This window comes from Sturnira hondurensis, unplaced genomic scaffold (genome assembly GCF_014824575.4).
Source record: "Sturnira hondurensis isolate 20B ecotype Veracruz unplaced genomic scaffold, ASM1482457v3 Scaffold0008640, whole genome shotgun sequence".
Classification (NCBI taxonomy): domain Eukaryota; kingdom Metazoa; phylum Chordata; class Mammalia; order Chiroptera; family Phyllostomidae; genus Sturnira; species Sturnira hondurensis.
This window is the reverse complement of record NW_028081271.1, coordinates 9,236,394-9,524,751: the sequence shown is the minus strand read 5'-3', so window position 1 is coordinate 9,524,751 and position 288,358 is coordinate 9,236,394. Positions and strand designations below refer to the sequence as shown.

Here is a 288,358-nt window from a genome sequence, read left to right as displayed (position 1 = left end):
TATATAAATGTACCAAACGTTAAAAACAGATATCCAGGCCACTGTAGACGCACAAATGAATACTTTCTAGTTTGGGGCCAATTACAAACATTTCTCTATACGCCTTTTGGTGTGCATAAAGCAGTAATTTTTTATGCGTATTTTGCCTAGGAGTGAAATTGATGGGTCATAGGGTATGCTTACGTTCAAGTCCTGCAGGTACGTTTTTAGAAAGATCATTTGTTTTGTTACTCTAGTGCCATTCTTGCATGATCGATGATTATTTTATTACTCTGAGGCTATTCTCCAGCAGAAACCAGCTTTGAGTGAGCACAGATGCTTGAATCACTATCGGCGTGAAAACAAGGCTACGACAATTGAGAAACAGCTCACTTATTTTCAGACAGCAAGATTTGCTAGTAGCAAGTCTGAGTTGCTATTCCTTGTTTCCCAAATAGGATAAGAAGTTCTTGCCACTAAATGGAGGGTGAAGACACCCATAAGAACTAAACAGTGAGACACAGTCAGTAAAGGCCCTGGAAATTACATAAAATCAGAAATTATTTAAGTCAAACTGGGTAGTTGTCATTGCCACACAGATTGTTACTGGTCTTGAAGTCAGATAGATAAATGTGCACAACTGGCAACTTGCTTGTTGTTACCAGGGAGATATGTAAGAACAAAAAGGGAGCTATCAAGGTCAAGTCACTGCCTTTTGGCCATGGATCATGCTGGAATTTCTCAGAGGACCAGGAGAACCTGGTGGAAGCTTATTGCTTTAAGGTTCTAAGTCCAGCAGGATCATGCTGAATTATAATATGTGTAAGGTTGGTTTCAAATAGCAAAACCACAAAATTTGTTCCTGACTCAACCCTTCTCCATGACCGCACTCTGTAATCTTTCTTGCCAAGGCCTTGCTTTCTCCTCTGGCCTTCCATCCGCACTACTTCCACTTCCAGATGTGCTGCTGGGTTTACTGTCTCCTGTAGTGTCTGCTGAGCTACTTTATATTTGTCGTCTCCTGATTGGCCATTTCTATCTTGCCCCCCCCCCACATACACAATAATAATAAATTCCCTTCTTCATTTAATAGGCTCTACTATGTGCTAGGAATTGAGCTAAACACTAAATAGCTCTGACTCCTTGGAGCTTAGACACAGCCTAGTTCGACTGAGAGAGAAGGGCAGGGTGCAGACCACTGTCAATCCGTCTTTGGGAGTGAGAGGCAGTCAAAACAGAAAACAGACCCTCAGTGCCTTGAGTAACCTGGTTTCCACAGCCCTGGATTCTGGGTATTGAGTTCCAGACTCCTAGTGTCTAGTACTCTAAAGAGAAATCAAGAAAAGGCCATGACCGCAAAGAACACACCTTCCCCATCACTTTCTCCTTTGATTTTGTGAATTGTCCCCCAAGGCTGCCAGCACGGAAAATGAGGACAGTATTTATGACAACATTCCCAAGAAAGAAGGGGCTTGCTGCAGCCTTGCTCCCTTGCTAGTAGCCTCCCTGTCAGAACTAAGTGGACCAGGGGGTAGGGTCCTCATGTGTGCTGATGTCAGGTGTCAGATATAAACGCTTATCTTTCAGCCTGTCAAGATTTTGCTGCTCAGAGAGTAACACAAGGCAAGCAGCATGTTTTAACAGACATTTTTGTTTGTTTGTTTGAAACAACCCATTTGTGCCTAGGTATGGCACGTATCCCACTTACATTTCCCATTTCCAAAAATGCAGAAGTCACTCATGTATTTGCAACTTAAGGAGGAAAGGTTAAAAAATTAGGTCACAGGATGAAATGTCAATTGGAAAGAATAAAGCAGTTACAGGTCCTGAGAAGGGAAATGACATGTGAAAGATGCTATGAAGTATCTATACATGGTTTATTGATAGGCTTGGAGTATTTTAGCTCATGAGGACAAGGGATTCAGAAGGTGATCACCTACCCAATTTCATTACTTTATAGGAAATTATAGCCTCCAAAACATTGTAAGTTTCTACAGTCAAGATGTAGCAAAACAAGAGTCCATATTTTTTCATCTAGTTTATTGCTCTGTCCACTGATAGGTGTGCTTTCCTGAAAAACCCTCTTTGGCATATTTCTTGCTGTTGTAAACGTTTCAAAATGTTTCAGAGCTGTTCGTTTTACTGAGACCATAGTGAACATCAGTGAATTTTTTTTGGAAGACGTGGACTCTCACTGTGTAGTAAGGACACTTGGGAGATATTATTAATGCCCAGTAGAACTAACATAAAAGATGAAGGAAATTAGGCTAAATTCTATATTGGTCTGACAATATTAGCTGTAATTTCAGAAGTTTCCAAATTCCTTCCATGTTTCCTTATGATTTTTCCCCCTGAGAAGGCAACTCAGAAAAATATACAGGTAATAAAGAAATCCGGTTATTTTTACATAGTTATAATTACAGAGCATCAAAGGTAAAAAGAAAACAATAGCTATACTCCAGGAAATTTGATTTTTAGAGGAAAGGTACTGTGGAAAGTTATAGTTGGAATACCTTTCACCCATGGAACTTTCTGAGTACTCAACAAACTTACTCCAGGTCTCTCACAGCAGAATGTGGGTATCTAGCCAGAAAAGTGAGTTTCAGTAGCTGTATTAATTTCAGTAAAACTAGAAATCATATACATATGAAGTCATCTTAGATGGAAAAATTCCGTCATTTTCCTTGTAATAGGATATTATTGTATTACATCCCAAATTCTCTTTAAAGCTACTCAGCTTTTAATATGTAACCAATTAAAATTCATTAGTCCAAGACTTCTACCACAGGTCATGTTGGAAATTTATGAGAAAACTCTGGAAATTGTGCTCAAAGTAAGCAATGCCAGAACTGTGTTATATATGGAGAGCCTAAATGCTTTGAATACTGAAACTTCCCAGAATTCCATGAAGGCAGAAATTAAAGGAATCTCGGTGATACAGCAAGGAGCCACCACTGGGTTTTCCTTACAGCAGAAAACCAACAGGCTGAAAGTGAAAGAAATAGAAATGGCTTCCTAAAACAGATGCATTTTGTTCATATCTTATAGAGGTTCTTCTGTGCATTACTTTTAGTCTCCTCAAGAAAGAAAACTCCCATGAACCTTTATTAAAACAAGTGTGTAAGGCGTGTCTCATAGATTCCTATAGGCAAGTGGTGAGGAACGGGAAGAGCAGGGTCTGGCTTAGAAAACCTCATTTCGTTTGCTTCTGCAAAACCCTGGTCTTCACACTAATTGCCAGATCCCACTGACCTCATCCCCTGGGGACTACAGCTCCGTTGAGACTCCTGGGTTTACTGTCTGCACCCCTAAACCCAGAATATTTTAGAGGCTCCAGGTACCACTCCGCAAAGCTGGCGTTAACTGTTACCGAAACTGGGGCAGGGGCAGAAAACAGTACCAATGTTACATGTACACTTTCTCCTAAAAGTGACACCAACCGTGTAACAAGCAACTACTGTAGTAACAACAGTAAAGATGACACAATACACATTGATTCATTTTACACTGAAACCAACAGCAGTTTCCCTGAACAATTAAGGGTAACTTTCAAGACCGTTCTGATTGCTTGAATGCAGGGATCTCAAGTATGGTTTTCTGTGTGTTTTTGCTTAAATTTTAACGGTAACTAAAAACAGCATTAGCTTTCTTCCATCAAAAGTCCAGACGTTTTCATCCTATAGTCAAAACACCCCTCGACTTAACTTGCCATTTTTATAACTTAAGCCAGCTTGTAATACCTCATTTTTGTTGTACTCTTCAAGATACAATTGCAGATTATTCGCGACCCTGTGTCACATCAGAAAGACCGTTAGGGGACCTTTCTCAGCGGGGCCCCAGGCGCGGCGGCGGCGAAACGCTCCGTTGGCAGAGCGGCGCCCCGATGACACCCCCGCAAACGGGGTCCGGTCTGCGCCCCGCGGACCCGGCCCAGCCTGCGGCGCCAGCGCTCGCTGTCAGGTGCCGCCACGGGCAGGCGCAGTTACTCCTGCGCGCGGGGCTGGCGGGGGTGCGGGACGACGTAGCAGCCGCCTTCTCCTCCAGGCTCTCGGTGGCTGAAGACCCGGCCTCCCGCGCTGACAGCGTCCCTCGGGGGATCCCGGGCCAAGCGCCCGCGAGGGTCGCCCCGGCGACCGGCGCGAGCCCGACGCGCCGACTTCTCGCGAGGTTTCCCCACCCCCTCGCCCGCCCCCCCGGGCTCGGGGCAGGCTGCGCCCGCTATGGCTGCGCTCAGGAGGCTCTTCTGGCCGCCGCCTCGGCTCCCGCCTACTGCCTCCCCGCACCACCCGCTCCCCGGGCTGTGGGGGCGCCCCGTGGGTGCAGCCGCGGGCCCTCCAGGCCGGCCCTTCTCCTGCCGCGAGGAGGAGGAGGCGGCGGCTGGGGCGGCGCGGAGGCGGCGGCGCTGGGGGGAGCTGAGCATCGCCGCGGCCGCCGGCGGGGGTCTGGTCGGCCTCGTGTGCTACCAGCTGTACGGGGACCCCAGGCCGGACTCCACGCGGGCGCCGACCCCCGGACGCCCCTCCGAGAGTGCGGACGCGGAGCTGGAGGACGCGCCCCGCGGACGGGGGCTGCTTCCCATCCCGGTCGCCGCTGCCAAGGAGACGGTAGGTGCGCGTCTCCACGCCGCCCCGACCCGCCAGTGACGTCCGAGGGTCGGGCCGCCAGGTGTCGGCGCCACCTGAGTGCGGGGCGGGGCGGGGCGACAGTAGTGCGCGGTGCTACTGGGTCTGTGAGCCCCCGTGACGTCGGAGGCTGTCACTGTGAGAGCCCTGCGGCTGCGGGCAGGGACCTCGGGAGACCGAGACCAGGCGACCCCGGCTGTGTGTGCGTGTGTTCACCCAGATGCTGGGAAGACAGACGATGCTGTCCTGCTGTGTGAGAGCCTTAAAGGTCGCTGCCGCTACCACCTATCAACGGACAGCCCAGACCAGGACAGAACAAAACAAAAACCCAAGGGAGAAGTCAAGGGCATGACAGGCAGAAAGTGGAGGGTTGCATTGGTTGCAGGAAGGCTCTCCCGAGCCGAGGGGGGCGTGAGCAGATGATCCGGAGGTGGTGTCAGGACCCAAAAGATGTCAATGTAGGGAAGTGTATTAGTCATAACTGTGTGGCCTCTGTAGTATTATAGGTCAGAAAGAACAAAGATAATAGGTTGGAAAAGAAAAGAAAAACATACTGTTCAAAAAGATTATATCCCACCCACCCCCCAAAAGTAGAACCTCTTAAATAAGGGTCAAGTGAGAAGATGGATAGGGAAGGAAACAAAGGAAGCTGAACGAGGCTGACTGCTGCAGAGGAAGTGCAAATGGAAATGTGCAGGTATCGCTGTGTGTACTTCACGGTAAACAGGAATCTAACAAAGGCAAGAGTGAGTCCAGGGGCACGATGTTTTTGTTACTGCAGTATATTTAATAGTCCCGTAAATGACCAGGAAAATCGCCTAGGGATATTTTCCTTGCAACACTAGAAGAATGTGAAAGGCTCAGAGGACAATAGACCCAACTAGTCTATTTTTAGCTTTAATGAAATTAATGTATGCTTTATTCTTTGCCCAGATGGACAGTGGTGATCTGATGCTGTCGGTGCCTCATTTCTTTGGGTGGAGGTTGTTGGTGCATTTAGGTCAGGGAATCTACTTTGTGGCCCTTCCAGAAGCAAATTACATTAAGTACTTTTCTACAATGAATACTTAAAGTCCTAGCAAATGCCTTCAACCTTCGGGCCTCCAGCCCTCACACATGTACATACATACATTAAACTTGTGGCCTGATTGACCCAGATTGGAACTTTTAACCAACCACAGTTGATTTGGGAACAGAATTGGAACATAGGAAACAACAGAACGATAGTGTTTTATTTTCTTCTTTTTTTTAAAGTTATTTTACTTTCAAAGTTGAGAGACAGTCTCATGCAGTTTTTAAAAGACACATTCAGAATGCCAGGACTCTGGCTCCACCACTCACCGATTGTATCCACACTTAACCTCTCAGTGCCCGTTTCCTCACCTGTAAAAGGAGATTGATAGTGTCGTCATTGTAGAGTTAGGAGAATTAAATGAGGTAATACGTTTTTTAAAAGAATGGTACCCTGACATGTAATGAGCACTCAATCAATTTGTTTTACTTTGCTTCATTCATTTATGTACTTATGGATCTATTTACTTACATTATTATTGCTTATTTATGGAAATACCTGTACCTAGTTTTAGAAGTCAACTAATATTAAAAGTCCTGTGTCTTACCCTTCCCAAGTCTCCAGTTACACGTTGTGATCATTATTTTTTTGTATTTGAACTTTTTCTACCTCTGAAAACTTCTCTTTATAATCTTCTCTTTAAGAGATAATCTAAAAGAGATAATCTCAAAAAAGATCATCTTCTCTTTATCCCTGCTGTTTGAAAACTTCACAGTGACGAGCATTGGTGTGGGCCTTTTTTCGTTTATTGTGCTAGGCACTTGAAGGCATTTTCTGTATGGAGATTCATGCCCGGAATTTCTGTACTCTTTTCTTATATTATTTCTTTGACAATTTTCTTTTCTCCATTTTCTCTGTTTTCTTTTTCTGAAACCTCTTTTAGTCTGGGTACATCTTCTGACAGATCCTAACCTAATTCTAATCTTTCTTATATCCCAACTACTTAATCTTTTTCTTGCTTTGTTTTTATGGGAGATATTTTTATCTTTAGAGATGACTTTCTCTTCTAACTTTTCTATGGAATGTTTTATCTCAGTTATCCAAATTTTTTAAATCCGAAGAACTCTTCTGTGTTCTCTGCTGTCCAGTGTTACAACATCCTATTTGTTTTATGACCACTACATTTCTCTTTTTACTATAAGGATATGAATTATAGTTTTGCTTTTAAATTGCCTTATGCTCCGTGCATTGTGTTGTTTCTTCCAAAACGGCCTTGAATGTTTTTTATGTTTGATTTTCTATGCTTTTATTTTCATTTTGGAGTCCCCCCCCCCCCCAACATATCTCTATTTGAGACCACTCCGAAGCTCCTGGTGCAGAAGCGTGGCTTGTGTGTGATCTGGGCTTTTCCTGAGAGTAGCATCCAAATTTCAACATTTTATAAATCTTTTTCTTTGTTGTCATTGAGCTTCTCCCAAGAAGGAGAGGTGGGAGGCACAGCCATCTGTACGGAGGCACGTGTGCACGTGTGTGAGAACCCGTGTTGGGGGAGTATCCAGTGACGTATTGTACTTACATATTGTTTTCCGATCCTCTGTTTTCAGCCCCACCACTCTCTCTGCCAGCACCGCTCCTTGTGTTGTGCAGGCCTCCTCCTCTCTGAGGTCTGTCGCCCAAATTAGCTCACCTCCATGTGGTATCCTTCACAGTGCCCAGGTTGTGCCTCTGCTCCCTGGGTCGATCACCACCCCTCCATCTATCTCTTCAGGTTTATGAGAAGTTGATGAATGCTCTTGAGTGTTTTGGTCTCCTCTCCTTTTCTCCTTCTTAGTTCTTGTGTGTTTATACATTTTTAAAGATAATCCATTGTGATTTTCATGTGGTTTTGGGAGGAAGAGGTTGAGAGAAACTCACAAGGTCAATCTGTCATTTTTCAGAAATATTTTAAACCTGTGTTGCCACTTCATTTATTAGGCTTATTTGATTTTCCTGAAGTGGTAGAAATGATTTCTTTTGATGTTTAAAACTGTAACTAAGAACCCTTGATTTATTAAAGCCTCTTTTAAGTGAGCGGCATATCACACTGAATGTGGCCTAGCATGTAAACTCACCTGTGTGCCTTATGAGACTAAGGTAACCGACCACAGTGTGCAGTGCTACCGACCTACAGACGTGCCGGTCTGTTACTGTGGCCGGGAAGATCTCTGTTGCCAAGACGTTGCCTGTGGTCTTCCAGAGGCCTTCCCGACTCTGTCGTGTACTTCCAGATGAGGGCTTTGTGCAGCTATTTGGTGACTGTCTGTCTTCTCTGCTTGTCTCAGCCCTTTAGGGAGAGGTGTTGTGTTGGTTTTGACCACCTACTTGTGCATCATCTCATCATTGCCTGGTCTGGGACTTAGCCTTGATAAATATTGTCAGATCAGTGAGCTTATACCAACTATTTGTGTGGGACGTGCACATTGAAAAGGCACAGCAGCATTCTGTGAAAACTAATAGTTTAATGTTTTGTTCAGCTAACGTAGTTATTTATAGCATTAGAGTTGGGAAAACTTCAGTGAAGGTCAAAATTCCAGGCTTTGGGAAACCAAATCACGTGACACTGTGTTTATTTTAATTGTGCTAGTTTGGCTTCCCAATTTTTTTTGTAAACATGGCTTTGAATGTTATTAATATTATAAAGAAATGGTGAAAAGATTCTATTTAGAACTTTACAGTTTTAGTGTTAAAGTATTATTTTTATTCGTGGAAAAAATTTTTGTTCTGTAACTGCCTTTTTGTTTCAGGTCTATTATTAATCTACTAGATTGCTTAACACACTTTAATCTACTTTTTTACTTACTTAGACCACGTGATATATTTCATGATTTGTTTATCTAAAGAAATTTTTAGCAACTTTTTAGAAAAAGATATAGCATTTTTAAAAGATTTTATTTATTTATCTTTAGAGGGGAAGGGAAGGAGAGAGGGAAGAGAAATATCAATGTATGGTTGCCTCTCGTGCGTCCCCTGCTGGGAACTGGCCTGCAACCCAGGCATGTGCCCTGACTGGGAATCGAACCAGGACCCTTTGGTTCGCAGGCCCGCGCTCGATCCACTGAGCTATGCCAGCCAGGGCAGTTTTTAGCAACTTTAGTTTTACTCTCAAGTGGAAAACAATATTATTTGTATTTCTTTTGCATATTTCTGTAATACTTGCTAATAATCATGCATTTTTAAGCTTCTTTCATTATATATTTTCCAGCCTCTTTTTTAAGGTAGCACATTTTGGGACATGAGGTTATGCTTATTCTTTGCAGAATATTGAAGAATGTGCCAGATGTGTAAATGTAGAAAAGTCCTAGTTTGTATAGAGTGAGGGAAGTGACACAGACGTGAGACACGGGCTAACCCTGTGGAGGGTGACACTGCTGTGCAGGAAGCTAAACCAGGTGACCCTTTGGTTTTCAGAATCTCTCTCTGACGAGAAACCCACCAGATTCCACGTGCGTCCCAACTAGGGGCCTGACCGAGTCATAGATCCACGTATAACAACATGAGGGTAGAGTTTTTCTAAGTAAACCACAGAATGAAATCTGGGTGGATTTGGAAATAATATTCCTTCTTTGGTTGTACAAAACCAGGAATTCTAGAAATGCATGCATTTCTGGGTTGTGATGAAAGCTAGCTATAGCATTTTGTGGGTGTCTTTTTACTCAGGTTCACAGAAGGAATCTGGAAATAAAGCTGTTATGACCTTGAACTTAAATTTTAAAAAGTTCTCATCTGTAATTCTCTTCCAGGACTTAGAATTGGTCAAATAATGCATAGTAATCAGTTTGAATGAAGGTATATAACAGCTTCCCCCCTCCTCAGTCTATGTAATTTCCACATTAAAAAAAAAGTAAAAATACTGAATTGTATTTTGAATTGGAATTGAGGTAATAGTTTTGGGGTTTAATGTAACTTGCTAATTGATTGTCATGTTCTCACATACAATTTTGGGCTGCACTGTTTATGAGTACTAATGTAGTGGCACTGTTACTGAGGGGATGTATCATTTATCTTTTGTGATTTTTGAAAATGAATGATTGCTTTTTGTAAAAGCAATCTTGCTTTTACAAAATGATCTCATCCAGGCTTCACAAGGGAAGTGGCAGCGTAGCAGTGAGAAGTTGCCGATGGGAAAGAGATTTGGGAGGTAGGACGAATTGGATTGCTGTTGCTTAGATTTCAGGGAGAGGGAGATGGAAGAGTCTAGAATGACATTCAGATTTGCACCTTGGGCTGCCAGGTGGATCAAGCAGCAGTGCACCGAGACTGGGTCCTCAGAGAATAAAGCTGGAAGTAGTGGGCGTGGATGGTGATTTTTCAGCTTGCACAGTGGATCAAGGTGCTTTTGGACAGCTGAAGTGAATTCCAGGTGGATACGTAGGTCAGAAGCTCAGAAGAGAGATCTGTACTGTAGGTATAGACTTGGGAAAACATCAAGTGTTAAAAGTCATAGAATGGATGCCATTGTTCAGAATGTGTAAAACGACAAGAGAAAGGCACCTAAGGAGAGAGCCCTGGCCAGCATCGGTGATTTGAAAGACTGGCAGAGGAATGGACCTCTATACAAAGCCAAGAAGGTAAAAGAAAGAAAGGCTCGAGAAAGCCTGGAGAGCCATGGAAGCCAACAAGAGTTGGTACATCAAATATGAAGCAGTCAGTTACAGTGACGGCTGCCAGAGGAGGGGCACTGAGATAAGAAATACAAAGTGTCGAGTGTAGCAATAAGGAGGCCATGGTGATCTTGGTGAGATCTTGGAAGTGATGACCAAATAGTGGGATAAGGTGAGAGTAAAGGAAAGAGAAAATGAGGCAGACAAGATGAGGTGACAACCTTTCATGAATTTGGCCATGAAGGGAAGGAGAGAGGGCTGTAGCTTAAGGGACATAGAACTGATTCCTTCCTTCCTTCCTTCCTTCCAGATGAAAGACCCTCACATATGTTTAAGTGCTAAAAGAGTGAAGAGGAACACTAAACCCAAAGGAAAGAGGAATATTTACTTGTCCAGGACCCAGGTGGAATTAGATGATGAAAGTGGAAGCACAGGGAAGAGGTTAATTTTAGACAATGGGAGCAATGCCATTTTCAGCCTAATAGAAGGAAGGATGGGAGGAAGCAGACAGTGTACATTCTTACAGGCAAACAGTTGAAGGAGTCCTTGCCTGATGGCTTTTATTTTCTCTGTGAACTAGAGAGAAGATAATAGAAATTTGTGGAGATTTAGGGGAAAGTGGAGGATTGAAATAGCTATTAAAAATGTTAAAAACCATGAAATCTTTTAATTCGCTTCTGTTTGGTATTTTCAAGATTGAATATGAGTTTTTAAATGATAAAGTGAATTTTTAGCTTACTCATAAAATGTAACTTGTCAATATTTTTACATGGTCACAACTTTTGCTCTTCAAATTCTTGTTTATATTATACCTCTTTTTGAGATGTGTCAACCTCGGTAATATGATCCAATTAGTACTTTTTTTACCCATGACGTAGTATTTAACTTAAACAAGAAGTACACCAGACTTATACTACAGATTTTATTCTTTTGTTAAAACTTGATAGGCAAGTTTAAACTGGAGAATGTTACTTCTCACTGATCTTCTGTAACTGTTGTGCCTAACACCGAGAATTTGAGTAATTTTATTTTGTGTTGTGTAAACATTTTTGTGTTGGAGAAAAATGTTTTTAAAAACATCAGACAAGTTCTATTTATGGCATTATTTATCCACCATGTGAGACAGTGTGTAGTTGTTTGTGTACTACACAGAATTTTCTAAATATGTTACTTTTTCACCTTCCACTTTCTGTAACCCTTACTCCTTTATTTTCTCATGTGTTGATAGATTGTATAAGCTAAGTAAAATATAGAACTTTAGAACTATCATTTATTTGATTAGTATCATGAATGTTTGCTCATTAAAGAATTTTTTTTCCAAATTGTGAAAGTAGAATACTTTCTCTTTGTTTCTCCATTCACTAAATTGCCTTTTAACCATTTTGATAATCAACTCTACCCTCAGAATTTAGATATAGGAAGTGTATGCAAAATAATTTCATATAATTCTATTTTTTTCTGCTTTCTGATAAGGATGATATTTATCCAATTGATACTGTAAATATTTGACTAGGTAAAATATTTGGATTATCTCTTTCTCTGGAAGGAATATAATGTATTGTCCAAACTTCTTGTAACAATTCAAAGTGAGTATTTTCTAATAGGCTTCACATCATATCAGAAAGGCTCTCATAGATTACGTCCAGTTTAAGCTAGCTCCAGCCTGGTACTTCCATTCAAATAGGATCACTTAAACTTCTTACAACCACTTTAAAGTTATTCTTACTAATCTAGAGATGGAATATGATTTATAGTTCTCTTAACCGTACAAGCACATTTATGCATTGTCCCAGGAGATTAAGCAAAGGTTTGAGATACCACTACCATCAAGATCACGATGGGATCTTGAGGACAGCAGGAGGCAGCTTTTTAATGGAGGGTTCGTGGTGAATGGAGATCAGTGCGATTCAGACTTTCACCCTTCAGTCTTGGTTCTCACATGGCTTTCTCTACACTGTTTCCTGTCCAAGTAGGTGGGTCACAGCAGGATTTTAGGTCCTCTGTGACCGTGAACGCAGTCTCAGTACCCACTCGGTCCAGCACTGTGCAGATGTGCTAACACGTGTGCCTGTCACCCTGGTGAGTCCCTGGTCATTGTAAAACTCAGGGAGGAGTTTTGATTCAGGTCTTCTATAACACAGACTTAAAGTGAAGACACCCTATTTAGGGAGTAAGGTTAAAGTCTCTACTTCATACCTAGATCAGTATTCTAAGTATTATCAGTAAAAGTACAAATAATGGGGGCTATTATGAACTCTTTATCCAGAAATATTACACATATATATCACTAAGTAATTAAAATCTAGAATTTATCCTGAATTATTATAGTAGTTATTTTTTAATTTTTATGAAAAGGAGCAGGCCAACTTCTTAAAGTACTGACCTTTGCTGGCAAATTATAGGAGAATAGCACTTCGTGTCTTTGGTCTTCTGCTTGTACCGCGTACCCAGCAGAGTTTGGAACATGGCTAAAGCCATGAATTGGGTTGAACGTTGCTCTTCCATGGAATAATGAAAATTAGAAGGATATGGAGAAGTGAACCGGTGAAGAATTCTCTGAACATCAGATGTGTAAGAGCAGAAGTTACTCAGGTGGTAGGGGTGTATGGCTTGATCACAGGCTGGTAAAGAAGTTCTTCAGGGGTTTTTCGGTGGTGTGTTTTATTCAGGATGTGTTCTCTTCGAATCTACAGAGGAAGTGGCATTCCTGAATGTACTCTGTGATACACGTATCTGGACTTACGCTTTATTCATTGTGGGAGAGCAGAGTGGCTCCCTGGGGAGTTCACTTCCTTTTGGAAAAACGAGATGCTGGGGCGCAGAGGACGAGAGCTGCCTAACCTGGAATGGTTGGTGAAGACGCTGTGGTCTACCTGCCAACTCTGCACAGCACTGCATCCCAGTCCAAAACAGCTTTGGTCTTCACGTAAACACATGCTTGGGAGGTTGTGTGTCTTCCTCCCTTCCCTTTCCATCAAGTCCTCCCTCTACAGGGATTTCCTTGCCCACATCTGCTTACCACGGCCTCCACTACAGCTTTATGCTCAGGGATTAATGTGCTAATGGAAATAACGTAGTGAAATAGTGAAACGGTGCAATGAAGAGAAATTGGTTCAGGGTCAGGAGAAATGAGTCAAAATAATGACTTTGCCTTCTTATCTGTGCCCTGTGTAGCTGAGTCAGCACCTTTTAATTGGCCTTCCAGGAAGTCTAAAATTTAAAAAAAAAAACACTTTAATTTACATTTCACTGGCCAAAACTTAGTTGGTCCACTGTAACTGCAACAAACCTTCAGAAATGTAACCTTTATTCCTTGTGCTATTGTGCCTAGCTGAAAATCAGGTTTCTCTTTCTAAGAAATAACTAGGTAACAGGTAATAGGTTATCAGTTTTTGTTAGGTTTACAGTGTATTGTGTTGGGAAAATGGCGTTTAAATAAAATGAAAATGCTTATAAATAAGTTACGGAGTGCCCACTTAATAAAACATGTGCTTTGAGTTCTGGTTTTAGCAATAGGGCATACTATATAGTCTGTAATAAAATATTTTAAACATCCTCTTACTCTACTGTATAGTAAATATTTTTTTATTTATAGTATTTTTTTCCATTATCATTTATTCTCCTTATACCTCCCAACCCCTGCAATCACCACACTACTGTCCAAAACTTATAGTAAATTAAGGAAAATTGTCAAAGGCAAAATAAAGAGGAAACTAATGATACAACAGTGTGAGCTGTAGCTTACTTGGGGGAGTGAAGGGTCATTACTCGTGGAATTTGAGGACTTGGATTTTAATGTCTATGTGGGGCCTGGAGACAAGACCTTGGGAAGTTGGAATTTGTACTCTACCTTCTGGGGGTTTTTTTGGTTTTTTTCAAAGACTTTATTTATTTATCTTTAGAGGGGAAAGGAAAGAGAGAAGGCCAGAAATATCAATGTACGGTTGCCTCTCATGAGTCCCCTGCTGGGAACTGGCCTGCAACCCAGGCATCTGCCCTGACTGGGAATTGAACCACGATTGTGTGGTTCGCATGCCCGCGCTCAATCCACTGAGCTACACCAGCCAGGGCAGGACTCTACTTTCTTAGAGCCAGAGCCCACATCAAAAGAATGGGCTAGAAAGAAAGCATCCACCCATTAGAAGTTGACAAGGAAATCCAAAGATATCTGACTGGGCTCTAAGGAGAAAGAAAGGACTCTCCTGAAAGTGTAAGCGTGGCCCCACACTGCCTCACATGGATTCAGAGTTAGAACTTGTGTAACCAAAGCAGAGAAAAAGCTGGTATTGCCGGCAAAATGGAATGCAAGGTTTCTTTAGGAAGAAGGGCCCTGAACACTGGCCATAAGTAAATTCTGCAGATAAGATCTATAAGAGGATATGTTAATAATCCAAAGTATAAAATATAAACTTCTATGAAAAAGAGTTAGTAAACTGATTAAATTCCTAGCCATTTAATAGGATAATTTGGTTGCATCTACAAATTAAAAACATTTCATACATAAAAAAAAACATTTCATACATAATGAAAAAGAATAGGTAGGCCCTGGCTGGTGTAGCTCAGTGGATTGAGCGCGGGCCTGCGAACCACGATCCCAGTTCGATTCCCAGTCCGGGCACATGCCTGGGTTGCAGGCCAGTTCCCAGCAGGGGACTAACGAGAGGCAACCATACATTGATATTTCTCTCCTTCCCTCCCCCTCTAAAAATAAATAAATAAAATATTTTAAAAAAGAATAGGTAGACTATAAAAAATTAAAGAGAACTTACAGAAATAGAAAATATGCTAATTGGAGGTTAGAAAGATTAGGCAGGCTATGAGATGTAACTGAAGAGGCAATTAGTAATCTGGAAGATACTTTTGAGGAAACGACAGAGAATGTAACATAATAAATGGCAGGTGTTAAGGAGAGTTTGTGAGACAGAGAGGTGTAAAATTCATGGAAAATAGACTGAGAGGGTGTAAAATTCATCCATCAGGGGTTCCAGATTAGGAGAATAGAGAGAATGAGAGAGGCAGTATACTACGCAGTAATGGCTGAACAGTTGTCAGAGAGGAACAAAGACATTAGGCCTCAGATTTGGGAAATATAAACAGTTCTGAGCAGGATAAATAAAAATAAATCTATATTTAATCATATTATTGTGAAACTGTCAAATTAAAAACAGGGCAGATTCCCTTAAAGGGATATAGCTGTTGGCCTGATTGAAGACTAACCTGTGGTAATGGATAGAAGGCAGAAGATAATAGACTGTATCTTCAAAATGCTGAGAGAAAATTGCTACCAAAACAGATTTCTATACCTAGGTAAATTATAATTTAGGAATAAGAACAAAATAAATTTACTGTCATAAGTCAGAGAGTTTACCAGTGTTAGATCATTAAAAGGACTGTCAAAGAGTAAAGTATGAAGAGTATCAGGGAGAAATGAACATAAACAGAAGGGTGAGATTCAAGAAGCAGTGGCGAATGAAGAAATTGGTAAAAATGGACTAGTTTTTAAACAGTGACTATATAGTACGACAATACTATTGTTTTGAAAGGAGTATTGTTTTAAAACAATACTATTGTTTTAAAACATGGTGGTTCTCAAGTGCTGAGCAGCGGTGAAGTGCGAGACAGTAGGGCCTTGCTAGAGTTCAAATGCTATGAGGGAAACAAATATATGCCTGCTTCAAAACATAACAACCCAAGTGTATCAGAGTTTTAAATGTGATAAGTGAAACTTTAAGATATTTAGAGGAATATATATATGAAAATAAAATTTTGAACCTAAAAGGGGAATTTTCAAAACAAGACAAAAACACAGTCTACAATGGTAAACCCTGCTACATTTCACTTTATTACAATAAAAATATCTAATAAACACAAAGAAATCTGGGAATGGAAGCAGATACTTATACATTACAGCACTTGTAAGGAATAAGTATCTAGAATATATCACGATGATCTACAAATCAATAAGAAAAAAGACAATATAATAGAAAAATGGACAAAGGGTCTAAGCAGGCAATTCAAAAGAAATGTATTGAAAAGACCAATGAATAGACCAATAAAGAAATATATTGAAAAGACCAATAAAAAGATGCTCAACCCTACTAATTATAGGGAAATACTATTGTAACCACAGTAAAGCACCATTTCTTACTAATTGGTTTGGTAAATTTATAAATATTGATGATAATATGGGCAATGATGTGGAATAACAAAAATTCTTCTATTCTTGGGGTAGGAGTACAAATCTTTAGAAGATGGATTGACATTAAGTGTTAAGTTGAAGGTTCCTGTGCCTCATCACTCTGAAATTCTATCTGGGTGTCTGCCCTTGAGAAACTGAACCATGTGCCCGTTTAACAGTCCTGCATGTCCCTGGTACCTCGATTTCTCATCCCACTGAGGCTATTCCAGCATGCTGTGTTCCCTGTGCCTGTGGCGTTCCTCACCTTGCCCTGTCTCGAGTAAATGACCTCCGTTGTGAATTTGATAGTAAATTTATAATATGTACAAGCGAGAGTAGATCGTCAAAGAAGTAGATTCAAATCGGAGAAAAGGTTCAAGGACTGGCCACAGGACGCTGTGCAGATGAGAAGAATCAGCAGTAGCACTGAAAAGAAACTGCCAGAGGAGCAGGATGGAAACCAGGAAAGTGTGGCCTTGGAAACCAAGAAAAATGATTTCAAGGAGAAGAGAGATATCACCAGTGTCAGATGCTGTGAGATGAAAACTGAGAATTAACCTTTGGATTTAGCAACGAGGAGGTCTGGGCGACCTTGACGAGCAGCTTTAGTGGAGTGGTAGAGGAGAGAACCTGCTGAAGTAGAGGAAATCAGAGACAGGAAACGTAGGCAGCTCTCTCCAGTTGCCTTGTAAAGAGCAGGAGAGAAATGGCGTGAACACCCCTATCATGTAACTACTGTTACAATACAGCGGACACTTTAAAATCATAAATGATCAGTTACTCTTTTTTTTATTTTACTACTTTTTTTTTCTATTTGATCTCAACCAGGAAAATACGGTTGGCTGAACTTCAGCCACGTGTATTTCCACAGAGAAACATTTACTAAGCATCAGGACATTTCACCTACAATACTTAGGGATTTTCCCACACTGGGAATTTGATGTTTAACCTTTCGGCCACCCAACAAGCAAAGAAACTGTTGCTCCTTTTATCTTCATAGAAGCTTTTAAATAAGCCTGAAGCCATTTGACAAAGCCAAGTAAAATGCTTCCATGAACATCTTGTTGGCTAGAGTAAAAAATAGATGTGAATAAAATCTCACATGAGCATCTCTCTCATAAGATTTTTGCCCACAAAATATAAAATAAAAATCCTTTTTAGTGTTTTATAAAATGTTGATACAGTTGCCAATATCGGGGTGCAAAATTCTAAACTTCCTGCGTGTAATCAAGTAAAATTTCATTTTTTATTTTTAAAAATTTAGTATTGACTCAATTTAATATAAAACAAATGTTTTTAAAAATAAGCTAGCAAGGATGAGTAATTGAAATAATTTTGGTTAATACAAATGGTGTTTATTTTTCCTCCTTCCATTTTTCATGTTCATGTCTCTGCTTGGCTGCTAAGAGGTAATACATTATACAGTATTTAGGTAATTGATATAATTGTTTCAAGTTACCTCTTTAGGGCATTATCAGCTTGTAGGAATCAGTTTCTCTAATTGTCATGTCGGGAATCCTTTATCTGGCATTTAATCTTGCCTCCCTGGGAAAATCAGACTTTACCACAGAGTAAATTTTCAAATTGCTGATCTGAGGTAAGGTGACACTGTCCCTTGGCAGTGAACCTCTGCTTTCTGTTATTCTTAGGAAGGATAATGATTTACTCTTGCCTGACAGCCCTAGTTTCACTACCTTAAGAAGTGACAACTACATACTAGAGAGAGAGCTCTTGAGTTTGGAAACTCCAGAGAATGTGATTGCATTGAGACATAGCTTTACTTCTTTTGGAAAGATGAGATAATTTTTTAAAATCTAACTTTTGTCATTTCTACCACTTCTTAAGCCACTGACGTAGCGCGATTTAGAGAATCCACAACATACCTGAAATGGATCCTTACCTACCGTATTTTTTGGACTGAAAGATGCACCTAGGTTTTAGAGGAGGAAAATAGGAAACAAATTTTGAAGCAAAAAATGTAAAATATTTAATAACAAATAACATAATATTTCACCAATGTAAATGTAAACAGAACTCAACAGTTGCATTAAAAACCATTATTCCTCCCAAATTTCGAGTAGAAAGGTGCATCTTATAGTCTGAAAAAAATATAGTATTTTTAAGACTAAATGTGTGTGTTACTTTACAGCTGCATTTAAAATTTTTATTTCCATGAAATTCTCCATTTTTATAAGTAGGGAGACTGACATTAAAGAAATTATAATGTAGCACACAATTTTTTAGTAAAACAGAAAAGGCACAGCTTCCTGGAGCTAGAAAGAAGACCCTCGAAACATTTGTTTAGCAAGCTTGAAAAGAATGTTAAGTTATTCCCATAAAATAATTTCCTAGAAGGAGTAAACTGAAAAGGCAAATTTAAATACTTTTGTACCTCTAGACTTCTGAGATTTCATTTTCCTACTGTGTGACCTTGCACTTCCAGTGAATATGATTTATGTGCCAGCTCTTAGACCCATGCTTGGGTATTTTTCAATAGCAGTTTTGCAAGATATTTTTGATATGAAAAATTGTATTTTCTCCATGAAATTTGCCACATCTGAAAATATTGCAGTAATACCTTACCTTAAGCTTAGGATATCTGTATTTTCCTATCCTGTGAAACACCATAAAAATGTTAACATATCTAGTTAGAATATGCCCACATGAAACCAAGAAATCATCATTAAATTTAATAAGTAATATTTGTCAAAAATCACACCATCTATAGTTTCATTATTTTGAAGTTTGCTTTGGTGGTGCTTTATTGATGGTGCTTTATTTTCAGGGTGAATTTTACTATATTAATGAAAGAAAGGAACTTGTTAGAATTTCAAACTTAAGTTTATGCCCTGGCTGGTGTGGATCAGTGGATTGAGTGCCGGCCTGCGAACCAAGGGGTCACCGGTTTGACTCCCAGTCAGGGCGCATGCCTGTGTTGTGGGCCAGGTCCCCAGTGGGGAATGTGCAAGAGGCAACCACACATCGATGTTTCCCTCTCTTTCTCCCTACCTTCCCCTCTGTCTAAAAATAAATAAATAAATACTCTTAAAAAAACCCCTTAAGTTGCCCTGACTTGGTGTAGCTCAGTGGATTGAGCACCGGCCTGCGAACCAGAGGATCACGGTTCAATTCCCAGTCAGGGCACATGCCTGGGGTTGCAGGCCGGTTCCCTGCAGGCCAACTCCCAGCAGGGGACGCTACATTGATGTTTCTCTCCCTCTCTCCTTCCCCTCGAAAGATTAAATAAATAAAATCTTTTAAAAAAATGTAAAAAAAAAACCCCTTAAGTCTATATATATATGGATTTTGGATTAATTTTATAGATTATTTATTACATAAATTTTAGAGTTTTTAGTTATTTGGAAATTTTAAGTATAGTAATCTGTCACCAAATTTAATTTAGGAATAACTCAGTTTTAGATCATAGATCAGAAATTTAAAGGTCATCATTTGACCTATTGATAGTTCAGTTCTGTTTACGTAAATTCAGCTACTGGCACCTGTCAGGCGGTGATGACTCTGACCTCCCGTAGACACTGTGGGCCGGTCTGTGAGGCAGCGCGCAGGCTGCCCACACTCGGCGTCTCTCAGCGTCGGGGTGGGGGACCAGACCCAGTGTTTCTTCATCTGCCTGCAGTGTTTTGTAAAAAAGCTGGCGGTACAGAAACATCTTGACAAACTCGGAACAACAAAGCTGGGAAAGTGCAACTGCAGATATTAAATTTCAAGTGAATAGGGGCTGTGTTTACGCCTTTGGAAGGAAATACAATATGCAGAGGATAAAATGTGTGGAAGTGTCAGTCTAAGTGAATCACAGTAGTTTAGTATTTCCTAAAAAATTAATGAAGGTGATTTAGAAGTCTTATTTCCCAAGAGGCTACTGATGTGGTTTGTTTTGGAAGTGTATCTCCCCAAGTTTTTGCTTAATATACCATGTAAAAGTGTAATGTTTTTCTCCCTAGTCCTTTATATTCCATCAGTCCTTGATGTTGTTATCAAAAGTTGGTGTGACGTCAGCTGCCGGCTGTTGACCATAGTCTCTTTTCTTCCCCCATAATAGTTGGGGCCATGGATGCCCTGCTCTTTGTTTTCCGTTATCCCTTGCACTTAAAGTTGGCCATGTGACGAATTTCTTTTCAGTTGAATGGAAGAAGTGATTTGTAGCACTTCTAGGCCGGCCTGTGAAAGCTTCTCACCTGAGCTTCCTCCGAGCTCCCCCCACGCCCACTCCTACCCGGTGATAGTCCTCGTCACCCTGTGTCTCAGAGTGACTGTGGGAAACAAAGCTCCCTGATCCGAGACCCAGCAGGTCCTCTCTGGACCTTCATGAGAGAAAAGCTTGTTGTTTGAGCCATTATTGCATTTGAGGAGTCTGCCCTATCTAACACGGTAGGTAGAGGAAGGGTTAGTTGGCGAGGGCCTTGAGTATTGAGAAGGGAAACAACTGTTTTTTAAATTTTTGTATTAAAAGTTTTAAATATTTTACTCAGAAGTTTTTATTCAATATTGTCAGCATACAGTATTATGTTTCAGCTGTACAACCTAGTGACTCGACATCATTCTAGACAGCACCTCACAGTAGGACAACCACGCCAAGTCCAGTAACCGTCTGTCACCGTGCAAAGTCATCCCAGTGTTACTGACTGTGACCCCTTCACCTCCAGTGCTCTGGGATGTGCCCGCACTGGGCGTTCGTGTTTAACCTTTCGACCACCCAGCAAGCAAAGAAAATGTTACTCCTTTTATCTTCATAGAAGCTTTTCAGTAAGTCTGAAGCCCTTTGAGAAAGTGAAGTATAATATGTCCATGAACATCTTTTTTGGCTAGAGTGATAATAGCTATGAAAAGAGACTCATGCATCTCATAAGATTTTTTCCCCACAAAAATAAAATAAAAATTCTTTTTAACATTTTATAAAATGTTGGTTCCATTGCCAATACCGTCTCCTTAGCCACCTCTCCTTTGACAGCCGTCAGTTGGTGCTCTATTTCTGTGAGTTTGTGTTTGTCTGTTTGTCCATTTGTTTTTGAGATTATACATATAAGTGTAATTATGTGGTATTTGTCCTTCTCGGACTTATTTCACTTCGCATAATACCCTCTAGGTTGATCCATATTGTCACAAATGGCAGAATTTCATTATTTTTATTGTTGAATAATATTCTACTACATATGTATATATATACATGCATAAATATGTATATATGTATTTATATACATCACATCTTCTTTATCCATTCATCTAATGATGGAGGAAAACGGTGGTTTTTAAAAATCTTTTAAAATATTGTATTTATTTAATTTTAGAGAGAGGGGAAAGGAGGGAGAAAGAGAGGGGGAGAAGCATCAATGTGTGGTTGTCTGTCATGTGCTCCCTACTGGGGACCTGGACCACAATCGGGCATGTACCGTGACTGGGAATTGAACCAGCAACCCTTTGGTTTACAGGCTGACACTCAATCCACTGAGCCACACCAGCCAGGGCTCTAATGAGGATGAATTAACTTTGTCAGCAGGACTGATCTCCTGTATTTTCCTTTTATGAGAGTTCAGCTGACCACCCACCTGTAGGTTCAACCTCACTGTAAACACTAAGACAAACAAAATATATGGAGCCTCATATTAATGGGCAACTGGCCACTTTCGACATTGTTATGTAACTGATCCTATGATTTAGCCCCGGTCTATGGATTCCTATCTTATATCCAGTGATTTTGTGCTGTATCCAATAGACTACATTTCTTCTCCCTGGACTCGGATTCCTCTTGAACCGGCCTACGCATCTCTTCTTTGGATAATGGGTTTCAGCCAGGTTGCCTGCTTCTTGAAGCTCTGTGTGTCGCCTGTATCCCTAGCTGAGATCCACAGTCCGAATCTCGTACTTGGTTCAGGTAGTGCCAAAGAAATAGATGCTGCATCTCCTATACCTTTCTGTTCTGGTCCTCGTGCTCTCCACTGCCGTCCCTCCTACAGCCTTCCATGTAGCCAAAAGGGTAATCTGCCAAATTTGGGACCCCTTCAGATCATATTTGTGTTTGTCTTTTCCTCCAACAGTAACCTTCTTCTACGTGGCGACTCCCAGTCTTCATTCAGATTTGGAAAGCTGTATTCTACTCTTTCTGGCTTTCCCTAATTCGTATGCTTATAAAATTCTCACCAGTTTGCTGTGCACTTGTTTTTGTTATTCTGGTAGTCAAAGGTTGGAAGAATTTGTGAATTTCATTAATGTTTTTGAAAAGATATTACAGAAGCAAAACTTATTCTTTATTGTGGAAAACCATTGGTAAGGTGTAACTGGCAGAAGCCAACTGAAATAATATGTAGCTAGTAACACTGTAGTTACTTAAAATTTGAAGTATATAGAATTCTTTTTAAAATCTAAATAGGACAAAGGGAAAAACCAAAATCCAGTTTGTATATGTTGCAGTCACTTGGAAGGAGCGCCCGGGAGTTAGGGCCAGATTTCAAGACTTCAGCCACAGTTACTTTTGCCCACGTTCCTGCTTCAGGAGAGAGTCCTTTCACTGGAGTTTTTACTCTATTAGCATAATAAACAGACAAACCGCAATAAAATCTGTAAGCTTTTTTACAACAGCTTACCGAAAACAATTGCCGACATTCATTTTGAAGATATGTCTAAACAACTTTAAAAGAGATACATGTAAGTTATGTGGCCTCTTTCTCACTAACGCTGTAGATTCTTCTGATTCTGTCTAAATCCCAACTCGGACTTAGAAGCCTCTCCTCTGCCCTGAACCGCCACCTGATCCAGACTCAGTGTCTCTTTGGCTCTTTGTTACTCAGTTGCCAGTTTTTTTCAGCCATAAACATTCATTTATCCATGCAGTAAACATTTACTAAGCCTCTTAGATATGCCAGGCACTTTTAATCACTGGTTAAATTCTTAGAAAGTAAAAAATATTGCCCCCGTCCAGAAATTCATGTTTAATTGGCAGGACAGATATGTAAACAGGTAAAAATACAACCCAGTTCGGAAATGAGGGAAAGGAGAGCCAGTGATGTAATAGGGATGTGGAAATATGCAGGAAATAACCAGGATTTATCTAAAGTACCGTGTTAGCTTTCAGGGAAGGGGTGTTGTAAAAGTCTAAGATACATTGTTACGAGAGATTAATTAGGATTGATTTGGAGCAGTGTTTTACTCAGTCAGGAGTGCATGGCCTCGAAGTTTCCTGGCAGGTAGGCTTCCCGAGAGTCTGAGTGGGAGAATCCCATAGCTCATTTAATGCAGAGCAAAGATGCATCTCCTTGGCAAATAGCTGCAAAGGTACCAGGGCTCACCTCTAGAAAGCTGGAAAGCTAATCAGAAAACTGAAGTTGATCTGAAATATTGTTGGAGCTGACCATAGCTCAGACACCATTATGTTTCCCAGAGCTCAACCAGGCACAGGGTGGAATTAAACTCATTCTTGTTTCTATCAACAGGTTAGGACCAGACTTTGGTTAGGATTAGCCTAGTTGGTTTCATGAAGCTCTAGCAGAAGACAGCCATTGGACATGTTGATAACTAGCAGATCTCTGTAGCAGAGAGTCTAGAAAGAAGCATCAAGGGGACCTCATAAATAGCACCTAACACCTGGAGTGGGTAGGTAAGCATGCACTGTAGTTTTAGGGGAAAGGCCTCAGGCACGGGCCAGCAGATGGGGACCCAGATCCTGAAACAGAAATGACGGATGGGTTCTGACGATAGGAACGAAATCCCTATTTCAGTTCCTGGTCCCAGAACAGGACAGACACCACTACCCAAATCTTCGGCCTCAAAGTCCTTGGTTACCTCCAGTTTGGGATAGATTTGTCTAGAGATGCATGTAAAGCAAATACCTCTACTGGTACTTATGTAGCTTCAACCACAGATGCTTCTAGGAAGTAGAAGTCAAGGACACTATTTCAGAATCAGAATTCTCACAATAAAGACTCTGGTTCTTATGAAAACCAGGGAAAACATGAATTCAAGGAACAGATGATATTGTATTGACCCCCTAAGAATTTTTAATGAGAGCAAATTTTTAACACTGATATTTTTTATGGTTTCTTTTTTGTATTTTATTTAACCTTTATTGTATTTTTTCAATTTAGGATAAGGACCCTTTAGTCCTCTTATCCCCCCTTTCCCCAGCAGCCACCACCCTGTTGTCCACATCCATGAGTCCTTTTTCCTTTTCGCTCAATCCCTCCACTCCCTACCCCGCCACAAGCTGTCACCCTGTTCGCCATCTATGCGTCTGTCCCCATTAGTTCAGCTTGTTCATTAGATTCCATATATGAGTGAAATCATATGGTCTTTGTCTTTCTCTGAAGCTATTCTCCCTGGTTTGATGTGCTCTTCATTGCTTAACAAAAAAATTGTTTGTCTTCCTTCATTTAAGAGCTTCCTCAGTGGGTCTGCTGATAATAAGAAAAACAAAACAAAAAAGACGAGGCACAAGTACATGCAGAGAAAGGGTTTCACCTAATATTAGGCCATTTGAAGGAGGCATTTCCAGAAAAGACGGAGCTTGGACAAACTGTTGCGTTTGCTGTGTTTGCAGCAGCTAAGCAGGCTTCCGCTCCCTCTGTGCTCGCCTCCTTGCCACTTCCTAGAGAGGCTGTTCTCTTTGCAGCCATTCTAAGCTAGAGCGTTTTCTTGCTAGTATTTCTTAAACATTTAAAGGCTGTCACTTCCTTAAATTTCCCCGCAAAAGTGTTTTTTAATTTGGCTGACAACCTACATAAATTAGACTTCTTCTTAGTGAACATGACCTCTACAACTTCTGTCTGTCTCTTCCCTGTGATTCACAAATGATCCAGTTGCACTTTATAGCTTTTGGAAGGCTTATTTTTTAAGTACACAATACTGGATTGATAATAATAACTTTCATTTTAGCAATTACATGCATATAATTCAGAGTTGGGTTGTTTTTTTGGCTTTCAGGTTAACTTTCCAATTCACTTTAAATACATTATACTTAGTGTTGAGTTTTTACTTTACTATATTGGCAACTTGTGATGCCAAAAGTATCATTTACTGAGGCAGTATATATTATTTTTAAACTTTTTTCTTTATTATATTTTTCCCATCACCATTAATCCCCCTATACCCTCTTCCACCTGCACCCCCGCCGCCCCCCGACCCCCGCAGTCACCACACCCTTGTTGTCTACGGCCATGAGTTCCTTCTCCTCGTTACTCGATCCCTCCGCCCTCCCAAACCACCTCTGGAGCTGTCACTTGCTTGTTCAGATTATTCATTAGATTCCACATGAGCGAAACCCTGTGGTATTTCTTTCTCTGAGACAGTATAACAGTATATATTATTGAAAGATGTTTAGGTTAGTTTTAGGTTTTAGAAATTAAAAGATTTAGTGGATTTAGATAAACAAAAAAGGTATTGACGTAGATCAGCCAGTGAATATAGGAACACTTAACCTTCTCCTTGTAATGTGAAGATTGTACCCAGAGATGCACGCTGGTGTCCTCTAGGGAAGTGGCTGTGCCTGTCTGTATTTGGTGAAGCGTCACAACAGTAATGGGATACAAGGTCATTGTCTTGTGGAGGTAAGCAAGACTATCAAGAGGATTAGTAAACTGGTTTGAATACCGTTTTCCACATTTACTTGCTGATTGTTGTTTCTGAATGTTCATACCATTGATGTGAAAACTTCAGAAGGTTTAGATTTTTCAAACTTTGAAAAATTCAAAAGCAAAGTTGAATCTTTTAAAGGTCTGAGTTTCTTCTGACACTTGGTAGTCTACTGACCTGGGACTGCCCCTTTCCTCAGAGATTCCTGTAATTCAGGTCAGAATCTGCAGCTAAATGAACTTCGTGGAGAGTTGCTCCGTGTCAGCTGTGAAGTTTAATGTGGTTAGACCTGTTCCACAGTAAAATAAATAAATAAAGTTCTTTATCTGTGCTTATACGTCAGTAGTTAAGAAAATTGTCTGTTTGTAAACTATAGAGAAAGAACCAGGTGGATTTTGGAAAGGCTTGCAAGTAGTCAGGAATGATTAAGCCAAGATTGCTTATTCATATTTTTCCCCTAACACAGTTTTTGATAAAGTAATCTTCCAATCTACTAGTTAGTTTATAATTGATTCATTTGTATATAGTAAGCATACATTAGTTCATTAGTTGAAGTTCATCTTGGAAACTAAAAATAGCTCAAAGATAATGTACACAATAGAAGTTTGTCTACTGTTTTGAGCTTTTGGGGGGATTTTGTTTTGCTTCTGTTTGCCCAGCATATTTTAATTGTTTGGGGACTTTATGTTTCTATTCTAGTAAAAAGGCAAAGAAACAAATGAACCAAAAGATCTCTAAGGGCAGTTCTAACTATAAACTCATTTATTTTCAGTGAGCAAAGTAGACTAGGTAAACACCCATTCTTGCTTGAAGGTAGAAGATGATTATCAAAGCCAATGGCAAACACTACATTTAATGGAAACTCATTAGAAGCATTCTCTTCAAAACATGGAACAAGAAGGCTTAATATTACTGATGCTATTCAACATCATTTTTAGAGACATAGCCCTTTAGTAATTAAGGCAATGAAAATGAGAAACAAATATTAAAAAGGATAAGCCATACATCTATCACTATTTTGAAAGAACTTACGATTCTCCACTTAGAAAATCTAAGAAAAAAGTTATTAAAATTAATGAAGGAATTTAGTAAGATTACTTGAATACAAAACAAATATATTGGGTTGGCCAAAAAGTCTGTGTGATTTTTTTCCATAAAATAAAAGACTTTTTTCATTTTTACCAATAACTTTATTGATTTAGATATTTTCAGTATACTGCCTGTCATGTGGTATAACATTGATTGTTTTTAATTAATGTCTCAGTTTGATCGTTATCAACTTCAACTGGTCCACCTGACCGTGGAGCATCATCCAGTGAGAAATCTCCAGCATGAAACTTTGCAAACCACTTTCGACACATTTGATCAGTCACAACACCTTCTCTGCACACTGCACAAATCTTTTTTTGCATTTCAGTTGTGTTTTTAACTGTCTTGAAATAATGCAGCATAATATACTGAAAATGTTAGGTATTTTCTCCCATCTTCAATATTAAAATGTCTACACAAAAATTCAGCAGTTTTGGTAAGTTTTTAAAAAATATATGTGCTGATATGATAGCTGTCTCAATACAATCTAACAAAACTGTTTCAAATGAAGTTAAAGACAACTAAGCACTACTAGAGCCATCATACAGGAAAACCCAAACAAACCTTTTGGCCAACACAGTACTAAAATCAATAGCTTTCTCATTCCTATAAAATAACCAGTTGAAATCTAATAGGAGTGAAGTGGTCCATTCCCAAGTCACTATTACACAGAAACTATACCATATATGAGTGAATCTACCAAAAATAGTTAAAATGTAGGTGAAGAACACTGGCAAACTTTACTGAGTGACTGAGATCAGGAAATTTAACCTGAGAGAAAAAAAAACCCAACAACCCTGAATTATATCCATGTAATTGCTAAAATGAAAGTTATTATTATCAATCCAGTATCGTGTCCTTAAAAAATAGACAGTCAGATTTCCAGTTGGGAAAAATCAAGTGTCCCTAAATTATTCCCAAACTCAATGTCAGCCCAAACAAACTATCAGAAAGATTTTTCAAATTTAACACATTGATTTTAAAGTGTACTTTGAAGAGGAAATTACATATCCATCATCATGAATAATTTAAAAAGATGGTCAATAAGATGGGGTTTTGTTTTACGAAAGTCAAAGCTGTGACCAAAAGCTTGGTAATCAAACACTGTGACATCTTAGTAGGAAGAGACAGATAGTTCAGTGAAGGGCATAGGGAATGTGCTAACCTGCACAAGTACTGATTTCCTGTGATGCTCCTTAGCCTGTCCCGTTCTCCAACCAGATAAGTCAGATTCTCCTGCTAGGTCTAGATCTGTGCGAGGATCAGCCCAGTTTAAGGGACTCACGGGAAAACTGGCTTTCACTTTCCGCCAGTCCTTGGCTCAGGCCCGCAGTGCCCGTGTGTGTCATTGCATCATGGGGCCCGTCACACGGAAGGGAGCCAGGGCAGTGGAGGAAGTAGCAGGATGCCCTGCGAAGCACCCAGGCTCGGGGTATCCCTCTTGTTTGTAAGTCATATTTTTCCCTTTTAGGATATGTAAATATTTTTTAATCTGTGAAACAGATCATTTCCAAATTCTTCCCCAGACCTTCTTTTTAAGGTGGCGCTATGTTGATTTGTGGGCTTCACCAAATAATGCTATTATCAAAAATGATGGTAATTTCTGCTGAGTAATAGCGGACAGAATTCATGCAGTAGAATATTAATGCAAACCTTTGTTTAATTCTCCTTGGTACATTGCTTCTGATACCCATGCTCGAGTAGTTAAAGAATACAAAATTATTCTATATTCTTCCTGTCTTTCTTTCTCTCAGTATAGGCTGAATTAGAGGCAAAAATTATAGTTAGGTCATTACTGTAAAATTTTAGGGGAGACGGGGGTATTTGAAAAAAATGTAGTGGCAGTGGGTGGATTTGAGAAATTTAAGTGAAACCAACAGGATTTGCTAATTGATCGTTAGTGAAAGTGAAGGAGAGTGAGGAGTTGTTAGCATCGGCTCTAGAAGGGGCATCAGACTGCAGGGGTTTGTAGGTTCAGCGTGCTGGAGCAAACGGTGGCCGTGCTTAAGGAAGGAAGGAGAGTTTGGTGAGAAAACACAGGCACCTCGTGGTTAGTAATGGCAGTGCCAGGAGGTAGAAGTCACAGGTCAAGTCCACGTTAGTTCATAACATAAGACGTTATAGGCAAAAATTGTATTTCAGGCTCTGGCTGGTGTAGCTCAGTGGATTGAGCGCGGGCCTATGAACCTGGCAATCCCGGTTCGATTCCCAGTCAGGGCACATGCCTGGGTTGCTGGCCAGTTCCCAGCAGGGGATGCATGAGAGGCAACCATACACTGATATTTCTCTCCCTCTCTCCTTCCCAGCAGGAGATGCATGAGAGGCAGCTATACACTGATATTTCTCTCCCTCTCTCCTTCCCTTCCCCTCTAAAGATAAGTAAATAAAGTCTTAAAAATTTTTTTTTAAATTGTGGTTCAGGATAAAAAAATTTGTGGTTCAGGGTGTTAGACTAAGGCATGGCTTCAGATTGTGGTGCAAAAACAGCTTTGCAGTGAGTGGTCCTCCAGGAAATTCACTGGGGAAGAGTTAACTGGGGTCACCTAGGCCTGAGGAAGTGGCCTAGCAAGAGGAAAGCAGGAAAGTGATTTGTGATCACAGACGAGATTGAGTTCCCTGCTCTGGGAGGAAGAAGAAACCCCTGGGACATAGTGTCGAAGGAACTGAAGACGGTAGGCCGATCCCTGAGGAGTGTTTTATTGCCCATTCTTGACATTGATGTTCATTGTCTGACTTTGCATCCACAGCAGAGCAAAACAATTTCATAATGCCGTGGGTTACCTGGGTGCTGTTATGGACGCACTGCCGAGCTGCTTGTCTCTGACCTGGTTGCTTTCTCTCTCTAAAGCACTGTTTCCTTTGTGTCATCCTTACACTGAAGAATCTCCCTAAAGCCATTTGTTTTCTGTCAGATTAAATTCCTCTATCAAATTTCTGCTTTACTCTGTCATTTAGAAATTGTTGTCAATGACCCACTCCTTTCTATGAATGCAAATCCTGCATTCCAGGAAGATCATTACCATCTTTCAGATGTGCTGTGTAAATCTAGAATGTTCATATATCTTCCTGGGATTAAAATTTGTGTTTTCTTCTTCCTGAATATGTTCAAGGCTGGACATTATAACATTGTTTTATAAAAGTAAATAGCATGTATCACCTAAATATTCAACCATTTGGATTTATTATGTTATGCTGTAAGCATTTACCATGAAGTCGTATACAATTATTAAAAATGCTCCACTAAACTGTTTAGTGACTTGGAAAATGGCCTTGATATATTATTAAGTAAAAAGGACCAGAACACCGAACAGTAATAGTATAACCCAATTTTTTTACAAAAAAAAAACCTACAAAAATTATACCTATAATTTTCTAAAGTTGTCTTCTAAATTATATACAATAATTATGTGTTACTTTTATGATCAGGAACATAATCCTTTTGTTAAAAATAAATTTGTTATTGTTAGTTTAGAGAGAAAATAAATAACAGTGAAAAATTATTTATCTACAGAGAAAGTTCTTCTAATTAAGGAAAACAAAGAGACTTCCTTCCCCTCATACACGTACTCCTTCTGATTCTGTTCCTCTTGACCCTAGGTAAAATTCAGAATGACTATTGGTAGTAAGTGTAACACAGTGGGTTAGAGTTAGCAACTTTAGGTCTAATCTAAGCACCTCCACTGAATGGTTTCCTTAGTGGTAGCCTCATACCAGTGGTATCAGGGTTTCACTTTTTAAGGAAAATTAATCAGCTGCAATGAATAGCCTTCTAATGAAATAAGCCTCTACAGAGAGTGCATAGTAGGCATTCAGCCTGTGTCAGTGTTCCCCCTGGAGCAGCGATTTTCAGCTAGCGTGCCGCCGAATATTTAGAACACGCAACACCTGACTGTTCAGTCAGGGCACTGACCCCTTTTCTCTTAGATTGTCAAATTAAAGAAATGACAACAGGCCCTGGCTAATGTAGCTCAGTGGATTGAGTGCGAGCCTGTGAACCAAAGGATCGAGGTTCGATTCCCAGTTAGAGCACATGCCTGGGTTGCAGGCCAGTTCCCGGCAGGGGACACACGAGAGGCAAACACACATTGATGTTTCTCTCCCTCTCTCCTTCCCTTCCTCTCTAAAGATAAATAAATAATAATAAAAGAATCTTTTAAAAAATGACAACAGCCAACACAATAGCTTCTGGTGATAATGCATCAAAATTTTACCTATTTATTTGGTCAGATTGGCAAAAAAAAGTTTTTTGGTGTGATGCAGAATTTAGGTAATTTGTTTACATGTGCCATGAGATGAAAAAGGGTGAAAATCACTCCCCTAGAGAAACTGCTAGCTCAGAAACTTAATGTTTTCTCAGACTGAAACTGAAGAAATAAATCACAAAGTCCTTCAAAGGACTTTGAAGGAATAAAGAAATAAATCACTTCTTCAAAGTCCCAGCTTAAAAACTTCAGGCCCTTAACAGTATTCATTGTGGGATCTTTGGAATATTAATTCATTGTATTCGGGTGGATAATTTATTTAAAATGTACTAAGTTCTTTAGAAGACAGTATTTTCAAATTTTCACTTACTCTGTTAATTCACTTTTAACGCAATTGAAAACATTTATATTCCAAAAGGAGGTGTTATTTCATGTAGTTCAAATTGGTTTGCCCTCTTAACTTCAGGTCGCCGCTGGCCGAACAGACGCTGAAGACCTCGACCTTGACCTCTACGCCACGTCCCGGGAGAGGCGGTTTCGTCTGTTTGCCTCTGTGGAGTGCGAGGGGCAGCTCTTCATGACCCCATATGACTTCATTTTGGCTGTTACAACAGATGAGCCCAAATGTAAATGTGTTTTTTAAATTATCTTAATAATTTTATGGGATTTTTTCTTATCTCTAGTGTACAGCAGTATGTTTTTCAGAAGAACTAACCAAATAATGTGGTATTTTGAAAGACATTATGCTATAAAATTTTACCAGACTAATAGTTTATAATACAAATAAATGTTAATTGAGATCCCTTCTAGAACTAAAATAAGTAATTGATTACTCTCATATAGCTTCAAATATTATTTTAATTTTAGTTTTAAAAGATGTATTATTTTAAAAAATTAGACATACATAAAAATATTAAAAGTAAAATAAACATTAACGTATAGCTTTAAGAAATAAAATTTATCCAATAGAATTGAAGTCCTTCTTCATCCAAGTTATATTTATATATGCAGTAACTTCACATTAAATAAGTTTAGAAAATCAGAAAATCCTTTGAAGAGCAATCATAATGGCTCTCTAGTCTTTGTGAGAAAAAGCTAATAATATTGAACATGGTCACATATCCGGCAGAATGAATATGCCTTTTGTGAATAATTTACCCTGGAGATCTCATAAACCCTACAGAACTCGAGAGTGTGTCTAACTTCCTCTTTTGAGAAGTAGCTTCTGAACATTGCACAAGAGCGTGTGCACGTACTTGGGTGCCATTTCTTTTTCTCCTCTTCTTACTGCTATCATTCCAAAGCAGCAGAATCATAAATACTCACATTGTTCTGCTCATTAGGGAAAGGAAGATGTCTTTAAATGTAAATGTATACATTATCATAATGAAGGTTAAATGCTGAACTCTACTTTGTAGACATAGGATTTTAACCACTTGATTATACGTTTCTATAAATAACCTTGGGTAAAGAAAGGACGCTGTTGCTCCATAAAAAAGAAGTCTATCTGCCTAGAAATCAGTTTGCTAAATACTAGAACATACTCCCTTTTGATCTGAAAATGACTCATTGTTTAAAAAAAGAGAATGTAGCAAAGAAAATGCCTATCTCATAATCTTGAATTTGACAGGTTGTTTACATTAATTATGGTTAATTTTACAGAAATAACCACATCGCCATGTAGGAATATTTCTGGTTGTCATTACTGTAATGTAGCAAAAGTACTTAATATTGACCAGTTTCTAATTCAGCTGTAGGAGAGGACTTAATCCTATATAAACCTGGAGGTGATTCTTGGGCAGTCGTTAGATATTCAGTGTTCAGACCTGAGCAGAGGAAATAGCCCTGTGACTCACATTTAGTCCAATATTGTGAGATTTATAGCTTTTGAGGTCTTCAGGATGTGAAGAGGAATCAGAAACAGAAAGCGATCCCTGGCATCTCACTCAACTGTGACATCGTTAGGGGAGAAGAATGGAAATGGGATGAGATGCTGTAGCTCACGCTATCTGCTCTCTGCTTCGCCTCTCTTCCCTTTGTCCCCGTCTTTCCCATTTACCCTGGAGGGACCTGACTTTTGAATTATCATCAGAGATACTAATACAGTAGAAATCATGGTAACACCTTAAAATTATAATATATGTTAATATTTTATATTCTAGCATGAATATTGAATAAACATTATTATTTGTGTTTTTAAGACCATAGATGTTTGACATGAAGTGAGTTCACTTACTCTGTAAATCCAGAAATCCTCAAAGTAAGATAATGATTACGGAAAAATATGTTTTCTATTCAGTTTATTTTCTATGAATGGTTTATAGTATGTGAAATAAATATATACCATAAAAAAATATTTTAGATCCAAATCTTGAGGTTAAAGAAACTTTGCCTTTTAGATATGAAAGCTTGGTGTTATAAGTTACAGATTTTGATAGTCATCTAATTCTTACATGTTTGTTTATTATAGTTGTTAAAACGTGGAAGTCATTTTCCAAACAGGTGAGTTAAAGCTCTTGGTGTGCATATTTTCTCTCTCTGCATGCACACACACACACACACACACACACACACACGTATACTGTGGTATCTATTTTTTTCTGGAAATTAAATCACATCCAAGAGCGATTTGAAGGTGTGGATCAGTGGTAACTCTCATGTGTGGATGTAAATTGGTGTACCCACTTGGGAAAGCAGGTTGGCGGTGTCTACTAAAATTAACGATCCACATGTCCAATACCCATCAGTTACACTCCTGGGTTTAAGTTTTACAACAGTGGATGCATCTATTCCTAGTAAAGTAAGCTTGAATATGCCCTATTATCCAGAAACTCCATACCAGTGCATATAAGCAAAGGAGCTTTCACATATGCAGGGCAGGTTTGTAGGAATGTCCATAGGTTGTTCATGGTGGCCAAAGAGACTCTGATACAATAGCAATAGTAGAACTGACAAATGAGTTTTGACATAGTTTTTCCGACTGGCTTATTTCACTTAGCTTTAATATCCTCAGGGTGCATTCATGTGGGTACAAGTGGCAGCATTTCATCTTTCCTAAGGGCACAGAGTCTTCCATGGTGTGTCTGTGCCACATCTTTATCCAGCCCTCTACTGGAGGACACCTGAGTTGTTTCCGCGTCTTAGCCGCTGTGTATCGCGCTGCACTGAACATGGGGGTGCATGTATCTATGTGAGTAGATGTTTTTAATTTTTTTAGGTAGATACTCAGAAGAGGAGTTGCTGGGTCATGTGATAACTCTATTCTTAAATTTTGAGAAGTATCCATACTATTTTCCACGGTGGCCACACCAGTTTACATTCCCACCAGCAACAAAGGAGGGTTTCTTTATCTCCACATCCTCTCCAACACTTTTTATTACTTATTTTGTTTATAATAGCCATTCCAACAGTTGTGATATAGTATCTCATTGTTGTTTTGATTAGCATTTCCCTAGTAGTTAGTGAGAGTGAGATCTTTTCATTTATCTCTTTAACATTTGTACGTCTTCTTCAGAGAGGTGTCTGTTCAGGTCCTCTGTCCATTTTTAATTGGAATGTTTGTTTGGTGTTAGTATGTGAGTTTTTTATATATCTTGGATGTTAACCTTTTGTCTGAACTGTCATTTGCAAATGTTATCTCCCATTAAGTTGGTCACCTCTTTGTTTTCTTGGTGGTTTCCTTTGCAGTGAAGATGCTTTTTCAGTTTGATATAGTCCCATTCATTTATTTTTGTCTTTACTTCCCTTGCCTTTGAGGTCAAATTTATAAAATCTTTTCTAAGTCTGATATCTGTAAGTTTAGACTCTATGTTTTCTTCTATGTAATGTATTGTTTCAGGTCTTATATTGAGGTCTTTGATGCATTTTGAGTTAATATTTGCATATGGGGGTAAATAGTAGTCTAGTTCCATTCTTCTCAAGTGGCTTTCCAATTTTCACATCACCAGTTATTGAAGAGGTTAGCTTTTCTCCATTGTATATTTTTTACTCCTTTCTTGAAAATTATTTTCACATACATGTGGGTTTATTTCTGTACTCTCAATTCTGCTCCATTGGTCTGTGTATCTGTTTTACCCCCCATTTTTTTTTCTGCCGATACCATACTGTTTTGATTACCATCACTTTGTGGTATAACTTGAAGTGAGGGAGTGTGATACCTACAGCTTCACCCCTCACCTCCCCTCCCTGTTCAGGATTGCTTTGGCTACTCAGGGTCTTTTGTAATTCCATACAAATCTGATAATTTTCTTCTATTTTTTAATGTCATTGGGATTTTGATGGGGATTGCATTAAATCTGTATATCTCTTTGGGTAATAGGGACATTTTAACTAGATTAAGTCTTCCAGTGCATGAACATGGACTATCTTTCCATTTCATTGTATTTTTTAAATCTTTTTTAATAATACCTTGTAGTTTTCAGCATTTAGATCTTCCATGTCCTTTGTTAAATTTATTCCTAGGTGTTTGATTCTTTTTGTTGCAATTGTAAAAGGAATTTTAAAAAATTTCTTCTGAAATGTCATTGCTAATATATAGGAACATGGTGGATTTTTGTACATTCAACGTAATACTAGAAGTCCTAGCCAGGGCAGTCAGGCAAGAGAAAGAAAATGAGGGCATTCAAATTGGGAATGAAGAAATAAAAATGTCACTTTTTGCAGATGACATGAGCTTTATGTAGAAAACCCTAAACACTCCGCCAAAGTAATTAAGAACAGTAAATAAATACAGTAAAGTTGCAGGATTTAATTATATTTTTTAAAAGATGTAAGTAAACAGAGAAATAATTCATTTGGGAGAATAAGGACCCTAGATTTTCAAAACAATTCTGAAAAGGACAAGAAGAAAAAGGTAAGAAGAGAACATTTGTTCCTGTATCATGTTAAGATTAATAATAAAGGTATAATAATTAAAGTAGTATTGTTATTATTGCAATACCTGTAATTGGATCAACATACTAGACTGTAGCATCCAGAAACAGATGTAGGCGTGCATGGGAAGAGCTATAAGTCATTGGAGAAATGACTGACCCGTAGGTATTGAAACAATAGTCTTTCTTACATTTGGGCAAATAAAATTAGGTCTCAAACTGACCACCATATGAAAAGCAGACTTCAGATGGATCCAGTTCTTATTTATTTTTTTTTAAATATTTTATTTATCTTTCGAGGGGGAGGGAAGGAGAGAGGGAGAGAAACATCAATGTATGGTTGCCTTTTGTGCATCCCCTGCTGGGAGTTGGCCTGCAGGGAACTGGCCTGCAACCCAGGAATGTGCCCTGACTGGGAATCGAACCGAGATCGTCTGGTTCGCAGGCCCGCGCTCAATCCACTGAGCTACACCAGCCAGGGCCAGTTCTTATTTTTGAGAAGCAAAAATTCTGACATATTATAAGCAAAATAAGAAGTCTGGGAAGTTTTTATTAGACAAAGACACCTAAAAAAAACTCAAAGGAAATTATTGCTAAATTTTACAAAGTTGAATATCAAAAACTTTGGCATTCTAAAAGATAGTGTCAGCAATGTTGAAAGATGTATGACAAATGAGAGAATATGCTTGCCACATTTTAACAGTAAATCTAAAGTGTCTTGTAAGTCATATAGAACTACTCTAAGTCCATATAGAAAAGAAAGTCATCCCAATAAGAAAAAAGTGGACAAACATGGTTAGAATGGCTGGTGTGTGTATATAAGCTCCTTATCACTAGTAATCAGGGATATGCAAATTAAACCAGATATGATGCTATTTCACAGCCATCAGATTTTCAACTTTCAGAAATCTAACAATACCAATACTTAGTATGGACAAGAAGAGGAAAAACCAGGTTAGATTATAAATTGGTATATTCACCTTTGAGAGAAATTTGACTATCTAGTAAAGCTGAAAATGCATATTAAACATTCCACTTCTAGGTGTGTGTTTAGTGAGTTTGGTGTTGCTCAAACAGTAGATATGCCAGCTTCTCATTGTTATTGATACCTGAATTTTCGCCTCTCTGCCATGCTGCCTATTACCTGGTGGCATCTGTTACCTGTAGTGCCGGGATAACACAATGAAGGAAATGAAAGCCAGGAGTCACAGATGGGCTTCGGGATGTCCATAAATACCCTAAAAATACCTCTTCTGCCCCTTGGCATCCAGGGCTTCCTTATTTGCATACCAGCTCCACTCTGTAAAGAAAGAGGTGCCTTATGAATGCCATAGCACATTTTTAGGTACAACCACCTCAGGAAGGGTTTGTTCAGAATGCTTCTACATGTCGATGTACATAAAAGTCACCTGGATATCTTGTTAAAAACACAGACTCTGATTTAGTCGGTGTGGGATGGGAACTGAGATTCTGCATTTCTAATAACTCCCAGGTAGCAACGCTTAGGCTACTGGGTAACCAGACTTTGAGTGGCAAGAATCGAATCTGGAGATAGAAATAGTTTCTAGTGTTTCTTTTTCAGTGTGCTACTTGGCAGACTAATTTTTTCTCAATAGATACAAATCATTTTATTTCTTTTTTTAATGATTTATTTATTTTTAGAGAGAGGGGAAGGGAAGAAAAAAGACGAGGAAAGAAACATCAGTGTGTGGTTGTCTCTTGCACACCCCCTACTGGGGATCTGGCCCACAACCCAGGCGTGTGACCTAATTGGGAATCAAACCAGTGAGTGACCCTTTGGTTCAAAGGCTGGCACCCAGTCCACTGAGCCACACCAGACAGGGCTTAATTTTTAAATTTCAAATTATTTCAAGTTATCTCACCAAATTCTTTAATAATTTTTCTTCACATTTAACCAAATTATAATTTTCACTTAGTTATTTTCAACACAGTATGTACAATAATTCAAAATTGTTTTAGTATCTAAAGAATAATTCAGATGTTTAAATTTTTCCAAAACAGTTTCCCTCTACCACCAGCTGTGATAGTTTGATTAAAAGCAAAACCCAATTAATTAATAATTGAAGTCTGTGTCCTCTAATGAATATTTAAGTTAAAATTGGAAAAGAGAATTGAAAATGTCCACAATAACTCAATGTCTGTGTCCTCCCACTTCATGTAATGTCATAATTCTTTGAGCCACTATTAAAATGGTCTTTATTCCTTCCCAATACAATCCTCTGTCCATTTATTTATCCCACCACGAAGCCCTGTAAATCCGAAAGGGCAACGGAGAGCAGACAGTGTGTGAAGCCAGGAGTCTTTTCCGACGTTCATAAGGGAGCCTGCTTTTTCCAGTGGCTCTCACGAAACTGTCTTCTAACTGGCTCCACAACTTAAACTCACCGTTTTATCTTCATTTGGTTATCACATGTGTGTTACGCTAATGATTAAATTTATCTGAGTTTTTTGGTAGCTCTAATTGGGCTACCAAATGTAGTGTCTTTATCATTTATTTTATGTTTGGACTATGGGCAAATACTGGGTTTTGTGGGTGGAAAATAGGGTAAATACAGCCATGTCTCAGTCTTCTAAGTGAATTTTTTTGTCTAGGAATTCAAATATTTTTAATCTGTTTTATCATTAATTTACCTATAATCAGCATTATGTCATCTTATGTCATAGGAATTAAATCAGATGCTCTCAGAAACGCCACCCATTTGGAAAGGATCATCAAAGCTATTTCGAAATCTTAAAGAAAGAGGTAAGTTAACTTTATTAACTTCAGTACTTAAGCATTTTAATATCGATATAATATTACTTATACTATTTATATATACAGATTTTCTTCATATTTAAAATAGTTTTACAACTATGTGTGTATATCTGTGCATAGAGAAAAAGCTAAGGAGAAGAACACAAAAATATTAACAATGGTTGTTTCTACATAGTAGGATTAAGGGTGTTTTTTATTTTACTTTTTATATATGTTATTTACATCTTCCAAAATTTTTACAACAAAATGAACTTTTATAGGTGAAAAACATTTTTAGCCATATTGAGAAGTATAGGCTATATTTACCTAAAGAACATATCTTTTAAAATACTAATCTCTAAATCTATTTTACTTTCAGGAATTATAGGTTTTCTTAAATTTAATCACTATGAAAACCTTACTGGATCTGTTGTTGGTCACCCAATTTGAACATGTTTCTTTTAAATACAGCTCCTACTGCAAAATTCACTTGTTTCAATTTACTCTATTCTCCATATCTGTGTGTCCAACTTAACTCACTGATTCATACATACAGTCAAACTATGTAGCTTTTATTGCAGTTTTCTTTTACAGTGTACTTTTTGTACAAATTTATAGCAAAAAGTAATAAAATATTTAGGATTAATTTAATCTTAAAAAAGGAATGTTTGAGATATACTTTTTATATTTTCAAGTATAAGAATATATGAAATTAAAATATTAAAGAAATTATATAAAGCTACCCTTTTCTTTTTCATCAGTTTTAACCAGTAGTAACTGGATAATGTTTTATTCTCACATGAAGACAAATGGTTTAGAGGAGTATTTATGGTCTGTATATTTTGTGAAAGTAGAATTGAAAATGGCTTCCACCTGGTTCTCATGGAATCTGAGAGGAGAGAGCACCTTATCCTTTACTTCAAGCTTTTCATAACTTAGGGTTTTAAAATCTGCACAATTGGTGCCAAGGATCTTTAAAGGTCTTAGAAATTTTTCCTGGAAGGTGTCTGAAAGATTGCCGTTGAGATCTGAGGGTGGGTGGTAGCGTCAGGGCGTGTGTCCCACTGAGCCAGTTTGGACAGGAGTTCGATGGAGCTGGGGCAACAGAGCCCGTTTCCAGATCCCATTTCCTACCCCTCCTGCATTTATGTTTGCTTTCTTTTTTTGTTTTGTTTGTTTTGGGTTTTTTGAGGGATCCCTATGAAATCCAGGTATTGTATCTTTACGTACATTTACAGTCCCAGAATCTTTCTCCCATAACATGCATGGCAGTCAACCAGAACTGTGTCCCTAGGTCACAGTGTTCTAGTACAGACAAAAGAGGGGAATGCTGTCAGGGCCTCCTGGTGCATCCCCTTCATGACTTCTGACAAACTGCCTGACAGTGACTCCTCTCCTCTTTGTTCTGTGACACAGAGGGCAGCCTCGAAGAACACCAGGTGGAGGGAGGTTTACCGTGCACAGTATAGCTATGTGAGGGTTCTTTGTACTGTACCTTTTACCAAGCATCAGGACTGATATCTGGATAAGTGTTATTGGCTTATTCCCAATTTTAATTTTCTCAGGATCCACTTGGAAAGTCAATTAGCACATTAATTCTAGTTCTGGGTATTATAGTCCAAAAAGAAGAATGTGAGTAACAGAATTCGTAATTTTATTTACTCCAAATCAACTCCTTTTAAAGTTTGTGATTCTGGCATTACACAGAACTCAAGCTGGAGAGAGAGAGAGAGCAAGAGAGAGAGAGAGTGTGTGTGTGTGTGTGTAGAGTACAAACCATTTGATGAAAATAAAAACTTCTTAGATTATACTTAATAGAAGCATTAATTTTATCGATGATATCTTGAGAGCAGAAAAAGGATAACTACAGAGTTTGTTTTTTTAATGCAGTGCAGAAATCAAAATTCTGAAGAATTTCTAAATATTTAATTCAACTGTTACTAAGAATTAAGTACTTTGCAGTTTTAATCATTCCCAACCTTTTTATGTTATGTTTGATTCATACACTGAAAACTAGCAACAAGTTTAAAAGCTACAGCTATTAATAAACATTATAATTTTTATTTTTATTGCCAATACTACATATATCCAAAAGCATTAGTGATAATTTTATATGGGTTTCTACAGAGACATGTGAAACAATGAAAGTAAAATTAATTTTGTTGCTTTTTTGCTGTGATTTTATAATGTTTGGTCTCATTTAAAATAATATCATCATCTTCTTTAAAACCATAAGTTCTTTATTAATATTATTCATTGCTATTATAAGAATATTATACCTTGATAAATATGAAGAAAAAGTATGTTTTATATAGCATAACTGGTACCATTTTTCTTCTAGGTGTGATTTCTTACACAGAATATCTTTTTCTTTTGTGTATTTTAACAAGTAAGTGTACTCACTAAATATATTTCTGAATGTAATTTTTTAATCAGAATTTTAGAAAACCTCTTAAATTCTCTATTGAAAATCACTTTAGGTCTGTCCATACTGTTTTGCAAAACTTATGTCTAAATGACCACAGAAAATGCTAAGTATGGCATATCAAGTCAAAATCATCAATATTATTATGGCTTATAGTATAGTAATAAAATGCTCATAAATTATAAATTTCATATAGATCAATCCCTGTGGTTTCATCTACATGAGAGCCTAAAGGTTGGGACATGCAATGATTTATAAATTTCTTGCTGCCTTCACTCAAATCACAGTTTCTGCAAAGCTAGTGTGAAAGAATGAATCTTTTAACTAGTAAGTTTGTCGGAATACCCATCGTACATCCTCATACAGCTCCATTTTTCTCTTCCTCTTATATGCAGCAGTTCTTATGAAATATGTGAAGGGTTTACTAGGGTTTTCAGTTCAATTGCATTGCGTCTAATGGTGGAGTAGCTACACTCCGGCCGCCTGACCTCTGCACCCCTTATCCCCACCTCAGGAACGTGCACTTCCTGCTCCCTCTGGCATCAGTGCTTGTCTTCGGACCCTCGTGCTAGTAAACGTCACTCCGGTTTCCTTCCAAATGGGAAGACGTAGGGAATCCCTCCTTGACCATCCTTTCTAAAATAGCTCCCTCTCTCATCTCCTCCTTTGTATCCCTTCACAGTGTTTTATTTTCTTCATAGTACTTAAACTATTTGAAAGTATTTATCTGTTGGTTTGCATGTTCTTGCCTGTCTTGCCACATTTGAATGCAGGGTCCTCAGTGGTAAAAGTTTATCTTTTTTGTCCATTTCTGTATCAAGAACAGTGTTTGACACATTAGCCTCTCAAAACATAGCTGGTGAATGAATGAAGAATGACATGAATGGAAGAATATCAGTAGTGGAATTCCCCATTGTGGGGATTTGTGGAGATAGATGTATGGAAACCAGAACTGTGACAATTTGAGTCCTTTCAATGATGAATGATGCTACCAGGAAAATTAGAGGGGATACCGGAGTATCTCAGAGATGTGTTAAAAACTTACTTTTTTTAGCTACGATAACTTTGGATGCAAAATTCAAAGATATAAGTACCTGAACCAGTAGGTGATAGTGAGTCTGAAACAGAACTGGTTAAGAAAGTCGTGGGGTGGGGTGGGGTGTTGTGTGAGGGTGTAGGAAAGAACACACGGGGTGGTCTTTGCCTCCTCTGGAAAGGTGAGGGTATGGGGACACTGTAACTCTGCTTTCAGAGTTCAAGGCCTCTCTTTGAAACGTCTAAGAGTTTGAATCTTTAAATTACGGATGTCATTTAGAGTAAAACCAAAAAAATGTGAAAAGAGGGCCGGCAGGAAGTAGCTTAGATAATTTATGTCACTTGTCTATAGTTTTCTCCCCTTAACTTTTTATTATTTTAACTTTATTTTTCCTTCTGAACAATGTTTGTAAGGGCTTATTATCTACATATATTTTCATGAACTTTTTAAAGTTTAAAACTTAGTTGTCAGAGGTGGTGTAACTTTTTCTTTCTTTGTCAAATGAATAATAATGAAAGTAAGTTTAGATTCCTACCATACATGCAAGAAATGGACTTGCATAAAAGACGGGCTTCTGTTTCCTTTATTTGCAGAGACAGCTATGACCAGTTAAGAAAGTGGGTCTGCTCGCTTCCCTTTTGCTGGGTTCAGGGTTTCACAACAGGCAGGGGCACGTGTACATGCAAGAGATCCCTTTTTAGACTTTTGCCAGTCATCCCAAAAGAGGTCAAACGTGTTGAGAAAGGCGTGGACACTGAGCTCACCCTCTAACGATATGCTCAAGTTTTCTGGTGTCCAAGGTTTCTTTATTATGCTTTAGAAGTAAAAAGGGAAAAAAGACTGAACCTCATTGTAGGGTTTGTAAAATTAAAGCAGTTCATACTGAACGAGAGTCTGTCCTTTTCAGAAAAGTAATTGTTCCTTGTATTTGGGGGGAAATTAGGAATTAATTATTTAGGTCTCTTATTTTATATTTTAATTTTTGAAAACTCTAAAAGTATAAACCCAAATATGTAATTTCTTGTGCTTGGTATTTTGATAGGTCATTTCCATTATAATTTTTCCCAGAATTTGGACTAGTGCCTTCTGCCATATTTGTTTTTGGAAGGAAGGTGGTCATATTTTACCATGTAAAGTATCGCATAGAGTTTTTAAAGTATATTATCAATTCTGCTACTAAATATGCTAATATATAAAACACAGATGTGCATGCTTATGTACAGCTTTTATTACATTTAATAGTAACATGTTGCTTTCAATTTGTTGGTTAAGGAAGATATCTTTGTACCAAATATAATATACTATAGGTAACTGTTTACATATGGACTTTGCACGTTAAAACCATTTCCTGTTTCACACACACGTTTCTGGTTTCCCTGGCAGAGCCGCAGGCGGGTTTTAGAATAGCTTTCAACATGTTTGATGCTGATGGGAATGAGATGGTGGATAAGAAGGAGTTCTTGGTGGTATGTATGTTACGTGCTGAGTGTCGTCAATAATTCACGGTTGCTTCTATTTTTATGTTTTTGCATTATTTTAAATCGTGTTGTAGAATAAAGTAAAAATGTTATGCTTTCACCTTAATTTAATAAAGAAGTGTATGCTCATGTACTTGGAATACTTTTTGCACTGTAAAAATGTAAATGACTTTCAGTGTATAAAGATGTTTATAGTTGATTACACATTTTCTGGAAGTTTGAAATGTGTCCAGGATTTTCCGCTGAGTGGCTGACAAGGGCCCTGAGGTGTTACACGTGCCCAGTCTGCACTCTGTCCCCACCCTGCCAGCCACCCAGTCACAGCTGTGTGGCAGGAATGCCTCTACCTTCCCCCTCGGGGGTTTGTGATTGTTGTTCTTCCTGATCACTTTTACCCGTGTCTGCCTGCACTCCAGTCTCGTCCCCATTTTCCTGTTCTCTTCCCCTGGTTTGACCGAAGGCCCGTCTAAAGCAGGAGGGGTAGCATTGCATGTGGGTGTTTGTCATTTGGTCTCGCTCACTTGACTGGGCCAGCCTTGGTGCTGGTCTGGTGACCTGGCTGGTCCTACCACCCCCACCCTGCCTTCCAGAATTTTTCGTTTCTTTTTACCCACATATTTCTGCACCTCCTTCTGTGGCAAAATGTCCATCCCATTTTTTTCTCGAGCAGGTGGGCTCAAACCCAGAGACCCTGGGTCCTGCTCCAGTGTTCTGTGTACCCCAGTAGGCTTCGCCTCTTTGTGTGTGCCGTAAGCTCCGTGTCTTTGTGTATTAGAGATAACATATTGCTGTAATTTTATACATTTTACGTAACCATGGGTTGCTAATGCCAAAGGATGTATTCTCTTTGTCTCTGGGAAAAAATTGGCATTAGAAAATATATATATAGTACTTTTAATATTATATGTAGATGAAGCTAGTTATTTCCTTCGTTTTAAGACTGCACCTAGTTGGTATAAGGTGGTGGGTAGGTACCCTGAAACTCTTGCTTGGTACTTGATTCTCGAGTGGCTTCCTTTTTAGCTTCAAGAGATATTCAGGAAAAAAAATGAAAAAAGAGAAGCTAAAGGAGATGAAGAAAAGCATGCAATGCTGGTAAGAATAATTTATAGATTTTGGTGAATTTTCCAGATAAGAATCACTCATGTTGAGAACAATTAAGTGTATAAGTTTAGAGCTGTCCCTTTCTTGAAAACTTTTTAAAGCTCTTATATAGAAAAATTGCTTCAGTATTGATATGCATCAATATCAATATTTATGTAAAATATTGATATTAAATATCTGTACCCATAATTACATTCATGAAATCATTTTATTCATATTCTTGTTATCTGTGAGATTTGAAGGGTGTATCATATTATAGATTAATATAGATCATTATGCGTATAAAATTTTAAAGGTGAATTGCAAAGATTTCATTACATACATGAGTGAATTTAGTGGTGCTATAACAATATGAATGTTGAAGCAAAAACAAGGAAATAATTTTTTGGCATTCTTAGAAGTATGTATTATAGATTCTTCTTCTGGGATGTGTTTTTTCATCTTACTCTGAAGGTGGAATTAAGCAGCATTTCATTCCATTTTCCTACCAGTTTTCTTTTGCTTGCCCCAGGTATTTCAACCTGAAACATCCCAGGTTCACGTAATAAAAAATAACAGTCTGAGCCCTTCCTATCAGATTCTGTACTAGATGCTTTGCGTGCATTTTCTCATTTAATCTGCCCTGCAGTTCTTCTATTATCTGTAATTACAGATGGGGAAGCCAGTAGTTGGAAAGGTTAAATATCTTGTCCAAAATTGCACAGTTATTAAGTGACAAAGCCAAGATTTGCGCCCACAGCTAGGTAGCCCCAAATCTACACTCTTACTCACTGTGGCATATTTCTTCATCTAGGACTTAAATAGCAGAAACACAGTGAAGTTTGTTGGCGTGTAAATGATCATTGTTTCATTTGCAAATCAGTGATTTGTATTGGTCTACCAGGAATTCAAATAATTAACTTCAGAGAGTTACAGCATTTTTTTTCTCACTGTTATAAGCATATATATTAGGTTTTTTTAGAACATGGGTTATCTGTAGAAGATGGGTGCCGTATTCAACCCCAACAGACGTATAAAGTGTATATTCATATTTATATTAATACAAGCAGATTATTGGCGTTATACAAGGCATATTATTTCATGTAACACTGACTATGATATATCGGCGTTTGTGGAACTACCCCCAATATACTGATTGACAAAGCTTATGAAGGCACTCGGGAAAAATCAAAGAGCTGCTTATCATGTCAGCCGAGTACTAAAGGGGCATTGAGAGTTCTCTGATTCAGGTTTTATCATAAGTTTTATTTCCTGTAGATAATATAATATATTCAACAAATAAACAATTATTTTAATTTTGATAGGTTAACAGCTATAATTGACTGGGTAGACAAGTTTTTAATAAAATATCATTTAGGAGGTTGAATTATATTAATTAATCTTGATATACCTTAGTGATAAACTAGATTGTATTTTAGTGAATAGAAATTTAACTTTTATTTATTTGTTTATTTATACTACTTCCAGAAAGAATTTATGGATCTTTCAGTAAAAGTACAATAAATACTGCGAACCAGACGATCGCGGTTCGATTCCCAGTCAGGGCACATGCCTGGGTTGCAAGCCGGTTCCTTGCAGGCTAACTACCAGCAGGGGACGCACAAAAGGCAACCATACATTGATGTTTCTCTCCCTCTCTCCTTCCCCTCTAAAGATAAATAAATAAATAAAATCTTTAAAAAAAAAGGTACAATAAATACTATTCTAATCATTAATATTTACTAAAATACCTAAGTCAAGTAACAAAGGGAGAGAGGAAAGGGAAAAATAATAGCAGACAACCCACGTTGGGAAAACCTATAGAAGCAGCACAGAACTTGGCTCTGAACCTCACTGTAGCCCAAGTAAAGTAAATTTAATTATAATTAAATATGAATCATCTATAATAGTGACATAAGAAAACCTTATTAACTTTGGATTATTTAGGGAAAGACTGCCTCAATTGTGAAATCTAAATTATGTAAGCATACCTCAAAGTCTAGTATTTTATATGCCCATTGGTCAGTGAAGCTTTCCCTAGCAGATATATAGGGAAGAATACTTGTTTTAAAGAATAAATAAAAAAAACTAAGAAGTAATACATAACTTGTTTCTGTGTGAAAGAATGCTTACTAAAATCAATGGTCTCCACAGGGACCTCCCACAGATTTATCTGACATAGTTTCATTAGTGCTCCTGAAATTTCATTTACTGAGTTTTACTGTCAGACTACTTCTTAAAACAGTCTTAGCACTCTAGGACAACAGAGCTCTCTACACATATGTGTTACTATGTGTAATGATGAAGATAATTAGTGGTAACTTACTGTTAATAGTCACCGCGTTTTAAATAATGCAAATGTGAACTGATGAGATTTTTGAGTTTCACAGCCATTAAAATATATGGTGAAAATACATGGATTATGTGAGGGAGACGGTGCACAAGCTCAGGACCCAGATTTTCAGGGCTTGAATATTAGCGCTACCCTTCTTTACCTGGGTGACCTTGAAAAGGGTCCTTGACGTCTCTGGGCCTCAGTTTCTTACTTTTGTGAAGCGGAGGATGGGAGTAATGATCACGTGTGATTGCTGTGCTGAAATATGTAGCCACTGAACAGTGTGTGCAATACAGTAAACACTCAAAGAGGAATTAGTAGAACCACGTAGCTACTTGAACGGAATATTTATTTACATACCCAAATCAAAATGAAATCAGAACTAAATTTTAAAATATTTACATGCCAGACAAAACTCACTCTGCCTCTGTGCTACAGCCATTATAATGTCACTTTTGCTCAGTCCTCATGTTTCCCCCAGGTAAGTACCATGCCTGCTGGACAGAGGACAAAACAGTCGGAGAGAAATTCGCTAACTTGTGTAAGGACGGGCACTGACAAGAGCAGAGCAGGATTCCACTGCAGGCCTCTCCCCCCATTCATTCCCACTGCCGCGCGTGCTGCCCGTCTGGCTTCCCCATCCCACGGAGAACTGCTGAGGCGTGTCTGAGTGAAATCACATACCCTGAAGGAACGCGCTTTACTCAGAGCAGTAGGTCTGTCGTAAAGTTACGATGAAAACAGTTGAAACGAGTACAGATTCACTTGATGTTTAATTAATGAGATTTGAAAAACTTAGCTACCCGTCTTTAACATTCACCTCACTGGTATGTGTGCTCTATATATAGACTGTAGCATAATGATTTGCCCTTCCTAATTGGTATTTTTGTCGTCTTTTTCTTTTTTTCTTTGCCTATACTTGGGTTCATTCTGAAATGTGACACTTCATTTGGCCCTTTGTGCTCTGTGTCAGCGTCTTCAACTGTATGGATACCATTCACCTACTAATAGTGTATGTACAATACTTTCAATGTTCTTTATGTGAATAGCCCTCCCCTGTTATACTTGATCATGTAATTTTGTTATATAAAGCTGTACCTGCTACTGAAAATGTTTAGGAACTTCTGGAATGTATTAGGATACAACCGAGCCAGAATTTTTTATTTCCTTCCTAGATTTATGAGAAGACTAAAATTTACAGAGTAATTATGCATCTTTAACTTTAAATTAAAGTAAAGCTGAGTGAGCAGTGACCAAAACCTCTGGCAGGACCATTGAAGTTTTGTCATTTTCACCGGTATTTGAAGAGTTAATACACAGTATGGAGCCGATCTGCGGCCCGTGTGCCTGCCGAACACAGGTGTTTTAAGAGCCAGGTCTGCACATCTGACAGACATTCCCTTCTCAATTCTAGTATAGAGGTGTGGTAATGGATAGCCTTTCTTAGTTTTCAGTACTTCTTCCCAATTTTTGTCTAAAACCTTTGATGCCTGCCTACTGCCTATGGTTTATATACAAGTCTGGTACAAGGTGATATTTGATAGCTTAATATAGCGTGTTATTTCTCAAAGGGGATTATGATATTCAGACTCTTCTTTCCCTGACAAAGTTGGGAGTTTGGTAAATGATCTTTCAGATGTACTCTTCTTATGCTAAGCTTTCTTCTTTCCTTTCTTACTCAGAAAGTTGAGCTTGTTGGGGAGCCCAGATACTAAACAAGAGTAGGCTGGGCCCCTTTTGAGTGTAAACACGCACAATTCATTTAATTTTCCCAAGGTAGGAAGGATCCCTCAAATGATACAAATTCCGCCTGAGAGAAGTCCTTGAATTCGAGTGACTGACTCAGTATTATCCTGCTAAAAGTGTTGGTTAGTGTGCAGCTCGCTAAGTAGCTGTGCTGCCTCAGGCATTGAGTAATCGAAAGTCCAAGCTATGTTCTCGATGCACGTGTACTGGAGGCTGACTCAGCGTGGAATAAAACTGCGGTATCTTGCCAAAGTCACAGGGAATGGACCTGGAATGAGCTGGAGAATCAGCCAAGTCCATGGGACCCACACGATGGACTAGTTATTTGCTCCCTATGGGATAACTTAAAATATTTTTCTACAAAATTTACTACTCTTTGTCATTAAATATGGTTTACCATTTTCTTGAAATTTTAAAAAGTTTCCTTTGAATCATTAAAAAATTTTGTAAGAATATGAAAGAAAAATCTTACAGATTATAACGCTATCTGCCTTGTGAGTGCTAATAAACATTAATACTTACAACTTCATTATTTTTCTAATCAAATATGTCATTGCATGAGCCATTTTCCAGCAATTTGTGGCAATTTGTAGTTTTCCTTTAAACTTATAAATAATTTTCATAAAATGTAGGAAAATAAGAAAAATTTATTTAAATTTAGAAAAAATTCAGATAGCCTAAAAATTTATGTGAAATCTCATTGGTGTGTGTGTTGCACAAGTATATTAGTATAATGTAACAAATTAACTGGTCATTATCTACTAGTTTACAGAGCTCTAGATCACCTGGAGGGTAAAGTATTTAATGTGAGCACAGTCATGGAGCTGAATGTAACCTAAGACTCCACTTTCATGAAGAAACCCCTCCGTAAAGGCAGAGGCCCTCCTGACTTTTACTGCAGAGACAGAGTCCATGTCCTCTGTGGCGGCCTGTTCTGAAACACAGTCACTGCTGCGCTAGAATCTGCTTGTGTTCAGTCAGATTATTGCTTTTGCTATATTTCTTGCTTCAATATTCGTGAAATCATTACCTTACAACCTTTTCTGTTCCAAACAACCCTGATTATTTTCATATTTCTCATATAGCCAGCCAGATGTTGATTGTCTTATCACTATATTGAAAAGAAATATGAAGAAATTAAAAGAATAAATAATGCAGAAGTATATTTGAGTTTGGCATGCCTTATGTAACTTTTAAAATACTTAAAGATTATCTGAATTACACTATTTCCAGTGTGGTCAGAAAATGTACTAATTTTTATATAATTTTTTGACATGTATTGAGACTTCTTTTAGGGACTAAAGGAATGTCGATATTTATAAATGATCTGTGTTTGAAAAACTGTGTATTTTCTAAGTTGGGGTACAGGGTTATATTTTTAAGATTCTATCTTAAAACACACACATACATATATTAGATCAAACATGTTAATTATATGTTTCAAGTCCCTATCATTACTAATGTTTTTGTCTGTTTGATTTGATCTGGCATTAGTGTGTTAAATTATACATTACAATGATAGATTTGTCAATTTCTACTTATAATTCTGTCACTTTTTATTTTACATATTTTAGAATGTTGTTATTGCCTACTGAAGAATATAAATTACTTGTATCTCTTTAGTGAATTGAATCTTGTATTATATACTATCCCTCGATATCTAGAAGTGTTTTTACACTGTTCAAGGATAAAATGGACCACCTTAGTAGCTTCTGAGGCTGACACATTTCTCTCACCACAATTACCGTAGCAAACCTGGTTTCCCTCTCTTCTGCAATGTCATGCAGAGTTAGTGATCAAATTTGCGTGAAATGTTTTTATTTTAAAGTCTGTTTTGTTGTTAGAATAAACTTACTACCTTTATTTGTATTTTTCTACAAATCAAGTGTTTTATTTTCCATTACCATTTATCTCCCTTATGAACCCCACCCCCTACCTTTATTTTTATTAATGTTTTGTGCTTTTTTACTCTCTACTTTTTCCTCTGGTGATGATGGAGCTTTTTCTGATTTTTAAAATATATTTTAGTTCATAAATTTACTGCAAATAAAATATAAATAAAACAACTAATAATGAGAGTCTAGCCACCATATAGATCAAAAAGAAGCATTGCCATTCCCCAGAAAGCCCCTCCTCACGTCTCCCCAACCATAATCCCCTCCTCTTCTCCCAAAGATAACTACGGTCGTAACTTCTGCGTAAATCACTTCTTTGCTTTGCAGTTTTACCACCTACTTATGCACCGTGAATAATATGTTTTACCCATTTTGAAACTCTTATAATGGGGTCATATCATATGAGTTTCTCCATATCCTGTTTCTTTGACTCAGTATCGTGATTGTCAAGTTCATTCTCTTTGTTGTATCTGATCCTAGTTCATAAACTTTTGCTGCTGTATGCACCAGTTCTCAAACATTTCGTTTTCAGAGCCCTTTTACATTGTTGAAAATTATCGAGGACCCATAGGAACTTCTGTTTATGTTGGTTATATCTGTCTATATTTATTATATTAGAAGTTGAAACTGAGAACTTTAGAAATATTTATTAATCCACTTTGAAATTAAAAACACACATGTTAACAAATGTTTTATGGAAAATAACTCCAAAAATGTCGTCAGGACAGTGGTATATTACATTCTTTGCAAATCCCTGTAATGTACTGGCTTCGTAGAAGGCAGCTGGTTTCTCATAGATGCTTCTGCATTCAGTGTGTTGCTGTGTGTTATTTTGGCAACACATACCATCAGTGGTTTGTCTTGGAGCGGCAGGCTCACTCGGTTCACTTTAAAAAAAAATGTCCGCCAGACACCAATGTCTGAACAACCATAGTTTGTCTATGAGTTTTTCTTTCAAGTAAAAATAGTTGTTCATGAAAGAAGTGACTACTTCTCTTTTCAGCACAAACCATCACACAAATGTTTTTTCTGAAGACAACCGCTCTACTTCAGTAGGCGGGGGAAGTACATCCCATTTTATCACACTGAACATTGAAAAGATGTGTGCTCAAAGGTCAGTTTAACAAAATCATAAGTTTACTCTTCAGCAAGTACCTCATAAGTGAAACTTTTTTCAATGTGAGTAGGGAACTGAAGAGTGTGGTGGCTGTGGTCTTTGGTGCCCCTGTTGTCCACATACGAAGGCCTCAGAAGTTTCACCCACGGCTGCTTTTGCAGCGTCATTGCAGCCGTCAGCACGGTACCCAGGGCCAAGTGCTGTCTGTAGGATGCTTTGCAGGAGGAACCTGTTTGATGTCTCGTCCAGCGTTTTCAGTTACTCTCAGCGAGAAGATTGGTGCTATCACCAGCCTGTCATTTATAGAAGCCTGGCACATCCTTTCCAACCTCTCTCTTTCCTTATATTTTTCAACTTCTCTCTTTCTTTATGTTTCTTCTCTGTGACTACGATTAAGGTTTTGTTTGCCTTTATTAAAAGTATATTTTGTGTATTTTATTGGTTCCTTTTATCTGTGTTTTAACTGGAAAATTCAGTTAATTTATGTTACTGTGATTACTAATTTACTTGGATTTATGTTAGGCATTCTAAATAGTTTTATTCTTCCTTCCCTTCTTATTTTTCTCTGTATTCATTTAGAAAATATTCTATTCTATTTCCTCTATGTTCTTGAAACTTTAATAAGTGTACTTAAAATAATACAGTCTTAGATTAGGCCATATCTTTACTCTCTTCCTTAAAAATAGATTCTTAAAGTGCTACAGTTCCCCTCCTGGCACGGGTACTCGTCATTGCACAGTGTTTGCCTTTGTCTTTTTTTTAATACCACAAATTAGACTTATTAAATGTATACCATCAGTATTTGTTTAGAATTACATATTTACCATTTCTTACTCATTAATTCTCTCTTTAATCTCACCCATTCTTATATCCTCAACGAGGGTCTTTTGGTAAATTATTAAAAATGCTCTTACTGGAAATAGCTTTACTTTGCCCTTACTTTCCACAAGTTTTATTAAAATATAATTGACATGTAACATTGTATTAGTTTAAGGCAAAATATATAATTTGATACATGTATATATAGCAATAAATTTATTTAATATCCATCACCTCACATAGTTACAAATGTTTTTTCTTGTGGTAAGAACTTTTAAGGTCTCTTTTAGCAAATTCCAGTATGCACTACTGTATTGTTAACTGTTGTCACCATACTGTACATTATGTCATTTATCTTATACCTGGGAGTCTCCGCTTATCACCCACCTTCACCCACTCACCCATCCCTACCCTGACACCTGCCTCTGGCAACCACTAATCTGTTCTGTTTCTGTGACGTCACTGTCTTCTTTTCAACTTGTTTTTTAATTGAGGTATGATTGACATATAACATTATATTAGTTTCAGGTATACAACATAAGGATTCAATATGTGTATGTATGCCCTTATTTTGAAAGGCAATTTCACTAGTTATATTATTGCAGGTTGACACTTATTCTCAGCAGATTGTATCATTTCCAGCTTCTGGCTTTTGTTGAAATTGAAGTCAGCTCTGAGTCTAATTAGTCTTCTTTTGTAGATGACCTATTTTCTGAGTACTTTTGAGATTTTGTTTGCCATTGGTAGTCTACAATTTTACTATAGTGTATCTCTGTTTGCTCTTATCTATCATGAAATTTATTGTGCTTTTCAAATATAATTGCTCTATTTATTAATTCTTGAATATTTAGAGATATTTATTCAAATATCTCTGAATATTTTCTCTTCCTATCTATTATTACTTTCTGAAGCTTTCACACATATGCTCTCTTCTGTGTCTCTAAACCTGAATTTAATAATTTGCTGTATTTTATCTTTTCATGTTGCATTTGGTATATTTATTCATATTATCTTCCAGTTTACTAATTCTCTCTCCAGCTATATATGATAAGATATTAAATTTGAGTGGTTCCAATTTTCATTTCTAGATGTTATATTTTGTTTTTCTACTCAGCCTAATACTTTTTTGGTAGTCTGGTTTTCCTGAAAAATTCTTTCAAGAACAGCTTCATTTTTGTAAATTTGATAAGTTTATTTTGTATTCCATATCTAATCATTTGAATATCTGAAGTCTGCAGGTCTAGTTCTATTGCTTGTTTCTTCTAGTTCTCATTTATGGTAGCTTATATTCTTTTACATTAAGTAATTTTGTATTGTGAGCATGTATTTGTTGGAGTGCCTCTGTATGGATTCTTTAAGGACTCAGTTAAGGGTGTGTTTTCCCTGTGAAGATTTTCTATGTGTGGATACATGTGTGTGTTTCTGTTTCTGTTACATACTGGAGGGAACTGCAGTCCCATCGAGTTTAAATTACAATTCTCAGATTGTACTTATTTCAGTCCACAGTTGTCATAGTGGCACAGATGACAGAGTTTTATGTTTTTCTCTGTGCATTTTTAAATATCAGTACTGTCTGATTCTACGTGCTGCTATTTTGGTTGTTGTTTGTTTTCATAGTTGTCCAATCTCTGAATATAACCATTCTCAGACCCTAACTGTATATGAGATCTGGACAGGATATAGTCCCATCTCTAAATCAGTCTTCTTTTTTTCTAGCTTTTTTCTTTCCTTTCATCTTCATTTTCTCCCTTCTTTTGTTTCCTTCCTTTTTTCATTCCTCTTTTCCTCTGTTTTAATCCATTCAGGATTGCTAACCAGCTACCGTAAACTGGGCGGCTTATAAAGAACAAACATTTCTCACAGCTTTGGAAGCTGGGAACGAAAAGATCATGCAGCCAGCAGATTCAGTGTGGCAGCTGGAGGGCCTCCTTCCTGGTTCATAGACAGCACCTTGGTGTGTCTTCAGATGGGTGAAAAGGGGCAGAAGAGCCTCTTGGGCCTCTTTTATAAAAGCTAATCCCATTCATGAAGGCTCCGCCCTCATGACATGATCACCTCCCCAAGGCCCCATCTTCTCCTAATACTATAACCTTTCAGGTTAGGGTTTCAACATATAAATTTTTCAGACCATAGCTGGCCCTTCCCTCCCTGTCTTTCTCCCTCCCCTCCCTCCCTTCCTTCTTTCCTTCCCTGCTTCCCTCCTTCTCTCCTTCTCCCCTTCCTTCCCTCCTTCCTTTCTTCCATCATAAACGCCTTGCATAGGACCATACTTTGACTCAGTCAAAAGTCATTAGAATTCTTCACCCAAACTGCAAAGTTTAAGGAAGTTCTACTAACAACAAGGTCTAAACTTAGCCTAAAAATTTATCAGAGTTACAGAATACAGTACATTTGGGACAGCCTTTTGCTTCTACTATTCATTTTAAAGTTGTTCTGTACTATCTACTTCTTTTTCCTCTTTGAATGAAGGTCTGCACCTACCTTACATTTTGGTAGGGAGGCCTAAAGCTCATAGAGTCATCAAAGACACGAAGAAGACTGAAGGAAGTCCTTGCCCATTGTTCTAGATATCATGACACTCCCTAGCGGTCACATTACTCAATCATATTCAGACACGTTCCCCTGTCAGTCTTTCCTTCGCCTGCATGTACATGTTCTGATTTTGTATTTGCTTTGCATTTCTTGCTATTAAAATTGATCCTGATTATTATGGCTACCTTAAGTTTATTTTAAATATCCTATTATATTTGTCTGGCATTAAAAATTTCTACTAGTTTTTTTGCCCTGGCTGGTGTGGCTCAGTGGATTGAATGCTGGCCTGTGAAGCAAGGGGTCACTGGTTCGATTCCCAGTGAGGACACATGCATGGGTTGCAGGCCAGGTCCCCAGTAGGGAATGTGCAAGAGGCAACCACTCATTGATGTTTCTCTTCCTCTCTTTCTCCTTCCCTTCACCTCTAAAAAATCGAATAAGTAAAATCTTTAAAAAAAAATTCCACTAGTTTTGCATGTTCTGAAATTTTACTCTTAATTATATTATCAAAATCATTTATTAAATAATTAAATACTGGCTTTTGAACAGACACACGTAATAGGAATCTGTGTGCCAGAAAGTCACTGATGTATTAGCTATATTTTCTTGTTAATTGTAAATCACGTATTTACTTAAGGCATGACAGTGGTTGCTGTGAGAATACTGTCCCTTCTGTGAGAAAGGATATGATTTAAAAGACTCTTTAAGATAATTGTAGCAACTCAGTTATATATTCTAGTGTAATTTAATCTTTGGAGCTAAATAAAAAGTGAGAAAGCTTTCTATAAGAGAGGGCTATTAAGATGTTATGCTCTAAATAACTTGTTTTATTTTAAAAAGTTACATATTATCCTAATAGATAAATAGAAAAAGAAGAAAATAAATATATATATATATATATATTTTAAATCACCCTTTTAAAAAAGATTTTATCTATTTATTTTTAGAGAGAAGGGAAGGGAAGGAGAAAGAGAAGGAGAGAAACGTCAATGTGTGGTTGCCTCTCACGTGCCCCCCACTGGGGACCTGGCCTGCAACCCAGGCATGTGCTCTGACTGGGAATCGAACTGGTGACCCTTTGGTTGCCATCCCGTGCTTAATCCACTGAGTTACACCAGCCAGGGCTAAAAAAATATTCTAATGCCACCATTCAGAGGTAATCAGTATGTAGAAGTATGTTTACCTCTTTTCTATCCGCAGAAAATAATTTTAGAGAGAATCATGGCACTAAGGTTTATAAAACTAACTTTATCCCTTAATAAGTTTTAAGTATATTTTCTGACGTCATCAGTGTTTGTGTGTGTGCTCATGCATGTGCATGCATGTGCACAGGTGTATGTGATGGGCGGGGACAAGTGTTTGGAAATAGGGAAGAGGCATGCTTCACAGAGCACATCATTCCTGTCACCCCCCTAACAGTAGTATAGTAAGCCTTAGTTTCTAGTTTGACAGGTTTAATAATCCCTTTGTTTAGTGTGTACTAACATTCTGATACAATTTAAAATTTTATCCGTGTTCAAAATATTTAGATAATATTTGCAGAGTATTTAATCTAGCTACCATTTATTGAGGTTTCACCAAACCTATATAAGAGAAAATAAACTATGTTCTATATTCAGCTTATTTTACTTATTTAGCTTATAACTGTTAGTTTAAGCTTATTTAGTTACAAAAGGGGGTAATGTGCAGATTTGCTGCCATATTGTTACATTTACACTTATAGTAATAAATATGTCCGTGTTATGTGGTTCCTGTTAAATAATACTATTTTAACATATTTAAAGATATTAAAATATGGGCAATAGGCAGTGCTTTTTAGTTAGCAATGCACTAAAACTTAGATTGTTGAAATAATTCTCAGATGCATTATCATTTTTAGTGCATGGGACTTTTAATAATTAGCACCCAACAATTGAAGTTCTTTCAGAATCAGCTACACACTCCTAAGTATATCATGCAGCACTTTCTTCCCACAATACGCAGAAGAACCTGCGAAATCTTCCTGGTAAATCCTTACAGAAACTTGCATTTATTTTTTTGAGGCTCTATAAACTCGCAAGTTTAAGTTACCAAGTTTAGAGTCTGTAAACTCTTGAGCATGTAGTTCTGCATTTTCAGGTGAAGATGAGACCACACTTCCTAACCCTGATACCACTTTCTTTGGACTAGTCAGTGCTGAGGGAGAAGCTGTGTTCGAACCTTGTAAGAAGATTAGAAAGGCCCTTATCTATTCACAGAAGACACACCTGTCAAATCCCTGAGTAGCTTTGAGTAGTTTGACTGGAATTGGATTATTTTGTTTGACGTATTTTGGATCAATTTAAATTTTGTTTCTCTGAAGTGTGGATGTGGTCCTTTTGGTCCTTTGGTGCACTAACACAGTGCATGCTCGCCAGCAAGAATTCAGTGTTAACTGAATCATGAATTTCATTGGTTGCTACAAAATTCCCCAGATATTCTGCAAATGAATTTACTTCACATAAGGAGCAAATAAAGTTTTTATTTCACCCCATCTTAGAGGTTACGCATGTTTCAGTAGAAGGGCATGGGGGAGGGGTGAAGAATATGATTCTTTCTGACAAAGCCACTAGGTACTTAGAAATACTGGTTATATGCTATTACACCTTTGAAAATACCCTGGGTTTACCAGCCGTGCCATATGATACTGTTGTGTACAACGGAAAACAAAGAAGGTAAGCTAATGTGTTTTCTTTTCAAGGTTGGCTAGAAGAGATTCAAAGTGTATAAATTATCATTCTTTGTGACTATTCCTTAGATTTCAGTTGTGCTTCTTAAAACTTCTACAGGTACTTAAAACAGATGCTGAGGAACTCGTGCCCAGAAGCTACTGGGACACACTGAGACGGAACACGAGCCAAGCACTCTTTCCAGACCTCACAGAGGTATAACCGGGTCGCTGTACTGTTCGTGGTTTGGTTAGTCTTGTCCGCACTTCATTTTAGAGTCGTAGTGATAGAGCCAAAATTGTGTTTTAGGATTCTCCTTTTCTCCAGCAAAGCAAGAGTATTTATCTATAAATAGTGTATTTGAATATAACAGCTGTGCCAGTAGAGACTGCAAGATTGCCTACAATGGTCTACGTTAAATCAACTTGCTGTAGAAAACATGACTCTCCAAGTTAATTTAAAAAGAAGTTATTTTTTACTTAAGGATCACTTTTAGAAAATTTGAAAATACTATTTTATAGTTTCACAGGTTATTCTAACCTTTAACTTGCACTGTTATGTGAAATGCTGAAACTTTTAACTTCATAAAAGGTAGCTAATGCTTTAGAGTTAGGGTAGACTTAAACAATTAATTTCCCTAACATTAACAGAGTGACTTATGAAGGGTAGGGCATGAAGCAGGTGTGGTAGGGACTGTCAGTCCACGAAGGGAAGAATGTTTCACCTTGACGTGGTTTAGGGTTGCCAATGCGTGGAGAATAAAAAGCAGACTGCCCATTATTCATGCTGTTTGGAGCTCTGTGGAGACACACCCCTTAGTGCTGCACGGAGACAGTTCCCACCACCCACCTTGATTACGTTCCCAGTAGGGCCCCGTCATTGTACAGGACAGGCCGTCTTGTAGCTTAAACACTAATGTGTGTTTTCTGTCAACAGTTTTTAAGAACTGTTTTAGAGATGGCTATCAGTCTTCCACAAAGAACTTTTCTGTTAATAGTAAAAGATATATGCAAGGTCTGTCCAGTAGGTAACCAGCCATGCAGTTTGAAAAATACAGACGTTTATTGAAAATACAAGGTACAAGAAACATTATACGTAGGACAATGACACCTCAGTCCCCTTCAAAGTAGGCACCTTGGGACCTCACACAGTTCTCCAAGTCACCATCAGCTGCCTGTCATATTTCCCTGAATCTAATCAACAGTCTGACATCTCTTCCCTTTCAAAGGGGATTTTATTTGGGCCGTTTTTTTGTCTCTGTGCACCTGCTACATAGTGAGAGGCAGAGCCTTAGGTGTTCACCAGGGTGGGGTAACCCAGGTCACTGCATTGTGACACTGTACATGGGGGAAGGGTCCCAGAGGGGACAATGGTGCTTGCTCTGCTCTCGGCCAGATCAAAGCTCCAGAAAAAATACAACTAAGCGACAAAGAGAGAGCTAGCCTATCAGATACCCAGTTCAAAACACTGGTAATCAGGATGCTCACAGAATTGGTTGGATTTGGTTGCAAATTAGATGAAAAAATGAAGACTATGCTAAGTGAAATAAAGGATAATGCACAGGAAACCAATAGTGATGGAAAGGAAACTGGGACTCAAATAAACGGGTAGACCAGAAGGAAGAAAGAAACATTCAACCAGAAAAGAATGAAGAAACAAGAATTCAAAAAATGAGGAGAGGCTTAGGAACCTCCAGGACATTTTTTTTTAAGATTTTATTTATTTATTTATCTTTGGAGGGGAAGGAGAGAGGGAGAGAAACATCAATGTATGGTTGCCTTTCGTGCGTCCCCTGCTGGGAGTTGGCCTGCAGGGAATCGGCCTGCAACCCAGGCATGTGCCCTGACTGGGAATCGAACCGCGATCCTCTGGCTCACAGGCCCGCGCTCAATCCACTGAGCTACACCAGCCAGGGCTCCTCCAGGACATTTTTAAAGATTCCAACACCCAGATTATAATGGTACCAGAAGGAAAAGAGGAAGAGCAAGAAGTTGAAAAATTATTTGAACAAATAATAAAGGAGAACTTTCCCAATCTGGCAAAGGAAATAGACTTCCAGGAAGTCCACAAAGCTCAGAGAGTCCCAAAGAATTTGGACCTAAGAAGGAACACACCAAGACATGTCATAATTATATTACCCAAGATTAAAAATAAGGAGAGCATCTTAGAAGCAGCAAGAGAAAAGGAGATAATCACCTACAAAGGATTTCCCATTAGACTGTCAGCTGATTTCTCAAAAGAGACCTTACAGGCAAGAAGGGGCTGGAAAGAAGTATTCTAAGTCATGAAAGGCAAGGACCTACATCTAAGATTACTCTATCCAGCAAAGCTTTCATTTAGAATGGAGAGGCAGATAAAGTGCTTCCCAGATAAGGCTGAATTAGAGGAGTTCATCATCACCAAGCCCTTATTTCATGAAATGTTAAAGGGACTTATTAATCTAAGAAAAAGAAGATAAAAAATGTGAACAGCAAAATGACAGCACACTCATAGATATTAACAACCACACCTAAAACAAAACCAAAAGCAAACTAAGCAAACAACTAGAACAGGACCAGAACCACAGAAATGGAGATCACATGGAGAGTTAATGGCAGGGGGAGAGGGGGAAAAAGTACAGAGAATAAGTAGCATAGATGGTAGGTAGAAAATAGACAGCGGGAGGGAGGGTAAGAATAGTATAGGAAATGTAGAAGCCAAAGAACTTACATGTTTGACCTATGGACATAAAATAAAGGTTGCGGGGGGCGGGATGTGGGTTGGAGGGGGTGTGCAGGGGAATAAAGGGGGGAAAATGGAACAACTATAATAGCAAAATCAATTATACACACACACACACACACACACACACACACACACACACATATGTATTTAAGTGATTTTATTTTGGGAAAAGCCAGAAGTTGCAGGGTGCCAAATCTGGGCTCTAAGGGAGCTGAGTCACCGGAGTGATTTGATGTTTTACCAAAAAACCCTGCACAAGACAATGTTGATGCATGAGCAGGCACATTGTCATGATGAAGCTGTCAATCACCAGTTGCCCATAGCTGTGGCCTTCTGGACCATCCCAGTAGTTTCTGCAGAGGAATTCTCAAGCTTAACACAAAATTTCGGACAGGTTTGTTGCTCTCTTCATTCAGTCATTTTTTTAAAGATTTATTTATTTGTCTTTAGAAGGGAAGGGAAGGAGAGAGGGAGAGAAATATCAATGTATGGTTGCCTCTCGTGAGTCCCCTGCGGGGAACTGGCCTGCAACCCAGGCACATGCGCTGACTGGGAATCGAACCATAATCCTTTGGTTCACAGGCCCACGTTCAATCCACTGAGCTACACCAGCCAGGGCTCATTCAGTCATTTTTAATGTGACGGCCACACAGTACACATGCTCGCTCAATGGCATCTGCTGCCTCCACTGACTAGTACAGTGAAGTCATCATTGTTCACATGTGCACATTCCAGCCCACTCTCCTTGGCTGCCAGGCAATATTGATGTCCCACAAACCACCCTTGTTATATTAACAATGGCTGGACTTTTTCTGGACAGACCTTGTGTTGTTACTAGCTTTTTCTTGATAGAGTTGTCCTCCCATTTCATTTTTAAAGTTTGATGTTTAGCCCTGGCTGGTGTGGCTCCGTGGATTGAGCACCAGCCTACAAACCAAAGGGTCACCAGTTTGATTCCCAGTCAGGACACATGCCTGGGTTGCAGGCCAGGTCTTGAGTTGGGAGTGCATGAGAGACAACCACACATTGATGTTTCTCTCCCTCTCTTTCTTCTTCCCTTACCCTGTCTAAAGATAGATAGACTAATAAATAAATAAAGAGACAAATAAATAAAATCTTTTAAAAAATGTTTTTAAAAAAATACTGTTTAAAAAAATAAAATTTGACATTTAAAAGTTACACCTAAAAGTATCTAGAGAAGCAAACTAGATCTGGTGTAATATCTGCTATTTATATATACAGTGTTAATTGATACCTCTAGGGCAAACACAGAAATGTTTCTTTTTTGTCAATTGTGCTCAATTAAAGAAATCCCCAAATAAAGCAGTTTTCCCTATCTCTAATCTGCCTTTGATATATCTATATGATATAATGAGCAATTGCTTTTTTAAGATTACCTTTTAAATTTGAACTATTTTTAGGCATGAAATGGTGATAGGTGTTTCAGGTACAGATATTTTAGAAGTCCTTAATTCTGTAATCATTTATGCAGGCACATATTGGAAATGGTTGATTCTGGAACCATTTGTGCAGGCACAAAGTAAAGGCACTACTATGCGCCTTTACTTCTCAGTGCCTAAAAGTGAGAGTAGCTCATGATACCAGCCCAGGAGTCCCTGCGTGCCACCGTGGCCTGGCTTCTGGTTATGTGATGTCACCGGTGTCTCCGCATACTAGAGTGTCCACCCTCGACCTCCAGCCCATCTTTAATCTCATTTAACTCTGCTGGAAACTCCCGAAATTAGACACAATCTGTTAATGAGATGTTGAGTCTAATTTAAATCCTGGGAGGTTTAATATCAGAAGACCAGTCAGCTCTTATGTATACCTAGAGATCATAAATGATTAGAAGATACTTGGAAGGTGTTCAGCACTCTGTCAGTGCCCGCTGGAGCTCAATTTTTTGGCTTCCCACGGCTAATTCTGTGCATTTCTTCCCAACTCACCGTTTGTGAGATCCCACTGGTCCCTGGAGAGTGTCCATGATAGGGCTATTAATACCATAGAAATTGGCAAACACTACAAATCAGCCATGTTTTCCAGGAAAGCTGGTTTACCGGCACACTATTGGCTATGGTCAATCCACACTATAATCATAAGTTGCTAAATTAATTAATGAATTGAATTGCTTCAAACATCATGAAAGTAAATCTGATGGGGAAGAGAAAGTAGAAAAGGAAACAAAACTTTTATTGTATTCCAAAGAAAATAATTACTTGGGAATTATCTTTGTTTCCAATCCTCCTCCCATGAGAGAGGGCAATTGAGAATTAACTATAGTTAGGTTACAACTTATTCTAACTCATTATAGATTATGACTAATGCCAGTGTAACATTGAATTGTTTCAGTATTTCAGGATTCAAATTGGTTCAGAAAGAAAGCTTAGAAATCTATTTGTATTTTGTTGTTACTTATATATTTAAAAATGTAAATATTGAGATAAGCATATTGTAGGTAAATTTGAGATTAGCCTCTCATATTCTTTTTCCAGAGCTTTTTCTCACAATAGATGTTTTTCAATTACAGTAAAACCATACTGTAATGCAAATTTGAATATGTCACAGCCAACATCAATTTCTAACCAAAATAATATAAATTTATGGTATGATATAAGCCTTTCTCAAATAGAGGGGGGCTGTTGAATCCAGTCTCAGCACTAGAATTATAAAAACTTTTGAGTTTTATAGGTAAACTAAAAATTTTTTGTTTGCTTTAAACTTTACTTGTCCTTAATAAATTTCGTGAAATCATTCAGAACCTGTGCCAAGAAATCAAGAGTTTGACCATTTCTTACGCCCTTGAATAGAGCGGGATAAGGTTGTCACATTGGGATAAATAAAAAGGTGTTGGAAGACTATCCTTAAAACCCTTCAATAGACTGACATTATTTTTACTTCATGTATATTTACGAATTGATTGAATTTTCTGATGAAATCCACAGTATATTCCAATGAAAACAGATAATGGCCTTTCATGTAAATGACCCACAGGTTCTTTTGTGGCAGTTTCTTGCTTTGTTATGAAAACACCTGAATTCATTTTATTTTAACAATGAGCACAAGAATCAAAGGGATAAAGTCTATTTTTGTCTCAAGCCTCCTGTGATGTAAGTTATATAACCCGGTTAGGGCGCCGGGGCTCTGGTGTGGTTTTCATGACTCCCAGCAGCCCTCTGTTTCACTGAGGGGAGGGGAGCACGCTGTCACCAACTCCATTTTCTCATTTTTTCCCTCTAATGTCAAACTTTTACTTATGCCTCTGTGGGTCTGGATTATCTGGATAAGTGCAACCCAAGTCTAATAAGATTTTGATGATGAAAGACTGTAAGCGAAGATCTGCTCTGCCCAGTGGGCCTGAGAAAAACTGGCTGAATGAGGTCATTATTTAAACCTGTGTAAAACAAAGCCAGCTTATTTCAGTGTATTATGTCTTGAGGTAAAGCACATCACTAGAGAAGGCATTCATAGTTTTGTTATCTGAGTTTACTAGGTTTTGGTATTCCTGTAAACTCTCATTTTAAGGCTTTTTTCCCTCCAGTACTACATAACATACATGTGTGGTTTTAATAACAAAAACTTACAAGTGTACCATGTAAAAATCTTTTCTTATTTTCTGGCAGTAAGCGTCAACGTTATTATCTTTTCTGGCCCTTTTTTAATTTCTTGAAATACACTGATTTGGCCAGAATGGTACCAGCTCCCATTTATTGGACGTGCACAACGTGCCAGTGTCCGTGCTAAATGTGTCACCGAGTGCTCGCAGCTGCCCTTTGGGGCAGCAGGTACCGTTGGTCTTCCTGAGGACGCTCACATCCTCAGGGACGTTCACTCCCCCAAGGTCACTTAACTACCAATGGAAAGCCAAATTCTGACCCTTGGGCTTATCCTATGTGTTCGCCACACTACTACTTGTTTGTGAAATAAGCAACTTTTTCTAAAACACCATCCCTTCTCTTATGTCTTCTGTCCTTGCCCCACATTCTCCTCTAGCTTCTAGGTAGATACCCTACTTATGGAAGCAGGGTATCCACCCTGATTGGCTAGAGCCTTCTTCTGATTGGCTAGAGCCTTCACTCTTGTGCTCCGTTTAGACATGCCTTCTCAAATATGCCCTTCCCCTCGTTGTTTAAACTATTCCATGGATAATGAACTGATTAGACTTGATTGTATACAATTACAAGATTGTCTATAATTAACATAGGATCCCCCCACCAAGGACTTAATTTTTTTTCAAAGCATCTTATGACTGCCAGTAAGAACATTTTTCTATTTCTTTTACACTCATATTCTCATTTTATTATTAAATTCTTCCTATAGATAGGGTTATTCCCATTTTACAGATAAAATAGCTAAAGGTCAAAAAGTCATTAAACCCAAGTCTTCCGATTTTATAGTCTGCTGTCTCCAGTACACCAGTTGGCCTCCTCACCCTAAAGCTACTGATGAAGGTAGGAGTGCCTTTGGGGCACCGCTCAAAACTACCCTAGTGCACTGTCATATACAGAGCCCTGGAAAGCCCTCGATACCACTAATGAACCTCAACATCCCTGGTAAGCTTGTTCAGTATATTTAAAACATAGTGTGTGACACCTGATTTCCTGGCTCTGTTATTTCCTGCCTAGCAGTCAGATCTTCAGAGAAGTTGGTTGTATTATAGGGAACTTCTTGGTTATTGCAACTTCTGAGAATGCTTAGGACTTGATAACAAACTAAACTAAGAAATAGTAGAGATCTTCTAAATCTTAACCAATTATAAAGAGGTTATATACGGGAGATTATTTTAAAAACTTAAACTAAATTATTTAAATATAAATAGACTAGATGATTATTAAGAATTTCAAAAATGTTAGATAATTTAAAGCAGATGATGTCCTCTATGTTGGCATTTTTTAAGAGATGTGAGTAATCAATGTAGTAGAGAGATCGCTTTAGAAAAAGTGTCATAGATTTAAAGAGGGAATGTGGGAGGGGAAAAGATCACCATATTAGTTAAAATAATATTTGGTTTAGTGAGAAATGAAATAAAGATCTCATAAATGTTATGAGAGGTAAAATAGCTATCTTCATGGAAGATTGGGAAGAGGGCTATGAGGAATCAAAAGATACCATCTGATTTCACTCATGCGGAATCTAATGAACAAACTGAATGCACAAGCAAAATAGAGGCCAGCTCATAGATAGAGAGCAGGATGACAGCTAAGGTGGGGGCGGGGCGGTTAGAGGGCGGAGGGACTGAGCGAAAAGGAAGAAGGACTCGTGGACACGGACAGCAGCGTGGGGATTGCAGTGCAGGGAGCGAGACATAAGGGTACTTAAGTGGTAATGGAAAAAATACAATACAAAATTTTTATAATGTAAAAGAAAGATAGCAAAATTTAGAGTGTGGGAGAGGAGAAAACAACTGATCCTTTGTAGAGAAGTATATGCTTTCTCTTTCTTGTGTTTTCTTATGGAGTACTTATTGTCAGAATTCTGGCCAAGAAGTAATACATTTCATATATGTCCCTTTTAATAGAGAAAGTGATAGTTATTATTTGACCTCTTAATTTTCTTGTATTTCTAGGATAATATATGAGGGGTATAATTATGTGAAATTTATCACTTTTTACCTGAGTTTTTAAGATGGATATGAGTTGATGGCCAAACGAAGAAGGAAGGGAAGAAAAAGAAGGAATGGAAAAGACAGAGAGGGAGGGTGGTAGGAAGGGAAAAGAAAGGAAAAGCCTATAAAGCTACATAAAATGAATGAATGAAGATTTCCCATAAGTCATTGAACTTTATAAGGACTCTAATTAGCCTATTTTAAGAAGATACTTGTTGGAACTTAGTTTATCAAGTTGAGTGGGGAAGGAAAAACCCTCTGGAATTTTTCAAAAAATAATGTAAGACTTTTTAAAAAAACAACTATAGATAATGTAAATTCCAAAGTAATACTACTGTAGTTTCTCTTTCAAAATGTAAGTACCATAAATGTGGAATACAATAAAAACATCACGTTCAGGGAAGTGATTTTGTAGAACTTGAGACCGTTCCTTTGTCAGTCCCGTATGTTCAGTAAATCTGAAGAATTCACTTCTTTGGAACATCTTTAAAAAAGTATTTTCACGTTGAATAAGAAAATCTATACTACAAACTGCTTAAGTAAAAATAAAATAGATGATTACTAAAGGAGTTCAACTATTTTACATAATTTAACATATAGATACCCTATATGCATCATTTGAGGTAGAAAATGTCCTAAAATATACAATCATATTTTAAAAAATTTCAAGGATAAAGATAGATTTTATTCATAAATCTAATTTCAAACTTCATTTTAACTGTAATGGCATTAATATAATATAGCCTTATGCCTTTTATTCTAATATTAGTAAATGTGTATTTTAGATACTTAATTACATGTTGATAAAATTCTCTGGGGGTATCAGGTATTCCTGTCCTGTTTGCTTACTGCAGCTAACCTTTAAATTGTAATTTTTTTAAAGCGTGCTGATGACATTACGAGTTTAGTGACAGATACTACGCTTCTTGTACACTTTTTTGGAAAAAAAGGAAGAGCCGAGCTGAACTTTGAAGATTTTTATAGGTGAGCTTAATTTTTGTTTTTGTGTTGAAGAAAACGTTAACACGCTTAAGTCAGAAGGGTCTTTAGAATCATCTAGTGACCCCTCCTTGCTGTTTCCATCCACCTTAACGAGCGTCCACTTCTGGCAGTACCTGTAGGCCAGTGGTTTCCTTGCTAAGTCTCGTAGGAAGTCGCTGACCAGTAAAGGTCTGGACGTCCGGATTGCTGTGTCCTGTGGGAGCAGAGTCCCTGCAGCAGGCACTGGACGCTACACACCGACTGCTGTGAGTGTCCTCACGGCCCCGCAGGGCGCACGGTGGCCCTTCGACAGGTGCAGAAGCCGGAGCCCAGAAAGGCTGAGCACCGCCCATTTTCTTCTCTTCGCTTCTGTTACTCATTCTTTATGTGTTTCTGTCATAGGTTCATGGACAACCTTCAGACAGAAGTTCTAGAAATAGAATTCCTTTCCTACTCTAACGGGATGAACACTATCAGTGAAGAAGATTTTGCTCATATTCTTTTACGATACACAAATGTGGAAAATACGTCAGTATTTTTGGAAAATGTGCGCTACAGTATACCTGAAGAAAAGGTATCTAATCCCCCACATTTATTTTGTTACATGTGTCATTATTTTGTTATTATTTAGGTTTATAAAGTATATTGTCCTTTGTCCTTTTGCTCATCTGTGGATTAATAGATACTTTGGATGTATTTCATTTTTTCCTATGTATTCTAAGCATTCTGGCTGAATTTTAAAAATTTATTAATTTAAATTCTGGGTAGGTATTCATACCTTCCTCGGGTATACTAAAAGCCATTAAGGTTAATTGTTCTATTCAGATTATGAATATCATTTTTCAAGAGAATTCTGCTGAGCTACATGCTTCAACTGCTACGTACACATCAGCTCATACAAAGCAGGTTATGTTGACATCGCTTCAGTCACACTTTGTTCACTTCCATGATATTCTCAGCAAAGGGTCATTTGTAGATGGCGTTGACGAGTGAGTGATCCTATCAGCAGCAGAAGTGAGGTCTTTCAAAGAGTTTGGGTGGCGCGAGTGGTTAAGAACCTGGAGCAACTGATTGTCTGTCTGTCTGGTGGCAAGTGTTTCGTCGGCAGTTCTGAGCAGTCGTGCGTTATTGAGTGCTCTCTGAATGCGTCGTTGCAACCAGATAGGACTGGTATCTCAGGTGCCCTCCAAGCCTGGGGTGTTTGGGATACACCGCCTTCTGTTTGTGTTTGTACAGGATCAAGTTCATCTGTCCAAGCAAAACTTGCAAATAGCTTGGCTTTGTTTAAAATGGATGCACGGTGACAGCATGAACAATTCTTCCTGTCCCCTGAGGAATGAGACAAAAGGACTAGCCGCATTTAGCCATTAATTTTACTTCATCTCGTGATCAGGAGTCTTTTATCTGTATTACATGTTGGGCTGAATTTTTCTGATTCATAAACACTTCCCTAATAAAGTATTGGAAATTGAACTATGTCAAACTATTAGGGTATTTTTAGGGCCTTAAAGAATCTGCCTTTTTTATTCTTTCATCTTATGGAAACACAGAACTCTGTAACTCAGAAAGTTTAATTTCAGGGTGAAAAGTGCATGAGATCTCTTTGTATTGTTTCTGGAACTATTTTTCATATTTAAAATTGTTTCAAAATAAGACTTTTAGGTCAAATTCAGCTTTAAAATTTTTTTTATTATTGTTCAGTTACAGTTGTCCCCATTTCCCCCCATCCCTCTCCCCTGCCCCCCACCCCCCTCCTCCCACATTCAGTCCTCTCCCTCCTCCTGGTCTCTGTCCGTGGGTCCTTCATACGTGTTCCTGACAGCCCTTCCCCTTCTTTGCCCCATTAGCCCCCTCCCCCCTCCCCTCTGGTCACTGCTAGTTTGTTCTTTATTTCCATGTCTTTAGTTCTCTTTTGCTCATTTGTGTGTTTTGTTCATTAGGTTCCACTTTAGGTGAGATCATACGGTGTTTGTCTTTCACTGACTGGCGTATTTCACTCAGCATAATGCTCTCCAGAGTTCCTTCTTATTTGGAATTTGGTACATACAGAATTCTTGATTGACAGGTTTTTTTCTTTCAGCAACTGAAGTATCCTACTCACTCTGGCCTCCATGGTTTCTGATGGGAAATTAGCTGTTAGTCTTACTGGAGATCCTGTTTATCTTTGGCTCTGGCTTTGACAGTTGGAGTGCAATGTGTCATCGTGTGGGTCTTCTTCATTTCTTGTACCTGGTGTTTGTTGAGCTTCTTGGATGTGTAAAATCACATATTTTATCAAATTTGTGAGGTTTCCAACCACTAGTTGTCTAGCTTTCCTTTCTGCCCCTTTCTCTCTTTGCCTCTGGGAGTCCGATGGTGCAGATACAGTTTAGTGCACTCGACGGCATCCCCAGGGCCCTTGGGGTCTGTTCGCCTTTCTTCATGCCTTGTCTTCTCCTCAGGCTGAGAAATTTCAGTGTTCCTAGTTTAAGTTCAGTGTTTCTTTCTTCTGCTGGCTCAGATCTGCTTGTGAATCTCCCTAGCCAGTTTTTCATTTCAGTTATTGTACTTTTCTTTCAGCTCCAGAATTTGTTTTGGTTTCTTGTTTTACAATTTCTGTTTCTTTATTTCATTCATACATAGTTTTCCTGATTTCCTCTAGTTCCTTGTCCATGATTTCCTTTAGCTCTTTTGAGGATATTTAAAGCAGTGTATTTGAAGTTTTTGTTTTTTAGTCCAGTCTGGGCTTGCTTCCTCAGAGTTGATTTCCATTGATTTGTTTTTCCTTGTGATTTTTTCAGGTTCTTTGTATCTATTGTAATTTTTGCTAAAAACTAAACATTTTGAATATTATGATGTAGTGACCCTGGCAATCAGATTCTCCCCTGCAGTTGCTCATGGGTATTCTCTGTCATGTGCAGTCACCAGAGAGAGGTTCTGTTCTGTTATCTTAGTGCTCACCCAGAGAACTGACAGAGATTTCCTTAAATGCCCAGAAGCAAAAAGAAAAAATATAGTACTCTCCCTGAAAGTATTGACATTTTTGTTTACACTTTGCTTAAAAGTGTTCACCCTCCTGGTGTTCACTTTTACCGGCATTGACATGACACCCTGACGCAGACACTTGTGCTGGCAGCTGGTCCCAGCGTGAACTGACTCAGAGCCAGAGCGGTGGCCAGGCTCCCAGCAACAGGTCTTCCCCATCGGCACAAACCCCTCCTGGGCCCGCCTTCCTCTGACTTCCTGTCTGGAAAACATGACGAGTGGAGCTGGGTCAGAAAGCAGAATTCAGGTTTGGAATAGCCAACCCTGAACGTAAAGAAGGAGAAAGAAAAAAATGAGAAAAGACACTGAGGATTTTCCTTGCAGGCAGAGGGATTGTAATTGAAGTGGAAATAATGTATACCAAGATTTGTTCTTATTATTTTGATAAGGAATTGATAGTAAATACTATTTTGACAAAAATCACTTCATCAGTAGTTGACTTACATGAAAGTAGAGTCCCGGTGCCCCTCCATCCAGATCAGAAATTGGTGAGCCTAAGTACGCCCTTGGCCCTCTGCTCTTTTTGGTCTGCTTTTCCTTTCCGTTGCTAATTTTACTGGGAATGCGTTACTTAAATGCAGCTCGTCGTGGCCACGTTTGTGTTATCTGAGGTGCATGGTGTTACTTTAAATAAGTTTCCTGTGTAAGCCCAGTAATAGTCATGGCAGTGATGGCCATTCATCTGAACGGCATCCCAGAGCCCTTTCTCCGACTCCGCACAGGCCCTGGGGCCGGCCTCCCAGAGCCACGGCTGAGTGACAGCTGAATGGCCGCCATGCCCGCTACCATCCAGCTGTCACCCCGGTGGGGACAACGTGCACTGCTGTTGGCTGGTTTTGATTTTGCTTTGTAGTTGTAAAGACATTGGTGACCACAATATAATGCTGAATTATACTTAAGGAGTACATGTGCAGGGGACATTATTTTCGGTGTGTTTTTAACTCTTCTTTTTCTTTGTCATCATATTTTCTTGGAGGGTTTAAACAATTCAGGCCTGAAATACAAAGTTTTCAAAACTGAAGATTTTGTATCTAATTTTATTGTAGCAATTTTTTGGAACTCCCTGCTGATATGACAGTATTTTTAAATATTTTCAGCTAGTCTTGCCAACAATAGCATCACTGCACAATAGGAAAAAATCTGAGTGGATTTTACATCCCAGTGGAGAAAGGTTCAGAGTGCGCCCTAGAAATGGTTACTTGCAAGATATATATTGCACATGCTTAATCTGTTTATTTTAGTAAGTGTAGATAACTTATTTTAATAAATTTGGTGATACTAAAATGTATTTACTTATATTCTCACAATATAGGGCATCACATTTGATGAATTCAGGTCGTTTTTCCAGTTTTTGAACAACCTAGAAGATTTTGCAATAGCCTTGAATATGTATAACTTTGCAAGTCGTTCTATAGGGCAAGGTAAGTAACAATCTTTCAAAAATTAAAAGCAAAAGCTAATCCTACATTGTTCTAAGGACTTTGACAGCAATTAATTAGATATATCAACTTGTCTGAAAGTTTGCTGTGTGCTTCTCTGGGAAATCTGTTTTCCCTAAGCAGAGTTTAGGGAAATGTGCCAAATTTTTATATTAACAGTACAATGTACAGATGACGTACTACAGAATTGTACACCTGAAACCTATATAATTTTATTAACCAATGTCACCCCAATAAATTCAATAAATAAAATATAAAAATAAAATTTATTATCATCCTTCATTTCACGTTATGGGGAAAGTTAAAGATGTTTGTAAAAGTTCAGAGAGAGCAAACCTCATGGCCACTTAGTAGCATTGGAGGGTGTGTGTCTATTTACAGAAGAGCCAGCTGGTCCTGCCTCGGGCATCACTGTGGGATGATACGGACATAACCCGTAGTCCCTAGCTCGGAAACCTGAATTTTGGCAACAAAATTCAGTCCCCTCTTAGCTATGGACTTACATTAGCTGCATTTTAAGAGCTATATATAAAATTGAATGTTAATTTTGCTTAATTTGCAAAGACATACAGCTGTCATAGAACTCAATGCTAACCTCAGGACCAGCCCTCTCCTTTCCTGTAGGTAGACCAAGAAGTCAAGTCCTTCTAGGGTTCCCTGCCCCCCCTTCCTCCCTCAGGGCTGTGTCCTTTGTAGATACTCATGCCACACGAGGACTTCCTGCTCGTGTCTGTAAGGTCATTTGACCTGTGCCTGCCATCATCCCATAAATGCCATTTCCCAAATGTAATCTATGGGGACAGTCTTGTCACTTTATTGCCAAGTTCTAGGGAGGAGCCCAACTGCAGCCCCTAAATCCTAATGTTAATTATCTCTCTTCCGAAAGCACAGAGAGTGAATCTCTCCTATGGCTTCATTCATGTATTCATTGAGGAGAGAGACCTGAAAATTTGTCATACTTTACCCTTTGCCTAGTCTAGATTGTCAAATGGGGCATCTTCTCAACTCAACCCATTTTACTGTTTTAAAACCCAAACCTGTGGGAACCCTGCCTCCCCAGACCAGCGTTCACTACCATGGTAAACCTACTGATCAACCACAAAAGGAGAAAGAAGTCTGCTTCCTGGGTCAGAGTGGGCAGTTGTTCTTTCACTCTCTGCAAGCGGGGAGTGGGAAGATCAGTTGTGTCCTCTTGAAGGTGCAAGGAATATCTCTCTCTTCCTTTCCTGGTGTCACTACTCCCACATTAATTCAGATTCCTGCCGATACCCACCTGCCTCTCCAGTGTTTCCTAGGCAACTCACAGAGTGATCTTTCTGAAGCACAGATTAACCTTTCTGTGGCATGGCTGCTGCGGAAAACTCTTCAGCTGCCCAGCTGCCTGCCAAAGGATCTGCGGATTCCTCACTGCAGGTTCCCCTGTACAGTGGGTCCCCTGTACAGAGCGGCTCCGGCGACTCCGTGTCCAGGCCGCGCTTCGTTTTCTGAGTGTGCCGCATCTGCCTGCTGCTCCCTCCATGCCTTTGCTCGCGTCGTCTCGTCTGTCATTTCTCTCGTCCACAAGCTGAAGTCTTCTATCCTTCAGGGCTCAGCTCAGACACAAAGTTGCAGCCTTTCCTTATCACCACTGTCCTCTCTCCTTCCCCTACTCCATACCACAGACAGGGATGCTGACCCATTTCCAATCCTCACAGCACTTTGTGGGGTCCTGCGTAATGGTTCTTTGGGCAAGTGTCTCATCTCCCATCAGAACTGTAACTTTCTGGAGAACTTACTCATCTTAATAACCTCTAAAGTATCTGTTTAGTGAGTATAGGAGGTGCTCACTAAACATTCGTTGAATATGATTGCATTGTTAAACCAAGATATACTTACTCTTAGCCCTTTAAATTAAAACTGCAAATTATTTTTGTTCCCTAAAAGATGACATAATTAATGAAAAGGCATGCTACCTAAGTCATGACCATATTTATTTAAAAACTTCTTTTATAACCTTCCTAGTAATGAATGCGTATTATAAAAGTCATGCGAATGATTCACTCCTTTTCTGTAACACCTTATCCAGATGAATTCAAGCGTGCCGTCTACGTAGCTACTGGCCTCAAACTTTCACCGCATTTAGTGAACACCGTCTTCAAGATTTTCGACGTTGACAAAGATGATCAATTAAGTTATAAAGAATTCATTGGGATTATGAAAGACAGACTCCATCGAGGATTCCGGGTAAACCTAGAAATGTCAAGCCAATTGATACTGTTTTTTTAAACTGAAGGGAAAAAACCCATCTAAGTTTCAGAAACAATTTATATAAATTTTTAAGGATATAAACATGAAATGTTACATTTGGAAAGAAAAATGTAAGGCTCTATCTACTTTCAAAAATAAGTTGAAGTGATAAAATGTAATGCTTTTTTAAAAACATAAAATCAGTGTGAATTTTAGTAGCATTTTCATATTCAAGTAGTTTAGTATCTTCATCCTAATTTGTGGAGGGAAGTATTGCCAACTACTTTTGATTAATTCATTCTGAACACTAGCTTTGAAACTTGTTGGTGTACAAAGAAATATCACTGTTTCTCATTTTATATGATATTGGTTCCACTAGGCAACTTGAGGTGCTTAAAGTCACGGCATACCCAGCACTTTTGTTTGTTTGTTTGTTGAACCATTCCTTCTGTTAATAGCTTACAGTGTAAAGTAATTGTGAAGAATTCAATAATTTTTCTCAGAAATATGTTTTAAAGAATGAAATGTGGTGTGAGTCAATAAATGTTGGCATATCTAACTACCATATTTGTGGATGGTGTCACAAATGGAAAAAGAAAAAAATTCTATTAACAGCTAGAATGTGCAGTCCTCCCTCTTTAGTAAGAATACCCCTAAGCATTATACATTTAAAAAGAGGAAAAGTTATATATATAAAAAGTCAGTATTCATCTTAGACAGTGTTTTTAAAGATCTTTAATGATTTTTAAAAATCCAAGCAGTTTTGGTAAAGATATTGTGTACTTAACTGCCCCCTAGTGGTTCATTGGTAGCATTTGTGACTATAGTTCAAATACCTGAAAGGGTGTGTATTGAAAACCATCTATTCTTCCTCAAACATTTTAGAGTAGCAAGATCAAATTAAGATATAAACTATGCTGTAGACCTCTGACACTGTATTTCTAGCTCAGGTGTTGTGTGTTTTTTCTTTATTTAGTGCATACCTGTAGCCCCATAAATTTGATTTACATTTGCATTTTTAATCCTGTCTTCCACAGGGTTATAAAACGGTTCAGAAATATCCCACTTTCAAATCCTGTCTGAAGAAGGAACTTCATAGCAGATAAGTATGTTAGCTTCTCTATCTAAAACTGTTTAGTAACGGTAATGAAAGGGTCATAACCTATTTTTCTGCTATGATATTTAGGAAATAGCTGAGAGAAATACAATGTATATTTAATTTTTAGGTCATTAACTTAATTTACTTTTTAAATGATTTCATTTTAGACCAGTAATTCAGTTCAAGAATTAGTCATTATAACAAAGCACTATTTTGTCACTATTAAGTTGTGATCTAAAAATCAACTGGGTAAAATACTCATCCAACTGGAATTCTCTTGAAATGTCTTGATTGAAAATTATTCTGTTTAACCTTCAGCTTTGTATCCAGGTAGATACAAAATAATAACTCCAGACTGGGCTTTCGTAATCTCAGATCAGTAACATCTAAGGAATATTTATTGTATTTTTTTAGGATTATGATTCCAAACACCTGCTAAAGTAATGGCACCTGATGTTTCCAGTGTTATTTTATGTGTGTGACACTGTACAGGGTGTTCTTTTCCATGCAGAATCCCATTTCACCCTCACAGATGTCCCACTTAACAGCCCAGAAAAGAGAGTCCTAAAGAGTCATTTGCCCAACACGCTCTAGTCAGTCACAAGCTTGGGTTTGAGCATCATTCTGTCTGATGGCAAAGCCATGTTACCTATTATTTTTGAAACTACCGCTGTAGAACACCATCAGTGAGGAAGGAACAGGAGACCTGTTCAATTTGTACCAACCCAAAGAAATGTCTCAGACTCGATGCTGGTCTCCAAAATGAAGGTTTTGTTTCTCCTTTTCTCTGCCAAAAGTCAACTGTACCTGTAAAATTTTGGTCAGTTGTGGGTTCCAATTAAGTCTCTATTTGAAGGTTTCATTCATTCATACATGTTTGCAAATGTATATTTCTTGCTGTTTTTCTCAAGCTTGAAATATTTATATTTGTATATAGCAGTATTGCCAAAGAGACTCCCAAGGATATCAATGCATAATATTCTTTAAAAAAGTTTCATCAAATAAGTTACAGAAATATGATAAACATAGTTAAAGAGGTTCCTTCCCCTTTACAACTTTCAGGATCTTATTATGCCACCATGCATTTGTCTCTTTAAAACGGAAGTATTCCGTATTTTGCAAAATAGTTTTGAGACCTAATGTTTTGTCTCGGGAGATGCTGAACTAAGAAATGTTGAGAGGCAAGTGGGCATATGTGTTTACCTAAGGCGGTAACTATTCTGATTGAGCAAACAAAAGGTCTCCCTGATCTCTGTTTTAAAGAACTTGATATGCTCTGTGAGAAATTTACATATAAAAAAAATCAGGACCTTGCCATTTATGTGTTCATATCAGCACTGTTGCTGACGAACTTGTCCTGCTCCAACGCCGACACTTTTGATTCTCTGCAGTAGCACAAGGAACCATGGATCAAAACAAAGACACTGAAATAGAGAACAGGCTGACAGTGACCAGAGGGGAGAGGGGAGGGAATTTCAGGGGAAATAGGGGAGGGATTTAGAGGAACATATATGAAGGATACATGGACAACAACTGAGAAGGGTGGAAATGGGAAGGAGAGGGGAGCACGGGGGGTGGGATGGGATGGGAGTAATAGACAGAAAACTGTACTTGAAAAATAATTAAATAAAACAAATTTGGAAAAAAATTTAAAAAAATTAAAAAAAAAACAAAATGACTACGTGTATCGTAGACCTTTATAAGACTCACAGTTAGACAAGTTACTAACCAAAGCACCGAACTTTTAAATTAAAGGAAATATTTTATGATTAAATCTTTTGATCCTTATATTTTCTGTTGGGTATTTTCATCATGTACCTTACTGTTTCATATTATTATCAGAATAATATTTGATTAATGCCATCACCTGAATTTCATTCTAAATAAACATTGCTTTTATATGTATATTTTTAAATTAGGTATCTGTGAAGCAAAGTTTAAAGGATTATCTACATGACAAATGCAAGAAGGAAAAATTTCAGAGAACAAAAGCAGGTCTGAGGTCAGAACTTGCAAAAATGAAGGAAAAGGTGAAATGCTAATTACAATCTTTTCTTGAACTGAATTCTTGGACATAAGACAGATAAAATGCATCTTCTCACCAACTACAAAGGTTATGTTTGATCAGGTTAAGCTTTTGCCTTGATTTACTGAACTCTGCACTTTTTCATTCCTTTTAGAAGTATATAGATACTTCAATGACTATATAAGAATGTATTTTAAATATTTAAAAATGTATTAGAAATTTGTCTAATTCCAAAATAATGTGTGACTCCTGGAATCTAGATCACTTAAAAATGAACAGTGACATATTTTCTTTGGTTTTAGACTGTGAACTTATTTTAAGAAAATGAAGGGCCTTAGAATTGTTGATAAATCCCTGTTATTTATTTTTAGTTATATTGAAAGTGTTTTGAAAAACTAATAGAAATTGAAATACTATATAATATTATGGTTTACATTGTACTTTTAACTTTTAAAAGTACTTAATATACATCATTTGAATCATATAAAGTTTTTTAAAAGTTTTTATTTATAAAGTCAACAGAATGTCTGGTATTCTTTTATGTATACACTAAACAAATGTAAGTGTAGTTTTTTGGTTTGTTTTTTTCCCCCCAAAAAGTCACGCAGTGATGGTGGCACTGCGGTCGTTGTGTCAGGAGCCACTGGTGCTGTCACTGTGTACCATGGTGCCGCTCCTGACGGCAGGTGGCGCGTATTAGTCACACTAGTGGGAACAGCATCTCACAGCTCTGCAGCTCACCGCACAGTTAGCAATGTCTGTCCATCAGGCTGAGCACTATAAGAGACTGATAGGAAGTGGTTTAAGGACTTATGTAAATACTAGGTGGAAATTAACATTTTGTTTCTTGCAAAAGGACCACCTGCAAAAGTGATGCCAAATAGTAATAATGAATAATATAATATAATTCATTACTGGAAAGTAATAAAAGAGAAAATAAAAGGTTTCTATTAAAAAATAAGAAAGACTTTTCACTTGGAGGAAAATTTGATAGTACTTAATGGAAATTTGTTCAATTAAAAAGTTTCATTTATAAAAGGATACTGTACAAAAGTAGAATAATGAATTTAAATTAATATATTAATGTATTATATGTAGAAGATTCATTTATCTTCTTTTCCAAGATGTATTTAATGTAAATTGCATACACTCCAACTATTACCTTGCTTTTGCTTATGAAAATAAGAAATACTAACTTTGTTTTTGTAAGTTATTAAATGTGAAATCGGTAGCTGTGCATCAGCCTATTTATAAAAGTAATGTTGTTTCCAAGAAAAATGTTATTAACATTTACTATGTGTTTGACTTTTTACATTCTTTATCTGATATTATTTATTATATTGGTATTGAAATATGATTCATAAATTTGAGGATTCTGTATAGTATAATAATTTCAACTGCTTTCAAGGTTGATTCAATTGATTGATATGAAAATGCCTGTCCATTCATTTAACATACCTAGGTCTATTTACCTTACCTGAACATCCTCAACATTATCTGCTGTCTAAAATAACTAAAAAAGTGAAATTTACTTTCATCTTTGGTTGTAAATTATCTTGCATACATAGAAAAGTTGTCATTTAGAATAGTCCTATAAATTTAACTTCAAAAACTAAGTTAGCTCATTAAAATTACTTATAATTCTGCTATTCTCTCAAGAAATACTGTGTATGCGATCCTTATTTTTTATTACATATCAGAGTGAATATGAATTCATCTCTTTATAAGACTACAGCATAATATTAAAATAGGAATAAATGAAATATTCTAGTCAATTGAAATGGAAAAGAATAGTAAATTACAGTGATTCTGTACATATTATCACTCATGAATTTTTCCCTTTAATTAAAATGAGAGATTAGAAAGAACTCATTGTATTGTCGTTTATGTCAACTGAAAACATTTTAAATCCTTTGAAATAGTAATGTACTAAATACACGTATGCTATTATTTGCAGTATTTCCTTCTACAAACTGTTCTTTGGACAGATGAAACTATACATAAAATTTTAGTATCATACTCTTTACACAGAGCCCACGTGATGAGAGGTCTGTGGTACTTCTCAGAGTCATTTAATAGTCAGAAATTCATTTAACATAAGTTCCAGCTTATTGTTTTTATTATAAAATATAATTGTAAAGCAACCTTCCATTCTTACATTATCTTAAAATAAATGTAACTGCTCTTGAATCAAGCAACTTAGTACTTTGCCTTTATGTGTATCTGGACTCAGGGCTTTCTGAACAAGGTCAAGTCCAAACTTTGGCACTGTTTGTTGGCTACCACACCTCCACCGATCTTACACCCTCTGCTGTAAAAGTGTATGCCGAGGAAATCAGTCTCAGCGTTTCCACAGGCAAATCAGTCGCAGAGCCAGAAAGCCTCCCAGAGTGTGTAATGGGAGTTGATGTTTGTAGAATGTGGCCATTGGTACTGGGAAGCTTTCACAGAGTTTACATCCGAATTAATGGGCTATCAGCTTTGCTTTACAGAACCGACTGTTTACACGGCTTAAAACAATTAAACTAATACTGGCAGCAGCCCCCTTTGTATCATGGTGGTTACTTTGTAGGCATCGGTTTGTGTAGGTGACTCCGTAATTTACCAGTTTTCAAAATACCCAAATTGACCTACTTTTTATAGCCATACAGTCAATGAACATTTTTACATATGGCTTTTACTTCCAAAGGATGTAAAAATATGAATTATGTAATATTCAGTAAGTATAAAATAAAAAATTTTAAGTGATAAGAAAGCATACTGTTTTTTTCTTTTTTTATTAATAGCTCATAAAATAATGGTATGTCTTGCAGTCAGTGACATCTTAAATTCTGTGAGACATTGTTAAGATGAAAACCACTGCAAAGATATAACTCTCTTGACAAATTTATATCTATATCACAGTATTTTGGGCACACATCTTAAACTGAGGAATATCTATCATTGTGACTATAAGCATATTCATAACAGTGCTCATGGAAAGTAAGATCATTATCATAACAGTTTTCTGGGAAAGATAAATTGTGTCCAGCATCGTAAAGGAGGAGAAGGATATATGTGGGTGAGAACTAGAATAGAGACAGTAAGAAGAAGATGGAGAAGGGATCTGAACGGGTATCGATTTTTTGAACTGGGATGGAAGAGATGGCTTTTAGAGAAGTAAGTTTTAAACAGTGCAGTGAGGCACTGACGTCCTTCCACATTCCGGGTTGAGAAGACGGAGTGGCCCTGTGGCCTGCTGTGCTGGTGCGAGTGTGGGCAGCTGCCAGTCAAGCTGTGTCTCTGGATGCCAGTGTTTGGAGGGAAGCAGAGAAGTATCTGCAAGTTTTGACCTAGAATTTTACTTCTGGGATTGTAATATCCCAATACAGTGTATTTATAAAAGTGCATGTCAAAAATATACCCACACATGAGATAGTGTGTAACTGTGAGAAAGGACAAAGTCCATTTATCATGTTGATGCGAGATGATGTACGAGATATTTTTATGGGAGCACAGCAGGATATGGAAGAGCTTATGATATGCTTCTGTCTGCGGTCAAGACATTTTCCTGTCAAAGAATTACACTTTAATATATCATTATCAAAGTTATGTGTACAGTTTGTTAGAAGTCAGAGTTCCGAAGGGTTTAAATAAAATATTGCGTTCCTCTTTCCTCCTTTCTGCTTCTCAGAAATCTTTTAGCGGGATCCTTTGTTATCTGCCTTTGTATTTCAAGATGACCTGCTGGTACCGATACTGCTTGATTGCTTTTATCTTTAGTATAAAGATACTGTTGACTTTCTACAGTGGAAGAAGATGGTTCAGCACCATTACACAACCCCCTTCCAGACACACACCCCCTCCCGTTTCCCCTCCTTTCAGTAGGAGTTCAGCTGGATTTCAGTTAAATCGATTATGACACCATCATAAATGACTGTGTTTTCTTCCTTAAACATCTTCTTACTTTCCCTACAGATAATCATTTTCGTTTTAGTGTGCTTAATTTTTCTGTAGTTCTCATTTATCTATCATTAACTCATCCCCAGACTCATCTCCATAACTTAACATATACTGTTTATACATTGTAATATATCAAGCAATATGCAAATTTTTATTACAATTTTAGAAATGCCTCCTGGAACTCTTCATCTGACTGTTCCATCTCAACTGGTGGTTCTCTAGTCCTAATGTGGAGCCATCATTCCGGGATCTCCCATCACTTTTGCCCTCTTCTTCTCCCAGTCTCTCTCTTATCTTTTCATTTTTTCAAGTGAAGTACAACCCTACATATTTCCTGAGAAAGGTTGCTGGGTAAATAAATGTTAAGAGATTTATTATGCCTAAAAATGCCTTTGTCCTACTCCTGTGCTTGAACTTCAAACTTCCAAAACATTGTCACATTGTTTTCCAACTTTCAGTGTTGTTCTCAAAAAATCATACGCCCTCCTAATTCCTGACCTGTTTTTTTCTTCATGGGAAACTCATAGTGTCTCCTATTCTAAAAGTTCAAGTTAATATAACTTGGTAAAGGTCTTCTACTCAACGATTATATTGGGCAGTCAGTAGTCCTTCAAATCTGAAAAGCTATGGCATATAGTTTTGTAAAAAAAAAAAAAAACAACAACAACAACTAAGTTTTTCTTTGAGAACTTCCTCTTTTGCTGTTTTCCCTGTCCAGTTTTTCTTGAACTTCTAGTTCAGGTTTTCCCCACATTCTGAAAGTAGAGCATTCCTATGAAACCTTTTGTTAGCTGAAAGGGCATAAAGCAAAGAGTAATCTTGCTTTTTCTGGAAGTTCACATTGTCACACTTCACTCTTATGAAAGACCTGCATTAGTACCTGTTTTCACTAGCCAAACCAATCCTAAAAAAATTTTCACTAAAAAAGGAAGCCACTACTGTACTTACAGGGGTCTTACATGAAGCAAAGTGGTATAACATGAACTTTGGGAAGTGGGGAATACTTGTAATCACATACTGAGTCTCCTATACTCGTTCTTGTCATTTTTCTTTTCTTATTGTTCTTCTTGCCTTTTTATTGTATCTTTTTAAAAAGAATTCTTGAGATTTCTTGAGAACCTTTTTTACCTTTTATCCCTTATCTTGAGTTTTTATTTATTCCATCATACTTTTACATTTTTCCTCTGAATTAACCTTTGTCTCCTTTTTATCTTTTTTATTCTCTGTCTGATTATTAACTTTGGCATCTGTGATGTCTTCTTCAGCTCCATTCATAGCCTCATTCCTTTTTACTGTTTGTGTTTTGGGTGTCTCACATTAGAGGCTTTCCTCATATCTGGTCATTTTTCACTATATATTCACTTTTTTAAAGAGCACATTGGACGTTCTCCGTGCATGGAATGAACTTTTGTCTGGTAGGTTTCACTCATTGCTGTTCCGGCTGGACCATCTCCTATGAGAGACCTTAACTAGTAGTAGTGATAGGTCTTTTCTCCTTGGTCAGATTTCTGCTGCCTGGTAATTCAGACTTCAGCTGCTGTTTGGTACACAAGGCCCTTTGCAGCTGGGGCCATAGGTATACTTAGGGAAGGGAGCTGAGTGCGTATGTGGAATGAGCTGTTATTGCACTGTTTTGAGTGTTGTTACAACCTCTTTGTTTACTTTTTCAAGAGCAGCACATTTTTTCAAAACTTAGGATCTCAGTCTGAAAAAAAGTGGAGATACATCATGAAGGTCATGGGTGCAGTGGATTTATTCCCCAAATCCAGAGTTGGGTTCCTTCTTGAGGCAGATGCAGTTTTAAGACAAATGAAAGTCTGGCGGTGATTGTGAATTTATGGAACTGTTGCATGGTGTTAGCTTGGATCAGAGGGCTAGGAGAGGGGTGAAGTGATTGGTGAAGGACTGTCAGAAGTAAGATACTGGATTTAAAAAGTTAAACATAACAGCCATACTCTCTGACAGAACACTTTGGTGGCATTTACCGTGAGAGACAAGGAACTGTACTTGAATTCAGTACGGCATTTCCTACTGCCTATTTTCAGGGATGAAACAAGCAGATGACTATACTAACAGATTTTAAATGGAGGTAAAATGACAGTTTAGGACAGAATGAAAAGATATTTACAGTCTGTGTTATGTACTGCCTCTTTGCAAGCTCTAGGTGCCATAAGAGTTAAAAGTTCAAGCTGAAAAATGTACAAAAAACCCTCTGAAAATCTATACTATTTAATGTCATTGCTCTTTGGTGCTAAGAGGTTCTCAAGAAGGTGAGTATCTTATATACCATTTGTGCTGTAATATTTAATTACAGTGAGTGTACAGAAGATTAGCTCTCTCAAAGATTCTTTTGAAATCAGATTGCACATCAAAACTGCGTCGTGCCCAGCTCAGTAAGCAAATTTAAGAAAGAAGAGAAGGTGTTGTCAAGACTTATTGCAAAATGAGCAAATAAAGGAGTCGGATTTGCTTGATATTCGGCCTATTAAAGCATGAACAAATGTTAGCTTTGTTTGTCAACTTAAATATGTTTTTCTAAAATTTACAAAGACTCAGTCTATGCAAAGTGTCATTTAGCTAGTGCAGTATTTGTACTTGAGGAATAAAATCAGGACGTGAAAATGCTAAAGAGATTATACTGGTAGTTCAATCTCTCATTGTGATTAATTACCACATATACATATGTACACTAGTAATTCAGATACAGGTATTTTTTAACCTTTTTTGTTATTTTTCTGATTATGAAATTAATATATATTTTTGCTTCCTGATACTTGAGGCTTTAAAAGCTCAGAGGTTAATTTACCTTCTCCTCCAAAATAGCTAGATGTCCAATGCAACATATACTGAAGCATTTCTAGTTTCCAGGGATTTCTCCCTTAAAAAAGAAAAGATAAAAATAAAATTTAAAATTCCCAGTACCCAAGTAGCCAGGGGTGAAGACCAGATAGATTCAGGAACCTGAATTGGACTTGAATTATTTATTCCTGGTAATAACCAGGAACATAAGTGAGGCTTCTAGGCTAGAGCAGCAGAGTTCATGGGTGTGTGTGTTCATAGGTGTTCAGAGTGTGTGTGCGCACGCACGTGTGTATATACATTCATATATGTGCATATGAATATATGTGCATATATATATATACACACACACACATGGAGAGAGAGATTGATTGATTGATTATAAGAAGTGGCCCCCTTCTTATGTGAGCTGATTATGGAAGCCACTGGTCCCCTGATCCGCGGGAGGAGTCAGCGAGCTGGAGACGCCAGACAGCTGGTGGTGTAGTTCCCTTCTGAGTCTGAAGTCCTGAGAACAAAGAGCGCCAGTGGTTTACTTCCCATCCGGAGGCTGGCACACGCAATACCAAGAAGACAATGTTTCATTCAAAGCAGGCAGGAGGAACATTGTTTTTCCCTGGTGGAGAGTCGGCCCTACCTTATTGTTCTGTTCAGGCCTTCAACTGATGGGGTCTGGCCACCCGTGCTAGAAAGAGCAATCTGCTTTCCTCAGCTACAGATTCAAATGTAAATCTCATCCAGAACTCCCTCACAGAGCACCCAGATATTTACCCAAATATCCAGGTACTCCATGGCCCGGTCAAGATGTCCCCCAAAATGAATCATCACTGTAGCTTTGTACTATTTTTATCCCATTCAGGAATAATTATCCCAGTTATTCTCAAGACCTATGGCTTTTTATCATCTAGGTCATACTACTGCTCATAAGGTCTTTTCTGTATCTTATATACCATTGTTCCTTTTAAGAATGGAAAATTTTCGCCTTAGGTTTTCTATCTGATTATCATTGATATAGAGAAAAGTAGTTGATTTATTCAGCCACTTAACTGAACTCTAAGTTGTTCAGATATTTTTCCAATTGATTCTCTTGAGTTTTTGGTGGGCAGTTGTGTGCAAATGAAAGTAAATGCATCCTTGCCAGTAACATAGGAATCTATGTTACTGCTCTTGCTTCTGTTTCCTGTATTATTGCGTTGATCATAGCTTCCAGAACAATGTAAAATAGTAGTGATTGCAAACATTTTTTTGATTTCCCGTTTTAATGGGATTATCTCCATTTCAAATTAAGCATAATATTTTGCTGTTGATGTAAGACAAATGCTTTATCCTGTTAAGAAAGTATTCTTTATTTCCTGGACTTGAAAGAGTCTGGAAGGATGAATGGGTGTTGAATCACCTCAAATACCTTTTCCACTTGCAGTGACGTGATGGTGCATTTTTCCAACCTGACCCCCAGATGTGATATATATTCCTTAGAGGGTTCTTACTGTTAAATTCTTCTACATTATTATAATAAGTGCTGATCATGACAGCACATTTCTTTCATTTCCTCATCTTAGGTAAGTTGACTTCTATCAGGTTTCTCATCTCTAAACTGGGACTAAAAATTGTGTTTTTCCCATGTTACAGGGATTCAATGAGATGATTCATATAAACTTACCTAAATGCTCAGCATAATGTTGGAACTCACATAGAGTTCAACTAATAGCATTATTATTATTATTATTATTATTATTTTATTTTATTATTATTATCATAATCATCCAAGAGACTTGAATACAATTAAGTGGAGAAAATTGCATTTCTTACAGGATTTTTTATATTCATGAGTGAGATGTTCCTCGTATTTTCTTAAAGTATTTTCAAATTCTTATGTATGAATCACGGAAGGGAACAATAAAAAGTCATTTTTTCACGATCTTATTTTAGAACTGTGTTGTTTACATCCTCTTCCTTGAGGGTCAAATACTGACTCCCTAGTAATACTCCTGGGGTGGGCAGGGGCGCGGCCTCAGGGTCACATGACCAGCGCGGTTGCACAAAGCTCCACTCCCAAGGGCCCTATGCTGTTGGGCCTGGTTAGCATTTGGATGGGAGAAGGCTCGTACGCGTGTGGTTTCACGTGCAGCGGTCGCCATCATGTAAGTCAATAATATCTGTGAAGCTCTGTAAGTGAAGTCAGTGGTTCGGCAGAGCTTGTGTTTAGCGCCGCTGCTCACACACAGGTCTCCACTCCCTCTGTGAGGCTCTCTGCCACCCTCTCCTTTGCCCAGTCTCACCCTCCCCACCCACGTCCAGGGACCACCTCCTCTCTTCGCCCCCCTTGCAGGGCCTGGGTGCAGTTATGGCTAGGAAGGGGGAAGGGTCCCGAACTACAGAGACAGAGGAGCGTGGAGGCCCTCCTGCCCGAGGCTGGCCACTGCACACCGCATCAGTGGGCAGCCAGCCCCAGGCCCCAACCAGCTGCGGGCCTCTCCTAAGCCCAGTCCTTAGGGGTCTCTAATGAGGAGGTTGCAGTGCCCCTGGGAATTGCCCGTCAACTGGGAGTGGGGGCCTCAGGCTTCTGAGAAGCAGAGACTTCTGACTAGCCTTCCCCAGGGTTCACCCAGAGATAGTTCCTCTGTCCAACAGCAGGCACGGGAGAGAGCCTGGCAACTCTGGGGCCTGATCATATGTGTCCTGAGTCAGGCGATGGGGCCCAGGGCACCTGTGAGGGCCCACACCCACTCTGAAAGGGCCCCCCAGCTCAAAGCAGCACACCCCAGCTTGCTATGTGTGGGGCGAGATCTCTCCCTCCTCCCCACCGTCAGGGGTCAGACTTGCGTAGCCTCTTCTGACCGGCTGGAGGCGCTCTCGGCAGCTGTGCAGGATTTACGAAGTCTGTAATCTGATTCTACTTGAGTTAAAGGCTCTGACAGTTCCATCTAATACTGCCATTGCACAATATAAAGATGAATGGTAAAGTCGTGCTCATTTAAATTTTAAGTTTTTACTTAAAACGACATCAAATAGCAAATTTTAAAAAAACCGTGACACGTTGAGAGAACCACCAGAGTAAGAAAAAAGCCTTATATTTTAATATCAACATTTTCCCTTTTTTTTTAAACAAAGAGGCCTGTGTTTTCCTTTTGCACTAAATTCCAAAAGCTACATAGCCAGTCCCTGGGAAATGGAGCTGTGGGCCAGTGTGCAAGGATGTCTGTGGGTTTGGTGGGATGTGGGGTGGTTAAAAACGGGTGAAGGAAACAGTGACAGTTTGTGTTACTGGGAAGTGGACATGGATTTTCTCAAAGTTACAATGGAGAAAATGGTTTTTGTATTAGAAAACTAAAAAGAATATTAAGGCGATAAGTGTGCTGCTCGCAACATTGCATTAAGCTCTAGGAGGAGCATTTGATGTCTAAGGAGCAGTTATGATGAATTCATTTTTTAAGTTTCGTCAATATGATTAAGGAACTTAACCAAATACCAAATGGGTTCCCTTAAAAAATAAAGATACAAAGTTAACCTTATAACCCCAGTAGAAAGTAAATTTATAAAGAACATAGCAAGATGTTACAACATTTTTTAAAATTTTACATAAAGCAGAAGCTATTTAGGTAAAGTTGGGGATTTAAAAGACACAGAACATATCGTTACGGCACAGCCAAGGGCTACTGGCAAATGACTGTAATAAGGAAACCTCGTCTTGGGACAGACTAGGGAAGGAAATGATAAATGATGATTGCAAAGAAGAAAAATGCAAGAACTAGCAACTAATGATACCAGCTTTGTCTTCAATTTACCTAATGCTGGGAAGAATAGGGGCCACCTTGCACTGTAGTAGTAAAGAGACACATCGTCGTCTGCAGACACAGAAGAATGAGGAGCGATTCTCTAAGAGCTGCTTGGCGCACCGTAGACCTTAATGATTACTGCGTCGCCCGAGGTCTCACTTCAGGGATCTTCATTCAGGATGACCACGCGGGTGACTAAAATCTTTTTTTAAAGATTTCATTTATTTATTTTTAGAGAGGGGAAGGGAGGAAGACAGAGAGAGAAACATCAATGTGTGGTTGCATCTCACATGTACCTCTCTGGGGACCTGGCCTGCAACCCAGGCATATGCCCTGACTGGGAATTGAATCAGCAACCCTTTGGTTTGCAGTCCGCGCTCAATCCACTGAGCTACACCAGCCAGGGCAATGAGCACTTTTGAGAAAGCAGTCGTCTGAGGGTCTCTGCACTTGTGATCCTGATACCGGTTTCTCATTAAGGTGATTCATGAAATTTTTCTATTAGATTTCTATGGTATTTTTGAAAATCAATTTGGCTTCTACCTTTCGGCTAAGTGAATGAGTCAGTGTATCATTCAGACAGGTGAGGACTTGCATAATTATAAAGTTAAGTAATCCTTGGGTGGATTTGAGAAAATGGGTAAAGACGAAAATGCAGAATCCAAGAAGACATAATGATTTCAAAACAGGATAAATTGGAAAATATGCATAAACAGGTGAAACCCATTCAGTCCATCCGCTCACAACAGCATGAGTAAGCATGCGCTCTCAAGGCAGGCTCCTTGAGCTCAAACCCGGGCTCCGTCCCTCTTTCCCAGTGTAGTTAAGCAAGGTTCTTCCACTTTCCAGCCCCGGCTTCTTCACCTGTCGGAGGAGATGAGGGCAGCAGCTGAGTGTTGGGGTCGTTGTGAGAATTAAATGGGAAACTGCCTGCAAAACACTGAGTTTAGCAAGTAATAAATGTCAGTTATTATTATTCCTAAAATAATATCCCTATTCATTTAGAATTAGCTTATTTGTCATGGTGTTCATCCACTTGGCCTTGAAGATTAAGACAAAGTTAAATTAATTCTCAGGCTATTGAAAACTATAAAGTGGTACTTATTATTAAAGTGGAATAAAAATAGGGAAAGAAAAAATTTGTTTTCAAAAATTTCTTTCGGTAAATACTACCAAACACTTAAACCTGTCCTGTACACATTTCCTATTTTAAATGTCGCTGTCATTGTCTGTGGAATTCTCAGGCACCTACTTAACTTGACTGAATATTTTATGCTGTGCACGTGATGTAGTCCGTGGACCTAGAACTATTTCTGTCTACTAGTTTGCCTTGTTCCTAAAAACAGAAGAAGTGCCTATGGCAAAAACAAAAAAAAAAAAACCACCTTTCTGTCAGCTCCTTCTGCTGATGCTGATATTTCAAGGATTCCAAATTATATATTCACATAATTTGCATTCTCCCACTCTTAGTTTAAAAAAAACATTAAGTTAAAAACTAGAATACGTTGCTTTTCACAGCAGAAAATTGCTCTATTGCTCAAAGCTAATTTAAAATCAAGTCCAGTCATCCTGACATATTTTAATGAGACTTCAGATTCGTAGTCACTTACATTCCCACACAACACCTTTTTTAAATTTCTTAAGTGTAATATTTTCCTTTAAGAAGTGGGGATAAAGCTGTATCCTGAAAAGCATTGTGCAGTCCTGTGCTTAGCACAGCACCTGGGATGTAGTGAATGAATGGGAATAAATAAGTGAATGAGCAAAGTTAAGGCATACCAAGCCTGAAGAGCAGACTTAATCTTTGCCTGACCTTTACTTTATCCTCTGCACGTTTCCTAAAGTATGTCTCTGCCTTCTAATATTAAAATGAATAAATGCTCTTAGGCACATAATGGAGAGCTTGCTAGTAAAATACACGTCCCAACAGCTAAAATGCTTCAGCCTTAATGAACTGAATTTGCTCTCTGTGATAGTAAATGCTGATAGTGATTAACATACATTCATCCTGTGTGCTGTGCATGTAAAATGTTTAGGACAGCATACAGATATATCTATGCTACATATGCATAGCTTTTCTATATCTGCTGGGCACTAGGCTAAGCATTGTACAGATCCTCCTTAATGGGATTACAAATCGATACGCCTACTGTAAACTGAAAATATTGTTAAGTCGAAAGTGCATTTAATACACCTAACCTACCAGATATAATAGCTTAGCCTAGGCGACCTTAACTGTGCTCAGAACACAATATTTGGAAAATGCCGGCGATGCAGCACACAGGGAGAACCAGCTGTTAACCCTCGTGGTTGTGTGGCCGGCTTGGAGCTGTGGTTTGGATAGCCCGGGAGAAGATCAATATTCAGAATTTGAAGTACAGTTTCCATGGAACGTGTATCACTTTCATGCCATTGTAAAGTCAAAAAATTGTAAGTTGAATTATTGTACCTCTGCACATAATCTCATTATTAGCCTCAACAGTCCTACGAGGTAGCAGATAACATTGTATTTCCCAGCTTCTATCTGAGACTTAAAAGAAGGTTTGTAAGGCCCCTAAAGTCAAAGAGCTGTTAAGTATAAAACTGAGATTCCGATCCAAGTTGCCTAAGTTCTGAGCCAGTCTCTCAGAAGCTATGATACACTGCTTACTGTGAAGCAAGGACAGTAGGAGGTGGGCGGAGGCTGGCTCGCCGGCCTCCTGGAAGAGGGTGAGTGACAGGCTGCGGTGAGGTGGTAGTGTGGGCTTCTGAGCAGACTGGCCAGAGGTTGCGGCCAACTAGGCATGGAGGAACAGGTAGGATATTAAGACAGAAAACTGGGTGGAAGGAAGACTGAGCTATTGGCCTATGTTCAGGGTCATGTAATTTATCCTCCAAACCAGGACACTTGAAAGTGAGGGGAAACCCTATGCATAATCACATCAGGATAACGCCGAAAACTGGGCCTGCCCCTGGTAAGCTGGCGCATATGGGCACCTTTCTCATGTTCCCCTCTTGCTAACTTTTCTCTGATTCCTTCTTGCTTGTCCTCTCTTATTTTCTCCCTGTGTCTCTCACTGGCTCTTTCTTGTACCTTAAATGACAATTGACCACAATCGCCTGGAATTGGGATGCTCACTAAGTGCCTCATATTCAAATTTATTTATGAAAAATGTTACAATACCATATTTCTTTTGCTGCTATATTAGTTATCTATTGTGTAACAAAGGGGCCCAAAGTGCAGTGGCCTGAGAAAACGTTTATTATCTCAGATCATTTCTGAGACTCAGGAATTCAGGAACAGCTTAGCTAGGTTATACACCACCATCTGCTTCGTTCTCTTCGTTAGGAGCCAGTCACCGAGTCAGTCCGTACTCGAGGAGGGAAACTTAGCCTCCACTTCTTGGAGGGAAGCATAGGAAGGAGTTCATGGACATATTTAAAATCAGTACTTTTGAATATTTTTCCAAACGTTGACTCTTTGGTCTCATTTTATCTCTGGGACCTGATCTAAACAAAATAAAATAGGAGGAAATGCTGTGAGCTAAGCTACCTGTGGTATGATGGATCAGTGAAAAAAAATAGAAAAAAAAATGCCTAAATAGCTAGCAATAGAGTAACAGTTTAATGGATTGTATTGTAGTACTTCTGTGGAATACAATATGGTGCAATATTTAAAAGTATTCTGAACTGGTAGAGTAGCATGAGAAGCATCTGTGATGAAATATTTATGAGAGAACACAAAATTGTACATTGAAAAAAAATATGTGCAAAAAAAACCAGTCCAGATGGGAACATATTGAAATAACAATGGGCGTGCTAATTTGTGAAATCATGCGAGGTTTTTGTTTTTCTCCGTTTCCAAAATTTCTGTTATGTATTGTTCCGTGATGTATAATTCTGTTATGATTTTTTTATTTGAAAAGAGGTAATTAAAGATAATACTGACGCTCAAAATAAGGATTCAGTGTGCATTTATGTAATTTTTTTTCCTAGGTAGCAAAAATAGACGGTGCCTGGGTTTGCAGATAGGTTTGTTAGGGATTATATTCGTGGAGGAAGAAGTAGGGAAGCTGTGACGCACCCAGAAGTCGTGCTTGAGAAGGATTTAATTACAGGAAACCAACCGTGTATGGCTGAGTACCCTAGGGAGGGAGGTACTCACTCAGCCCCGGGCTGAGGAGATGAGGGGAAAAAGTAGCTGTAGTCCCCAGAAGCCCTGGTCTGTGTGTGGCCGGGGGAGGTGAAGCAAACACTCCTATGTTATTCCCTGGCCCTCCAGACCACCGCTCACCTCCCAGTTGTTGACCACCCAGATGCCAGAGCGCATAGGAGTCCCTTGCAATAGATCTTAAAGGGTGAGCCTTGCATGACACAAAGAAAAGCAGAGGATGGATTTCAAAGGACAAATGGAAATTTCTAGCATGAATGATTTTTTTTAATGCTGGGGGATGCTCTGCTTCAGTGAGAAGATTCCAAAGATCTTTCATATAGTGTATATGTACCTTTCATACTAAAAGTCAACATCAGCGATGTTTGAAGAATACACATTTTTGACATCAAACTGTTCATATAAATGTGCAGGTATCACCCTAGTTAGGGACATTTTCACTTTTAGACACAGACAGCCTGCATTTCAGATCACGGCAGTTCCAACTGGTTCTGGCAACTGAATGTACATATCTTGTGCCTTGTTTTATGTAAGTATAAACAGTACACAAACCAGCAGGGTGTTTGTGACATCCACAGCAGTGAACCTCCCAACAAAGTTATCCCCATTCAAGTAAAAGGTGTCAAAGTGGACATTTTGTTTTTAGCTGGTGAACTTCACTGAGGCATGCCCCTGTCTGGTTGGATTTGGGTTTTCTGCTCACCATGTCACCATCACCTATCATAATAGCTCTAGCACAGGAAGTCATCAACATTTGTAAATGAGTGAGCGAATGGATTTATGAAGGGACTTCCATATGTTGCTTTCCCCATTTATTTGTTGAGGAAGCAAGAAATATCCCAAGAAATGCCAGAGAATGTAAGTCACTTGCTGCAGACCAGAGAGCCAGTAAGTGGAAGAACTAGGATTCACGCCCGGATATTTCAGTTGCAACCGAATTCACCCCCAGAGGAAAACCGAACTTTCTAATGCTGGTCCTTCAGTTACATTTCTATATCTCTAGCTTGAGATACAGCCACGCTCTCACAATGTGAGTGGGGTAAAACCTTATCTTCTCTTCAGCGTCTCTGGAAATAAATGTAATGCTTTTCCAGATGAGAATGTTTTACTCTATCATTTGACATAAATGTACTCCTTCTCATGCTGAGTGCACATGGTGGTAAAATAATCCCACACCCCACTGTGTGTTTCAGAAGCAAGTGTCTGTTCCGTGATTCAGCCTAACCGTGGTTGTCTTGAAGGTGGCATCTCTAAACACATGGTCTCTGAGTCCCTCAACCACTGTATGCAGTGTTAGAAAAACACAAACTCTTGCTGCCTCATGGTCCGGCTCTGGTTACTGACACTCCACCGCCAACCTAGCATTTGGTGGCATGACCCATTATCAAAGAGACTGAGATGTGAGTGAATGGAGGTAGGTTCTGTCAACCAGCAGAAAAAAGAAAAGGAGAAATTCACAATCTGGAGTATCCAAGTATCACTTGAAAATAATTATAGATTCCAAGACTCTGAGGTAGAAGATATAATTTACCCTGAATTAATTCCAGCTGTTGGAAGAATCCCTGGTGATTAAAATCTTTTTCTACCACCAATCTGAAGCCAACATGCCTCTTTTGTTAAATGTCATCATTAAATATTTATTTTTCATCTTGCCTGTTCTTTTTCAAGAACTGAGAAAACCCTGGTTAGGCCTTTTCCCTTTTACTATATAAATTGCAATGTGACCTTGAGCTCCCAGTTACAGTTGAAGTCTTGACAACACTCGGAAATACTTATTGATATTAAGCATTAATTTTTTTTAGGAGTGTGTGTCTTGAACGAGAATGTGGGCATGCACAGACCACTGGGCAAGACACATTAATTCCACACCCCTCCCCCCTCATGTGCCATGCAGAAAATCCGGCATGATTAAGTAGCCTACAGCTTGAGAGAGAGACAGAGCTGAATATAACCAATTATGCTGGGGCCTCCCCGTGATTATCTGGTTGACCAAGGGAACAAAAGGGGTCCTCATGGCCACCGGATGAAGACAGACGATTGTGTTTCAAGGCTAGATGTTTCCAGGAGTAATGCTTTGCCTTCAAGCACTGTGGGCTGAACAGCTACATCTACGTCTTGGCTTTATGTACAGCAATTTGAGTATAGTGATCTGCTAAGCTTCTCCTTGTGTAGCCTTTGAAAGCGATCATTTGCACACAACCTTCAGGTTGAAGAATCTATGATGTTACCCCTTTGCTCCTGCTTTCACCCAGCTGGTTCCTCTTTAGACTCACATCTTCAAAGGGAGAAAACACCTAACACCATAAACCTAAACGTGTCTTCTTCATCTTCCTATCACCTCTCATTTTTTGTCTCTGCAAAACAGGAGAGTTGCAATTAAGAGAGGAGACTTTTTGGCTTCTGCCATTTATAAATATAAAGCATGCCTCATGAATACGTGGACAAGATAAAATACCTAGTCAGTCCTGTCCTCGGGAACTTTCTGTGGTGATGGCCTGTTCCTCCACGGCCACCACCAGCCACATGTGTCTATGAGCACTTGAAATGTGGCTACGGCAACTAAGGAAATGGAATTTTTAAAAAAGGTTTATGTATTTACTTTTAGAGGGGAAGGGAGGGAGAAAGAGGGAAACACCAATGCGTGGTTGCCTCTCGAGCGCCCCCTGCTGGAGACCTGTCCCCCAACCCAGGCATGTGTCCTGACTGGGAATTAAATGGTGACCCTTTGGTTCACCCACTCAGTGGGTTCAACCCTCTGAGCCACAAGAGCCAGGGCAGGAAAGTGAATTTTTAATTATACTTTATTCTCATTCATTTCAATTAAATTTGAATAGCCTCGTGTGGCTGGCAGCTACTTAGTGCTCTCCACAGGTCTAGAGAACACGGCTCCTCCACCACCATTTCCTGTATCCTAGACACATGTGGCTGGTAGTGGCCGTGGAGGAACAGGCCATCGCCACAGAAAGTTCCCATGGACAGGACTGACTGGGCATTTTATCTTGTCCACGTATTCATGAGGCATGCTTTATATTTATAAATGGCAGAAGCCAAAAAGTCTCCTCTCTTAATTGTATCTCTCCTGTTTTGCAGAGACAAAAAATGAGAGGTGATAGGAAGACGAAGACACGTTTAGGTTTATAGTGTTAGGTGTTTTCTCCCTTTGAAGATGTGAGTCTAAAGAGGAACCAGCTGGGTGAAAGCAGGAGCAAAGGGGTAACATCATAGATTCTACTGCCTTCATCTCCTACTGCCTCCATCTCTAGGAGCTGACACTGATTCTTTAAGAAACGGGACACAGAATGAACTTCAAACCGCGTCCCCGTCAATGTGCTTGGCTGCCAACGCAATCGATGCTAGTTGACTTACACACAAAGACAAAAATGTTTTTTGCAAGTATATCAACCCCCACAAAACCGATAGGAAGTCTGGACACTCAAGCCTGACCTGACACCAATAAATCTGATGCTCAGCCAAGATCTGGCATCGGGAACAGTCTGCCCAGGATGCCGGCCTTGACAACACTGGACGCTTGCCACCTCCCTGCAGGACTCCACTGCCCTTGACGCCTCTCTGCTCCCCGCCGACCTCTCCTTCCACAACGGCCACTTCTAATAACCTAACTGACCCTGCGTGTCTTTTGTGCCACCCCTGAAAGGACGTGCCAGTCATGCGCGCAGTAAGGGGAGCGGATATCTGCTCACCTCACAGGGTCTACAGACACTTCCTTCTCCCCACTTCTGCACAGAGGAAGAAGTTAGTGTAGGCAAAAGCATTCCTTTAAATGAAAAGTTCCAATTCCATTTCTAAAGAGATTAACTCTAATACAAACTGTAAAGAAGTGGGAGCAGAATCAGAGCCATTCACCAACTAGAAAAATGTTCCCTTAATTCCTTTCAATTTTCTGAATATGGTTTTATTAACCATTAGCTCTTGAATTATAACACAAAATTATACAATTATAATTATAATTAGTTATAAATACATAGCATTTGTCACAAAGTTATACATTATCATGTATAATTGGCTTGGTTAAGCAAATGGCTGATGCTGTTGAAATCTCTGAAAACACGGCCGGAGAGCAGAACTGGCTGGTGTGCACCTGCCACCTAGTGGCGAGAAGGTTTGTTAGCCATCGCTTTTCCCATTTTAGCCATTTTCCCAGTGTTTTCCGCCAATGAACCCTACCTTCCTTCCTTAGGCCTTTGCACTGTATTCTATTCCGCCCCAGGTTCATTGAAAACCAGAAATCTCGAAGAGGCGAGGAGTATGTTACTGCTATGTTGTTGCCACGTTCCCTAACCAAATTCCCTCTTCTAAGACGGCTTTTATTTTACCTGGGTCTGAAAACGTGTGGTCTGGGCATGTTATTATTCTCCCACAGAGACTATCTTGGCCTCCATTATTACGAAAGTGCAATTAATGGTGGAGTCACTGACACGGGCTGCTGACTTCCAAAGGGATCTCCTACCCTAAGGAGGGAGAACTTTAAGAAAACAATGAAAGAAGATCTGTCAATGTTTGCACAGACCACGCTAGTAAAAATGGGAGAGCTGTGAGTGAAAGAGCCGACCCAGCCCCCCAGCTTCATTCCTTCCAATCCTTGTAAAATTTGGAAAGCAGCTTTTGTCAAGCTCCCTACCCTGAAAGCAAAGTCAACACAATGTATCATACATCTGAGACTCATACAACTAACCTTATAGTCAAGGATGCAATGCTTCCCTTTAGGAACACTTTCTTTTCTTTTTCTTCTTTTTTTCTCCTGGGAGCAGGTTCGAAAGGAAGGGAGTAACTATCGAATGAGTGACCTAGTAAAGCGTGTGGTAGGTGTTCTGGCTGAACCCACGAGATGAGGTTGGTACAGGCAGCAGAAACGGAGGTCTGCGTTCCCTGCAGACAGGCTGGGTTCCTGGGCGTGGCTCACCTGCTGTTCTTGATTCAGACGATGAAAGGGAGTAAGTGACAAACTAACCTGGATCTGGAAGTAGAAGGGAAACTGGGAGTATTCATCTTGATCACAAGATACTTGATCACAAGGTCTGGGGACTGCAGTGCCTCGGTGGGGGCGGTGGGGGCGCTGGCTCAAAGTCCAGCTTGGCTATAGGGAGAGAAAGATGGAGTTTCCTTCATGGAATCTGGGACTGGTAACAGGGTTTTAAAAACTTCAGAGGTGAATGACTTTGATAAATTACCGAGTGGGTGGAGCATCCAGGCAGAGGCCTGGAAGGATGGAATTGTGGTTCTTAGGGCCGAGAAGGGCCAGGTAAAGGGGGGCTCTCTCCTCTGCCCGGATGCTCCCCTCCCCCTTCCATCTGCCTGGCCCTCCCCTTCCTCTGCTTGGTGCTGCCCTGTCCTTCAGTGTCTGTGAGGGACTCTCTTTTTCATACACAGCTGTAGCAGTTTCACCAAAATTATTACACAAAAGTCACAATTTATTGTGATTGCTGAACCTCTGAAATTGGTGTGTGAACTTGTACTTCTCTCTACAAGAGCCTCTAGTGAAGTTGCTTCTTAATTGTCTATGACTTCCAAATTGTTCTTCTGTTGATACACAGCCCTAAGTAATAATTTCGAAAAGTCAATGGCTCTCTATTCCTACAAATTAAAGTTATTTTTCCACTCTCATCAAAGTCTAGTATTTAGAGATTGGCTACTCACCAAAAACCCAACATGGGTACACTCACACCATGTCTCTCTAATCAGTGACCATGCAGAGAAAAATCCTGTCCTTGTGTGGCTTTTGAGACAATTCTTCCTGAGTTTAACAAAAAAAATAAATAAATAAGAGAGATACTCTTGGAGAACTCAGTAACACTCTTAAAATAGTTAAAAATAGGTTGTAGTTATTCCACTCCAAATATTTATGATACCCACGAACAATTTAATAGCATTTTACATGCCTAATAAACATGTAGCCTCCTGCAAAAATGTTACACCTGCATATCCTCCCCCAAAGGGTAAAGGATGTGAAAACCGTGGGGAACGTTGCTGCATCCTGACCCCAAGGCCCGGTCAGGCCATAAGGAAGGAGAAAGGCAGCGCAGCGCCCGCAGCATCCACCACTGAGAGAGGCGCGGCTTGTACTTCTTCCTGTGGACTTTTATTTCGTGGTTTTAGTCTTTCCTGATTGGGAACACAAGGTTATCATCCACGGGGAGGTATGTGTTTACACTAATCTACCCTGAAGGGGCATCCAGTGTCGGGTAAAAGGTACTACAACAAAATGAAGAGATTCACTGGGACACAAACTTTCTCATCTCAATTATTTCAAGTCCCACAGAAACTTGACTGGCGTTTCCTATGCACTTTCTAAACAGATGCGCAGAGATTGGGGATGTGTGTGTAATACAGCAGCTATTTCAGGAGCGATTAGCTTGCTGTTTAATCCAGTCCCGGAAAAGATAATCGCAAACACGTAAGAGCTTAGATTCCTTCGACTAAATGTATGCAAGACAGTAGTCATTTTTTAAATTCTGCTTTAGTTTTTCATCCCCCATATGAATGAGGTAATTTCATTCAATATGGTTGGCTGTGTTGCAAATATATACATATCCATTAATGTTAAGTAAAATTGTGCCCATTATACATAGTAATCATGTAAATAATTCAGACACTGCATTTACTGGGATGTTTCGTGAGGAATCAGGTGAGTTCATAATCACATGAAAAAAAAAAAAAAGAAAACCTCAGAAGCATTTGCGTTTTTCCCGTTTTACCCACCGAAACCCCTGGGCTTTGGTCTAGTCACGGTGTAGTTCTAGGATCCCTACCAGGATTTTCGCCCTTGAGCCCTTGAGCGCCAGCTCCGCCCTGGGGTCCGCACCGCTGAAGTTCGGGCCGGGAAAGGGGGCGCGGAGGAGCCCCCGACCCTCGGGAGGGGGCGCTGGGAATGACCACTCGTACCACCACGAAATAACTTCGCTGAAGAGGTCACATCCTCAGAGCAAATTATCTGTGTTTTTTAACTCCGACGGTCCCTGGATTCTCAACCAAAAGTGCTTCTTCCTCAGTCCCCAGGCTCTTCCAGGCCAGAAGGCGGCCCTGCACCCCGCCTCCCCGCGGCGTCCCACCCAGACGCCCGGGAGCGCAGCAGCCTTCTCGCCCAAGCCCCGCAGTTTCGGGGCCGGAGAAGCGCCCCGCCCTCGCTGCCCACGCCTGGGCGCCCGGAGCCACAAGTGGAAGCGACAGTTTCCCAAGCTCGCGGACCTCGGCTTTGGCGCCCAGACTTTCCAGCGGCGCTTTCCCGGGGGTCTGCCCCGCACCTGCGCCCCCGCGGCCCCAGGTGCGGGCGCCGACCCGCCGGCACCCGCCTGCACCCCGCCCCGCCTCCCACCTGCCCCGTGGGCCGCCTCCAGCCCCTCGGGCCGAGTCCCGGCGGAGGTGCGGAGCCCCGTGGGCGCCCCGAGAGCCCCGAGCGCCGGCCGCGGGGGAGGCGGCGGCCGCGCGGGGGAGGCGGCGGGGAGAGGGCGGGGCGCGGGCTCCCGCTGCCGCCCGCAGCCGCCCGCCCTCCTCGCGCAGCCAGCGCTACGCCGGGCTGAGGACCCGGGAGTCCGCGGCGCCGGCTCGGGGCTGCGGGATGGGGAGTTCCCGACAGTGGGGGGTCTTCNGACCCGGGAGTCCGCGGCGCCGGCTCGGGGCTGCGGGATGGGGAGTTAGCGCCACGGCGGCCGCAGTGGCCGCAGCGCAGCCGGCCGCCGCCGCGGCCGCGGGGCCGGTCCCGCCGGGGACGCCGGGCGCCGCCAGCCCGCCCCGGAGCCGGGCCTGCGGGCGGCGGCCGCGGCGCTGGGCAGGTGGCTGCTGCTGGAAGATGGCGCCCTCGGGCCCGGGCGGCGTCAGGCGGCGGTGCCGGCGGGTGCTGTACTGGATCCCGGTGGTGTTCATCAGCCTGCTGCTCGGCTGGTCCTACTACGCCTACGCCATCCAGCTGTGCATCGGTGAGTGCGCCCCGCGGCCGCCGCGCTCGGCCTGGACCCCCGCGCCGCGCCCGAGACGGTCCCGGGACGCACGGACCCCGGGCGCCCACCGCCGCGCGCCCCGCCCCGGAGACCCCGCTGCCTGCGCGCGGGCCCCGCGGCCGGAGACAGCCCGGGGAGCCCCCTTCCCCTCGCAACTCTCGGGTGAAGGAGCCGCCTCCACCGCAACAAACCCGCAGCCCCGACACCCCCTTGGCCCCCCGCGGCCCTCGGGCGGCACGGCCACACCCCCTGCCGCAGCCGGACGGCGCCGGGACCGGAGTTCGCAGCGTTCGGTAGCCTCCGCCGGGTGAGCCCGGGAGGCTGGGCCCGGAGCCGAGCCTCACCGCAGCCGCGCGGGCGGCGGTGGCTGGGCCTCGTTGGCACAGCTGCCCCTTTTTGGTTGCCCTGCATCCACTTTTGAAAAATTGGTGGCGGCACTCAGGGCGTTTTTGCCGCCTTTATGATTGGAGGGTTGCCAGTTGGACACTTTCTGCCTGCGAGGAGGTAGGGGGCGGGGAGCTGCCAGAAACTGGTTCAAGGCACAGGCACAATTTCGGTGTTTAAAGCAAACAAACCAGAAGAAAAGAGATGGACAGCCGAGGTTTTTCTGTCCAGAAAGCCAAGTGGCTCAAGTCCAAGTGTTAGGCTCCTGAATTGTTGGGTAGGTAAGGTACTTTCAATGCTGAAGACTTCAAAAATAAATAAGTAAATAAACGAATAAAGTTGATTGTACACAGGGAGTACGATGACGTCCCTTCAGGGGAGCAGGCAGAGGTTTTGTGAAAGCTGGTGTCTGTTATGGGCCAGTGGCTTGTGAATGCTTCTAAGAAAACGCCCGAGTTTTTGTCTTGCCGGCGCTGACTCAGGTGGGACGAGGAGGAAGGTTAAATGATGGTCTGTTTAGTGGAAGCTTCTCAACCTAAGCCTTTTCAGAGTGTCAAGGTTGAGGCGTAGAAACTGTCTGAAGGCATCTCACGTCATGTAGTCGAGGTCAGAGTAATACACAAAAAATAATGACTGGCATCACTTGTAAGAGAATTGGGGCTAACTCCCCAATTCATGTAGTTTTCAAAGTCGACATTATTCCTTTGCTTATTGAATTTAGAGATATTTCAGAACAAAAGTCTTTTTTTAAAGGGTTGGGTCGTGCTGAAATTGTGAAGACAGTGCATTTCAATATATTAGTCATCTAAAACGTACAGGGATGAAGTTTTCAGAAATATGTTTGACTTTGGTATTAACTGTTACTATTAAAATAGCTTGCTTTATTGAGATATACTGTATATGTTATGTAACAGTTGGAAGCCCTTGTAGTATTTTGTCCCTCTCCCTCATAAAAGCAGTGAACAGTTTCAATTAATGTAACTGTGCATAAGAAGGAAGTAACAGAAGATGTTGGTTATCAAAACAGGCAGCTTATTCTCCTCCATTAGCATGTTAAGCTAAGAAGCTTAACTTGATTCTGTGTCTCACGTCCATCTGGAGGAAGCCCAGGAAGGCATGGAGAGCTTTCCAGTCCTTAGAGCTTCCCCTGCGCCTGGCTCAGACGCTACATGGAACAGATTTTTTTATGTATGGGGTGGGCAAAACTAGGCTTACAGTTGTATGTGAAACACAGAGTTGATTCTCATGTTGTTATTTTCATGATCTGTGTGTCTGCTTCCATGCGAACAACTGTAAACCCACTTTTGCTCGGCCCTGTATATTTTCTGTATCTTTAAGATAAATCTAAGGTATCCATGAGGTCTTCATGACCAGTAAGTGCAAATTTGCCTGAGAGGGAGAATACCTCTTTTTAAACTGCCTAAGTGACATGGCCTATTATTGAAACCTTACCTGGTGATCAAAAGTGAAGTCTCATTACATGACTTCTCATTACTGCCTGCCTAGCCTGGTGCATTGCCTGTCACGTTGAAGACGATCCATAAATGGCTTTGAATAAAGCAATAAATAATTCAGAGACAGTACTTCCAAGGGTGTCAGAAAGTAGTTTTTATATTTTTACTGCTGTAGAAACACACAGTAAGTAACTGTATGAAAAGTCCAGATTGCAGAGTCTCGAAAGTAGAATAAGTTGAAAATGAACTTGATTCTAGAGACTATGACAGTTTAGGAGAGGTGAGCCCTGAAAGGTTGGACAGGTTGGGTTGGGTGGGAAGTGGAAATTAACTGTTCCATTTCTTTACAGACTCCGGGGAAGGTGGCAAAACTGTGGCAGACACCCCAAACCAGCTTCTTCTTCTTTTCACAAACAAAGCAGATACGAATGCCAGCCTTTCCTACCCATCCACCCCGCCCCCAGCAGGCATCACATCTTAGACCGCCCCGCCCTTGTGGATTTGTTTCTTAGAAGTTGCTATTTATAATCATACCTTCCATAGTTCACCTATGAAACGTTGGCAGCCAGGGTTGGGGCCAGACAGGAGAGGTTTGGGGGCTGGGAACTGGACTGAGGAGAAAAGAATAGAATAAACGGAGTGATTTGCCCTGGTCCTCCCCCCGCATCTGCTCTCGGCTGGGATGACCCTGACTATAAATTACCCTGTGCCCTTTGCCAAGTGAACCGCAATTTAGGAGTAGTGCTTATCCTTGGTATCCTTGGAAACTGGAGATAATGATTCTCATTACAGTGAGTTTCTATATTTAACAACGTGGATGTGTGTGGCCCTCTGGGCACTTTGTCAGTTAGCATGATGTTTGCTTAGTGTTTGTATTTTATAAAAATAAACTCATGTTTCTTCTTGGAATACGGATATGTAAAAACTAAAGGGGAGGTACATACACTGTATGAAGGTCAAGTGTTTGGGGGTCGTTGCCTTCCTATTCCACCAGAGAAAAGCTCACATAGGACTGCCGATGCTTGCGATCGTTCAGAACGCGTGTCTAGTGTGTTGGTTAACTGGGCTCCTTTATTCATCTTGTTTCCTGCCCTCCTCCCTTCCTTCTCCCTCCTACTACTCTCTCAACCCCAGCTTCTTTTGTCTTAAAGTCTGTGGATTCCTTTAATTATTGGTTAGCGTGTTTTCCATAAAGTGAGATAGATGAATTCACAGGGTAGAATTTGGAAGCTGGTACTTCAGGCTGCCGCACTGGAGGGAGTGGAGGCGGCCTGCAGCCTCAGACATGCTCAGGGCTGCGGACGGGCTCGACGTGTCTTATAGGTGCTGCAGGTCTGTTAGGGGAGATAGCGCGTTGACGTCGCTTGTGGAAGACGGGAACTGGAGTTTTCCCTTTTGACTGCTAACCTTTAAATTTTTTTCACTAGTTTAAAAATCTTTTTATTTTATCATACTTTCAAATTTACGGAAAAGTTTCAAGACTAGGACAAGAAACCACCACACACATACACCCTTACTTAACCATTCCTTATTTTCTCTTGTGCTGGATTCAGCCTCGTGTTGTTTGGTACAGTAACAGGCTGCCCAGGCTCGTAGCCTGGGGAGAGTAGGCTAGTCACCATGTAGCCTTGGTGTGTGGTAGGCCGTACCGTCTAGGTTTAGGAAGGTAAACTCGAAGACTTTCCTGCACAATGACAGCGCTGCCTGTCATTGCATTTCTCACATTAAGCAGCACGGGACTGCTCGACTGGGCTGTTGCAGCAGAAAACCAGCCTCAGATGACCCTTGAACAAATAGCTGTGCTCCTGTGCCCGTGAAACTTGACCCGTAGAAGCAGAAACGGCCTCTGCCTTTGGGCAGCAGAGCGCTGACTTCGGGGTATGTTAGGGGTCCACCCACCAGCACTGTGGGGAGTTACCCACAGGGCTGCAGTCTTTAGTAAGAACCCTCTCATATAATTGCAGCATCCTGTATGCTGCGGGATTACTTCCGCAGCGATTACGGAAGATGTTCAAGAATTACAAGGGTTAGTCCATGCGCTTGGGGATCAGTTGGGAGATGTACAGTCCTGTGTCCCTTTTTAAAAAAACAAATATCCTTAAGACAGAATGTATAAAAGCTCCTACTTGGTTACTCTTAAGCTCTGATCTGCCATTAATTCAAGGCCAATGCAAGCAAAAGGACGGGGACTGAGTGGGCCTCTAAGTCACCTTTTATCATGAAATGCATTTGAGCTGTTCAGAGAAACTGGTGTGTTCTTCGTGTTGGTGACGCGTTGTTTCCAAAATTATGCCGGACATTAAAGCTCTTTAAAGAAAATGAAACAGCTTGCTTTAAGAATACGAATTACTATCTGTAATTATTAAAATAGTTTTTTTTATTTTAATTGTTGTTCAAGTACAGTTTTCTGTCTTTTACTCCCATCCCAGCCCACCCACCCCCATTCCTCCCCATAGTAAAACAGTCTTAAATGAGATGAGGGCACATACATAGAAAACTGATGCATATAAAACGTTTAATGTCTAAAACACTAAGAATTTTTTTCTTGTTGACTTTAATGATGCAAAGTATATTACTTCTCTGATATTTCTTGATATTGTCAACTGTTTAAAAAATTTAAAGTCTGTGAGCATGGCTTCAAGTTTAAAATTCAAATGTATAAAATATGAGATGCTCTATATTCTTGATCCGTGCAGCCATTTGATTTTAATATAAATGGTCCCTGGGAAAGTAGAAGGAAAAAAGGCTGCCTAATGCTATCTTGGTTCCATTTAGTGTGTCAGAAAATTCTCTCTCTCTCTCTCTCTCTCTCTCTCTCTCTCTATATATATATATATATATATATATATATATATGATAATACAGCATTGTTGTTGTCAAATCCTGTTAGAGATAATACCCGCAAAACAATGATTGCAGTGCTAAGAACGTAGAGGTGCTTAAGAAATGTTGAATGAATTAACCTCTTTGGTTTTGGGGTACTATTCAGTCCATTTTTCATCTGAAGACATGCAACCGCACACAGCTAATACATGAGAGGATAGGATCGAGCCACCAAAACTCAATTTAAACTAAGGGTTGCTGTAAAAAAAAGTTTGCTTTCGCATGCTTCCTGAGATTGTCAATCCATGCCATTAAATGAAGTACTTGCTCAGGTGTTTCTGGTAATGAAATAAGCTGAGGGTGTGGTTTCTTGAATCAAGGTAGTTTAATCAGCTCGAGGGAAGGCTCGCGCACTTCCACAAGGTTAGAGAACGGTTAGCTTTGGAAGGGTTGGGGTAGGATTCATTCAGAAGCATTAGTTGAACCCATGTGCCAGGCACTTTCATCCACAGAGCTGTTTTGAAGAACTGAATAGAGATGTTGGCCAAGAAAAAAAAATTGCCTCTGGGGAGAAAAAAGACAAAAACGAATGTACCACTCAAACAGCAGCGGCAGCAGCAGAACCTGGAGCCTTCTGTCTGCCTTGGGCCTGAGGACAGGGGTCCTTACCTTTTGGGATGCCACTCCCGAAGCAGAGCGGCAGGAAAGCGGAAAACAGAACACCCGCTCCAAGGAGCCTGCCACTGGGTTGCTGGGCCAACATTAAAAAAAAATCAATAGAGCAGGTGAAAGGAGCTGATGGCGAGCACTTCCGTAGTATTGAATTTCTAAATGTATTATAAATCTTACCACCTATAAATATCAAGGTTGTGACCAGCAGTTCTGGCCCCTCCTACCGAGTGGGTGGTTGCTTCAACTCCCTCGATTCATGGGTGACTTTGCTGCTGCCGTCAGCTGGGGGCCCTGACTTGGTGGGTGAAGCCCAGCGGGGTGCAGAGAGCTCCCTGAAACAACCGGGCGAATCCGTGGGGAGGCCGGACAAGTAGCTTACAAAACAGGCAGAAGCCAAGAGGAGGTGGACGAAGAGGGGCTGACATTACTCAGGGGGAATGGCCCTGTGAAGGGCTGAGGCCCTGGTGGCCTGTCCACAGAGCCCTGCGGCAGGCAGCTTCCACTCGCTCTGGTCTTGTCCCCATGTCCAGGCACCAGGGCTCAGCGGGAGCGGGCGTGTGATGTCTTCTTTCCACGCTAGAAAAAAGTGCCGGGAGGGAAAAAGAAACAGACCAATGCATTTCAGAGATTAGGATGGACGAGCTCTCGATGAGAAGATCCTCATTCGTTTTATATGTGTTTTGTTTCATTTGTTTTTATTGGTGGGAAATGTGTGGTTTTTCTTCTCAGAAAAATGAAATCATGACTTGTTATTTTATCATTTGTACTGATGATTGCATATGCTTTGAGTGTGATATCACCTCTCTCAGCCTTCAAGTCTCCAGGAAGTGGTGAGTTAGTTCATGGGTCCCCCGAGACGCCAGCACTGTTTGTGATGACCGTACAAATACTGTCTTGTGTAGCTTGCAAAACCATAGATTAGAACATAGCATAGATGCTTACTGCTCTCTGCTGGGAAACCAGTTTTCCAGAGATTATTTAGAAAGACAGTATTCGTATAGTGTGGAATCCTATGATTTTATATCAGCATTTAGGTGTGTCAGAGTGTACCATAGTTGAGTCAGTGCTCTTAATAGTCCATTAGAAAGTTGTCTAAATGTTTTTGCTAAGTCCTTTAAGAGTAATGTGATTATAAGATCTTAATTGTTATCTCAGTCAAATGCTGAGAGTGGAAGGGATGGCACTGGCCGGGCAGGGAAGGAATGGGGGGGGGGGGTTGGCTCGGGAGGAGGTACGTGACCTGATTTCTTAAGAAGCATATGGTAGTGATGAAGTCACCGGTTATGATTGCCTGCAATTTTTCCTTTAAAAATGATGTCACGTTTTGAGGCATTTGTATAGCATTTTTCCCAATTTGACTTTTCAGCTGACTATGCCTTTAAAAAAGGTTTTATTTATTTTTAGAGAGAGGAGAACGAAGGGAGAAAGAGATGGAGAGAAACATCAATGTGAGAGAAAAATATCCATCGGTTGCCTCTTGAATGTGCCCCAACCGGGGACTGAACCTGCAACCTGTATGCCTTTTAAATTGAATCATAAATATTAGTGCCTGAACTGTTACAAAATCTATTTTTATTTGGGAGGCACTCGGGCAAAAAATATGCTGCACTTACTATGTTAGTTCTCTTAGATCATTTTAGATATGTTGTTGATATCATTTTAAAAATGCAAATGAAGGACAAGTGCTTTTATAGAGATGCCTGAGTTTTATTTCCTTGCCAGTATTTCTCCACAATATACTGAAACTTCTGCTCCTGTGGAGTGTAAATTAATTTGATCTCACTGTATTATTTCACCAGCATTGCAGCTGCCCAGAGTAGTGCATTACCAAAGCAAACACGAACCAACAATCAAGAAACCTTTTTCTCTAAGTCCTTTAAAGTCAAATACTCCAAAAGGACACTAGTTTCAAGGTAGTTTATCTTAGTGATCATCTTATGATAGATAGAATCCTTGTAGAAAGCTGTTCATGTCCTGGTCGGTGTACCTCAGTGGACTGAGTGCTGGGCTGTGAACTTAAGCATCGCAGGTTGAATCCCCAGTCAGGGCACATGCGTGGGATGCAGGCCAGGTCCCCAGTGGGGGAGCATGTGAAAGGCAACCACACATTGATGTTTCTCTTCCTCTCTTTCTCCCTCCCTTCCCCTCTCTCTAAAAATAAATAAAATCTTTATTAGAAAAGCAGTTCATGCATTTCCAAGAACTTTATAGATCTGTCTGATTATAATTTCGTGAACATTGACAGACTGGAGTGCTTTGTCATGCTACTCTATTTTATTATATATTGATAAAATTAAATTTGTGTTTCTGGGTTATCATATCATTTAAAGAAGGGTTTTTTTGCCATATTTTAAGGATATGTTTAGAATGAGGTATCTTAAAGTCAGATGGGTTTGTGTCCCTGATCTTTTGGGGGGCCCAAGAGTGATTTAGGTAGGTTGGTGAATCAGAAGCATGTCCGTTCACCAGATTTGTAGGGATGTGAGAGACGGTGTGACTTGGGATGTGGTGTCTGTAACGCACCTAGAACTCACAGTGGGAGGACTTTGGCGAGGAAGCAGCCTGCTCCCAAACAGCCAATGGCAGGTGTCCGATGCTGAGCTGAATGAGAGACATCTGATACCATTTATGAGAAAGTAAAAGATTTCCACTGTGAGCCTTAAACTGAAAGTCAAACTGAAATTGCGGAGGCGGATTTGTGATCACGTTTATTACCGAGAGGACAAGTACACGTGAGGCGTGTTAGGAAGAAAAGCAGTCAGGGATTTATCTCCTTAACTATGACTAGTGACTGTCCAGGGCATCTCCAGGGAGGTCAGTTAGTGTGAAAGGATGAAGGGCAAGGACCAGTTGGACTTAACCAAGGGTTTGATTATAGAATATTATGAGTGAAATGCAGCTTGTTCTAGGACGAGGACATAAAGACTAAGGTCCACAGAGCTAAGAGCAGTGTGACCTGTGGAAGGAGGTAGAAGGTAGGGGTTCACTGTAGGCCCCCAAATTTGCATTGTACAAATAATCACAAAAGCCAAGAACTGAGTGCATTTCTGCCATCTGTAATTTATTGAATACTCTTTTCATTTATTCAAGACTATTTATTAACAGCTCTTGGAGTTCACACTTTAGTTAGGGGCTGGAAGAACAAAGAGGAAATGTAAGTAGCTTATGTAATTTGTCCAAGGGTCATCAGTGTCACCACAAAAAGCAGCAGCAAGGCAAGGACTGAGAATGCCTGGGAGGAGGTTTAAATTGTAAATACGGTGGTGGGCAGGGGGGAGGTCATGAAACTGAAGCAGTGCCCAAGGGTTTAACCACACCCGTAGTTGGAAGAAAGGAATCTCAGGCAGAGGCCAGCACTGAGTTTGAAAACCTGCAGGTAAGAGTCTGCCAGTGCATGGGTGGAGGAATGTGAGAGATCTTGGCTGGAGCGGAGTGAGTAAGGGGAAGGCAGGTGGGTGACGAGGTCAGAGAGTGCAGAAAAGGTACTTGCACTTGGAGTGAAATGAAGGTCCATCGGCTGGGTGTTGAGTAGCACAGTAATGAGCTGCATGACTTCTGCTTCAAAAGGTCACTCTGGCTACTGGGGCACCTAGGCTGCCTCTTCGGTCCAGCTGGGAAATGGTGGCGTGGCACACGGTGGGGCTGGGCCGTGGGAGTGGTGAGGGGGCTCAGAGTCTGGGTGTGGCGTTAAAGCAGAGACAGTAGAGTTTCCTGACAGACATGCAAGCTGTGAAAGAAGCAGCAGGGTCCATTCGGTGCCTGTGTTTTGGCAGAACAACTGGAGGAAGGTCATCGGCCTGAGAGGCAGAGCTGCAGGTAAACAGAGCGGAGCAGAGGTGGGGTGACCTGAGGTCAGCGGTGGGCGGTGTGGGCGTTGAAAGAGAGATGCTGAATAAGCAGTTGCAGGTGTGAGTTTGGCATTTGGGAGAGAGTCTGAACCAGAGGAATAGATTTCAGAGTCTTCAGCATATAAATGGATTTGAAGAGTGGACACGGGATATGTTTGTTCCACCGAGGGAGTGAACATAAATTAAGCAGAGACCGGGACCAGCGATGGTCGATATTGAGAGAGAGCTCGGGAGATGAGCATGAACCCGCAAAGAAGTCTGAGAAGAGGCTCAGAGCAGGGGAGCCAAGAGCCTGCCTGGCCCTGCAGCCTGGGAGGGAAGGCTGCAGGGAGGAAGGGAGAGATCCACCTTGACAAATACAGTCTATGGCAAGTGTGGTTAGGATGGAGTGTTTACTGTTGTGGCTACCGAACCCCTGTTTTGAATCTACACCCTAAAGACCCAGAATTTAATTTAAAAGGTCCCCCCCCGAAAAGTACCCCCACATGGACCAGCATATGAATTCCTAGGACATCCAAATTCGTTCAATCCAAATTTAAAAGGCTTCGCTCTGTGGTGACAAAATTAATTATAGAAGTCCTTGGAAGGTTAAAAGAATAATTTAGAGTATGTAAAATATTTGCCCTGATATACTTATAAAATAATCAATTAAAAAAAAAAGCTGTGGCCTAGTGCACACAGTCTAAAATTCAACAGCTTTTGAATAACTGGAGCTCTGATGCTAACAGGTAGAAACTTTGCAACGTGTTAGCAAGGAAGGGTGTGAACATACACTGGGTAAACGTGAGGTGCATCCCTGCCACTCTCTGTGGGTGCATCAGTAACCTGTGGTCTTAATCATGAACTAGGTTCTTGTCCACAACACAGGGGCTGAACACAGTTCGTGAATGAACCGCGAGGTATTTGTGTTGCTTGCAGATTTGGGTAAGTGAAATGGTTTTAGGAAATGAAAGCAAAGATCATTAAGGGGGGGGAGAGAGAGCCAGACAGGAAACATGAGAAGCAGCTCACACATTGAGCAGAGGAAGAGATTCAGTCCAAATGCTTATTGATGACTCTCTGACTCAATTCTGTACACATTTTTATACTTCCTACTTACAGTAATGAATTCATCTAGTATATAGTGAGGTGGTGCTTGCATAGTGTTGTACTATTTTACTGTACTGTGCCTTCCAGCAGGGGTGGTGCATGTCTCTCACCTGTGGGCTGCTGGTGTATGATATCAGATTTGCTTTAGCTGCANCACCTTGACAAATACAGTCTATGGCAAGTGTGGTTAGGATGGAGTGTTTACTGTTGTGGCTACCGAACCCCTGTTTTGAATCTACACCCTAAAGACCCAGAATTTAATTTAAAAGGTCCCCCCCCCAAAAAAAAGTACCCCCACATGGACCAGCATATGAATTCCTAGGACATCCAAATTCATTCAATCCAAATTTAAAAGGCTTCGCTCTGTGGTGACAAAATTAATTATAGAAGTCCTTGGAAGGTTAAAAGAATAATTTAGGGTATGTAAAATATTTGCCCTGATATACTTATAAAATAATCAATTAAAAAAAAGCTGTGGCCTAGTGCACACAGTCTAAAATTCAACAGCAGTTTTTGAATAACTGGAGCTCTGATGCTAACAGGTAGAAACTTTGCAACGTGTTAGCAAGGAAGGGTGTGAACATACACTGGGTAAACGTGAGGTGCATCCCCGCCACTCTCTGCGGGTGCATCAGTAACCTGTGGTCTTAATCATGAACTAGGTTCTTGTCCACAACACAGGGGCTGAACACAGTTCGTGAATGAACTGTGAGGTATTTGTGTTGCTTGCAGATTTGGGTAAGTGAAATGGTTTTAGGAAATGAAAGCAAAGATCTTTAATGGGGGGGAGAGAGAGCCAGACAGGAAACATGAGAAGCAGCTCACACATTGAGCAGAGGAAGAGATTCAGTCCAAATGCTTATTGATGACTCTCTGACTCAGTTCTGTACACATTTTTATACTTCCTACTTACAGTAATGAATTCATCTAGTATATAGTGAGGTGGTGCTTGCATAGTGTTGCACTATTTTACTGTACTGTGCCTTCCAGCAGGGGTGGTGCATGTCTCTCATCTGTGGGCTGCTGGTGTATGATATCAGATTTGCTTTAGCTGCAGCTGAACATACGCATGGTTGCTGCCAGTCTGTGCTGGTGCAGTAGGTAAATGCAGTGCAGGGCACGGGGCTGACTTGCTGCAGACTGTAATTCAAGCTGAGATCAGAGGCTGTGCACACGAGAAGTTTCCCCCATGAATATATGACCGAGAAGTTACAAAAGGAAATAGTGCTTCCCAGTGACCCAGTAGCAAAGGGCGAGCCACGGATAGCTGCATCCCCTTGCGTGTGTTCAGAGATATTGAGACCCAGCGCTGCACTGCAGTAACTAACCCTGGTTCCCCTTGCGTGTGTTCAGAGATACTGTGACCCAGCGCTCTACTTCAGTGACTAATCCTGGTACCAGTGTTGTTTCAGATCTTTTAATTCGCCCCTTCAAGTGTGCCACTGTAACTTTTATTATGATGGGCACCGTGCACACAGAGATCGGGACCACCGCTGTATACTGTTTCTGGAGTACGACATAAATGCCGCACAATTTACATGACCCTGGAAGTGCCAGTTTAATTTTTTCATGAGCTCTATGCGCTCTGGTATATATACTGTGGCCATGTAGTCCTCAGCATGCAGCTGCTGACCCTGGGAGGTAGTTTTAGAAGGCTGTCTGTTTCCTTGGAGAAGCAAAGGAAAAGCATTAGTTTCTCTATGTAGCAAATCTGACAGCTAATGTTCTGTAGTGAATAAAAGTACTCTCAGCATTTCCTCTGTGATAATTCTGAGTATGCCAAGGTAACAAGAGATTAATCTAAAAACGACTTAAAAATACAGCACAAAAATTGTTTTTGTCTGATCTTACATAACTTTAAATGCCGAACCATTTAAGTGGGATTTTGATTGCTCCCAATAAATAAATACGGACTTACATACATAAGAACTTGCCCAAGTTGCATTGGACAAGATCAAGGCCCTTTGATTCTGAAGGTTCGGATCTGACTAAGGAGGGGAATGTGTTCAGGATCTGAAACCCCCATCCAGCCCTTCCCTGGTGGTACAAAGCCACAGTGCAGGAGCCAGGTACAACCGCACTGAGGGTGTAGTGTCCTCCACAGACTTGCTGTGGTTTAGAGCAGTCAGGGCCCTGGGGGCATCTGGAATTGGAAATGAAGGGGTTTGGAGGTGCGAAGATTCGGGCCTTGTAGGGACGTGAGCTGAGCCTTAGCCATGTATGGAAGAGGGAGCCCTCCCACCCCCGCCAACTCTGACAGGAAGGCACCCCCACCTGCACTGACACACACAGCTTGCCAGCTCTGGGAATCTCTTCTGTTTTAATTTGGGGGATAATAGGACTCCATTGAGTAAGCTTGGAAATGAGGGCACCAAGAGCAAGCACCAGCCCTGAGATCAGATTTCCTTATTTAACCGCACTGCTTGCTTAGGCCAGTGGGGGATTCAGGAATTGCGTCCCTCTTTGCCGAGGGGAGAGTGGCGGTGAGTTTTCAGAGCCACAGTCATAAAACAAAGTCTTTCCCTCTCAAAACCGATAAATCAAAAGAGCCTACCCGTCCCTGCTGAGGAAGCCCATTCAGTGAGTGCGTTCTCAGCCTTCTGCTGGGTGAGTTGGATTTCACGCTGCCTGTTTCCGTAGAGGAGAGCTTCTCCGACATTTAGGGCAGTGTTTGGTCAGCTTGCTAAAGAATTGTTGAGAGAGGGAAAAAAAACCACTTCTAACTTGGAAGATGTGACCATGATAAGAATCACAGATGACCATTCCAGGACCCGGGGCAGAGGCAGTCGGGAGGTGTTCCGTCTCTCTTTGCTGACCATATTTGCAATTGGGGAATATACCTTCGCAGCAGCATGTCTCAAAATGTTCATTACCAGCCTCAAGAACGTCCTTTCTTTCCTTCTGCTGGCGAGGAGCAAGGTCAGGCGACCCCTGCCCATTTCCTAATCTCTCTCCCTGCATCACCATCTTCACAAGGTCCTAGGAACTCAAGGCTCTGTTCTTGACCCCAGTTCCAGAACTGAGAGCTCAGGATGGCCCAGTTCCAAGTACTGCCCTGGAGTATGACCAGTGGTTCAATTATTTGTGTCCAAAGTTGGTGAAGTGACCTGTTTCCAGGTTATGTTTACGTTGGTTGGTGGAGGAGGAGGAGGGGTGGGTGGCACAAAGAGAACCTCCGGGGGCCCCCTGAGCAGAAGGCACGGGTAGGGACGTGGGTATTCAATGCAGCACAGCATGGAAGAGCCACCAAGATGCAACAGCTGCCCGGGACCGAGAAGCCAGAGGGGTACACAGCTGGGGGATGCCAAATGTGGCAGACCCTGGGAGGCCGAGTGGATGCTTTGAAAGAGTTTTGGAGTCAGGCAGACTTTTGTGTAGATCCTGTCCCCATATGATGTGACCTGAGTGTCATTCATTAGAAAAGTTATTCATTCTACCTCTGTGAGACAGTCTTCCCAACTTCGACAATGACAGTCAGGGGCCTTTGCTGGGGAACTGAGGGTGGGGTGAGGGCCAGCTCCTCTCCCCAGCGGGTGGGTGAGGAGAAGGAGGGCGGCCCCTCTATCCCCTGTGTTGGGAAGGAAATGAGCTGGCTTGTTGCAAGTTGGACACAAAGTAGCAAACTGTTATGTTCATTTATAATTTTGTCATATTGTTTCAGGTGTATTATGCTTTAGAAAAGCTCTGGAGGGCTACCTAATAGGGAAGGCTAACCATCCCATAACAAATGACTTGCATAGCCTTTTGGACCATAACCTGTAGGAAAAGACTTCCTGTATCTTGGTTTATATCATCTAACTTCCTCCGGTTCATTTTCATCTTTGATGTCCCTTTGTGTCGTCATTCTTCAGGAGAAGGTCTACACTAGTTCCTCAGCCGTTTTCCATGGTGGTGTGGCCATGTCTAGCATGCAGTTTAGGTCAGTACAGTTGGCTGGGTGCAAATTCCGGGGTGAACATAGGGGCTCTGCATCAAAGCACCTGGAAAGTACTGCTTCTCCCCCCGTTACATAGCCCCACCCCCATGTCAAAATTCTGATGCACATCAGGCCTTACCGGAGCCTGGCCAAGCCGTGGTGGGGTGCATGACAGGCAGGGGTGGGGGGCGGTGGAAAGCACAGGTGCTCTGGGAGGAGCAGGAATATAAAATGCAGTTTAGAAACTCACTGGTTTCTTGTTTTCTCCTCGTGCTAATTTGCTCACATTGTAATTCCCCGGCATTTTTCTGCTTACTCACACTCAGAAGGTCTTCCAGCAATTTATTCCCATCAACCTGACACTTCACTCTCCAGAAATCTGTAGCACAGCTGAGAGCAGGAAATGCGCGGCATACCTCTTTCTCCAGATGGCATGAATGCACCAGAGCCTAGAAACAAGGTCAGCCTGTTTGCAGAGTCATGAGCAAGAGGCCGAGTGATGAGAAGGGATCTTGGGGAGCTAAGGGAGCGCCAGATCACGTTCAGCCACTGAGGCCGCAAGTACGGAGATTTCACTTGCTTGTCAATTCAGTGCAAAGCCATGGGAGGGTTTTTAGTCAGATGACATCGAGCTACATTTCCAAGAGATCACGGTTTCTTATTGCAAAATGAGTTTGTAAGGACGCGTGTGGGAATCCCACGGGGAACGTAGACTGCCTGGCACTGCGTTTGTGCTTAGGCTTGTCAGGAATGGGAGACCCGGCTTTCACGGTGACTGAGGGAGCCCAGATTGGAAGCCGTGTGTTTGCAGGCCAAACTCTGTGCAGTAAAGTTGTCGACATAAGGACCGTCCAAGCCTGTAGAGAAGTGTTTACGAGTTTATTTGAGCCAAACTGGTGATTGAGAAAATGCCCCAGAAGGTGGCAGTTTCACCACTTATCCTTCAGAATCGGAGGGGGAGACGTGAGAGGGTTGCATGGAATCCACTGGTGGTAAATTAAGGTGGTGGGAGGAAACCGAGCAGGGAAATCTCGGAGGTTGGATAAAAAGTGAAATGATAGATGCATCCTTTTACGTTGGCAGGTCCCGGATAGTTAATAATTGCCATTTAGAGCACGTAGAGATGGTATGTGGGGGACAAGGGAACGCTGGAGGGTTCTGGGGCCTTGCGGTCTGCTGTATGGGTGTGCCCTGAGGGTCTGGGAAAGGGCTAACTCTGGCCTTCCAAAGGTGGGTTGTCCAGATGCAAAAAGACCATAGACAGGCTCAGTGAAGGTAAAGACTGACCTTAGGGAGATACCTGCCTAGGACATGACTGCCTGCCATGACTCGCTTTTATGTAGGAAGGTTCCATTTCAGACCATCCTAGGCAGTTACTTTAGCTCCTGAGTTTGTGAGGCAACCAGGCAGGCTCTTCAGGGTTGGTATGTGGCCCCCTTTTCACCCACAGAGCCTTCTCCTTACTCTTCGGTTCTACTCAGAAGCTACTTCTCTGTCCTTGACAAAGTGTCGACAGACCCACGGATAAATGTATTTGTAGAATGACTTTTGCCCTAGGTTTTTAAGTCACCTATTTTTTTAATACATCACAGTAGGACTGAAGATAATTTTAGAACCAGGGGAACCTTTAAGATAAAGTGCAAATTTTGTTTAAAAATAAAATTGAAGCACAGAGCAGCTGAATATCACCATCAAGGTCACACATGCTGGGAAGATTGGACTGGAGGCCAGGTCCCCTACCACCCAGCTGAATGCAAGTGCGGAGGGTCCAGGGAGGGGCCGCGTTGGCTTGCATAAGAAGCGAGAAAGCCCAGAGCTGCTGAAGCATCGTGCACGAGACGGGGAGAGTGCGAGGCACCATGAGGGAGGAAGGCAGCACCGCACTTGCCAATAAAACGACAGTGGCAGGTGGGGGTTGCGGAGGAAAGCCCCACTGATGAGGGCGTAAACATGTCAGTGGGTCTGTTGTAAAGGAAGTCAACTCAGAAGTATTTGTGAGGAAGAAAAGGATGTGGTTAGAACTGGCCTGGACATATCAATTTGAATAATACATTTTTCTCAGGCCCGGCAGCCATGTCACCAGTATTCATGGGGACGGCTCCTAGTGTGCCCTCTTACTGCCCAAGTTTTGATCTTCACACACTAAAAATGGAACTGGGCCTTCTTGGAGCTCTAGTCCCCGAAAGGACGGAGGCATGCTTCCAGGCGTTCCCACAGGCCAATTCAGTCCAGGAATACATTTCAAAAAGAGCGCATCCACTTCCATTCGGGTGAGCTGAGGCCCAAGAATTCGAGGTTGTGAGGTTGCAGGTGACCGTGACCGCGGGGGTGTGCTCAGGATGAGGGTCCAGGTGTTGGCTGAGAAAGTAGAGGGGAGCTGAAGGGGCAGAGACAGTGCATCTGAACGGCTGTTAGCCGTTTCCTGTGGGAGGGAGGGTCGGGGAAGTGAAGGCTCAGCTAGAGACATGAGCTCAAAGGGCAAATTTTGTTAGGACAGGAGAAGGTCAAGCATATTTGTGCCGTTGCTGTTATTTTTGCCTTAATCTTCTGAATCCAAACTGCCTTCTGTGATTAATTGGAACTGTTGGAACTGTTTATTTTTTATTTTTCAATAACAGTGGGCATTCCATGTTCTTTTGTATTAGTTAGGTGAACAGCACAGTGCTTAGACAATCATATACTTTACACAGTGACCCCCCCCCAAGATTTCTAGCACCCACCTGGCATCACACATAGTTATTACAGTATGGGGTGGGGCAAGCAGAGGTTTACAGTTGTTCCTACAGGAAATAGTTCGATCGCTAATGCATGACGCACAAGAGCACTTTCCACATTGCGTGTGCTCACAGCTGTAAACCTGCCTCTGCCCACCCCGTGTCCTTCCCGCATCCCCTGTGCTGTACTGTACCTCCTCGGCTGCTTCACAACCACCAGTGTGTACTTCTTAGTTCCTTCACTGAAAATGTCTGAAGAACTGTGCTTTTCTCAGTGACTTTTAACTTCTCACTAAAGTGATTCCTCACAGGCTTGGAGGTTTTCAAGCACAGGGACAGAGCCGCGGGGTCCTTGTATCTTCAACAGTGTAACAGTGTGGTGTGGTCAGTGAATGTTTTCCAGTAAGTGAGTGAACGATGAGCAGAGAGAAAAACAGAATCAGGCCCTGAAGGTCCCCTTCAGATTCCGTCATTAGACCCGATCTTCGGTTTCGGTGTTCTTCATCATCAGACCGCACGCATGGGGCTGAGAGGTATCGGTGTCCCGCTGAATTTGGACACAGCGTAGTGGTTGTAGGTTTTATATAGAGGACTTGCCATACAGATGCATTATAGGTACATTATTCTCCAAAGAGGGAGTTGGAATGTGAAGGTGAGAAAAAGAAAATTCTGATTAAGAAACGAAAGAAAACGCAGCCGTATATGTTTGCAGTAAAAGTACCCAACTGTTCCAGCAACAGTTATGTAACTGTTCTTTGCTAATTTAAGGGAAAAGTGCATTTTTTAAGTCTACTATGGAGGCCTATTTTAGTGTCTGAAGTTTTGGATTTTGAATGTACCGATGACTAAAAATTGAGCTAGATTTAACAGTTTACTGGGCTACTACTTATCAATGGATGTGCTTCTTTGACAACACACTCACTGCATAATCACCAAAGCTAAATTTTTAAAGATTAGTTGGTAAAAATATGGGACCAGAATAATTTTTTAGATGATCTATGTTTTTACTCAAGGTCGAATTTTAATCAATCTGGATTAAATCAGCTGTCATATTTTTATCTAGCGCCTTTAGCGATCATATGGATGCAATAAACTTCATTTGGATAAGATTATTTGTAGTCAGGTTTTGAGAGTATACCAAAGGATTTTTATTATTGTTTTCCCTCTAACAGATACATAAAACATACCGTCATTGATTTTCTAGATATGATTCCAATTTATTAATTGATGATAAATATTAAAGTTGTCTTGAGAACTGATACCAAAAAATTAACATATCTTCTTAGTGGATTTATAAAACAAAACAATTATAGATTGAGGGTCTGATGGTTAAATATTTGTGTGAACTCAGCCTGGCTGTGGCAGCCAGTGGCTTCATTAAGTACCATTGTAGTTGTCACAAGAAGTGATTTTTTTTAGATGTATTTAACATTGAAAGCAATAGGTACTGAGTTAAGCAGGTTACCTTCCAGAATGTGGGTGGGCCTCACCTAATCAGCCAAAGAGCCCTTATGAGAAAAGACTGAGGTTCCCCGAGGGAGAGGAATTCTGCCTCTAGACCGCCTTCAGACCCAGGACCTCCGCATGAGCTCTCCCCTGAGTCTGCTTAGCTCTGCCATGGTAGTACAAAGATAGCCACGTGAACAGATGGGTGTGTTTGTGTGCCAGTACAAGTTTATTTACAGAAACAGCGCTGGCTGTATTTGGACCAAGCTGTGTGGTTTGCTGACCGTGGACTCAATGATTGCTTGCTCATGCACGCAAAAGAGGCAAAGGGGGGTGCACACGTTAAAGGATGTTTTTTCCAGCCAAGTTGGATCACAAAACAGTTTGTCATCCTTTTGTATTTTAGTGGTTACTGGTGATTCATAATAATCAGCAGTTATTAATATTCTCACCCTCCAACTTTGCTTTTACCTGTTTTATTTTCATACAGGATTTCTTCAAGATCGGCACGACAATAAAAAATACCACTCGTGATCATTCTGTACCAGTCGAGCCTTTTTTCCCTAATGCCCCGCTGCTTCTTATAGAAATGATTCATGAGGGCGGAGGAGGCACAAAGTGGAGCCAGAAAACAGCTGGCACCCAAGCGGCCAGACTTGCCGTATCTGCAGCGGCTCCAGATTCCAAATGTAACCCTTAAAGGCTTCATTTGCTCTTGGCACACAGAAGCACCCTCCTTGGTAACTCTGGTAATAGTTCACTGTTCCGGCTGCCTGTCTCTCTCTTACACTGTCCGTGCTGCGAAAGCGCTGCAGGTCCTTAGGATCTGAACCAGCGAGAGGCCTGGTTTCCTCCCCGGACTGTAACTAGCCAGGGAACCGTTTTAAGTGCCAGAAGTGGATGGGGTTAGAAATCTTTAAATCTTAAACTGTTATCATTGCAGGCCATGGGCCAGAAAGAAATTAGGCGAATCCGAAATAAAATTAGACAAAACATTTCTGAAATGCAAATTAAAATAGTGACCCACAGTGTTGCTGCTGTATGTATTCAGATGTTCACCAGATGTACCTATAAAGAGTAACTATTTCAGGTGGTATTGCTGTACTCTTATCGCCAAGAATAAATTGCAGCCTTTTCTTAAAGAGCTGCTTAACAACAAAAATAGTTGCATTTGAAAGTAACATTGTGTTTGGTGTGTTTTCACAATAAGAAAGGAAATGTTGAAACTGACACTTCTGCTAACTGAGAGTCACAAGGTGAAGCACTGAATACTGCTCAGGTGTACGTGTGTGAGAGTATTGGTGTCCTCAGTGTCACAGAAGTGGAGACTGTGTCTGCTAGTGAACAAGGTCAGTTAGAAAATGTCAACGCTGTTATTTAATCAGTGATAAGCCATAAGATCTTACTAGTATGTATTAAATCATTTGAAAGTAGTTACATAAAACCTTACTTGCAACATATGTAGCAACCATGGGATTACGGTCCAGAATATATAAAAGGCTCTCAGTCAGTAAGAGACACGAACTAATGGGAAAGTGGTAATACACTCAGAAAAGAGGAAAAACCAATCATTATCTTTTAAAAATAATTCTAACCTTTGCCAATAAGTAGGGAAAGCAGTACTGAAACAGCAATTTTTATTTTTACCTAAGATACTGGCAAAAGTTAAAGATTTATTTTACGTTTATGGGAAATTGAACAGGCTCAGACTCTTTCTAGGAGTGTAATTGATACAGCCTCTTTGAACTTCCCGTTTTACTCTATAAATGTTACCAGAATTGTTTATCATAAACATGCATCCGTGCCCATGCATGTAGCTTGTTTAACTGAACAAAACAGAGAATCTGTGGGTTCTGAGGTCCATTTAGAGGAAAACAAGCTATGGAGAGAAGAAATAGCCTTGAAAGTGATGTCTCTGAGGGCCCATCAGCCAACATGGTAGTGGTCCAGGTCAGAAACATTCGTGCCAACCGCACTTTTTCTGTCCTGTTACTTTCTTCACTTCTGAGAGCTAGAGTCGTGGGTTAGCAAAGACATCTCTTTAAGACACCAGCACCTCCAGAATGGAATGGTCACTAAGGGTCATTCATACATAAATGTGCGTGTGCAGGTCAAATTGTTTTTCCAGTTCCTGAGATCAGCCCCGCTGAAGGAGTGGACATTTTGATCTAAGGAAGAGCTGTAGTTAGTCAGGGGCACTTTTGACGCCTGGGAAGTCACTGCCTAGAGAGAAACGCATGCAGGGGGTGGGGTCAGATGTGACAGACAGGCTTGCCTAGGGCCTCCCAATGCCCCCAGCTCTACCACCACCTCCACCACCGGGATCCCCGAAAAAGGGAACTCGTACCTCCACCCTCTGTAAGCAAACAATTGGGACAGGCTGTTCGGAAGTCAGAGATTGTCTGTGTTTGCCAGTCCCATTCCAGGGATCAGAAATGTTAAAGGGAACTGAGAGCTTAGAAAGGAGTTACATCAAGGTTAGTGAGAAATCTGGAGGTCATGTCATATTTGGGCTAAAACAGAACATTTTCAAGGGTTCACAACTATAAGTATGTGAAAGTCGTTTAGATTTTCTGTTTATCGCCACAGGTTGGAAGCGTAGAAACCACAGGTAGGAGCCACCCAGAGGCTAATTTCAGCTCACGATAATCTTATGATCATCCTTAGAGCAATCTAATACTGGAACAGGCTGCTCTCCAAAACCGTGGGCTCCTGCTGGCTCTAGAAATGCCTAAACTGGTACTCGGTAGCTCTCTTGGAATGGAGGTTGGTTGGATCAGGTGATCTTAAAAATCTCTCACAACATTGTGCTCTGCTTCCACTGCTTCTTAAGGCAGTGAAATAGTATATCCCAGGACTAAGGCCTGGCACACTGTCCCCCTTACAAAAAGCCCAATAGGAGCAGAATACATAAATAAGCCAAGTCAAATCTCCTTTCGTTACAACTGGGATAGGCCAGAACTTCTGAAAGGCCCTAGCACGAATGGAGGAAGTCCACGTGAGAAACACAGCGAGTAGACAGTGCAGATGCTAAGAAAACCGCCTGCATGACTAAATTCAGCTTCCTGTCATAGTGTGTTCAGCTCCGTGGTCCCTGTGCTGACCTACCTGCCACCTTGGGGCATTTACCGCAGCCCCTGAGCGGCTGGCCGTTTCTCTGGCATGTTGCCCAGGCCCCTCATTACTTGTGGGGAGCAGTTAGTCATCGGGCGCAAGAATGTGTCCTTGTAGAAATTGGAAAAGGGGTGTGTGGCATGGGCACATTTTTTTCCCATTTTGGAGCATGAACTAGGGGATTGCCTTCTTGTAAACAGCAATAAATGTGTCTGGAAATGGAATGACTGGGAGAGCAGTGCTTTTATCTGAACTCTGGTTGGAAGGGAGAGCACAAAACCTATCATTACTGTAGCAGTGAGACCCAAGGGGCGAGCTTGCCGGGTTTCGCTGACGTGCCGGGTTTCGCTGACGTGCCCGTAGAGGCACGGCTGAATGCGTCTCCCTTCTCCACCCTCTCCCACGGTGCTCGCCTCTTCTCTACATAAAGTTGGACAAATATTTAAAGAATGTTGGTTTGAAGGGAGGGTCTGATTATTACCCTGGAGCGCCCTGTGTTTCTGTTAGGCCCTGTGTTTGTGCTCTGTGCCTCCTGTAACCTATTTCCTGTCTCTTCTTTTCTGTTCATTTCTATAGTGTCCATGGAAAACATTGGAGAACAAGGTAAAATATATTATATTATTGTTTTAGATATAAAATCTTAAAAGTAGCTCAAAAAACAAATAGAATTCACTTGGATCTGGTTGGGATAAATAAACTGTTCTTTAAAAGTGTGGAGACAAGCTGGGGTTAAAGAAATTCTATGCACTTAGTTCCCAGACTGAATTCTGTCAGACAGCTGGCAAAGACTCTACCCTGAAATGGCCACATTTGTGCCAAAGACGCTCGTGGCTTCAAGATACGGGAATATCAGTCATTTCCTGTTTCAACTCTGAGTGTTACCCATGCCTGTGTCTCCTGCAAAATAAATCCATGGGAAAGATCATTGGCTCTACATATCTCACACTGATTCAAGTGCCTTAGTGGATAATTTAATTTTTTAATGATTATAAAAATATTAGTATCATTTTTTAAAAGTTATAATTGCTACTAATGCTTAAAATATCAAGTATGTTATATTTTAAATTACTGTCTTTTATATTACAGAATTAATATATATTAATGTATATATCAGAATTAATCATTTTCACCATATACAGGATTCATATTTTACATTGTTATAGTACTTCAAGAATAAAACACCAAAGTATGTCTATATATATACATATCCTGAAAAAAAGGATCAGAACATTTTTCTTAACAGTTGTCCCATGTGGTACATGTGACACACTCAAAGTTCCACTGGAAGAAATTTTTTGTCCAGATGGTTTTCTGTTTAAACTTGTTGTCACTAAAACAGTGACGGCCACCAGCTTTGCCTGGAGCTGAGCAAGTAAGCAAACAGCTTCTCACATAGGAACTGCTTTTGCTGTTCTTGGCCCACGAAGTGAAGTTCTTCAAGCCTGAATGTCTTGACGTTTGGTTAATGCTGCGCCTGTTAGTTAGAGGTGCGGGCATCCCTGCCCACCTTCACAGTTTAGGGAGGGCCCCTGTGAGCCCTTTTGTGATGGGTGGGCCTGCCTGCAGGTGGGTGGGCCTGATCAGGGCCGGAGATCTAATTATGCCTTGCTAGGGATTTTTTCAGTATCTCGCTGTAGGTATGAAAATTCACTCATTGGGTTGTGCTTATTCTAGTCTGATACAAATGAACTCATTTACAATAATAAAAATTAGCAGTCAAATTTCAAAATAGAATGCATCTGTTATCATTGGTACCTTCGGCATTTTAGAACAAGCAGATCGTTTGTGCATGTTCGCATGTGACAGTGACAGTCATGTTTTTCTCACTTTAGTTGTGTGCCTGATCGCTTATCATCTGCTTTTTGCGATGTTCGTCTGGTCGTATTGGAAAACCATCTTTACGTTGCCAATGAATCCTTCAAAAGAAGTAAGTTAAAATTTTAGTGAAGTCGTCCTCACTTTAGAAATCAACTATACTAACATGTCTTGGAGAATGAATTTTATGTATTTTTTATTAATGTTGTGAACTTATTGAGTGTAATAATTTTTAATATTGATATCTTAGTAAGATATCTTAGTATTGATATCTTAGTTGAATTTTCACTTGGTAAATATGTTTTTTGCACTGAATGACCATTATATTTCCAATTTTAAATCTGATAGGCATTGTATTTTTTACTTTAGACACCGGGGTGGGTGGATGGATGAACAGATAATTAGATCAGAAGGTAGACATGCTTCCATTATAATTATCATCCTGACGGTGTGTTAGTTGGCTGTTAGCCACCAAACAACAACAACAAAGTAATTATTATACTAATCTATATATCCAAAGTCTGTAGCCAGGCCACAGCTGTCAGGTATCCAGGCTTCTATTTTGTTACTCTGACACATGTAGTCTCCATTCCCAAGGGGACCTCTTGGCCTAAGACGGCTGCTCTGGTTCCAGCCATCATGTCTGCATTCCAGCCAACAGGCCAGAAAAAGTAGGAGAGAGAAGTAAAAGTGAATATCCTTCTTTATAAGGATACTTTTTAGAAGTTGCTGATGCTATTTCCACATACGTTTAGAGCTTAGTTATATGGCCATAATCTACTTGCACAGAATGCTGGGAGTGTGGGCTTTATCCTTGATGGCCATGTGAGCCATGTTAGAAGCAGGAAAGAATGGATATTGAGGGTTAGTAGCTGTCTCAGCCACAGAAGCTTTTAAGTAAAGTGATAGGATCAGATATGCATTTCAAAAAGATCATTCGGGCTGTTTGTTTCTGGGTCTTTAATCCTGGCTAAATCTTGCAGCAAAGGACTGTGTCTTACTCATTTTTATATCCTTGTCCCTTAGGTCAGGACATGTGTGTTGAATAGAAATAAACCTTGCCCCAGGAACAATAGTGTGGTTTTAGTAGGTGAACCTTTAAAAAAAAAAAAGGCTGGACATCACTGTAAATTGTTTCCTGAAGTGACCTGTTTGAAAGCAGCTATGGTCCTAAAGGCCAGTCCTTGTGCTGTGTGGCCGGGGACAGGATATTGAAAACAAAGCCACAGTCCTTGCAAAGAATGAACAGTACAGTTGGCCTCGAATGTATTAACCGTAGCTTTTCCCCTATCATCTGCTTGTTTTTCTTTTCATACCTCTTTTTCTCCCCGCCCCACCCCATCCTATCCGCCTCTTTTCTGGTGTCTCTCACCCCTGTCCTGGCCTGAGTTGCTGGTTTGAGGGAAAATGCTGACCTCTGTCATAGGTGATCTCATCCACTGTGCTGATGCTTATGACCTTACCGATGGCTTCTGTGTTCAAAATTTCCAAATGTATTTCTACTTCTGACCCCTCCCTTCACCTTCAACCTTTTATCTCCCTGCCAAACAGAGCTTCTTGATCATCCCACTGACGCCTCCAGTATAACACATCAAAGACTGAGTTCACCACCGTCTCCTTCCCCACACTGTGCCTCACCCGTGTCTCAGACCATGAGTGCCACTGACATTCACCTCGCCGTTCGGGCCAGGAGCTTGGCAGCCGTGCCTGGGTCTTCCAGCTTCCTCACCCCTCTGCCAGCATCCAAATTCTGCTGATGTTTTCACTCCATAATGTTTCCTTTTTTGTTTCAACTCCTTCCTTCCCAGTCATTCACTTAATTCATTTTTAATTATTTTTTTTACTTTTGAAAAAAATTTTAATTTATTGAATTTAGAGAGCGAGAAACAGCAATCTGTTGTTCCACCTGTCCCATGCATCCACTGGTTGACTCTTGTATGTGCCCTGACCAGGGATCGAACCCACAACCTTGGTGCAGCAGGACAATGCTCTGACCAGCCGAGTTAGCCAATTCAGGGTCTCAGTCATCTCATATGTCTGAGACAGTACAGTCTCGTCCTGTCTGGTGTCACTGTTTTCAGTCTTGCCTGTGTTCCCGTCTCAGAACCCTGCAAGAATTCATCCTCCAGCTCAAAGTGAAGTGACCCATCTAAAAACAAATGTGATGCCCTTACTCTGCTGCTTGTCTCCACTCAGTGACCCCACAGGTCCCCTCGGTGAAGGCCAGGCTCCTTATTCTGACGACAGTGACTTTTGTCTGAGTCTCTGAAATCCCCCTTTACACTCTACTCCTTCTTCCTTATATGTCATTTCCTGTCTACATCGTGCCATTCTTTTCCTTCTAGAGTATTCTTAGTTTCTTTCTCATTCAAATAATTCTGTTTTCATTGGTGGTGGTTCCTCATTATCTGCTAAGCCTCTAATGCATTGGATTATCCCAGAGCTCGGCCCCTGGACCTCTCTTTTATTTATCTATATGCATCATGACTTTACATGTGGGCTCATTCATTGCTGTAGCTTTCCAGTTAATATCAGTAGTCCAGTCCTGCCTTCCAAACTCCAGACTAGTTGACTGCTACTTATTTGGCATCTAATAGGAATTTCTAATTCAACATACCTGAAAACAATTTTCTGATTTCCGACCCACTCCCTTAATCCGCCCCCCATTTCCCAAATCGTCCCGTCTCAGCAGTGGCGGCTCCACTCGTCCAGTTGTTTGGAAAACACTGGAGTCATCCTCGGCGGCTCTCCTTCTCTCAGACCCACAGCCAGTCCATCTGCACACTCTGTAACCGGACTCGCAGGGGCCCTCAGCCTGAGCTCATGCCCCTAAACCTCCAGCTTGTGCCTCAGGCCACGCCCCCATCCTCTCTCTCTTGTACATTGCAGTCCCGTTGACAGGTCTCCTTGCTTTCGGACTTGGCCTCTTCTGCACGTTTTCAACATGGTAGCCAGAGTCATTCTTTTGAAAACAAGACAGGTCATATTATATTCCTCTTCTTCTCAGGACTTCCCTGTGGTGTGTGAGCCCACCCAGAGTAGAAACCTGGCTTCCCACTGTAGCCTAGCAGGGTGCACACGGCTGGGCCCAGCACCCATCTCCGCCCCCCTTTCTCTTTCCTGTTGCTTCAGTCCCATTGGCCTCTTTGCTGTTCCATCAGCATCGCTACCCATGTTTCTTGAAACCTGCTGTTTCTCCTGACCGGGAGCACTCTCCACCTGTGTGACCATGTCCCTTCCTTTTTTCCTATGTCTAGATTCAAGGGGTGCCTTTTCTTTGTGGTTTTCCGTAACCATACCATGTAAAGCTGCAAAACCCTGCTCCCCCAGGCATTCCCTATAAACTGGACCTTACTCCATTTTTCTCCATAGCATATCACTCTGTAACACGTTTCATATTCATTTTTTAACATCCCTAGAATATAAGCCCTAAAATGGCATGAGCTTTATCTCTTTTGTTCATTAATCCAGTGCCAGTATTAAGGCCCTGTCTCATCCATGAAAGGTAATCAATAAATACTTGTTAAGTGATTGAAAGTAGAGAAGAAGTTAGGTGTACAGATGCAAGTTTGTGTTGATATCTTTGGCAGGAAGTTGAGATGACTTCTGATTTCTCCTTCAAATTATATGTGAGGTGATCGACTAAGAGTGATGAGGGGGTCGGGCTGAGTGAGGTTTGGAGGAACAGAGAAGGTTTGAAATAGTGGTTGGATACAGTGGAAAAAATGAAATGATTCCAAACACAGGAGCAAGGACACAGTGCCCATGGAGCAGTTGTGCCCAGCTTTGCTGGGTGGTTTTTCCACAAAACACTTACTTGACTCATAGAACTGTGTGAGATGGATGTTATTTATTACCACTTTGCAGATGTAGCAATAGGCTCTGAACCTTAGCTGATTGTGCTAAGGTAAGGCATCGAGTGCTAGTGTGTGGCACAGTGAATGCTGACCTTGCACCAAAGCTCTGGTGGCTGTCAAGGCTCCATCCTTGTCACCGTGCCACGGACAGTGGACACCTTCAATAGTGGGTGTGCTCAGGACATCCACTGGAGCATGGAGAAAAATAGCAAGACTTACGTAGGTTATCCTTGTAGTGTTTCTCTTTAAAATTTCACATCTAAGGCACATAACATATTCACGAATAGCGTGCATATAGGGGTGTGTGTGTATACATATACGTGCACACGAATATACTGTATGGCAGTTGCGGTCTCAAATTATTTTTAACTGATACGAGGACGTGATCAAAAGAGTTTTGGAGACCCTTGTTGTGAAAGAAAGAGCCCTTGCTCGCTGGTGAAGAATGTTCAGTTATCCCATTAATAAAATGCAAGATCTTGGGCTACTTTTCTTAATTGAGTGGCAGCCAGAAACTCCTCACTTGTCAAATGAGGGCCCTGGACTGAAGTGGACCGGAAGGTGTTCTCTGTGCCAAAATCTTTCAAAAATAAGACTCAAGGAGTAGGAGAAAGGTAGTAAAAGAATATACTATTTAATACATATAATATTTATATTTTTCACACTATTGAGAGAAGGTCAGAGATTTGGCACACATGACTTAAAATATACTTTTTTCATAGCCAGTTGTTAAACTGCTTTTTTCAGTTTGTAAGATCTTTTCCCCAATATAAAAGTAATATAACCATCCTAAATTAGATTTAGAAAATGAAGACTAGGCAAAAGGAAAAAGAAAAACATCCCAAAACACTAATTCCTTTTACATTCTCGATTTCTTTCTAGTTACTTTTTTCACATAATAGTCCATCATTGGCTTATTTTCATTTTTAGTAAGAGCATAATATTCTCACTGAAATGTAAACATTTCCTCAGTCACATCCCATCTTGAATTTTCAGACTGACCCCAACTTTTCATATTACAGATAATGTCATTAACATGGTCATACACAGAGCATTACCCATTTAGGGATTGTTTTCTTAATATGACTTCTCATAGACAGAATCACTACATCAAGAAAATTTAACTCACTTTCCAAATTGTTTCCCCAAAGGATTTACTTATAATACTTTTAGATTTATCGGACCCTCGGCATTTGCATGTTATTAAAAAAACTGTTGCCAACTGCGTAGGCAAAGAAAAAGTTCTGTTTTAATTTGCTTATTTTTGGTACTTATGAGGTAATAGGTTTGTTGTTGTTCTAAGTGAAAAAAGAACCAGGAAAAAGAAATACAGTTCTGTGAGTTTTCTGTTTATTTGTTATTAGATTCTACTTTTTTCTTAATTGGTATGTCCTTTTAAAATTGTACTTTTTTAATCTGAAAACTGTATATGAGCCCAGATCTTGGTTCCCAATACTGCTCTCCAGTAAAAGGAACGAGGGCTCCTTTGAGAAATAGCCGATTCTAGAACCAGAACAGAAAACATTCTGGGTGAGCCAGGAGCATCCTGTGGTCTCAGAAAGTGAGGAAGTGCAAATAGACTTTTAAAACTGGTTTTTTGCAATTATCATATTGGAGCCTAAACAAACTTACATTTTGTTCAAATAAGTATTCTTTAATTGGTTGGAAGTATAAGGAGTAAAAGATGTGATTAGTCCATTTTGGGTGCTGGGAGAGAATTCAGGGATTAATTGTCCCCATGTTAAGACTCAAGTGAAAAAGCATACATGATAGATTTGTTTTTATTTTTGTTCCTAATGAGCTCCAATTGAAAAATTCATTGAGCCAAATTTGTTTAGTTTGCCATTTTATCTATTAGTATAACTAGTATTTGAATAGAAATCTATAGTTTATAAAGCACTTTTACATATTGTGTTCTTCTTGAGTCTCATAAACACCTGAGGAAATATTATTATTATTATCCTATTTTTTAGATGCATAAACTAATAAACTGTGAGGCTAACGGACTCCCCCAGATGTCAAACTCTATTATCTCTTTGAATTTATATACTATATACCACTAATGTTTTATAAATGCCCTTTTCTGGGTTAGTGGATCAATATGTTATCATTTCTTTGAAAATGCTGATTAAGATTTAAATCTGTTCCACAGTTCCATCTCTCTTATGCAGAGAAAGAGTTGCTGGAGAGAGAGCCAAGGGGAGAAGCCCACCAGGAAGTTCTTAGGCGAGCTGCCAAAGACCTTCCCATCTGCACCAGGACCATGTCTGGAGGTACATGTCAGTGATCAATGCTTTCACAGTAGTTCGTGATGACTGTGAGAGAGTGTATTTCTGTACTGGAAACTGTCAAGCACTCGCTGAGAAACACTGTGCTGTATGTATCTCTGTTGTTGTGCTCCAGTTGAAACGAGCTATGCGACCTTTACTGCACAGTTGCATGAAACACAGTGGAAATGTGAATGGCATGAGGCTCAGGGATCTTAACCAAATCACAGCCTGCTCCAGGTCTCTTCTGCCTACTTGGTAGGACTCCATGAATGACTGTAATCTTGATTTGTAGTAGTACTTGTTTTTTAAAAATATTTTATGTATTTATTTATCTTTAGAGAGAGGGAACGGGAAAGAGAAAGAGATGGAGAGAAATATCAATGTGTGGTTGCCTCTCATGTGTTCCCTACCAGGGACCTGGCCTGCAGCCCAGGCATGTGCCCTGACTGGGAATCAAACCAGCAACCCTTTGCTTCACAGGCCCATGCTCAATCCACTGAGCCACACCAGGCAGGGCTCACTTTTAAAGTTTTAATTATAGACCTTCCTATTCTTATTTAATTTAAAGGAACACTAGCTACAATAAATATAACATTGATCACTTAAATGTCTTTACAGCAATTATACAAATTATATAAACTGTAATTAAGGTACTGGTATAATTTTTCATCTTTAAAGTTTATGGTCATGTTTTCATAGATGCAACTCAAATAGCAAATCTCTTCTAGTTGGGTCAGATTTTGAAGATAATTTACCGGTGATCTAATTTAAAATTGTCTTGAAAATTAACACACATGGGCTGTTGACCCTTGCCTACCAAGATGTGCCCAGTATGTGACCTGAGACCCGGGCTGCTCCTTTTGGGGGCCACCAACCCCCTGTGGTTGTTGAGGACTTGAACTGCGGCCAGTCTGCACTGAGCAGTGCTTTAAGTATAAAATGCACGACTGATTTCAAAGACTTAATTTGAAGAAAAGGATGTAAAATATCTCATTACTATTTTATACTTATATTTGTTTCTAACTCCCCTTAAAATCATTATTGAAGCTAAGTCACATACAACTTTTTCCTCTTTGTGTTTACTGTTTCTCAATGAATAAGTGGTAGTTGTCTGATTTATGTCACTGGGTCTATCCCTCAAAGACAGAGATGCCAGTCCTTGGTGGCTACTAAGCACTTAAAATGTAACTCTAAGTGTCAAGTACATAAGAGGTTCAAAGAGTTGGTATAAAAATAAAACCCATAAAGGATGTTATTGATATTTTTATATTGATTGTATCTTTTTTAAAAATTTAAATTTATTTTTAGAGAGAGGGGAAGGAAGGGAGAAAAAGAGGGAGAGAAACATCAATGTGTGGTTGCTTCTCACACGCCCTCTACTGGGTACCTGGCCAACACCCCAGGCACGTGCCTTGACTGGGAATCGAACCGGCGACCTTTGGTTTGCAGGCTGGTGCTCAACCCACTGAGCCACATCAGCCAGGGCTGTACTGATGATATCTTCTGATATTTTGGATATTTAGTTCTTTGAAGGTAGCTCCCAGGGGATTTAACAGTCCACATGTGGGTCACATTATATGTCTCTGGACAACACTGCCTTCTACTTCAGTACTTGGCAGGAGCCAGTGGGACCTTGTAGTGTTGCTGGAACATACCTGGGGGCCTTCTTTACACAGGAGCCGAGCAGCAAGACCGTGCCGTTTGTCTCTGCAGCTCCTGAGAAAGGGAGTTGTGAGGGGGGATCGGGAACTCACTTCAGTATTGAAGACGGCTCCATGTCGGCCTGTTGTCTAAGAAGAGCTGGTTTTATTCTTAGTATAAAGCAACTGTTTCCTTGTTCAGAGATAATGTTAGTTAACATAGCCCTGGTGATTATTTACTGCAAGTGTTTTCCAGATTTTAAATTAGTAAGTTTGGTTTCACTGGTCCTACGGGAGTGCCCACTTAGTAACTGCGTTCCTGTGATTTGGGCAGCCTGCTTGCCTCCTGTCCAGATGCCTGGGACTGAAGGAGCCTCTCCACGTCACTGATTCATAATTGTCTTGGTATCTGTATCAGAGAACAAAGGAGCAGCTCTTCAGGTACAAGGGCTGACATTCTTACTGGATTAGTACTGAAATCAGTCCTTCTAATACTTCTGAGCTTGCACCCCACCCCACAGAGATGTGAGATCTTTCCCTGTTTAATTAAGCAACTAAGAGAGTTTGTTCACAAATTTCTAAAATGTGTTTCGCATCAGATTTCTAAAACGTGGTTGTATCCTTCCCCCAGTTATCCTGGCAGGGTACAGGAAACAATTCATTTCGCTGAGAGAGACATTCTGTTTACTTGGATAGAAACGGACATACTTACATCCTTTGGGAGCCTCACCATAACCCCTGACAATTGCAGAGCCCTAGAAAAATTTCCCCCAAAGATTCTCTGTCTGTGGGAAACCCCCAGTTCCAGAGAACTGAGACTGTGGGCAAGTCACTCCATGTGAGTGCTTCAACATCTCGTTTTTACCAAGTTTAAATGGGGCACGCTTTCCAGAATTTGAACTTGAGGAGACGGTAAGAGCCATTCAATGGCATGTTCCATTCCCTGTTCAGTCGAAGGCTAAGTGGATCTCCTTGTCCCCAGCAATCCGCTACTGTGACAGATGTCAGCTCATCAAGCCGGATCGCTGCCACCACTGCTCCGTGTGCGATAAGTACGAAAAGCCATTACTTCTGACTGTTTGCATGCCGGTGATCCTTTTAACTGAATGCACTTCCTTCCCCACAGTTTTCCAGATTAGCTCCTCTCCTGCCTTATTTAGGAAACAGAACTGGCACCATCACCTGCATTAATAACAAGTGCGGTTTAGGGCCAGAGTCTGTCGTCCTGTTTCCCCCAGATCACACTGACGTGAATGAAGTGCGGGAGTTTCGGCAGCTCAGACTTGGCTAGTTTGACTTAGTAAATATTTGTTCTGTGACTCTTTCCCATCTTTATAAAGATAACTCACTGGGCTTCGTGACAGTCTCATGTTATTACGTACTATCCCCACAAGCGTGGTGCTACTTGGCTTAGGGATTGCTATTAAAGGAGAAGTTTTATCCAGACTTTCTGTAAATCTGTTGACACTGTGCACTTTGTTAGCATAAGACAGTTGTATGTTAACACATTGTGTTGTTTTTAGCTGTTAAAACATGTACATTTGAATTGAAAGTATTGTATCACAACTGGAACTGGCTATGTATTTTAGATGAGGACTTTTGCTATGATTCAACTTTTAGATAAATAATTTTGTAATATTTTACTTGCTACAACTCCTTTGAAATAACTTTTAAGTCTATTTTTATATTTTAATGGTGCTACATTTTTACAGGGTGTTGAGTTTTGTGTCTGTCTGGGTTTTTTTAGGTGTATTTTGAAGATGGACCATCATTGCCCGTGGTGAGTCTGGCTTCCACACATCACTAAACGGAATGATTTCTCTATTTGAACCTTTTTATGATTGAAATCTTGCCTTAGCTGATCTTGGAGGTACTTTTATATTTAATTTCTGGCATTGGTTTGATTAGTTCAGAAGAGTCTTTATTTAGGAGAATTTCCATGAAATAATTTTACAACCAGTAACATAACAATCTAAAAGTTAATGTCTCATATTTGCTCAGAACAAATGGTTTTCTTCACATGCACACACATGAACATAGAAATTCTAAACTACTCCCCAGGAATTATGCCTGAATGTGCATATAAACGCAGTACCTCATTGGAAGGTTCTAATTATTCATCTAAAACTTTAACAATTTATTTTATATAAAACTTGGCGTTAATAGGTAGGGTAGCAGATATGCAAATATACACATATGTTGAAATAAGGCTTTCCACTTAGAATGTGTTAGTAATTTTTAAAAAAAAAATTTCCATTCTATTATTTTTTTCTTTCTTTTTGTTGTTCAAGTACAGTTGTCTCCATTACTCCCACCACTCACCCCCACCCCACCTGTCCCCACCTCCCACCCCAGATCCTGCCCTCTTTGTCTTTGTCCACGTGTCCTTTATACATGTTCCTTGACCACCCTTCCCCTTTGTTCCCCATTATCCTCCTCCTCCCTCCACTCTGGTGACTGTCAGTTTGTTCTTTATTTCAATGAAGCCTCTGGGATATTTTGCTTGCTTGTTTGTTTCGTTGGTTCAGTTCCACTTATAAAAAAGGATTTCTAAGTCATGAAATCAGGTGACTCAGTGGAGGACTGTTTGAAAGATCTGATTAACTAATGAAGGTGATTTTTCTGCCTTTCCCTGGGATTCCTCATCCCAGTGTGCACGTGCTTTTGATGGTCACACTGAGGTGGTCAGCCGGCCTGCAGTGGGACATCACGCATGACCGTGCCACAGCCTCGTCTCCCTGCAGGGCTGGCACCTGAGGAAGTGACACCAGTTGTAGGTTGACACATACAAGATCTGGCACAAAGAACACCCCTATTTGTATCATAAAGTCTTTTTTCTATCATAAAATCTTTTATTACAAAATGATAAGCATGTAAGTTGGTAACATAACAATATCACACTTAAGCACACCATATGACATTTTAGGTGAACAGCTCCTATTAAAATGATAAATGATCACACCCATGTTATTACCCTGCCCACCACGTGAAGCAGGTGTTCCTTCTGCTGGACGCTGTACACGCCCAGGGAACGATTATCTTAGTTGCCGGGAACCATGGGGGATGTCAAGTTTACTGTCTTAACCATACCCACCCCAGGACGCCTTTTCCTTTTGTCCGTGTACATTTTCTCCTTTAACACGTCAAGGCCCCTTCACTGCCATGATGATGACCTTCTCGGAAAGGATCTTGGTAACTCACCTCCATTTTGTATTCATTTTCATGGTATCTGTTCTTTTGCTTTCCTCTTTCTTTCGTCCATGGTATCCATTCTGTTCAAATTCTCATCAAGTCATTTCCCCCCTATCTTTAATTATGAGTAGCCCCAATCCTCCTTATGTTCCTCTGTTGACCCTTCTATAGCACATGCTGTCACCGTTGTCCTACCCTGCCCCCCATATCCCCAGGACGCGCCTGTGAGTCCACTGCACCTGCAGGGGCCGTTCCCATGGCTGCTGACGGCTCCCCACCGGAGACACCTCTGGTTCTTTGCTGCTTGGCCCGAGGCCCCTCTTCTGCCCGGGGAGGTTTGCTCTACCCCTAAGTGCCAGGGAGGGTGTTAATGCTTCGAGAGGCAGCTCTCAACCAGGGGGGGCCTGGTTCCGGACACGTGCTGCTCTCAATTCTCTCCCTTCCTTGTTTCAAATAAACTGCATTCAGGTTCTTGACTCAGGGTCTGTTTTAGGAGGAACACACCCTTTTTTCTGGATAGAGGTGTGTTCTAGGTAGAATTTAGCTGAGTGGCCAGGAAATCAGGGGCACAGAGTTGACTCTGATTTGTGTAAATTAAAGTAAGGAGGGACTGGGACGAGGTGGAAACAGTAGGAGTCGATCCCAACGTAGTCCGTACCTACGCAGCTTGCCATGTCCTTGATATATTCACAAAAGTTACAGACAGAGAAAATACTTACTACATAGCCTCTTTTCTAAACCTGCAATTAATTTGACTTTGTAAGAAACTGAGAGCAAAATTTGACAATCTTTCTAATTTTGGCAGACCCTGTTAAATAAGTGAGGGGGGACAGATATAAGACTCCACAGTTTTTAAAGTGGGTCCAGATCACGTACCTATATACCAGGGTCAGATTGATTCCCAGTCATGTATCGAAAATACTGTTTTCAAGCCCAGGTTGGTTGACTCCATGAATGCCAAACCTGGGGGTACCGAAGGCTGACTGTGTATTCATTGAACAAAAATCTGTGCATAAATGGACCCGTGTGGTCCAAACCTCTGTAGCTCAGTGGTCGACTGTAGAGTTATATGGTTTATGATTAATGAAAGCAGTGTTGCTTATCAAATTGTATTTTTGTTTTTTACATATCATATTTTAAAAATCTAAACACAGAACTTTTTTGCAGTGAAGCAGATTTTTAAAAATGCTTATATGTGTGAAGAAATCTTACGAGTTAGACTTAACAAACACCAGTACATTTTAAATGCCAGGAATCTACCTGCTGTGTTAAGGTAGAACGTGTATGTACCTATGCTGAAAATATGAAACTCATTGCAAATGTTTTTGTTTTGTCAACAGGGTGAACAATTGTGTCGGATTCTCAAATTATAAATTTTTCCTTCTTTTCTTGGCTTATTCCCTGCTATACTGCCTTTTTATTGCTGCTACAGATTTACAGTATTTTATCAAATTTTGGACAGTAAGTAATTATCTTGTTGACTTTTTAGGTGTACAACAATATACAATAAACTTTAGCATTAATGAATTATTTCAGACACTGACTTTGTAGAATTGAGCTCATTTATAGTCAGTCCCCATTGTTTGCAGATTCCGTATTTGTGAATTTACCATCTTTCTCAAGTTTCTTTGTGTCCCCAAATCAACATTCACAGAGCTCTTATGGTCACTTGCAGACACCCACAGAGTGGCCGAAAAATTTGCGTGACCCATTGTCAGTTGAGATCAAACCAGGAGACTGTCTTCTTGTTCCAACTCTCATGTTGTTACCCAACTGTGCTTTTCAGTCTATTGCCTCTCTTTGCATTTTTGTGCTTTTTGTTGGTCATTTTTCTGTTTAAAATGGTCTTCGTGTGGTGCGGAAAGCATCGTCTAGTGTTTCTGAGCACCAGCCTATTGTGCTTTATGGAGAAAATAGGCATGTTGGCTGAGCTTCCTTCAGGCATGAGTTACAGTGATGTTGGGTGTGAGTTCTGTGTTGAGGAGTCAACAATACATATTGAGTAAGTTGTCAGTAAGGTGTCTTTAAGCACAAGCACCCCCAAAACAGGTTATGCACTGATCAGTTGACGAAAATGTGACCAGAAGCTTGTTGGGACCGAACCCTGTATCTTCCCTGGGATGAATCCAGTGTTCTTGGCAGCTTTATAGAACACAACCACTGAAATAGCAAGAATGGACTACATAAGATTTTTTTAGTATTTAAAAATAGAAGTGTTCTCCTCATGTTGTAAAAAGATTATTTTTTACATTCTTATGTCAATAATGTCCCAAATTTTTATTAGGTATTACTTGATTAGGCTTTAATGAACTCATTTGTTTTCTACACTATTTATTTTAAATGTAAGCAAAACAAAGTTAAAATTGAGTGTTTTGAATATCCAGAGATACCCGTGAATGCCAAACAGTGGTAAAACCCTCTTATCCCCTGCCAGAATTGCAAAATTATTCATTATTATGGTAAGACTTTCTCAATTGCCAGATCATTTGTGTGGGGTTTTAAACACATTGGATACCAAAGGTGTACTGAATACCTACTGTGTGCCAGTTACATTGCTGAGCACTAGGAATACACAGGTGCGTGGACATGCTCCGAGCATTCGAGTGTGCTCCCCTGTCCAGCTTGGTGAATGGCCCCTAGTGCACGTCCGAGAGTGTCACCCCACTGCTCTGCAGTCCTGGGAATGGGTCCAGCTCCGGCCGCACTTTCTTTCTAAGGAAATAACCAGAGTTTTCAGGGTGAGGACTCTGCTGTCAGAAGCTGGCGGTGAGAACCTGTGATCTGTGTCAGTCTGACAGAGACTACAGGGCATTGAGGCAGTGTGACCTGTTGGAAGGAGACACCTCCCAGCGGCCCTGGAGCTTCCCTGAGTGCCCCCAGCCTGCCATTCCAGACGGAGTCCAGGTCTCCTTGGACAAAACCAGAAATGGGAGCCAGACCGGTGTCGCTTGGAGATGGCCTGTCCTATCGCATAGATAACATAAGGCATATTTACACAGGTGTTATTACGCTCTAGTGTTCGTCTTTTCTGCGATGCTGCGATTTACAACAGGCTGAAGCATTGCTGTGGGTGTGTTGTTGTGTGATCTTGATGCTGTTGTTTGTGCTTAAAGTGAAACATGAGCGTGTGCAATAGCTCAGTTGTGCCAATTCACCTTCATTTTATGGCTAAATCTAAAACTGTTTGTTAGTATCCGGAGTATGTTAGCAAAACATGTTCAAGTCGTAATTTCAAAAGTGTATTTTATAGTTCCTTTGATCTTGTTTTCTTCTGTNTGCTGTGGGTGTGTTGTTGTGTGATCTTGATGCTGTTGTTTGTGCTAAAGTGAAACATGAGCGTGTGCAATAGCTCAGTTGTGCCAATTCACCTTCATTTTATGGCTAAATCTAAAACTGTTTGTTAGTATCCGGAGTATGTTAGCAAAACATGTTCAAGTCGTAATTTCAAAAGTGTATTTTATAGTTCCTTTGATCTTGTTTTCTTCTGTTATAGTTTACACACACACTACCAGTTTTTCTATGATTCAGTTATGCCAAACAAAATAAATACCCAGGTTTGAATATCTTTTCCATATATATCTACATTTTAGTAAACATTTATTTAATCTGATGCTATATGTTTTTTTCTCAGAGTTTCAACATAAAGCCATGTGTCTTTCTCCATACCTAAATTTAAGAAAACTTTTAAGAAAAAAAAATCTTACTGATAAAAGTAGGGGAATACTTATCCCTTTGACAAAACATTTCATTTTCTTCCTTTCTTTGTAGAATGGTCTACCCGATACTCAAGCCAAGTTCCATATTATGTTTTTATTCTTTGCTGCAGCTATGTTTTCTGTCAGCTTGTCTTCTCTGTTTGGCTATCATTGTTGGCTAGTCAGCAAAAATAAGTCTACATTAGGTGAGTATCCAATTGCTGTAGTTAAAAGAACTTTAAGTCCGTAAAGAGATATTCATCAAAAGTCGCCATTTGGTTACATGCCCACCTGTCCTAAAGGGGTAAACATCATTCTCACTCCACACGTTGTTTTGTGGGGTGTGACTTAGACACAGGTTTACTCCTGTAATATATTTATTGACTGTCCATTGTCTGTAAAGCATTCTGTATATTTATTTAGTGGTGAGCAAGGCAGAACAGCCTGCTGAGGGGCATAGAAAATCATCAAGCAAACACAAAAGTAAAGACCAGATGCACAGTAGTTTAAAGGAAGCAGACAGGGTGCGGAGGTACCAGACACAGTGGAAGGGCACCTGTTTCGATGAGTGGCCAGGGAAAGGCTCACCGCACTGACACTCATTTAACCTCAGAAGTCGGTCACGGAAAGAGCCAGAACGTTTCAGGCAGAGCAAGCAGTGTGCCCAAAAGCCAGATGGAGGCAGGATGCTGAGTACATTTAATCAGATCGGTTCAAGAGTAGGAGACTGAGACTGCGGAGCATTGCCGAAAGACACTAAAGAGGACCCAAGTAAACGGTGAGATCCCCGTGTTGGTGCATCAGAAAACTTGATATGGCGAAGGTGGCAGTACTCTATTTTCAGGTTCAGTACAACTCCTCTTGTCATTTCGAAAAGCCCTTCCTGTAGAAACAGAAGAGCTGATTCTCACGTTCTTACGGAATTTCAAGGGCCCCAAATAGGGAAGACAACACACAACACGCACGCACACACCAAAGTACTTACTGTTTTCAGAACTTACTAAAAATCTAAGTGATTAAAACCGCGTGGTATTGGTATAAGGAGAGAGATATCAACCATTGGCATAGAACTGAGAGTGCAGAACTAAACGTATGTATCTTCGGTCAATTGATTATCAACAAGGGTAGCAAGACCATTCATTGGGGGAAGAAGAGATCTTTAACAGATGACGCTGGGAGAAAAAAGATGAAATTGGTCCCCTACCCCACTTCAAATACAAAAATGAATTCAAAATGGTTCAATGACCTAAATGGAAGATTTAACACTGTAAATTCTTAGAAGAAAACACGGGGATGAGTCTTCAGGACCTCAAATGTAGTAATGACTTCTGAGCTATAAGACCCAAAGCATGAGCAACAAAAGAAAAAAGATTAAATTAGGCACTACCAAAATTAACAATGTTTGCACATGAAAGGACATTATCAAAAAAGCAGAAAGATAGCCTGAAGAATGAGAGTAACATCTGTAAATCATATATCTAGTAAGGGCCAAGTATACAGAATAGAGAAATAAATCTTACAACTCAACAACAAAAGGACAAACAGCCCAATTTGAAAATTGGCAAAGGATTTGAATAGACATTTAAAAGGATACTTCTCTAAAGGAAACATACCGATGGCCAACAAACACATCAAAACCTGCTCAGTATCTTGAGTTATGAGGGAAATAAAAATGAAAACAGCGAGACAGCACTTCCTACCCACCAGGGTAGCTTTAATCAAAAAGCGGAAACCAGGTCTCGATGAGGGTGGAGAGAATCTGAAACCTTCACGTGTTGCTGGTGGGAAAACAGAATTGTGTGGCCACCGTGGAAACAGTTGGCAATGCCTCAAAATGGGAAACAGAGAATTACCGTGTGACCCAGGTAGGCACACAGGAGGACTGAAAACAGTGATTCAGGGGACATTCGTACATCCGCGTTCATAGCTGCACAGTGTGCATGAGCCAAAAGGTGGAAACAATCCAAATGCCCATCAAGTGGATAGAAAAAATACGAAGTGTGTGAATATTATTCAGCCACAAAGAATGAAGTATTGAAATGTGCTGTAACATGCAACTGCCTAGTGAGTATAGGGGTTCTTTGGGGGCGATGAAAATTTTTTGGAACTTGATATAAGTGGTAGTTACACAAAATTGCAAATGTACGAAAAGCCACTGTATTACTCCCTTTAAAGTGCCTAATTTCATGTTCTGTGAATTTCAGCTCAATTTTTAAAGTATCCTCATAGGACATGAGCCAGCAATGTTTGCGGCACCATCCACATGGTGGGAGCATAGGAAGCTAAAAACAAAAGTGTGCTATGACGTTTGATGAGTAAGCAGGGCCTAAGCTACCCAGAGTCTCCTAGACCAAGGTTAGGAGTTTGGGCACCCAGCCAGAACTTAAAAATCCTTATGATCTCAAAGGACACTTCAAATCGTGAGATTCTGTTATTATAATTGTCAAGAGTGAAGATTCCTATAGTCAAAGAATGATCATTTTTAATATTCAGGTGAAGTCTTATTATAGCAGATACTATCATGGTGAAATTGGTGTAGTAATTTTTAAACAAAGTATCTTATTTCATAATATATGTTGGGCAGCTCAGTTTTAATTCATCCTAAGTAAATTGTTTCTAGAAGCTTTTAACTTCTAAAATTTGTTGATTGAACTTGTAACACTGAAAGGACTTCCTCTGGACATTCTAGAAGCTTTTAACTTCTAAAATTTGTTGATTGAACTTGTAACACTGAAAGGACTTCCTCTGGACAATATTGTCCTCTAATTATAAAAATTTTTTATATAAATCTTTGTAACCTAGGGTGATAAATGTTAGGGATCTTGCAAATTGCCACATTTTCTCATAGCACCTTGACTCTGCTAGTTAGAGTTTTATTTTTTAAAGAATGGGCAAAACTCACTGCTCTCACATGTTTATTCACATTCAAAAAGTAAAATTTTAGGTTTTTGCATCTCAGAAGAAAAGGTAGCGTTATGGGAGGAACATTGATATGCTTGTTCAGGTTTCATTCTGATATTTATCTTTGTGTGACCTTGGGCAAGTCCTACAGCCTCTCTGACCCTCGGCTTCCATCTGCTGAGTGGGCAGAACCACATCCAATGTAGGATTTTGCACTGAATCTTGGTTTGGACAAACCAGCTTTAAAGTACATTTTGGTTAGCTGGGAAAAAAGGTATTGTTGGGATAAGATAAAATTTTAGAGAGAGTAGAAAATGGAGCTTAGTGACTGTAAAAGGCAGGTTATAGAATTAGGTAAGAAATAGTCTCATTTTGTTTAAAAAACTGTGTAGATCTGTATATATCTTTATTCATCCATCCATCTGTCCATCCACCCATCTATCAAAAAAAGATTTAGAAGATGTAAAGTTTTCGCTTCCTTACATGTTTGTATTTTCTAATTTTCAGCAACACATATGTGCTGCTATAATAATTAATAGGTTTCTTAAAAAGAAAATAAGTGTAATTATTTGATTAGTTTAAAACAGAACAGACGATCCATATTGCTGAACTGTTGGTAGGTACGTTAGTACTCACAAGCAGCCAGCCATTGATTTTCGAGTTTCTTTATTTAATTTGGTCACTTCTGAACTTACTGGTTACTAACTGATTATGTTCTTCACTCATGTGATTACTCTACTGTCTTTCATAGAGGCATTTAGAAGCCCAGTATTTCGACATGGAACAGATAAGAATGGATTCAGCTTGGGTTTCAGTAAAAATATGCGACAAGTTTTTGGTGATGAGAAGAAGTATTGGTTGCTACCCATATTTTCAAGGTATTTTGTTGTGAAAATTTTCAGGTTTTAAAACTAAATGAAAGTGAGTCAACAAAGGAACTCCATGATTCTGGACAGAAACTCTTATTTTTTAAGTATTATTTTATGATTTGCTGTTATGTCAATGTGGAAATCAGTTAACTCATCATCTCCTTAAACACAGTGTTGAAACCAGTGTCCGATACATGTTTTGGCCATAATATGACTATGTTCTGCTCGGACATCGGCTCTTTATAACAGTTCGCTCTGCTGTCTTTTTACTGCCCAACTGTGCGTTTTTGTTTTCCTTACAGTCTAGGTGATGGCTGCTCCTTCCCCACTTGCCTTGTCAACCAAGATCCTGAACAGCCGTCTACTCCTGCAGGGCTGAATTCAACATCTAAAAAGTAATCCCATATTTTTTTTCTATTTTACTTCCAAGTAGTATATTCTATTCTTGTGTATCCTCTGGTCATATATTTCTTTGAAAAATTAAGTAAACACGTAAGATAATTTACTATTGTGCAATGGTTTCCACTTGAAACGAGGGAAGGAGGAGGCTATTAGGAGCTCCCATTATACTGGTGGGATTCTGTTACTCATCTGGGCGGGGGGTAAACAGGTGTTGACTCTCTGTGCATTTTGGTTGACTGAAGTGCATTATGATTGGTAAACATACGGTGCTTACTAAATTAGCTTCCCCAGTGATCAGGTGAGCAAATCCAGGGTCAGCTTTCCCTCCGACCCTCCTGGCCCCTCCTCTCTGGTGACTGATACAAAGAGACCAGAAAACTGCCCTGGGTCAGGCCTTGGGAAACCAAATGGAATCCCAGACACCTGCTTGGCAGTTGCATTGGCAACATGCACCATATTCTCAATGCTCTTTGAAGACCTCCAAGCGTTATCTGAGGCTTTTCTGTGGAGAGCGAAGGGAGGAGGTCTTGGAAGTGTATTGTCTGGAGACTCCTGCCCGTGCTATGTGTCTTTGGTTCCAAGTCTGTCAAGAATTTGAGGAAGACCTAAAATCTGATTCTGACTTTCCTACTGATGAGCCAAAGGCAAACATATAAAATGCTGTACATATATGAATGTTTAGGTTTTAAACACGAATTTTTATGTCATTAAGGTACTAGAACAGGAACAGAATCATACATACAGAGATCACTTGGAGGGTTATCAGCTGGGAGGGGGAAGGGGAAGAATGACGGAAAAGGTAAGAGAATTAAGAAGCATAAACAATCAGGTACAAAATAGACAAGGGAATAAGAAGAGTATAGGAAATGTGAAACCAAAGAACTTACAAGCATGACCCATGGACATGAAGAAAATGGGGGATTGTGGAGGGAATGGGGGTACCAAGCAGAGAGGGGAAAAGGAATAAAAATTGGGACAACTGTAATAGCATAATCAATAAAATATATTTTAAAGAACAAAAATAAAATTCTTTTCAAAAAGATAGTTATTTAACTAGGACCATAGTTTAGATTTTTAATGAAATCCAGTAGCAAAATCATGACTATACTAGCATTCTTGGTTACATTTTGGAGATTTTCCTGGTTGCCAGAATGCCGTGTACACGGCACCTGCACCCCCGTCAGCTGCATATTTCTTATTGCTAACAGTGCTTTCTCCTGTGGAGCCTGGCCTGACCCCAGCATGCTTCTCAAGGCAGTGACTGTGGCAGCCATTCCAGCTTATTTTCAATTGCCATGAGATGAAACCTATTTGCCACCCCACCCCTAGAGGGAGCAATTACAGACCAGACTCTATCAGTTAATGAGGCGGCCATTTTAGTGTGTTTCACGGGGACATTCAAAGGTACCAGAGTCTTACTGGGTCACATCCTCTGAGTTTTAGCTTGAAAATTCCACAGAGCTAAATGTGAATGGTTTTTCTTATACCTTGCTGCAGAAAAATACAGTTTTAATAAGTTGTTTGTTAGGTTTTCATAGCTTTTATAAACTTTAATGGTGGTTTTCAATAGTGTTTCTTTATCTTTATTAAGTGGTTTTTGTCGTTTAAGACTATTTGGGTTTTTGAGATAATCTCTCTCCCACTAAATGTGCCATGGGTATTGAGAGAGATACCAGTTCTGGCATTGTTACCCAGAAAGGTGATCGTGAAGTAACCAGCCTTCTTCTCCTTCTTCCCTTTAAATGCTGGGATTGGATTTTGAGATAGAGTCTCTGCTACAGAAGTTTATAATTTCCCGATTAGCCCTTATGAAATTTCTGTGGTTAATTCTGTATCTCCTCTGTGCCCTGGAGCTGCTCAGGCAGCTGCTTGTCTACTCAACCTTCCCCCTTAAGTGTCGAAAAGCCATTGCCAGCGGGACAGGTGCAAAGCAGTCCTCTGGATTCCGGGCGCCCACACCCTCACGCCCACACTACACCTGACTCTCCTCCATTCTTCCATCTGCGAATCAGTGTTCATGACCTCCATTCTCCCAGGTGCTCAGGCCAGAAACTCTGGGGTCATTTTAGCTTCCTGTCTTGCAGTTGCCTGATTTACTCCATTTGCAAGCCCTGTGCCGATTCACCCTCAGAATCTCTCTGTATCGTTTCTCACGGGAGTTGTTTCACTTTCTGGTCTTTCTGATTCCACGTTTGCCCTATTCCATGGTATTCACCATGAAGAAGTCAGCGTGATCCTTTTAAAACATACGTCAGATTTTGTCATTCTTCTGCTCAAAAACCTTCATCGATTTCCCATCTTACTCAGAGTAAAGACTAATGAGTGTCCTCACCTTATCCAGTCAAATCTGTATGTTCTACCTGGCATCTGGCATCTTTTCAGAGTAAGAAAGATTTTTCATGGGAATGGGAAATGATATTTTTTAAAGATTTACTTTCAAAATTTTAATAAGGGTATGATAAAGCTGTACAAAATCAAAGTATTTTCAAATTTTAGATATGAGGCAATTACTGGGGTGCAAAACCTATCCTGTAAAAAGTAACAGTTACAGACAACTGAAATATGTGAAATTATTCTTGGAAGAATTTTAAGTAGTTTTTTTCTTTTAAACATTATTATAATTAGTGCCTTTGGGGTGTTCTAAAATAATAGTTTTTATGCCAATCATTTTTTCTATCTATTGGAAATATTATAATTTATGTATATACTTAAATTTGTCATACCATCCAGTATGTTGATACGTGGCATGCCTGCTTAAATTTTAAAATGTAAGTTCTTCTTTTAAGACTTCATTTCCCAAATTAAACACCAGGTTTGTAAGACTTGTTCATGCCGGATGTTTTCAACATTCCTGCAAGATGATGCTCAAATTCCTTGTTTCTGTCTTACAGCAGGTCGGGAATTCTTTGTTCAAGGCCGGTTCGGCCACTTTTCCCCCACACTTGCCTTTCTGCCATTACCTTCCTGTTTTTCTTCCATATCCACATACCACCTAAAAATAATGTATTCCTTTAATACGAGTATATTTATTTAAATTAGCATGGAGATTTATTTTTAAACCAAATTTCCTATCACCGTCACAAATGAGAAACTAGTATAATTTGTCGTACATGGAGTATAAGTTAAAGTAAAATGGCTAGTAGCCCTGGCTGGTGTAGCTCAGTGGATTGAACACAGGCCTGTGAACCAGAGGATCAAGGTTCAATTCCCAGTCAGGGCACACACCTGAGTTGCAGGCCAGTTCCCTGCAGGCCAACTCCCAGCAGGGGATGCACAAAAAGGAACCATACATTGATGTTTCTCTCCCTCTCTCCTTCCCCTCTAAAGGTAAATAAATAAAATCTTTAAAAAAATAAAAAAATAAAATGGATAGTAAAATACTGTTGAGTCTAACTAGATTCCCTTACCTGTTAAAAAGTCCGAGGCTGAGGCCGAGTCTTTGTGTTAAAAACGGAGGTTTGCCAGAGTTAAAGATTGCGATCTTATTATAGTCAGAGGAATGAAAGGGAACTGAAGAGTGAATGCTTTTCTCACCATGAGTCAGCGTGACCGAATTGTTCCTGGATTCCCCCAATTCTCTTCGGTAACTCCTATGCACAGTTATCTCCTGTTCGGGTTCTGTACTTTGAGGAGCACTCCCCTCAACAGTGTCGAGAGTCAATGTAACGATTGTGATGATGATTGTTGTTATTCAGTCCTGAAAACCATCCGTTTCCTGCAAAGCCATTGAGAGAATCACAGAGCCACCTGCTCACCGACTCTCAGTCTTGGACAGACAGCGGCGCAAATCCAGGAAAAGATGAAGCTGGTAAGGCCGTGCTGGTTCAGCTTTTTCAGTGCATTTCATTTTTAAAAGGTTAAAGTAGTGAAAACAAGTCCATTGTATTGCCCCTAGGAATCTTCTTGGAATCAAACTCCAGTGTAAATTTAGAATTATTTTCAGAACTTCTATTTGTGAAGCACTTTGCTTAATGTCTCTTAGTTCTGGAAAATGATTTTGTGAAAGATAGATCTTCATTGTTTGGGGGTTGCTTTTTTTTTTCATTATGAAACCAAATCTTTATTACTGCATATTAAATGACAGAAATAAACTCAAAGGACAATTTTTTAAAAATGGAAAAATGTGATTAATTCAGACACAAGATTAAAAAATATCTGTTATTAAATGGCCAAATTACAGTTCTTTTACCCTAAGATTTCTATCCAGTTAAAAATGAGGAAGTGATTGTATAATTACAGAATGTTCGCTACCTGTAATTTGTTCATATTTCTCTTGTTATTGTTGATCTTAATCTTTTGATTACTTCTTTACTGGTAAAGAACAAGCCAGGCTTTGAAGTCAGACAGACCTGATTTTAAATCCTAATTTGGACATTTAATTAATATGTGATATTTGTGAAGTTACCTAACCTCATAGACTTAGCTTTCGTACCTTGAAAATACTGCTTGTTTCTCAGGGTTGGGAACATATAAGTAAAATATGTGTGGTGTCCCTATAAAGAAGTACAAAACCAGACATCCACCATTGCGACAGTGTTAGCTAGACAATCACCAGGTTGACTAACTGAATTACCGAATTCTCTTTCATTTCTAGTCTTTTCTTAAAACTCTCTCCTAAGTGCTGCCGGACTTTGGCTCACGGCACTTGACTTATTGGGTTACTGGAAATCACTCTGGTATGGTGAAAAACAAGTAGACTGTCCTGATTAAAAATTCTAAGGTAGATTTAGGATCTAGTTTAATATATAATCAGTTATATTCTCCTAAAATATTGCTTTCTTTAAAAGATCTTGTTTTTAAACAGTATACAGGGTGGGGAGAAAGTAGACTTCCAGTTATTTGTGTGGAAAATAATACAGTAACTAATAAATAAGAATATGAGAATAAACTATTTTGCGTACTCTCAACTGTAAGCCTACTGAAAGCCTACTTTGAAAACCGAAAGCCTACTTTCGCCCCTCCTCCATATATACCCTCAGAATATCTCCATCATTTCAGTATTCATAATTCGGTTTCTCTTCACCTCGCACATACCATTCCATTTTCCAGTCTGTGGGAAGGACTAGGCATTTCCTAAACAAGAAATTGAGGGCACCTAGTTGCACTTTGAATCCATCAGTTTCCCTAGAGGCAAAGGCCAGATAAATAGCTGGGGGGTCGGTTTTGCGGGGGAACTGGAGAGACAAAGAGCTCTGTCTTTCAGAGAGGATTCTTGTCTCCTCTTGTAGTTTAATGTTAACAAGTACATGATTTCCTGGTTTTTAATGTGCTGTCAGTTATTTGGCATGTTAGCTTAGTTTCTTTGTTTCGTTGCTAAATGAATGAGCAACTGAAGTTGAAAGGACAATGTAAAAGAAGAGAAACATGAGAAGGATGAGATGAGGGAGGGCTCAAAGATCAGTCTGGCTAGAGTGATTAGGTTGATGAAGAATTAGGAGACGATGGTTTATGATGTTAAGAGAAGTGCCAAGTTCAATGTGTCTCTCATTGTTTTGTCCTTCCTTGAAGGGATGAGCAATCCTGCACTGACCATGGAGAATGAGACGTAACTCTCCAAACAAAATAATCACGTTTTTGAAAGTGAGTGAAGCTTTTCCTTTATGGTTATGTTTTATATTTTAACACTTTTCTCTAGGGCACATTGTTTCCATAAACATTATTACTTCTTTCTGCATGATTCAAATTAAAAGCTGTCTCAGCTGACCCTGGGGAGTGCAGTCATCGAGCTGGAGACCTCTAGATGTGGACGGAGCTTCAGCATTAGCGAGTATTGAGGTTAACCTGATAAAACTAAAACTAAGTTGATGAACAAAATTCATTTTTATAGTGATTCAGTAAATGGCAAGGGGGAATCCTAAAATATTGACGTTTACACGGCAGTTCTCTTGTCATGTTCCAGGATTATACAGTTTTTTGCAAATTTTTTCCATCCTGCAGGACACACAGTGGTCATGGCCTTGATCATCCCTTAGCAGGATCTCACCAAGTCTAAGCACAGATAATTATACGCAGGTAGCATAAACCTTTCCATCCCTATTTTTGGTAACAGTAGGACCCCACTCTTAAAATAATAGGTGTTCCAAACCATTTTATTCAAACCATAATTTTTAAAATCAGCACTGAAGGACTGATGCTCTAGTCCGTGTATATGTACGTTATAGTTTGAGAAGCATCGATGTGGAGGTCTGTATTCAAGAACGCATCTACTGAGCCTTCTAGTATAGAAAACATTTAATTTGGACAAGGGATGTTATTGTGACATACAAACGAGGTATTTGTTGAATGAAGGAGTCGGTCGTTTGTAGTTTTCTTAAATAGTTAACACGACAGTTTCCTGTTTTCTGTTTTTCATGCCAAGGTATCAGTGCTGTAGGTGGATGGAAGAGGCTTCCCACGGGCACCTCTGGCCAGTTGTTGCTGTTTCCTTTTGGCTGGACATGCAGGACATGAATGGATGAGTTCTCTCCAAGCTATTGCTTGAAACATCACATTTTTTAATTCAAGATGCAGATTGTTTCAACTGACACAAATTACTGTTGAATGTTGGAAGTAATTACGGTTTATGAATCAAGGGCAAAAATGTAATCTATCATAAAAACTGAGCAGATTCACGGGCCAGTTTTCACCCAGATAATTGGGTAGCACAATTTGTCACAATTCTGATCCAGGAAATGAAGATGAAGGTACTGAGATTTAAAAGATTTCCAGTCACCTGACGATGGTGATTTATTCGTGAAACCTGTCAGTTACCATGGACAAGGTGGAGGTGGCCAGACTTCTTTATTCATTCCTTCTGATGTGAATCTGCCTTCAGACTGAGTGAATTCATTACCAAGTCCCAATGACCTGCAGTTGAAGATCTCCATTTTTTGCTAGACTTTAATGGAATTCTAGCTTTTGTTTCCTGCTAGAAAAGAAGTACGATTGTTGAAGCTTGAGCTCACTGACACGCAACATGGCTAGAACATTTTGTCAGAATGAGTACATTTCTATTACCTGAAATATACAGGGTCCAGCAGAAATAAGGCCTGCTTGAGTGTGGTTGGTAGGGTAATAATGTGGGTTTAATAATGTGTAGTTCTAATTTGAACATATCACCTACAGTGTCATGTGGTGTGCTTGAGTGTGATAGTTATGTTACAGAATTAAATGCTTATGGTTTTGTAATAAAAGATTTTGTAATAAAAAAGGGAGCATTATTTGCGCTGGACCCTGTATTTCTCATCCCTTCTAATCTTCTCAAATTGGGGGAAAATGTATAATAACAATTGTGAGAGTTGGTTTATTTTGATATTCTTCAGCTAGTTTGGCTTCTATAATTTATTTTTATTTTATTTCCTTTGATTGAACATAGAAAAAATATTGAATTTCAGTGAGGAATTCCTGATGGGTCAATAGATTAGTCCTCCATTTATATTATTTCTGTGTCCTCACATCAAAATTATGACAGTTAAACTATCTAGTTCCTCATACTAAGATTAACGATGCAATTCATAAAAAATTTATATCGTTTTTCTGGAAATTTTGTTGAACATAATGGAATGCTGTTTGGAAATGGAGTTTCAGATAAAGTGGTGTGTTTGTTGATGCCAAAATGTTAGGCTTCAGTAAATACACTAAAAAGCTCTTGTGCCTTGTATGTACTATTTAAAAAAAAGTGTTATTTATTCTTTGTTAGTTTGTTGGAGTATAAGTTTTGTAAATGGGCATGATTAGAATAAGCTGTGGACATTTTTTTTTGGTACTGATATTCCAAACTTAAAGCAGATTACATATTAAAACCGCACAGCTAAAGAACTGGTATTTAATCAAAGAGAAAATGGTATTAAACTTTTCAAAATCTAAGCTAGAGAAACATTCAACCCAGAATAGAAGGCCAGAGGATAATGGAGTAATAAGAAATCCTTGTAATTACTCACCCTTACTAAAAGTACAAAATGTTTTATATTAAATAAATTCATGGAAAAACTAATATCAGCCCAGTCCATTTTATAGGTCATTTGCGAGCAATTATTTAAACAGTAGGATAGCAGGGTTGTTGTTGTTTTTTTTTTCAAAAAATTTTAAAGCTAAATATTTTCATCTGACAGTGATTCCATAAGATGTATTTTTACTTTTAACTTAAAGCATTTTTTGGTCATCACTCTTATTACCTGAAGTGCCAGGTTGGAACCTATAGCTACGGCTGGAAGTCTTAGGGGCAACAGCACCACGTGATTCACTACTGAGAATTATATGCAGCCGGGTATCGTTCAAAGCACAGGACTGCAGTTGTTTCTATGCGATCAGGACTGTTAGGGGTTCCCTCTTGTCAAACTAACTCGGAGCAAGGGGGGAAAAGAGAGATTTTTATTCTTTACCTTGCTAGAGTACTGTTACTCTTTCCCCCCTTTAGATCTTTCATGTAATTATTGAAATACGTAAGTCAATACACATTAGATTCAGATTTGAAAACATTTTTAAAAATAAAATATTTTCATTAAGTTGTAATGGTTCCCTTTTTGTTTCATACAGTGGGTAATCTTGGTTGGTTTTTTTGTTCAGTTGGGGGGATTATAGTTCTAGGGGTTTCTAATTTTGGAAGATGGCCTATCTCATTAGGTACGCAGTATCAATTTTACTTGGGTGAATAAAGCAACATCAAACAGACCTACATTTTGTACATACTTATAAAATATAACTATGAGTTAACTATTTGCCATTATTAGTGAGAGAGGGTTTGTTTTTTCAAAGAAAAAGAAAAACTGCATCTAAATACAGTGACGAGACAGTCAAGGAAGTGCTGGTCCACAATTCTCTCCTGTCACACGTAATAAAGTCTGGTTGATCACCTTCAGTAGTTGTCTATATGACGTCGCCTGCACACTGACGATCTGAATCGCTTTACAGATACACTTTTCCTAGTACTCGGCCAGAGCTGGCTGCTCCCGGCAAAATTCATGCCGACAGCCTGGTTGTAACACAGGTTTTTTTGAGAAGAATTGTATGACAGGATGAGGTCACCACTCATTAGTAGCTAAATGATTCTGAGGACGCTGGAAATGGGCAGCAAACCTGAGCACACGGTAATCAACAGACAAGTCTTAGAAATATGGCTGATATTCGACAAAGCTATCTTCACTAGGAAAGTCAAATACAGGGGGTTTGTAAACCATGTCCATAAAAATTTAAGCTAGTGACTCAGGCTCAAAAGAACCCATGAAAACCCTGGTAACCACATTATATTATAAGCCAGCAAATTCTCCCTATATTGATATGCATGTAAACTTGCTGAGCTGATTCTGAAGTTACACGGTATACTTTAGTATACACATATTATCAAATATTTACGTGTAAGAGTGATAGTTCTAATAGCATTATGAATTTTTTTTAAAAACCCCACAAACACACACAAACCATGTAAATGGTAAATGTAGTAAAACCACTTGCCTGTAAACCAGGATGGCGTTCAGTATAACCATCCCACCTACCCAGGGACTAACGACACATTAGATCGGCTGTTTTGTCCACATGGACATTTGGACAATGGCTTTGCACAAGTCATGTCTGTAGGTAAGATCCTTCTGTAGAAAGCCTCTACGCTCCTTTTCCACATACTTAGCCAATTTTGAACATATTTCTTCTTACATGTGGAAGCGGACCACATACACCTTAACTGTTTTTTTTTTTGGGCTCCCATCTTTATACATGCTGGGGTACTGTTGGCTGTTTGCTCTGTTCCTCCATAGATCGGCCAGGTTTTCCTCCCGTGTGTGCAGGTTGAGGGAAGTGGAATCCGCTCCCTCCTACCTCACTGCCATCTTCAGTCTCTAATCTGTTATTCTTTTTTAAAAAATATTTATTTATTTATCTTTAGAGGGGAAGGGAAGGAGAGAGGAAGAGAAACAACAATGTATGGTTGCTTCTCGTGCATCCCCTGCTGGGAACTGGCCCCTGCTGGGAACTGGCCCCTGCTGGGCACTGGCCTGCAACCCAGGCATGTGCGCTGACTGAGAATCGAACCACTATCCTCTGGTTCACAGGCCCGTGCTCAATCCACTGAGCTACACCAGCCAGGGCTAATCTGTTATTCTTTTACATTGGTACCACTAGAATTTTTTCATGTCACTTATTAAAAGCATTCAACACATGCTGACATTAAAATTTTTTATTTTAAAACTAAGCGGTCTGTTCTCTCACGGCATTTCCTTTGGAATTACCAAAATCAGGTGAAAAATTACCTGATTTTTTCACCGAACACAGGAAATGACGTTATACTTCATAATCGTCCCGGCCGTTCACTTACCTTTTCTCTTTGCCATGATGGATTTGTGGTTCTTTTATAGGGTTGTATCCAGTGGCCATCAATGAAGTAGGCTTGTTTCAAAGGAACTGCTATGGATCAAAATTAGGATGTATCCGTCTCCCAACATAGGAGGCAGCTCTGGAATGGGTTCTTTCTATCCTCAAACAAAAGAGGATGTAAGTATAGATGCTCTGCTGTAATGCCGTCTACGTTAACTAAGAGCCCAATCTCTGACACCCTGCTAATTGTCCTCATTACCAACAAAAGATTGAATAGGAGTCTGGGCATTGGCAATAGACTTGAAACCACTTGCAGCCTTTTCTCACTGAAGTGACAGAGGGGACAAAACTGGTGACAAATGCCCAATGGCAGATCTTTGATGTTCTTGTTCATAGCCAGCAGTCAGTATTTCTGTATTAGTTTACAGCTGGAGGGTGGGAGGTGGGGAGCGGGAGGGACAAGTGAGACCAAGATTACTTATGGGTTAACTTATTTCTGAGTAGCGATGAAACCAAAGGGGGCCTTTTGATAAGTGACTTTAAATTCTGGCTAAGTTACATGAAGGAGCTCATTGCTGATAAAGGACAGACAGTACGTTATGTCTTCCGGGGAAGGTTTAACAGTGTACGGAGCTCCATCCTGACCTCAATTTACTAATATTTAATAGTTCTGACAGATAAAGGTGCTGAATTACATTGAGGAAAAAACATAATTTGCCAAAGTAGAATTCTGCTGATGCTGAATTAAAGACCACAGAAAGCTTCAGTTGTTTTTTTAATTCAGCTATGAAAGGTTATTGCCTGAGTTCAGATTTCCTGTCTTTTTCTATCAGTATGTGGTCATATTAAGAGCATCTTAAAATGGGCTAATCAAACATTTGTATTAAAAGAAGGCAACCTTAATTACATAACTGCTCCTGGTATGAACAGGTAAACACATTTTAAAGCTCTTTAAAAGCCACGTCTGGCAGGATGGAGATGATGGGAACGACTCCCGGAAGCCATAAAGCAGCAACGGAAGTAAAGTCTGCATACACAGAGCTGAATCAGGATTTTATTGACTTTCGACATGATCTTTGCGGTAATAAGACACCAGCTAACAATGAAAATGTTAATTGCTGTTCAGAAGAAAACAAAGCAAAGGAGTATGACACAGTGAACGGGGGCCTGCCAAACCCATACACCTTAAGTACATTTTCACCGGTGTTTAGATGTGACCAACTGTTTTCTGCTCCATGCGCGTTTCCCACCATCAGGCGCATCGCATCTTGGTGGATTCCACTCCAGGCCGTCCTGACTGGCTAGCTCCTCGACTTCTTGAAAACATTCCCACCTGCTGTTGTTCCACAAAGACCATTAACACAATGGAAACCGATTCTTCAGTCCCTTCAAACTACGTGCTGGTTTCTCAAATAAGAGCTGGACAGTACTGACTCATGAGGGGCCAGGGAAAACCACTCAAAATCATTTGTCTGGTTTTAGAACTACCCGCTGATTTTGTGGACAGTGGCCTCTCTCTCTGAGCAGCTGTTCCCACCGTAAGGCTGACGTTTCCTTTTCTCTAGACACCTTTCTCTGGGCCACCGCCCTAGAAACCTGGGTGCCTTGCCATCAGCGAGCACCTTTGCTTGGCTACCTGATGTGCCCCTCACAAGTATCCTCTGGTGGCAGCTGCATTTCCATTTTTTGTAATTGTGAAGCAATGCTGTGATGAGTCATTCCATTTCGAAAATTCTAATTCTCTTAATTGCTGCTTTCCCATGAGTTGGGAAGATTGTGATGACACTTTGACCTGGTTATGTCACCATACGATGTGGTGGTTTTTTTTTAGTGTATCACTGGATTAGATAATGCATACTTCAATGTGCCTTAACAGCACACCATTCAAAGTGCATCTTTCTTAAGACACAACAGGTATGAATCGGTAACAGAAAGAACAGTAAAAGACTGTGGCACAGCCCGGATGCTGTCAGGTCCTGTGCCCACGTCACTGATTTGGGAGCATACCTCGGGAAAGTGGGAAACAGAGGGACGGCCACAGGCAGTTTCCGCAGCAGCTGCCCCGCTGCCCCACAGCCCCACTGCGCTGCGGCCCGTGGACACAGCCCGTGAGTGACCAGGGCTCTATTCCAGCAGAACTGTACTTAGGCGCACTAAAATGTAACTTTCATACACTTTTCACATCGTAAAATATTTTCTTCCCAACAATTTTAAAACTGTAAAAAACGTTCTCGCCGGCTGACCACACAAACAGGCATTAGGCTGGTTTGGGCCTGCAGGCCTTGGTTGCTGCTGACTTTTGCTCTAGCAAATTTAACAGAATGGTGAGCCCAGAGTTAAAGGCTCAGGAACACTAAAAAGGTTCAGCCCAGTGTCTTTTATCCACAAGTCAGATTGAGTAAAGGTTATAATGTTCCTCTTACCATTGAAGTTATAAAATATTGTATTCCTTACAGACAGAAACCAAAATTGATACAAACTTTGAAATTCAGCAACTATGTGGCTATTCAAAAGACAATCTTTATCATTTTTTTCTGAGGTGGTGATCAAAATAAAAGGACACCCATTACATATCTGCTATATTGCATCAGGTTTAAAAAGAAGCCACATTAAGTTACTCCAAGTGCATTTACTTTGCAAATCTTTCTGAATAAATGCATCCCTGCAGGGACAAATCAATTCTTAACACCCAGGTGAGGTATTCATGAAGAATAAGCCAGCAGCGTTGAAATGCAGAAGGCTCACACTGATTTTTCAGTAATTAGTGATAATGAAGTTACTGAGTTCTGTTCAGTTGCCCAAACCTTTAAAAAAAAATCCTCCAAATAAATATTTCCAAAGCAAAATTACCAGTCGTCAACATATATATGAAAACATTTCTGAAGCCTTTATTTACAAAAGCTTTAAAAACAAATAATACCCTCTGTTTTGCAAATAATGTTTTGTTTAAAAAGGACCACCCAGTTACAGCACAGTAACATCATGAATAACAAATGTACAAGAACAAACCAATCTAACATTTGGAGATTCGCTAATATTACTGATTGAAGTGCAGAGAACATACATCATAACTTGTAGTCCATAATTTCCGGGTAGAATTAATGATTTCCAAAGTGTCTTCCTACACATGCTCTGGTCTAGTCACATACTCTGTATGGCTAAATATTTCACAGTCTCTTTTGTCAATATATATAAAATAGATTGCAAAGATATACACAAAAAATAAACAAACATTACACTCCTCAGGTAATTTTAATAGCTATATATTAGCTGTGTGTATATTATGTAAACATACACATAGCTAACACATATATTTTTGTATTTTATTGTTGTGCACCAAATCTCTCCATTCTTTATCTTTTTAACAACTATGCAAGCACGATTTTTTGTCTCCTAATTTAATTTGGTACAAAATATACCTAAAGATTTGCTATCTTTGGACTTTAATGAAATTGATTTGTGGAATCAACAACAAGAGCTCGTAAGTATGGCTATAAAACTTTTAAAAATTTAAAATAAGGGTGAACACTGATGGAAGAAGAAGAAGAAGCAGATAAGGGAAGTATGCTACCATAAAACTGCAGCTTCAACATCTCAGGAGACCCATTTCCTGGTGGACAATAAACATCGATCACACACGAGGGGTGTCCCTGAAGGGAGGAAAGCGGGTCTGACAAGCCCTCCGGTCTCAAAGCAGCCCACACGTGCGGGTGAGACACGGACAGACTCCGGATGTGCTTGGAAGATTAAACACTACGCACAGAAACAGCAGTTGTTAAGCTCCTCAGTAGTTTTTTTGTCTTTTTTTTTTTTGTAGTCTTGTAGAATCAACCATTTGCACAATGCATGTGCTGTATTTCACGGGTCAAAAACAAGTAAATACTTTGTAAATTGGCAGATGGCCATTTTTCCAGCTAAGAGCAAGAAAATTTTCTACTAAAACAGAGGATCTGAGTCAGAATCACTCTCTAAAGTGCAAAATTGATGGTCCACAATCTCAAATAGCTAAAACTCTTGCAGAATGGAAGGGAGACATGAAACAGGGAAATAAATTACAGTCAGTGCTAGTTAATTTAGAAAAGGGGAAACACAAGCCAAGCTCCAGTCGGTCAAGTTTAGATGATGCAGCTTTCCCACTCTTTGTCACACACGCCTGCGAACAAGTATATTAAGGCCAAATTTAACCTGAATGCTTTTCTAGTTAAGCTCTGAAATAGGATGGTCATACTTAGTACTGAAAGACAAAAAATAAAATGGGATATGAAAGGAAAAAAAGTACTGTCTGTTGTTCAAGAGATTCAACCAGAGATAAAACCTATATACAAGCATGTGTGCAGCTCAAATAAAATAAAAATAAAAGGACTATATTTCATGTCATGACTGCTTGTTGGCTTCCTCTTCATATGCATTCCCTGTGCCATTCTGTACATAGGATGAACCAGAACCGAGGCCATACAAATGGCCACAATATTTGGCATCATCAATATGATCTTCAAAGAACATCTAAAAAGGAATTTTGGAAAAAAAAAAGATAATTTTAACCAAAAGGTACCACTGGTAATGTACATTTCAGCAACGAAAGTACTGCCTGCTCATTAACTACGACGACGGCTCCCTCTATGGAGCGCCTTGCCGTTCAGGAGGGCTGAGCTGCTCAGGAGCACAGAGCTCAGGCAACCAAAGAGACTACAAAAAATGGTACACACACATCTTCCCTTTTAACATTTAGACCACTTTTACGAGAAGCTAACCATGGAAAAATGGCGGACGTTTCCATTCCACTAATTTAACAGTACTCATGAGGGAGGAGGAATGAAAACAGCCAGCGGTGGGGGCTGCAGTTTAGGTAGGCGGCCTCGAGTCACCGTGCAAGGCTAAGTTGGCTGAAACAGTCAAACCCTAAACGTGTTCTGGGCAGTAAAATCGGAACACTCACACTCGGTTACTATCCTTGAAGGAGCCAAGACAATAAAGGTAACAAATTAGTAGCAGAGAATCCACCATTAACTGAACCATTAGGGTATGTTTTAAATGCAAAACTGAAATTCCAACAGGTTATTTAACTCTCTACCGCAGCACTGCAAAGTAGTACAAAACGTGGGAAGTATTTCCTTTCATGAACAGAGTCCAAATCACTTCTGAATCAACACTACATGGCAAAACAACTAGTATGCTTTCTATTATAATACATTTGTACAAAGTCTTAAACTTCCAAACGATTTCTTAAGTCAATTCTTTACTAAGAGGATATACTCCAAAAAATTTAGTAAACATTTCCCCAAAAGGAGATCTTTGTTAGCCAAAGTCCACTGTATTTCGTTTTTGCACAAAAAAAGCATTTTTCTTTGCATTTTACCTATAAGCAAAGCTCCAATTAAATTTTGTTTTTCCGTACCTAACTTCTTTACGTTTGAAGAATTTATCTCTGCCTTTTACCACTTAAGGAGGGTCTGCTCAATACAATTTCTGATTCAACTACTACTTCAAACCTTATTGAACCCCTTTGGAATCCAAGCCTCTTGGTAAGACTCAGTCTACTAAAAAGCACGAGTCCTACTCTACGGATCCTCACAGCACTGAAGAAGGGAATGAGCAAGCGCATTTTCACCAGCACTGTAATGCCCAAGGTAACCCAAAGCCAGGGGAAACAACGCACTGATGGATTCCTTGAACTGGCAGGAGCAGCACTGATTCGGTCTACGGAGAGGTCTGGAGTTCCCCCACTAGTAACGTACGTGACTTTGGATAAAACTCACTAGCCTCTGGCCTGTTTTCTCACCGAAAAACAGTATGTTTGGACATACGAGATTTCTAAGGTCGTTTAAATTACGTATTTTAATCTCCAAAGAACTTATTTTTTCATTTCCTTCTGAACTATATCTCAAGACGACTTCCTTTGAAATACTTGCATTTAAGTGCAGTAAGTATGACCCATATGGTCCTCTAACTATATCTTTACTTACTGCCCCCAAACTTCTGCCATGAGATTTTTAATGTTCTCAACCTAACAACCGAGAGAAAAAGGCACGGATGTCTTCATACTTCTCTCATTTTGAAAAAGGCCATTCCTGTGAGCAATGAATCAGATCCTGCCTGATGCTGCGGTCCTATCCGTTCCAGCTCTAACTGCTCAGCAACTTCCTGCAAACCGCCCTAGAAGACAGAAAAATTGCCCGTCAAAAGAGAGAGACATTGCAATGCCTGAATTCACAGGTTATACAACTCAGACAATGACCAAAATATCAATGAGCTTTCCAATGTATAGATGGACCTTATGGAGAGTGGAAAACAGTATAGAATGTGAATTGCTAATGTATTGTTGAAAGTGAGTGAAGTTTACAATGTAATAGAAAATTAGAGCTTGATTGGGCAAATTTATTTTTATCATATGCTTTAAGGCATGTGACAGCAAATAACTTTCCTACAGAGATGGGGGAAGCCAAGCAGGTACAAAGTGACAGATATTAAGTATTTTAGTCAGGAGTATTTTAATGGTACCTACAGGGTAACATTATCAAGCACATGCAGTCTGTCCACTGATCAATTATTATAAAACTGACTGTAGGGAGTTGCTTTCACATTTTCTTCAGCTTCTCAGTAATCTGTCTCTAAATAGTTTCATATAAATAATTCGTGTACAACAAGGCTATTATGACTAATCAAATCTTAAGAATTCACCGAGTGATCAACTATGGTTTTGCTGGTTAAAAAGAAAACACGTTTTTATAATTCAACTCCTTAGAAGGGTCTGCTGACAATCTGCTTAGATCAAATCCTAATACTGACAGGATTAAAAAAGAAAGATGGTGAGAGTGAAAGGAAGAGAAAAAGAATAAAAGAGTAGATGAAGGAAGGGAAGAAGAGATGGCAGGGAGGAAGGGAATAATAATAATGGGGAACAATGGGAGAAGAGAAAGTACAGAAAGCAAAGCAAGATCAGGAAGAAAAACCAGAATACAAAGACATTCCTCTTTAAACTGCTAAGGCCTCTGCTAGCAAACCAGCCCTTCCATTTATCAGGCTTAAAATAGTGCTTTGCACAGCAGCTGCTTCTGTGCTAAAAATAGCATGAGGATTAGGTGTCATTTACTGCTGCTTAGACAAACAGGACAGGGTCAATTCAGTGTGGTGGACTAGAGGTCAAAAAGCACCTTTACCAGGAGCCTAAATTTTATCACACCAGGATATATTCAGAATATCTGATATACTTAGAAGTTTTCCAAAAACATACATATTGAGTTAATAATTTGGTTCTCTGCTTCCAAAAACTGTCATTATACCAGCATCAACTTTAAAAAGCATCTTCAAAACTACACGGAAACATTCCGGTCTTGGATTCTCAGCATGTAATACTTTCAGGGTGCAGAAGATATTGTGGAGCAGTTAGAATATCCTACTGAAAGTTCACTGGAGTCACAGCTAGAAGTCTGCTAAAACTGTACAGAATTCTGCTGCTCTTAGGTGCTGCAAACATTAAGTAATCTTTCCTAAAACTTTCCCAAAAGATTCTTTCTCTTACAATTTTTAGATCATCTGTCAAAGCTAAGTTTCCTATTCAATTCCTGAAATCTTTCTGCTTAAAAGTAACATTCTCAAAGTTTTTACTGTCTCCTTAAAGAATAACTATTTGCACTTTAAAACCTAGCAAGGAGAAAACCTGGTCAAACTTAATGTAGGTTCTATGAAACCAGCACTTGACCTAGTTTCCTTTTTGTCACAGCTCCAATACAACCACACCTGACACAATGAAACCACTGTACCCGTTATGAGCCTGCGCCATCACAGGGGAATTCATTTTCAAGCTAAAGGAGCACTTTCCCTTAATGAAGAAACTTCTCTTTAAAAACAATGTTCAAAAACAACAAATTATTACATACATTAAACAATGTCAGAATGTAAGTTACTGTCCAGATAGGGCTTTTCACTAACAGGAAAATGAATTATAGGACTTCTCACTAACAGGTCAACATCTTTGGGCTGGAGAGGGAAAAAAATGCTTTCAGCTACGTAATTTAATCCCCGGAACATGACCCTAGGATTGGATCCAACGAAATAATCTCTGGCGAAGATCAGCTGGAGGAGGAACTTGCACACTACTCACTGTCCTGCACACTGCCGGCCGCCCTGGAGTCTGTCTTACACGGACAGACTATGTGCATGCTGGGAGAGTGTAGGCTTGCACTCTTGTGCATGAGAGACTCACAGTTTCTGTACTGGTGTATCATTTTCAATCTGGCAAACAATGACAAAAACCTTATCCTTGGTTTGAACTTCACCAAAAACGTATTCTGCCAATATATATTAACACTCTGTAAAATAATTTCCTAGAAAGCATTATTTACACAAGAAAAAAAATCAATGACCAGCTAATATAACTGCACTTAATATAAAAGTCAAAAACATGGTGTGAATCAATATCCCAGCTTAGGACCCTATGTCAGTCGCTCAGTCTCAATTGTGTACTGATTACAGATAAAGCCACTGGAAACCTTACTTTGAGATTTTTGCAGCTCTTCATGAGGTACTTCACATCATAAATGACAGGAAAAAACAATCGAAGGATCTCAAAGAAGTCAAGTTCTTCTTCGGGCAAGTTAGAATTGGTCAGGATTTTGATTAAGTAGCCAAAGTCATAACCACTATAAAAGGGTTAAAAGAACACAGAAGAAGGACTGTAAGTACCACAGAGATAAAAAGCCTTTTCTTGTAAAAACTTTAAGTGAATCACACTGTAGGCAAAAAAGGAATCAACCAATAAATAAATAAATAAAATACAAGGCGCACAAAATAAACACTGACGATTACAAAGGAAAATGCCATCATCTTACACAGACGCTATCATTCCATCCCTCAGACATCAATGTGCAAGCCTCTATCACCGCCCCAAGCCTGTCATCACTAAGCTGCTATTTTGCTGACCTTTGCATAGAGAAGATGTCTGAAATTTTCAAATAACTATGGGAATGAAGAAATAACAATGAATGCAAAGTTGGCCAAAACATCCAAAGGCAGCAAGAGAAACGGCATTCGGGAGGCAAAAATAATGCGCATCTTCCCATCTTTTACAAATAAAAGAGGTAACCCACATCAAAAATCCAGAGAGTTCAATTCCCTACCAAGGTATACTTCCTTTACCTGACTTTATTAGTAAGTACTCTCCCTCTCTCAAAATTCTGTGCCCATCTCACGACAGCTCCCGGCCTGTGCCACAATCACACACCTCCTTCCCGTCTACCTTCCTTCCCCAAAGAGCCCGGCTCCCACCGATTACTTAGACAAGTTGCTTTCTTGTACTAGCCTTTAAAATGCATGTGTTGTTTTCTCTGCTAGTTTAAAGGGCAGAAATCCTATTAAAAAAAATTTTTTTTCTTTATTGCACATGGTTGGAACTCAACATTTGATGAGATATGTTATTAACTTATCTTCTGAGGAAGATATAAAATAAAATTTCTATCTAAATTCAGAATTTTACTTCTGTTGGGGGCTTGGGGGTGGGTGGAGGTAGAAGAGGGTATGGGGAGATAAATAGTAACAGAATACAATAAAAACATGCAAAAAGTTTTACTTATCTAAAAGAGAAAAAAAGCTTTAGCACTACAGACCACTTAGAAATATCAAGTATAAACAACAAACAGCAGAAACCTTTAGGTTTCTGGTAACTGGCAAGAAGGTGCTCTGCTGTCGGCCTAAACTATACGCCAACACGGCATCTGCCAGCTGCTGGGAGAAGTAAGACTGTACTGGAGTTTAGGATTTATAGATTTCTTAAGTTAGTCTTTACCTTCTGGAGATAGATCCTAATAGGAAGAAAACATTTAATGACATTTTCTAGAATAAAATCTTAACCCATGGTGAGAGGTATCAAATGCAGGAGTCTGATCTAGACTACAGTCTAAGAAGACATGGACCCTTCCTGTTTTTGTTCATCTTATCACCCCCAGTGCGTAGTACACAGGATTTGTTTACAATATTTTTTTAATTCAAAACCAAGTAATATATAGTAAAGGGGCAAGACAATTCTTCCCCATTCTTTTGTATCCTTTTGATCAGGAAAGTAAAAGAAGAACTCAACATTCCTCAAATTAACAAAGACTTAAATCTCATTTCCTGAGATTCAGGCTCAAGTGGAGGGAAGAGAAAAGGTGACAGGTGAGAACGAGTGAGCTCAGTGTCTCCAACTCAGAAACCACTGATCAGCAACACGTCCGAGTTTACAACACAAGTAGTCAGTCCTTCACTCCAATCATTCCACGGGTCAGAGCTGAGAATGGTAAAGTATACAGGAGACTCTCATTTAAGGGGAAAAATGTAAAAAGGTGAAGCGGACCCAGGGCAAGAACATAAACACCTGCATAATACAACACTTAGAGAAAAACGTAACAAAAGGCCAAGTAAAACCCTAACCGACGCCACTTTCAGTCCCAAGGTGGCCAATTTAATTTGGTTTAAATAGGCCTTCTCTTTCTCTTATCCAAAGTCTATTTTTACAAATGAAACTAATTTCCTCACTAGAAATTCTCAACGATCTAGTTTTATTTTATAACAAAGTATTTAAAACATACTTTCTGAGAATTTACTGCGAGTAAAGCAGCACTGGTTTAAATGTTATTATTGATCTGTCCAACACACCAACCCCTACCATTTTCTTTGTTTTTTTTTTTCTCCACAGCACTTATCACCGTCCAACAAACCTTATACAAACATCATCATTCAGAACAATCGTGTGCCTACTCCCACCAGAAGGTAAACTCCACGAATAGAAGGATTTTAGGGGGTTTTGTTCGTCTCTTAATCCCTAGAATTTTATCACAGCACAAGGCATGTGGCAGATAGTAAGTATACCTTCGTGGACGAACGGTTTGATTTAGGCTGGGTAAAACTAAATCGTCGTGGGCCACAGATTCCACAGGGCACTGCTGCACGGCAGTCAAGGCGCACCTTCCGACCCTGCACTCTCCACTGCGCAGTGCTCTCTCTCGTGGGCCCAAATGGACCCCGTATTATTAGCCTTCAAGTAGACCAACGTTAGTTCCCTAAGAGTTTGGCGACGGCTATCTGGTGGCTGACTTCCAGAACTGAGCCTGAAAGTGCTGAAACAGCCAGGAAAGGGTAACACATACACCATTTTCTTTTTTGTTTACCTTTTCCCATTTAATTTAATTTAAGCATTTCACTCAAAACTGTTGCAGTGTGAGGCTTTCTGTGGCAAACACACACACACCATTTTCAATGCAATCTTTTTACCTATGAAATGATAACCATTTGACCCCTTCACAGAGGACCACTCCCGAAGTCATGAGGAGTTCTGCGAAGTACTGGGTCTCAATGCCTTCCTCTTCGTGCTTTTTAAACTGNAAATGGACCCCGTATTATTAGCCTTCAAGTAGACCAACGTTAGTTCCCTAAGAGTTTGACGACGGCTATCTGGTGGCTGACTTCTAGAACTGGGCCTGAAAGTGCTGAAACAGCCAGGAAAGGGTAACACATACGCCATTTTCTTTTTTGTTTACCTTTTCCCATTTAACTTAATTTAAGCATTTCACTCAAAACTGTTGCAGTGTGAGGCTGTCTGTGGCAAACACACACACACCATTTTCAATGCAATCTTTTTACCTATGAAATGATAACCATTTGACCCCTTCACAGAGGACCACTCCCGAAGTCATGAGGAGTTCTGCGAAGTACTGGGTCTCAATGCCTTCCTCTTCGTGCTTTTTAAACTGGATACCAGATGTTGTTAGTAGCTCTATCGAGTCCTGGGCGTACATGTCTTCCCTGGCAGGAGAAGAAGAAACACAACATTCAAAAGCGCCACACTTCAAACTGTTCTTCCCAACTTATACCCACAACTACTACGCCACAGACAAGACAGAGCACTGGCCGGGGTTGAGTTGTTTCAATGTTTCTCATATATGGAAAGAAAGTGCAATTTAAGTATAAAGGCCATTATTGCAGAAAAGTGTGCACACGTTAAATAACCACACCAGACAGTCAGGAGGTGAGATTTTAATCTTAACTATGAACTCAATTTCATTAGTCTTTCAAAGTTAAACAAATTTAACTGAGTTTGGAAGAAAGGGTCTTCTACCCACTGGCACCACAGACTCGTTCTTTCCCAGGGCTCTCAGCCACTTGAATGCTGCCGCGTGCAGCTCGGCCACGGGGCGAGGGCCTGAGCTCAGCTAGCTGCCCCCAAAGCACCAGAGGGAACAGTGGGAAACGCTCACGTGGCTCAGTTACACTGCACTGTGTAGTGAAGAAAAAGGAGGCGCCTCCTCCTACTGACCATCAGCCTCAATGATAATCAAAGGGCCCCAATGTGCAGTCAACCGACCAAAATAAAGGGCTCTGCTATCACAGCAATCATCTCTTCTACAATGTTACTCTCAGATTATCTTCCAAACATCAAGCCAGGAAATCTAATAAACCAATCCTTCAGGACTTGAGTTTCTAAATACACACAGGTATCCAAAATACTAAATTACGTAAGTGATCAAAATGACGGTATATATTTCAGAAAATGAAAAGTATTTTATACACTGTCCATTAGACTGTTCTTTTTATTTAGTCTGTAAATTGTAAGAATACTGCTTTCCATCCTTTAGCAAAAGACCATCCTAACAAAAGCTTTAATAACACTGATTAAACTGAAAGCAACATCACACTTGAGCCAAAATGTATTCTTACAGTCTCTTCTCTGGAAATCAATTTGCTTCCAAATGTCTTTGAAAAATAAAACTAGCCACTGAAATATTTAAAAACAGAAAAAAAATACAATTACTGTCAAAATCCTCCCTGGAAAGCCCTTTAGGAAGAATATCTGAATAAGCCCAATACAAGTTTTTTTCATTAAACAAGAGCTATTACTGGTCTTCTTGTACTAAAAGCATGTCTCTTACACAACCAGACTCTCACTCATCAGGCTGGGATCCTCACACGGGAGGCACCATTTAGCAAGTAGAACCAACCCAAGGCTTATCCTCGTCCAGACTCACATTATTCTGGGCCACATGTTTGCTTTTAGTTCTCTCTCTCTCTCTCTCTCGACCAGAATGTAAGCTTCAGGAGGGCAATCATTTTTGTTTTGTTCAATGTTGTATCATCAAACCAAAAATATGCAAAGTGGAAAACCTCCTATATGAAGTGTCTTCCAATGTCAGCACCGCACTGGTTAAGCCAGCATCTCCAAAACCTGCCCGATGACAACAAATCACCCAGAGAGCTGGCCAGACATACAGACTCCCGGGTTCCAGACCCAGACCTACCGAATCCAACTCTAGGAGAGACTGGAATGACCACCTGGGGTCTTTTACCATCGAGCTGGTAAACAACGTATGTACATAAATTTTTTCCTGCATAGTTCATACAGCACAATTCAGGTAAGTTAATGTGCTGTCATCTAAATTTCACTGGGCTAGATATTTTATCACTTGTTCCTGCTTTGTAATACCCATAATCAAAAAGAGAAAGCTGGGAACCCTCCAATTTTGATAAAAATATGCAGTGTGGTACGGGAAAGTCCCTGATTGTTATGACTCAATTCTGTGCATCAACAGACTGTCCCTTTTCCATGGTGACCACTGCAAGTTCTGAAATCATTCCACCCTGACTTCCCCACCCTCAAAAATCCTAGCAAATACAGGAAAATATTAAAATGCTAATCTCAAATAAGTAGCCTAATTATTGTTTACATATCAGAACTGCTGTGGCAGCCAGGGCTAGCTTCCTGATAAAATCACTCTGTTCAGAACAGCGGTGAACAGCAATGGGATCGCCCCCGACACTAATCAACTACTGACATTTATGCTGACGAAGTACCCAGCTGTGATAACCAAACAGAAATGAAAGCCATGTGCAAATCTCTAAAAGAATTTTTCCAAAAAAGCAGAAGTACAACGCTGTCCATCTTAAATAATACCCCAGAGTCAGAAACAAACTCAACTAGGTAAGCTAAATTCAGTAAATGTACTGAAATCACCTCTACCTACCACTACCAACGGAGCCGGCCATACAAGTTCGCATTTTTAAACACGCAGGTTAGAGATTTTACAATTCAGGAATACCCTCCAAACTCAATGCACACCTGGCTCACCACCAATTTTACTTTTTTGAATTATGCTGAAAATCATGAGTAAGAGGAAGTAAACTGGAATACAGATTGTTGCAAGTACAGTTACTAAGCTTAGTGTTTAATGAACTAAAACCGGTAAAAAAGACCACGATCCTCTCAAATCTGCAAAGGCAGTGAAGGCTGTGAGCCGCCCACGACGCCCATGACAACTCTGCTACCCTCTGAATGCCTGTGCATGACCTATGAAACAGGAGTTCAGCTGTTCCTGTCCCTTCTACTTACGGCACTGTCCACCTCCTTCACACTGCCACTCTCCTTAAAGGAAGCCTTCCTTTCCGTTACCATGCAAGCCACAATCCCCTCATCTCTCACACCATCAAATGACTCTCTATACACCAAGAATTACTGTCATCACCAAACTGACTACTAAGAAATTCATTCTCATCCCTTTTGACCTATCAGTGGAATCCTGCCCATGGCTCTCGTCTTCTTCACAGCTCATCAGTATCCCACTTCAGTTTTCACGGACATCCCAACCCAGATTCAGTTTGGAGATAATGTTCACACATCAAATCAGTTTCCAATCATTCTAATGCTCGGACTTTAGAAATAGGGAACAGCGACAAGAGGTGAGGGAACACGGAGTTACAATGACCATGACCACCTTTCCTCAATTCTATATCCCTGGTGCCCAGCTGCTGACACATTTGTTCTATGCACTTAATAAATAAAAAGTGAATGTCCATCTTTCTTCAAAATATCCAACATTCTGTTCAAAGCGCTCTGTCTCCACATTAGGTAATACTGGTTTTATCTTCCAACTGACCTTTCCTACCTAAATAGTGTTTTTCACAATATCCTTCCCCTTAAACATGTCCCAAGACATTAACACTAGAAATGGCACAGCAAATGTACAGTAGCCCCCTCTGTAAAGGAAAAATGTCTTTCAGAGATTGTAATAATAAAGCAGTTGTTATTAGGACACAGATGTTTCTAGATAAGAAAAATGTCAATTTTACCAAAACTGAGACACTGAAGGGTCACCTTCAGTGACCTACTTATGTACTGAGATCACAACAGCACTTTAGTTAAAAACAATGTTCTAATAATGACCAGTTTAGAAAAAAGTGGCATGGAACAAATAAAATGATAAAGAAATAATTTTAAAAGGCATTGTTTTGGGAAGAGGAAAAAAGCCACTTTTTGTATTTCAGAGCTACGGTACTTATAAAAGGTTATCATCAGTTTGAATAGAGACAAGTATTTTATTTTACTCTTTACAAGGTTCTAGAAAATACTTTTTTAAATCCAACAGAGCAAAACAGGGAGTCGGGCTACACACAATGCAATTATAAGCCGCACCATTGCAACGCTGACAAAACTACCCTGCAAAACGATCAGTCCTCTTTTCTTTACATCGTAAATGCTAAGTATCACAGTACCCAGAGATGGGGACGTTCGCGCACTGGCACCACCCCCAACTGTCTCACATCTCCTTTTCCTGTTTTTCAGATCAGGTGTTACGTTACACTACACAAGTGCACACTGTCAAATAGGACACTGCAATGCTGCAATATACTCTGAATGTACTAAACATTTCCCCAACTTACAGTCGGTTTGCAAACAGCCCTGGGCCCAAACAATCCACATTTCCCTGAGCTATCGAGACTACTCTTGCCCATGAGAGAGAAGGGTTACAAGTAAGGTAACTGGGTTTCGACCCAGGGCTTGAGTTAGAATTCAGATTCTGGAAGACAATCTGCCCGACTCTGAACTGTTTCTGAAAGAAACACCAGGTTAAAGGACACTATTACTTCTGCTACATGTTCTAAGAGGTTTTGTGAGCTGACCTGAGGATGTAACCATTATACTTCATTGCTTTGAAAGGAAAACACACCCAAGTTTCCAAGAAACACCTTATCACCTTTGATATATAATCGTCTCATAAACTGGAGAATGTTCTAAAAATCTCTTCACATGAAGCACAACTATTAAAGTGAAACTAATGTTCTAATTATTTTTTTCTATGAAGTATTTTCAACACCCAAGTCTTCCCAATTTCAAAAACATGGCAGTCATACTTTTCATGTAACATTTCTGGAATTCAAAGTACATGAATTTAAGAGTGTTCTTTATTCAATTTTTTTTGCTCATAATAAAAAGAAGAAACAACCCTTGAAACTAGGTTTTAATTATTTCCAGGATAACTATGCTATATTTTCAGTTAGAATTTCATTCACTATACTGGAAGAAAATCAATTCCAAATTAAACTAAAAAAAAAACAAACAAAAAAACCCCCCAAGAGTTTGAATTTTATTCATTTCCAACTTACGTCAAATTAAATTTAAAATTAAACTGCCAAGTTGAAGTTCCTGGAGGGTACTCTCCTTGCTCATTCATAAACGTCAGTCCCAGCTGAATTATCTTTAACAAGTCTACGTTACACCGCAATAGCTGGTACTGATAGTCAGCATTGCTCCTGAATTCTCCAATAGGTCTTGCAACCACACCCGGAAACTCGGTGTCCTGTAAAATAGTTTTAAAATTCATCATTTACTAAAAACCACAGCCCACAAATTCCTAGAATAACCAATTTTTGGTACAAATCAAAGAATCCTGTGATATATAATGTTCTACACATATTCCATTACAAAGTACCTTTTAACTAAGAAGAACATTGCTTTTTGGAACCATTAAAATGAAACTCTACAAACTTAATGAGTTTTTCTAACTTTAAATATCATATCAGTAAAAAATTACTATGTATAAGATACATGTGATAAATGCAACCAAGTATTCTATTCCCCCAAAAAGAGGAAAAAATCCTAACTTGATATTTCTCAAGGGTATGTAAAACTATTCCATTGTAGTGTTAACATCAATAAAGAACTGGTCAAAACGAATGGAAAAATGCATCAGACTTTCCAGTCACTTTTCTCAGGCAAGGTTGGTCCGAACATCAAACCCCACCAATTTCTTCGGCTACAAGAGCACCCACTCCACACGCCAGGGAAACCCCGTCATCAAAAACCGCCTGCCAGCCAGTCGCGGCCGCAGCAGGTCATCATCACACCTCTCATGCTGTCGCTCCTTATCATCTGCCGAACGACTGATCACTAGCAACTTCTGCTGGGTTAACAATTTTAATTCTAACTATGAGTAAGTACCCCTTTATTATTAAATTGAACATGATCTACGTACACTCAAATATTCAGTTTAACCAATCAACTTGCCTTTCTCCAGGGAAACATATTTACTTGTATTAAAAATGAGAAAATGATACATTAGTTTAGCATTAAAGTTCAAATTAGGAAGCCAAGAGCAATGTCTAAATACCAACTCACTATACACAGTAAAGACATTAAAACTTTTTAAAATTCAGTCCAAGTCAATAGCCACTTTACTGGAGGCTATGTGTTATGCTAGGTGCTTCTCAAAGCTAATTGTCTAGAAAATGGTAGAGAAGCTATGACAGATGTACAAGAGACAGTAGTAAAAAAAGTAGTAAAAAAGCAAAATAGTTAACTACGACAGTCTAGGCAGATTGACTAGTACATGCAAAAGTAGAGATGCTTAACAGCAGTGTGTTCAAGGAACTCTCCTGATAATTTATAAATAAACAAACAAATGAATAAATAAATAAATCAAGCACTGCAGATCAACAATGTTTCACTGGGACAGCTGATATATTTTTTTGTTTGGGAAAGGCATCCAGGAGTTTCCTAGCTTACAGGAGCCCATCTGGAATTATCGGTTAGGCCTAACAGCGAGAGGCTGACCTGGTACTCTCAGCCAGGTTCTTCTGGTGAATATAAACAATGTCACACTTCAACCTCAGACAAGGCCACTCTGTAATCATGACTGCACACAGACAAAAATCACATTGTCCAAACCACGAAAATGACCAACACCCTTCTTTCTTGGTTAATTACTGACCTGTTGCTTCTTTATAGCTTTGGGCTTTTGTTTTCTCTCATTCTACTCTAGTTAAGACTTATTAAGAAACCCTATCCTAGAATTACCCAAGCTTCCCGATAACATCCAATCCAGAGCAAAGCCCTGCTTTCTTAATTCCTAGCTAAAACCACCTGACACAAGATTCTGCTTACAGTATGCATTTTCCCTCATTCCAATGACTAATAAACCCAACTTGTCACATTATAGGTGTGTTCCCAGTGACCTGTGGTTGGAGGACACACGCAAAATTTTCTTTGAGTAATTAAATTAATCCCTAAAAGAAAACAAAAATCAACCATAAGGGTTGAATTCTAGACTTTCAAAATCCCGCTTCCCCTTTCATAAGCAGCATTTTAAGGATATCTGATCAGAGGCATACCATAGCAACGTAATTGTATTTTCGAATAACCTGACGAATTTTCTTCATCTCTTCATCCAGGTTACAAGCCCAAACTTCACAGATTCTTTGGCTATGATCTACCGTTGCTGCTGGCATAGTGAGGGCACAGGGGTCTAGCTGCCAAGCATCAAAATGTTACACTTGATTGAAGATTCTGTTTCATAAAATACTGTATCCTTTATTTGTATACCTGTGAAAATAAAAACCAAAATAAAATCCAGCTATACCAGAAATCAGACCTATAGAATAACTGAATTGATAGAAACCAAAGAAATTATTTATTCAAAGTCCTTGATTCATGAGAAAATCAAAGTTTAGGAAGTGACTTGCCTAAAGGCACACAGTCAGTAGGAAAAAAAGAACTCCTGGTTCTGACACCAGTTATGTCAAAACACTTGTATTATGTGAACATACTAATCATTTCTCACTAATTGAAGACTGCTCTGAATTCCAGTTCACTCTCTGAATAAAAATTGGTAAACATAGCCATTTTCAGACAAAAATGAAAAGTGAAATACCAATACCCATGGGAGATCAGATATCACTAGGACAGAAGTACTGTTTGCTTTTATTCCTTATTAACAGAACACTCAAAATCTGATTTGACTTTAAAAATCTACTTTACTGACATCTATTTAAGCCTGACTGGAGGGGACAAAACTAAACCAAGTCAAAAAAAACTTTCTGAAGAATAAGTTACACAGAGATTGTCTGAATGTCAACAACTGCAGGAGGGAGAAAGACATTTCTGATGGTTTCTCTCTAATTTCCTAAAAATCAGAGCAGTTTCCCTGATTTTTCCCTGGTTACCAAACTCACATCTCACGTTTCTGGATTATATACACTGGTTTCATGGTATACAACGGGGAAGACCAGTATTTTGATTCCTGAACAGGGAAATGCTCCTTCGCTTTTCAGTTTGAAAAGGAAGCATAACAAAGGAATAATAAAAAAAAAGACACTACGGACTCCCCCCCAACCCTTCTAAACTCAGCAGTCGCGAATGTAACCCAATGCTCTGAGAACAGAAAGCGAAGATCCAGGAGACCCCTCCCTCATAACCTTCCCCGCTGTGCTGCACACACACTTTGCAAACACCCTGCAGTGGAGCACTGCCTTTCTCTACCTCCCTCTCTACTGCAATTCCAAAGGCGAATAGGCATCAGAGACCTCATTATTTCAGGTAGCATTTCCGTACTGCAGGCTCCCAAAGAACCGAGAGAGCAGTACAGAAACAGTCAAGCCATAGCTAACTCTCTCCGCTGGCAGAGAGCCAGTGTGAAGGTGCTGATAACCAGTCCCGGAGCCAGATTGACTCCCAAGCACTGCTGGGTGTAGGAATACGAGGAGTAGAGGATATAGGCCACCGCCCTCCACTCCCAATTTTCCTCCCACCACACCGAAGCCCCAGGTACAAAGCCTTTGCGTCATCACTCCGCGCCATCCGACCCCCCCCAACCCAAGCCCCAGTTACCATCCCCCGCTCCCCCGCCCCCGCCCCGCTCCCCAGCTCTTTGCTTCACCAGACGCGTTCCAGCTGGCGCCATCGCGCACCCTCTCAGGTTCGCTGTCCCCAACCCCTTTCCACTTCCCCAGCTGCCCCTCCCCCCGCAGTCTGCGGCAGACGCAGGATCTACTTGTGTCACTGAGCTCGCGCTTCTCCTCCTCCTCCTCGCCATAGAGACAGCACCCAGCGGCGGTGGCGGGAGCGGCGGCGGCAGCGGACGCCCCATAGACACCTCTCGCCCAGCAAGGGGGGAAGGGGAGCCGGAGCTGCACCGCACCGTGCTGCGCCGTCGCTGCTCGTACGTCCTGGAGGGGGCTCTCGCTGATGACGCGCCACGCAGAGGGGGCGGGGCACGCAGGTGACGGAAGCTGGGGTTGGTAAAACGCTGGGCGGTGAGGCTGCTAGACTGCCCGGTTTGGCGTCAGGGCCTTGGAGGTAGAGGGGTGGCCCGTCCCAGGCCGCGAGTCCCCTCTCTGCGGCTGCTCGCAGTCATGTCCCCCAGGACCCGAGGACTCCCAGCCGGGCTTGCTTAGAGAAGACGCGGCCGCCCAGCATTTGGGTCTCTTGCACGGTCGGCCGCTGGAGAATCGCCGGGCTGAGCGGCCGGGAGAAGCAGGCCACAACCGTCGTCTAGGGCCTCGGCCCGGGGACCCGTGGAGGATGAGCTGGCTCTTCCCCCTGACCAAGAGCGCCTCTTCCTCCGCAGCTGGGTCCCCCGGCGGCCTCACCAGCCTGCAACAGCAAAAGCAGCGCCTGATCGAGTCCCTCCGGAGCTCCCACTCCAGGTGACTGCTCGCTCCCTCTACGACCGGCGCAAAGAGCGGGGCGGGGAGGCGGACTGGGGGTAGTCCCAGTCGCAGTTCCCCAGGCCCGCTCCCCCCACCTGCCTTATTTGGTTAGACTGGGTCTCCACGGTCTTTCTCCCGTCTCTAACCCAAGTTCAGGATTTCTCTCCGGACCCTCCTCACCCGCTCTTGCCCCACTCAGCTCTTAGAGTTCTGACCCGCGCATCCGCCCTGACACACGCTGCTGACAGTAATCTGTCTCAGTCTTCATCCAGTATCCCCCACCGTGCCCTGCTTCCTCGCTATCCTTTCCCTTTGGACACCTGATTATCGCTTTGGTCAAATTGTTACTATAATGTACTTGGTTAGAAAGAATTGTGAAGAGTGATACCCAAGTTTCAAAAGAATGGAAGATTTGGGATTGGAGGAGCTGTTGGAACATCAAAGGAGAGGCAAGCTACAGTTTTCATCAGTGAGCTCTCTGGGAGTGGCAGCGTCAATCCTCTTAGGTCTCTACGTTAAGGTTTACCCTGTTCCAACAGCCTTCCCTCCCTGGCAACTACCAGTCTCTGTTACTGGCAACTACATTTCTCACTGTTACTCTTGTTCCCACACTCAGCAGTTGTCTTATATTCATCCTGATTGTTCTGTTGTCTTCCTATGAGGTTTTCATTTTCAGCCTGGTCATATTAGAAAGATTTTGCAATTCAAATGATTTCAGCTGTTTTGCTTGTTTGTTGCTCCTTTTATATTGACAATATCTCTGGCCTCTAATGGTTTTTAAAAATTAGTGCGGCCACCTTATGTTTTAGTATGAATTATGCAAGTATATTTCCTTAACAGTGCCAGGGCATGTAATTTAATGACAAGATGTTAACATCCTTCAGCCCTAACCTTTTAAAAATAATAAGTCCTGTTGAAAAACTAATGGCCATTTTATCTGTTACTCTGTTTTTCCAAGCAAGTAAGTTGTAGTGTAGAATTGTTTTAAATTGGATAGATTGTTAAGAGAAATACTCACTGCAAAATCAGCTTGGCTAAAATGAGGCCTATTGGTGATTGAACTTCAGATGTTTCTTGGTTCTGTGTCTCAATTGTTCTGCTTGTTCAGAACTTTCAAAAGATGAAAATTTGTGATATTTAACTGGAAAGAGTGGCTTGCTATTTGATCTAATGGTGGCTTTCCTTTTGGAAATTAATTTCATAGAATTCTTTTTAAGTCTTTTTTCTAAAATGTATTCTGTACTAACCTATAGAAGCTTCTCTTACAAGATATGCTTATAGAACAAGATGACTTACTTTTAACAAACATAACAAAAGTCTGTCCCGTTAGAAAGTGTCACCTTGTAAGACTATTTATATACTAAACTAGTACTGCTGTTGCCAAAATACTTTTTAGAACCACACTTTTGGAATTCATTGCTTTTACGCCTTTAGTATATTCTGTTAAACATTCTCACTGCTGGCAATTTTTTATTCTTCAAGTTTGGAGTTGAATTTTTGAAATACTCCAAAGTCTCTTGCTGCTAGGGCTGGTAAATACAGGAAGCAACTGATCTGTAATGTATTGGGGGGGGCAAATACTCTGAGATTCTAAAGCAGTAATTATTAATCTGAGTAGTTGTGGAGTTGATTTAAGAGGATTAGTAAATACTCTTGAGTCAAATGCAGAAACAGTCTATTTTATTTGTTATTTTTTGAGCCAGAAATTATGGACATATACTTGGGCATGTGACATTATCTACATGTTTTGTAAAGCTATTCACAAATAAGTACTCTTGATTCCTGCAAGTTCTTGTATAAAAATTGTTGGTTTTACTTTATTGAAATTTTACACATTTAGAAACTAAACTTGGATAATTAGGAGACAATTAAATAGGTCATGTACTTCCGGTTTGCAAGGAATGACCGAAAAAAATGACATCCACCTATTTTTGTTACGTTTGCCTTTTTACTCATGACATACATTTGCAAGGCAGCTAGTAAAAATGATCTGTCTATGCGGCATACTGCAGCTTAAAGATGTTTGTGTAGACAGACACTGTGATTGGTTATTCTGAAGGGGCACTGTGCAGAAGTTGCAATGTTTTGAATGGTATTTTAATGAATAATACAAAACGTCCTATTAAACTGCCCACCTCATTTTTCATAGCTATCTTTTCACCAAATGGAAGTTAAACAGCTCCTCCTGACAGTGAAAGTATCTGATTTTTTCTGCCTTCCTTCAGATCCCCCACCCCCATTCTCTCATTTGCCTTCTAACTCTTAATCATCTTTCAGCTCTTCATAATTCAGAAAATTTATTTTAGGGAAGATCCTGTTTCTCTATGGGTGTAAACTTTTTTTGTTACCATAAAAATTCTTCCTCATCTTCCTCAGGCCTCTCCTAAAGGTTAGATGAGTTTTATGTGTATTTCCTCGTCTAAGTCTTACTGATTCAGGCAGGCAAATGGGAAACTATTTAACCAAAGCATAGCAACATGTTTGTCTGCTGTGCAAATGGAAATTGAAAGTTATGTAGACTGTACTCAAGTAATATAGTCCACCTCTGAGTAACAATCGTCCAGTGATCAATCTACCACGGGTAATGCCCAACTTCTGGGCAGGAATAGAACCATTCTGTTGTTTCTCCCACTTTCTAAAGACACTCTCTGGAAGGGACTCTGTTGCATTCCCCCCCCCCCCCAAATCCACATCCCCTGACTTCTTGGAAGAACGCCTGTTTTTGTCTGGGTTCCCTATCTGCAAGGCCTGGTACTTATTGGAGGTTGTGCCCTTTCAACCCCAGTAAGTAAATAAGGGTTGTTTACGCTCCTTACCATGCTGTCATTCCTCCTGCTCCTCATTGTGAAAGCAAGGCGCTCAGCCTACTTTTGGTCATGGAAGGTGGAGCAGAAGTCTGCTGGGGAGCTAGCTGTTCACAGCCTTTCCTCAGTAATAGAGATGTCCAAAATGAAATGCCTCTTATGTTTTGGATATTGTACTGTTTACACGGGACATCTGGAACTGCTTGGATCAGGGAAGGAAGACAGGCTGACTACTGAATGTGGTAGAGTAGAAAGCTGTAATGTCTGTGATACTGAATTACCCAGTTCTGGAAATTTCCTGCCTTGGGACTTCTTCCTGTCTGAGATTAATAACCCCTTACTGTTTAAGCCATTTTCAGCCTGATTTTTCAATTATTGTACAATAATTGAAAATATCCCTGGTGATACCCACTAGTCCCAGTATTTAAAGATTCTTCAGAAGTGAAGCTGTTAAGTATTTCCTTCCATTTTACCTGCAATCCAAAAATATTAAAAACTGATGGTCCTTAACAGTTACCATTCTTTCTATCCTAGTTTCTTCTCTTTTAATATCTAAAGTTAATTATCTCACTTTATTTTTATTTTATTTTCTTAGTTCTAAAACCATAGCTATGTTGTAAATGGTAATTATTACCTGTAACTAACTATGTAAATTCAAAGTTATACAAATGGTAATCTTTTTTTATTACCTTTTGCTTAGGGATATCAGCTATCTCAAGTGAAGGACTTCTGCATTCATTTTAATAATCAAATGTATAGTAATCCTGGTGCTATTTTTATTTTCAATAAGGAAATCTAACTTGGGAATTACACTTACCAGAATTGCTTTTTCTTTTTTTCCTTGCACTGGTATGACTAATAGTTTTAATGAAAGAAGCCCTGTACCTAAAGTCAGGAGATTCTGATGTGTCAGTAGCTGAACTGGCAGGGTGGACTTGGATGTTCACATAAGCTTAGTGAGAGGAGTGACGATCTGAAGTCTTACTGCCCTGACTTTGAAAGTCTCCTGGTTCCTAGAGTCTCTCGATATGAACATTCTATTAGAGATAAAAGACAATAAATTGGAGCAATGTAAGTGGAAGTAAGCAAAAATTATTGACCTGGGAAAAGCGGCTTGACTTTAGGTGAATGAAAACCTTATAACCAGACTGTCAAGGATTCCAGTTCCGGCTTGAACATGTGCTATGTTCTAGCAATAGGACCACTTGGCAGGCTCCTTGACTTTTTTGAGCCTCCTTCTGTAGAATTTAGGAATTGTGATTTCTGCCATGTGGGACAGTTGATATTTAATAGGTGTACTCAGGCATTAGTGCATCTGGCACAGAGTGAGCATGTGACAAATACATGCTTTTCCCACTGCATAGAGTCAGTGTGCCTGTAACCTTTGCCTCTTAGCCCTAGCTTACTGGTCAGGAATCCTTCACAAGTCTGCCTGTAGCTTGTGTATCGCTGGCAGGACTACTTGTGACTTTCCATCCAGAGAACAAGTTCCTTCTGGAGAGTTTCTACACAAAGGCAATGTGCCTCTTCTAAAGGATGTTAAATATAGCACACATAATGAATCGAGAATATTGTCTGGCACACAGTAGATTCTCTGTGAATTGCAGGTATTTTTATTTTGTATTTTAAAAACACTAGTGCCAATCTTCATAGTCTTTAAAAATTGTTTTGAGATTTTCTTTTGCTGCCAATCCCTGAGTACCATTGTCAACATTTAGAATTTGAGATTTTTTTCATTGAAGTTTCCAAACTTCCCATTTTTTAGAGAAGTCTTTATTATAGAGAGCAATTTCAGATGCACAGCAAAACGGAGCAGCAGGTACAAAGATTCCAATATGGCCCTTCCCCCTCCAACTTTTCTTTTAAACTGGAAAGATCTGGAAAGATTTGGCAACAGTTTCCATGGAGCAACATTAGCTTTGAGCTGAAGAGGAGCTGTTCCCTTTACGGGAGTGGAGCAGGGGGCTCTTTCCTATTTTACTAGTTTGCAGTCAGCTCCCTGTTGTACTGCAAGCAACTGTCTTCATTGATGTGCATTGTCTGACAATTACAGGTATTTGAGATCAAAACTTACTCATGGAAGGAAATCTTGTTGCAATAAAAAAATCCAAGAATCGGCTGTGCCTTTGCCTATTGAAGCTATAGAAATCTACAAAATGTCAACATTTTGACTCTATGAATGGATGTTGAGCTCATAAAAAACCTTAAAGTTATATATACACCAAACAATCTGTTATTAAGTGACTTTTAATTTGACACATTAAATCATATAGTCCATTTATAACCAGTGATTAAAAGTTATAATTGTGGAGTATATGACACAGTAAAGCATGCTACCATTTAAGAAAAAGTTTCCTAAATAGTATCTTAACAGCTCCAGCGGTATCTCTAGCTAATTTCCCCTTTGTAGTGTAGTCAGTACCTACCTTGGAAAAAAAATGTTACTTTACAGGCAGTCGTTTCTCCATTGCTAGTTAAATCCAGCCACAGCTGCCTCTCCCCTCCCACCTGTGAATGCCTTCTACAGAAATCAGAAACAATCTAAATATCTAAAGGTAGAGAATAAGTTAAACAATATACTAGAATATTATGCTAATCATATTTTAAAAATTTTAAAGATATCGTAAAATTACACGTACTGATTTAGAAAGGTAATTACAATAAATTACTGTGGGAAAAGAGCAAGTTACCAAGCTGTGTATGTGGTATAGTTATATTTTTGTGTTAAATAAGACTGTGAATATAGATGGTTAGAAGGTTATATACCAGTGTGTTGGCAGTGCTTACCTTGGGGATATGAGATCCTGAGTGATATTTATATTCTTGTGGATGAAAAAGGGGTTCTATGTAAACTAACCCACGGGGTAGTCTGATCGTAAATTCATAACTGGACCCGTCATGGTGAGTAGTCATGCCCTGGGCCTATGTAACTTTTTTAGTGAAAGGCTTATCTTTGCCTTAAGCAAGACCTATCCCGTATTTTCATATTCTGGGTTAACACACCTTTGAAATAAGTATAACCACCCTCAAGAGACGACATAACCTTATCTGTCTGTAATCCAGTTCCCACCTGGCTTTCTCCCACTTTCGTGTAGTCTTCCTTACATCCCTCCTTAATTTCAAGGGCATAAATCAAGCTGCAAAGCTCATTCTCCAGCATTTGAGATCTCGCTTCCCAGTAACCGCCATCAGTCTGTGCTCAAATGAGTCCTTACGACATTTTTTGAAGGCTTAGACATTTCTTATGTTGACATTCTCTTTGCTTGTTCTTTTTCAGTGAGACTGAATTATTTTTAAAATCAGTTTTTTAAAGGTTATTAAAATAGCAAGAACTTCAAAATCACATTTGTGATGAATATTAAGGGAACGATTCTTGGATTAAATAAGTAGAACAAATATCTCCATTTTGTCTAATGCAGCTAGTATAGGGGAGGACAAAGTTTTCCTAGACACTTAAAGACCCTGGCTGGGTCTGAAATTAAACTGACAGATTCACAAGAGAAAAGCACACAGATTTTTGTCATCTAAGTTATACCTGACACAGGAGCCTTCAGAAAGAAACGAAGACTCAAAGAAACAGACCTGAGTATGTTATGCCAGATTCGGTGAGGAGGGGAGAGTGGTGGGGGAATATGACGAGAAGTTAAGGAGTTAATGAAAACCTTGTTGATGACATGGTGCAGTTGAGGGTGCTGTGAGTTTCCTAGTCCAGACCTCATCCCCTAAGAGAAATGTTCATAAAATTGTTTTAAATTCCAATGTTGACTCTTATCTTGAGTCTCTTATTACTTGTTTCTTCTCTTCAGTCATAGCCCCATTCCGTGGATGTAAGTAAGGAGAGAAAGCTTATCAGCATCTACAATTTCTCTAAAACTCTGCCTCAACATTTTTGAACCTTTCAGGCTACCTAAAATTTACACAGAGGCTAGGTTTTTATCAAAGGCCCAAAAATGAAGTAGTTAAAAAAATGAGGGAAGGGTATTTTCTACAGCTATTAGTTGAAGCAGCCGAAACAACAAGAAATAAATTATTAATGTTAAATGCTAGGCCTCTTTCAAAGGTATTCATTCTTGAAAAAGTTTATGTCCATTAGAATATTAAACTTTCAATCATGGTTCATCAATACTACTTACTATTTTTCCCTTTGGAAATGTTATGAGTGTTTGTTAGAATTCCATGTGAGCCCCCCAAAATTTGGTTGGCAAATTATAATTGTAATAGTGTATGCCTTCTAATTAACAATAAAATAAAATTCTGAGTGGAGAATGTTAAAATAATAAGGGACTTAGAGTAATTGGCAGTTGTGTTTAGCTGCTAGTAACAAAGACTCCCAAAATAGTGACTTACGCGCAGTAAAAGGTTTTCTCTCACAGGAGAAGAAGCTCGGTTTAACATTTCCAAGTCGTCAAGAACTGGTGCTACTCCCTTCTGTCTGCTTTAGCTCTCCCCGGTGCCCCCTTCATTCTCCGGGCCACTGAGGGTTCTGGAGAGCCGTCTGAAGTCCAGCTGTCAGGTCCAGGAAGAAAGGGCAAATAGACGCTCGTCAGGTTTTTGTTCTCCTGTAAGATGCTTTTCTGGAAATTCGAGCCCCAGCTTCAGTTTTTCTCTATCTTATTGGCTGACACTTAAGTCTATGGCAACAACCAGCTGCAAGAAAGACTAGAACATTGCTGTTCAGAATAAAAGCAGGCCTCTCTTTGGAAGAAGGGGGGTAATTTGGTTTTGCAAACAGCCAGCAGTCTCCATCCTGGGGCTGCAGGAGACTGCTCATCCAGATTTTTAAGTACCGCTGGTTGGCAGCAGGGTTGTAGTCAGAGCCCGGATATTGTGCTCATCTGTATTAACTAGAGGGTTCATGATTGCTTCTACTAATAATGAATTGTATAAAGTGATGGTAAGTCAATCTAACAAGAATTATTCTTGGCCTCAACATCCACCCCCCCCCCACCGCATACTCACACAGTGGGTGTTGCAGATTATTGCCTCTTATTTGATAAACCTTTCTGTGATCATTTTTGCCTCAAAATATAGGTTATACTGGCCATCTAGAATCTGATTAAAATTAAGAACAGCTTTGGTAGGCTCTAAAAGCATTTAACGTTTGTCTTCAGTATTAATGGTTTTATAACGCCAGGTACATTTCCTCCCACAGTCTAGCTGAGATACAGAAAGATGTGGAGTACAGGTTGCCCTTCACCGTCAACAACCTGACAATAAACATTAATATGTGAGTAGAGTTGTACCCTATTTTTCTATGTGAAATGACTAAAAAATTTGTTTCTGTTGTTTTGTTTCTTAGCTGTTAGAAATAAACTCTTTAAAGTGAAGTATTTTAACTATAGTGTATCAAAGTTACACACTATTGTGAAGTGAACATTTTGTACATTGCTGTAAGAAAGAACAGTAAAAGAGGAAATGTGATAAACAGATGTGATAATAATTGTTAATACTGTGATCAGTTTCATTAATTTGTACTCCAGTCCTAGCTGGAGGTAGGCTGAAAGAGTAAGAAGAATAATAACAGTCAATGAAAGGGTCATGCATGGAAAACCATTCGGGGTATCTTCAGCTTTACATCCGAAAGAATTTAAAATTTACTAGTTTTCGGAAACAAGCTACATCAGTCATAATGTTCACGGCTGAATTTGATCTGCTGGTTATTGTTAAAGAAAGAACAACTGAAAGTAAAAATGCAATTATGAGGTTACTAAGTTATAAAGAGGAAAGTTGGACAGAGTGATTGCTGAAGTACCCATTTAACTAGTACCCAGTAGTCCTAATGGGTGCTAGTCTAAGGTACTTACTTACTTAGACTAGTAACTAAGTGCAGTTACTGGTCTTCAGTCTGAAAGAATTGAGTTCTGACCTCAGATAGTATCGGGTGGCTGCCTTCTAGAGCCAGGGCTGGGGTGAGGTGAGGAGGCACCTGCCTGGGAGGCAGGAACCATGGCTCATTCCGCTCCCCATCTTCATTGCCTAGCATGGTGCCTCACATAGGGACCTTTCTAAATCCTAGAGGAGTGAGTGGACTAAAGCATGACTGTATAACAGTGCCAAGCATTATGCTATGTTATTTCATACATAGCAGCTTTTTGAGTCCTCACAGTAGCAGATGAGGGCAAATTATAGACACGTAAGTAGCGATCCCATAGCCAGGATACAAATCCAGATTGGTTGGGCCCCCAAGGCCATTCATTGCCTTTTTTATCAAACCAGTTTAACATCTTCAACTCCATGAGTTAAGTAGCTGTATCTCTTCAAATGTCCTAGGTACAGCTTAGTAGGAAAAGCCATCAAGGACCTGGCTTTCTTCTTGACATTGCACTAACAAATAGTTTTCTGAGCCACGAGGGGAACAGAGAGGCAATTTAAAGAGACACATTCTTCTGAGTTTTAGAGATTTGGAAAATAGTTTCATAGCCAGTAAAATCCCATTTTTAAGACTACTCCCTAATCTTAAATTTGTAATGATTCAAAAAAGGTTAGGATTTTCACTTTTTGTGTTGAAATTTACTGTTTTATTTTAAACCACCTGATTGACCTCAGAATTGGGAAAGATGTGTTAATTGGGACATTTAGAAAAGAGCCATAAAGAAGCAAGGCATTATGACAGTTATAATGTTTCATTTCTAGTACTTTTCATTTACTCTTTAAAAATTCAATAGATAGTGAAATAATTTTTTTAAGATTTTATTTATTTATCTTTAGAGGGGAAGGGAAAGAGAGAAGGAGAGAAATACCAATGTATGGTTGCCTCTCGTGAGTCCCCTGCTGGGAACTGGCCTGCAACCCAGGCATGTGCCCTGACTGGGAATCAAACCGCGATCGTGTGGTTTGCAGGCCTGCACTCAATCCACTCAGCTACACCAGCCAGGGCGATAGTGAAATAATTTTTGGCAGCCTTTCAAAAGTAGGGAAACCATAGGTAAAAAAACAGTATGGCCAGACCTGTGGCCCAGTAACTAAGCAGGTGCGTTAGTATGGCCTGTCTGCTACAAACACCTGCTCTGATTTTCAGTGGAGATTTGTACAGTTTGGTACATTGTGTGTGAAAGCAATGAACTGTCACAGTGTGACAAATATTCTGTAATTCAGGGTAGCTATATTCCACATTAAGAAGGTTTTCTATGGAATTACTTGTATATCCTTTTGTATATTTTCAGTCACCTCAACAACCATAATAGAGCAGTAATTACTGAGTAATTAATCCAAATGAACGTATGACAATTTAATTTGCTTTAGCTAACTTTGTTTTAGGATCTTTACTGTATAATGTAACGTTTGTTGTCTTTGTTTTTGTTTTTCATCTGTTCTACCTTCACCAGATTGCTTCCTCCACAATTTCCTCAGGAAAAACCAGTGATCAGTGTTTATCCACCAATACGACACCATTTAATGGATAAACAAGGAGTGTATGTTACCTCTCCATTAGTAAACAATGTATGTTTATGGTATATTTATTAACAGGTGTATTACTTTCCTACTAAATATTGTAGAAATCTAAAATGCACTTAAAATCTCAGTCTGGAATCCGTAATTAAAAAAAAATTTTTTCCACTATCATAGCACTGACTCAAAGGTGGTTTTTCAGTGGTGAGGACCTGTTGGTCTTTGAATTTGGGTTCACAGCAGCTCCTCCATAGTTGTTAGGGAGGAATACAATTCAGGTGTGAATTGAAGTTCTCGGGATACATATGTGATTGATTAACATGAGGGACGGAACGATGTGTTCTCAGTATTTACCTTCAAACTTTCCAATTATCACAAATAGTGAAGTTGGAAATATTTCAGCTTCATCATTGACTAAATAGACTTTTAACTTGATTTATGGTGTTGATTTTACTAGAAAAAATTTAAGTTGTGGATTGCTAATATGTTTACTTGACACAACATCCTTTGCTTTTTATTTAATTCTTTACTTGCAAAAATGGATTTCATATTAAGTTTTAGAGTGAAATCATGCTAATGAGACCCTGTAATCTTTTTCTGAAAGTGATTTTGATCGTCCCGTATTGCGGTTGTTTTCAGTTTACGATGCACTCAGATCTCGGGAAGATAATTCAGAGTCTGTTGGATGAGTTTTGGAAGAATCCTCCAGTTTTAGCTCCTACTTCAACAGCATTTCCATAGTAAGTATATTTATAACAAATGCTTGCATGTGCTTAGTTTAATCAAATTAATCAAAATGTAGTTTAAAATTCAAACGATGTTAAAAAGCACTTCTCTGTTTTCTTCATCCCCATCGCAGAAATACATTTATACTTTTCAGAGGCAACATTGTTCTTTTATCTGCTTCTCTGATATTGACCTTCGTCTTTATGATATATACATACTGCTGTCTCTTTCTCCTGTTGTTTTACATGTTATCGGTTGACTTCCTATTATGATTAATGAGAATTTTAGTAATCGTTATCTTTCACAGATCTTCCTTTCTCCTTATCCTCCCAGTGAAATCGTATCATGATTTTTACTTACATTTACCTCGGTGTTTTTATTACTTTGACTCTGTACAAATTTACTGTTGCTGAACCAAATACTTTATCATAATTAACATTTCCCTGTTACAACTTTTTGCTTTTTCTGGAGTTAATTTTATTTGTTCTTTTCACTGGTTTTGTTTTCTTAGATCTCTTTCAGTTTTCCAGCTTAACAGTCTTTTACACTCTCCTGAGGTACATCTGGCTTTCACCTCTGATTGGCTGCAAAGCTGCTCCGTGTCTTAGATTTTTTTTTTTTTTTGACATAATGGCATTCCACTTCCAGGTGCTAAAATCTTTTCTGCTTACTAAGGCTTCATAACAAATTAGCCACAAAGTTGTGGGCACAATGAAAATAGTAAATATATTTGTCGTTCCCCCTAGTCTTCGATTTAGGAAGGGTTCATCACCCTTGTCTCCTCTGCTCGTCACGGGTGGGCCCTCCGCAGAGGCCTTGGCTGCCAGTGTCAGCAGATGTAACTAGACGTGGTCGCTGTGTCCCAGGCGTCCTCATAGCGTAATGGCTGGTTTTGTGGCGTGAGCATCCTGGGAGACCCCTGTGAGAAAGTCATAGTGAAGTAGTTGCATGAAGTCTTTCACTTCTGCCTACATTTGATTTTCTGGGACAGTTGCAAAATCTCCGCCAGGTTCAAGGGGAGGAAAACAAGCTTTTCCTTGTGGTAGCGGAGCGGCATGGTTCTGCAAGAGCAGATGGGACCAGTAATAATGCTGCGAACATTTTTGTAAAATGCAACGTGAACATTTGGAAGTCCATACATTTTGAGACATTTTTGTAAATCTGTAAATACTTAGTAATTGGTACAGGTCAGTATCTAAGTTGATGTGGTTTTTCCACTCAGAACTGTTTATATATGGCTGTTGGTGCTAAGATGTCCAGTGCCATTTAGATTTTTGATCTTTGTAACATGTTTTTGTCTTTAATGTGTTGAAACTACATGGTCATGCAACCTCTTGTTCTTTTCTCTTTCCAGAATACTTCTTGAGTTTTTTGCCCAGTCCTTCTATTTAACTTTAAAGAACTTTTTCTTGGTCACAAGTCAAGGCATGTTCAAAAATGCCTGGACATCTGCTTAGCTAGATGTCAGGTTCACTGGGCATATCAGCCGAGCCCTCATCTTTGCCTCTTGTGTCTGTGTCCTGGAGTCATGGGCCTCAGTAATATTTTTGTTTGTTTGTTCTCTCTATCTTTTCATTTTCAAAAAAATTTAGAACACTTCACAAACTTGTTTATTATCCTTGCTCAGGAGCCACGCTAATCTTCTCTGTACAATTCCAGTTTTAGTGCACACGCTGCCAAAGTGAACACACACGAGTGCTTTTTGTTTAAAAACTATTTCCTGTCTTCTGTCCAGATGGGGCCAGATATTAACTCATTCACTTTATCCAAAAATAGAAGCCAGCAGGTTTGTTTGTTATTTCAAATAAGTTCTACAATAAAGTGCGCATTACTAAAAAGCAGGTTTGATACATCTATACTACAAGATCAAAATAAAGCAAATTGGTTCAGAATTATTGACAGTAATTCAAGGATAGTACAAATATTTTCTCATGCTGATCATATTGTTTTAAATAACTTATGTTATATCTACATGTATATCACTTATATACCTCTAGATAAAAGTAAATTTTTAAGGTAAAGATTAGAGCTTCTTTGAAATAAACAAGCTCATTAGAAAACATTTAACTTAATTTTTAATCTATAATATAGTCATTTAGAGTAAAAATCAAAATGTATAAAGGAGAATGAGCTGGAAAGTAACCCTGCCATTTTTATTTCCCTTGCAATTTAGTTCTCCTCATTGGTATCCAAAGTTGTCTGTTTGGCTGTGAATGTATAGAATTCATACAGACATGAATAGCAGTCAAAATATATAAAGATTTTATGTACATATAAGGAAATACATTCATGTAGTATTTATTCCCTCCTTTTCTGCACAAATGGTAACACCCCACCCCCTGGTCTGGCTTGGAGAGCTTTCCGTGTTGGTCACCTATAAAGCACTTCTTTGTGGCTTCAGAACATTGGGCAAATACATACAGTCCTGTGTGACACAAGCTTTAGTTGCCCTGGACACTAGATCCAGGCGATTTGGAGGTGTCCCCTTGGAGACAGTCTCAAAAGTCAGGCTCCCAATGAGTGTATAAGCTCCTTTCTGGGACTTAGAGCAGGCTGTAGAGGGGCAAGGGGAAGGTGCACAGATGGCAGCCACCAGCTACGGTCCCTGACAGCACCTTTGTCAGCCTCTGGAAGTGCACCAACCCTGAAACCTGCCCCTCAGGCCGAAGCTGCTGCACAAGCAGCTAGACCTCTTTCATAGAAAGACGGGGTGGTTCTTTCTGCTGTCTGCACGGGGCCATCGGGATGGCAGTCTGCCCAGACCCGTCTCTGGGACTGCTGCCGTCCCACTGGACCTAGGAACTCCAGCTCCCCTGGCCCCCAGAGCCAGGCAGTCGGAAGTCATGTCCTGAGTAGACGCCACAAAAACGGTGCACCAGACGTGAGCCCTTGAAAAGCTGTTCCTCAGTTTGCTGTAGCCTTGGGGAGCTCGTGGACGCAAGTCCCATTGGTTTTCACAGCTCGGTAACCAGAGCTCGTCTTCCAGGGCTGGTCTTAAAAGCTGTGCCCAGTGTGGGGGTCAGACCCTTTGCTCCTCAGGGAGAAATTCTGGAGAAATTCTGGGGTTTGTTTTTTAAAAGAGTTTATTTATTTATCTTTAGAGGGGAAGGGAAGGAGAGAGGGAGAGAAATATCAATGTATGGTTGCCTCTCATGTGTCCCCCACTGGGAACTGGCCTGCAACCCAGGCATGTGCCCTGACTGGGAATCGAACCACGATCCCTTAGCTTGCAGGCCAGTGCTCAATCCACTGAGCAACCCCAGCCAGGGCAAATTCTGGGTTTTGAGTTCCCTCCCCATTGTGGGTCGCCCGCGGAGGGAGTAATTTATGGCAAGATTGTATCTCATCCTCTCCTACCCACTTCAGTGTGTGCTTTTCTTACCTGGTATGTAGCTGTCACTCAGCTTTTAGGGTTTCTTTTGGAGGAAATTGTTCCATGTGTAGCTTGAAGATTCAGTGTGTTCAGGATCTTCCTGCATCACCATCTTGAACTAAAACCCATATTGTTATCTTACAAAAACAAACATTGTTTTCTGATTAAATCCCAAGTACATACGCCTGTACTTCTTTTTCCAACATACACTTGTTTTTATGGGTGCATCTTGCTTTTTGTATTGTAACATTTTTAGCAGTTCATCTGTACATTTACTTGTCCTTTAGAAGTTTTAGAAAATCATTCTTGACTTTTGATAATATTTGGTCAACCTCCACTTGAGTAAATTTTCTGGATTAAATGGTATTCACCATTTTCTCTGTGGAAACATTGATTGATACCAGTGGAATGCGCAAAGTTTAATTGTATGTTTTCTAAAACATTTTTCTTTTTCGTGGAAACCAAAAATTGGGGGTGGTTCATAATTTATCAACTTATATAATATTTTGTTTGGTTATATAACTAGTGTTACCTGGTATAAGTGTATTCCATGTATAACTTAGGACCATCATTCGTTGGAACAATTTTACAAATTTACCCATAAATTCTAATCTGGTGTTTCTCTTTATCTTTAGCCTATACAGTAACCCAGGTGGGATGCCTCCTTATGCTTCTCAGGGTTTTCCATTTCTTCCTCCGTATCCCCCTCAAGAGGCTACCAGGACTATCAGTTCTTTATCTGTTGCTGACGCTGTTTCTTCATCAACGACAAGTTACACACCAGCCAAGCCTGCGGCTCCTTCATTTGGCGTCCTTTCCAATCTGCCGTTACCCGTTCCTACAACAGACACGTCAGCTCAGGTCGGTATCTTCAGTTAGCTAAATTTTGTACCTTGGAGCCATTAATTTAATTAACACTTAGTGTATGTCTCCTTGTGCCAGCCACTAAGTTAGGCACAAAAGATAAGAAGATTATCTAATCTTACTTTCAACTCAATTAATGAACTCAGAAAGTCACCAACATATAACGAAATAATTATAAATAAGGAACATCCAATAGAGTAGGAGACATAGTCTGGAGTTATGTTGGAGGCACATTTAAAAGAATGGTCAGTGTCCCCAGGGACCAAGGTAGAACAAGAAGGGAACGTGTGAGACCTTCCTGTTCTCCTAATAGCAGATATTGGCTGCTCAGTTCAAATGAGGTGGATGAGAGGGAGTGAATTTATGTTCTGATACGTGGTGATGAATTTGCCAGAGTGACAGATGGTTACATAAAGCACTGTGACCTCTGTGGAGAGGTAGCAGCATTGACAAAGGCAGGAGGCGGAAACTGGACCGTGTGTTTGTGAAGCTGCCTACAGGAAGGTCTCTGCTGTCCTGTCCTGTAGGGCTCAGCAGGGGCTCAGGAAGTGACCCTGCAGGAGAAGCAGATTCTGCAGTGGCAGCCGTATTCTGGTTGCTGCAGGCGCCCCATTAGTGTAAAACGTTGTGCGGCCCCTAATTAAGCTGGTGACTTGCCATGTGGGACGCTACTGAGGTAAAGACTGATATTTGGCATTTAATATAAAAAGGGATTTAAAGCCTTCATTTTTTACCCTTAGCGAGTATCACCCAACTTTACTAGCTTTAGTGTTTGTGACCATTTAGAGTAAAGACCCAAGCAGACATTGTTTTCCAAAATTGTTCATCGTTGTATTAATATTATGAACAACTACAGTTAGAAGCATAAACAAGATGACAGAGAACTTTTCATGAGTCTTCAGTTTTAAAGTCTGGTACTTTTAAAGATTTTATTTGTTTACTTTTAGAGAAAGGGGAAGGGAGAAAGAGGAGAGAGACATCCATTGGTTGCCTCTGCCCCCAGCATGGGACCTGGCCTGCAACCCAGGTGTGTGCCCTGACTGGGTATTGAACTGGCAACCTTTTGGTTCAGAGGCCAGGGCTCAATCCACTGAGCCACACTAGCCAGGGCATGAGTCTTCCATTTTAAAGTCATCTATATTCAAACGATGGATACACTATTCCTTATCTACTCTACTGTCTCATTGAGCTAGTTTTATAACTGTTTCGACTTTGTCAACTCTAATGTTCTCTGATATGTAATTCTTTTTGTTTAAGAGAAATGTATTAATACATTTCAGTGAAATCCACAGATAATTCGCCACACAGGTCCCAGATAGACTTGAGCCTCTACTAGCCCAAGAGACTGAACAAGGTACTCACACGACACCTGCCCCCCAAAAACCAGTAGCTCTAGAAAGGTACACTGAAAAAAAAACACAGCAAAGAAAGCAGGCAGAGTAAAGAGTAAGAACAGTGTACACTGTGAAGATGAAGATGTGATGATGAAAACCGAATCAATCAAAAAGATGGCTGAAATTCAATACTATTGCAAACTTTCTTTAGATAAACCAGAATGGTTTCGGTTACAAGATGCCAGATGTCCCTGATGCGTTTCCAGAACTCTCAGAACTAAGGTAAGGAACTTGGGGAATAACATCGTTACTCACTGTCTCCTATATTTTTAAATGCAAACCAGATCTTCATATTAATCAGTCAGTTTTATGTCTTACAGGTTGTATTTATTTAGTGACTAGTATTTAGCCAGGGACTTTTCTAGGTGCGGGGAATGATATAGTAATTACCAGGATAACAATGCTCTTTGTCATGTGTGGATTACAGTCTTGTGAGAATTATTTCTTAATACATTATCCCTGGAGATTTCAAAAACTATCTTGGCCTGCTTTAGACCTTTCCATTGTTCCATTAGTAGACAGACATTTGTACATAGAAAAATCAATTAAAGTTCTCATAAAGTAAGAGGAAGGTGATTTTATAGAGCCAAATTTTACTCAGTTTTATGGGAAATAAGTTTGTAGTGTTCAAGTTTAAGGGACAATTTTTGTGGAATACTTCTCTTGGATGGTCCGTGGAAAAAAACCAGGTTTCGTGGCCACTCAGCTTTGGGAAACATTGCATCTTTTCAGTCCCCATTGAAAGTTCATAGTACTCATAAAGCTCTTCTTAATGACACTACCAAATTCAATTTTAGAAAATTTTGCAGTTCTTTTTGTCTTTTTTTTATTATATTTTACTGATTATGCTATTACAGTTGTCCCAATTTTCCCCCTTCCCCCACCCCCTCAGGCAATCCTCACACCTTCGTTCATGTCCACTGGTCATTTGTATAAGTTCTTTGGCTACTCCATTTCCTATGCTGTACGTTGCATCCCCAGGGCTATTCTGTAACTACCTATCTGTACTTCTTAATCCCCTCACCTCTTCACTCAGTTTCCCCCAAATCCCCCTCCCGTCTGGCAAGCATTAGAAAGTTCTCCATATCCATGACTCTGTCTCTCCTCTTCTGTGCTTAGATTGCTTTTTTAGATTCAATTGTTGATAAATAGTATTTATTGCCTTTTTATTTTTCATAGTTTTTATATTATTTTTCTTAAATAAGTTCCTGTAACATTTCATATAATAATGGTTTGGTGACAATGAACTCTTTTAGCTTTTCCTTGTCTGGGAAACCCTTTATCTGCCAGCTCTGTGGCTCCATGTGGGGTGAGCTCAGAAAAAGAACAGTGGCCTTTGCCCTCATTCTGTCTGGTAGAAAGCTGTCCCCAGGGTCTCATCTTGATGCCAGACACTTCCGTTCCTTCCCTGCCCCTGGTGCCCTTCATGCTGCTACCCTGGTGCTGGAGCTCACGGGGAGTGAGTCTGAGTAGGTCTGTGTGCGGGTTCTGTAAGAGGAACTGCTTGGGACTCAGAAGTTTCTTCCGACGACTCGATGCCCACTGGTTTTTGCACCCAGAAGTTATGGGGACTTATTTCCTGAGTCTGGAACCCTGGGCTGAGGGGCCTGGTGTGGGGCTGGGACTCCTTGCTCCCAAGATATTCCTGATTTTTATCCACCACACGTGGGTGTGGGACCAGGCTATTCCATGTCTCCTCTTCTCCTACCAGCCTGAATGGATGTGGTTTCTTTATTTCTGTAGTCGTCAGACTTATATTTAACTCGGTTTTTGATGATTCTGACTGATGGTGGTTCTATAGTTGAGTTGTAATTTTTATGTGGTTGGGTGAGGCAGCGAGCTGTGATTACTGTGCCGCCATCTTGACCGAAAGTCTCTTTAGACTTTGAAATATATCCCGTCAGGGTCGTACAGCCAAATACCCATGAGAAATAGTATAGTTAAAAAAAGAAGTTTAGCTTTTTTTGACCCGATGTTTTACTATCCTTTTAAGAACATAGTGACTTATTTTCTGCTGATAGTCATAAATTAGTGAACGTTTACAGTATATATGGCATACACGTTAAGGGTTTATAGACATTGTAATGCTTGCTACAGCTCGACGAAGTAGCTAGTATTACTGCTGTCACATTACAAAGGATTCTTTTTTTCTTCCTTCCTTTTTAAAAAAACTACTGTGAAAATATCAAAAATACAAAAAGGTGAACCTCTTTGCATGTCTTGCTTCGTATACCATTCTTCCAGCTTTACTTGTAGGAAGTATGGGTACGGGTCATGATTGTTTTAAACCAAATATCAAATATGTCATTTTTACCCACAAGTTCTTCATTAAATTTCTGTACCAGATAAGGACTTTTTCTTTATCATAATCCAATCTACATCATAATCATACCTAACAAAACTAATGATAATTCTTTAATATTAACCTTATTTCCCCAGGGTCTTAGTAATCAAATCTTTTTGTTAGTAGTTTCTTTGAATCAGGATTCAAAATAAGGTCTACCTATTGCATTTGCATACTGTATCTCTTAGTAAGTTTCCTTTAAGGGTGTACTGTTTTTCCCCATCTTTTTATACACACATACATCCCCACACACACTTATCACACATATACAAATATACATAAACATAAATACACTAATATAGATTGCACACATATTACTATGTATTCGTCCAAGGATTGGTGTTTTTCCTATGGGACCCCCCAGATCCTGTTTCTGCCTGACTGCATTCTTGTGGTGCCATTGGAGACATTTCTCTGTTTCCCATGTTTCCTTCTGTTGGTGGCTGTATCTAAAGTTTTGATCAGAGTTAGATTCAGTTTCTATCAAATTGTGTTGTATACCATAAACTTACACAATGTTACATGTCAGTTATCTCAGTAAAGCTGAAAAAAAGATTTGGGCTGCAGTGACGTCCGGTTGTCCTCTTTTTAGGGACGTTAAGGCAGGACCACGTTGACAGTGCCTGAAATGATGCTGGTCCAGAACTTCCTTAAGGGTTGCAGATGTGACTTCCTACTTCCTAAAACAGCTACTTAGTTTTACTGAAATATAATTACAGGAAAGACGAGATAAATGCTTGATTTTTTTCCTCAGTTACCAATTTTCATAATCATGAGTTGTTGCGTAAGCAATCTCCAGAGGTTCTGATAGGCAAGGGGGGTTTTTTTGTTTGTTTTTGTAGATGTTCTTGTGTTACTAAGAACTCATACTATTTAAAAAAGTATATTTGATTATTTCAGTCTATTGCAGTCATTATTCTTTTTTGGCAAAAGTCCTATCTTTAATCAATAGGAAACTCTTCAAGTTGGCTTCTTTATCTTTCTGGCAAAACAAAGTTTCCATGGGCTCACTATGAACATTTCTTTTCCCTGACCTGAAGTCAGCCATTTCTCTGAAAGCTACTTACTCTTTTTCGAAATAACAATACCAGCCAAAAGGTGCCAGAATTACTCTTACACTTTCTTTGGGCAATCGGTCTGGCAGAAGGGTGCTCCGAGCAGTTGGCAGAAGCCAGAGCACGCTCTAAGTGGAAGAGAGGGTCTCAGAGAAAGGATGAGGAGACTCCCAGAGGCGGCAGGATCCAAGGGAGCGAGGTCTGATTTCATAACCCGGAGTTTGCCGGTGCAGCTCACTGGAGTAGCCCCTCGGGACCTGTGTTAGGGACCATGGGTCATTACGCTGCCCATTTAGCTGCAGTGCGGAGATTGTGGTTTTCATGGCAAACTCTAAATTAAATTGATGTAAGTTCTCTGCAGTCTTAGTTTTTGAGCTGTGCTTGTAGGAACCCAATAAATGTTTGCTGGAATCATTCATTCATTCAGTCACTCATTCATATGTTCGATAAATGTATACTTAATGTCAAAAAATATCAATCCCAATATTATTACTATGAATACCAAATGCAGGATAAGATTTTGATGATTTGTTTTTGTTTTTACACTTCTTTTGTCTTTAGGTTATACCACACCAGAGATGTGTAGCCAAATACTATTTTTTTAAAAGTCTCTTCAAATAATATTTTTCTGGATGATTATGTAACATAAGAGAAAAAAGTTTGCTTTGAATTTTAGAGACAACTTTTTCCTTTAATCTTGACTTTTAATCATACATTGCTTTTGTATGGATTTGTAGTCAAAACTAAAGGATATGCCTAGAAAAGTTTAGATTTCATTCTTACCCAGCTGCCTCTTTGACCTGTGGATACTGATGTTTGATTTGGTTTAGTCTTCTAACCTTAAATATGCAACACATATACTCGTCTTTTATTGTGACAGCCACATAGGCTAAACTCGGGAGGTTGAGTCCTGGCCAGTGTGGCTAATTTTGCTGGAGCATCATCCTGTAGACTGAAAGGCTTGATTCCCAGTCAGGGCACATACGCAGGTTCAGGCTGGGGGTTCAGTCCCCTGTCGGGGCACATGTGAGCACTGTCCAATTGATATTTCTTTCACGTGGATGTTTCCCCCTCCCCCTCGCCTTCTCCCCTGCACCCTCTGCTCCCTCATTCCCCACTCCCTCTCTCTTTATCTTTTTCCTCTATAAAAGCCATGAAAAAGTGTCCTTGAGCAAGGATGACAAAAGCTTGGAGTTTAATACTTGATACGGCTGTTCATACACCCCAGTCTTCATAGTCCTACAGGGATTTGACACTGCATTCAGACTACTTTATGTTTCATGATAATTTTATTTGTTTTTAAGGTTCTAATTTCACTTGTGTGTATGCTTAGTGCAAAAATTATTTCAAATCCTATCAGCTGAAGAAAAGTGAAAAGTCATGAGTATTTGTCACAATGCAGAAGAACTGGATGACCGATGCTCATTAACACATTTCCGTCTGTTTCCAGTGTGTCACAACTTACGGACATGAACGAGCAGGAGGAGGTTTTACTGGAGCAGTTCCTGACTTTGCCTCAACTGAGACAAGTTGTGAATGACAAGGACGACTTAGTAAAAAGTATCGAGGAGCTAGCAAGTATGTCTTCCCTTGTTTCTTAACTTGCTTAAGAAGAGTGTTGTTTTTACCTAGAAATAAAACAGAAATTTACCTTACAGGAAAAAATTTGCTTTTGGAGCCCAGCTTGGAAGCCAAAAGGCAAACTGTTTTAGAGAAGGTGAGTTCTCCTTTTGAAGAAATCCGTGTCATTGAAACGTAGGAGGAAACAACATGTTTGCTTTCTCTTTCAGTATGAGTTACTCACACAGATGAAATCTGCCTTTGAGAAGAAGATGCAAAGGCAGCACGAGCTCGGCGAGGTAAGACGGGCGGCGCTTTCCTGCACGTAAGCACCTTCATCTCAGTGCGTGTCGGCCACCCCGCTGCCCCCCGCACCAGAAGGCGTTTGTGACGAGTCTGACTTTGTAGGGCGTGTACCTTAAATGCTAATGAACAGCTCTCAGTTACGAGGTATTACAGGTCATTTGTGTTCGTGTAAGAGCTCATTTGGTTCCAAAACAGAAAAGTATTAAAAGCCCCTTAAATAACTTTTCAGAGAAAGTTACTATGGAATAAAATGTGGCAACAAAAAAACTTTAACTTTAGACTCACTTGTAAGCTCCTGTATAGATACCTTAAAAGAAAAGTGAGCAACTAAAAAAATACATAAATGTGTAATTCATCACAAATAATAAATTTAATGCTAGAAATCTGGTTGTATGAAAAATCAAAAGCATTTTTAAAACTCCACTCAGTTTTGAAAAACTAAATCTGTAAAAATAAAAGACTAGAGGATGTCATCTGTATGTCATATCAGTAACATCGTACTTAACAATATTCTATTTTCTTTAAAATTGGGGTTTCTGGAATGTAAATCCAATGTAATAAAACAACAGGAAAAAATGGTGGTAAAAGAGAATATTTATAATAGATTTCAGATGTGGTCATTCTTTAGAATTAAAAAAATAGCTAACATTGAGCAATTATTATGTGTTTTGCATTGCACTAAGCAGTTGACATATTATCCATTATTTTCCCCAAACCTCTGAGGTGTAGGTATTACTGTTTTTCTGTTTTACAGATAAACTGAAGAGAGGGATAGTAAATAACCTCCCTGAGTTCTGGTAAATAGAAAGTACCAGAGTCAGGAATCAAACACTCCTCCCTCACTGTTAACCTGAAACTCGGAGAGGGCCAGCTGCAATCGTCCTAGATGCACACGAGAGCTTAGTGGATGCCGAAGAAGCTCTTTACAACAGTCAGCATCATTCCTTGTCCAAACTCTTCGTGAAGTCAGGAAACTTTGCCAAATAGCCTAAAAGCACGCTTGAGTAAATGAAGCGACATGTAATATTCATGGACTGAAAGATTTAATATTATGAAGATTTCATTCTTTCCAAACCTGAAAATTTAATATAATAAAAAATCCCGAGAGTGTTTTTTTTTTAATTTTGACTGATTTATTCTGAAGTTTATTGGAAACACCAAGTGGGTAAACACAGTCAGGACAGCTTGAACAAAAAAACTGCATCATTTAAACAGTAGTTTTGTAGGAAGAGAGAAATAATTCTATGGGCCAGACTCCTGGTGTATATGAAATGAGGAACAACTGAGGATTTAATAAATATAATTGGCCCTCCATTTAGGAAAAAGATCCCTACATCAGACCATCACAGTAACATACTCTGCAGGGGTGTCCAACCTGTGGCCTGCAGGCCACGTGTGGCCCAGCATGGCTATGAATGGGGCCCAACAAAAAACCTTAAAGTTACTTAAAACCTTTTTTTTTGCATCAGTTTTTATTAGTGTTTGTATATTGAATGTATGGCCCAAGACAGCTCTTCCAGTGTGACCCAGAAACACCAAAAGGTTGGACACCTCTGCTAGAGTATTTAACTAGAAACCACAAAATTATGAAAAGCAACTGTCTCCTAGGATTTTTTTAAAAAAAATTTATGTAGGAAAAACCCTTTGTAAGCATGATATGATAGGCAGGAGCATAAAAGAAAGAATTGATATGTTTAAAAGTTTATATAAATTTAAAACTTGTTAAATTGAAGATCATAAAATCAAAACTGAAGAACAGGGAACAAATACTTCTCACACATATGACAAATATTAATGCCAATGGGTCATAAATATCCCTTACAAATAGGCAAAAGAACAGGAAACTCACAAAAGGAAAGATATGAATGTCCAGTAAGTATTTTGAGGTAACAGTTATTCTGCCTCCTGGACCACTTACATAAAAATTATTTGAAGTGATTCTTGAAATGCTAAAAAAAAAAAATTTTAAAAACGTGGTTCCTAAGCTCTTCCCTAGATGTTTGCAGATGAGGACTCCTCTCTGAAGTGTGGAAACCATTTGACTCCTGATGCCAGGAGTCCAGGAGCCTGTCCTGTTTTATTCCCCCACTGTACCCAGCACCTGGTCCAGTGCTTGACACACAATAGGTGCTCAATAAATGGTATAATGAACAAGTAAATGTAAGCATTTAAATAGATGCTCAACCTTCTGATGATAAAAAGCAAAATTACAGCATCTGTGTGAGCCAAACTTGTAGCTAACCATTGTTGGCAAGAGTGTTAAGAAGATGGTGCCTTCCTGAACATTCCTGTGTGTGATGTATGATAATGAGTTTACTACCGCACACCCACTAAGGTAACTATTACTGAACATAGATTTAGTTCCTATATTTAGTTCTTAGACTCATTTTGAATTAATTCTTGCACGAGGTAAGGTAGGGGTTCAGCTTCATTCTGCATGCGGATACCCAGTTCATCCAGAACCAGCGGATGAAGGCTTCCTTCCCTGCTGGAAGGTCTTGGCGCACATTATGAAAATATTCGGCCATGTAGCTGAACAGCCACTGCTTTATCTTTCCATTTTTTATGTCGTCTTCAGTTTCTTTCTGCAGTGTTGTGTAGTTTTCACCTCTCTGGCTAAATTCAGTCCCATTGCGTTTGTCATACTTTGTTCAGCCCACACTCAAGGCAGAAAATACCGGGAGGTGGGACTCACTGGGGGTTGACCGAGAGGGCGCCCACGCAGTGATCTGAGTACTGGATTCCGAGGGAGGACAGTGATGTGCCCGGTTTCCTTCATTTAATACTTTGCGGCCCGCGGATTGGCTTCTCTTGTGTTAGGTGTCTCCTGTGTCCAACAGCAGAGGGTCTGGTGGTGGCAGGTTTCCCCAGAAAGAGCCTCCGTGGCACATGCAGCGAATCGCTTCTCCCTACCTCTGCCTCGTTCTTTCTCTCCAAGGACTTTCCTGGTCATTAGACAGTAAGACAGCCCTGATTTTTCCCGCAGAGCTGCAGTGCGAGTGCCCTACAGGCGAGATTAAAAGTAGCCGCACATGAAGCTGAGGAAGAATCCGATAACATTGCTGAAGACTTCTTGGAGGGGAAAACCGAAGTCGATGATTTTCTCAGCAGCTTCATGGAGAAGAGAACAGTATGTAACTCCAGTGGAGGGCAGGTGGCAGCATAATGTCAAATTGAGTGTGTTCGTGAGTAAAGGAATGCTAGCACGTTACTGGGCTGCAGTTGTGAGTGCCATGAAAGGAAACTGGAGAGCCTCAATGAGAAGGATAGCAGCGCCCACTGTCACTTTAAGTCTGCTTGTTGTGAGTACACGAGCAGGTACATCAAGTACTAGTTCTGTTTCAGAAATGGTCGAGTCTGTGTCATTCTGTAGTGAAGGTCGTAAACGGGCACAAGAGTAGCCTTAATAGTTGTACTATACTCCTGAACAGCCTGTTTCACACAAGTTACTTTAAGAGAGAATAAGCCATAGAGATTAGTTTTTTTAAATATTATTAAGAACATTCTGGAATAGTTTGTTTAATGATGATTTCCATTATATTTAAATAAAAGTCAAAAAGTCTACTTGGCAGTATTGTGCCCTTTGATGGAGTCCTACATACTTACCTAATCCCTCCGAAACCTCGCCTTTTAGCCCTGGCCAGTGCGGCTCAGTTGGTTAGAGGAGAGTCCTGTAACTGACCATTTGTGGGTTCAGTTCCTGGTTAAGGCGTAATGCGTGGGTTGCGAGTTCAGTTCCTGGCGCGGGCTCATGGGAGCAACCAGTCGATGCTTCTCTCTTACATCGATGTTTCTCTCCCTTTCTCCCTCCCTCTCTCTCTAGTAGAAGCAGGGAAAAAATGTCCTCCAGTGAGGGTAAATAATAAGAACAAACATAACCTGTTGTCCCTAAACTTGTAAAATATAGGTGCTATATATATACATGCCTATTCTGTTCAGGAAGATGGGGCAGGTTTTATCCCCAGTTTCATGAAAGAAAATGGAAGTTCAGGGACATTAACAACTATGGTTGTAGCATTAGAGTAAGTGGCATTGATATTTTGTCTATTGTTCCTTGGTACTATATAGCTATACCTTGGAGCTTTTATTTGTTAACTTCCCTGGTTAACAATGTTAGGATTTATTTTTGTATTTTTAAAACACAGATAGTTGATGTTACATAATCAGAACTAATATAAAGCATCGGTTTGTTTTATATTCTGCAAGTTTATAGGGAAAGGTTATTTGCCAAATTTTTAGTTCTTAAATTCTGAACTGCCTTAAACATTCAAAACTTAAGTGTGAATAGGTTTAAAGAGTCTTACTTAGAACTCTTCCGTAATTTAGGAAGTAGTAGGCAAATTGTTGGAGAAGTGACAGGTATTCGAAATAATTTCTCCTCTAGATTTGCCACTGTAGAAGAGCCAAGGAAGAGAAGCTTCAGCAGGTGATGGCGGTGCACAGCCAGTTCCACGCCCCACTGTAGGTGAGTTGTGTGCCAGACGGTTCGCGTCCGAGGCTGCTGCTGCGTGGCTGCCCTTTGGTTTAATCACAGGAGCCTGTCCGCCAGCTGGGAGTGTAATGTTGTCGTTACAGCTCTTGTGCTATGTAACATGTAGCATATTTTCCTTTATGTATTAAGCATAATGTTAGATTATAAGCGTATAGCCAGTAGAAAACTTTGGGGTATTTTCTTCGTATGATGTTGGCTTAAATGAAATGTTTTTTGCAACATCGATAGCCATTTATGTATTGTAAACTATAATGAGTTCCTTCCTCTCGGCTAGTTTGTGGCATATACCATGTCCTCAATAGTCTTCTTTGTCATTTCTTCCTTTGAAATGAACTTCCAGTCTGTCTCTCTTCCATCTCACGCCAGGGTTATTCCGGTAGTGCCCTCGCCAGCCCCCTGACCTCAGGGTCTCCTCCCCGCACAGGACTGACAGACGGGCCTTCCGGCAGCCCCACCGGATGCTCTGGTTTCTCTGCTCCTGAACCTGCGCGGGGCCCCTACTGATGACCGTGTCAGCACCATGTTGTTCTCTCTGGTTTTAAGTCTTCTGTAATCTGACACATGCTTGAGATTATCCATTTTAATTTTCCATTTTTTCCCTGATGTTGTTTCATGTGTCATGTTCTTTTGTCTACACCGTGTTTCTGTTTCATGGTTTTTCTTGATCCAAAGACAGTCTTCCCTTCCCCCTCCACCTGTCTCGTTCAGGGAGTGATTCGGCTGTAAGAACTAATTCCCACCCCAACAAGTTTTAAGTAAAAAGCTGTGTTACAGGGTAATGCTGGGATACAGAACTGAGCCAAACACGAGAAAGTAGAGCTCAGTCCCCTGAGAGAGAACGCGACTAGAGGCCCCAGTAGTCAGAGCGGCTTCTCTCTCTCACACCCTTTCCGGGCCGGCTGGCTTCTCAGTTCTGCACCTGCTTCTTCCTCTTCGGAGGGCCTTTCCTTACCACACCGCGTATGCGTCAGCCATTGCTGCCCCCAGCCTGGCCTTAACAGTTCAGGCAGCCTGCGGAGACTGACACGGGGCTCTCGCCGCAAGTCCCTGGGAAGGGGCTGGCCTAGATTGGGGGTGTCCGTCCTGACTCAGCAGTTTGGCTTCCTCTGCCCACTTGACTGGGCCGAAGGAGTGCACTTTGAGAAGGGAGCACAGGAAGGTCCCTAAAACTGGGAGCAGACTGCAGGGAAGGAAATAACAGGCATTTCTGTCTCCAGTTAAATTCGTCTGCCCCTTCTCTCAGTCTTCTTGTGTTTATTAGTGCCAGTGTTGAACTGTTTTATAGCTTACTTTACAGGTCATACTGTCAGTCCCCGAGGGTGTGGGTTGATTTGCAATATTCAGTGTGTGTCTCTCACAGGTCAAGAAGAAAATGGGCACTGAGTAATTGCTTGTTGATACGAACATGCTAGAACCCTTTCCCCTCCTCTTTTCCCTCATGGTCAAGTTATCCTTTTATAAGTCCGTCTTAATGGGAGGAGGATGGAAAGGGGTGCAAATTTATTATCTTAAATTAACTCTTAGGGTTTTAAAATTTTCTTTTCTTTCCAGATTTTCCTGAAAACATGAACTGCCAAGAGAGGAACGGGACACATAACTAAGCACATTTATATTTATGATTTGCAAATTGGCATTCATCATAGCAGCTGACTTCATAAATACACTATATAGATTGTATACAGAACTGAGACTGATTTTGTACAGATCAGAATGATTGCTATGATCTTGACTTTGAGAAATTTTTCTGCACTATTTGCACTAAAAATGTTTATTTATTATAGATAAAACCTATCATATTTAAGTTCCACTGCTGTTCCTCTCTTATTATTGATTAAATAATTCTGCATGTAATTTAGCTAGTTTTCACATTTTATAAAATGACTTCATTTAAATTTGTATCTTTAATTTGAATCTGCCTCATTTCTTTATCAAAAATAGCCTGTTTCCTCTCAACTTTTTATGAAAAAAAATCACTTTTCAGACTGTAGAAAGATTCTTTATTTTTTTCTCATTCTTCCTGGATAACCAAACTTTCAAAAACAGTATCTTTTAGATATTCTCAATGTCAGTAAACATTAAACCTGCCAATGTGCCATCTCAAGAAAGTAACTTTTAATACGTACAATAAATCAAAAGAATAAACCAGCTGCTTTTATATCTTGTTTTATTTCTAAAATTAAAGATGCACTTAAGAAGCAATGCAGGCAAACAAATATTTCACCCACTAGAAGAAAAACTTGCCATTCGCTTAAATTAGTCCAATGTCAACTTTCATGCTAATTTTTTAATGTAAAGTATGCGATGTAGCGGGATAAAGGTAGGCTGAGTTACTAATGTTAAAGTTAAAAATCGTCTTCATCAGTGAATAGTTAACCTGGACCTAAAAAAAATCAATGAAATTTTCTGACCTTTATTGTGTTAGCTTTTCATAAGAGAAAAGCTATACTAAGAAGCAAAATTAATATTTAACATTTAGAAAGTTAGGTTTTAATTAATTTTCCATTTATCTTCTACTGTGTTCAGCAGTTTGCTTCTATTCCATATTACAGAATGAACACATTTTGTGGGTAGCTGTAAAAGGCTAAATAAGGAGAAAGTGTTGGACTGTATACCTGAGGCTTGGTCGAGTAGCATTTAAGTCACAGAACCTAATGCACCCCTTTGTTCAGATTTCATCCCACTATGGTTGCCATTTCACACACCAGCATACAGCACAGTTTGTCTTCATTTCTCTGTCCACCTATGACATGTTTTTTACAATAGAGCTTTAGGAAAAACCAAATTATTTTTAAACTTGAAGTGTGCTGAATACATACTCTGTGCTTATGGAAGGGCGGGCATACACACGGAGTGTAAAGGTACACTTGGGTAAAGAGATTGCCTTTCGTTAGCCGGCGGTCTTCCTCACACGGCGCTAGGGTGTGAGGAAGGTGTGCCCTTTGTTCTTCAGAACAACCAGACAAGGAAGGTGTAATAACTACTGGGGATTTCTGTTTTTCTTTTTAGTAAAAGATTTTATCTATTTATTTTTAGAGAGCAAGGAAGGAAAGGAGAAAGAGAGGGAAAGAAATATCAATGTGTGGTTGCCTCTTGTGTGTCCCCTTTTGGGACCTGGCCCACAACCCCAGCATGTGCTGATTAGGAACTGAACCGGCAACCCTTGGGTTCCCAGCCTGTGCTCAGTCCACTGAGCCACACTGGCCCGGACCTCCTCTGGATTTCTGGATGAGTGAGGTGTGTGTTTCAGGTCTGTGCCCGAGTCTCCTGGGCACTCGGGAACTTGCCTTACCGCACCAGCCAGCAGAGCGCCAGCCTTCCCTGCAGTCACTTGCAGTGGACAGAGGACACAACAGACCTGACCTTTTGCAGACAGGTAGCCTTCGTACAAACAGGCAGACCCTAGAACAAGACACCAGAGGTCCAGAGCCGTTCTGAAAGGACATGAGTTCATTTGATCTACTAATTTTATTAAGCACCTACTTCAATGAGGCACTGCGGAAATACTATATAACTGTAGGTTTAAGTGGATTTTTATATAAGTGGAAATCTGTTTTCCCCTCAGTGGGAAAAAATTTTATGTATACTCTCAATCACATAAATTTTTATGTATAGTCTCAATCACATAAGTAATTTGTCTCAATGTTTTGTTCTTTAAACTTGACCTGTTTCAGTTTTACACTGTACTGGTTAACACAGCTTGGTTTCTCCTTCCAGAGTTACTTTATTGGATAACCTCCTTACAACCCAGTTGTTAAAAAGAGGAGTTTGATGGTCACTGTCTGCCTTTAACAGACGCATCAGTTCTGCCCGATACAGGTTATGTCGGTCGCCCAGAGGGGAGAAGGTCTGCGTTTGAATACGTCTGCATGAATTTTGGCTCTGTTATTACAACAGGAATTAAGTGACTTTTCTTATCATTTCATATCTGTTATTTTCTTATAATTGGCCATATTGGAGAAGCAGTGTCAGAGAGGGGGAAATGCAGGACCAGGCCGAGATTCTGATTTCACTTTAACATATAATAAAAGGCTGAATGGAAGTCGGAATGGTGGAAGCTTAGGAGTTACTAGGTTATTCCGAGTAGGAGATTGTCATGGGTAGCTAATATATCAAAATAGAAGAAAGTTCTCTAAATAAATGAAATATTTAAGATATGTTTCAAAGTTGGAATATTTTCTAGGAATAAACTAGGAAATTCATATCGGAATAGAGCTAAGTTTGATTGTAATTTATATGCTTAAATTAAAGGACAGCTCAGATTAATTTTTAAGGAAAGAAACTAATTGGGTGCTTTTAAAGAACAGAAGCGTGCATCAGAGTTTTCCTGCTCTTCACCTTCTTGTATTTTAAAAATGCTCCTTTATCAATTGCTGGATTATGATCAAAATTCTTGCCTACTTCGTATCACTAAATTTACCTGAATATGATGAAAGACTAAGCTACTTGAGCTCTAACTATTACTAGTTAAGTAATTTGCCTTGGTTAGTTTTACATATGTTTATTCCCTGTGTTTTAAACCATCAGCCCTAAGTAAAACACTTCCTGATTGATGTTTCGTTAAAACAAGAATGTTACTGTTAGAGATTTTAGTCTTGTCAAATTGGCTATATTCTTCCCAGTCCCTGTGAAACCACAGCAAAGTTTAACAAGCAATAAATGTAGCCTTTTATATAAATTTCAGTATTAAGTTTACTCCTAATAAGTAGTCTAAATGAATATCTGTACATTATGTTTTGTAAGATGTTCGAAAGTCTGAAAAACAGTTTATGTGTCTGATGTGAAAAACATCACGTTAAAGAATTAAATTTTAAAATATCAAATATCCTATTTTCAAAATAAATGCATAGTTCTGTTTGGTAGATTTATGGTGTCGTTCTTTAAAAATGTATTATTATGTATTTACTTTTGTAGATGGACACTGCCAAATGGAAGGAATTAAAGTCGGTCCTCAGTCTTAGGCAAAGAGGCTTCTAGGAGTTGATAACTACAGGAAACGCATGAAGTTAATTATGTTTTGATAATGCAGAAGCCATTACCACTTTACCCTTATTTACCACTCGCAAGGTATTCCCCTACTCCATATAATGTATTGCAGAAAAAGAATAAACATTCCCTGTACTTAATTTGGAACTGCTCGGTAAAGCATGCTCAAATTTCAGATTCCAAAACAATTATATTTGTTTTATTTATATGGACAGAGTATTTTATATTAGAAGATTCTAACATATTAAAGTTCTATATTTTTAAGTATAATTAACATAATTACAATCATCTGTGTTATTTCATATATATATATATATATATATATATATATATANAATGCAGAAGCCATTACCACTTTACCCTTATTTACCACTCGCAAGGTATTCGCCTACTCCATATAATGTATTGCAGAAAAAGAATAAACATTCCCTGTACTTTTAATTTGGAACTGCTCGGTAAAGCATGCTCAAATTTCAGATTCCAGAACAATTATACTTGTTTTATTTACATGGACAGAGTATTTTATATTAGAAGATTCTAACATATTAGTAATATAAGTAATGCATACATCTAATATATTTTATTGATTGTCATTACAGTTGTCCCATTTCCCCCCTTCATTCTGCTCTACCCTGCACACCCCTCCCCCACCACTCCCCCCCTTTAATTTATGTCCATGTGTCTCAAGTTCTTAAATTCTACATTTCCCATACTATTCTTGCTTTCCCCCCTATCTATTTTCTACCCACTGCCTATGCTACTTATTCTCTGTACCTTCTCCCCCCCTTCTCTTCCTCCCACTCCCCTGTTGCTAACCCTTCATGTGATCTCCATTTCTATGGTTCTGCTCCCGATCTAGCTGTCCTCCTGGTTTGCTTTTGTTTTAGGTGTGGTTGTTAGTAACTGTGAGTTTGCTGTCCTTTCACTGTTCATATTTTTTATCTTCTTTTTCTCAGATAAGTCCCTTTAACATTTCATATAAAAGGGGCTTGGTGATGATGAACTCCTTGAATTTGACCTTATCTGAGGAGCACTTTATCTGCCCTTCCATTCTAAACAAAAGCTTTGCTGGATAGAGCAATCTTGGCTGTAGGTCTTTGGATTTCATGACTTGGAAGACTTCTTTCCAGCCCCTTCTTGCCTGGAAAGTCTCTTTTGAGAAATCCATTGACAGTCTGATGGGAACTCCTTTGTAGGTGACTGTCGCCTTATCTCTTGCTGCTTCTAGGATTCTCTCGTTCATTTTAATCTTTGCTAATACAATTATGATGTGCCTTGGTGTGTTCCTTCCTGTGTCCAACTTCTTTGGGACTCTCTGTGCTTCCTGGGTTTCCTGGAAGTCTATTTCCTTTGCCAGACTGGGGAAGTTCTCCTTTATTATTTGTTCAAATAAGTTGTCCACTTGTGGCTGTTCCTCTTCCCCTTCTGGTAGCCCTATAATTTGCATGTTGGAACATTTAAAGATGTCCTGGAGCTTCCTTAGCCTCTCCTCATTTTTTTGAATTCTTGTTTCTTCATTCTTTTCTGCTTGGTTGTTTCTTTCTTCCTTCTGATCCACTCCATTGATTTGAGTCCCAGTTTTTTTCCCATCACTGTTGGTTTCCTGTGCATTTTCCTTCATTTCACTTAATGTAGCTTTCATTTTTTCATCTAATTTGTGATCAAAATCAACCAATTCTGTGAGCATCCTGATCACTAGTATTTTGAACTGTGCATCTGATAGGCTGGCTGTCTCTTGGTCGCTTAGAAGTATTGGCTCTGGGGTTTTGAGTTCTTCTTGAGCCATAACATTTTGGTCTGTTCGTGCCTGTTACATATGAGGGACGGACACTTACGTTTTTTCCATGTCTTGGGTAATATAAGTAATGCTGCTATGGACATGGGGTGCTGCAGATACTGTTTTGAGTTTAGTGTTTTTGTTTCCTTTGAATATATACCCAAGATGGAGCTGTGCAGTCATATGGATTCAGCACCTCTACTGTTAATTTTTTAAGGATTCTAGTTTTAAGTTTTTGAAAATTCTCCATACTGTTTTTCACAGTGGCTGTACCAGTTTATATTCTCATCAGTAGCACACAGGGTTCTCTTTTCTCCACATTCTTGCTAACATTTATTTCATGTCTTTTTGATGATATCTATCCTAACAGATGTGAGTTGCTGTCATATGTATCAATAGTTTTGATTTGCATTTCCCTAATGACTAGTGATGTTGAGCATCGTTTCATGTAACTGTTAGCCTTTTACATATCTTATTTGGAAAAATGGCTATTAAGGGCTTTTGCCCATTTTTTAATTAGATTACTTGTTTTTTTTGCTAATGAATAGTATGAGTTTAGTATATATTTTGGATATTAACTCCTTATGGCTTACATAAATTTTTCCCATTCTGTAGGCTGTCTTTTTATTTTGTTATTTTTTGCTCTGCAGAAGCTTTTCAGTTTGACGGAGCCCCACTTGTTAATTTTTGCTTTTGTTGCTAATTTTTTAGGTGTCATCTCCAAAATAATCATTGCCAAGACTAATGTCAAGGAGCCTTTTTCTATGAATTTATGCCAGTACCATACCGTTTGGATTACTATAGCTTTATGATAAAGTTCAAAATCAGGAATTGTGATTCAGAACAAGAGTGATGCCTCCTTTGTTATTTCTCAGGATTGCTTTGGCAATTTAGGGCCTTTTGTGATTCTACATAAGTTTTAGATTGTTTTTCCTATTATAAAAAACTATCATTGGAATCTTGATAGAGATTGCATTGAATCTAGAGATGCCTTTGGTAATGTGGACATTTTAACAATATTATTTCTTTCAGTCTATGAATACTTATTTGTAATTTATATTGTCTTCGATTTCTTTCATCAGTATACTGTAGTTTCAGAGAAAAAATCTTTAGTGTCCTTGGTTAAGTTTATTTCTAAGTATTTATTTTTTTGCAGTTGTAAATGAGATTATTTTTCTTTTTCAGCAAAGTCTTTGGTAGTGTATAGCAATGCTGCTGATTTTTCTACACTAATTTTGTGTCCTGCAGTTTTACTGAATTAGGTCTAACAGGGTTTTGCGGGGGTGGATTTTGGTTGAATTGTCAGTGTTTTTTCTATGTATAAAATTGAGTCATCTGCAAATAGAGACAATTTTCCTTCTCAGCTTTGATGGCTTTCATTACTTCTCTTGCGTGAATGCCCTGTGGAGAATTCCAGTTCAGTGGTTGACCGTAAGTGCATTTGTGCACCCTTGTCTTACTTTTCCTCTTCAAGGAAAAGCTTTAACTCTTTCCCCCTGGATGGAGTAGCTGCGGGCGTGTCCTGTGGGCCTTTGTTTTGTTGTGATGCAGCCCTTCTGTACCTGATTTGCTGAGAGTTTTTAGTCGTGGGCAGATGCTGAGTTTTGTCAAATGCTTTTTTTGTGTCTTTGAGATGCTGTGATTGCTTTATTTGACTAAGTGATATGTCATATTGATTGATTTGTGTATGAGCCATCCTTGCACCCCAGGTATAAATCCCACTTGGTCATAGTGAATGAATCTTGTTGTGTGCTGCTGAACTGGGTTCACTCATACTTTATTGAGAATTTTTGCATCTCTATTCATCAGGGATATTGGCCTGGAGGGTTTCTTGGGGTGGCTTTTTTTTGGTAGTGTCTTATTCTGTCCTTAGTATCAGTATAAGGCCTCATAAAATTTGATAGTGTTTGAAAGTGTTCTTCCTCTTTAGTTTTTTTTGGAAGACTTTGAGAAGGACTGGCCTTAATTTTTCATTAAATGCTTGCTAAAAATTCACCATTGGAAGCCATCTGGTCCTGGGCTTATCACCATTTACTAGTAATTATTCTATTTAGACTTTCTATTTCTTCACTTAGTCTTGGTAGTTTCTATGTTCCTAAAAATTTTCCCATTTCTTCTAAGTGGCTCAGTTTATTGGCGTGTGATTTTGACTCAAGCTGACCCATACTCCAAGTTCACTGGCTGAACTGGACCGCTGGCTTGGCTCTGAGAGCAATCAGCTGTGAGTGCACACCTCTCAGCTCAAGAGTTGCTGGGTAACACAATTCCAGCTGCTCTCACTTGCCCTTGTCAGATGGAGACGAGGGCCCACTCTCTGCAGTGGGCAGGGCTGTCTTACCCACTCCTACCTGGCAGGACTGGTAGGGACCATTGCAGGCAACTCCAGAATTTTCCCAAATAGGCTTTCTGGTCAGGAGGGACCAGGAGCCCTGATCTGCAGCGGGTGGGGGTAGGGCTCAGCTCTTCCACCGAGGCAGGCGCAGACCAGGCCCTGGGGCCCAACGCCTCCTTTGGCAGAAGGAGTTCCCCCATCACACTGTGCCACCGACCTGACTGCGCAGAGGAGCAAAGCTGCTGGGTGGGGCGACCACTCGGGTTCTGAAGGTAGGAATTCTCCTCCCAAACCCAGGTGCTGATCACTGGAAGCCCCTCCTCACTTCTCTGCCTCAATCTGACTCCATGGGTGCAGCCCACAGACTCTCCTGTGTTCCCTGTGGGGTCAAACCAGAGGAGGGGCCCCCACTAACAACCCACCAAACCAGAGAGGTTGGATGTCACCCCTGGACACTCTGTTCCCACTGGAGGGACTGGAGGCTCAGGGGAGACCTCAGCGTGGTGCCGTGCCAGCCGTGGGCAGCATGGCCAGCATGGTCAGCATGGGGCCGTTCCTCTTACCCTGCTGGTGCAGTCATCTGGGTCTCCATGGTGCAGGGGGTGCCTCGGCCTCGGCCTTACTCTCACTCTCCAGCTCTGCGACTCCCTCAGAGGTACCTGCTGTAAACAGGTGTGTGTTCTTCTCTTGAAGGGGTGGAGTCAGGAGTGACCTGTGTTGCCACCTTGGGGACATCACTCCTCTCTGCCTTCTCTTTATTTTGTTCCTGTTTCAGCAAAATTTAATACAACATCCTATTTTTAAAATTTATACATTCACAATACTGATGTAGATTGCACCTAATAATTGAAAACTGTACAGCATGAATGTTATTTTTCTCTGTCCAGCAAGGCAACTTTTCTCCACTAAGTTTCTTCAGATCAAAAATTTAAATCACCCAGTGAAGTCCCATTTTTTATCAACAGACAAGGGAATGATTCTGCTTCAAACATGCATTTCAGTAAAACATGACAAGTTTTCAGAACTAATTCAGCAGTCAGTGGTCATGAGACGTAACGGTGTTACCTAAATCGTATGAAGCAGTTGAAATCCCTGAAATGACAGGGGACAGAACTGGGTAACGGAAGTGACAGCCAGATGCCCTGGACCTGACTTGGGATTCCCCTCATTGAAATACCACTTATTTACATTGTTCCACTTCAGGTGTCAGGCCGGCGGTCGGGCGACACTGTCTGGTGATGTGGTCTCTTGTTAACAACACAGCTAATAGGATGTGAATTCATATTTAAGAACCAGAGAGCAAATGTTGCTTCTATTTTATTAGGTATCAGCCCTGTCCTAGAGGAAAAGGTGAATTATAACTTTTAGCATTTTTTAAATGCTGAGAAGGAGTAAGAGATTCTAGAGAAAGGCAACAAAATTATAATAACAATTTAAACTATATTTGAATTGGAGAAGTTACAGCGGTCATGAAACCTGGAAGATAGCTTGAGCAGTTACAAGACTCCTCAGTAACAGAAATAGATCTATTAACCAAAAGGGGTACATCTCAACAGTGTCCTCTGTTATTAGAAATATTTCTGACACAGGAAGGAAGATAACATCAGATGTTTCGGGAAACCAAATATGCATCAGGAAGGGAACTAAGGGGAGACGGACCATGGCGACAGGAGTGTGGGCAAGGGGTCAGGGCACTTGCCGAGCTGAGCAGACGCATGCGGTGACGGCAGGTTTGGGTTGTGACCTCGGGCTGGTAGAGGGCATCGCTCTGCAGTGAGTGCAGCTTTCGTGGTCTAGAATCACTCTCCAAAGGGGATCATTTCCTTACTGTGGCTACTTCCTGTTCTTCAACATCTAAAGAAACTAAATTGGACCCCCCCCTTTCATTTGCTATATTTCCTACTTCTCGATGACATGAATCATCTCTTGTTATTTTTCATCTTCAATTGCACCGTTCCCTTATTTTTGGAAAGTGTCTTTTGCATGTCCTTTGTTCTGGAGCTCCAGATGGAGGCCTCAGGCTGTGAGAAACACGGCCTCGTCGGAGTCGCGGTCCTTGCCGCTGTCCTCGCTGGGCGCGCACTCCCCGCCGCTGGGCGACCGGCAGCTCAGGTCCTCCACCCCGGACTCCTGGTCGCTGTTGGCCGACAGGTCCAGATCGGAGCTCTTCAGGTTGTCCTGGGTTAGAATCAGAGCGGAGTCCTCCTCGCCCTGCGAAGGGCTCCTGGATGGGAAGGCTTTCGAGTTCCCGCTGTAGTCCTGGGGGGTGTTGGCGGTGCTGTGGTTGGAGGCAGAAAACCCTGAGTGTTTGCTGGCTTCACACGGCTCGCTCTTCACGTTGGTGCGATTGAACTGGACTCTCTGGATCTTCTCCAGCCTCTACAAGGGAAATAACAATTTCAGGGGGAAATCCTAAAGAATCTATCTTTTTTACATGTGTGTGCCTTTACTACTGATTCCTTTCTAGTTGGGTATAATGTTAAGAACGTGGGATTTAGATGGAATTGGGTTCCAATGTGAATGTTATGACCTTGGACAAAATAAGTAGTTTCTGTGAAGCTTGTTTTCTTCATCTCTAAGGACGGTAAAACCTGCATTAGCATAGGTTTTATATAAAATGCAAAAACAACACCATAGGTACAGCATCTAGTAATCAGTAATCATCTTTCTGTACCTACATGGTTTTACATAGTGGTTTTCATCCTGTGAACTCAAAATACATATTTTTAAAATCAGGAATAAGGTGGTATTTCATATTTTAAACTGAGATATAAGTCACTTACCATAAAACTCACTTTTTAAAGTGTGCAAGGTTTTTTGTATATTCACAAGGTTATGCAACAATTCACCACTATCTAATTCAAAAGAGTTTAATCCTCGAAGAAAACCCTCATACCCATTAGCAATCACTCCCCCCTCTCCCTCTCCCCACAGCCCCTGGCAATCTCTTGCCTACTCTCTATCTTTATAATTTACCTAGACTGGATGTTTCATATAAGTGGAATCACACAGCATGTGGCCTTTTTTGTCTGGTTCTTCATTTAGCTTATGTGCAAAACACTGTGCAGGGCAATGTGAGGAGCAGAGGTACAGAGAGGCCGAGTTCGTGTAAGGTAGGAAGAGGCCAAAATTATTCCAGAGGGTGGGGTGCCGCGGTTTGAGGGAAGAGATCAGAGCCAGTCTCAGGGAGGAAGGAGCGCTCGGATGGGCCTGAAGGCACTAACCTTGGGCGGGCCGGTGCTGGCGAGAGCTATCCAGCTGGAGGGACAGTGAGAAGGAAAAGGGAGCCAGGTCGTGTACCAGGAGAGAACGGTTAGATGGGAGCGAGGGGGCGGTGGAGAATCAAGTGTGAGAGGGTCTCACATGCTGGGCTAAGAAGGCATTTCCTTTGTTACAAGGAACAAAGAGACTTTCATTACAACACCTCTAGATAGTCCACTTTTTTCACACTAATGAAAAAAAGTATTTCAACACAAAGAATACTGGAACAGATGACCAGAATTCTCAGTTCTTCGTGAAGCTTGGATATTTTCGGGAAGGATGAATAGAACGGGCCCTTGGGTGGCCCGAGCGGACCTTAAATAGCAAAGCTTTGATCACAGCCCCGGAACCCTAAGGACCTAACTAGTGCCTCCTGTCCGTCCTCTCTTTGTTCTTTAATTCAGGGTCTCAGCCCCGGTGGGAAGTCACAGCTGTGGCACTCTAAGCATTCGCCATCAGAATCTCTAGGCTTAAAGCGCAGGCATCTGGATTTTTTATATCGTTATGTAATTATTGTTACAAGTGAAGAATAAACTTTTACTACAAGTACATAATATCTGATTTTGTCCTTCCCTTTGAATACCAACCATCATTTTCATGCGTTCTCCAGAAAGGATTCATTTCGGTACTCCCAAATAACTAAGAAAAGAATCCTGACCTGCTGTCGGAACAGCCGAGGTCTGGAATGTATTCAGGGCTGCTCAGGTTTGGGCTTCGGGTTCCCACGGGCTCACCTGGTGGGGCTGTGTTTGTGGTTACCCACCAGCTGAAAACACGAGCTGTTTCTGTGGCTCCAGTTCACATACCCTGAGCCCTGGCAGGCTTTCACGGAGCAGTGACAGTCAAGAAACGGGCACAAAAAATGTAATTAGATTAACGAGAGCAAGTGGGTCTTACTTCTTCCAGGGCCTCTAGTTCTTCCTCCAGCTGCTGGCTCTCCTCCTTCACGGCCAGGAGGTAGTCCGTGACCGACTGCCGCGGCTGCAGCCCCTTCTCGAAGCGGTTGTACATCCCACTCCAGAACCTGGGGGGAGGGGGAGGGTGCCATGATGCCGCCATATGACACACTGCGTGTCACATCCTCGGGTGGCTTTAATTCCTCAGTCCCACAGTTCTGATGATACCCAAATGCCAACTCCAGGCTCAAAAAAGCCTCTAACCTCAGGTAGTAATTGCATGTTGATGTCTTCTTGTGTTAACAGACTCCTTTTGGGGAGAGTAAATTCATGAATTTGTACATATGGCACTGAATTAGAAGGCCTATAATTTTCTAAAATGGAAGTGCTTCATGTTGCTAGTTTCTTTTTTCCTATTTTGTATTTTTAATAAAATGGCTCTTTGTTTCGATGGAAACTTGTTAAATTAATAAGTGTGTTAACACAATCTTGAAGCTGCGAAAGGAATCTTAAAATCTTTGAAGATTTTAGCTTGTTTTTATCACAGCTTGTTAATATCACAATGAATCCTCCCTTTTTTTGTCCTGCACGACAATGCAAACTGGAAAGCAAATGAGAATAGAGGATGCTGTCGTGGGATATGCCTAGATCCACCCCTTACTTAGAAAGGTACTCTGAGGGCAAAGCTAGAACCGTCCGTCAGTCTATCCACAGTTCCAAGAACAGTGTTTGATCCTCAAGAATGGATTCGTTGGCTGCTACTAGTAACTTAGTTACAGGACGGTTGTTTACAGTGTATGCCAGCAGCTCTCAAAACTGCTGTTTTACACAAAACATGGACACATTTTTTAGTAAGATAAAAATTAATATGTCGCTGTAAAATTCTGGGGAAATGATTAACTTGAAACAATTAAAAATGAAAACAAATCAAGGAATAAAATCTGTAGAGGGAGAAAAGCCATAAGATGTGTGTCTGGCGTAAGGAGGGAGAAGGAGTGTGGTTCCTCAGTTTATTCTGTAAGTTTTCGTGCGGGCCTCCAGCTCACACTTCTGTGTCACACAAGCCCAGAGCAGAAGGCAAAGGGCGAAATGTAACACACCTGCCGGGTTCACACCTGGTAGAATCTGTAGGATGCCACCCTCCTCTCCTCCTCCCAGTACCTCCAGTCGTAAATAACTTATTTCCATGGGGAAATCGTTCCACTCAGACTTGATTCAGCAAAGAATGAAAGTAAACTAGGTCACTAGGTCGTGACCACTAAACCTATGAGTTCACGTTCACTTACAAGACACTGGCTTTATCAAGTCTGTCTTTCCTTCCCTCCTTCCCCCCTTCCTTTCCACCCTCTCTTTCACTTTTCAAATGGAACTGATGTCCTAAGACACCATTATTACAGAACATCACTTCTAAGATAATTCCCTACTTAAGGGGAAAGTGGAGGGGGAGAAGACACCAGGTCAGATACTTATCATCCTCCTTTGCTGTATTTTGTGTCCAAAAGAGCCTTGAAGTCCAGAGTTTCACACACTGGGGCCTCCAGCAGGAATCAGTGCCGGGATCTAAGGCCAGGACACAGCTAGCAGGGTCCCGAGGTTTACGTACTTGTACGTGAAGTTGCATGGTGCTGTGGGGAGGCGAAGGGCTCCCTGGGCCTGGCTGTGGTTGGCTCTGAAGAGGGGGTTCATGTAGTCAGCCCGGTTCTTCCACAGGTGAGCCCACAGAGAGTAGGTTCGTTCTTGAATCCTGTGGCAGAGAAAGTAGGCCTGAAAATGACCTGTCTTGGTTCTTAGAATGTGTGCTATTAAAGCTACAAAGGGCCCAGTAATTGTTATCGGAACACACCGTTGTGTGTCTTTACAGCAGAAGAACCCTGACCTCAGCCCCCGCCCCCCCTGCCCCCCTCACTGGCGTCAGCAAGATGCTTCTTTCTCCATGAGGGTAAAAACAAAAAAACAAAACTGCTGTGTCAGGATTTTATCCCCAAATAGTCATTAAACTTGGACTATTTGCCGGGTACTATTTAAGTGCTTCGTACGTTTTCTCATTTGATCCTCACTTCATTCCTGTGAGATACGTCTATTTTCAAGGTCGGGAAACTGAGGCTGTGGGAGATTGAACAGGTTCCCAAAGTCACGTAGCTAGTGAGGGGAGGAGCCAGGATGGAAACCCACACCAGCACCGCTAGACCAGCTAGACCAGCTAGTCTGTCGCTGCAAAGCACAGGTATCTAGGGTGAGCTTGCAGATGCCCTCCGCTTCTTTGAATCACCATTACCCGTTATCAGTAATCATGCGTGAAGTTTCCCAGAGGAAAGGGACTAGCATCCACCAGGAAAAGTCATTTGCTCTCTTTCCAGACAGTATAAGACTAGTGCAGTCCATTTTATTTCAGCTGACCATTTCCAACATTAAATGTGACATTATAGACCCCAGTTAAAAATCACCTTAGTTTTATGAAAACGTCAAAGCTTGCTTCACTTGCAATTTGTGAATCACTTGGCTGTTTTTAAGTTTTTGACTTTATTTTAAAGTCCACATTTCACCTATGTTTCCCCTCTAGACAAAGGCAATGCAGTTTTAATCTGAATAAAAGTGTGACTTGAGTTTTAAATTTGCTTTCTTTCCCAGTTATAGTTGCAATTCTTACAAGAATATGCATATGTCCACTAAAGGCAGTTTTTTTCCTTTCAAATGCAAAAAAATCACTTCCTTTGACTCTAGAAGTTTCAATATTACAGTGTCAGGTGTATTGGCCTGTCTAAAGATGCCAGGGAGAAATGGGCGGGGTGGAGGGGAATGAACTTGTACCTGTCTTTGTCAGCTGATTTGTTTATGAAGTGGTATCAGGAAAAAGAAAAGAACTTTAATCTGTCAGTCTAGGTGTGGCTAAAATAGTCTTCAAAATGATGAGAGGCCACCTGACATCTTCAGTCACAAAATTATTTTAGAAAGAAATTAAACAGCAAAATACTCACTTGAGTTCTCGCCTCTCCTTTTGGCTGTTGCACAGGAGGTTTCCAAACTGGCAGGAGTAAATGTGATGTTGGATGTGAATCAGAAACCGCTCATTGAACTCAAAGGCACAGGGAAATTGCCCCATTAACTGCCAGACACACTCAATGAACTGGTCAATCACCGGAGAGATCTCCTTGGGATCCCCATCGAGATTGCCGTATCTATAAAATGAAGTAGTACAATGAGTTTTATGCCCTGTCTGTTTTAAATCAGAAAGCTGTAAATGCAAAAACAATCATAAAATAACCCTAGTCCCTACGTCGATCTGATAAATTCAAAATTCAAAGACTTGGAAAAAATAACTTTTAAAATTTCAATTTCAAGAGAAACTTCGCAGCGAAGGGTTGAGTCAAGAAGAGACATGTCCATGTTGTAGCTACAAAACAAACTGTGAATGCTGGAGTAGAAGTTAAAGGAAACCTTCTCCTAAAGGAGAAAGAGCATCCTTTAATTTGAATTTTACAAGCATATTAGCACTTTGGGAATACGAGTAAGTCTTCCGCATTAGTTAGTGTCTATGGGAAAATGTGAAGAAATACCAAAGCAACTTGAGAGCTTTTCACTTGTGCATTTCTCGGGGTGTTTCCTCCCACCCCCAAGAATAAGTAAAAAAGACAACTTGAAAAGCTGTCTTTCTTGTTTACCAAGTTTCTAGGAATATTTCTATTTCTAAAACAGTATTAAACTTGTCATATAATTTATTCCCAGGTGAGCGAAGATTGTAATATACCTTTAAATCTCTCCTATCTTTGTTCTTCAAAAGTACATCAGAGGATCTTGAAAAACGACTTTCAAGAGTAGATCAGAATCTAAATGAAGACTGCCTAGCCCCGTACACTATTGTATGAATTTTAGAAATTCATACAGTATAACAGGGCTCTTTGTAGGTGCCATCAGGGGTCCTGTAGGTGCCATCAAGTATAAAACAACACAGAACCTCATCTCAAAGGATAATCAACTTGAGGAACAGAAAGAGCAAGGATCGGTTTAGGAGCTTCTCCAAGAGGGGAAACATTAGAGATGTCTCAAAGGTTTCCATTCCACTCACCGAACAACTGGCAGCTTTAAAAAGTGTTGCCTGTTCTACTCCTGCCTCATAACACTATCGTCCAACTAGTCTTCAGCCGTGTCCATATTCCTTCCGTCTCTATGTCCGTTATAATCTCAGAGATTCTAACCCCCTAGCAGACAGTCAGCAGCGCCCCAAGTCCGAAAATAACTGATCTTGAGAAAGTTACTCAACTGTCTGGGGGGTTTAATTCTCTCATTTGTAAAATAGAAACGTTGTGCTTTCCTGAAAAAGTGATTATAAAACTAGAATTCCACAAAAGCACAGGATCAATTGTAAATACAAAAACAGACACAGCAGTTACGCAAACTTCAACTTTATTTCAGGAGAACACAATGAAATGGTCAAAAATATCTATCAAAATATCTGAATTTTTAGCATGCTGCCTAACTTTCAGCACTGAAGGACTCACGTGCACCAGCTACAACACTGAACGTCTGGAGACCAGAGAACGTTCTGAAATGTGGGGCGTTCTCATCAACACCAACAAAACGATGCTGGTGTCGCCAAAGACAGTAGGTTGATGGAGAGCGTGGTAGGCGGCCAGGCCAGGAGTTAGGTTGCTTACCTATGTACACTGGTACACTCCCTCACAACCCTTGCTGTAACCCAGGAGATGGGAGGTGGTCCCATGTCACAGATGGGAGGCAGTGCTTGGAGGGCACAGATGCCCAAGGTCCAAACAGCTAGTACATGCCACAGACTGGAACTGGGGCTGGATCTGTCTGGTACCAAAGCCCCAGCCACTCTCATATGTCAGCTCTGACACAGATGCCTCAGGACAACCCCAAATGACGCCCTTTGTGAAAGACGAAAGAAAACTGTTCCACAGGCATCTCATAACTGGCAGCTGAAAGTGAATGTTTGCACTTCAAAAATGGAGTGATTTAGCAAATTGTTAACATTAATCCATACCGAGAGTACTCGGAACTTCAGTTATCTGTGATGCAACGCAGAAAACAAAATTTCAACTTTCTGGTTAAGGCATGCAAAGACACTTTTCAAAAATGAAACTATCTCCCCCAATTAATTGAGAACAGTTTTTTTTAATCCTCGACATTCAAAACAATAGGTTTTTAAAATATTTACCTGTGATTGAACTTATGACCAAAGGAAATCCAGTCCTTTTCAATTAATACCTACATAAGAAAGAACATAAATATCACGGAAGGAAGCAAACCAGGAAAAATAAGAGACCACAACCGATAACGCTGAAAAATTCAGAGGTCCAAGGGAGCAGAGGTCCCTGTCCTCGGGTCACATCACTCCTTGTCCACCAGTGTAGACGTGCCCTTGGGAACGGGAAGGGTGAAGTTCATCCACAGGAAGTATGGAAATGGACATATGAAAATGTCAACCACACCCACTGAGTGCCTCCTACAAGGGACTATTCTTACACAGCTCGTTTCATTGCATGATGGGCATTATCAGTCTCACTTCACAGAAGGGAAAACTGAACAGGAGGTCACATCCACACCTAAGATCACACTTGTCTCTTAACCCTTATGTCATGGTGCCCCAGTACAATATCAAACACTAACCTTTTTACAAGAAACAATTAGGAATATTTTTGGTGAACTTAAGAAGAATTACAAAATGATAAGGGTATATTAGGAGTTTCAGCTCCACTTTGGAGTTAGGGGTGACATGGGTTTATCATTTCAAATTGTCTTGATTAAAAAAAAAACAAACAACCACCCTCAGAAATCCCATCAATGTCATCAATGCTCTTAACTGGCCAGAGGTTTCCCCTTAAAAAAGTAGGAAGTGGCTGAAGTTTGCCCTTGACAATTCACAAATTCTGTGGGCAGAATCAGAAGGAGCCAGTGGCGGTGAAGGACAGCGTGTGCAGGAGGAAAGCCCTGGGGTGTGTGACTCAGTCCCTCTGCTGCCCAGAGGTGAGTGAAGGAATCCAGCCCTTCTGACCTCTGCTGGAGGAGGGTCTGAAACAGGCTCAGCCTCTGAAGCCTCTGCTGTCACAGGTCATTGGAAGTTCAGACACCTTCAAAAAGAGACAGCCCAACAGGACCCCTGCCCCTTCACTTCTGTCCCCCAGTGTCAGCTGAGACTAGTTGATAAAGAAGATCTTCCCGTAGATGCCCCACCCGGCTCATCTGTCAGGATGTACCCCCAGCGTGGATTCAGGACCCACTGAAGCAGGAACCAGGGGTCTCCCAGTTGCTGGGAAGTCCACCCTGCAGTCATTTGAAGAAAGCAGTTCAGCTTGGCCAAAGCTTCGCCATCCCAGACAACCATGCAAATGTTCTGCCGGTGAAAGCAGCATACTACATTTTGATAGCTGAAAGGTGCAAGAGTGAAGAGGACATACTCACAATTTCAGCAAAGACTACAAAAACACTGAAAATTTTAATGTTGTCATCCAGTGTTGAAAAGGACTGCTTAAAATGTAAGAGCAGGAAGTGAAAACAGGTTTTCCTCTCAAAGACTTGTTTTCATGCTCAATAAAGAAAGTTTTGTCAGCAAATTTCTTTTGGAAAAGTGTTTCCTGTGTTCCCGTCAGACTTGAAGTGCCTATGATCAAATGCTGTGTAAAACTCACTATTTACAAACTGCTGAATGTATTTTATATTTGCCCCCCAATTCACATTTAATAGCATTGGTTTTTATTGGTTCCAGAGGATCTCAGAAATTCACCCCTTCACTCCAAGACTATACCACCTTTCCCCCTTTAATTCGTCTTGCTGAGCTAAGAGAAAAATAATGCTAATGAGAAAAAAAAAAAAAAGAAAGAAAGTTGCCGATGACTGGGAAAAGACAGGCTGGTTGCTTCCAGCACCTGCCTGGGGAAGTGGCCCCACAGCCACACTCACCATAAAGCCCTTCAGGGTCCGGTAGTGGGGGTCCAGCAGGAGGCTGGCCACCGAGCACACCTGGGCCGTCCTGTCCCAGCCGTCAGAACAGTGGACAAGCACGCTTGCCCCTTCCTCAGCAACAGCCTGAAAAACAGGATTCGCAAAGACTCAACACAGAGCAGCTACAAACACGCAACATTTCATCAGAACTAGGTCTGGTGGTGTACCTGCAGAGGCCAGAAAGCATGTGTCCACCTGAGTAGGGTCACATCCTCCCCTAAGATCCTTTTAACCAATATGTCATGCTGCCCCAGTACAATATCAAATACCCCCTAAGATCACAGAGTCAAGGGGTGAGTGATTCAGTGCCGGTAGCCAAAGCTTTTCCTTTCCACACCCAGAAGCCACCACTGCCACCACCTCAATGACACATATGTACTATGTAACGTGTACTGGCCGTGAGCTGTGTCTCCATGACATGCCTCCTAGCCCACCTTCAACCCCTCCCCTCCTCTCTGGGTTTCCACCTGAAGCCCTTCCACCATTGAAATTCTGGATCTACTACTGGCCTCAAGCATTCTCAAAAAGGAAAAGACAAAAATCATAAATTGTAAACTGCTATGAGAGATAAAAAGGATTAAGAGCCGAGTGATGGTCCAAGGTTGGGGAAAGAGGAAAAAAAAAAACAAAGGTAAATGATAGCAGCCAGTGTCTGCTAAGAAAAGAATTTCTAGTTGCTGTCACAAGTGCGCACACAAAATTGTAGCTGAGTGTCTTGACAGGGAACACGTTGGGAAACAGGTTTTATCAGCGCGCTCGTCACTGCCCGAACCTCTGCTGTCAGTCATTCTCGGTCTCCCCACCAGAGCGTAAGCAATCTCTGTGAGAGAAGACGCTGGCTTATCGCACTCTGCATCCTCAGCACCTAGAAAAGTGGTGGGGGGGGACTAGATAACCATGTGCTGAATAAATGAATCATCCAATAACGGAGTGTACACCATGTCGAAAGAAAAGACATAGTTGTCTTTAGGTATAAACCTAAGGGGAATTGATAATAAGAGTAAAAACCACCAAGGAACAAAATAAACGATGCATCCAAAAACAGTGTATATGAAAAAGTTGCAGCAAGATTCCTCCTCTGGCAACAGGGAACCTGCCTCCCAGGTTCCAGAACGTGACTTTTGCTTGTGCCACCGTTCAAAAGGGGGATTGTTTACGGAGACGAAAGCCTCAGGCTTCCATCACTGAAGTGACTCGCATCTGCGCACACTCTCCCGTAGAAAATTCTCTCCTTGGTCTAGGGCCAAGCCTAACTGCAGAGAATGTTCTGTATATATTTTGCCACCTGCCCGCTGTGCTGACATACTATACCAACCGAGCACGGGCCTCTCATTTGCAAAATCCCATCTTCAGAGGGCGAACTTGGTGGAGGTCTGCAATGTACTCCCTGGTCCATGCAGCACCGCCGAGCACAGGGCAGCAGACGGGGTCGAGACAGGATCTCCACTCGGAAGTCAGAGCGTGCCGGCGGGTCTGCTTCTTCCCGGGTTTTCCCTGCAATCACGTACCTTGGCGATGAAGACCCCTGCGTCCACGATGGCTTTAATGTGCCTTAACCAGCCAGAGTTCTCCAGTCCCCACAGAAAGTCACTCATGGAGGGAGATTTAAGTTCGCACACTGCAAGATAAATCGGGAGAGCCGAGTAAAAACAACCTTGTTTTACATGGGGTCATAGCTGCGGGTAGTTTGTTAACGATTCCTTCATCGTAGTATTTTCTGGAAGACTTACATCCAGACAAATGTCCAAGCTTTCCACGCTTGATTCTATTAAACCATAAGTAAGACCCCTATGTTCTTTGGTTGTGGGCATTGCTGCATCTGTTTAGGTGTGTTACACTTGTAAAGTTTAAACCCCAATATTACTGAGAATCACCGAGGGTTACCATGGTAACGGTCCAGCACAGAAGATCTATGCATTCATTCAGCACCGCAAACAGGCCGCTAAACAGCGTGAGCTGAACGTGCTGTGGAGGAGAAGCAGTCACACAACTAATTCCAGCGTTTTCCCAACTAGAACGACCACGCAGCCACTTGAGTTCGGGATCACCGGGAAGACACGAGACTATCCTAGAAGTCTGAAATGGAAACGCTCGAACTTCTCTTGCCAACCACTCCCGCCTGGTGGGAGTCAAGTGTGTGAGCTCAAAACTGAGACCGTGGACTTCGGAACTGCTTCATGAGCCTCAAATCAGGGGCTTTCTCTTGGACTGAAAATGAAGAGAACCTAGATTCCCAAAGGTTTCTGAATTTCTACGACTAAGGCAGGAGTGTAAACACCTCCACAATAGTAAGTAACAAGGAATTGAATCTCAGAAGTTTACCTTTTAATTACCATAAAGCCTGAAAAAGCTTTAGAACTAGTGTTCTGATTACATACCACAAATAGTACATTCCAAATATTATGTTTATGAGTTTTGTACCTATAAAGCCCTTTGAGCAATCTTATAAACCAGTCAATAAAAATTAAGCGAGTTCTGTAGAATTTTGTTTTAAGTGTATTTTATTGCCCTCTGAGATGTAGGGAGTAGGGATTCTTACTTCCCACTCCCAGCCCTGTCAGTAATTAGCTGTTAAATCTTTCCCAAGTCATTTCAAGTCTTTCAGCCTCTTTCAGTCTTTCTTCCTGTTCAAAATAGGGGAAGTGTCTGAAAACACATGTTTTAGGTCCTCTTCCAACTGTAAACTCCCAGAATCAACTCAGCTCTTCCCAGCTTTGTGCATTGGGATTATGTAGTACGTATCTATGACCATACAGTAGTCTATCTGGTGTCCTTCCTGAAAATATGCAGATAACAGGGTTCATGCGTACTTCCTGCAATGCAGTAGCCACCAAAAAAAGGGCGAATACTAAGTTCTGAGTCACAGACGACAGCAGCGATGATGAAGGGAATGACGCCAAGATTCCCAGCATAAGGCTGCCCTTAACAAAACCACGTTAAGAATGTGTCTCGGCAAGATTCCAAACTCTTTCCTCCAAATGCCTGCCCTGAGCGGGACCCGCAGCTCAACGACCCACGGAGACCCAACAACCCACGCAGCACTGTCCCTCTGTCTGAGGTGCCAGTGCTGCCCCTCCCACCATCGCCGGTGGGCAAGCCTTGTCAATATTGGGTAAAGAAGAAGCCAACCAGCCCAGGGAAGGATGCTTGGCTGCAGTCCGACACAACAAGCAGACAGCCTGTTGCGCAGTCCGTACCGCTCTACTGCTCAGCCCTGTGCGTGCCCAAGGCACTCAGCGGCGGGTGGAGTGTTTCCAAGAAACCAATTAAACACAGTAAAAAAATTAAACAGTAATGTAACAGCCACTCAGACTGGCCACAATTTCTTCAGATGAAGGAAAAAAGAAAGAGAAAGAAGAAAGGAAAGAAAGAAAAAGACATTACTAATGAATTCCGTGTTTCCATGCCGTCTTGCTGCTTCCAGTTTGTTAACATTCCCAAGCAGGTTATTATACCTTCACTATTTAGGTACTAGCTGTGTGAGCTCGGGCAAGTTACTTAGCTTCTCTGTGCCTCAGTTTCTTCAGCTGTAAAGTGGGGATAATAAAAGCTCCTATATCAAAGGGTTGTTTGATATGCTAGCCCTCATTACTATTGTTATCTTCAAATAATTTTGTTGTTTTTGTTTGTATTAAATTGATTTAACTATATCATACCATACAACCTTTGGCAACTTGACTTTTTTCATTCAGGGTCTTGTTTCTGAGATATCCATATGATGTCATTTCATTCATATAACAGCCATGTAATATTTCCCTCCAGGAACACAGATTATCGGCCGTACCTCTACTGCTCGGGGTTGTTTCCGCTTCTTCAATATTTACAAACAGGGCAACAAAACCCATCTGTCTACAATGTCCTGTGGCAAATCTCCCTGCACACGCACTTCGGTGACTGCAGTGGCCTGGTCCATAGGCCCCTGCGTCTTCACCTCGGCCCACTGTCCACTGCTTGCCAAAGGGGCCGCCCTGGCTCACATCCACCCCAGCAGCGAGGGCAAATTCCCTTCCCCCACATCCCACCTAACGCTTGGTATCGCTGGCGCGTTCCGTTTTTCCCATCTTATTTCTCTAAAGATATTCGTGCCAGTTTGGGATTTGTTTTCCTTTCTTCTGCTCTCTGAACGGATCTGTTATTCTCGAGATTCCTTATGTTTGCTCATTTGTACGCATGCATGCGTGAGGTCTTTGTCTTTCATCGTGGGCTTTGCTCAGATTTCTGCTCCTCTGTGTGCTTTCGTAGGTGAGTGTGAGGCACTAGCAGGGGACTGAAGATGCTGCGTGCACACACTGGTTTTCTTGGGCTGGGGGACGGCAGGGATCTGGCCAGTCTGACCCCAGGTCCGCAAGTCCTTTCCCCGAGTGGCTGGAGGACCCAGGGAGGGGTCTCCCAAACCCCTGACTCCGTAGGACTAGATGCCAGTGTCTTCAGAGCAGAGTTGGGAAGGGAACCACGGGTCTCACATTCCCTCACAGACGTTTACTTAATCCCTCCTTGTGGGCTGACAGTCCTTGTCCGCCTCTCCCAGCTTTGCTGGTGTCACTGAGCCCAGAGCCTCTCTCGTCATCCTTCCCAGAAACTTCGCCACTCTCCTCTCTTGTGAACATGGGGGGAGAGCCTCCACAAGGCAGTGCAGGTGGGCAGGAAGTTGGAATCTAAGGGACCCTCGGCCAGGCCTTCTGCTCACAGGCACCCGCTGCCTCTCGCACCAGATCTTGCCACAGCCCTGCAGGTCCACTGGGCTTGTGCTGGGCTTTCTCACGTGTCTTCACGTGTCAGCTTTTGTCGCCTGCTGGCTAGTTCTTAGTTACTACTCCTCCATTTTCCAGCTTTAAAATTGTAGTTCCAGGCGCCTCCTCTCCCATTCTCTTGCTCTTTTGTATATTGGCGGGGTTTTTTCCCACTTCATTACCATTGTGGTGTGGGCAGGGGATGCATCGGCGTGTCGCTGAGGCAGAGACCAGAGATCCGGTCTGGGGACTGTGCGAGGCAGAAGCCAGAACGGAGACCTCCTACATCAAACTGAGCCATTAAACAGAGGCACTCACAGCTTCTCGCCCGGGGCACACGCTCCAGAGTTGGGTCCTCCAGGGCTCACAGTCCAGCTCCGCCCCTGCCCAACTCTGCAACCCCAGCCAGGTCCTGCTTTCCTCCAGAGTCAGACGGGGTTTATAAAGCACAAAGCACCTCCCTTCAATGGTTGCTGATGGGTGAAAGGAGACAAATCTACACACCGTGCGGCCACACAGCAGGCTCAAACACGGTCGCTCAGCTTCACAGCTCACAATCTGACCTTCCAGCGTGGTGTCTGTCCTGACAGGTGGGAGGCGTTAGAGTCACTCAAACCTGTGAAAGCTGAGGCGCTGCGAGGTTAAAACACACAATAATCACGGGCCGGAGAGCACATGTCTTCTGATAGACAAGGCTACAGTTTTCGCCCCCACACCGTGGCAACGCTGACAGCCTCAACCAGAAATGACAACAACAACAAAACTTAGAGTGCTTATCAGATGCCAGACACTCTTCCCAGTGCTTTATATGTAACGGCTTTCTTCTTTTTTTTCTTAGAGAAACAACAAGGTATGGTTGCCTCTCATGCGCCCCCTACTGGGGACTTGGCTGGCAACCCAGGCATGTGCCCTAACTGGGAATCGAACTGGTGACCCTTTGGTTCGCAGGCTGGTACTCAGTCCACTGAGCCACACCAGCCAGGGCTCATATACAATAGCTTTGTAATCCTCCTAACAATCACGTGAAGAGGTGCTATTATTCTCACTGTATAAAAGCAGAAACCCATGCAAAGAGAAGTAGCCAGTACGAGGCCACACCTGACCGGCAGCGAGGCTGGGCTTCGGTCCGGCTCCAGAGCTCGTGCTCCTCGGCGATGCCTGGCACTCTCAGTCGTGTCATCGTTCGTAATTCACACGCGGGCCCGTCCCGGTGCTCCATGGCTCCCCACACTGTCAGCTCACAGGTCATGCATTTTACCGCTTCATCACTCAGCACCGCACAATCCGCGGAGCACCTGAAATGCGGTGAGTCTGAACTGACATGAAGTATGCCTCAACTTTCAGACTCAGTATGAAAAAAACAGAGCGTAGAACGTCTCGCCGGAGTTATTTTCTAATACTGATGAGGCGTTGGAGCCATGTCATTTTGGATAAACCGGGTTAAATACGATGTATTATTAATGTACCCATTTCTTTGGACTATATTTAATGTGGCCACTAGGAAATTTAAAATCACCAACGGTGCCCCCACTTGGGGCTTCCATAATTCTACGGGGCGGCCCGATTTAGACTGCTCCAGGAAGACCGAGCCGATGAGAGTCTTCAGACATTTGGGCACGCGTCCTCTGCCCTCTCATGCACCCTGGAATACTGTGTCACAAGATGGCAGGTGTGGGAAAGGGCGCACTTGTCTTTTGTACGGTGGCGATGGGGTGATTAGGAAGGGGAGGGTGGAGGACGGCAGGCTCCTGGACTGGGGAGCGTGCTCAGGCAGGTTGCGGTTCGGGGAGGAGGTGACACAGAAGCCGGTGCTCCCCCAGCAGATTCCCAAAAGGCCATGGAGCCACATCTGCCTCTGCTCGGCCCCTGAACTCAGGGCGAGTGCGCCCGGTCTGAAGACAGACCGCAGAATCTGCCAGAACCCGGTTAACACCAAGCAACCTGACTTCCCAGCGTCTGCTGGAGACCCACAGCCCAGCAGTACCGCAGGGACCCTCTGAGGGGCAGGCTCGCCCCTGCCTGTGCACACAGCCCAGCGGGAGGCATGTGAAATTCCAGCGCCTTCTGTGAGCTCTGGCCACTCCCTGGGTGCCTGCTGTTTGGTCTCTCAGTGTAACCCCAAGCCATGACTCAAAGTACGGGACTTAATCCTGAAGTATACACATTCCACCACGTACAGTCCAAGACTCCACCGACTCCCTCCAACCCTCCACAGAGAACACTCTCTTGCAAACAGTCTTTTTTCTCTAAATAAGCCAAACTTCCCCGTTGTTATGGTGAGGCTTAGGGTGAGTTGGCATTCTCCTTTATTTCAGAAAAGACGAGGGAGCCTGAGAGATAGCTTGGCATCTAGCCTGTTAGCTCAGTCCAAGAACAAATGATCCTGTTCACCTTTCCTTTCCCACAAGGCAGGGAAATGAGAGCAAGTTATAAATAAAGACACCACAGGCTTTCCACCAAACCTGGAGGCGGGCCGTGGCAAGGGCAGGACAGGAATGATGGCTCAGGGCACAGGCCCTGAGATGTCCTCCCACCAGGGACAATGTTCCAGGGCTCACAGGGCACGGGACGAGCCTCGCGGCCCGTCGGCTCAGCCCCTTTCTTTCCACACTGGGAGTGGCTCCGTGGTTCACGTGTCTGCTTTCAGGAACAGGGGCACTGTGGACATGAGGCACCAGAACCTCACCGGGCTATTAAGCAAGGTAACCCCGGAGGGTGCCCCCGCCCCAGGTAGGCGTGGAGCAGAGCGTTAAAAGCAAACTGCTCCACAGATGACTGATACACAGGGACAGACGGGGGCACCCTGCGGACTGGAACGCTTAGCGCTTGAGCGTTTAAATATAAAACTGGCAGGTTTGTGTGAATACACTTGGAATAAGGCAGAAATACTGATTCGTTCACTCCCGTTGCCAAAGCCGAACCGATATTTACAAACCATTTTGCTGAACGAAGTGCGTTTCAGCTGACACCCGAGGCCCGCGCTGCAGGCTACAGGGCGCGCTGAACTAACCGACCAGGAGCTTAACGCCCAGGCCCGACAGCACTGGTTTTAAAAACCGGACACCTTATCCCTTGAATACATATAAACAGCACTAAAACGTGTAAATATAATCATGGAAACTGAGGGAACCTCAGGTGGTCCTCCTTAGGTATTCTCTGCACCCATGTCACTCCTTCCTGTGTGGGTATTGAGTGGGTGCCCGAGGGGTGCGGGCACTGTCTCTGTTTGAACGCTGGGGGTCCTCTGGGGTCTTCCTCGTCCCCTAAGCGCTGAGGTTGAAATGCACAAGGCCCTGCCTTCATTCCCAGGCCGGAGTCCAGCTGAGCTCTTCTGAGGGAAAAACCTGTCCCTTCCACATTTTGGAATCAAGCCCCATGAAACGGTCTACGGAGACCTGGCCACAGGCTAATAATCTCCCATTGGTGAACATCCCAGCCTGCAAACCACTCAACAGAGCACTTAATCACGGCCTGAAGAGTGGAAGTGCTTGGCGGTCAAGCCTGTTTCCCAGCCTCCCCCCTTCACCTGGCCCACCACGGAGACGGAGAAGAGCATTCCGAGCCCCGTGGGGAACGGTGTCCAGTTGGCTAATGTTAGGGGCGCTCTGGTCCCTGCCCTTCCCAGCCGACGTGGACCCTTCCGCAGAGGACTGCGCCTGAGCAGGAGACACCTGTATGTCAGCTGCTCCGCAGGGCACCTGCGAGGTTGGTGGTTACTCGTCACAGCAATGCCAGCTTCCTTCAGAATGCTATTTTCTGTCATCTCTACACAATAACGCCGCGAAGGCCGTTTCCGTATAACCTTGCTTTCTGTTAAAGAACCTGGTGATAGTGTAACATGGTAAGGTGCAAGAGGCCCAAATTCTGTGTGCTCCCATCTGCAGTAGATAGAACTATCTCAATTTATACAGGAGGGAAGTGTGCAGGCGTGGGTGGCCCAGCAAGTACATGGGGACAGCGTTCTGGTTCCCCTGACTCCATTTCCAGTGCAAATGGAGTCAGAACACCAAACAAACCCGGGGGAACCGGAACTCAGTTGAAGGCAGGGCTTAAGGAATGATGAAGTCTGAACAGGAAACTTAAAGCAAGCACAGAGAGGACATCTAGACTGGGAGAGTGTTGAGAGGCCAGGGAGTCGGGTGGATAGAAAACATCCGTGGCAGCCACTGGAGAGAAGGCCCAGGAATCACGGAAGATTAAGACGTTGGCAGCAGCTACCAGGGGTGGGGCAACGAGCAGTGGGCGCAACGGGCAGGGGCTCATTCCACGCTCATCACATCAGCTACAGGGCTGCCAGGTCAGTGTGCTCATCCAATCTAAGATTCTACTGTCACTGGCAAACAAGTCCTAAATTGCTAAATCCGGAGCACCGCCTTCTGGAAGCACAGCTCACCTTGTCACTAAGATTAATCGCTTCTGTCTTTAGTTACAGGGGACACACTTTCCCCTACAAGCACTCCTTTCATAAGTGGCCCAGTTATCCAAAACTGGCTGTCACGGTTAACAAAACATAAAACGATCATTTGGAGGGTGTACATTTTCACATTAATCTTCGAATGGTCTCAGCGGACATCAAGATAAAGCAGAATTGGGATAAAAATAGCCAATTTTCTCATTCAGTCCCTTGGTTGCCTCTTGTCCCTTCCTCTGATATCCAGCTAAAACAGTCAACCACCCACTGGCCCTCCGTGGTGTCACTCATTAGCAAGCACCGCCTTTTTTTTCCTGCCACGATCACTACTCTGTGTCAAAACCAGCTACCTCACTTTGCATGAATGAATGAAGCATTTTTCTACCCAACGCCTAGTCCATAGATTCTCAGACCCTGTTTGAGGACCAGATGAGTGTCTGGAATGACCAGGGTATCTCCTAGTTACTCTGCACTCCCATAAGCAGGGATTGTGCCCAGCATTGCACACGAATTACCTACCACACACGGTGTTCTTCACTCCCGATTTTCAGACTGGAAAGCATGGTTCAAAGAGGTTTACCAAGTCATCCATGGTTACACAGCCAGTGATTAGTTGAGCTGGAATCCGTCCATGGCACACACACACTGAAAGGGTCGGGCTCTGTCCTCTGTCCCTCGGTGCTTCAGACATTACGGTCGTAATTTGCTGATAGCATCCAGCGCCCTGTCAGCCACGTTCTACATCTTACAACACCACAGAGAGCAAAGCGCACACTCTCGATTCATTTCTTTCCTACAAAAACCACGAGTTGGTAACTTGCCTACAGAAAACCAGTGAAGGCTGGTAAGAGAAACCCGTTGATCTAGCAGAACACACAGTAAAAAAGCCTTATAACTGTTATCGGTCTGCGAAGCTACCTAGTTCCACCCACAAGGATACATGGTTTTTCTGCGTGGACACCCATGCCACGTTGCTGAAGCATTAGGGCGATGGCCAGATTTTCAGCCCAGTCTCATTGGCTGCCTCGTCTAACAGGTCAGTAACCTGAGGAAATCATCAATGGCCAAAAGTCAAAATATAGAGAACTTTAAAAAGATGAACCCTTAGATGGCCTTTTTATTAACTCATGTGCGATAGAATTTCATAGTACACACTTGTAGACAAGGTGATAGGAAAAACTTTAAAACGACAAACTGAGATATGAATCTCCTGTAATGGGTTGGACTCCTCCATTTCTTCCTGGTGGGATGAGCCACCACCTCACAAAGACGAGAGGGGAGGAAGAAAGCACCAAACACAAAGGGCATACGCACTGACGGCCACCGCCTTGGCGCTCCGAGCAGAGAGAAGTACGCGTGGAGACCTGACAGCTGGTTGTGCCAGGGACTGTTCCCTGCTAGACCTCGCTGCATCCAAGACACATTGGCACAGAGACCAGAGCAAGGAGCTGGATGACCACACCCCTCAAAGCTGTCTGCCTTCAGCCACCCACTCTACACCCAATGAACGTTCTGAACGGTCAGGGCTCCGGTCCTTCACACAGAAGCACAGTTCAGACGGGATTGCTGGGGCCACAAATCTTCTCTGAGGCCAGTGCCCACAATTGCAGGGGACAGGACAAAAGCGGCTTCAGTTTGGGGCCTGCGAAAAGATCACAGTCTTCCCACCGGATCTGCCTGCCCCCTTCACGGTGGGACTGCCACGTCGCTGATCGGACACCGGGCCTTTGTGCCTTTGCTCTGGGGCCACTGCTCTCTGACCACCTTCAGGCTCAGGAGTGTGTCTCTGCAGAACAGTGGGCTGATGGTTTATCTCATTAATTTTCATGAGCTTGTGCCGAGTGGACACAGACCACGTCACAAGGCGAGCACTTCCACGCCTTGGACACTGTGTGTTTTACTCCACGTCTCTTGAATAAAGGAATTAAGGAGAGTCGCCCATAAAAGGCCCAGGACCCATCCAATACTTGCCTGGCTGAATTAACGTATAACTCGTCCACTGTTTTCAGTGCTCATTGTACCGAACGCACAGCTTCCCAAGAGAAAGGTCTCCCATGGGAAAGCACTTCGTGGTTTGCAGGGAAACTTTTTAATGAGTCTGTGGGTTAGACAGAGTTAACATGTTGCTACAAACATGGGAAGTGACATTTGTTTGCATTTACGCAGGGACAGAGGCAAGATCCCAAACGCAGATTCGGACACTTAGATCAACGTGCTTGCACCCAGCCACTACCCAGCAAGTTCACAGAGCCCGAGAGTAAAGAATGTGGCGTCTGGATTCATATCGATTAGGTGAGAATCTTGCTTCTGCCACTTACTGTTATGAGCTTGCACACAGTTTCTTAGCTCCTGTACCTCAATTTCCTCATCTGTAAAATGGAAACATTAAGACTAGCGGCACCGTGAACACAATGAAGACTGAAAAATATATCAGGAAATATTAAACAATGTCCTGTCCTAAAGTATTAGGACAGGTTAACCATTAAATCACTCTGTTACTGTAACATTACCACACAGGGTAGTTGTTTCTGAACCTGTACCATATCCAAACGGCAAGTCAGCGAGGATCACTGTAACCTAGTGGAAAGTACTAGGATCAGATTCTGCTTTGCTACGTCTTGTTGGGAAGGAGGTGTTTTTAAAAACGTGATATAAAAGTGTCACCTATTTTCAGTGTCAAGTAGCAGACTCTAGAACCAGAAAGAGGCAGCCTTGAAGAAGTAATCTGCCCTGTGCAGACAGCCTGTGGGACTCCACAGCCTCCAGGACCTAAGGGCGGCCCCCAGTCCACAGTCCCCAAAGCTCAGGGCCCTTGGTTGAATTCTGCCAATATCCTGAATGGGCCTGGAAGCGGATGCTTCCCCATCTGAGCATCCAGATGACAACGTAGCCAGGGTGACACCTTCACGGCAGCCAGGAGAGGCCCTGGGCAGAGGGTCCCTGGGCCCCCATGTACACAAGAGACATGCCTGACACCCAGAGACTGGGAATCAATGTGTACTTTTTCTTATATGTGTTACACCAACCGCAGAGAATATTTCATAAATAAAGAAGTAAAAAGGGAAAAATTGCTCAGTCATCCTTCCATGCTAATTCCGCTTTTTTTCTGGGTTTCTCTCCCAGTCTTTCTTCATGAACATGACTTACCAGATAGGAAATCACAGTACTTGTACCATTTCAACCTGAATTCTTCACTTACATCATACACATTCTATGTTACAATATATACATATATTCTTCACATTTATAATGTCTAACGGATGTAACATTTTCTATCAAGAGATGGAGCAAAATTATCTCACAGTTTATTATTATTGGACATTCCTGTGGTTCCCAAAATTCTACTATTATAAATAAAACATTACCATCAAAATAGGCATGTTGTGTCTTCCTTTTTTAAAACAATATTTTGGATCAGTCCCTCAGGAGTGATAATCTAATAAAAATATACCCTGTTTCTCTAAACAAAATATGTTTTTTAAGCCAATTTCGTGACATCAGATACATTTGAAGTACCAGTTTTATCACAATCTTTTCAGTATTAGATACTATACTTTTTAAAACTAAGTAAAAAATGGTATCTTGGAGTTTTAATTTCTATTTTTTAAATGACCCGAGTAAGTTTAAATGTTTCCCTATATGTTCATTTGTTCCAACCTACTGCTTCCCCTTTTAAAAATTATCTTAAACTGAGTTGTCTCACTTCACTGAGACTCAGTTTCTTCACGTGTAAAATGCAGACAGTGCCTCACACCGCGCACTGTGGTTGTGCAAATCAAACACCCCCACTTAAGTGAAAAGACCGAGGCACACCTGGCACACAGCAGCGGCCCAAGTTTAGTTCAGTGAGTGAGCCAGCGCACACATGGTCAGTGACAGAGCCATGCGATGGCCAATGTCATGAACCTGACGCTCATGCAGAGTCCAGACAGGAAACTCGGGCGGTGCAGGGAGAAGTGCGGTTGCCTAGGCAACCCCCCAAAGATGGAGCGTGTGGACTGGAAAAGGGGGACGATGCCACAGTCTTCACGTCTTTCCCGCAAACAACTGGATACCTCGAAAACGGAGCTTTACAAACAGGCGTTAAGAGAAGCACAATGTCCATGAGGCGGGATGTGGCAGTCATTCTGCCACAGCTTTCCCTTCCTGTGGTCAACTTCCTCCCGACACCGAGGACGGCCTAGGAGAGTTTCATCCCCACGTGGTGAGAGTAACTTTCTCAGCCCCGGAAAGAGCCTGCTCCAGGCTCTCCTACTGACTGTTTCGAGAAAGAAAGAAAAAGTATAGGGCATTCTTTCCTTTCTTTTATTTGAAGGGAAAAACCAGGTACAAGACCCAAAGGATTCTACTGCAGAAAGTGCTCAATCAACTACAAACTTTCTGCATATCTAGAAGGCACCATTAATAGTTCCCTGGGAGGTATCGATGCCACAAAACAGTTTGGTTCCAAACTCACAAGTCCAACTTCAAATTCAATCAGCTCAAGGACTCGCACGGGACACACGCTTGGCCCTAGACTTCAGAGTCTGATGATATAGCCTGCAGTCCTTGCTCACAGACAGGGCTACTTGCAGCTAGAATTATGCTCCGTTATTCAGCATCGATTCTGATAATACCAAGAACAGCAGTGGGAAAAAGTTGAAGGAAACAATCCTGAGTGAAATGCACTATTTCTCTTCCTACCAAGGGACCAGCGGCGAAAGCTTTGGGTGCCAAGAACGCCAGCACTCCGAGGAGGAACGGCCTCGGAAGCCGGGCCTGCTTGCATCACCTCATCGGCTGAGGCTGTGCGGCGGTTTATAATTTACTTGGTAAAAACAGGTAGTCAAACGTTCGTCGAGTCCCCTGAAAGGCACCCAGGGTGCTGTCCTTGCCCACTGCAGTGACACAGAGCTGGAAACGCAAGGCAGCACCACGGTCCCTTGGGAAACAGGGACGAGACCGGCCCCCGGAACTGGGTCAGCATGCAGGTCCTATAGACGTAGAGACTCAGACCCTACGGACACGAGCAGGAGCGACGGTTCCTGATAAGAAACCAGATAAACGCCAATTTAAAAAGGAAAGCCGAAGTGAGACGCTAGAAGGACTCTTAGGAACTGCTTTCTGCAGAGAAGAAAATGTGAGTTCTCCAAAGTCAGCTTATGAAATGACTAGGTGAAAGATATAAAGAATCACAGCCTCAGTGACTCTGACAATGATGAACACTCTTAACACTAAAGTGAGACTACCCTCTCAGTGGTGGGACCAAGCAAGGCCAAGTTTTTTCACACCTTAAAGGGACAGCCCAACTGCCTATGACAACCTCCAGAGAGTCGAGAAGTGCAATCACCCCCAGGCACTGTCCCTGTGATCTGACATGTGCCAAATTTCCAGTGGCAGTCAGTGCAGGTGGTTTGGGGGCCATGATGTTTTCAGATGCAGGAGGAGGTTGATGTTCAAGTGTTTGCAACTAGGGGCCTCGAACTGTAGATTCACAGCTGGCGGGAAAATCCTGAATCCAACCCTCTTGTGTTACAGTAGGTAACAGAGCCCCAGGGAAGGGACCTGAGGGTTTGAAGTTTCCCAGTGACTGAGATCATGCACGGAACCCCGGAGAGAGGATGGAACTCAGGCCTGTCTGCGTCACCCCACAAGGGTCTCCAGCCCCACCGCTGGGCCCTCACTGTACCCCTGTTGTTCCGGTGAAGCAGAGAACGGCCTAAGTGACCGGGAGCAAGTGTGTTCCTGGAAAAAACCCATGAGCACTTTCTTTCTTCCTCCTCATTCCAGACCGACCCCACGTGCTCTGTTCAGACAGCCGCCGCCCTGGCTCTCAGGGCCACCTCTCCCCCAAGTGCAAGTGCGGCCGCCTCCACAGCCTCCCCAGGTCCCCAAGGCACAAATCCTCCTCTTTCTCTTCGGTTCCGGTTCCCATGAGCACCAGGAGCCGTGGCCTGTGGCAGCAGACTCCCTCCCGGGCCTTTACAATCACAAAGAGCTTAAGTAAGTAAAAGTAAATCCAGCTGGCTTTGCAGGAAATGCAAAATTTCTGCTAATCAGTTTATGGCGTGGCCGGCCCCAGGAATGATTCTTTCATGTTCCATGACCCATCACTGTCATTTTCTTGACTGCATGTCGGTCTCTGTGTGTGTCTCGGGTGCATGTGGCTATGGGGGAGTGGGGGAGGGGGCGGTTCAGCGGGGGGAGCAGCGTGGGGGTGCTGCCCTTTAGCCGCTGGGATTCGGTGTATGAACCTCGTCTCTCTACCAGAGCAGTGGGCTGTTGCTCTGATGGTCGGGTCGCTATAGGTGAATCAAGCTAATGTTAGGAGGGAGAAAAAAAAATAACCCTGTGTACTTTTTTCCTTACATCTTAAGTTCCACCGGAAAATGCCTGACTGCTATCCAAGTCACCACAGGGACGCAAAAAATAAGAGAAAGGCTGTCAAATGCGTAAAGAGTCACCGCCATATGACATGCTTCCCAGCGTATCCTGCCTGTGTAAATAGCATCATTGTGAAAACACAATTTTAACATCAAAAGACTATTGTATTCCGCTCTGGCATTCAAACATCTCACGGCATAGTTTTAATGCTGTGCACAGGAAATGGGGTACCTTCCAGCATTTTCTGCAGGCTGTTCCTCATGACATGGATGTTCTCTATCCCGATGAACTGGAACTTGATGTTGGAGTAATTGTCTTCATTCTCGTAGCCTTTCCCGGCAGCACGGTTGGCCATGGCATTGAGCTGCAGCGGTCGGCAAAACAGAACAGTCACCGATCGTATCCAGGACCAAAACACCTCATGGCTACCGCTAAAAACATTCAAGATCGTGTGCAGAAATGTAACGTTTTACATCACAGGGACACCGTGCTGAGATGCGTTGCTTCAGACACACGCACTGAGCTCGTAGTCAGCAATACACATTTGCTGGCGTGGGGCACATTTTCTGATCTGAGGGAAGTCGTTCTATGGGTAAACCCTTTGGAGACACCTCACACCGTTCCCTGTCACAGGTGACAAAATATGACGGAGCCAACATGCCCCAGTCCAATGCCATACATCGTAACCTGTAGGTTGGCAGAAGAGCCCCATCAGCTGTCAAGGGGAAGAAGCACTGCAGGTTAACTCACGGCACCTTCCGGGATCAGGCTGCCGGTGAGCACATCACGAGAAAGGAGCGCAAGCATCCCTCTAGGTCACCTACGAGAGTCCCCCAGACGCGCAGTGACACCTTGAGCGGGAAGCCCTGAACACCAAGAGGAGAGGACGCACAGACGTCCAGTCTCCAAAGGCGTGTCCGCCAGCCCCCTTCTTTCAGTCGGGAGACCTGTTAAGAAGGCTGTGATGTCTTCTATTCCCGTAATTTTGTACATGAGAAGTGGATATTTCCTAGTGCACACTGGCCGCAATGATAATGGATTTTGAGGGAATTTATTCAATACAGACTTTTGCCCTAGTCTCATGTAACCAAAATCAAGACGGGGAGAAGTCGTGCCTTAGCTCGGAAGTACACAGATTTCTAGAATTCTTGCTGTTTGGCTGAGGGGTGATCCCAGGGACACCACACTCACTGGCCATTCTCCTCCGCCGCCCACGAAGGTCAGGGGGCTGTCCTGGGCCGAAACCGACCACAGGGACTGGCCACCAGAAAAAAGCATCGGCTTCGAGGACCTCAATGCCATACTGAGAGGATATTAACAAATACTCTTCCAATAGCTCACTGCAAAAAGCTAAGTTAAAAACATACATATTCTTTGACCGGTATCTCCTTGTGAGAATTTGACTCCATGAAAAGTACCAACACACAAAACAGAGATGTCCAAGAATGTGTATAGCAAATTATTTTTATGGCAACAACAAGCTGAAAACCCACGAATATCTCCATAGGGCAGCGCCTGGATAAATTATTATAAATTCACGCCCCGACTACTGACAGAACCAAGGAAAATGTAAATCATCTCTCTAATCTGTCTATTGACACGGGCAGACAGACTTCAAATTGGCCCGCAACACGTTCAGTGAAAAGACTAAGCCACAAAGGAATAGTCTACAGTTATCCTATTTTTTGTAAAACAAACCAACCCACAGATGAGTGTTTATGTTTAGGCATGTCTGAACAAGCGCAGTAAGAGTATCTGGAAGCCTATACCAATCTGGCAGAAGTTACAGAAGAACAAGAGAGGCAGCAAGTGATGGGGGACACTGTCGGTACCACTTTAGAGACCCCCATGCTCCTGTTACAAAGAAGATATATTAGTTTCATAATATAAATAACAGAAGTGAAACGTTAGCCAAACAGCCACAGAGGGCTCCTCTCCGTGATTCAGCTCATGTGATGTCAGCCCCATAGACCCCTTTTCCAGTTTATATAAGATTGTCCCCTTTCTCCCAGGCTGGTGTGGTTCAGTGGATTGAGTGCCGGCCTGCAAACCAAAGGCTCACAGGTTCAATTCCCAGTCAGGGCACATGCCTGGGTTGCAGACCAGGTTCCCAGTATTGGGTGCACAAGAAGCAACCACACATCGATGTTTCTCTCTCTTTCTTTCTCCCTCCCTTCCCCTCACTCTAAAAAAAAACCCTCTGGCTTTAATCAAGAAAAAATATTAAAATAATGTTATTTTAAGACAACTTACATTTAAGGGATGGAATCATAGATACGGAGACCATCTGGAGAGTTATCAGCTGGGAGGGGGAAGGAGGGAAAAGGTATAGGGATTTAGAAGCATAATTGGGTAGGTACAAAATAGACGGGAGGATATTAAGAACAGTATAGGCAATAGAGAAGCCCAAGAATTTATATGCACGACCCACAGACAGGAAGTAAGGGGGGGGTATCACTCAAGGGAAGAGGGGTATTGAGTGGAGGGGGGGCAAAGGGGAAAAATTGGGACAACTGTAATATCACATTTAATTAAGAAATAAGACAACTTATGTTCATGCTTTACAATTTTTAAATATTTTAAGGGGAAAAACTTTCTACAATTACTTTTAGACATTATTGTTAAGAAATTTACTATTATAAAATAGCACGGCTTTCTATAATTATTTTTCAAAACTGTTGGCCTCTCTTGTACAGCAAGCTTCATAAAATAGAGCCATTACTGGGATAAGTGGAAGCACCCTCCTGCTACCCAGACCTTAGCTTTGTTCTCTCTCTTGAGTAATTCAGGTTAAGCCTACTCACCTGTAGAGATACAGGTGCAATGAATAAAATGAATAAAACAGTGCAATGAATAAAACAAAATATTGTTATTATGATCTGTAGTTACAAGTCTGTTCACATCTTTGCATAGTCAATGACTTACAACCCGGGAGAATTTATTGCTAGCCTTCTTCAAAAACAAAGCAGCAGCACAAGATGGCCTCTTGAAAGTCAGTGGTGCTTCTCACAGTGAACACAAGGTGGCACTGTTTCACCTCCCATCCGAAGTGTACTGCGTCTCAAGGTTTCCACGCAGTGCACAGGACCCAACATGGTAATAATGCAGTGAAAACTGAACCCTCAAAGCAGGAAATACAGTTTTAAAATTCATAGAAATTCAAGAAGCTATGCTGGACCTAATATATAAAATAAATTATATATTCACTACATATTATGTAATTACCTATTACATTATGTATTCACTATATAATATATAAATGATGTTATGTAATGGGCCCAGCACAAATAATGCCCCTTTTCATTACGAAAGCATAAGCATGTAGTTCTGTAACACAACAATATCACACTCAAGCACACCATGTGACATGGCAGGTGATATGTTCAAATTAAAACTATACGTTATTACACCCATATTATTACCCTACCAACCACACTCAAGCAGGTGTCACTTCTGCCGGACCCTGTATGTAGTCAAGAAAAGCACCCCCCATATAACAAAACACCATCAGTCAATCTAATTTGGTCCCCTGTCCCTTTAGCTGAGAATTTCATTTCACAACCAAAGGAAAAGCAATTGACTTCTACTCCTAAAAATCCCCAAATAGATAAAACAAGGAATATAACTACACACAGTTTAAATTTATGCTTAAGAAACAAAACCGACAAATGACAACTAGGCCTGGAGGAAAATGCCCTATTTCCACCCGAAGATCACTCTGCTGTTCGACCATCTCAGCACCTTTGGGTTTAGAAAAACTCATCAATGAAACAAAAGGACCCTCCTCATTCCTCAACAAACACTTAGTGAATACCTACTGTGTGCCAGGCAGGGGCGGGGAGATGTTTCATGAAAGAAGGAGGACCTGAGATGGACGGTAACGATCCGGAAGGGTGGGAAGAAAGGGAAGGGTATTCCAGTTCGAACAGTGGGGACGAGAGAAGGCGGGGGTCAAGTCAAAGGAGCAGGTCGGCAGCCCTGAACCAGCCAGTGACAGTGGGTGGGAGACAAGTACAAGTTTGGCCCCAACAGCAAGGACAGCCGCTGGGAAATATTCAGAGACCTCTACCAACAGGCCTGCTCGGACATGTGGACCTTATCTGTGGCCCTGGGAGCTGCTGATGGATGCTAGGGGAGTTAATGTCCATGAGACTGAAGACCCACAGGGATGGGGTCAAGGATGCAAGCTTCCCCGGGAGCTTGTCAGCCTTGTTGACATCCTTGACCTGGCCCAGGACAGGCTCTCCGTGAAGTTTCATTGACTGGCTAAGCCCCAAATAAATAGCTGGATAACGGAATGACGTTGAGGGGTGAACAGTCTAAAAATGTAAGAAATAGACTCGGGTTCTTCCCCCAACCAGAAACCCATCAAATGTATCGAAACCATAGTCAACAATCCTTTTGCTATCGAGCTGAAGGTCAGCCTGGGCACGCTCGCAGTCTTGGAGTCTCAGATTTCAGCAGAGCACATTCTCTACCTGAGTAACAGCAGGACCTGGTTTTATGCGGTTGGGAAATGAGACTGAAGTTGCCTTTGGCAGGTCGAGGATCAGGCCACATCCTAGTGCGGGGTGTCAGATGACCGTCCCTCTCCCTCCCTCCCTCCCTAACGGCTGAAAGGAAGAACCTTACATTGTACCGTAAGCATGAAAGTATAAGATGATTTTATTTCTTGCAACTACTGTCCATAACTGTGCTGACCAAAACCCTCCTCCGTCCCTGCCCCCTAAGGACATCTTAAGCAGAATGAATCGCTTTCGAACTTGACGCAGGTAGGAAATCCCGATCCAGTTCGATTTGAAATTCCGATCCCACATAGGCTGCAAAATGATCTTTCCCTCATTACAGGCTACTTGGATTGGTGAGGGGTCCCTTCTTTTCTTCTTTCTTCTAGGCTCTCTGTCCTGGGATGGGGGGCGTAACAGAGGAGTGACAAGAGAAGAGGTAAGTCTATGGTTACAAAGCTGGACAAGATGTCAATTCCCTCTCCATTGGCAGTGGCTGCTTTTCTGGTTAGCACTCCCTGACCGTCCGCCCCAGCCCCCCTGGCATTACGGTCCAAATGCCAAACCTCTGAGGGCTCCTGGGGTTAGGAGGCACACCACAGTCACTGACATGGGGATCCGCACTGACTCGGGCCTCTTCCAGCCCCCTCAGCTTCCCTCCCCCGCATACAACCCACAGTACACGTGACTGTGGGTTGTATACAGTAAGCTTCCTCTAGGCAAGCCCTCCTGGGAGGGGTACCAGCAAGATGGCCCATGCCCAACTTCCTTCCTCAGGGTCCACCTGACCCCAGGAAATCCTTCCATCATCGTCCTGCCAACGAGAAGGAGAGCAGAGTGTTCCACCGATGTCTCTGTCCAATTCCCTCCCCTTGCTCACTGCCATGGTGGCCATCAGTGAGCGTGCTGCACACCCCACTGGGATCCTAGCTTCTCCTCTTTGGGCACCCCAAGCTTTCCAATGGATTCTCCTAGACGCCCCCTCACATGATCAGGGGATAGGAACCACCTCATTATTGATTCCAGAGAAACGAGAAACCTTCCCATGCAACATCCTATTACACAACTGAAATATTGCTTAGACAGTGAAATGAGAAGCGATAACCACAGAGGTGTCTTTGAAGGGGCAAAGGCCACAGGCTTAGTACTAGCTGAGGCAGGAGCCCACCTGACCTCACCCCTTCTCCTCATAGCTCCACGCTTCCCCCCAAGGCACTGGCGTCAGAGCAGAGCTCAGGGCCCTGGTTCTCTGGCCTTGGCCCGGGTTGGGATGAGCTTCTGTCTGGTTCTTTAGCTCTGAGCTTTAGCTTCACTAGGTATGTGCTCAGAGCCTGACAGTGGACACAAGGCTTCCTGGGAGGATTTTGTCAACAGAGAGCACCATGTTCAAACACAAGGAGCCCGGCTTTGACGTCAGCAAAGCCTGGATCAGAACCTGGGTTCTGCCTTGAACGGTGTGACCCTGGGTGAATTATTGAACCCTCCTAAATCTAACACCTTATCCATAAGAGCAACTCCTGATTTGCAAGAGTATGATACAAATTAAATGAGAAGGTGCCTGGCATTTTTATAAGCTCAGCAGAGTCTCAGAACAAATTAATGATAAAGTCACGATCAAAGTTGAGATAAAACAATTCTCTCTCATTTTGCAATTCACAACCACAGCATCGACACTGTTTCATATCTTCTTAATGCACCAAATCCTCCAGTGATATATGACCTCAAGGGTTCGGCTTTGTTGAATGGATATTTGATACCTGCTGAGGGGCCCCCACCACTGCCTTTGCCCACCCCTCCCCCCAAGATTTTGATGTCAACAAGCAGTTCAGAAGGTTTTCATCTGAACAAGGCAGTAAGTACCCGGGGTGAGCCTGGCTCAGAGGACAAGAATGGCCTTCGGTTGTCTCCTAACCCTTTTTCTTTTTAATAAAAACTGTGAGCAGACCTGGGCAGTATCCCCGTGGCCACTGCTCACCACCTGTCACAAATAGGGACTCAGTCTCCAGGCTACCGGGGAAGCCAAGCACACTCCGGAGCAAAGATCAGCGGGCAGGGTCTCTCAAAGTATGGAAGCTCTCAGCAAACAGTTTCGAGCTCATGTGAAGTGTGCGTGTGTATTACGGGTAACCATGATGCACGGGCAGACTTGTACGCGACACCGATTTTCTTTCATGGATCAGCACGCAACTTCTTATCGCTGAGAGTAAACACACTTAGTGCTAAATATACCCTTCCCACGTATCCTTCGGATTAATTTATTTTAAATCTGGCATATGCCTGGCTCGACAGCTGTCACATTCCCCAGAAGGTTTACATAACATAGTACACACTTGCCTCGCCAGCCCTTCAATTAGTAGGCGAATCTGTGTGCCTTGATTTGAATCTGGGAAAACAGGAGAGGAGGAAGGCAGCCCAGCTCAGGGAAGCCCCTGCCTTTCCTTCCATTTCTCCCCTTATCTTGTGTTCAGTATAGGTGTCTAAGAAGCAGGCATCATGAGGTCTCTCAGAACAACTGCACTTGACCTTCACAAAAAATACAATGAAGAGGAGGGAAAATGGCCAAGATGAGAGGGAAGAAGTGAGCCCACAATGAGCCAGAAAGAAAAGTACACACTGAAAGAGAATAGGAAAATTCAGAGGTTCTGGCCTCTTGGGGTGAAAATCTTCAAGGAGAGAACCTGTCTCGTTCCCATCCGAAGCTCGTACCTACATGTTGTGCTTTGAGAGTCTATCTGGAAAGGAGGCACACTTTCCATATAACCTGCTGGAACATGGTCTCGCTGCAACACCTATTTTTTTCATTTTTTAAAGATTTGGTTCATTTATCTTTAGAGGGGAAGAAGAGAAGGAGAGAGGAAGAGAAATATCAATGTACGGTTGCCTCTCATGTGTCCCCTGCTAGGACCTGGCCCGCAACCCAGGCCATGTGCCCTGACTGGGAATCGAACCACGATCCTTTGGTTCACAGGCCTGCTCTCAATCCACTGGGCTACACCAGTCAGGGCAACACCTGTTTTATCCCGGGTCATCCTCACGGCTCCACCCACCCCTGCCCCACAGTCGCACTCCCACCAGAAGCGGAGGGAGCTGTTCTGAGGCCAAGGATATGTGTGACACACTGATTTACACCAGGAAAACACCAAATTCAGTGACCCAGACCATGAATCACAACACTTGGTGATACGAGACTCAAGGAAGCCATGAGAATCGCCAGGGCCAGCATCTGAGTGTCTACACAGTGGACATGATCCAGTTCTCATAATTTCTCGTATTGCCCACGAGTACAGACTGTCTGTAATCACCTATTCTTAACATCAGTGTATACTTTTAAATGGTGGGCTGTTGGTCATATTTCCTCTATCCTGTTCTAATATGCCTCACGCCCTTATGTTCTTTTATAAAATAGCTTCACTGGCATGTAATTCACACCACAGACGACTCGTCCATTTAGTGTACAACTCAGTGGTGTCTGGCATATTCACAGAGTTGTGCGACCATCGCACAGTCTACTTTTAGAACAATTTAATCCCCGAGGAAGCACTCTGCCCCCGAGCTGCCACCCTCAGTTTTGTCCTGCGCTGCTCCCAGCCCTGGGCAGCCACCAACCTGTCTTCTGTCACCCTGGATTTGTCTGTCCCAAACGCGTCACAGAAATGGAATCATCCACTACGTGTCCCCCGTGACTGCCTTCTTTCACTTAGGACGGCATTTTCAAGGCTCGTCCACTCTGTAGCATGTCTCAGTGCCCCTTCCTTTTTTATGGCCACATAACGTTCCATCGAATGGCTCCATGAATCCATTTGTCGTTGGCGAACGTTCGATTGATTGTGCTTTGGGGCCGTCGTCAACCATGACTGCACACTCACGCGCACGTTCCCGTGTGCGCATGCGTTTTCGTTTCCCTTGAGTCAGGAGTGGAATTGCTGAGTCCTGGTAACTCCATTTACCACGGAAGGCCTTGTGCTCTTTTAACCTCTTCATGACAAACTCGTTCAAACTGCACTTCACACAGTAAAGGTTTCTTCCAATCCAATCCCCCCCTTCACCCCATGGGAAAAGCCACTCTTCCAAGTGTAGTATGTATGCCCTCGATTTTTTTTTCAGTGAGTAGTTTTTCTAATATAACGATTACATAGATGGGATTTCATCACACATGTTCTCCCGTTTCGCACGCTTGTGGCTCAACAGTACACGCTGGACACCGCTCCACACCCATCTGGGGAGATGCGGCTGCGTGTGTCTCTCTCTCATCGGTCACAGGTCCAGGGGTATTTTCATTGTTGGCAAGAAATTACAACGCCCAACATGTGGATTAAAGGCCACTTTGATCTGTATATTCATTCCACGCACTTGTATGTGACTCTCGTTTCCACGTATTTACCGCAGATCCCTCTGAGGATTCCATTATTGATTGGCTTAAAAAATAGGGGTCTAAGGAGTGAAATTGGAAGTTATCCTGGGCCTAACGCTAACTGGGGTTAACATATAAAGCTGAGTGGGAGGTAAATGTGGGTGGGTTTGGCTCACCCCTTGAGGACTAGATCTATTATTTCCTGTTTGTTGTTTTATTAAGTGATAACATTGAAATATGAATACCTGCATAATTATAAAATAATATTTTCAAACAAGAGACAAATGGAAAGGTTCCTATCTCCCCGAATCCTCCCTTCTCCATGACATTTTAATAGATTTTTATCCTTTTGGGTGTTTTTCTACTTCAATAGAAATTCTTACATAGCTGGAGTTTTGTCTTTGTTCTCTTTTACATGAACACAATAGTACACGTGCTGTTTTGTGGCTTTTGCTAACCTACCATTGTATTTTGTAAATCTTTCATAGATAAAAGATCATGCGCAGGTTGAATTTGAAATCGTGTAGCCGAACGCCTCACCAAAATCGAACCTCAGGAGGTGGGCAGTGAATTTCCTATTGTTGGAGAAAAGGTCACTTGAGAAACACACCCAAAAGCAACCTGGTATATTCAAGAGAGCCATCTCTAAAGTTAAATGACATGCACTTAATGTCATGCAGTGTTCCCAGCTCCCGGTGCAGGGAGCTGGGAACATCTGAAGCCTCCCCACCCCCACCCCACCCCCAGCTCCGGTCGCCCAGGCAACAGCCCCGCCCCCCCGCCCCCCAGCAGCCAGGCGCTCCGGGTGCAAAGGGCCAGCCCCTCCACAGACGAAGCAACCTGGGCGCTGGCGGCAAGGTGGCAGTCCCAGCGCTCTCGCCTGGTCCAGAGTCCTGACTCGGGGCTGCAAAGGCCTGTGTCGGAACGGCGGCACTTACTTTAGGCCGAGTGTCGACGACGTAAATGAAGTCGCTCCCTGGATTGGCTTTCCTGATGGCCTGGAGCATCTGCTCGTCTTCCAGGCACCGGGCACTGAAGCCGGACAGGGGCTGGCTGCTCCGGCAGATGGAGGCCTGTGGGGAGAGGCCGTCAGACGACTGTGCAACACGACCTGGTGGGACCTGCTAGTCTGGCCGCACACAGGGGGGCCCCACTGGGGCGTGGGTACCCTCCACGTGGGCAGGCAGTGCAAACGGTTTCTGTGTAAGGAATCGGAATCTGAGGCTCACACCCATATCAGAAGAGTTAAAGCCATTTAAATAACCTACTTTCCTGTCCACCAGTGTCGATTCATGTTCCTGCTGAGGGGAGAAACGTGAAATAAATGCCTCTGTCCCTGAAATGTATAGCATACTACCAAGGGCAAGATGAGTACAAAGTATTTTTAAGTGCTTTCCATCATTCTTCACCCGGCCATTTGCAAACGTCACAAATACCCCAAACCAGTTCTGACTCTAAGCGAGGGTCTTCTCACTGGCGCTGAAGGACGGCAGGCCCAGCCTCCGTGACCCAAGGGTGTGAGAAGCAGGGGTTCCCCGACCCCACCTGCTGCCTGTTCTGCCCTTCCCTGTTCCGCAACTCGACGAGTACATGGTGTGGTCAGACAACAAACCCAGTAGCATAAACGTTTGCCCTGGTTATCAATAGGCAAGTACAGCCAGGTGCTGAAGGACAAATACCATATGATCTCACCTTTAACAGGAAGCTAAACAACAAAACAAACAGCAAGCAAAATACAACCAAAGACTCTGAAATAGAGAATAGGGGGACAGCGACCAGAGGGGAGAGGGGAGGGAATTTCAGGGGAAATAGGGGAGGGATTTAGAGGAACAAATATAAAGGATACATGGACAACAACTAAGAAGGGTGGAAATGGGAGGACAGGGTGGGGGGCAGTGGGTTGGGATGGGAGTAATAGACAGAAAGCTGTACTTGAAAAATAATTAAATAAGTTTTTTAAAAAAGAGTAACTGAAAAAAAAATTGGCAAGTATGGATACAACCTCACAGCTAAAAAATATATATACTTTGGGGCAAAGTACCTTTTATGGATTTATATTTTATTTTAATGTTTAAATCTCACTCAAATCACCAAGTGCAATCAATATAGGAAGGAGTCAAAGAGTCTACAGTGACCCCGTGAATGCATGAGGGCGGAGGCGGTGACCGACTGGGAGCAGGAGGCAGAGAGCCCTCTTGCTCGGGACAGGCTCAGTAGGGGAAGCTCTTGGTGAAATCGGCCCTGGCAGAACCTGCTCAGGGTGCCTGCACTGCCGCGCTCTCTCCAGGAAAAGGCATCCCAGCTCTGAGTCCAAGCACAGCTTAACTGTCCCCAAAGCCCGATTCAGGGCACGTCAGGTAGGGTTTCAGTTTCTCCATAAAGAGGTGAGCTCTGGCACTCTACATTGGAGAAGGCGGGATGTTGTTGCTCACAAACTAGACCATCCTTCAGCTGAGGGTCCTGGGGCAGGACCGAGCGGCACAGAACAGCTGGACACGTAGCTGTAGCTGGGCACCTGTCTGCGGGTGCCGGTACCACTCTGTAATGAAGAGGGGAGACAGCTGGGGTGCCTCCAGGAACTCGGAGCTGCAGCCAGGAGTCGGGTGCAGGGGCGCAGTGCAGGGAGAGTGAGAAGGAAGTCAAGGGCCAGCCAGCAGATTTACTCCAGGCTTGTCTAATTCTTGGAGTTGTTGGCAGCAAAAGCCCAACGGCCCATGTCGAGGGGAAAGAGACCCGAGGGCCTGAACCTGGGTGAGAGGACAGCCAGGGTGAGGGAGGGCCAGGAGAAAGGTGAACGGAGGGTAGGGACCAAATTGGGCTGGGGATACAAGAGGCAAGCTACATGCCACGAATGGAAAGCAAGTCCCCACACGTGGCTCCCATGGTGCTTGGTCTGGGGGCCTGTTTCTTCTCATCTCTAGAAGAGTCAGAATTGGGAGGGGGGCATGTGTGCACATTAGGTGTTTGCCTGGGTACCCAGGTCATTTAGCAATGCTCAGACACACATCTCTGCTTTACACCTTGTAAGAAGAGCCGAAACTTGAAGTACCATCTGCCTTCAAGGTGTGAAAGACAGGAATTCAACTGTTTTAAATGAGAACTGCAGGAGATCATTTTCAGGCCTGGACATCAAATGAAGTCTAGGCAAAGCCTGGCACACAGGGGCTTCGGTGGAGTGATGAGGGCCTTAGGTGAGGGGCTAAGAAGCTGGGTTCTGGGGCGCACCGCTGAGCACTCCATCCTGTTCTGAGACGTGACACACTCGCTCTCTGTGATCCTCGCAGAGGAAACCAGAAAACCCTTTCTCAAGAATACCAAAACAGAAAAAACAAAACCAAAACCAAGCAGGACAGGCACTATGCTCACTCTTTAAACACCCAGCGCATCCCTACCTCTTCACAATAAAGGTTCTCCAGCTAGAGCTGCATTGTCTAGCTGGAGAACCAAAGTTCTGCATCTGGCTGAAGTCAAATAGCTTCTGAAGTGGGTGGTCAAGACCCTTCTTGTCTTCCCGAATTTGTTTTCTCCTCCTCCACAGAAATGGAACCACAGTTTTTAGCTGTTCACACAGTTGCCCATAAAAGGGCATTTTCTCACCTGTCCTGTGCAGTTCTGACCAATAGATGAGAGCAGAAGTGTCACATGACAGTTTCAGAAACCGTCCCCAAGAAGCTGTGAGTGCACCACGTGGAGGTGACAGCTGGGACTAAACTTGGCTCTTACATCACACAATGATGGTCAAACCCCAGGGCGGCAGATAAGACAGGGGCCGGGACTTGGGTCCCTGACAGGCGAGTGGTGGAGAGCCAGGACACCAGGCCCAGACTGCCCACCTGTAGAGTTTTATGTGAGAAAGAATTAACGGTTTTGGCCACTCTTCCTTAGTTAGGGGCAGACAAACCCAATTCTAGCATTTATAAATATTAAAAAAACAAACCCACTCTCCCCAAACAAAAATGTCCTATGCGGAGGATACTCCAAAAATGTGCCATTAAAAAATAAAAAGAAGGTGTCATGGATGAGGTGGGGTGGCTTTTCAAAACTAGGCGTTGCAAAGGATCTGTTTGAACCAGCATGGTGCCCCGCCCCCAACCCCGGGGGCTCACTTGGATGATTAGGTTTAGGTCGTTTCCCACTCTGTCCCATCACTTTATTGTCCGGTCAACGCGGAAGGTCAACTTTGCCGTAAGCCAGGGTTCAAGCGAGGCTGGGTTGCTTCATACTACGCACAGCAGCATCTGCATGCCTCTAAGGAGAACTCACACACACGCGCACCGCAGAAGAGTGCTAGGAATGTCTGCTGGTGATAACACCCAGAAAGCAAAGCCCAGAACAAAAGCATGCCTCGGGCCTTACGTGGTTCTCTTTGTAGTAGTAGGAGAGGGCAGGAAACCGCCGTCTGCTCCGGAATTTGGAACTCCCCACTATGATGTGGGCTGTGGCCGGTCTTGGAACGTACAGTTCGGTGGGGTACGAATCGCAAACCTGTCACAGAAAATACAAGGTGGGGGGTGGTTTAGGAGAGTCAATGAGGCTTTGGGAACGGCCCCCAGAAGTTCTGCTCACCAGAGTTACAGGCTGCGTGTTTACATTTTCTTAACCGAGTTACAAGGAGGCTATTTTGAGGAGACCCACAGCCACTTCAAAGGAATGAAGGGCTGCTGATTCTATGAAATCAGAGTGAAGGAAGCGAGATCCACTTCAGCATCCTGCCTTCTGCACTGCCCCTTCCAAAGGCTCTTCATGGGAGGCAAGACAGTGACAAATGAGTTCTTTCATCAAAAAGTGACAACGTGCAATTCTGCAACCTGGCAGCTGAGAAAACTTTGGCGGCCTGTTTCGAATGAAAGATAGCCTGGCTCTGGAAGACAGCTTGCTAAAACGCAAGCACCAGCAGTGAAGTCCCCAGCTCACCCTTCTGTCCCCCGCAAACACAAAGTGCAGGGGGTGCCTCTGAGCCCCCCTAGATACTCCTTCCCTCAACCTCCCCAAATCTCATCCATTCTGCAAGGTCCAACCCCATTCCTCCTCCTTCAGAAACCCTCCCCTCTGAGCTTCCAGCTCCTGTGACATCCTGGCTCTGACTTCCTATTGCATAGTAGAACAGCTTTATTTTTGTTTCATATGTGTCCATTTTATACGTTGTAAAAAATGATTTGCTTTCTCTGTGAAGTCCTGACAGTGACGCCCAAAGTGGCAACTGGTACCTCCAAATGATCTGGCAATTTAGTCGGACGTCAGCCCTTTAGAATCTGGCCCCGAAGTGCCGACTTCATGACCTTCAGGAAGTCACACTGCACTGAATGTTCTGGTTTGCTGATCTCTAAAGCTGACAAGGAACAGAAATATTATCCCACAGAGTTGGTGTAAGGTCCAAATCAGGTAACACCCATGACAAAGGACCCCATGAACCTTTAGGTCTGATGGAGGTGTCAGCCATGGCAGTAGCAACGGCAGCTGAATTGCCGCCGGCACATTTTGGCTCTGATGTCAGGCAGTCAATCTTTTTGCAAAGTGAAGATGGTTTAGGGGGCAGGTCCCCGGGCTTTGCCAAAGCAACTGGATATTTCCTGGAAGTCAAGCATCTCCTTGGGAGTTTCAAGAGGAGTCCTTGAGCAAGTGTAGCAAAGGGTGGCGGTGGTAAATGCTTCATCTGCATGTCCTCGGGCCTCATCACTTGCCCTGCCCCCACTTCCAATCTGGAAAGATGGGACCGAAGGGAGTAAAACTCCCCCCGCCCCGCCCCCACTGCCAAGTGAGATCCTCGCCTGCAGAGCTCGCACCTTGGTTGAGGTGTGCCTGCCCTTGCCTGCCTACTGTCTTTGTCACCAGATTGGCAAACAACATGCAGCAGGACAAAATAACGGGGCCCAGAGTGTTACTTCAGCATTTTGTCAAAGACATTTTAGGGAAGATGAGCCCACTTTAACCTGGGCTCTGGCACTGAAGCTGTGGAGGAAAAATCCCCTTCCAAGGACAAATGGCCCAGCCCACTCGTACCCAGACAGCTCTTACTGGAACCCCGACCACAAGACACCAGGCTCCCTTCCCCTCGCTCTGGTGTCGGGCCCCCCCTGAGTTGGTCAGCAAGGACTGTACTACACAGGCCACACCTGCTGGTCTGAGGTTCAAGAGACGTGTAGTCATTCCATCAGACTAAATAACATTTTCTTAAAATAACAGTTTTAAAAAGGAAATTGGTAATTTTTCAGTAAGTTGGGGATTACCTACTTTCTTCCTTATAACACTAAGGAATTGCAGTTATGATTAAGTGAACTAAAAATAAAAAAGTAATAGGAGAGATGTGGCAACATGCTTATTACATACAGCCTTTCTGAGTAGCAAGAGGTGAGCTGGGAACTCTCGAGCTTCTGCCAGGTCCTTCTCCCCAAGGCCAAAAAGTGCTTAGCTTGGCCCAGGCCATAGCCCTTGTGAGTACCATTTCTAAAGAGAGACACCCAGAGGCCACTCCCCTTGAAACTCTCAGCCCCGCCCTACTTAGGGACCTTAGTAGGTCCCTAAGGACCTACAGGGTCTATCTATCCACTCAGGGTCTAATAGTTCAACATCTATCCACTCAGGGTCTAATAGTTCCTGGGCTCCCTCTCTCCACAGAATGGGGAAAGGCAGACCTTTGTGGTTGGCAGGTACAAGGACCAAGAGCGCAACCACCCAAGGCCAGACAACAGCGGTCAGCCTCGCACCGGCTTCATGCCCCCTCTCCAGGAACACAACAGCGCCAGTTCTGGGGACTCCTGCTTCCCCAGGGCCCTGGGTCTAGGGAAAAAAACTCCAAGGGCCAGAGTTTAATACATGGCACTTGGATAAGCATTTGCATGGGAAGCTCTAACTGAGGCTGACACACCTTTGGAAAAAAGTCAGACTCACGGTGCCAGCAAACTCAGGTTTCGAGATACAGCTTCCTAACAGAGCTGGAAAAAAGTAAATTCATCTTGCTGTCATGAAAGTCGATAGCTCTTGCCAATGGAAATTAAAATAACAAGCTGGACAGCAGCGACTACTGTCGTCGTTTTGGCAACAAGCTCACACATTCAAAACTCTGACCATGAAGAATGAACAGCACAGTACAACGTGTGCCACCAACCTGTGAAATGACAACTCAGCTCCCCAAATTTCATCCAGTTTGGAAAATCACACACAAAAATTAGGAGGGAATAGGAGAAGTAGAGATGAGTGGAAAATGCTTTTCTTTGGAATTTTCCTTATACTGACTGCCTTAGCAATGAAAGTGCATTAAGTTAAAATGCTTCCTGTATATTTTTTATTAGTACAAAAGCAAGCTTCTTTGTCCTCGGCGACATTATTTAGCCTGCCTGGAATGTCCGCATGTCTTGGTTGGCCTAGCCAAGATGAATCTTTTTTGGTAATTCTTTCAATCTCTGAACAAGTTTTACTGAATACTTATTATGTGCAGACATTTGTTAGGTGCTAGGACAGTAATAAACAAAAGAGTTGTTGACCTCAAGGCCTGCTCTTGTAGTAAATGTATTTTCCATTACATGGGAAGAGCCATCTGAGATGCCAGCCAAAGCATCTTAATGACATCTCCAGGTGTGCTGAGGACCAACCAACCACTCAACTGGACACTTTGAGCTAAAAGTTGGTTGTCAGGAGCTGCGATATATCTACTTAGATAATTTTCTTCTTCATCATTTAGGATGTAAAATTTATTTCAGGGAAATTGTGACATAATGAGGAGATGAAGGAGAGTATGAGCAGCATAAAAATGATTTACATATAAATAAAATGAGACACAACACATAAAACATAGCTGTAGAGAACTAAAATAAGCAAGATTTTTCAAAATTACTGGCTTGGATTACACTTTTAAATTTTATTCCAAGGGAAATGAATTAAAATTTTAACCTAGCAATGAATGTCAGTTGTGCTATTTAAATAAAGATAATTTCAGGAGGAAGGTACAGAAGAAAATCCTACCTAAGAGAGTTAGACTACCATTCACATGTCTTATAAATAGGGTGACTAGTAAGGACCATGGAGAGGATGACGATGAAAAGAAAATGGCGGAACTGGATTTACAACCTGCCCTTGAACTCTATATGTGGAGTCTTTTCCACCACAGACGATAGCTTCCTCTCCATCAGACAATTCCACCAGCTCCTCTTACCTCAAAGAATTCATGAGAAGGAAGAAATAACTCTCGTAAATGAAGGAAGAAAAAAGTAAACACTGTTGCAACCATGGGGTTTAAAGCCAAAGTAATAACCTCCTGAACGGAGAATTAGTCAAAACTTTTTGAAAGAACCAACTTTTAAAACTATTTCTAAATTGGTAATAAAGAAGGGCACATCATCTTTTTCCCCATTTCAAGGAAAGTTGTATAATCTGAAAATTCCCTGGGTTTTCACCTTTTCTGTTTCAACACAGTTTGTGTACTGTTAGTTTGGGTTTGCTGTGCGTTACTTTGGAAAAGAAATGCTAAGTAGCTCGTGTTTTGCAGTCTCTATGGTATAAAGCTTCAGTGACTAAACGTGACTCATGTTTGTGGTCTAATTCCAGAAGAAGAAAATCTCATTTGAAAATAGGAAGAACCTGTGTTCCCAAGAAAATATTATTCCACAAAATTTTCTTCCTTACCCAAGGGTGTGTCATATTAAAAAAATAAGGACATTCTATTCCTATTTTCTTTGCTAAACTTGGGTTTTCCTATCTTTCATTGTAAGACTAAAAAATTCGCTGCAGAGTTTGGCTTTAGTATGAGAACCAACTATCTGGTTACAGTAACCAGATACTTTATACTGATTGAGACAAAAATGCCCCAAATGTCTACTTATGGTGTGAGGTTATGGTTGTTAGCTTTTACTATAATTATTAAAAAATTCAGTATCATGGAGACATCCACTGTATCCTAACTAATCTATACATTCAAGATACTCAGAATGATGTAGAAGGACATGACCAGTAAGATTTATTACAAAGCTGTAACACCCATAATTAATGAAAAGGTAATTATTAAAATTTTACAGTGTCAATTTGTATCGTTAGCAAAAACGTCAGACATTTTAAAGAACAATATACTAAAACATGAACAAAAGAGAAAAGATAGACAGCTCAAAACTGACCATTGGCCCTGACCAGTGTGGCTCAGTGGGTTGGCTATCGTCCTGTAGGAAGGTCACTAGGCACTGGTCTGGGATCCAGTCCAGGTGCCTGGGTGGGGGCGAGCAAGAGACAACTGATCAATGTTTCTCTCACACATTGATGTTTATCCTCCTCTATTTCTCCCTCCCTACCCCTCTCTCTAAAGATAAATAAAATCTGTTAAAAAAAAAAAACAAACTTCTGATGACCAAAATATGCCCCAGGAACAGGACAGAAATATCTTGCCAGAAGAGGTACTTGCAACAGCCGTACGTGGTAACAGGCTACTATCTAGAATTTATAGGGACCTCCCACAAATCAATAAGAAAAAGACACCCTTCTAGAAAAAAGGGATCAAAAATGTGAACAGGCCAGTCACAGGAGAGTCAACGTGAGTAGCCAAGAAACACAAGCTCAGCCAGGCTAGTAACGAAGGGGATGGGAGTGAAGCCACCCTGAGACTTGTCTCACAGCAAGCAGATCGGCATGCCCTCAAATCTGACTGCACGGTGGGTTAGTAAACTCACATGGTTATAAACAACGAGTCACCTCAATGTCTAATGACTGGGAATACTTCAGTATATTATGGAATGTTTATTTCCTAAAATGTTATATGGTCTTTTAACTGACTACTGATACGAATACTGTGTAGCCATGTAGAAGACCCTTATGGTTGGATGAAGGAAATAATCGAGATTCAAAATCCGTGACTGGAAATGGTTGATCAACAGGAGATAAGATATAAATGGTCAATCAGTACGTATAAGGCTACAAATCAAAAAAATCAAAACATTCATATTAAAATTAAGTGAGAAATCACTTGTCTCACTGTCAAGTGGTCGAGCATTCTTGTACGCAACTGCTGAGATTTCTCATAGCTTGCTACAACCTTCCCACAGTTCTTTTGGCAATATGCCCCCAAATTTGTTTAAACCTTTGACCTAGAAATAGTATCTGTAGGAAGCTCTCTTTTAAATTGGCAAAGGTGTACTTATCAGAATGTTCTTATTATGTTATTTAAAATAATAATAAATGATAATAATCGAAATGTCTAAAGATTGCACATAGGTAGACTGACTGATTAGTCGTATGATATAATAGTATACAATGTTTTGAACAGTATAAAATATATTACTGGCAGAATAATACAATCTATACTATGGCTTCATTTTTGTTATATTTAAATAAATATATTATAATGGCTCCTTTCCTCTACGTCTTCCAATTTTAAACAATGAAATACATTACTTCTATAAAAATTTATTAAACAATGCAGATGAGAAAAACATTTGAAGGAACATTTTAAAACTTAATAGAAGACTGTTAAAGCCATGGGATGGTAGGCGTGTTTTCCTTTTTCTCTTTTTTTTGCAAATTCTCTGCAATGTTCTTACATTACGTTTATCACTTAACATATTTTTGAAGTGAATAGGGAAACCAACACTGACTTGCAAGCCCCTCACTAGAGAGAATGTGGGGTTAATCCTGCCATTCCTGCTTCCCTTCCTCTCCATACTCCTTTCCGCAAGGGTGGACATATTTCTCCACATCTCTCTAGGGAAGCCTCTTGGGGACCTTGTGTACCAATCACGAGTTCAGGCACCGCAGAGCAGAGCTGGTGCCAAACTGCCATCAGTGTCTCTGTGACTTCCCCACTAATCACTCGCTGGGCTATAAAAAGACTTGGTGGGAGAACAGGGCCTGGCCGGCTCTCCCACCAAAATCTTGGCCATGAGGTCTGCCCTGGGCCTGCCTGCGTTTCCATTTCCTCATCTGTTAGAGGGAGGGTGTGCAGGGGACAGTCTCCCAGGTTCCCCTGTTCAAACTTTCTGATTCTAGGAGCAGGTGGGAACTACAGCCAGCAATAACCAAGAAGGTCTTAGAAATCCACCTATTGGTATTTATACGGAGCTACGAGAACTAAAGGAGGCCAAGCAGGTGTCAGGCTAAGCTAAGTGAAATCATGATTGCATTGGGATTACGGACCAGGCTTTCGCTAAGTGAAATGTGTCTACTTACTCTGTAGTCTCTATTCACATCACTGAGCTGCCAATAATCATTAGGGAGGCCCATGCGCTTGTACTCTTCACCAAGGTCGATCAGCATCCAGCCCTGCTCTCTTTCTTCTTTATCCAGCTTGGGGTTGAAGGAAAAGCAGTATAACTCTTCGTATTTAACTGCAAGAAAAGAGAGAATAAAGCCTCATCAAGCTCAGCCAAAGCCAGAGCCAAATCTCTCCAAAGCACCTCTCTCTGGGCTGGAGTACAGGGAGAGGCCAGCCCAGGTCCTCGCCCCTGGGGACCCGGGAGCACCCCGTCTCTATGGGCAGGGTCACCCACCTCCTCCCAGTCATGACAGGAAGACCTGGGACAACTAGACTCAACTTTGCAAGAGCTTCTTTCATTTTAGAAACAACGTCTTCTCCATCTTGTGCTTTTTTAAAAAGTTACTTTTGAAAGCAAATATTTTTTCCAGACCACACAAAATATAAAGCATAAATATGAATTAAGAAGGCTTGCATTCATCAGACATCAAGTTTAGGACTCCTGAGCCTGGGTCTGGTCGGGCCTTGGAGGGGGTGGCCATTGCCCAGGCCAGCACCGCATTCTGATGCTCATGGTATTGAAAAAAAAGTTGAAAAAAACTGTAAAATATATTTATAGGTTTGCACTAAAAACATCTGAACTTTTTACAAGCACATAAATGCCACTGTTGTGCTGCTCATACAATATTTATGAGAGTCATAAAAAAAAACCCCAATCCCCAGTGCGTGGCACCCTGGTCAAGAGGGGGAAGTTAAAGGACAGAGAGCGAAATTCTTCTTCCAGTTCTGCCAATCTTTGCCTGTCATGCCCATGAGGCCGGATGCATAACCCCACCCTCGCCAGTAAGATCTGGGATCTGGTTTCCTGGCTCATGGTTTTCTTTGTTGCGGGCAGCATCGAGTCCAGGGCTGTCTGTCCAACGGCAATACAAGTAAGCATGCCTGCCATTTACAACATCCTTGTAGCCACAGTAAAAAACTAATAAGAAACAATGAAATTAATTTTACCAATTTATTTAACTCAATATATCCAAAATATTATCTCAACATGTACATAATACGAAACTTACTGATACTTCATGTATTTTCTTTTCTGTTGTCTTTGAAGTTCTACATGTCTTTCCCTCTTACTAGCTCATCTTAGTTCATGCTCACCGCACTTCACCCTCCAACAGCTGCAAACAGCCAGTGGCTACCCTACTGGACAGCGTACATCTAAGCCCTTCTGGTGATTGTAAGTCATGGCTGATAGCTCGCCAAACCCTTGTTGCGGCCTAGATTTGTGCTAATTCAATGTATTAACCCATCCAGTAAGCATCATATTGGGCCTCGTTGGATAGGCAGAAATCTGAGGCACAGGGTGGTTGAGGAATGTTCCAGGGTCACGCAAGCAAGTCACTGGGGAGTGTGGATTTAAACGAGGTGATCTAGCTGTTCAGTGCATGTCCCTAATGCCTTCCACACTGCTCCTCCAAGGCAGAGCCTTCTCTCGTCTGCCCAGATGGACGGCTTTCATATCTTTTCTCTCCTCATTCCATATCCTGACTCCTCCTGTTTTTCTCCAATAGATTTTTTTCTCCTCTCAGTCTTCTCGGGTCCCACATTTATTCCTTGATCTGCTGAAGCATCAGTGTGGACAATTTAATGCTCCTGAATGTCCTGTACCTGGAGACCGTGTGGAGAAGCTACAGTAGCACACAGGCAGCCCCAGACTGAAGCTCCGTTTCCCGGGCAGTACGATTGCTACTGAGACAACTCATTGACAAGGAAGGAGAAGACAAGGATCACACCTGCAGTTCCGAACTTCTTCATCAGACTCGCATTTTTTTTTTTTTTTAGAAACGAAGTTGGAAGACTAAGGTGTACCAGTGAGATAAGCTACATTCCATTTCAGTCTCTCCTGATACCATATTTCTGAACTTCAAAATTTGGAATACCAGTGATTTCAGCAAAAGAGAACACGCACACACACAGGCACGTGCACATGCAGACACCTTAGGTAAAAAGCGTTCCTTGTACTCTCAGCTAGTAGGCTGACCGCGTGCAAGACTGAGATGTTGTTCTGGGAACAGCTGTCTTCGCACCGACACATCTTCTCCAGCTCTACGTGCCATTTTCATGAGTCAGGCTTCCGATAGCATCCTGTTCACCGCAAATGCAATTTGTCGAAGATGCCAAAAGAATCTCTCGAGAAAGCCTCAGTTCCCCGAGTGAGAGAAGAGCTCATGAATACGGAGTAATAATGGAAGTTAAGTTCCCTTGGTTAAATATTTACAAATAGGATTAAAGGTAGAAGAAGAAATATAACCTGGCTCCTGAGAGTTTTCTGTGCATGGGCTCAGGCTGGCGGTCATTGCGAAGAGGCAAGGACATAAATTAAAGCAGGAATAATTTGTAACAGGCATAAAGGAGGTCACTCTTGAATTGGGAGACATTAGAAGGGACTTCCACTGGAACTGTGACATTTTTGCTCTCAGTTGTTTTTAAGGAAAGGGGCGATCGACCATAGCTCCAGCCCACTTTAAGTAAAATTCTACATGAGGGCGGAGAAACTGACACTCTTGTCAGCCAACTACAGTCTTGTTGACGTGGACAAGCTTCCTACTGAGAGGCCAGCCCAGCAAAAGGCTTCAGCTGAGGATCGAAGCGATTAAAACACCATTAACACAGTCATAAATTTTACTGAATGTTTTCTCTTTACAATACTCTGTAAATACCCCTCATTCTCCTGCAGAATACCTAGCAGAATGCTTAGTCAGGGGCGGGATAGTAAGTTAAAAACAAAGTAGGGCTGGAGCAATCTCTCCTCTTTACAGAATCTGAACTTGGGCAAAATCTGAGGAAGGTCAAATTCCTGATCTGTCACCCACTCTCAAAACAGACGTGTTAAGTACTCCGCCGGATTTTCACGTCACCAAGTCTGGGCCATCACACCCAACATCCATCACGTTAGCTGTCAGTGACCACAGGTCTCAAGAGGAGATGCACTAACAGCCACACCCCCAGAGCCTGACCACACCCCCAGGTCCAGGCCACACCCCCAGGCTTAATTACTAGGAAGACAGGCAAGATCCTCCAACAAAAGGCAAAATACACTCAACATGCCTTAGACTGGGGAAGTAAACAGAATGCACACCTCTAATGGAATTTTATTTTCAGAAAAAGTGAAGTGTGAGTTATTCCAGTATTTACTTGATTGACCTACATAGTAAGTCATATAATTGTTAAACAAAGACAGGCTGGAAGGTTTTGCTCTTCAGAAAAAAAATGACAATTTCTGAAACACCACATTCAATTCAGAATGAATGGCACTTTGGCTATGTTTCTAGAAAAGCCAGATCAGTGTCTCAGGACTAAGCAGACCCCAGGACCTGGACCCCAGCGTGGCGTGCTAACTGGTGTTGTTGTACCAGTGTTGTTGTACCGGTGTTGTGTGGCACAGTCCTTCCTCACTGACACAGGGAAGCCCGTGTCTCTGTGTCGTCACTGCCAGTGGTTCTCATCAACTCCTCTGCGCTCAGGGAACCTCGCCTCCAACCCCCCTGGAGAAGATGCAGCCTTGGAGGCGAAACTCCTTCAACTTTTACTCCATTGCCAGGAAACTCTTTCATCTTGGAAGCACCAAGCCCACACATGGCCCTGTCTGTGCACCCAACCTCTGCTTCTTCCCTCCCCAGAGAAGGGAAAGGGCGTTCGTGCCACAAAGAGAGAGCTGGGGGTAAAACAAAGCACTCGGGAGGCAAGGAAAACAACCTGGCTTCCCAGGTACCCAGCTAAAGGGGATGAAAACAATATTTGGGAGCAGGGGGAGCATTTCCTCTTACTATAGACTACCTAAGAGGGGAAAAGTGATTTAATATTAAAATCAAAAGTACTTTAAAAATTAAAAAAACCTTGTAACAACCAATGTAAATATTCACTAAAACAATTATATTATTGGTGGTTTCCCTTATACAGTGTTTAAAAAATGGAAAGGCCAAACAAACATGAGTGAGCATCAAACGGAACGGTGGGCGAGGGAAGGGAGAGGTCAGGAGAAAGACCCAGAAATGGGGGTCTTTCAGAACCAACGTAAGCCTTGGAAGCTAAATTGGTCTAAATGGCCTGCTTAATTCAGGCAACTCGAAATAAATGAGCTTGAAAACCATTTAAAAGGAGGAGGGAGAAGATAACACGGCTATCATTGGATTTCGCATACTTAAAATAAAGCTCGTGAGACCCTTCCCGCTTATTTTCAACAAACAAGTGTTGAAACGCAACATCAGGACGGGGGAAGCTAACACGTAGGGGCAATGAGCTAGTGGACTCAGAGGTTAGTGTCATCAGTGAAGGAATTTACCACGGTAAAAACTGCTTCAGCTGCAACCACGTAAAGACAGTAAGAAATTACATGCAGCAAATGATATTATATTAATTCTGAGATTTTAAAAATCATAATGAATAGCAGATGGATTGGGGGGCTAAGGTAAACTGAAAATAGCTTAGTAAAAATGGGAAAATAAAAGACACAGTTTAAATGTCAAAAGGTTCACAGACACGGCAGGAGGAATCAGAATTGATACAAAAATTAACTGCAGGAAGCAAATTGGAGGAGAATAGAAAGAACATGGGGAAAACAGAAGCCCTCAGAGCAATAGGGGTCTTTTAATCACAAGAATGCATTTCCTAATTAGTACTTTGGGTCTATGGGGTTAACTTATTTTCTCATTTGGGCCATACCATTATTTTACCCTAAGTTACTTCTTTACTGAGAATTAAGAAGTGTACCGAATTGGGCTACATTATTTTTTTACTGAGATCTTTATGGTTCATGACCACACTCTGACCAATCTTAATTCATATACAAGGCAAACCAATAAAATCTTGCTAATTTTTCTAGTCATTTGATTTTACCCTTCTCCCAGAAATCCCGCTTCAGGGAACAGAGAATTGTGAGACCTTTGAAAATATCTGCTCCATAAGCCTTGACTTAAATGGATTCTCAAATGGTTTTGCTTTTGTAATTTAAAAAACCGTCATCTTCTATAGGCCCTTGGGGTTGGCTGTGTCATAGGGAGACTGAGAAAGTATGTGATTTGTGTTGGTGACTACGCACAGAGCTGCAGTGTGCCACTAGAATTCAAAGGGTACTACACACACACACACACACACAAACACACACACACACACAGAGTCCTCTTTGATCTCTGGCTACCTCTAACATCTGACTCCCCAAATTTCATCTTTAAAAAAAAGTGTGTATTTTCAAAACCAGGGGAAGACTGATTTTCCTCCCTGGGGACCCTGGCAGTGGCAGTCCTCACTCTCAGCAGGCGCCGGAGCCCTCACTGGCTCTGTGATCTCTGAGCCACGCAGCCCTTTCCCAGGTCCCCAGGCTGTTCCTAAATCCCATTAATCCGGTCAGAGCACAGGCAGCATCCAGAGAGCGTTCATTAATCAGTGACACAGAAACCGCTGGCCCACAGTTGTCCCCGCATTCTCGGCTGCATGCAACCCAACGCGCATCTTCCCAGACCTCTGGTCCAAGTATAGTGCCGTCTGCAAAGAGTTCAGCCGCTTTTCTGGCTAATTCTGCAGTTCTCTTCAACACAGTAAGACAAAAGAGCTTCAACCAGCTGCCTTCGAAGAGGAGCCAATAAAGTCGACGTCGTCAGACTCCAACAGCTCCCGGCATCATTTTCATGACCTAACTTTAGCCCTTAGCTGTTCACAGATGAGATGGCCAAAGCCTAAGAAACCGAGAACTCAACCCAATGCCTTGAAGAGTTTATAATCAAACTGTCCCGAATCACAAAGCATTTAGCAAAAGCAACTACATGCTCATTCATATCCTATTTTCTTACTAATGACTTCTGGGGAACACTACCATGAACATGACTTTTATATAAAGTGACCTCTTTTCACTGGATTCTCCCAAGAAACTTAAAGGTGTATTTCTTTTAAGCAAAAGAGCCCCACAGTTCACACAAGCCACGTGGGGAGACAAGAAATGCTTCTGTAGAAAGGCATAGCGGGCTAGAAATCTGAGGACCCAGGACAGTAACTGAGAGCCATGCTCCTCGAGTGCACCACACCTTCCTCCCAGGACACCTTGGAGGTGCCGTTTAGGTGATCCAACAGCTCCGTACTTTGAATAGTCACCGATGTGAACAAAGGGCTAGTTACACCAACCTCGGGAAACATCAATTACAGTCCAAAAGCAACAGAAACCAAACCTTGGAAGCCCCCAGATGGAGAAGACTGCATTAGAATTGTTGGATATCAACGTTTTCCATATGGAACAATTTATCACTTTGGTCTTAGATCTCCATTAAGGTCACTTGATTATCACAGGATCAGAAAGGCATGATTTTAAAATGATTTCACCCTGAAAGGGAAACAAATATACTTCTCATCCCCCAGGGATTAAAAAAATACTAAAAATAATGGAAATGGTTCATGAGAGACAGCTCAGGGAGAGGAATGCTATTATTCAGGTTTCTTGGCCTCATCTGGGGCCTGTTGTGATTTCTACAACACTATATGATTCTCAAGCATGATATGAACTTCTTGAATGTGACTTGTGGATTGCTTAGGAGTGGGTCCCCATAAAATGCCGGGCTCCTCTGCCTTACCTGGCCTTGCAAGGCGTATCAGAGAAATGTACACATCGTGGCAGTCCCTCTCCTGCGGTATGATGAGCTGTAAGAGCTGAAAGTTCTTGCAACGAATAAGTAGATGGCACCCCGTAGCTGTCGTGGCCTGCTTCTCAATGGTGGAAATCTGGCTGTGAAGAATCTACAATCAAATGTTAAGGTGGGTAGGCTCAGCACAAATACCTGATGGATATGACAGGGAGTGACCCAGAGCGCTGAGCCACACAGAGGGGCAGGCAACACTCCCCACCCTCCAGCTAGCTCCTCACCTGCGCTCCAGTAACAAGAACTGAGATGTTTTTGGAAAGAAGCCACTGTCTAATTTTGTCATTTTATTTTTCTTTTTTTCAAAGATTTTATTTTTATTTTATTTTTTAGAAAGAAGGGAAGGGAGGGAGAAAGAGAGGGAGAGAAACATCAACATGATTGCCTCTCGAGTGCCCCGTACTGGGGACCTGACCCACAACCCAGGCATGTGCCCTGGCTGGGAATTGAACCAGCGACTCTTTGGTTCGCAGGCCAGTAGTCAAACCACTGAGCCATACCATCCAGGGTTCATTTTACTTTTCAATGCCCAGCTCTCTGATATCTAAGCTCCTTATCTGAAGCCAACTATTCAGTGTGCCATTTTGTACAAGTTCAGGTAAGGGAACATTTTGGTTGTCCAATGTTGATTGTGGTTCATGGCTAAAATTAAACAAGGTCATGAGAAGTTAGTAAAATAAACCTTGCAATCAACAAAAGTTGGAGATGACTCTGCTGGGAGGGGCCACCATGCTCCTGAATTCCACATGGAATGCTCAAGTTCAACAGCTTGTTTTCTAAGCTGTTGGGGGTCAGGCCAGCTGCAGAGGAGATTTATTTTGAAGGACATCATGCTGAAGGGCATCTTTGTTGTTTCAGGAGGGTCTCTGCTTAGTCCTCAGTGACAGCGTTTCATTCTTTAAATTCCTCTCCAGTAAGTAGGACCTGCCACCTTCTGCTGAAAATGTGGCAATGTCCATGGAATACAGAAAGGGCCAGATCTACGCTTCAGGGATTCTGGCACTGGTCATTGCATCACGGTGAGTTGGCTATATAAAATAAGAAATATCCAGTGGTCTCATTATTAAGGAACAGAAATACCTGATGCTAGGACTCTTCTCTAGCTTTCCTTTACATTTTTTGTTTTTTAAATGATCAGAAAAGTGGAGATAACAGGATGAAATGACTGTCCCTGGCATACTGAGATTTTTGAGTCTCTACTCAAAAGCTGTGACAAGAACCACTTGTATCTCTGGCTCTTTCTAGGGTCTATCTTTGATGATGGCCAAATAATCAGCGTTTAAGATGAATAAGGAGATGTAGATTTGACTCTGTGCAGACAAGGGCAAAGATCACACACGCAAAACAGTTCTCTGAACACCCAAACACCAAAAGCCCACCCACCTCACCCTGGGACAAACCAAACAGTGGAGAGTCACTTCAAACAATGTGAAGTCCAAAAGGAGGAATGCATACCCACGTTTCTTTTCTTGTGTCGGGCGCATTTTCCACGAAGATGACGTGAGTAGCCGTCAAATACAAAGTACCTAGGGCTGCTTTTTTGGAAGATATTCGATCTACCAAGCGGACATTTTCGACCTGGGAAAACGAATTTGACACAGCTACTGTCAATGCACAAGAGCTAGTCACAAAAAGAAACAACAGGTAGGCAACCCTGTACTTTATCCAAAATACAATTTTGAAAATTCTCCCAATAAGAAAAGCCCAGATTGGTCCCTTAAATTACTTAGATCATAGACCATGAATCTGCAGATCAAAAGATAAAAATTCACCAGTTACTTAAATATAATTGTACATGTACTGCAAAAGATTTATAGACCCTATTCTTTAAGGTTACTTTTTCTGTGTTTTAACTAAGTCGGAGTTTTCATTTCATTGTTATTATATAATTCTAGTTTAAGGCAGGAAATGTGTGTATCAAAGTTCTGAGTTTACACAATAACTGTGTAGAAATTACTTTCTATTAAAAAGGAAATAATATACTTTCCTATGTGTTTCTCAGTTGTAGAAATTGTCTACAAGGCAGGAAACACACACACACACACACATCTGGGAGCAAAAATTATCAAAGAAATGTTCTGCACATTTACAAGGAAAACTTCCCAAATTAAGATTCTCACATTCATTTATAATAAAATACGTCTAACACATGGAATTCTTACCACTGAGCTAATCTGACTGTGAGGAGTGATTTCTTGGAAACCGTTTTTATCAGGCGTACATTTCTTACCCGCAGAGCAATGTCAAGGACATGTGCATTAGGGTCATTCCAATATGAAATGCAATGGGAGTGATGGGACAAGCTCTACAGGACAAGTGAAAACTAAAGACAGAATAGCGGCTCAACCCTCATCCTTCCATGAGGCAGCCTAGGGACTGACAAATCGTATTTGCTCCATCCTTTAGCCCGGTGGAGAAGCTGTGGTCCTGATAGAATTGGAGGGCCCAAGGCTTCTCAATGGCTCCAGGGGAGACACAGTGAGGGGATCTGACCTACTGAACACTGCTCAGGACAACTCCAGGGGCAAACAGCACTCCAGGGGCAAGTCACCCATCGCTTCCATCTCCTCTGAGCCCTTAGAACTGAACCAGCCTTCCGGATCCCAACCCACTTCTGCTTAATTTCCAGGGATCTAATGAAGTGAGTAAAGAGTTAGGTATTTGAGACACTGTCTTTACCTCGGCAGGGTTACATAGTTCCTGAGGCCTTGTGAATGGCTATGATTCATAAAGATGTTCATTGAAGAACCTGTCATCTTACTGTTTTCAAAAGTATTTCTTTTGTTACCAATATGCTCCACTTTCTTTTATATGGGTGATCATCCCTGTGTCTCTTTCGTGAATGGTCTTCGTATCAATGGACTTCCCTACTAGGTGATCATCATTTATCAGAACAGTTTCTACAGTAAGGATAGTAGCTCATGGCCTATTTCTTATGTGTTTTTACATCTTTAACATGCTTTTGTATTGGTTCCACTCATTTTTTCAATGAAGTTACGTGGATCTTCTAAGTAGAGAGGAATATTTTCTACTATGATTTGCCGCTTCCTTTCCAGTATTTATACCTCTTTTGCCCCGTGTTTAGTGATGTGAACTAGAAGCTTCAAAATGACATGGAGGGTGGGGACAGCAGCCACCCTTGTGTTGTGTTTTGTTTTTTCCATAACAGCTTTATTGCAACATGACCCCCATTCCATACAATCCACCCATTTAAAGCACACTGTTCAGTGGTGTTAGGCACGTTCACAGTGTTGTGCACATCATGATTGTGTGACTGTTGTCACAATCGATTTTGAAGCCTGGTCCGCATCCCACGAGACAGAAGACCAGTACCCATAGCAGTCTCCCCCAGCCATGCCAGCACTAGGCAACAACCATTCTAGGTCCTGTCTCTGCAAATTTGCCTGTTCTGGGCATTTCATGTAAATAGGATGTGTCATATTTTGTGACTGGTTTCTTTAACTTAGCATCATGTCCTCAATCTATGTTTTAATCCGAAGTCATCCAATTTTAGAATGCATTAGTACTTCAGTTCTTTTATTGCTGAGTAATATTCCATTATATGGATATACCACATTTTATTTACCCATTTGGCAGTTGATAGACATTTGGGTTGCTTCCACTTTTCAGCTATTGTGAATATTGTTGCTGTGCACCTTCTGGGACAAGTGTTTGTGATGACACATGCTTTCATTTCTCCTGGATATATACATATATCTCAAGATCTGTCCAGAAAAACCCAGCCATTATTAATATAATAAGAACAGTTCGCACAACATCGATGTAACCTGGCAGCCAAGGAGCGTGGACTGGAATGTATGTGCGTGAACAACGACACCTTCACTGTCCTGGTCAGTGGAGGCATTAGATGCCGTTGAGTGAGTGTGTTGCATTCAGCTTGAACATTCCTCCATGGAGACTATTCAGATGATTCAGGAGGCCACAGCTCTGGGTAGGTAAATGGTGACTGGCAGCTTCATCACGACAGTGCGCCTGCTCATGTATCACATCTTGTACAGAGTTTTTTGGTGAAACATCAAATTACCCAGGTGACTCAGCACCCACACAGCGAAGACTTAGCACCCTGTGACTTCTGGATTTTCCCCCAAACTAAAATCGCTTTGGAAAGGGAAGAGATTTCAGACCATCACTGTGATTCAGGAAACTACAGTGGGGCCGCTGATGGTGACTGGGAGAACCATGTGAGGTCCCAAGCTCGTTTTCACATCTATTTTACTTACAGATTATCTTCTAATTGCTACTTTTCAAATTCTTACAATGTTTTAATTCTTATCTGTGGGTAAACCTCTCTCTTCATGTCTTCTCTTGTTATTCTTACTTTTTTAGTGGTTAGATAGGCAAAGGTTTTCCTTCAAAGAAACAGGTCTTGGATTGATTAATTTAATAATCCTTCTCTCTCCTAATTGCTAATTTCTGTTTGTGCTTGTTAATGCAGGTCTTACCTTTCTTTCCTCGGGGATATCAAGTATTTTTTTGTTTTTGTTCATTTCTAAACTTTCAGGTTTAATAGCTCATTAAGTTTTATTGTTTTTGTTTAGTGACAAAAATTTAAGTCCAATCATTTTCCTCCAAACAAATCTTTGGCTGCACGTTGTATTATTCTTACTTTCTAGATAGACCACAACTGGAGTTTTTATTTCTTCTTTGACCCAAGAGTTTTTAAGGAGAATATTTTTCAATTCCCACATGATTGGATTATTTTATTTAAACATTTGTCATTAAACATTCTATTTTAAACTAGCTACAACAACGATATCATGGAAGGGAGTTGTGGGAAGAGAGAAGGAAGGGGATATATTATTTTTGGAACATTTCTATGGGAAAAAACTAATTTGCATGCTAAAATGTGCCTAACTAAATTAAGCGGAGGTCCAGGGGTGATATAAAAGTTAACAGTATCTAAAAATGAAAATCAAGTCATTTCCCTGGTACTTAGACTAATGAAACAAAGTTTTATCGAGACAATCATATTGAACATAAGATACTATTTTGATGCAAAAATATTTAGTAGGAATTATTCTCCCTACAGAAGTGAAGGAAGTAGCTATACCACTTAGCTTATTTTTAGAAAACCTCAGAAGAGCCGAGCACAGATTGCAGATGGTCATAAGTTAGAATACTTAATGAGATTTTTTTCCATGTTTTCATGTTAACTTTGGAGGCTGCTGCAGGAATATTACATTTCAAAAGTTGGAACTGGTTTTTACAGGTCCCACAGCTGTCAAAAGCACTTTTGCAGTAATGACAGGAATAAAGAAACGAAAAGCAAATAGGGGAACACCAACAGCACGATTTGCCAGGGCTGTGAAACAACCAAAGAAATGGGTGATAAGATTTAAAATGCAGTGATCTGAGAAATTCTCTGAAGACTGGGAGCCCTGCCCACTCCCACCACGTGGTTTCTACAAGGGTAGCCAGCGCTTTCTCAAGTGCCAGTCAACTCTAGATAAAATGCAATAAATCTCAAGAATTGTGCCACTGTCTTGAAGACCCATGGACTCAATATTGCTGCCTCGTTGCTCGGTTAACTTAATTCTATTGCCCTGACACATATAATAACCTACATGGTATTAAAGTCTCTTTCTAATTTGAAGAGAGATGACTCTTAGGAAGCCACTAGCTTCCCTAGACAAAGTTATTGCAGCTCATTTGCATGTTCCTGGGAACACCTAGGAACTTTGTGTGTCTTCACATGCTTAAGACATACTAAGTGCCCTGGCTGGTGTAGCTCAGTGGATTGAGCGCAGGCCTGAGAACCAGACGATCGCGGTTCAATTCCCACTCAGGGCACATGCTTGGGTTGCAGGCCAGTTTCCGGCGGGGCCAGTTCCCTGCAGGGGATGCACGAGAAGCAACCATACATTGATGTTTCCTTCCTCTCTCCTTCCCTTCCCCTCTAAAGATAAATAAATAAAATATTTAAAAAAAGAAAGAAAGAAAATGCGTCTTTTCTAAAAAAAAAAAGACATACTAAGTGATCATGCTCTACAAATGGCAGTTCATCTATGCAAATCATATTACAATATAGTGTTAATTCTTGGGTGCACAATTTTCACCTTCTGACACTTCTGAAAATGCAGGGCATCTAATGATTAATGTGGTAAGAAGCCATCGTGCCATTTAAGGGGCAGTGTTTCTGTCTCTCTTTGTGGTACCTAAAATCTCAGCATGTCTTAAAATCACTGATGCTCTAGCTTTGCTGAAATGCAGTTAAGTTTGTAGTCATTGACAGATAAATGGTATGTGAAACCAGGGGACCAAAAGAGGTTACTTAGAGAAAGCCTATAAAGGGAGAAGAGATCTGAGAAAATGCAACATTTGAAGGTTGGATGAAAGAGAAGGATTCTGAAAAGCCAACTAGGAAGGAATGGCCAGTTAGGAGAAAAATCAGGGGAGCGTGATGTCAAGGGGGTATGTGCAGAAGCAACGATCTAAGAAAGGAGTGTTTGTGTTGAGCGCTGCTGAGAGATCAAATAAGGTGAGGCCTGTGCAATGCACATGGAGCTCCATAACATGGAAGATGTGGAGATCTTAGCAGGCGTGGTTCTGGGAGCTCAGGCTTCAGAAGCCATCACGAGACGGCTGGAGCCGTGAGCTCACAGGAGCTGAGAAAGGAGAGGTCCCAGTCTTTGCGGAAGTGAGGTCAGACTGGGTGGAAGCCAGAGGGGCACAGCCTGGCCTCTCAGACTCCATCCCAAAGCTGCCAACGGCCAAAGTACGCAAAGGGCTTTCCAGAAGCAACTGGTATGTCAAGATGTTTCCAAGAAAGAAGCCTAGTAACAATGCCAGTGAGGGGGCACCTCCAGTTGAGATGCACACAGAATAAAAAGTAACTCCCATGAAGAGTAACTTGTGAGGGATATGTTTTAAAGGATTAGATCAGAGGACCACTGGGCAAGGATTTGCCCTGCATACGCTGAGGTCTTTCTGATCCTAAGAAGCTTTCTCCTCCAGCTTAGAAACTGGTCTTTTAAAAAAATTGAGGCATATATTGATCTATGTAATATTTTAGGATTCAGAAATATAGAAGGAAGGAGAGAAACATCATCCTTAGCCTCAAAATTCAAACACAAGCACTGTGAATCTTTTGGTGCATTTTAGAAAATATCTATCAAACTCATTTTAAGTGTTGTTGGATTAAGTAGTGAAGGGCTGGGGCGAGAATCCAGGGGTGGGGAGGAAGAGTCTGATCTCAGCTTTTTGCTTTATCAACCTTCCCCTGGCCCTGGATCTTCAGAGGATTGGGCTTTGTCCCACAATGCCTTGAGGAGCTGGGAGGGCTGTGCAATTTAAGGAAGGGGCAGGTTCTAATGCTGCATAGCAGTGTCACGGCACAGGGATGTATAAACGTTTGCTGAAACACTGAATAAATCCAGTGAAAGTAGACGATCAGGCCCGAGGTAGAAATGCAAACCTCCAGGGGAGTGGGCAGAAATTCTGGGGAGAGATTTGGACTTGCCAAGGGGATACAATGGGGGTGTTCTAAATAACTGTACCAATATCTCATGGATCAGGCTGATCCTGGTTGTCACTAGCTGATGCAAAAATTATCAATAATAATAATAATAAAAGCAATAACCAACATGTACAGAGCACTGACTCTACGCCAGGCACTGTGCTGCCGCTTTGCATATCTGACCTCAGTGAATCCCCTCAGGAACCCCAGGAGTTAAGATCTTACACGGCCACCTTGTCCGTTGTATTTGGAGACCTGACAGGTGTCCTCAGCTGGTAGGGAAGGTCTGTCTAACCCCAAAGCTCAAGCTCACCAAGCCAGTGAGCACTGCCGAATACCCTTGAGGTCAATGTAGCCCTGTTACTTAAAATCAATAAGCTTAAGGTAATCAATGAACAATTATTTTAAGCAACTTTATACATGAAATAAGAATCTGCAGATAGAGTGCTTTAAGACAAAAGTACACTGTGTATCTACATGTACAAAGCACTATCAGAATATGCTTTGAGAAAAACCCAAAGACAGAAAACCTGGGAATGGGGCACAAAAGCCCAAACACCGTCAAGGAGGCATTCAGGAATCTCAGGAGAGAAAAAAGCTAGAACACCAAGCATCCAATTCAACCAAACGCCCATGTGTTAGGTTCTGAGAAAAAGAAAAGGGTGAAAACCATCAAGTCCATCTCTCCTCAAAAATCCTACAGACTTCATGGAAAACACTGTGCCCCAGTAGGAAAGAAGGAAGGAAGGAAGGAAGGAAGGAAGGAAGGAAGGAAGGAAGGAAGGAAGGAAGGAAGGAAGGAAGGAAGGACTGCATGAGGTTTTCTAGGCCAAACTGAAAAGCTTCAGTGAAAACAGCAGACCCCACAAGGCAATGCCAGGCCTGAAATGGGACACCTGGCTGGGCATCACAAGCCCAGCCCAGTCCTTCCCTTGCCGCCCGGAATCAGAAGGACCCTGTAAGTCACTGCGAGACAGAGCCTCTCTGCAGATCTCCATTGCGCCACTGACTAATTGTGAGCTTCATACAATAGGAGCCTTTGTGCCCGGCAGGCCAAACACTGGACTGATGAACACATCGGGTTCCAGAAGCATCTTAGATGCTCTGGGAAAGTAAAGCTGTTCTGCAGGACAAGAAGCCCAAAGTGCAGGGGAGGGTTACTTGTCTTGAAAAGGGCAGGAGAAAAACTTATGGCCCTGGCTTTCCTTGGGCCAAAGACGCTCAGCACCATACAAATTAGGCTGCAGGTCACCGCCACCCAGAGGAAGAGACCCAGAGGTTGTTGAACAGGGAAAAATCAGAATGTCTGCCGCAGCCAAAACCTAAAACGAATTTATGTTCCAATCTAAGAAAAGCAGCTAAATAAATAGTTTGTCATGCTAAATTTGGTATCATGACATTTTCTAACCCTACCAACATGAAGAGTAAACTATTTGACTCTGAGTCCGGAGGTCTGGGTTCTGGTTCTGGTTCTGAGTTTAAAATCGAACTGCTGGGCACAGGCAGTTGAGTCGCTGTCTCGGGGTTTTGACTTCTATAGAGGACCTGACAGGTGTTCGGTACCTCTCTCCAGCCTCACAGGTCACAGTTCTAACCCAGTGGTACCACAGAGAAAAGCTAGAAGGCACACAAAGCAGCAAAGGTGAAAACACACACAATAATGACTCCATATTAAACCCTGCAAAAATTCAGCTTCTCAGTAATGTGGCTGGCCAATGAAATGCTGGTGATTTCTTAACGACAAGAAGCACCAGCGTCAGCCCAAACAGGTGCTACACAGGTCACCGAGACAGGCTCAGAGTCTGTGCTGAACCTCACGGTCAAGGCTTGAAGGGGAAAGAGGCACATGCCCACCCAAGCATAGCACTTAATACGTGAAAGAATTTTGGTTGCCCTTCTTTAACAAAGGACATCAGATTGGACCTTTTAAAAAGTATTATAGTTAGTGTTAATGCTCATAGAACTCTCTAAAATAAACTTTTAAAAAAGAATTATGTAAAATATATGTTTAGATCAGAATGCCAACCTGACTTCTGAAACCATAATATTTTAAAATCTACCTATCTAGCTCTCCATCTTTTTTTGTTTTACAGTCTAATGATGATACTCTAGCTACATGTGGACCAATCTGGCTTCTGAGTGCCCACCCAGGGCATTTCCACACCACCAGTGGGAAAGCAGCTCAGTGACAAGGAGGACTGGTGCAGAGACCAAACTGGAGACCACCACACTACTGAGGAGCTGAGAGTAAAGGCAGAGTTCATCATTCCTAAAACGTGCAGTTGTAAGCAGAACACGTGAGCCACAAAATGTGTACAGCACAAAAAACGTGCGTGTGCACACAGCAGTTTAAAATGCATGATAATGAGTGTCCGTCCATTAGACTTTGCTCGATGGTAGCACAGGGACTAGGAAACTGAGGTGAAGGCTACACAGCTGGGCCTGGAAGCTCCCAGGGAGGGAAGCTGCCCTCCTGCATCCAGGGTCTTGGGTGCGGAGGCTGTTCTGACCCGAAGCAGTGCCCACCACCCCCGACTACCTAACTGTTGAGAGTCACAGTCAGGCCAACCCAGGACTCATTTCCCAGAAGAGCTGACAGTAAAGAAGGAAGCACAACTGTGGCAGATTCCTTTCCCCTAACTTCTCCCTCGAGCAGAGGGGGCAGAAGATGGAAGGGTGATGATAATAACAGTACTCACTGCCTTTTACTGAGCAACGACTGAATGTCAGGTATTGTACTGAGTGTTGTCCATACACTATCTGTAACCTTCGCTGCAAGGGAGACATGGTTAGCCCATTTTACACATGATAAAATAGAAGGGCATGAAGCGTGCACCAACTGCCTAAGGTCCCACAGCTAGTCCTCCCCCTATTCTTGACCTCCTTGGTCCAGTCCTAATACTGCAGCCTACCCTCCATGTCTCCTAAAATGTCAATTAGTAATACCGTTGACAAGGAAAAAGCTCCGGCTGAAGCCAAAGCCGTAATAACTCAGTACACAGCAGCTCTGTGAGGCATTCAAACGCCCTGCTTGCTCTGGAGGGGCAGACCCGCAAGGTACCAGGGAGGCCGGAGGAGCCTGGATACCTGAGTGGTCCCAGGACTAGCTGGCCAGCGTCCTGAGATGGGCAGCGGTGCGTTGCAGGTCAGAAGGTGCAGTGGCCCGTAGCATGGGGATAAGAGCTTCCGGAGTCAAGTTTCACTCCTCACCAGCCACGCATTCATTATAGAAATGGCCACCCTATTAGAAATGCGAAATGATTTTATTTATGCTAGGCTGCTGGGTTGCTAAAATGATTTAAGTTTCAATCCACAGCTGAATGATGAATGACCCCACCCACAAGTACCTGCATGTGTTAGAGAAAAAGCACATATCTCAGAGGTTAGTAATAAGCAGCAGTCACTGATAAATCCTCAACAAAGACTTCAGAGATTTGATTTTTGTTTCCACTGCATGATCACCTCGTGTCTGCGCCTGTGTCTCCCCTGTGAAAGTAGTAACCACGCCAAAGTAGTCAACGAACATCAACTGTGCATTTGTCATTGCGAAGTAGGTTGACACGGAGGAAAAGGTGAAACAATAAAAAGTTAAAAATCTTCAGAATATTAGAATTGTTATAATCTGCTACACTAGCAGGAAAAAAATTTGATTTTCCAGTTTAAAAGAAGCACTTTCAGCTCTGTAAGGTATATCTGAAAGTGGCTAAGTGAGATCTTAAAAGTTCTCATCTAAAGAGAAAAAAATTTACTGTGTAAAGTGATAGATATTTACTGAATTTATTATAGTAATTATTTTGCAGTATATACATATATCAAATCATTATTTTGCACATACATGAAACTTACATATTTCAATAAAACTGGGAAAGTAAAATGATATTATATAATGTTACATAATAAACTTGCTTGCAAAAAATAAAAATAAAAGTAATTAAAAAACATTTTTCCTATTTCCATAAAATTGCTTAAAAAATACAAGATAGTAGTCATGAAGCTTCAGGAATTTTCTACGCCAGCTATTTGGTACAAAAATCAGGAAGGCCAATCCTCCCCAAAGCCAGATTTCATCTGTTTAAAACTGTAAAACCAATGAAAGTATTTTCCCAGGACCATTTATTCAGAGGTCAGATATTGAGGGAAGGGCAAAAATCACAAAGCGCTCTCCAAGAAAATACAAGACACGCAACCAAAAAGAAACACAAGATTCTGCCCTTTGTGAAACCCATAAAAGATATTCGCTGCGACACAGAGACAAATGCTCGTGGGACACGCACATGGACACTGCATGGACATAGCTCTACTTTCAAGCTGCCTGAAAAAGTAACTCTCTTAAAAATGTATTCTGCCATGAAGCTAAATTATTTTTTAAACAACAGGTACTTATGAAAAAACCCTATGAAAATTAAATAGCTGCCACCCCCCAGTTTGAATCTGTTTAATTTAATTAGTTTATTAACTCATGTTATTAATTTGTTGAGTGACTACTTGGTACCCAGAACGTTCAGCAAAAGGCTCCTCACTAGAAGCAGTGCCTGCAGACCAGCTGACTCCACCGCTATCTGTCGGAGCTCTTCCAGGATCAAAGAAAGAAATCTCAGCTTCATATGGCTGAAGCCATGGCAGGTTTTCTGGACTACACATTCATAAATGTCAGTGGTGGGGCCAGCTTCGGACTGGCCAGGGGTTCAGCGCACCCAGCTCCTCACCCTGGCCTCTTAGTCAGGCCCCCTCTCCACCAGCTACCAGCTCTCTGCTGGCCATGGCTCCAGCAACCAGCCTCCCGTCCTACCACATCCGTCTGTGCCCAGCAGGATGGCGGCAGCACCCGCTGCTTCCCCCACGCCCAAGCAAAGACTGGCTGGGTTTCACTGGGTCACGTGCTTACTCTGAAACGAGTTGGTGTGGTCACAGGAGTGACATGATGTGTAGGCGGACTGAGGCACGTGCCACACACCAAAAACACACGGGCCAAGAGCAGAGCAGGTGTGACCCCTCAGAGAGGCCAGGGAGGACAGAGGATGGCAGCCAACGCCCAGCACACTGAGTGGTCACCCCCCCACATACCTTCATCTCAGCACTCCCTGGTCAAAACTTCAATGGCTTCCACAACCAGGCCCCACCCTGTGCTGTTAGCAGCTGCAAACGTTTCATCGCCAGTACCCTATGATGGATGTTATTTCCCAAAGACACATCCATCCACTGGAATGTATACATAGGAGGATAATCTTGCCTTCTCTTTCTTCCTCTGTCAACATCTGCTTAGCCTCCAGAGCCCGCACCTTCCATCTGACCTCCCCAAGCACCAGCTTTTCTCTGGAGGGAGCCGATGCCAGCCTGGATAACTGCCGTTGGAGGACCTGAGACCTGGAGAGACTAAAACAAAGTTTGGAACAGACTCCTAACCCGAGGGGCCCAGACACACCAGGGGTAGACACTGGTAGAAGAGCTCATCCTGGTAATCTCAATCTGACCCCTACGGGTCAGGTGGGAAGGAAGGATGGGCCCCTCCAGGCTCTCCGGTTATGCTGGCTGCGCCAAAGGACGATGAAAATGAGCAATGATTCTGGAACTGTATGCACGTCAGAGAGATTTTTAGTGTATCAGCTTCCAAAGTAAAGAATCTACATATTTCCCAATTTGCTGGAAAATCACAGTCCTTTCTCCGCACAGAAAATAGGGTACCTGATGCCCGTGTGTCTATGAATGCTTCCGCCATCTACAAATCTCCAAATAATTCCACTAACTAAGGTTGTACTCTGTGAAAAATGTAAGCTCTGCAAAATCGGCTTTTAAGAGAAGGAAAAATTCAAATTTCTCTCATTGATAAGGGCATTTTTATCCAGTTTAGGTCAAGGTGAAGAAAATATCTTGATGACCCAGCTAGTCTTGAATGGTTAGGCTGCTGATTCCCACCTACCTGTGCGATTGTTAAAACAGGAGCTTGGACTGGCATTGAACTAAACTTCAAAAGTCCCAAGAGGGATAATAAAGCTAAAATAGTGACACAGAGAAATAGCTAGTTAAGAAACGCTAGTGCTAGGGATTCTTGGAAAAGGCCGAGAAGAGAAAACGGAGCCCGTTTTTGCTCCGAGGACTCTGTAAACATTATGGCAGCAGCCAACTGTCATAAATAAAGAGCCAGCCACTTGAGAGTTCTGCACAGGGCTCACATAGTTTATTTTGGTAGGATGACCCTGGATGTGTAAGCTTCAAAGAACATACACTCTTGAACAAGAGGACAGTCCCAGGATTTATTTCAACACCACCTTAAAATAACCTTGACCAAAAATACCATTTCCAACAAGCACAAATAAGAGAAAAAGGGACAAAGATGTCAGGAGGAGCAGATGCCCATTGTAGCCTGGAGAATAGACGCATGGGGTGACCTATTCAAGATAGCTGGTTTAATGAACTATAGAAATGATCCCTGAAAGTATAGTTTTTCAAGATAGCTGGTTTAAGGACAATAGTCATTTAAAAGAAAAAGTATGGAGGAGTAAACCCTTGCTAGGAAGCAATACAGAAAGTCAAAGCTTACTTTATTGTGATGATTTCCCTGTAAAAATATTTCTCACAGTCTAAAATGCTTCCGAAGTTGACATATTTTTGACAAAGGCACTCACAGCAAAGTCTAAATGGGCTACATATATAGCACTTTGGGAACTATAAGAAAACATCTTTCCAAGGCCAGGTTGTGCCAAATGGAACTTGCAGCTGGCCCAAAGAGAATAGGCAGCCTGGGCACAGAGAGAACCAAGTCACGCACCCCCTCCCCTCCATCTTCTGGCAAGTCTCAGTGACTGAGGATGGAGGGGTACAGCCTGACCATGCAGGCCAGGCCTGACTCCAGCTCATTTACACATTCCCATGCCTCACCCCTGGGCTCCAAGCCTCCAAGGATGGACTCCATAATTGGCACCACATTTTTTTCCTTCTCCTCTTGCAGGACAGCCCTCTGGAGCCCATCAGTCCCATTCTGGGAAATGAGGATACGGCAGACACAGGGACGGGAAGCTTCTTCTGGGGCCCCACAGGAAAGGCTGCACTACTGTCCTGTCACCAAGAGCCCTGAGTCACCAAGGACACTGAGGACCCCACTCAGCCAGCACAGACAGTATGCTCCCTCCGGCCTAAGACCCAGGACCCGCCTCCTTAATTCCACCTTTCCTCTTCCACCCCCGTCCACAGTGGTCATTCTCTACCTTTTGGATTGCTGTCACCCCTCTGGTCATTAGCATCTCCTTCCCACTTCTCCTACACTGCCCATGACATGCTATTTTTACTGTACCACTCTCATTGTTTCCAAGAACACAAACAGCATGGGGCAAAGAAGTTTACAATCGTGAGTATGCCAAACACGGCTTATTCTGGTATTATTATCTATTATTCATTGTATTATTGTTCCATACAAACAACTCTAAAATGACCTTTTCCCCACCCTCCCAGTATATTTTTAAGGAAGGCACCAGGTTTTGTTTTTCTCTCCTAACATTCCCTGCAGCACCATGAAGAATGCTAGGCCCACACTCACATTAGAACGGACAGAAGAAGGAAACAGGATGCCGAGTCCTTGGCTTCCTGGCTTCCTGAAACAGCAGGCCAGCACAGAGGTTTCAGAGCAACGTGCAACCTTCAACTGTAGGATCTTTAAGGACAGGCACCGTATGTTTTTCCACCTTCGTGTCCTAATGCCTCACACCTGTGTGGGCTAAACCATTTGTCCAGTGAATGAAAATGAACACTCTGGCAAAAACAAAGCGCGTGAGGGCATTTAGGCAGAACCAGGTATGATGAACTGGGAATGCTTTTTTAAAAAAAAATTGAATTTCTGGACAAGAAGGTTAGGAATATTCAGTTGTGGAAGATGTTGCAAGTAAAAGAAATAGAGATAAAAAAAAGAATTTTCATCTGCAGACGTGAAAACTAAATGCCATGGAACTAACGCTTCTGCTTTTTTCCAGAGCTGGGACATAGTGCACAGTTGTAGTTGAACAAGCAGTCTGCAGAAACTGATGTGAACACAGCCAGCAGGTAAAAATAAATCCGCACCATTAAAGGAGATCAGAGCTTGTCTCTGTGTGTGTGTTAAATCCAATTAGTCTTCACGATGGGTGGAGGTTCCCCAGATGGTGTGAAATCTGAGGGGTTTTGAGAAAGTGCATTTATCTTTGCTCCAGGTCATGTGTTCCTGGTGTGGCTGCTGTATATGAATACATAGTTCAGAATATTCTTTGTTGGGAAATAGGAGACTCTTCAAGACACCAGCGTCCTGCCAGTGAAGGGTACACGGTGGAGCTGAACCCGAGTTACGGTGCGGAACGTTTCCGCATGCTGCCGGCTGCCATTTGTTTTGCGGGATTCCTTGGGATTAAAGTTTTGGTGATGAGGTTTTTAACTTTAAAGCAAAACTAAAATTGTGAGCTGGGATCAAGTGCAAATATAATATTTGTATTGAAAGCCATACTTGTATATTCTTGCAAAGTGCTTTTGAATTAACAAAATACTAGCATACTTATGAAATAAAATAAGCGGAAAAAGAATAGGAACCAAGGCTGAAGATACCAAAGCTTGGACACAGTGTCATATTAAACCGTGTCCCCGATTCCTTCACTTAAGGAGTATTCACTGTGCACCTCTTGTCTGCCAGGTTTGGTCTTCTGGGTGTGGGGATACAGCTGCAGACACAACAACATCAGCTCACCTGCCCTCAGCCTGGCGATGCTGGGCGGGAGACGGGCAACAAACAAAGACGGACATGCCAAAAGGTGCCAGGAAGGAAATGCAAGTAGGATAAGCAGTCGGGTGTGGAGGGGCATCAACATGTCCAGAAAAGCCCCGTCTAGTAAAATGACTGGGTCTTTTAAGAGGAAACCAGAGTCCCTGAGAGCCAGCCATGGGGCACTCTAGGAAAGGCGCTGTCCAGGGAAAGGAAACCACACACGAAACGCCCTGGCCCAGAACTGCTTTGACAAGTACAAGGAGGTGGGATGTCTGATGAGAGTGTGGGAGGGGGGAGCAGAATAGGAATGAAGTGTCACCAGTAGCGACAACAGTCAGGAGGGCCTTCCAGGACAATGTTAGGACTTGGGCTTTTTCTCTGCGTAGGGTGGGAAGCAAGCACCTGGCTTCCAGGGGAGGGGTAGCAAGGTCCAGCAAATACATATTCTAATGAAGATCTTCTAAGGTCTTGGCTTACAGCGAAAAAATATATATACATACAGGGTGGGGCAAAAGGAGATTTACAGTTGTTCATATGGAAAATAATACAATAATTAATAAATAATAAAATAAGAGTAAACTGTTTTGCATACCCACAAATATGAGCATATGTGTGTGTGTGTGTGTGTGTGTGTAGTGTTCTAAACAATCACAGTATTATGTTTTATTAAGTCTTTTCTACAATGTAAGTTCCATGAAACTAGAAACACCTTCTCGTTCATCATTGGATGCCCAGGGCCTGAAACAGTCCTTGGTATACAGGAAGCATGCAAAAAACACTTGTTGTAGGTACAGGTAAATGAATAAACACATGAATGGTGTCTTTGAATCAACCCACTGAGCTCAGAAAGGCAGAATCCCTTTCTCAACCCACCACTGCTCGAACGGCGGGCAGCCCACTGCAGGGCGGAAGTCAACTGTGCCCGCCGCAGCATTCTCAGGGCTTCGTGCTTTGCTATGGGCCCTAGGAAGGAAACTTTCTTTCATGGCTGGGCAATAAATTTTATTTCTCCGGGCATCTCTGATAAACAGTGTTCTACTAAATGAAAAAGAGGAGAAAAGTAAACATGCAATTTTTATAAAGTTGTCATAGCCTGCCACAAAATTTTAAGTGGGGGCTATTTTTAAACTATTTTAAATGGCTATGGGAGGAAGGGTTGGGCTCATGTCCTGGGAAGTACTTCTACTCCCAAAGGCTTTGACTAGCTGTCCAGCAGGGGAAAGGGCACTAGAAAAAATAGTTTAGACTGTTCTTGGCCCGAGAAATAGGGGACAAAATGGGCTTCTTGGACTCCCTCTGCGTGAAACGTGAGAACACAAAACTGAACCATCGCATGGAACACAGCCATGGAGCCCTGGGTGTTTGGTCCAGAGGTTTAATTTCGTGCATACTTCACAGCTTGTCCTGTTCAGAATGGAAAAACCAATAAAAATCGGGATGAGAAAATGTACGTCCATCTGTTCTGAGAAAAGAGTGTCCCAGCCCCGCCTTGTTTGTGGATGTGTGACAGTGGCGATGACCAGTCCCCACCAGCTAATGGTGTAAGTTGGAAGGGAGACGTTGAAACTTTCTAGTAAGTAAATAAAGTGGACAAACGCAGGAGGTTACAGTTTAATATCTGTATCATTCCTCACTGATGTTTCAAGATGTATAATCCCTTCATTGTATCCCTATGAAGCTTCTAATGGTGGCACAAATGTTACCATGGTACGTTCACCCATGGATACATACACATGACCAATTATTAACATGGAAAAAAGACCTGAATAGATAATTCAGAAAAGTAACAAAATGGTCGATAAACATATCTCGGAAAACACATCAACCTCACTAAGAATAAAAAATATGGTAAAATAACAGGATGTTATTCCTCCCTTAAGTGAGCAAATATTTTTAAAGTCATAAAGCAATGGTACAGTGATGCTATACCACGTTTCGAAAATATTTCGGAAACGCACTTGGCACCACAGATCAACCATAAAATTGTTCATCTCTGTGATACAACAATTCCATTCTAAGCTACACCCTAAGGGAGTGGTCACACATGCAGATAATAATGAATAAAAAAAGATGCTCATCATAACATTGCTGTGATAGCCTTCTGGGGAAATGGTTAATTTAATCATGACAATGCCATAGGATTAAAAAAATCACAGTCTTCCAAAAGCATGTTTTCAAAGATCACAACGCAGTAAGTTAACAGAAGTATATTATGAAACAGAGCTGGGTGCTCGTAAGTTTCTGAACAAACAGAAAGTTTGAGTATTCATGCAATGAGAATAATGACTAAAGGAAATACACTACAATAGTACCAGTGGCTAGTTTCTATGTTGACTCTAATATAGAACCAAATGTAATATACTGTTAGAGCCTAAGAATGACTTGTTAAAAGAAGAGAGAGAGAGAGAGAGAGCTTAGTGTAGATGGCATGATGGAGAAAGCCACAGAGACAGGGAATCTTCTCATGACTCTGCCGAACTCTCTCCCTCACAGAGAGAACTTGCAAATGAGATCCCTATTTTCAAATGGATGATACGGAATCTTTGTCGTTGCATATTGCTGAGTGTGACAGGAATTCTAGGCAAAATTCTGAAGTGGGTTCTTCAATGGAATTTTGTATGAACCTAGAAAGAGAAGCCACCAATCAGCAAGAAGCCCAATGATTCACTCAGACATCATTGCAGACGACTTCATTTCCTTCTCCGGATGAGCTCACGGAGGAGGCGACACAGGATGAGTTCATCAACTGGTAGGTGACATCCAACTAAAAGAATGAGTACATCTGTTATCAGAATCGGAATCTTGGGAGACGGGGGATAGTGGCTTCAATCACTAGGAAGTCACATCTGCCTAAGGTCTCCCTTAGTTAACATCTTGGATGAGGTAATAGAGGGCAAGTTCATCAGTGAATGGCCCCAAACTGAGAGGAAGCGCAGAGGTGCATTGGGATCTAAAAACAAAGTAAGGAATTAAGCAATAAGGCAATAATATTATTTCCCATGCAATAATATTCAGCAAAGATAAGTGCAAGACACCATCATTCAAGGAAGTGGTAGAGGAGAAGAGGAGACGGCTTCCCAGCACCGTGTACGGAGACACGGTCGGGGTTCTCCTCCACAGTAAGCTCACCAAAAGGCCGCTAAGCTGGGACTCGAGGATGTATGCAATTTAAAAAAGAGTTATCAAATATTACTCTCTCCAAGTTCAGCCAAACCTAGAGTAATCATAAGGTCTTATAACTCATTGAGTAAGCAGGATGGTAAAGGGGCATAAAACCAAGGCACTGGGTGGTGGCCAGAACAGAAGCTACTGAGCTAATGACCCAGGTAGGAGCAAAGGGTCAGGGAGATGTCCGCGCAAAGGAAACATGTGAAGGGCCATTTCTGGGAAGGAGGGCTAATGCACGGACCGAGCTAGACCCAATTACTAAAAACTACAGTGAGACACATTTTGACTAAATACAAGAAAAACTCCGTAATCGTGAGAGCTGTCCATGGTCATTATTGGTCACCAGGGGACACAGTGAGCTCCCTGCCTCAGAAGTGTGAATCTCAGGGTAGCTGGGCACTTGGCTGAGATAAAAATTCAGAGTTCTAGTCCATTCTCCCCTCGGAAGCCAGAAATGCCTCCTGGTCTTCTCTGATGAGTCGCCCCGACTCCGCTTGGACACAGCTATGCTTTCATAGGTGAACTAATTTCTCTTATACAAACACGTGTAATCGTGGGAACAAAATTCTCTATTTTGGGCTAAGATATTCTCCTCTGCTCTTTGGGACTATAAAAAATTCACCTAAACTCTGGGCCCTACGAGAGACTTTCAAATGCGGAAAGATATCCTGTAACAAGAATGCTTATGAGGCCTTTCCTACTCCCAGTCATTCCAATGAATAGGTGGATGACATCTACATGTGAATTGTAGATGAACAGGTGTGGACCCACTACAAATAGGCTCTGGGGTTTCTGGGTTGGGAGTGACAAGAATGTTCTGAAATGGACAGTGATGACAGTTGCACGACATGGCAGATGTACTGAAGAGCACGGAAATGTACACTTTCAAATGACTAAAATAGTAAACGTGGCCTGAATTCTATCTCATTCAAACTACGTATCATCACAAAACACAGGTCATTGTATATCTACCTATGGGACATAAGAGACTGACATTCGCGAGTGCTTGACACCAGTTCCACTAGAAGACTCACAATGCCATAATTAGTCAGGGGCACAGTGCCCAGGAGGCCTGGGTTACTAGAGCAAATACTAAAAACTGAAGAGCTGAAATCAGGAATTGTTCAGAGATTTCACGGAAAGTAAAACAGGATCTATCCATACAAGGCCTTACGGGCTACTCTGGGGTTCTCACTTTGTGTCCTAGGTATAAAGGAAGCCCCCCAAGAATCTGAGCAGGGAGGTATAAGATGACCAACTTGGACCATGCGGCACAACCAGGCTCCCTCTGTGGAGACGGGAGTAGAAAAGAACAAAGAACAAACTAGGAGACCAATCAGGAGCTGAGTAGTCAGTAGCTCAGACAGGGATGCGGTGGAAAGGAGGGAAAACATCTTCAAGATCTGCTTTGAAAGGTCATCGTATATTCTAGTTTACAACTCAGATTTACACATTTGAAAAAAATTGTCTTCCACAAAGACCATGTCATGAAAAATAGATACTACTTAGCTGGGATCCTTACCCATCAGCATCATACCCAAGATCGTATCAAATCCTGCAAACCTGTCAAGCTACTTCTAAGAGATCTGAAGCCTTTTCTTTATGACTAAGTAGTACTTAAACCCAAATTACCCCTGCAGGGTATTTTCTCACCAGCAAGTTTTCAGAGTGGTACAGAAAGCCAGACAGTGAGGTGGAAACCCAAAATTTCACTGTGATGAGGCCAGGTAATGCTTGGTGTCCTCACTTCAACCCAGCTGCAAACTAGTTTGTCTTGGGAACATTTATAGAGGAACCATTCTGGGAGAGAAATACCCTGCTTAGCACACACTCTGTTAGAGCCTTCAGTTCAACCCACACGCCCAAGAAGAAACACGTTCCGGATTACTCACATGTACCCATCTCCTTAAGAGGCACTTCTGAGACCAAATCAGAACACAAGAGGCTGTGATGGAGAGCACAGACCTTACGAAGAGCAAAGGAAAGACTTCCGTGGTAGTAGGAATGCAACTGTACATTGTACACACATGCATTTCTTTTCCTCTTAGAATAAACGCCTGCTACCCACATGGTAAAATCACTTCAAACCCAGACTGGGTCAGATAAACGACTCTGTGTATCCTCCTTATAATCCACCCAAGACACGAAATCATGGAGTTGAAGGCAAGCTACCTGTCCACTACTCCCAAGTGCAGAACAAAGATGGGTATGACCGTCAATAATTATGTTCTGTGACACACACTCTGTAAGCATTCTTGTTCTCGTTCTCATTTATGTAGTGAACATTCACTTAGAATGTAAAATGAAAAGAGATTTTGTTTAGCCTCAAGGAGTCACTTTGTCATTTCCGTCTATCACTCTAAGGTTCTCAGCTTCTCTGAGGCTGTAACGGATTTGCTACAGCGCATCACATCTACACAAGTGCATGACAGCTGTCTCCGATGCCCCTGACCCTGCTTGACTCCTTGCATCTTAGCCCTTAAGATGAGACTGAAGATGAGTCTTAGCCCTCCTTAAGACTTAGCCCTTCTAAGAAGGCTTCCCTTACCCTTTCTGGCAGGGCTCATCTTCCATCCATTCCCCCTCCCTGCCCTCTGTCCCTTGTACTTGTGTCTGTCCAGATTTACGACTGCTTCCGCTTCCAGACTGGGAGCTCGTTGGCACCCCACGCTCCTGGGTCCTAGCACAGAGTCTGGTGCCCAGAAGGTTTGCACGTGTTTGTGGAATGACATGAATGAATAAAGGAATCAGGCCCCACCCAACCACGGTAGACGTTTCATTTTTTCCCCTTGCATGATCCAAAATGGGAATGACCCGCACTTCACTACCATGTCAGACGATTCTCCATTTTCGCCATTTCTCTGTCTTTCCTGATAGAAGGGAAGTGATGTGAAGCACTGCACTGCTTGGAAGGTGTTTAGGAAAACCAGTTTTGAGAATCAGGAAGTATGTTGCTTGCCGCTCGGGTTCACACACATACAGCTCCGTACAGAGTGAGTGTGAATATGGACTGGAAAAGGCTTTTACTCCCCAAATCCATATTCCGTAGGAGAATGGCGTCCAGTGCCAAGTCACCCTATCAATCTCGCCACCGACATCCACAGCAGACCTCATTCTCATAAAGGGCCCCTCCGTCGTGGCAAAGAAAGGATGCCCTTGGCAAGGGCAGAGAGAACCCACGAGTTCAATTCATCATTCCGGGATAAATTATTTAGCACCACTTAAACCCTGAAAGCTTTGAGCCGCCCTCTCCTGCGGTTTATGGCACTCTCTTCTACGTTTACAATTTCCCGATTGTGAAGCAACAATTTAATTCCATCGTGCAAAATCAATACAATTTAAATGTACTGTTGGAACTGACCGTCTCTGGCAAATGGAAATGTTTATTTTTCCACTGACCTGAGATAACTGTAAAGCCACTTTGACAAAGAGGTACGTAGGAACCATCCCGGAATTTAGAAATGAACTCTTTCTACTGGACTTCCAAAGACCAGGAAGCAACAGGCCCCTTGAGATGAGTGGGATCGCTGGGGCCACCCAAATTCTGACCATTCAGACTCACCCTTGACTTGCCTGTCAAGGGCCTCCTCGGTTTTGAACCTGAGATAGCCCTGGAAAGGAAAGCAGCTGGGATGGTAGTAAGGCGAGCTAGCCAATAGGCTTTCCAAGCAAACTCTTTCACTGGTTTACAGTTTTCATTAGAGATGTGGACCATCTCTTAAACCATCACTAAGTTTGACTACTCGGGCACTCTGAGGGGTGGCAGCCAAGGTTCCCAGGGTTATTTAACCGCAAAGGATCAGGGATCATTTGCTTTTACTGAGTGACAAAAAGCTGGTGTTTGAAACACACCGGTAGAGAAACCTATAAGCTGCACTGTTCTCCCCAATGAACGAAACAGGACGACCGGAAAAGGCAAGACGATGGAAGGAATGGTGATATCGAACCTGCAGGGAATATTGATCATCAGCCCTGTGTACGGGCCTGGGCAGCTGATAGCCTGAGAAGGAGGAAGGCGGAGGGCGAGCTGCCGCAGGGGTCTGAACCCATTCAACAGCGGTTCAAGTGCATTCAGTCCACCTGCACACAACTCAATTTCCTGCGTCTGTCATTAAGAAGGCTTCTCTTTCAACTGCTCAGCACGGCCTCCAGAAAAATTAAATAAATAAGTAGATAAGTAAACAAACAAACAAGGCAGCTGCAATCCCGCGCGCGGGATCAGAAAAGAGCATTTATCAGCAGACCAGCCACCCCATTGCTCAACAAACAATTGGGTTCCCCTCCTGTCCATCCCTATGTCCACTGCGCACCCCCAAGGACGAGAGGTTAGATGCAGCATCAGCCAAGGCTAGGCCTGTGAGGCAGGAAGAGAAGGATGAAGCTCACAGGGCACCGGGAGATGCTCCGGAGACTGCCACCTCCCCCTCCTTGGACCACGGTGCGGACTCTGCAGGCGCCCCGCAGGGAAGCTAGGCCTCCGGCCAGCGCAGCATCCCTGCTCCCGCTCCCTCCTCCGCCCGTACGCCGGCCACCAACCTTGGGCGTGCGGATGTGCTCCATGGGGGCCCACGCCTGCAAGATCCTGAGTGGACGCGGCCTCGCGCACCTACGCGCGTCTACACTCGGGCGGGAGGGGCGCGGGGAGGGGGCTTCGCGCCCGGGAACCCGCGGCTACGGGGCTTGGCTCCGCCTTCAGGTGCGGCAGCACCGGGCGCCCGCGCGGCCCTAGAGCGCGTGTCTCCGCGCTCCTGCCACCTGCCGTGTCCACCTGCCCCGCCGGCCGTTGCCCCGCCTCGTCTCTGGCTGGGGTTGCCAGAGCTGGAGCCGGTCCCTCCCTTTCAAGACGAGCAGCCAGTGCAATACTGCGGGGCTACTGTTCCCCAAGACACAAAGGGGGCCTTGCGTTGGGCGTGGCTTCTTGGAGGAGAGACGGGGGAATACGCTGCTCCACGGGCCCGAGGACTTCCTTCCGGAGAGTCCGGGGTGCCTGGGACTCGAGCCCCCAAAAGGTTGCCACAAGCACTCCAGGTCCAGCCCAGCCTAGTGGGCTCTGTCTGTATATTTCAGCTGGCGAGCAGCCGGGGTAGCTGTTGGAATGAAGGCGGAAATACCAGTAACAGCGTTGGAACCCTAGGAGGTGACCTGGTAAGTCAAGCATCTCTCCTCAACCTGCGACAACGCTGTTGGAACTGTTGGAAGACACGCTTTTCTTTGGCACAGCGCTGGCTGCTCATCTGACATCGTCTCTTACCTATAACTGAACGGAAAGATGCGGAGACAGGGCATCCATCATCATAAGGTATCATCTTTCTATTTATGGTCTTAACAATAGTTGCCATTGTGAGTGTTGAACCATGGGGAAAGGCCAAAGAGACGGTATGCCACTGCTTCCCACACCCCATCGCCTCCCGACACACATACCGTTTTTCTTGCAACCTTGCATATACAACCCTCCACCGTAACTAAAATTTCATAAGAACTGTACATAGTTCTTACATAATACCTATTCAACTTTTTCCTAGCTTTTTTGCACCCCTCTTTCCAATTAGATTGTATACATTCTTTGTAGAGACTTTTCAACCTCTTTTTTGTCCAATGCCTGCTAGGCCCATGGCAGCCCTCCAAACAATTTTTTATTTAATCAGCAGAGTGTTACGTTTATTTTTACATGTTCAGATCTCCTTCGCATATTTTGTATAGTTTCATCTGGGAGGCACTTAGGACAAGTACCATCAACCGACATTTGCACATGAGAAAATTGTCCCAGTCTACAGATTCTTCCTTCCTGAAGAACACGGGAAACAGAGTCGGGAGCATGTGGGTATCAACTCAACCCTGACTTCAGTCTCCTCATTAACAATGAGGATGGGCTCAAAGGCAGCTTCTGTCTCCACATTCCAACGGTACTGGGAATCCTGTATCCGTTTGGGGGGATCCATTTTGAGTGCTTTAATGATCTTGGATTTCTGTGCTTTCGGGGCTCTCTGTTCTTCCAGTGAGTAATCAAGGGTTTACTTGGTGAGTAATTTTTGCAAATATTTCTGACCTGTGGCACACTCGCATACGTTTTTATTTAAAGCACCCAAAACACTAATTGGTAGGTAAAAAGATGTAAAGCCAAAAATGTGAAGAGCCTAATGCAAAGAAAAAAAATTCCCGATTAGTTCAAAAATACAGCTTTTGCAGATCACAGCTGTAAAATTGACATTAGCTTAAAACGAGTCAAGGATTGTATTTAAATTATTGGGATAAGTTAATGTAAGAAAAAAACAATAGAGAAAGGGGTCTCTGTAGGTGAACCTTTTTTCTCACTCTAACAGTCTTCTGAGGAGTCCTTCTTGACCCGTCCCCCAGCTGCAGCCTTCTCCGGGCCATTAAATCACAAACCGTGATGACCTCTGGCCACCGCGCTGCACTTTCTGGCACGTACGTTGCCTCACATCCCCCATGTGTCACTGCTTCTCCGAAGCACTACTCAGTGGGGCAGAGAGATTGGACAGAACAGCGAGAATTGGAGAGCAGGGAAGTGGGAGGGCCTAGCGCACATGAACTTGGCTGGCTGTGTCGGTCCTAAGTAGGGCCAAAAGTGAAATGCGCCATTCATTTAGGTAAGAAACGTTCATGTTAGTTGACTGGTGGTCACATGCAAGGTACGATGGCAGACGCTGGGCAACTGAAGGGAGACCCAGAGGAGAAGGATACTAAGCTCAGTGATAGTAATGTGGGTAACACCAAGGAGGTGAAATTCGAGCTAGTTCAGAGGGCAACTAAGTATGTGGAAATGCCCAAAGCAGCCTCAGGGGGATTAATTAACTTCCTACATTTTCTGTATTAACTCTACAGAAAACTACTGAGGGTCTTGACATCATTCATTCTTGAGATTTGCCATTGGGTATGTCTGGCATGGACCCCAGGTCATTTGGATGACCCCGAGTCTTCACCCAGCAGAGAGCTCTACATCTGACCCCAGAGCCAAGAGGTGAACAGGGACAAAAAAATGTGTTCTTCTCATACTGCCTAATTTACAGATGGAGGCATACCCAGGTTCACACTCTATCAGCCTTTGCCTAGTAGTTGTGAATCCTGGATGGAAAATAAGTATATTTCCACAAAACTGTTTTCACCATCAAGCAAATATTAGACAAGAGGGTTAGGACCTAGTTACCTGCATATTCATCAGACAGCTTCCTTTGCCAAGGAACATTGCAATTGCTGCCCTGTTTCATCAGTGTGAGGTTTCCGTGATTTCCACCTTTGTCAAAATGGTAGGCATGGCTCTACGTGTCAGTATTGAATTCTGTTCTTCACGGGCACGCAGGGGCCCACATCCTTTGGTCCGGTTAAC

At 41.7% G+C, this 288,358-nt stretch overlaps 5 protein-coding genes and 2 non-coding genes across 14 annotated transcripts; 3 read left to right on the top strand and 4 right to left on the bottom strand.

The window, feature by feature from the left end:
* Positions 1-4,178: 4,178 nt before the first annotated feature.
* On the top strand, positions 4,179-77,257 carry MICU3 (mitochondrial calcium uptake 3). Its single transcript, XM_037055273.1, has 15 exons — positions 4,179-4,583; positions 31,768-31,927; positions 33,772-33,803; positions 38,858-38,936; positions 41,269-41,316; positions 43,772-43,854; positions 44,890-44,961; positions 48,258-48,296; positions 58,201-58,296; positions 67,290-67,390; positions 67,790-67,961; positions 71,724-71,832; positions 73,916-74,073; positions 75,114-75,182; positions 77,095-77,257. The coding sequence occupies exons 1-14, from the start codon at positions 4,200-4,202 to the stop codon at positions 75,180-75,182; spliced, it is 1,602 nt and encodes a 533-aa protein (XP_036911168.1). The 5' UTR covers positions 4,179-4,199; the 3' UTR covers positions 77,095-77,257.
* LOC118993267 (small nucleolar RNA SNORA66) lies at positions 50,706-50,838 on the bottom strand. The gene has a single exon (XR_005067820.1). It is a non-coding gene; the product is annotated as a small nucleolar RNA SNORA66 (small nucleolar RNA).
* Positions 77,258-99,593: 22,336 nt separating the features above from the next.
* On the top strand, positions 99,594-151,287 carry ZDHHC2 (zDHHC palmitoyltransferase 2). Its single transcript, XM_037055272.1, has 13 exons — positions 99,594-99,799; positions 121,857-121,883; positions 123,113-123,207; positions 129,105-129,225; positions 131,845-131,914; positions 132,610-132,642; positions 135,395-135,515; positions 137,823-137,955; positions 141,402-141,528; positions 141,822-141,914; positions 145,617-145,729; positions 147,430-147,501; positions 148,280-151,287. The coding sequence occupies exons 1-12, from the start codon at positions 99,673-99,675 to the stop codon at positions 147,468-147,470; spliced, it is 1,101 nt and encodes a 366-aa protein (XP_036911167.1). The 5' UTR covers positions 99,594-99,672; the 3' UTR covers positions 147,471-147,501; positions 148,280-151,287.
* A 1,955-nt stretch (positions 151,288-153,242) lies between these two features.
* On the bottom strand, positions 153,243-172,506 carry CNOT7 (CCR4-NOT transcription complex subunit 7). Of its 8 annotated transcripts, none has more exons than XM_037055267.1 (8): positions 172,272-172,443; positions 170,614-170,824; positions 168,610-168,803; positions 163,904-163,980; positions 163,450-163,534; positions 160,700-160,844; positions 158,248-158,358; positions 153,243-153,538 (listed from the first exon to the last, which is right to left on the bottom strand). In XM_037055267.1, the coding sequence occupies exons 2-8, from the start codon at positions 170,728-170,730 to the stop codon at positions 153,458-153,460; spliced, it is 810 nt and encodes a 269-aa protein (XP_036911162.1). In that variant the 5' UTR covers positions 170,731-170,824; positions 172,272-172,443; the 3' UTR covers positions 153,243-153,457. The 8 variants fall into 8 exon arrangements, with proteins under 8 accessions (XP_036911162.1, XP_036911165.1, XP_036911161.1 ...); XM_037055266.1 differs by lacking the exon at positions 153,243-153,538 and adding an exon at positions 155,603-156,708 and having other exon boundaries at positions 172,419-172,506; XM_037055264.1 differs by lacking the exon at positions 153,243-153,538 and adding an exon at positions 155,603-156,708 and having other exon boundaries at positions 172,272-172,437.
* A 19-nt stretch (positions 172,507-172,525) lies between these two features.
* Positions 172,526-201,391, top strand: VPS37A (VPS37A subunit of ESCRT-I). Its single transcript, XM_037055263.1, has 12 exons — positions 172,526-172,926; positions 180,886-180,960; positions 183,059-183,173; positions 183,762-183,862; positions 187,857-188,082; positions 189,631-189,701; positions 194,329-194,456; positions 194,537-194,595; positions 194,669-194,737; positions 197,731-197,874; positions 199,129-199,209; positions 200,788-201,391. Exons 1-11 carry the CDS (start codon positions 172,802-172,804, stop codon positions 199,207-199,209), a joined length of 1,194 nt encoding a protein of 397 aa, XP_036911158.1. The 5' UTR covers positions 172,526-172,801; the 3' UTR covers positions 200,788-201,391.
* LOC118993259 (U6 spliceosomal RNA) lies at positions 185,431-185,533 on the bottom strand. The gene has a single exon (XR_005067815.1). It is a non-coding gene; the product is annotated as a U6 spliceosomal RNA (small nuclear RNA).
* An 8,742-nt stretch (positions 201,392-210,133) lies between the features above and the next one.
* On the bottom strand, positions 210,134-285,700 carry MTMR7 (myotubularin related protein 7). The gene is made up of 14 exons (XM_037055261.1): positions 285,550-285,700; positions 263,105-263,227; positions 261,584-261,746; positions 254,945-255,102; positions 248,159-248,287; positions 244,741-244,875; positions 235,178-235,310; positions 220,951-221,060; positions 219,401-219,526; positions 217,659-217,708; positions 215,461-215,661; positions 214,089-214,229; positions 212,487-212,613; positions 210,134-210,707 (listed from the first exon to the last, which is right to left on the bottom strand). The coding sequence occupies exons 1-14, from the start codon at positions 285,571-285,573 to the stop codon at positions 210,345-210,347; spliced, it is 1,983 nt and encodes a 660-aa protein (XP_036911156.1). The 5' UTR covers positions 285,574-285,700; the 3' UTR covers positions 210,134-210,344.
* Between the last annotated feature and the right edge of the window lie 2,658 nt (positions 285,701-288,358).

Bases quoted from the DNA above. Each gene is read 5' to 3' on its own strand.
- VPS37A (XM_037055263.1), top strand. From the start codon at position 172,802: ATGAGCTGGCTCTTCCCCCTGACCAAGAGCGCCTCTTCCTCCGCAGCT. The intron at 183,863-187,856 runs GTAAGTATATTT...CTTTATCTTTAG, and splicing joins ACTTCAACAGCATTTCCATA to CCTATACAGTAACCCAGGTG. The intron at 194,457-194,536 runs GTATGTCTTCCC...TTTACCTTACAG, and splicing joins AAGTATCGAGGAGCTAGCAA to GAAAAAATTTGCTTTTGGAG.
- MTMR7 (XM_037055261.1), bottom strand. From the start codon at position 285,573: ATGGAGCACATCCGCACGCCCAAG. The intron at 219,527-220,950 runs GTACGTGATTGC...CCTGTTTTTCAG, and splicing joins CAGGGGTCTTCATCGCCAAG to GCTGTTGCTGAGGAAGGGGC. The intron at 217,709-219,400 runs GTGAGTGTGGCT...TTTCTTATGTAG, and splicing joins GGACCCTGAAGGGCTTTATG to GTATTAATTGAAAAGGACTG.
- CNOT7 (XM_037055266.1), bottom strand. From the start codon at position 170,730: ATGCCAGCAGCAACGGTAGATCATAGCCAAAGAATCTGTGAAGTTTGG. The intron at 163,981-168,609 runs GTAAGTTGGAAA...TTCTCCTGCCAG, and splicing joins AATTTTAAATTTAATTTGAC to GGAAGACATGTACGCCCAGG. The intron at 158,359-160,699 runs GTAAGGTTTCCA...TCTGTCTTCTAG, and splicing joins AGAGCTGCAAAAATCTCAAA to GGCGGTTTGCAGGAAGTTGC.
- ZDHHC2 (XM_037055272.1), top strand. From the start codon at position 99,673: ATGGCGCCCTCGGGCCCGGGCGGCGTCAGGCGGCGGTGCCGGCGGGTG. The intron at 132,643-135,394 runs GTGAGTCTGGCT...TTTTGTCAACAG, and splicing joins ATGGACCATCATTGCCCGTG to GGTGAACAATTGTGTCGGAT. The intron at 135,516-137,822 runs GTAAGTAATTAT...CTTTCTTTGTAG, and splicing joins ATTTTATCAAATTTTGGACA to AATGGTCTACCCGATACTCA.
- MICU3 (XM_037055273.1), top strand. From the start codon at position 4,200: ATGGCTGCGCTCAGGAGGCTCTTCTGGCCGCCGCCTCGGCTCCCGCCT. The intron at 31,928-33,771 runs GTAAATGTGTTT...TGTTTATTATAG, and splicing joins TACAACAGATGAGCCCAAAT to TTGTTAAAACGTGGAAGTCA. The intron at 74,074-75,113 runs GTAAACCTAGAA...TGTCTTCCACAG, and splicing joins GACTCCATCGAGGATTCCGG to GGTTATAAAACGGTTCAGAA.